The following is a 288358-nucleotide window of genomic DNA, read 5'->3' as shown; positions in this document are numbered from 1 at the left end:
ATTAAAGAAATACTCATTCCACTTGGCTGATTTAATTAAATACTATCCAGTGTCTAGGTTACCAGGCAGTCCCTGGCAGTTGGTGGGAGGTTGGTGGATAGGGCCATGGGCACAACATTCTGTGTGGCACTTCATTACTTCTGGTTAAAATAATGGCAGTGTGGTGGGCAACAGGATCTGGGGTGGGGGAATCTCCTGACACTACTGGGGAACTGGCAGCACTATCCAATATCCTTTTCTGAACTGCCAAGAAGACAACTTAGTGGGTTCTAGATCAAATCAAGCCTGAACTCCCCCTAGAAGCTAAAATGACCAAACTAAGACTGTTGTACTTTGGTCACGCCATGAGAAGGCAAGACTCACTGGGAAAAAAACAATAATGCTAAGAAAAGTTGAAGGCAGCAAGAAAAGAGGAAGACCAAACATGAGATGGACCCAGTCAAGGAAGCCACAGCCTTTAGTTTGTGAAACCTGAACAAGACTGTTATGTAAGCCAAAATGCCCTCAAAAGAGGTTGGGGAATTGACAGTTGGGCAACTTTGGCTCAAAAGGACCTAGAATCTATGTATACAGGATTCCACTTCCAGAAATTATTGCTAAATTTACCAAGGACACTAACTAAGTAAAACAATTATGATTTTGTTACAGAAAAATATAGAACACACACATACAAAATAATAGATTCATATAACATACATATAGACCTAATAAAAATAGAGAGAAATGCATAGAGGTAACATAAGGATGGACAAACACGGTGATAATTACCGATCGTAGTCTTCAAGGAAGGCTCCAATGGCGACAAACGAGGACTATGGGGAAGGGGACCCTCAACTGGCTATCAAAACTTATCTAAAAGGTGACAATAGATGGCCAAATTGCTACCGAAGGTAACACCCGATCTATACAAAGAAGCTTGGCTCTGGATGAAGATGTTCTTCCTCTTCTTCATTCCTCTACTGGCACCATCCTTTGTCTTGGGTTCCGTTGGACAAAGGCTTATACAGTCTGGCAGGATCCACGCCTAAGATAAGCTTGATTGCCTTATGCATAGGTGACATCTGTTAAGTATGTGAGCCTCCCGCTTCGCTGTCATGGAGTCTGGCACTGCAGGAAGATAGTTGCTGATGATGTTAGCCTCCCAACATGGATTTCGTGGTGAAAGCTGGAAACCGTCTGCCGGGACAGTTCCTGGCGGCGCAACTTTTTCCACTGCAACGGCCGAGATGGTGCGCACACGGAGCGGCTGGAAACCCATCTTTCCTCCTGGTTAGCACTATTCCAGAGATACTAAGTGCTGCTGCAACGTTGTGGCTGTTAGTACTCACATAAGTCCCTTACATTCTGGTAGACAAAACCCATGTTTTCCTGGGAGATGTGTGTGAGTTGATTTTCCAGGTACCCTGGCAACCAAATGGGTGACTACAATGTTCTGACATTAGGGGTCTTTTTCTTACAATTAATGAAAGGGCATGTTGGAGGTCATTAATTCATAGGGTTGCCATAAGTCAGAAACAAGTTGATGACACATAAAGCACAGATCTTTTTTGGTATGGCTTCCAAGACTTTTGAGACAGAGACAGAGATAGCCTTGGCTGTCCTAGAAGTTAATATATGCCAAGACCTGGAAGCACAGTGTTAATCCCTATACCAGGGGTGTCAAACTCATTTGTTACAGGGGCAGGATTTTACACAAATGGGACTTTGTGGGACTGGGCCATTTGTGTTCATAAAATGTAATGCCAGGTAACAGAGATATAAAGGATACAGATAAAACTAATTAAAGATATTATTTTTAACTTAAAATACAAACATGCTTAAAACTCTTGTGATATTTTGCTTAAAATGGAAAGGTGGGGGGATAGTGGGATTTGGCAATACAATTTTTAAAATAAAACATCGAGTAAAAACACAGGAATCACAGCAGAAACTAAAAATATAAAATGCTCTGAATCTAGAAAACATGAAATGGCTGGGCACTGCAAGCTTTTACTCGCCTCATCTCTACTTAGATTGACAGTAGCTCTCTAGTGTAATATGGCTGTGGGTTTCCAGGTTAGAATAGGCACCAGTTCTCAGGTCCATTCAGCACAGACAAGCTGGCTCAAAACATCAACTCTTTATTTGTAAGCAGCTTCAACTGGCCATAAAAGCTGTGAAAAGTGAAACTGCCTTCCCTCCACTCCACGGAAATATATTGCAGCACAAAGTTTCAAGGAAAACATGGAATAGATTTTCCATTAAGGTCTCTGGGTGCATTTTGTGTTTTTCTTTTGGGTTTGCAAGAAAGCATGACAGAGAGACTGCTATTTGCAAGAGAAAAAAAGGACTGATGTTTACAATATACACTAGGCCCAGGGAGGAAATGAGAACTATCCTGGAGTAGTTGGAAACTCCAATTGATTATAGCCCCAAGCAACAAGCATACCATACTTACTAAGGCCCGCTATAAACCTTTTGCAAAATATTTGTTTCATGTGACTTTAAGTGCTGCTTGCAATAGCAAGAGTGATAATTCTTAAACCTGGAGAATTCCATGTGTGGAACTGAATCAAGGATTGGATATATGCCATTTAGGATTCATTAAGCTTTAAATATCTACTTGAGAGCATACTATTAGCATGGATCTTTGTGTTCCCTTTAAAATCTCTCTTCTTTCCAAACCATTGTTTCCAACAGCTTGCTTTCGTGTACATTACTCTGACATGACTCAGGAAAATATAGCTGCGGGCAAAAAGAAAGAAATCTCGGTATTTTTCACTCCAACAGAAATTGCCTTTGGTTGCAAAAAGAAAATGAGAAGATGTCAGCACACCCAACAAATTCTGCTAGGAATAGAACACCTTTATATCTGCCTCTTTCTGAGTAATTTTTGAATAAAAATGCTAGCCTCATGCAAGATTCAAGAACAATTAACTATACATGGCCTTGAATGATCTGTTGGTCTAAAGGAAGCCGATGTGAGCCCTCAGAAGCATTGGGGGACATCTAATGTGCAAACTATGTAATATACAAACTAGATTTATTCCAGATTCATTCTTGTGCTGCATACCAGAAATTACTTAAGAGTGTCGGACTAGTATCTGGGAGAACCGGGTCTGAATCCCTGCTCATGCCATGGAAGCTCACAGGAGTGTGACCTTGGGCCAGTCACACTCTTTCACCCAGCCTCACAGGGTTGTTGCAAGGATGAAATGGAGGAGAGGAGAATTTTGGTCCCCCACTGGGGAGAAAGGCAGGGTATAAATGAATAAATAAATCAAACAAACAGATAGTAAGTCCCATTTTATGCATTTTATTACTCCCAGGACAGTGTTCTTAAAAGAATGATTCCAAATGAACATAAGCTAATGCATTATCCAAGAGTACTGAACAAGTAGTTGATGCTGACAGGGGTGTGGCTTCTGATGTCACTGATACAAATGGATGCTGTGACTTGGATGATAGACTGTATGGTAATGTTTCAATGGCTTTTGTGGGGCAGTGACCTTCAATAGCTCTAGAGCCATCTGCCCATGTGTCACATCCCACTGGTCCCATCCATTTAACAAGCACTGCTATGAGGATTTCCTAATCAGTGAACAAACACAGGAGGCTGACCTGTTCACACGATACGGATGTGCAAAAATTGTGTGGGCTTTTTTGTTATTGTACATTTTTTTTCTTTTATTAAAAAAAACTTGATGAGGTTTCCTTAAATCAGATTTCATTTACAATATTTATTACTAGTGGCTTGCTATGTTATATTCTGAACTGGGGCCACCAAGGTCTGATATCGTCAAGATATTAAGGTGATTTGTTTTCAGCTATCCGGTGCAATTATAATTTCTGTTGGCTTCAGTGGAAAATACATATTCCCTCTGTAGATTTTTTGCTGTTCAATTTGGATGGAATTCTCAGAAACTATATGCTACACCCAGGAAATTTTCCTGGCCAAATTTTAGACTGATGTGAAAAAATGTCCCCATTTTATAGGCAAATTTTTACTCATGGAATAGGCTTGGGAGGCATTTGGCAACATAGGAAAGAAAGTAGTGGGCTCAAATAGTTTCCTTATCTCTAAGAGCCAAAGACTGGTCCCTATACTGTCAAAAAATCTGCACAATGGGGCCCAACCATCATTGCAATTTACAGTTGTGCAAACAATGATGAAAATGTTATTTTGATTTTAAAATAACAATTTGGGACCAAAACCCCTTCTTCAAATGTAATATGTGATGTCTGTTCAAAATAATGCATACATTAAAAACCCAGAGTTTTACTGTAGCAATCCAAAATGGTGTTCTTAGGAGAAGGGGAGGGAGGAGGGGGGGGGGGAAAGAAAGGGAAGCAGACCCAGAGTGGAAGAGCAGGATGGTGGGGCACAGGGGCAATAGGATTTCCTGTTCTCAAAGTTATCAAAGGTCTCTCTCTTCTATAATAATAAATAGTGATCATAATGATGTGGATCAGTTTGTCTTAACTATAGCTCCTCCCTGGAATAGAAGCCAGATGGAACAGCCAACTTTTAAGATTCCCTTTTACCAACCATCATTAGTTTTTTCAGTCTGGATTAACCACAATGAACAGGTTTCAGGTTTTAATTATTTAATGACCCAAGTGCACATCCCCAACTCATACCATATATTTCACAGCCAATAAATAGCAACGTTGCATTTCCATGACCATTTGCTTTGACTTTTGAAAAAGTAAATTGATCGTTCTGATGCAACACAAATTTCTGTGAAAATCCCCCAGAAAAAAGAACACTTTCTTTCAGCAATTTATGTTTCCTCTGAGTCATTATAACATTTTTTTTAGTACATAGCTGAAATAATGTATTTGTTATGGATCATGAAGGTATAATTTCTAAAGAAGGTCAGTAGGGTAGTTACACGTTAAATATGTTTGTTTGTTGCACTAATACCACTAATATTATACCAAGTATTAGTACTAATACTGCTAATAATATACTGAGTCCAGAAATATCTTGCATGTTGATTTTGTATTGGAGCTTTCTTGAACACCTAATTTTCTGTTATTCACAAAAAAAACCCCTCTTGTCATTGCCATGGAAACTGACATACTTCTTTAGCAATTCTTTTGAAAGAATCACACCAACACATTCCTGAGGGTTCTCCCCCCCCCTCCGTCTTCTGCTCATCTTATTATATCAAGTTAAATCTGATGCCCTGTCAAGCCAACGCATTACAAAAGGAGCAATATACAATAGGTGGCACTTCATTTTTAGGAGGCCTGAAAATAACCAATCAAATGAATAAGGCACAATACAGAGTCATCTGTAAAGGAGTACTAAGCTGATATTCAGTTTTTGAAAGCCCCAGTGAGGTATGCAAATATTTAACTTACAACTTTGTGTTTTGGTAAGTTTTCATAAATATACACAATATGGTGCTTGGAGGGTAAGTTGCTCATTCCTTCTATGCATGTTGTAGGAATCACTCGAGATGGTAGCCTTTTTTACAGTTCTGTCCATTCAAGTACATGTGCTATTTGTAATCCTCTTGATAAACATAGTTGCCATTTTGTGTAAATAGGATAAGGTGTGTATTTCCCAATTTCAGTACATGCAACTGGAAACCCAGATTTTTGAGGCCTCAGGTTCATGCATACCAAAGTTGGGAAATGTCCACTGTGATATCAGGGTTGCTAGTTCCCAGGTGGGGACAAGGGACCCCGCATTCTGGAGGCCCTCCCATGCTTCAGGGTTATCAGAAAGTGGGGGGAGGGAATGTCTGCTGGGCACTCCATCATACCCTTTGAAACTGTTTCCCATAGGGTATAATGGGGAATTGATCTGTGGGAACTTTGGGGGTAGAGCCAGGAGCAAGATTGTGACAAGCACAATTGAACTCCGAAGGAAGTTCTGGCCATCACATTTAAAGGGACTGTGCCCCTTTTAAATGCCTTCCCTCCCTTTGGAAATAATGATGGATATTATGGACCTTCTTTTGGGCCCCCTAGTCCAAACTTTTTGAAACTTGAGGAGTGTTTTGAGGAGAGGCTGAAAATTTTGTGCCTCTGCCTCAAAAAAACCCTGCCCTCTCAACTCCCCAGATATCCATGGACTGATTCTCCATTATACCTTATGGGAACTGGTCTCCATAGGGTATAATGGAGTGCCCAGCAGACATTTCTCTCCCCCCACCCCGCTTTCTGATAACCCTGAAGCAGGGGGAGGCTGTCCAAACTGGGGGATCCCCTGCTCCCACCTAGGGATTGGCAACCCTACTCCCACCCTATGCATCCAGTTTATAGAACTGCTTTTGGAGTCCTCAGCAGTCCCCCTGGGTTTCTATCTTCCCGAATCATTTGATGTTTGCAAACTTGGTTGCCTTACTGTTCACTCCACTCTCCTGATCATTCATGAATAAATAAAGTCTGGCAATTATTTGAAGTTTAAGTTTCCATAGAATCAATACTGTTAGTCAAGAAGAAAAGGATCTTCATTACATATTGTGATGCTACAATTATTGTAAGCTGTTAATACATTGATTAATTAATTGATTCCAACTCTCTTAATTTAGCAGAGATTAATGTGCATAATAAACCACTGAACAGGAGAGAGACTAGGCAAAAAAAGGCCTTCTGATCATAGGGCCCATACATTATAATTGCTCAGGAAGCTTAGCTGGGGCAAAGAGAACAAGCCCTGCTCTTTGAGGATTCATTAACAAAACTGCCTGGTGTAGCTGTTAACAAGAACCGTGCATCTTTGCTTGGTGGTTATTTTGCCTGGCTAGTGAGGGAAAAATACATTTCCACCACAGGGACTGTGAGCTTATGCAATGCAAATATTTTGACAGTGAATGTAAACAGCTTTATTGCATTTTAAACTACTAAATCAAGGACATGAACTCCCATGCGTTTCCAGATTACAATCATCAATGAAGATGGGCCGGCATCTGTTTTGCATTTGGGATTTCGTGGTGTACTGTCTGGGTGGATTTTTAAAAACCATTTCTGTGATTTTATTTGGTTGTCATGGACACCAGAACCATGCTTCTAAACACAGACTGTGGTAGTTCATAACAGAACTTGCCTTGGACCAACAAAAGCATCCTATTTATTTGTTTTTTTTTTAAATTCTATCTTTCCACATGGTGGTATCACCCTTCCATTTCACCCTTATTTAAAGAGCCCTTCATTTTATAATTTTCGCTCAAGTTTAGAAGGGGGGGAAAAGGAAGTACAGCAGCCTGAACTTTTCCTGAGTTTTAGATCTATGAAGTTAAATTTAGACCTGTTTGCTGTAACTTTACTTCACCTTTGCATTTTGGGGTTTTGATGGCTAAATTTATGTGCATCTTTTTTTTAAAACAAGGAAACAGGAAATATATAAGCATTTCCCTAAGTGAAGAATTTATAAAGGAGACTCTGCTTTTTGAATGCAATTGCTATCCCCCCCCCCTTTTTTTTAACCTTACGTCAGGGTTTCTTGAAAGAAAATGAAACTGTTCTTGAGTAGAAAAGGAAGACTATTTTAAGAGTAACTTTTGTCTGTATGTATGTTACCATGAATGCACTTATAACCTGTATGTGTGTGCATATGTCTATTTGTGAGAAAGAGCCAATTCACATTTACTTTACAAATGAATCCAGGGACCAGTGCCCGAGCAGAGATCGGGTTCTACAGCTGTACATGTGTTGAACGAAAATTTATACATGTATAAGACAGAGCATGTGTTCACTGTAACTTGTGAACAGAGCTTTTATGTCACTGGAGGGCCATTCTGAGGAGTTATAGAGCAGTGAATGTAGGCCAGTCCTTCACCCACACACATGATTGGACAATATTTCCTCTTTCAGCACACCTTTTTTCAATCTACTGAGTTAACCGCTGGAAGGTGAAAAGTTGGTATGCAGTTTTGCCCAAGGACTACCATATTTTACTCTCTATTTTGGGGGACCAACATTGCCAACCTGGTAGTACAGGTAATAATAATTAATAATTGTTGCATGGCATTGTGTGTAGTATAGCCAGGAGATTCAAGTCTGGCAGCCTTAAATTCTAGCTCATTAGCATCATGCACCACTAGGTGACAAGATAGACTTTGCGGGGGAGAGCTGAGCGCGTTTTGAAAGAGCTATGACTGACCCAAGGTCACCCGGCTGACTTCATGTGGAGGAATGTGGGATTGAAGTCAGTCCTCTAGATTACAGTCCCTTGCTCTTAACCACTACACCACACTAACTTTCTAAAGGTATCATAATCAGTAGTACAGGTATCATATATACAGCAGCTGGCACCCAGTAGGAGACTAGAGGCAGGGACATGGGGACGGGGAGAATGGAGTTCACATTGACAGTGTGACATTATTCTGGGGTAAACCCAGAAGTGATGTCATCCCACCCTAGAATTCAGCAGAAACTATATGGTAAAACCACAGTATTTTTCCTGAATACTACAGCAGCATGACACCCCTTCCAGGTTCACCTTGGGTATTATGTCAAGGCACCAACACTACAGCAATGTTTGTACTGTCTTTCTCCTGCTGGCCTGTAAAGTAATGGAGAGAGCTGGAAGCTGTCACCAGGTGGTGTTCTGCTATGGGCAAGCCTGGAAGTCCTGTAGTAGACTAGGCACTCTTCCAATAGACATGAAATATTTCCTTTCTTAATAATTTGTCAAAAAATCTCCAAGAAGCCATGTATTACTCAAGGCTTGGCTCAAGGAACAAGGATACTGTAGAGCAACTCACAGAATTTATTTGGCAGCCAGGAACCAACAGTTGTGGTAGAACATATGCGTGCTGTTGGACCACATGCTGCATTATTGGCAATCCTAAAATATTTCCACATCCATGCAAACATTTAAGTTGCATACACAATCCGGTCAACTCTGCTGCTACAACAATTTATTCAGCACAATAATTTTCACCCCAGCTGTTCTAGCTGTGCTAGATGTTCTTCACTACAGTTCCTAAGTTTATTACAATCTTCATATGATTATGATCTCATTCATGCATCTCCAGGGCAGTGTGCTGGCTACTTTCTATTGCTAGAAGCCATCTTGCTCCACTGTTTGAAGGACAGTATCACATTGGATGAGCAGCTGAGATGGGTATTACACACAGCAGCATTTTCTCCTGGTTGGGTCAACAATGCAGGTGTGAACAGTATCTTTATTATCCCGCCAAGTCCATGTGAGTCTTACAATCAAACATTACTTAAATTCACCTTTTAGATTTATTTATTTTTTTACTTAAATGTTGTGGGATTCAGCCCTCAGTGATGCAGCTACAATCCAGCTCTTGATAATGTGTGAACTCTACAATTCTTCTTATACAGCTATTTGAGAGCCAGTGTGGTATAGTGGTTAAAGTGTTAGGCTAGGATCTGGGAAATCCATGCTGTAAAATCCCCACTCATGCCGTGGAAGCTCGCCAAGTGACCTTGGGCTTGTCATACTTTCTTAACCTGGATCTATCTAGATAGTGTGTGTGTTATTTACCAATGCAGCAGCTATTGCACTTGTTAATACTATTGTCATGGGGTCTAATGAAGGAAACAGCACTTAAAAGCATGAAAGTGCCTGCCTATCCAGACAGGATTGGGTCTTTGTTATACTTAAAGCACCTGCTTTAAGTATATGTTTTGGCAGAATTACAGAAAATATCAAAATCCAATATCTTCCTTACATAATGTGTCTTTCCCAGTCTGGAAAATGATCATTCTGTGAATTAAGAATACGAAAATACTTTTTGTGGGGGGTGGGGAAGGAATACATGTCCATAATGCATGAAATACATAATATTCAATAAACACAAACCATTGAAAATGTCCCTTGTTGAGTACCCGTTTCAGAGTTGTGTTGACAATGCAAGTCACAAGATAGCATACCCAAACTCTCTTAAATCTCTTTGCAAACAACAGGAATAACATGCAGTTAATTCTGATGCATTTCAGATTCTGTCTAAAGTACTAAAGCTCTGGATTAGTTGAAATGTTTGGGAAAATACCCCATATATGCAGGAATCTGTTTATAATGTTGATTGCTGCTCACATTGCTAGGACACTGTTTCACTGTGCTTGAAGGTAATTCATATTTGCCTACTACTACCAAAATATATGCTCTGCTTGTACTTATTAACTATGATAGTTAGGATGTTGGACTAGGATCTGGCAGACCCAGGTTTGAATCCCCACCCTGCCATGAAAGTTTGCTGGGTAACCTTGGCCCACTCTTAGCCAAACCTACCTCACCAGGTTGTTGTTGTGAAGATAAAATGGAGGAGAAGGGAACAATGTAAGCTGCTTTGGTCTCAATTTGGGAAGAAAGGTGGAATATAAATAAACATCAGCAATTCCCTTTACCTGTACCTGCAAGAATAAAAGAACCCTGCAATGAATTATAAATTAATGAATCTGGTGTAATACGCTCTTCTATATAGACTAGGCCTGTCTATGCTCATGAGTATCTCATCAGAGAAGAAATGGGGTAAAACTGGAATTGATCTGAACCTCTAGTACTCAGCAACTAGGTATTAGATAAAATGGATCACAAACATCTTTGCTTTTTAAAAAAATAATTGCAGGCAAAACAGTGATGAAGTTACTTTTAAGCAAAGTTCAGGAAACAAAGTCTAATTTCTACTCTGGACTGGCCCCAGTCATTTCTCAACACATTCAAAAGGGTTCTGTATAGTTTGACTACAAGCAGAGGAGCTAAATATATAAATCTCTCCTTTTCCTGGAAAATATGAAGGTGTAGAACTATTCATCAAGGCTGCTTTTAAAGTACCATTTAAGGAAGCTTAACTGAGCTTGGAAAGCAGCATTCTGAACACTTGAAATAGTTGCAACTCTTTCCAAGCTGTATTGATGAAGTAGAACTTTAGCCTTCGGTAAGCCTATCAAAGCAATCCTCAGCAGAGTTACACTGTTCTAGTCAAGTGAAATCAAAGGATTTAGCAAGGTGTAGCTCTGTTTAGGTTTTTTGTTTTGTTTTTTTGCTCTCATCATTGCTGACTTATGGTGACCCTGTGGGGTTTTCAAGGAAACAGATGTTCAGAGGTGGTTTGCCATTGCCTGCCTCTGCATCACAACTGTGAACTTCCTGGGGGGGGGGTGTCTTCCTTTAGGGTTGCCAAGTCCCTCCCCCAGCCATTAGCAGGGGAAGGAGGGTTGCTACTTCCATGTTGGGAAACTCCTGGACATTTGGGGATAGAGCCTGAGACAATGGGGGTACAATGCCATAGAGTTTATCCTCCAAAGCATCCATTTTTCTCCAGGGGAACTGACCTCTGCAGTTTGGAGGTCTAATTCCAGGGGATCCCGAGGTCCCACCTGGACGCTGGCATCCGTGTCTCCCATTCAAATGCTATCCAGGGCTAACTCTGTTTCACTTCCAAAATCTGACAAAATTGGGCTAGCCTGGGTTATTCAGGTCAGGGCTCTCTCTTAACTAACAAACATGTTTACTACCTAAAAATTATTTTTTTACCCATATTCCCCTGCATTATCCTGCAGTGCAAACTTGCAGAACAATACAGAATGCAGTTATTACAGGGAACAAGTTGATACCTGGTGTCAATGATAGCAATAAGTTATAAGAATGATAACCTGTTATAACCAGTGTTTGGCTCACTGCAGGAGTGAAGGCATCAGGGCATAGTTCATCTTGACTAAAATCAGTCACTGCATTGTTGTCCAGTCTTCTAATTCCTTCTTTACTGTCTGTATTATACTGTGTTATTATGTGGTGTTCTCTATCATCAGTTGTATGCATTATACTGTTCTTACTGCATTGTTTTAGACATAATTCACTTTGCATCTCAACAGAATGGTGAATGAAGTAAATAAATAACCAAATAAATAAAGTGTAAGAACATGTGTTACAGTCTTTGTATCTGATAAATGATACAGCTCAGTCAAGATGCTTGGGCCAACTTGTATTTCTATGTGGTAGGACTCTTTACAAAAGTTCTCTGTGTATGCCAGCATATTAGCACAGGTGGCATTATATCAATTCCACACCAGTTTTGCTTACTTCTGGCAGTGCTGGCTCCACCTTGGAGCTGCTGGGTGGACTTTGGCACAGGTGTGTCCCTTGACACAATGGATAACAAGGCAATCCAACATAATAAGCCACCAAGAGAAGAAACAGAAGGGCTTTTTTTCAAATGGCATACCAAACATTTCTGTTTCAGAAGCCTTTTGTTTTCTTGGCTTGATTTTGTTTCTTTCCCCTGGGCTCAAGTTATAACAACACAAGAAGAGCTATGCTGGATCAGACCAAAGGCCCATCAAGTCCGGCATTCTACTCACACAGTGGCCAATTATGCTCCCCAGCAACTGATATTTATTGATTTAAACATTTTTATCCTGCATCTCCTCAGTTTAAAAACAAAAATAAAATAACAAACCCAAATAACTCCCCCTCCCTCCTCTTAAAGGCACCTACCAGTTCAGATTCCCTCAAAAGCCCTGGCAAACAGGCAGGCTTTGCAACACTTTGTGAAAAGCTCCAAGAAGTGTCCCCTCTCACCTCTTCAGGGAGACCATTACACAGAGCCATTGTGGAAAAGGCCTGGGCTCTGGTTAGGGTCAGGCAGGCCACCCTAAGTAGTTGGATAGTCAACAGATGGCTGCCTGATGACTAGAACTGGTCACAGGGACTTATAGAAGAAGATCATATACAGAGGCACACTGCCTCTGGTACTGAAGGGAGTAGATATCCATCATGACTAGTAGCCATTTACAGCTCTGTGAATTTGTCCATTCCCCTTTTAAAGCCTTCCAAGTTGGTGGCCATCACCACATCCTATGGTAGTGAGTTCCATAATTTAAATATGCACTGCGTGAAAAAGTACTTTCTTTTGTCTATTCTGAATCACCCACCCTTCTGCTTCAGTGGATGACCCCAGATTCTAGTATTATGGGAGAGGGAGAAAAGTTTCTCCCTGTTAACACTATTGATACCATGCAAAATGTTATAGTTTTCTATCTTGTCTCCCCTTAATCACCTTTCCCCTAAACTAAACAGTTGCAAGTGCTTTAACACAGGGGTCCCCAACTCCCGGGCCGTAGACCAGTACCGGTCCGTGGCCTGTTAGCAACTGGGCCATGAGTTGTATAATTATTTAATTTTATATTACAATGTAGTAGTGATAATAATAAGACAACATTGGATTTATATCCTGCCCTCCACTCTAAATCTCAGCGTCTCAGAGCAGCTCACAATCTCCTTTACCTTCCTCTCCCACAACAGACACCCTGTGCGGTAGATGGGGCTGAGAGAGCTCTCCCCAGAAGCTGCCCTTTCAAGGACAACTGTGAGAGCTATGACTGACCCAAGGCCATCCCAGCAGCTGCAAGTGGAGGAGTGGGAAATCAAACCCAGTTCTCCCAGATAAGAGTCTGCATATTTAACTACCATGCTAAACTAATAGAAATAAAGTGCACAATTTGCATTCAAGTAATGAGAGCAATTCAATTTTTTTTTTCCTCATTTGGAAGCCTGCTCATTAGCCATGCTGGTGACCTCTTGGATTTTGTACTACCTTTTCTGACCTTTGGCATACATTCTAACTGAGCACCAAGTACTGAAGGTTTGAATAACACCCCCCGCCCCACCCAGCCTTTTCAAGAGGTTAGACACTTCTGACTTTCTTTCAACTTGCTTTTTACCAGGGCTTTTTTTTTTTGTAGCAGAAACTCCTTTGCATATTAGGCACCACCCCCTGATGTAGCCGACCATCCTGGAGCTTACAGTAGGCCCTGTACTAAGAGCCCTGTAAGCTCTTGGAGGATTGGCTACATCAGGGGTGTGTGGTCTAATATGCAAAGGAGTTCCTGCTGCAAAAAAGGCCTGCTTTTTACCAAATCTATCATTTTAGAGAAGTTTTCTCTTTTGAGGTCAAATATTACCGTATTGGAGTTTCCTGGAACTTTTCTACATACATATATTTAATTTATTGATTGATTTGATTTGTTTCCCGGCCTCCCCGCCGAAGCAGGCTCAGGTGGCTATTTTATATAAATAAAACTGATTCCATTGTGGTCACTGTTTCCAACTGGTTCAATCACATCTACATCTCAAACCACTGGGGATTTAGTTCAGGGTCATCTCCTCTCTGGTTGGTTCCATGACCAGCAGTTGTAACCTGGGCGCTGGAAATAAGGGCATAGGGTTGGCAGGTCCTACCTTTCCTCCATTGGGGGGGCTCCATTGTCCTTCCCAAGATCTTTGTGTGCAAAACCACAGAGGCTACCCAAAAACTACAGTATCACCCACAACATTGGTGATGCAATGTGTCACTTCCAGGTGATGTCCCTGTTTGAGGGTGGGGCGTCCCCCACCGACCAGCTGATGTGGTGATGAGCTACCAACTGCTGCCCTTTAGAATCTCAAAAGTGCTGTGTAAACAGATAATAGACTGTGAAATGTTAATTACTCACAAAGTGAGAGAGAGTCATGAGTGACAGGTTGTCCCAAGAGATCTGACTGGTTAGCTTCAGTTGAGCAGAGAAAGACTTGAGCGTTAATGCTGAGAAGAGGGCAGTCTGAATCCAGGCCTGACTGAAAAAAACCTAATACTTACAGAGTCTGAGTCTAGCCCTGACTGAGAAGGATTTAGTACTGGCAGAGTTTGTGTTTAGCCCTTACTGAGAACAGTTTAATACAGATGGAGTACTGGGAAGGTTGTCAGGAGGAGTGGGTAGTGAGTTGGACTACCATTTGGGCCAAGAAAAGAGGATAGATCAGGGGTATCAAGGTTTTTCAGTAAAGAAGAAAAATGATCAATATTGCTGCTCAGTCAGAAAAGGAGAGAAAAATGGAGGGGAACTCATGCCTCTGAGGGAGGGAAGTGAGTGCCACATCAGCCACATTGAGCCTGCTTTGGCAGGGAGGGCAGGATATAAATCTAATAAAAATAAATAAATACATAAATAAATACCTTTCTTGCAGAAGCTGACTGGTGAGAAGCTGTCAACCTAGCATTGGGATGCCACTATCACATCTTTGCAGGCCTCCTCCACTGCCTTCTCTGCCTCTCTCAGTTCTCAAGATGAGCTACCTTGTCCTCAAGAGAACAAACATGCTCCTTGAGGACCAGGAGCTTATTACACTAAGTATATAACCTCAAAATCTGTCCAGCAGACAGTCATACATGTGACACTCCATGCAATACACTGGATTGTTCCTTGCTGACTTTCTACTATCATGACTGGTATTTTAAATCTTATTGTGTACTGTGTTTACCTAGAAGATAACCCTCTGTGTCCTGTATTTCTACTGCATTGAGAGAGTAAGAGCATCTTGGTGTACTCATCCTGCTTCTCACAGATGCTTAACTCGCTAGACCTCTTCTTTTTATGGACATTTTGTCACTGTGACACTTTTTCAGTGGGCCTCTCTTACTTACAATGCGCTCCCATTCTGTAGATTTATTTTTGTTTTACTACTTACAGTATATTTTAAATAATTGTGTAAGCCACCTCAAATTTATGCAAATATACAAGTTTTTAATAACTAAATGAATGAAGATGGCTGTGTCATAATTTTGAGTGGGTAGATAGAGATGCTAGAAAGCAAGTTACTTACAAAGCCCCAAGGTAGTTTTGTGAGATAATTAAACTTACACCCTGGTGAACTGGAATGATAGGTATTCTAATTTAAATTGCAAGATTTATTTTAAAAAAAAACTCCTAGCAGAAAGATTTTTTTGATATGATTATGTAAGATTGCAGGGGAACTAAAATTGGGGCTATATAAAACACTGGTAAGTTAATATGACTGTAAAGAAAGATGAGTAGGCATTTTACTTGGTAACATCTGTGTGATCCTACAAAATGTAGAAAAATGTTTGGAATGTTTGGCTGATGTTGCCAATGCAATCCTGTGTAGGAACATCCATCTGCTTGCAGGAAATGGAGTGGGATAGAAATCAAATAAACTTAAACATCTAAATCCACTAACTTCAATGGAATTAGAGGGGTGAAACTCTACTTAGGATTTTGCTGCACATCAGAGTGACAACATTTTAACTTTCTCTTTTGGAAACCGCTAATAAAATGAAGTTGAATATAAACCCCACATTCCAGAAACCTATATACAGTAATTCCTGCTGATTTACTCAACTGACAAGGAACTATAATATGACAGCATAATCTGTGCAGTTGTCCACAAGGTTATCCTCCAAGAATAAGGTCCACACTAAGTAACTGGGAAGGAAGGGTAAATTTTACTGTCCCAAAGAGGTTTTGCCATTTGAAATTGACCGCCCCTCCCCACCAAACTGTCACACTGTTTACAGCCTTGGAGGAAAAAGGCAGTTTCAGTTGGGAGGAGGAACAAGAGTGAAGGTTATCCCTCCCTTTCACTTAACACTGGCCCCTGTCAGAATCAGGCCTCCATGCAGTCGCTGCTTCTCTTCTTAAAATCCTAGAAAAGTGCATTCACAGACCTCCCAGGATCAAATCCAGGTTGTCTTTGAGTACATGTATATCTGAAGGAGAAAGGTACTTGATAGAAGCATAAAAATCATCTTGAATGAGCTGTAGACTAAAAAAAAAGGTGTGTTTGCTACTAGAGAACTGCACAGTTTTTGTCCCTGTTCAAAAACATTTCCTTGACATTGGTTGTTAGTTTTGCCTTTTAATTGAGCTACTTGTTTCTGTTGTGCTCTCCATCAATTCTAAAGTTTGTGGTCTTTTAACGTTCACAATTTCCTTCAGATTTCACTCTGGCCCTTACATGACACCACAAGACATGATCCTCTGTAAGGGGAAAGCATGGATAATGTACTCCTGTATATTAAACATGTGTAGACATAATTAGAAAAAGGCACAATCTCTTGAAGCATCAAGTGAACTCAAGGCACTGTTTTTAGACCAGTGTGCATGTCATGCATTTAGACTAACAGAAAACTAAAACAAACTAAACCAGATTTTGTAAACTGGCTATTGCTCACCTGCCTCAGCTAAAGAAATGAAGGCCAAGTGCCATATGCTACTAGGGCTGGGAGGCAAATAATTACTTTTCTAACATGTAGAAACTATTCTTAAGGGATTCAGTAGTTCAGAGTATCTCAAGGACACATTTTAATCAGTTGAACCTTCTCTGCAAGCCCCATAACCAGACCAACAAGGTGGCCAGTGCAGTGTACTGTTGAGCATTTGTGTGCACATCTAGCATATGAATATATGAAGCTATCTTATGTTTGGTTTATGCAGCCCACTGTAGATCTACCCTCAGGGCCCTTTTTTTTTTTTAGCAGGAACGCACAGGAACACAGTTCCGGCTGGCTTGGGGTCAGAGGTGTGGCCTAATATGCAAATGAGTTCCTGCTGGACTTTTTCTACCCCAGAAAAATATCTCTGTCTACTCTCATCTGTGCCCTGCTGGTGGCCAGGGAAGACCTGGCAACCTTGTCTCACTGTGTCTCTCCAGGTTCTTGAAGTCTTCTGCAACACCATCTACCTAATCCTTTTAATTGGATTAGGGTTGCCAGTTTCCAAAGGGTGGCTGGAGATCTCCCACAACTACAAGTTATCTCCAGTATACAGAGCTCAGTTTCCCTTGAGAAAATGGCTGCTTGGTAAGGTGGCATTATACCCCTCAGAGGTCCCTCCCTTCCTAAAACTCTGCCCTTCTTAGGCTCCACCCTCAAAAATCCAGGAATTTTCCAACCCAGAGCTGGCAACCCTATCCTCCAGAGACTGAACTCTGGATCCTTTGTATGCAAGACAGTTGTTGCATCACTGATCTAGGGCCCATCCTTGATGTATGATGTCTTTAAAAAAAAACCTGCTGTGTCTGTGTAATGTCATATTTCATGTTTCAGATTTGTACTTTTGAGCTGTCAGACAAAGCGTGTTCTCAGCTCTCTCTTCCTTACTCTGGCCAAGTTATATTGTATATTAGTCTGGAACATCTGCAAAGCAAACAACATTGCATTCATATTACACTTCCCTGTGTAGTACACTGTGCCTGCATTTATTTTGCTTGAACGTGTTACTCTGCTCCCATGCCATCATCTTTCTAACTTCATCCCTCTACACTGTTCCATATTCTCTCGCAATATTACCTCCTCTTTGCTTCTCCTCATTGCTTCCCCCCCTCTCTTCCCCCCTCCTCTTTCCCTTTCCATACTTAACCTTCTGTTTTTCTTTGGTGTCTTAGCAGGAAGGCTATAATACAATTGCTGCTGCAGAGCAACAAGAGTAAATATGTAGCATGGAGAGAGTGCAGTCAAGCTGGACAGCCCTTTACAATATAATACCAAGCCTGGTTTCTAGGCTAGAGAAAGTTTCTTGAATACTAAGCAGTCTTGCTGCACTTAACTGGGATTGCGGTTTTCCTCCACTGTTTTTAACTCTGTTTTCTTAATCTTCTCTAAATTTTGAAATACCTTCTAGTGTGGATTAAAAACACAAACCAAACGAGTGTTGCTGGTTTGGTGACAAGGTCTGCGAATTCTCTCCCTCTAAAAACAAATCATTCCCATATATATTTTCATGCCTAAGAGGAAATGAATTCCCCGATCATATGAGTGAAGGAGCAACAAGCATATTTACCTTGCCTATCTTGTTTAACATTTCCTTCCTTTGTTCAATTTCTATTCACACATTTTCTATTTTGTTGTTGTTGCCCATACTTGCTTGGATTCAAAAGTGCTGTTTTGCACGTGGAAAGCACTTCTGCTCATGCCAGAAAGACCCACAGATTTTCCACTGGAGAAGCAGCCTTTACTGTCTGCTCTGCATCACATCTTGTTCCCAAGGGCTCTCTGACAGGAGTGGCTTTTCTGGTGGTGGGAGGAGCCACTCAGAATAGGAAGCTGTTCTGTAAATAAAGATCCAGCATGTAGTTCCTTAGAATCCAATCCTATGCTGTTTGTAAACTGAAAAAAAATAGAAAACCAAAGTCAGTGGCAGAGTGGTGATGCCTCATGCTTTCCATATGGGGCAGGGCCAAGACTGAGTGGTCACTACAAAAAATCAGGCCACCCAGTCATGACTCAGTACTCAGATGCCTGGGGGTAAATGACAGAAGATGTGTTCTTATACAGCTTGAGGACAAGAGAAGCAGCAGCATTTCAAAGCAATCTGAGAACTGATTTTTGAGATGCTGCTTCATAGCTTACAGATGTGAGAACGGGCATAATTTTATTTGTATCTAGGCACGCTTTTGATAAAGTATACATAAAATAGCCAAATTATAAGAACTAAAATAATTTGAAGTGTATGTGTGTGTGAAAACTTCAGTAGCACGTGCATAAGAAAAGAGTGGCCCTTGGAATGAAGGATTCGAAACAATCAATAGTAGAAAATGGAGTTGAAAGTCAGTAGAGGGGATACATAAAACTGTGCAGCTTCACTTCTGAGTCTGTGCAAAAGCATCTCTTGTTCTTTTTAGGGCAGGAGGGAATGAGGAGCCCAGCCCTCATCTTCCCTTTAGATCTAAGCCAAATCAGTTAATGGCACAATGAACCCCAAAATGACCAGGACTGGCTTCTCAGACACTCAAAGATAAAATGAACCTCCACGTATATTTCATAAATCTGTACAGATTTACTATTCAATCTATAATTTATGTGAAAGCTTGATAAATCTGAAATGAATGTCTTGGTTAATCTAATTTGAACTTTCACCTTTTAATCAAGCCTAAACAAGGAATGTTTGAAGGTGGTGACCTCTGTTTTACAAGGTCAAATACTGCCAAAGTCAATAAGAATGGGCACAGCAGGGGTCATATGTACCCAGGCTCTGACCTGGGAACACAGCATCAAGAAGCTGTTAATGTACAGCTCCCCTAAACATGACAATTGCCTCCATTTAACAACAGACCAGCTACAGCTCAGGCTGTGCAAAGTTCTATCTATGGTTATTTACTAAGGCACCAAACTAGGAGCATAGGGAACCTTCATTTGGGTTGTACACATTATTAGCAAATGAACATGAGGAAATGTTTTAAATGGGCGGAGGGGCACTCCTGCTGCTTGGCCTGCATGCTCCTTTATGACCAGACAGAAAGAGTCAGTCGGCACCAAAAGTAAAAGTCCTGCAAGGGCACGTCTACGTTTAGAGCAATTCACTGCACGTGGGTCCTGCTTCATTTTGTTGCTTGAACCTTGAGGCATTCTTATTTGTTAACTCCTGAATTTAACCTGTGTATTTTAATCAGTGTATATATTCCCAAACCCTAACCTGGAGAAGCAAAGCTACCGCAATTTCGCTGGATCATGGAAGCTAAGCATGGAAGCCCTGGTCAGTATTTGGATAGGAGGCTACTAAGGAATACCAGGGTCATGACGCAGAGGCAGGAAATGGGAAACCACCTCTGAGCATCTCTTGCCTAGAATACTTCACCAGGGATCATCATAAATTGTCTACAACTTGATGGGGGGGGGGGGAGGAATCTTTTCCAAGATGTTCACTGGTTGTGCTGTAATCTCCTGGAGACATATGGATGATATTTGCTTCTCTTCAAGTCTCCTAGACAATTGTGAATGAAATGTACAATTGCTTGTTCCGAGCATTCAGATCAAGTGTAACTGAACTGACTTGCTGTGTTTCTGCATCTGAAAACTAAATTCCACACTAAAGTCACACAAACATACCATGCACACACATACACTATGCGTGTGCACGCACACACAAACACCCCTGGGTGAAAACCCTATTATTAAAGTGGAGGTTACATCTACATAAAAATGCACTGTTAAAAGCCTTGCTTTTTCTTGAAAATCGCTGGTTTTATGATTGCATATATAGGACAAACCGTATGAAAATGGAGATGGTGATAATGGGCAACAGCAGGCCATAACTAGTCATAATGACCATAACTGTTTATTTGTATACAATATATCTGAGTTTCACATAGAATTGTCACAGATTGTACTTCATGGTTTTTGAACCCACTGCTTGCCATTTCCCCCCTTTGGAAATGATGGACATTGTGTTTTTTATCACATTTAATCTGTGGGATCTTATGTCACAATAAATAAATTAGACTTTAAGGTGCTAAATAACTTTTTGCTGTTGTTTTTGTGACAAGAAACTCAACATTTGCTGCTCTGGAATTTGGTATTGCAGGAATATGAAATTTGAAATTTTGATAAATTGATTTTCAGGACACAAACAAATTCCATCCCAAAGCAATAGTAATTTTCAGTACAATACTGAAAGATACGTGATTTTGTAATGGGATTGCTAGAAAAAACAGAAGGAATATATTTCACAATATATTTTACAGGGGCAACATGGTATTTTAAGATAACAAAGCAAAACAAGTATTCAAAAGACTGAGAAGCCTTATTTCGATTTGATACTATTTTAAGCACATTCTATAAAATTGAATAAATGAACATTTAGTTTGTGTCCCCCCCCCCTTTTTTTTTAAAGAGCTGTGATTCTCTGGATGCTGCCATTTGCATCCAGTTCCTACTTGGGCCATCCCAGAGGTCCAGCAGACGTATCATCTTGCTCTGGTTGCAAATCTGAGCTGCAGTCTCACAAGCTGCCATGCAGAAGAAACACAAATGCACTTATATCGACCAGGGAGACAATGGCTTACCCAGATGTGCGTTTCATTTGGGAAATGAACCAAAAAAGATGGGAAAGCAAGGGTGAACAGAGTGTGCCCCGTACAGCTGATGGCTATTAAGGGTTAATGCAGGGTTTCCATTCACATGTGGTTTTTATATCACTCTTAGTTGCAGCAGAGGCAAATTTGCTTGTCTTCAAAGCATAACCATTTTAGCGGTGCCAACACAATTTCTTACTGTGCCTACAGTGATTCCCAGATGTTTTCGATGGAGATGTTGCACATCAGCTGTGCGTGAAATCACTTTCAACTAAACATTGACCCCTAGTAAATGAAGAATCTAGATGAGTCCTCCTACTTTTGCACATTTCCAATGATCAGTAGTTTATAGCATAGTCTTTTATTCAGTGGAACAGCTTGCAGAAGGCAAGCCGAACCAAATCCCGGGTTCCTTTCTTTTGCACAGAGCTAATTCTAAAATATTTCCACACCATTAAATGATATACTGTAATGCAGTTGCAGGATATAATCATTGTTTCCAAGTGTATTGAATTATAACCTTCTTGAAACTATCATTAGAGCTTGGGGACTGGGAACATGTAATCACAAGCCCTCAGGGATAGCACAAACTGCCTTCCAAATAAAGAAGATCCTGGAACAGAGAGTTGACATTCTAATCACTAGACACTTTCAAGAGGATTTGCAAAAGTTGTTTTTTTTTTTTACAATGGTGTATTAACCGGTGACTGGGAAGATGACTGGGGAAGGCAATGGTAAACCATGCTATAAAAAGTCTGCCAAGAAAACGTCATGATGTGATGTCACCCCATGGGTTGGTAACAACTCGGTGCTTGCACCGGGGACTACCTTTAATTTTTTTTAATTAACTGATTTTGATTTATTTATAGTCTGCCTTTCTCATTGAGACTCAGGCAAGCCTGATCTCATCAGATCTTAGACACTAAGCAGGGTCAAATCTGGCAAGGACATGGATGGGAGGCCTCCTTGAAATGCCAAATTGATAGGACAGGGGCAAGCTTTATTCATCCTCTCTGAATATCCTCCAGGCCCCCAGAAGGGATCAGTCACCAGTGGTCATCATGACTTCCAGGTGTGCATCCACACACATACACACAAACATTGTGATAAAAAGTATTCCTTTGACTAGATAAAACGTACCAGCACAATAATAAGTTATATATCTAAGCCTGGCACTACATTCTGTATTAGCAAGATGTAGTTTATTGAAAGCTAGTATGGTATTATAGAAGTTAAAGTATTGGATTAGAACATGGGGAGACCCAGTTCAAATCTCTACTCCCCATGAAACTCACTCGGTGACCTTGGGCCAGTCTCTCTAGCTGAGCCTAACCCACCTCATAGGTTTGCTATATCAATAAAATGACGGGGTAAAGAGAATGCTAACATGAGTCCCTTGGAGGAAGGCCAGAGAACAATTTACCAAATGTTTGATGTTTATACATTTATACCCTGATTTTCTTCTCAATGAAGACCCAGAGTGGCTTCATCTTCTCCACCTCCACAACAAAACTTGTGAGGTAGATTATGCTGAGAAAGAATAATCGGCCCAAGGTCGCCCAGTCGGTTTTCAAGGCAGACTGGATATTTGAACCTGACTTTCCCGGAACATAGTATGACACTGTGACTGCTATACCATGCTCGTTATCAAGGGGGTTTGCAAAAAGTTTTAAAACTTTTTAACAACAATATATTAACTGCCTTTGGTTTTTATTTATGTCATTTATAGTACACCTTTCTCACAGAGGTGCAAGTGGCTCTTATTTGATTCCATTTATATCAATAAGAAACTACTTTTCAGCATTGTGATAAAAAGTGTTCATTGGCTTGATAAAATGGACCAGCAAAATATATTATAAATTCTCCCACTAAAGCATGTCTGTGCTTCATACTAGTATCTAGCATGCTTTTGGCATTTAATACATAGTTGCAGCAGCAGGAGCTACCTGCAGCAACAAGAAAGGTGGGACATAAAGATTTCTTCCTTGTTGGCATTTCTCCCTTCTGTAACTGCAGTGATAACTCAGTTTGGATTTAGTCAGAAGCAAGGCTTTTTTTTTGTAGGAACTCATTTGCATATCAGGCCACACCCTCTGACATCATGATCATTTCACACAGCAGGACTTATTTGCATATTAGTCTACATTCCCTGATGCCAAGTCAGCCAGAACTGTATTCCTGTGCGTTCCTACTCAAAAAAAGGCCTGGTCAGAAGTAGGGGTGTGCAAAAAAAAATAAATAAATACGGAATTACATGGATTCGGGGCCAAAAAGATATGGAATACCGTGTATTTCCTATTACCGTACTTGGAATAGCCGCATATACGGTAGATGTGAGGCTATTTCCGAATATACGGCCCCATTATACCCTATGGCCATTGAAATCAATGGCAAAATAGGATATATTGGAAGCCGCCTGGAGGGGAGGGGGTTTGAGAAAGAGCCCCCAAATTTGCAGGGGACCTTCAAGGGACGCTCCTCTACAAACTCTCCAAGACCCAAAAAGATTGGTCCAGGGGATCCCATTCCAGTGGCACCCAAAGAGGGTGCCCCTATCCCACCATTATACCCTACGGGCCATTGAAATCAGTGGCAACATAGGGCATAATTAGAGGCTACTGGGGGGCAGGGGGTTTGAGGGAGAGCCCCAAAAACTGCAGGGAACCCGTAGGAAACTCTCCCCTATAAAACCCCCAAGTCCCAAAAAGATTGGGCCAGGGGGTCCCTGTCTTTGGGCTCCCCAAAAGGCCCATTGTCACCAATGAAGATGAAAGCCCACTTAGCCACTTCCTCTACTATAATTGCTGTGGAGAAAGTGGCTCTGGCCAGAGGGGTGTTTGAGGGAGAGGACCCAAAACTGCAGGGCAGCTTCAGGGGACTCCCCAGCATGCAACCCCCCGGCCCATCTGTGGGCACCCCAAAAGGAACACTGCTCCCAATGGTGAGAAAAAACCAATTAGAGCCACTTCCTCACTGTAATTGTCATGGGAAAAGTGGCTCTGGGGAGCAGGAGGTTTTGAGGAGAGCCCCCCCCCCCAAGTGCTGTGCAGCTTCAGGGCACTGTCCCACACAAAACCCACAAGACCAAAAAAAAAAAAATTGGACCAGGGGGTCCAATTCCTGGGGCTCCCAAAGCCAAACCTAACTTCACACCAGAGAATCTCTATAGGACCCAAAGGTACAGGTGAAGTTCCAGCGTGTGCTGACGTCACCGATCAGGGGGTGCCCTGGCACGCCTGCCAGTGTCTGTTTCTCACACAGCAGATACGAGTCCGTATTGCTGCGTGAGAAGTGACCCGTGATGTGCCGACAGTTCTGGAGCAGAAGTCAGTACTCATGGGTCGCGGCTAGATACCAACGATCCTGGCTTTTCATCTGGCCCAATGCATCCTTAACAATGAGGTGGAGAAGGTTGGCCACGCAAGGAAGGCGTTTTAGGCCCTGACGCTGGACAGCCGCCTTGATGTTGGAGCCACCATCAGTCACCAGGAATCCCTCGGCAACATCCCCGCTGCCTACCCAGCCCTCTAACTGCCAACTAGAAATCAGGTGTCCCCTAACTTGAGAGAAGCTGTAGTTTACCCTATGGAAATCTAAGGATGCACCAGCTTTCAGTGGCTGAAAGCAAGATGCACTGCAACCCTAGTCTCTTTAAAAGGGGGCCTGATGTGGCCTAGTAGTCACACTGCCTTTTATGAGGAACCTAAAATCTTTTTAAATCACCCCTATCTGGCCTAGTTGAATTTTGAAAGAAGGTAAAGCCCTGAACTGGATTATTTTTTTAAAAATTTCAAAAAACACAATCCCTAAAAATACCCTTATTAGTGGGGCAGCCTATTTAGTGGCCCTAGGCAAACCAAAAGCAGCCTCAGATTCCAAAAACAACTCTATAAAAACCCCACCCCACACAGCCCACACACCAGCCCTCTCACACCAACCAGAGGTACCTTAAAAAAACCAAAACATGACAGAAAGAAACTTAACTTTGAACCCCCCCCCCTTTTCACCAATAAGAAACCTCAGGCCAAATCAGTCAACAACCCCCCCCCCCCAACAGAGAACCAGGAAAAGGGACAACAGGAGAAGGCCAAGAAACTCAACTGTTAAAAAAGTGGCCTTTTCACCAATAAGAAACCTCAGGCCAAATTAGTCAACAACACCCCGCCCCCCTAAACCCAGAACCAGGAAAAGGGACAACAGGAGAACCCCAAGAAACTCAACTGTTACAAAAGTGGCCTTTTCACCAATAAGAAACCTCAGGCCAAATCAGTCAACAACACCCTCCCAAAAAAACCAGAACAGGAGGATGCAAAACCTGCAACAATAGATCCAAACAGAAGGCCAACAAACTCAACTGTTTAAAAAGTGGCCTTTTAAACAATGAAAATGAGGCCAAACAGCCCCCCCCAAGAACCAGAAACAGAAGAGAAAAGGGACAACAGCAAAACAACACAGACAGCAGCAACAAATCAAACACAGAAGCCTTTCAAAACAGTTAAAAACTTAACTTTTAACAATACAGGAACTTTACCAACCCCTCCCCCACAAAAAAACCTTCACCCTAACCCCAAGAAATCCAAGCCACCCAAATCAAGAAAAGTAAAAGGACACTGCACTTTTAAAAGTCCTCTCACTAAAGTAAGATACGGGCAAATTGGCAAACCCCCCACCCCAGGCCCCCACCCCCAGCAGAACCCCCTAACCCTAAATAAGCTACCCAGTACTCACCCACCCAAATCTGGATAAGTATAGGGACTCTGAGTCTTAAAAGTCCTTTTACTAACTAAAATAAAAACAAGAACCCCAAGACTGTCTTACCTTTAGACGCCTTCTCTTCTCCAGGCACTGTCTGGCAGGTCAGGCAAGGCTGAGAGAGAGCAGCAGCAGCTGAAGCCAAGGGCCAGCTCAGCACAATCTCTCTCACACACCAACACAACATCAATGGAGGAGTCCTGCCAGGGAGACTCCTTAAAAATGTTCTCTGACCCACAGAGCAGTTTCAAAAAATAGCACTGCTCTGTGATTGGCCAGAGAACACTGTTTACTTGGATACCCAAATAAACAAAAGAACAATAATGTTGCTGATGGCTGAGGGATTAGCCCAGCCATCAGCTACACAACAGCCCTGCAAAGCATGCATTTGCTATGCAGTTTGCAAATGCATGCTTTGGATTGGCTGCTGGGGCTCCTATCCCCCCCCCTCCCTGATCCCAAGGAGGCTATGGGAAAGGCGGGAAAAGGTTTCCAAAGGCGGGAAAGGAAGCAAGCAGCTCCCCTGAGGCTGCAGAAGCCCCTTTCCCGCCTTTTCCATTGACTTCCATATACTTCCGAATATCTATACGGAAGTATACAGGGAGCCATATACGGCTTCCGTTTAATGGCCTGAAAATGGGATCGGTAGTATACGGTGCCTTATACTACCGAATCAGGGGTGATTCGGTGCTCTATGTGATTCGGCCGAACCGAATGCACACCCCTAGTCAGAAGGCTCTTCTTGGAGACAGTGTACAGAATACAACACTCAGATTGACTGAGGTTTTATTCAACATAATAGTGGAATAGAGATTTATAGTCCTCAGGGTTCCTTTTTAACCTAACTGATCTCCCAAATTAAACAAACAAACTTCAACAAATCAATTAACCAGACTCCATCTAGCTCTGAACTGTCAGCAGTGTCTCACCTTTTTCTTTTTAAATTGACATCAGTGTTTGCAAGCTGCCAGGGCAAATGGCAATGGAGTATACGGAGAAGTGCAAGACTCAATGTCAAAGAGTTACGAAAAGAGAGACAGGACTGATCAATTGCCTTGGACATACAATTCTGGAAAGGGATTTTTTTGAAAGGAGATACTACAATCCTGCATATAGTTATCCCAAAACTATGTGTTGGTCATGCTGAAATGCAGTAAGGTTTAAATAGGTGCTAAGCGGTGCTGAAATGCAGTAAGGTTTAAATAGCTTCTCTGTGTAGAGGACTGCAACTTTCCCTCACCCTTTGCAGTACAAACAAAAGCCCACAATAATGTAAGATGATGTGTCAGGCTTTCTAAAACAGAAGATGGTATGTATCTACATAATATGACGTTATTGATATCCAGAAAGAGATGTTTTGTTCAGCTTATATGGTGCTCCAGCACCCTCTAATGAAAATAGGGATGATTTAGCACTTTAAGGACAGTCACCCTGCTCTGAACCTTAGATAGCTGTCTTTTTGTTAATGAAGATATGGGGCATCAAACAATCAAAAGCTCAGTACCAGCAATGAATCAATTCTTTTCCTCTTGCCTGAAAACACTCTACATATTGTTAAGGGTTCAATTTATACTGCCTGACCCTTCAGCAATAGAGCAACCTATCTCTGCACAAGAGAAGAGATATTTTCTCCTTTAAAAAAAAAAGAGTCACATACAGTCCTCTTGCAGGTTGTATAAATTGGAGCTCCTATCCATCTACTCAGAATATATAATTTCCCCACCAATTCCTTCTTGAAAAGAAATGACCTGCTCCCCTCATTCATTCTGGTAATAAACAAGATTAGTTTGCAGGATTATTTTGTTGATTCTGATTCATTGTTTTTAAGAGAAAATTTACGTCTGTGTTCTACTTAAAAGAAAGGCTGGTTATATTCCTTGGGAGATTACACTGTAAATATTTCATAGACAATCACAATGGTGTTATCAGCAGGAAAAAACAGTCAAATGACTAAAAATGATGGTTTTTTTGTAATCAAGAAAATGTTTGGGTACTGTTTTAATACTAGGGGAAATAGTTACGCTGACATGGCATTGAAAACATTCTGTTGTTTTGGATTACTGAAATGTGCTTCTTTGACTATAGAATTCTCCTTCCACTTGCATGCTCTAAGACAAATGTTTTCCTACAGACTGCAAATGAACTCTTTTTTTTTAGCTTTCTAGTATATCTCATGATATTAGCTTTAACTATCAAGATGGAATGCAAATTATGAAATGCAGCTGACCCAGCTCCTCATGCCAACCTTGAAAAGATTTCAATGCTGATGCAAGACAGAGAAGTATTGCATCAGGTACACAGGAAACCTGCGTTGCCTGTTAGGCCTTAGAAGTTAACTCAGAATGACTGTTTAACACAAAGGTTGATGTGGGAAACAAAAGTATTATCACAAGTTCTTTTTAATGGTTTTTCTAAAAAAAAAAAAGCAGGGTGACAGTTGGGGCAGTAGGGGGAGGGGGTCAGGTAGGATCCAACATAGTTCAAAACCCTTTCTAGAATTCTTTTGACGTTTAAAAGCAGTGAATTTTAACAGTATTATTATAACTAGTTCCTTTATGGATTTTATCTGTTATAATAATTATAGCAGTGTTATCAAGCCAAAACAAAGAGTTGTTTGTCTTTTTAAAAAAAAGTATTTATGTCTTTAGAATAGATTTTAAAAACCAGCAATGGTGTGGTATAGTTGTTAGAGTTTTTGTCTAGGATCTGGAAGACCCAGGTTCTGCCAGAAGCTTGCTGGGTAACCTAGCAGCCGTCATTATCACTTAGCCTATCCTACCTCACAGGTTTTTATTTTGTTTTTTTATTTTACTAAATCCCGAAGTGGACTAAAATATAAGATATCCAATGAGCAATGCAATAGGACTAGGATTAAAGAATTGTGCAAACAAAAAACCTGTCAAAGGCATGGCATGCAGAATAAGAAGGCCATACCAACTAGGGTTACTAGGTCCCTTCAGGCCACTGGTGGGGGATGGAGTGTTAGGGTTGCCAGCTCCAGATTAGGAAACTCCTGGAGATTTGGGGATGGCATCTGGGAAGGACAGAGACCTCAGTGGACAACAATGCCAGAGTCCAATCTCAACAACCTCCATTTTCTCCAGGGGAACTGATCTCTTTGGTCTGGAGATGATATGTATTCCAGATGATCCCCAAATCCCGTCAGTTCTAGCACCCAGCACCTATTTGAGATTATTGTGTGTAAGTGCCATTAAGTGACTTCCAATTTATGGTAAACCTATTGATTAATGATGTCCAAAACATCCTATCATTAACAGCCTTGCTCAGATTTCAAAAACTGGGGCCGTGGCTTCTTGATTGAGTTAATCCATCTCATGTTGGCTCTTTTTCCTTTCTTTCTGCCTTCAGCTTTTCCTAGCATTACTTTTTCAATTACTCTCATCTTCTCACAATGTGACTAAAATACAAAAGCCTCAGTTTAGTCACTTTAGCTTTTGGGGAGAGTTCAGCCTTGATTCAATCTGAATGTGTAAAGTACTGTTTAGGGATGGTCATGAACTAAAGATCTTGACAAACTTTGGCTGGTTTCTGGTTTATAAAGTGATGTTTATGGAAGCATGCCCATCACAAGCAATTTGTGAACTTTGTAGCGTTCATGAAATGAATACATTTCCCAGAGAATCCACTGTTGATCATTTAAACTCCAAGGCAATGGTGAAGGTGGAATTCTCTAGCTTCAGAAGCACCAATATGAACCCTCCACGGCTTGATAGGCACTGCTGGCTGCCAATAATAGAGCTCCCATTCAGCTCTATGGGATCTGAAACTATATAAAACCCAGGTTGAAGCCCAGCTATCCTTTGTTGGGTTTTGCTGGGAGTTGGAGAGAAATTGACCAGATAGAATTGATCAGCTTTGCTGGGCACTGCTCTTTTCTTTTTGCATAGGTGGACTCGGGGCTCTCTGAGCCACCCAGTCTCTCTGCTCATGCTGAGCTTAGCTTAGCTGCTGGATTTGGGTGTTAGGTGGGCCTGGGCTCTGTGCATCACCCAGCCTTTCTGCTCACACTGAGAAGTTGGGATTTGCTTCTATTGTGGGTTCCTCTGAAGAAGGCCTACATTTCATTCCCCCCTACTCCTCCTGAATCTGATTGTGATCTTCTGTCTCTCTGCTGGTAGGGTTTAGGTGTTTGGTGGACCAGGGCTCTGTGTGCCACCCAGCCTTCCTGCTCATGCTGAGCAGTGGGGCATAGCTAGTGGGTGCCTAGGCTAAGGGCTTACATTTGTATACCCCACCCTTCCCTTTTGTGATCTGTTCTCTTTCCTGCCAGGGTTTGGGTATTAGGTGGGCTCAGGCCTCTGATCCACACAGCCTTTCCATTAATACTGAGCAATGGAGCATAGCTAGTGGATGCCTTGACTGAAAGCCAACATTTATACACACCCTCCCTGGGCTTGGGTGCTAGGACTTAGGGGTGGTATCAGTTAGGCAGGGGTTCCCCCAATCTTGGGGCCTCCAACCCAACAGTACAGGATTGGTCAGTGGGGGCAACCCCACTCCCAAAGAGCTGCGGTGGTGCTTGACATGCTTGGGATGATGATGTCACCCAGAAGTGACGTTATCACATTGGGCACATCACAAGGGGACACTCTAGCATTTTGGTATAAAACTCTATGGCACCATAGAATTTTATACCGAAATGCTAGAGCATTCCTGTGTGAGATGCTCGACACGATCACATCACTTAACGTTGTTCCCCAAATGCTTTGCCGCTTGAGGAAAGTTCTCCTGCCAGCAGCCAGGTAGGACCTGGCAATCCTAGTCTCAGGGCTTCAGTGCCATAGGGTGAAAGTAGGCAGAAGGGTGATAAAAAAGGGAAAGGTGATAAATGTGAGGGAGGAGGGAGGGAGAAAGGAAGAAGGAATAACCAAGGTAAACTGGTGATTTTGCTTTTGTTACCCAGAATGCAGATTTATTTAAGGTCCTTGAGGAAGGGGGGCAAAATAAATTAATCTTATGTTTTCGTGTTGTTTTTTATTCTGGAGGATTTCAAGGAGGGTGTCCAAGTTGAAAATATATATCAAAGAGAAATAAACCTCATCTTTCTGTTGAGTTTTTTCTGCCATTCTGTGAGTTTTTTGTGTCATGTCACAGTCAGAACATTAAACCCTTCAGACAAATGTCTTTCATCAAAGATGGGAAAACAAAAAAGAAAGGAAAGGGGAAAAAATAACCAATTATGTATTCCACCGAGAAAGTAGTAAAAAAGAGAGCATCAATTAGTATGTACAATCTAATTACTGAAGCTGAGATTTCCTTGGAAAGCAGCCAAGTGCAGTTCAGCCATGTGCAGTTCATTAAACTGGCCACATAAATCTCTGTAGTTAAATATCTAAGTTTATCAGAAGCCTTTATCAGAGGCCTTACATTTTCAAAATTTTCTTTATCACTGTATTTGTATGCTGACTTCAAACGCTGCTGGTAATCTGCCAGTCTTTCAAATTATGCTCACAATTCCAGGAGTCCAAAATATTGCAAAGATTGCTGATTTCAAATTTATAAAAAGAATAAGAGGAACAGGAACAGGTATTGGCTGACCTTATCAGCAAAAAGCTCTCCTTGGCTGGGTCCAGTCCAGCAGTTTGGGGCGCATGGGAGGCATCTCAAATTGGGCTGGCTCAAAATGGAGTGGCAGAAGCCTGTCCACACACTCCCCCATAAAGTGCTCATATCCTGCCTGGGATGTGCTTTGGTATGGTCAGATAGCTGCCACACACCATCCCCATAGCTTGGTTTGGATTTCTTTTCCCCCCATTCATTTATTGGTCATGTGCATGTGCACCTATGTGCCTATGCACTTGGAATTAATGTATTGTTGTTTTTTTAAAACCAGGAGCGGCTTGGGGCAGCCTGGTGGGTTTATATCACCAATGTGCCTCACATGCACACTCTGGCATTCAGATGCCTGTTGAAGTGGATGCTGTTTGGCACAAAAATTTGCTGCCACTTTCGAAGTAGTAGCTTTTTGAACCATGACTGGGATGCCTACAAATGGGGCAAGTGTGGGAGTTGAACAACAGGCAGATGTGCATGTTTGGTTGTGCTTTTTTGATCCTCCTGCATCCTGTCCCTGTGTCAGCTTAAAATGCTGGTCTTGACCCACCCCTTGTCACCGCTGGCCTTGATGTTTTCAGAAACCCACATATATCTGATAAATCAAGCCTCCTCAGTGGCTTCACTTCAGTTGGGTCTCCCCCATGGGGAAGAGGTAAGGATAAAGAAATAAATCCCCTCCTTCTCTGGTATGGTTTGCCCCATAACGAGATAGGACTGGAGCCTTTAGAAGTACTCCTTTTTAGGCTTCCATGTTTTCTGGAAAACCAAAAACCAATAAATTTTGATGCAGACATCACTTTTGACTTTGATATTTTGTATGACACAAGTTACAGTCTAATGGAATGTTGGGATATTTTTTTTTTAGAAAAACCCTTTCAGTTTGGGATATTGTTTCAGATTTTGGGGATCCTGGGCATGAGTCCCCACCCACATACCCATGTGTCTCACTACACCCCCTCCTTGTCCCATTCGCAAGTCCTCCCACTGCCCATTTTCATAGCCACCTGCACTGCCCACAGCCCTTTCTGAGATGTCACTGTACAGTGTGTGTGCAGCTGAAGACATGGGTAACAAAGCACTCATAAGTGAGCAGGCAGAGAAATGGCATGCTGGGGGGGGGGGTCAGTAGCAGTGGACCCTGGCAGACACCCTGGGCCCAGGCTGCTGCCCTACCTGAAGGTATGCTGATGCTGGTCGTCTTGTGGACAATTACATACATTCTAGTGAAAAGAACCAGAATTTATTTTCTTTTTGAATATGTTTGGAATCCCAAAGGAAACCTCACCTTAATTAGTGAGCTACCTGGTGATGCTTTTAAGAGCCCGGTGGCGCAGAGTGGTAAAGCTGCAGTACTGCCGTCGAACTCTCTGCTCATGGCCTGAGTTCGATCCCAGCAGAAGCTGGTTCAGGTAGCCAGCTCCAGGTTGAATCAGCCTTCCATCCTTCCAAGGTCAGTAAAATGAGTACCCAGCTTGTTGGGGGGAAAGTGTAGATGACTGGGGAAGGCGATGGCAAACCACCTCGTAAAAAGTCTGCCGCAAAAACGTTGTGATGTGACATCACCCCAGAGTCAGAAACGGCTGGTGCTTGCACAGGGGACTACCTTTACCTTTACCTTGTGATGCTTTAGGGTGTAGCATAAGCAAGAAAGAAAAATCCTTGTTCCAAGGAGATTCCAATCTAAATACCAATGCTGAGGAATGAAGAAAAATATATGACCTTGACACTGATGAGTCCTTGTATAATCTATGAATTTGGGAAGGCATTCTTCCTGTTACTGTAAAAAATCCCCAGACAATGCTTCCTTCCTTAAATCTCGTATGATCATTCCATTATATGTCCAAGGAATCAATATGTTATGTCTGGTTGCTGTTGCTTGTACTGATTTCTGTCTACCCACTGTCATTTTTGATGCTTGTTTCTCATGACTAGCATGCAAGCCAATCACTTTCCATTCCAGATCCTTCCAAGCATAGTTATTTCCCTTATTTCTTGACATATCGATTAGCATTCATTTCTTAATACGTGCCAGTTTCTTACAATGCCGTCCTATGCAATAGTATTGAAGTCTAAGTGGATTGAAATCAGTGAGTTTAGACCAAAGTAATATGGCACAGGATTGCACTACAAGTCCCCCCCAAATGTTTAAATGGCAAGCAAGCAAGGTAAGTAGGCCAACAGCCAGTCTGTATTCTACCATAAAACCTAGGCATTCGATATATTTCTTAGTTACAGCTAGATGAGAAGGGGTAGAGAGAAAATACCCGTGGCAAGAAAAATGACATTGGTGTGTTAGTGCTGATGTCAGAAGGCACAGTGGCGTTTTCTTCTTTTAATTCCTAGGATAGACAAAAACTTGGGGAGATCTGATTACCACATTATATCATGAGGAGATCAATCCTGATCAAATTTTATTTTCCTCAGAACTTCCTGATGGTTTCTTTCCCACCTTGGACAGTGATATGATTCAGCAGGAGAAGGTAAACAAGTCAGAAGAACATCTGTGCTCATAGAGGTGTGTAACCTTGTTACAGAAGATATGGCTGGACAAACATCTTACATTTGGAAAGTCAAGGGTGTCATATTCTTTATACAGATGTAACATGGCCTCTTAGGGATGGAATTTCATCTCTGACTCTAAATTACATAGATGGTTTGGCTATAGCAACAACACTTGAGAATGAAGCCTTTTTTGTTTCAATCCAGTGGCCTCTGATTGGGCATAACCCTCTCAGTCTTGCCAAGGACTGATGTTGCCATTTGATTTCCTACAATCCTACAGGACCTGGAATCCTAAAGGAATTACTTCTGTCTAGAAGGCTGTTATGTATTGAACATAAGCTGTTGTACCGCAGAGCGATCGCTGCTAAAGGCGACCTATGGGTCCCTGGATGTGGCTCGCCAGACACCCCACCCAAGATGGGCCACATTGCGAGGGCCTGTCGGGCCAAGGCCACCCGCCGCCGACAGTCGACCAACCAGGAATTGACCGGGGACTACTCGACCGCCTCAACCAGCGTGCAGGTAATGAACTTGCCCGACGATACCCCCCAGAAGGTCAAGGTTTTGGTCAGGATCGAGGGCAAACCCTGCCTGATGGAACTGGACTTGGGATCCTCCATCTCCATAATATTGGCGGAATCCTTGAGGAAGCTGTGCCCACGTGGCCAGCCCAGACTGCGACCGGCATGCTTCGTGCTACGGGACTTCCAGAAAAACCCCATTCAGATCCTGGGGTGGGCCACGGTGAGGGTGGATGTATAACGGGTTTAGGGGTAAACTCGACATACTGGTGGTGAAACGGCAGCTCACCACCTTGTTGGGCCTGGCCTGGTTCCGGCCGTTGGGAATAAAGATCGTGGGGGTGCAGCAGCTGGGAATGCGGGGATTCTTGGGGTTATTAAACTTTTACCATTCGTTCCTGCCTCACAAAGCCGCCATAGCTGAACCCCTCCACAGACTCCTAGACAAAAATGCTGCGTGGGTCTGGGGAAAGAAGCAGGACGCCGCTTTCCAGGTGGTCAGAGGGCTGCTTGTATCTAACAATGTGCTCCACCATTTAGATGAGAGCCTTCCGGTGATCTTAGCATGCGACACGTCACCTTACGGGGTGGGCGCCGTCCTGGATCACCAACTCCCGGATGGGAGGGAGGTCCCAGTAGCCTACTACTCCAGGACCCTGACGCCAGTGGAGCGAAACTATGCCCAGATAGATAAAGAGGCCTTAGCGATCGTGGCAGGGGTGCAAAAGTTTAACAACTACCTGTACGGGAGACGTTTTACCATAGCCACGGACCACAAACCGCTCCTGGGCCTCCTCACCCTGGACCGCCAAACACCACAGATTCTATCGCAGCGCGTTTTGCGGTGGAATCAGTTCCTCAATTCCTACACCTATGCCCTGGTCCACTGGCCGGGCAAGGCAATGGGACACGCTGACGCTCTGTCGCCTGCCGCTGCCCTCCATAGACCCCAACCCGGCCCCAGCCCACCATGTGATGCTCATCGAAACACTACTGGAGAGACCCCTCCACGCAGCAGAGGTAGTGAAAGCCATGGGGCACGACAAAATACTCGCTCGGGTTCTCGACTGGGTGGTAAGGGGATGGCCAGAGGGAAAACAGGGCGAAGAGTTCAGGGCATACACAACACAAAAGGAAGAACTATCCGCCCACAAGGGCTGTCTGTTATGGGGGAGCAGGGTATTGGTCCCCCCCCCCATTGCGGAGACAAGTGCTGGAGGCCCTTCATGAAACACATCCGGGGATTGTACGGATGAAGGCCTTAACATGCAGCTATGTGTGGTGGCCGGGGATGGACGAAGAAATAGAGGGGTGGGTCCAGAGGTGCAAAGCTTGCCAGAAGTCCCGACCCGAACCGCCCAGTGCCCCCGCTCAACGTTGGGAAGCACACAGGAAGCCATGGTCTAGGCTACACATCGACTTCGCGGGCCCCTTTCAGGGTCAAATATTCTTCATCCTGGTGGATGCGTACACCAAGTGGTTGGAAGTGATTCCGGTAGCTTCTACCTCAACGGCGGCGGTGATCCGGGTGCTGTGCAGGGCCCTGAACACGCACGGGATTCCGGACACCATCGTCTCAGATAATGGGACGGCCTTCACCTCCCGGGAATTCCGGGAGTTCTTGCAGAGATACCTAATACACCACATACAGTCCGCCCCATTCCATCCGGCCACCAACGGCCAAGCAGAGCGGATGGTATGCACCACTAAAGAAGCCCTGGGCTGTATCGTGCAGGGGGATTGGGACCACCGCCTAGCTGCCTTCCTATTTGATAATAGGATAACCCCCAACCCAGTCACTGGGGTCAGCCCAGCCGAGCTGTTAATGGGACGGAAGCTAATTACACGATTAGATCGGCTGCACCCCGACCAGGCCACCGACATCCGCAGTTCCCCCGAGATCAGAGAAGCAGCCAGGGGATTCTTCCCAGGGGATCCGGTGTATGCGAGGAACTATGCTAGCGGCCCCAAGTGGGTAGCGGGCCGGGTGCTATGACGTATCCACGGAGGGAGGCAGTATACTGCGGAGGCACATAGACCAAATGCACCGCCGCACCTTGCCGGAAGAGCTGGCTGCAATACGGAGTGAGGGGGAACCCACGGCCGTGCCCACGCAGAGAGCCAGCCTGGCTCCGCCAACTGCTCCAGCTGATCGGGCAGTGGAGCCATTCCAAAGTGGGGGAGACCCCCCAAGAGTAGGGACCCCCAACGAGCAGCAAGGCTCCGGCAACCTGAAGCCGGGGGTCCTCCCATGCGGGGAAACCGCCGCTCCATCTGCCACAGCAGACATGGCCCTGGCGGCACCGGAAGCTGCTCCGACTCCACTAGCGACCCCGAGGAGGTCAACCCAGGTGCGCACGGCATCCACTTACTTGCGGGATTATGTGTCCTGAGCTAAGGCGGGAGGAGTGTTATGTATTGAACATAAGCTGTTGTACCGCAGGGCGATCGCTGCTAAAGGCGACCTACGGGTCCCCGGATGTGGCTCGCCAGATGCCCCGCCCATCAAGATCTACGGCGGGAATTTTGACTGGCCAGGATTGGTCTGGTCAGTCAAGGGGGCAGTTCCAGGTAATGTATATAAGCGGGACCCGGCCCGTGTGTTCTCTCTCTTGTAATGTGCTACTGAATAAACCATGTTGCCTTCAAACCGTCTCGGTTCTCAGTACATTACAAAGGCATACCTTCCTGTTAGGAAATTGTCATTGTACCCAGGCTGTATTCTTAATTGCTGTCAAATTGTTGTTGAAGAAGAATTGTTAACTTCTGTGTGTCTAAGAGAAAGAAGGTCATTTCTAAGATGGCACCTGCCACCTGTAATTGTATCAAAATAGTTATTTTTAAAACATCTGCTGCCCAATTAACCAGGAGACTCCTAATTAATCAGGAAGCTCTCATAGGAGATTCAACCAGGATAGGCGACCAATAAACAGATAGCTCCCTCCCAGCTAGGGAATCTGACAGACAACGGTTAAGCAAATCAAGTCAAACAACAACTGCTTCAAGTAGAAGCTGTGAATTTAGTGACAGTGTTGAACCAAAGATGTTGTAGTGCCAGCAACCATCTCACTAAGAATCATCCACACAGGCTGTCACTCAAGTATATGTTGAAGCTCCACAGCAATCCTATTCTAATTCAGTAATTTCTTTGACAGCTAGGTGGTTGCATTTTCCGTGTGGCTTCCTTTCAGTAGTTGTGATGCTTTCCTAAACCAAGCCCTGGAGGAAGCAGCCTACTAAGCCTGGTAGAAAAGACTTCTTAGAATTACCTCTAGAAATAATTGGAAGTTCTGAGAAGCAATTGTATGAAGATTCCTTTTCTGTGGAAAATCCACACCCCCAATTCATCAATATCACTGAGAAGTGGAGGACTGTGGGACAAGAATCCAAGAGTCCTTCTCATCCTGGAACTGGCTAAATCATTCAGTTAGTTTTTGTACAATATTTGGGCTGGATTTCAGTGGTGTGTTGGGGACAAAGCAGAGACCCATGGTGGTTCTCAGCAGTCAGTACTGGTGATCATTTTGAATTGACTCAACTACACTGGTACTCTCACTAGCCATTTTTTAAAAAAACATTGTTTTTAATAGAGTACTTATAAAAATGGCAGATGGTAAGTGCCATCTTAAGATCTTGTGAAAGTGAGATGAGGAAGTTTGAAAGCATCTCCTGTTGAAACATGTGTGACCATTTTCTAAAAGCGAAACAAGGGTGTCTTTTTTGTTTAGTATGATTCACTTTTTTTCACAGACTGACACCTACTTAAGTGATTTAATCAACTGATTACTCAACTGTAACATGTCAGATTTCTCACAAGCCTTTGTTTGCAGCTACCCTGCTTTGAATCTCTACTGGGACTTATAGCACTAGCAAAAGGTTGATCTCCATCCAAGGCTGAAGGGTTAACTCCCAGTCTCAACTGGGCCCCATGTCTGTTTTGTTTTTGTTTTTGAAGAAAATGAAAATACCTGGGTGCCAAATTGCAGGTCTCCAGCATTTTATCTAGTTACGCCCTAACCCATCAATTAAATACCTTGTCATTGCTGGGATTAAAACAAAATGTTCTAATTTTCCAAAAGCTGCCACAGAGATAGCCATATGAGTTTTCCTGGAAAAGTTCCAGCCTGTGGGTACCATGCACAAAAAGGCCTTCCAGTCTAAGTAACTGATGACAGAACTCCCCTCTGCTGATAACAATGCACATGGAAATGCATATGGGCAGATATTATTTAGGGCTTGAAAAGTTAAAACTAGGGTTGCCTGGTCCAACTCAGGAAATATCTGGGGACTTTGGGGATGGAGCCAGGAGACCTTCCCATTTCAAATAAATAATTGAAATACAGCAGTGCAGTCCCCCTGAATACTTTATTTCTTCCTCCTCTTTTTTTGACTTCAAAGGGTTCCCCAGCAGTTGCACTTCCACTAAATGAAAGTGAACACATACATTCATAAAGCAGCCAAAATAAAACAGTTTGCAAGCCTACACTTTTGTGATCTCACTGGAGCAATTTACTCGCAGAAGTTGCTGGATGTCACAACCTGCTGTATTTCAACCAGCTTCTTCAGACTAACACAGGAAAATGAAAGTAATGAGCAGAGCAGTCTAGAAGGTGGAGTCTTCTTCCATCTCATAATCAGGTTCTAGTTAACTCTTCACTATGCAAATAACTTCTGAAGGGAATGCAAAACAGAGGGATTGGTTTCTCTCTCTTCCTTTCTCACACACTTTCTGGGAAGAGTCACATGGCTCTGCCTGCTCACCCCATCACAGCTTTAGTCTTGCTGAGATTTATATTTTAGAGCCAATTTAGAAGTTTCCTGAAAAGTATCAGTGATCAGCATAGGATAACCCTGCACTTGCATTCCACCTTGGATTGTGCAGAGGGCACATCCAGCAAAATACCAGCTTGTGAACATCAGCTGTAATCTGGTCCCATGCCTTTTAAGAGTGTAAAAATAAACAAAAAAAATCTTACTAAACATCTCATTTACTTCAGTTTTTTGTTTGTCTCTGTCCAAGGAAGCTGCCTATTTCCTCTTTTCCACCCACACACAGCCCTCCAATGCCCTATTTCACATCCTAATTCTCATGCTCTTCAATATCTGTATGAGGCCACTGAATGACATTGTCTGGACCATCCAGGTTGGGTGTCTTCATTGTGCAGATGCCACTCAGCTCTATATTTCATTGCTCAAGTCTCTATGTGCATCCTTCTCCACATGTGTCCATGGAGTGGAGTTGGCTTTTGCAGAACAGGTTATGAGCTTGAGGTTCTCATGAACCCAGCCTTACTGTCTGAAAAGCAGGCTGGTGCAGTGGCCAAGGAAACATTTTATCAAGTGCATCTGGTTTGCTAACTCCTTTCCAAGACTCAGGTGATTTGGCCACATTGATCCATGCTTTTGTAATCTTTTGGTAGGATTGCTGTCATGCACTCTACATTTGACACCTGTAGAAGGCAACCCAGAAAGTGCTGCTGGTTCAGTACACGGCAGCAAAATATTGTTAGGGACTAGCAAATGGAACTATATCTTGCCCATCATACAAGGCTAATTGGCTGCCAGTTTGTTTCCAAGCCAATTAAAAGTTCTTTAAAGCTCTTCATGGCCTAGTAAAGGTAAAGGTAGTCCCCTGTGCAAGCACCAGTCGTTTTTGACTCGGGGGTGACGTTGCTTTCATAATGTTTTCACGGCAGACTTTTTACGGGTGGTTTGACATTCCCTTCCCCAGTCATCTACACTTCCCCCGCAGCAAGCTGGGTACTCATTTTTGCGACCTCGGAAGGATGGAAGGCTGAGTCAACCTGAGTCAGCTACCTGAACCAGCTTCCGCTGGGATCGAACTCAGGTTGTGAGCAGAGGGTTCCGAATGCAGTACTGCAGCTTTACTACTCTGCACCACAGGGCTACAATTCATGGCCTAGTATCCCACCACAGTATATAAAAGATCACCTTCTCTCATGTGTTCCCTTGTGCCAACAGGTCTTCAGGGTTTCACCCCCTTAAGGTGAACTGCTCCGCCCCCCTTAAGTTGGCCCGCTACTATAGCGAGGAAGAAGAGTTGTTTTTCATACTTTGCTTTTCTCTCCCGTAAGGAGTCTCAAAGCAACTTATACTCACCTTCCTTTCCTTTCCCTACAATAGTTACCTTGTGAGGTAAGTGTGGCTGAGAGAATTCTGAGAGAACTGTGATAGACCCAGCAGGCCTTATGAGGAGAAGTGGAGAACCAAACCTGGTTCTTCATTCTTAACCAATATAGCTTTCTATAAACTGCAGGCATCTTTTAGTGTGTGTGTGTGTGTGTGCGTGTGGCGGGGTGGCTATGGTATTTTATTTGATTGGTTTTAAACTATAGTGTTTTAACTGCAATAAGCCTTGAACCGCAGTGAAAAATGGGGTAATTAAATGAGTGAATGAATGAATAAAACAGCTCCAGGATGTGCATCAAACTGCTTTCACAACAAGGCTGGATAATGAAATTTACTAAATATTCCTAAGAATGTGTGCATTTTTGGACATTTATTGATCCTGTAGTGCAGGGGTGACCAAACTTGCTGAACATAAGTGCCACATAGAATAAATGTTAGATGCTTGAGAGCCACAAGACATGAATGTCAGATGTCTGAGAGCCACAGGACAAGGAAGGAAGGAAAATAGATGGGGAGGTAGAGGTAGAAAGAAAACAACTAACTTCAAATGCATTCTTGAAGCCACCAGCTTATTATTATTATTATTATTGGCTTCAACAAGTGATTTAAAGAGACAAATGCCTTCTCCAAGCTGACTGATGGAGCTTTGGGGGCTTTAAGAGCCACACAATATGTGTGAAAGAGCCACATGTGGCTCCCAAGCCACAGTTTGGCCACCCCTGCTCTAGTGCCTTAAGAGAGACCAACAAGATTTTTGGAGTATAAACTTCCAAGAGGGAAAGTTCTGATGAAAGGACTCTTGAAAGTTTATACCCTGAAAAGTACGTTGGTGTCAAGGTGATACTGGACTTGAATCCAGAAGAATATAAACACATAGTCAAAATATAAATACATGATAATCAGTGCTTTTAAAGCTTGGTTCCAGTTGTCTGTGATTCAGGCAGGCAGGGAGCAGTAGGCATAATCTATATCCATTGCCTCCTGGACCACAAACAATCAGCAGTAGTCGGATACAAACCATGGTCTGGACTTTGGCACTACAGCGGTGGATACCAACAATGCCACGTGTTTAGGACCCCCGTTTGAAAAGTATGAGACCTGCTACATTATATGCAATCCTGAACAGTTAAAGTTTGCCCTGACAGTTTTGTTTCTTATTCACAGGAAAGCAGGCAAGAAACTACAGTAAACAACCAAGGAAACGAATGGGGATTGAAATATTCTTGAGGATGACCCTGTGAGTGTGCGCAGTGCGCTACCTTCGTAATTACTTTTATCTCCTTGCTCAGTCATATTGCCTTTCCTCACCAATATGTTGCAATTTCATCACTCAAAATATCATTATTATTCAATTGTCATGCTCCGCCAGTGATTGCCTATCACTGCAGAATTGAATGCACTAAACACTTATTATTACACTATAGCTCGGAATGGATTTTCTAATTATAAGTCCACATAACCTTTCTTAAACAAATACTCTCATTTTGTATAATAAGCAAGTTTTTAATGGAATTTCACAACAATTGAAAATTACCATATCATTTTTCAAGCCTACTAGAATGGGTCCATTATTAAACTTTTAATAAAAATATGAAAGCTGAGCTATATGTTACCTCAGAAATTGCCCTGCTTTTGCTTTTGTTTTTTTTAAAAATAAATATAGACTCTGACTTATGTTGTAGTTCTAGAAAGCATTTAAGTAAACACTGTGCTTGTGTTTACAACTGTATTTAATAGTGAAGATACACTGAACATCTAATTAGCAGCTACTTTCTCATGACCAGTAAAAGGAGGAATATGATGACCTAGTCCATTTTCCTCCCTCAGAGACAAGATTTTCTCTCCCTTTCTGACTAAAGGGCCCCATTCTGAAGAACTATGACTGCCCCACCTTGTCACAGTATGAAATTTTGCAGCTAACTCAGCCCAGGAACCTGAGGCAAGGGTTGAAATCCCCCTTTAACTTAAACCACTGAAATGGCACTTGAGGCATTTTAAAGTTAAAAAATAAAATATTTTATTCAATGTAGAGGGGGGGAAGGTCAGGTGAAATCAGTGATTAAATTTCTGAGGTGAATTAATATAGACACAGACTGCAGTTCATATCTTTCAAGAAACACAGTTTCTTAAGCTTTTCACAGTGACTTAGAATCTTTAAGATGAGACAAAAGGTCTTTTTTCAGTGGTTCCCAGGGCTTTTTTGTAGGAAAAGTCCAGCATGATCTATTTGCATATTAGGCCATACCCCCTGGCATCAAGCCAGCCAGAACTGCATTCCTGTTCAGAAAGCACCCTGGTGGTTCCTAAACATCCCAGTGTACTTTTTTGAGCATATTTGGCTCTTTTGGTTTCCAGAAGGCAAGGATACTCTGTTCAGAACCCAGACTCCTTCACTACACACATTAGTACTCTTCTTGAGTTTTAACTGACTCCTCAAGATTTAAAAATCAGTTTTTAAACACACCAGACCAGGGATCTTTCCACTCCTTAGAGCTATTTCCCTGTTTTAACTGGATAGGGAAATTCTTCTCTCACTAGAAGATCTATTCCCTTTTCTGGCCCAAATATGAGTCTTCACCTAACTATCCACTCATCCTGCCAGCCTTCCCAGTACTCCATCAGAGTTAAACTGTTCTTAGTCAGGGCTAAACACAAACCTTGTCAGTACTAAACCCTTCTCAGTTAGGGCTAGACTCAGTACTAGAGACTCTTTGTAGTCAGGGCTGAATTCAGACTGCCCTCTCCTCAGCATTCAGCTTTCAAGTCTTTCTCTGCTTAACTGATGCTAACTAATCAAATTCCTTGGAGGCTCTCTGGCTCCGTAAGGATTAACCCTTCACAGTTCATTACCTGTTTACACAACATTTCTAAGATTTTAAAGTGCAGTCCATCACAAGGTCTCCCTTTGTCTTGAGAAGGAAGTCTCCCTGTTACCTATTAAATCATCTTAACTTTGGATGAGTCAAGGGGTGAGTTTTACATTTACAGCAAGGTCTAAAAATTCTAGGAAATACATTCGTGCAATAGAAGTATTACAGGACATTGCTAAGCAGAGTTCCTCCCTTCTACATCCATTGACATCAATGGATTTTAAGGGCTGGAAATACCTGAAGGGCTTAAAAGTAGGGTTGCCAACCTCCAGATGGTAGCTGGAGATCTCCCACTACTACAACTGATCTCCAGATGACAGAGATCAGTTCACCTTGAAAAAGGTACTGCTCTGGAATGAGGAATCTAGGGCATTATACCCCACTGAAGTCCCTTCTCTCCAAACCCCACCCTCCTCAGGTCCCTCCCCCCTTCTTCAGGTATTTCCAAACCAGACCTGACATTCAGAGGTGGTTTGCCATTGCTGGCCTCAGTGTAGCAACCTGGACTTCCTTGGTGGTCTCCCATCCAAATACTGCCAACCTGATTAGCTTCCAAGATCTGACAAGGTCAGTCTAGCCTGGGCTCTCCAGGTCAGGACAACTCTTCTTAGGATTGTGTTATTAATGAGTAATACATCCTAGATTTGTCTAGGACTTATCTCTAGTCTGTAGACTTGGTTGGACTCGCAAGAGAACTCCAGACCTAACCGTGAGACTAGTAAACTGAGTTCAAGATGACAGCAAGCTGTAAACCAGGCTTACTTTACTATAAAGTCATTCCACTGAACAAATAAAGTTAGAATTAACTTCCTGCAAGTGGGGACTAGAATAAAATGTTAAGTCAAATCGGCTTGCTTTGGACATCATAAAAAGACGCTGAATCAAAACAGTGGTCCCTCATGTCTTGTGCTGCCCTGAAGTTCGATGTTTACTTGCAATGTGTTTTCTGACATCCACTTCCCGTAACATGGAAAAATGAAAGATACATTATTTCTGTTCATAAAGATTATGAGGGAGACAGTCTTACTTTAACAAATTTTCAGATATATGCATATTAACATGTTAGTGGCATGAGACGGGAGGAAGGATACATGCCACTTGCCGAAGAGGGAGTGCAGCTCAAGAATTGGTATTGCTTGTGCCCAGGGGTGGAATTCTAGGAGGAGGTCCTTTGCATATTAGGCCACGCACCCCTGATGTAGCCAATCCTCTAAGATCTTAAAAGGCTCTTTTTTGTAACCTCTTGGAGGATTATCTACATCAGGGGTGTGGCCTAATATGCAAAGGAGCTCCTCCTAGAATTCCACCCCTGCTTGTGCCTAAGGACTGCTCCAATTTACAGTGCAGTTCTCAGCAGAGTTACACCCTTCTAGACCCATTGATCTCTAATCTCAGTGGAATTAGAAAGGTACAGCTCTGTTTAGGATTGCACTGTTGATCAGTCAAATTGTTTTGGGTTTAGGAATCAGCCCACGTTACCTGCTTCAACACTGCATTGTGTTACCTACAATTGGGAAAAAGAAAACTGAATATCTTATTTGCACATTTTTGTTTATTTGTTTATATTTATTTACTTCATAATCCTTTCTTGCAGAAACTCAAGGCAGATTGCAGGTTGTAAAACAACGTAATCAGACAATGTAAAACAATGAATGAACCGTGCAATGGGACAAGGATTACAGGACTAGAAACAATGTGAACAACAAAGTGTCTTAACCAAATTGTACTCTAAATACAGAAAGTAGATTACAAAGTCTACAACAATGCAGTAAAAGTAGGTGTCACTTACAATAATCATTCCACTATAAAGCTGCCCTCCTGGATTTTATCCTGGATTTTAACTCTATAATTGTCAACAGCTATTATTTCCCAGAAAACCTGTCAGTTCCATGGATAAACTGGAGTAAAGTCTCATTATAAGGTTCTGTGAATAGGCAGCAGGGAAGTCTGTGCCACAAACCCCAAAGGCTGTTAAATGTGATACTGAATCAATTTGCAGCTAAATTAAAGTGAGGGATGTGAAATGCAGGGTGGATTCCAGCAAAGCAGGAAATATAACTCACTGAAGGCTTTGGGAGGGGGTGCAATTAAGCAGATGTAAAGACTGAGAAAATGTATTTTAAACCTTAAAACTCCCATTGATCCCCCTCTCCCCCTTGATGGTTGAAAAACTGTTGGCTGCACATATATCGAGCCACAAGAAGTGCTGAAATACTGTTATCAGAATTATGTTTTCAACAGATTCTGGGGCAAATCAATAGGAGAGGTTGCTGTTTTAGAAGCTTTTGAGGAAAGTCAGCAAATACAAGAAATACAGATCTACCATGGATGTGTATTGGGGTGTGTGTGTGGGGGGGGGGGTTTCTTATTCAATAAAATTATTATTATTGTAACAGGATACCCCAGTGAATTTTTACCTAAGCTTTTCGAGCTGGAATTTGGTAGGACAACTTGAAAAGACCTATGAACCCATAAAACCAAATAAGAGAGATGCCTTCACCTAGGCTTAATTTTAGCATAAGGCTGAAGAATATGATTCTTTAGATACTCTAGCCCTGTTGAAGTCAGCAGGACTTACACCCGAGTGGAGTAATTACTTCCATCTGGTTGTGTGTCTTATTCACGTTTAATCACAGGCTACATGGTTTCTTGATCATCATCTCTATGGGAAGAAGTGTGAACTGGATGTATAAGTCATACCACTGTCTGTAACCAGAAGCACAGAGGCATGAGTCATAGCTGTAACAAGGACAGAGGCTGGCTGAACATGGGAGCATAAGGAAGGCACTCTGCAGTGTGGAGAAATGCTGCTCCCTCCTCCAGGAGGCTGTAGATCTTCACCATTTCCTAAAGTGGACTGCCAGTCTTAACGTAGCAGACCTCTGTCATGCCCAGGAGAGGGCAGAGTACAGACACTGGGACAAATACACAACCTATAAAAATAATCTCAACTTTTTTTTTGTTACGGTGTGCACGGTTCATTCAGGTTGGAGCTAATGAATGTACTACCATTCCAGGGTGCATTTTTACACAAATTCATGAGGCAGTGCTTTAGAATAGACACTTCAGAGAAGGGATTTATGGTGCAATCCTATGTGTAGTTACTCTATTCTAAATCCATTAAAATCTGCACAGGATTGTGCTGGTGTGCAGAAGCAAGAGACCTCTTCCCTGCATTCTCGTTCCTCCAAATTGCTTGTCGAGCATTTCTCCCCTCCTCTATGGGGGATGGTTTCTGCTGTGCAGGGTAAAATTTAGGCACACCCACCTTCCCTCTGTTGCTGCTGCTCCCAAAATTCCTCCTCCCCGAGCACCTTTGTTTTCAAAAGAAAGGATCACATATGGAATGTAAAGTTATCTTTTGTCCCATTGTTATGCACTAGGAACATGACCCTGTTTCAATTTGGGGTAAATGATTTTTTGAAAAATAACAGTTAAACTTCTGAAGCATATTTTTTTTTTGGGGGGGGGAATGTCTATATTCCATTCAGTTTTCAGTTCGGGGTAGATTTTAATGGGACAGAGATGTTTAGGGCAACTGAGTTTCAGGAAGCAGCACCTTCTTATGCTCTTAGGATGGTGTTTCTTCACCCAAGTGAAAGGAGAAAAGAAAGGAAGTCCTGTGTGTGTGATAAGTGATGTCATGTTGCTTCTGACCCATCACAACCCTATGGATGAATGTTCTATCATAAATATAATGTCCTATCGTAAACAGCCTTGCTGTGGCTTCCTTGACTGTCAGTCCATCTCATGTTGGGTCTTCTGCTTTTCTTGCTGCCTTCAACTTTTCCTAGCATTATTGTCTTTTCCAGTGACTCTTGCCTTCTCAGATTGTGACCAAAGTAATATAGCCTCAGTTTAGTCATTTTAGCTTCTAAGTAGAGTCCAGGCTTCACTTGATCCTAGAACCCACTGCTTTCTCTTTCTTTGGCAGTCCACAGTTAAACTCCACATTTCACAAGAATCAACTTTCTTCCTGTCAGCTTTCTTCATTGTCCAACTTTCACACTCATACATAATGATGGAGAATACTATGTGCCCTACATGGCTGTTTTGCTCCATTTTGGTTCCAGAAAAGAAGTCTTTCCCCCAGCTACTGCACTGCAATGTCATGCATTCAAGCACCTCTGGGCTTTTCTCTCCCTTGCAGCCTTTGTTTCACTAATGATCCTGGGAAGTGGATGGGTTCCCAGTAATATGCAGATCATCTTACATAGCCACAATTGAACACACTATGGGCACTTTCCTGTGGGCTTTTTGACCCAGTTTGGCTTCTGAAGGCAAATAGGTATTTTTTTCACACACTTTGGCTTCTGAAAGTAGAAACCAGATGTTTTAATAACTTTCACACATCTTAAGGATTAAACACAGTCCTCCTGAAGTTAATGAAGGTTGATTTAAATTTTCCAAAACTAGTTTTGCTCTGGTATTTTTTGTTTGTTATGTTCCATCGTTAATGGATTAGAGACCTTTAAAGGTCCTTCTTTAAAAAAAATGCATATGCCTTCAGAAGCCAAAATGAGTTAAAGAGCCTGAGTTAAAGAGCCCATATGAAAGGGACCTTATGTACATCTTCAGTTCCTAAAATGGGTGGGGGGGTAATTGCATGTGTTACTTGTGTGCTCCATGTTTTGAAAGAACATCTACCTTGGACTTATATAACATTAGATTAATACTAGGATGACACCACAATGGTAGTAAGGCAAGCTGCTTGGGACTCTTCAATAGCTGCACCTCCATCCTCTTTGAAAACTGACAGATAAATGGGCTGTAATTACATGCCCATGACCTCCCGCTGAAAAGAATGTACTTTGTTTTTGAATACTTCTTGTACAATTGCTGTTTCCTGTTAGGTCCCACAACCCTTATACAGCCAAATGGAAAGAAAAGTACACTGCTAAAATCAGTGGCAAAACTTCATTTATATCAGAGAGGCAAGGATTTTGACCATTGTTCAATTGCTCACAGAAAAGTTCACAGAGAAACCTGGCTGGCTTTTGATGAACCATGAGAACAGGATGAGTGTCCCATAATCTTTTTTAAAGGAACATAATTTCACACATAGTTTTCTGCTCCCCTTCCCCCCAACCAATGGTGAAGAACAAAGTGCATTTGCATCAAGCACATCTATTTACATTTTGATTATTAAAAAGTTTGATGTATGCAAATCTTAAAAGGTAAATCTAACCACTTGTACATGTTAAAGGTCCAGACATTCAAAACTACAAGAAATATATAACTGATAAAAATTTGCTTTTGTTTCTCTGCTTCTCAAAGAACTTTCATAGAGAACTGTTGAAAGTGATTTCTTTAGAGGAAATGATTGCAATTGTACCATGAAAGCTCCTTGTGATTTGTATAAAATATAAGATATGTGCCAACTCCATTCTTCCAGTGGTGTGGATTTGCATAAAAATAGTGCCAACCAGTGAAACTGTGTGTAGGTAAAAACCAGTTCTGCCACCCAGCCTGTATCTACTGAAAGAGCACCCCCTCTCCCGTCCCATGGAACAAATTAAGCATGAAGCAAAATAATTAATGCCTGGTATAATGGGACAGTGTAATTTGTTATTATCTGAAAAGTATTGGTGCATTACTGACTGTGCTTGTGTCAAAGGATTTTTTAAAAACCCAATGTTTTCTTTAGACAAAAAGATCATCCTTTGTAACAGTTGGGAAACTTATACTACCTCTGGAAAGAATAACCCACGCAGAGCACATCTGCTTAGTGAAACTTAATACTGTTATTGTAAGGTTTTGTATAACTCACTTCCTGTTTTTATACTTACACAACAGGATATTTAAATTACAAGGACAGCAGAGGAATGAGGCAAAAGATCCCAGCTTGCTGCTGTTGATAACAAATATATGTAGTGTCTGCTTAAACACCCACTTTTATTAGGAAAGTCACTTTCAGAAATAATTAGTCACCAGAAGGTCACTCCTTAATTAAACAAGCCTCAGTGATTAAAATCAGATTTACTGTTTATTAACTGTTTTACCACGCTGCAGAAGAAACCCCTAACTTTTTATAAGCAGCAGCCAGTAATCATGCTACATAGTTAAGTCTTATCACCGTTTCCATTGTTAATGTAGTCTTTGGGGTTTAATGTCTCAGCGGTAACAAACAGCATCAGTTTGAAACCTGAGGCAGAGACATGGCTCAGAGCCCAGTTTTTATCTCATCAAAATGCATCAACCTTGTCCACTGTAGAGGCAAACCTAAAATCCAGAAATTCTCCCCTTCTGTCCCTATTTATAGACCTCCTAAATCTGAACAAAGTTTAAACTCCATCTAAGAAAATGTTAAAACATACATAATTGTGGAGCCACTGAATTTGCTTTCCTACTATCTCACCCCTGATGGACTTTCAGCCCTGACCTTCTAGTTCTTAACAGCTGATGGCTGGCAGTTCAGAGGCCAATGGCTTCCTTCAGCTTTCCTGTTTCCATGTCTCTTTCTGAGCTCTGCATAGCTAAATAGCCAGGTTGTAATCTGAGAAATGTTTATGTATCTTTATATCTCCTGATGCAATGGGAGATGAGGCAACCACTGCTTCTCCTGACCATTCCTTTCCTCAATCTGCTGTCAAACCTGCCTTGCTTCCCACTGAGGGATTTAAAACTATACAAATGTTCTCTGAATTTCAGTCAGATATCTTTATGCTTTGCATGGCTGTGGCTTCTTCACGTGACGAATACAATTGGATAATAACATATCTCCGCATTGTAGTTCTACTAATAACTGCAGCATTGCACCAACTCGGGAAGGTATTTCTTTCTGGATCCTATATAAGTACATACCAGTGAAGCCCTTTTGCTATATGCAGCATTTCCTTATATTCCGCAGAATGCTGCTTATATGATTTTCTGTCATTTGCTTGCCTACTCTTATTACTCTTCCCTCAGGACTCCTTCTGCCCACTTTATTTATTTACTTCCTCCATGTATAATCTGGCTTTCTCACTGAGACTCAAGGCAGATTGCACAATATAAAACAGTGCAACAGGGACATGAAACACACAGCCAAAAGTGAATAAAACTGGATTGCAAATTAGAGAACGCACTAAACAGCATTCATACACGGTAACAGGATAAAACATATACGTAACCCAACAGAGGTGAACTTACAAAACTTGAGAACAGTGCAATAAAATAGTGTAAGAACTACTAGGAGGAAAACAATGAACATTGCTTATGAGTGCAATTTCTGTTTGTTTGTTCGTTCCAGGTGCTGAATATCTTTCACTGCCCGTTATGCAAGAATGTTAATTATCTATAAAACTGACAGTATAGTAGGGTTGCCAACTTCCAGGTGGGGGTGGAGATCTCCCATAATTGCCACTGATCTCCATACTACATTTTTTTTATTCATTCATTTTAAAAGTTCATTCCACTTCTCCTGGAGAATATGGCTGCTTTGGAAGGTGGACTATATGGTGTTATATCCTACTGAGGTCCTTTCCCTGCCTAAAGCCCTCTCTCCCAAGGCTGCACCCTCAAATCCCCACACCAGAGTTTGCAGCCTTATGTTGCAGATTGGGAAGACTTGTCATCGATCATGGGCAAGGTATGGTTTGGTTTTCACCAACAGATCGGTATGTGCAGAAATTGTAGAAAAGCACTGCACCTCCATTCCAGGAGGCCTCTTTGCAATGAGCAAGCCTCCAATCCATAATATTCTGCCTTTCATAATGTTAGTCCTAAACCTGCTTCGATGGGGAGGGTGGGATATAAATTCAATAAATAAATAAATAAATAAATGTTAGTCCTAATATCCAAATAGAGCAGAAATATAAAAACAAAGATGTATCACAAAAAGACCACATGGTATTCAGGAAGAAGAAGAAGAAGAAAGAAGAGGAGGAGATTGGATCTATAGCACCTTCAATTTATATTGGTTTTAATTTATTTACTTAACTTAATTTATGAATTTGTAATTTAACTGTATTTTATTGTATTAACTGTATTTTATTGTAATCATGGCATGCACCATGTCCTGTGAGCCGCCCTGAGCCTGCCTTGGCGGGGAGGGCGGGATGTAAATAAAAATTTATTATTATTATTATTATTATTATTACCCCACCCTTCACTATCCAAAGTGTCTCAGAGCAGTTTACAATCTCCTTTCCCTTCCCCTCCCCGCAACACACATTCTGTGACTGAGGTACATGGGGCTGAGAGAACTCTCCAAGAACTGCTCTTGAGCAGAACAGCTCTGAGAGAGGTATGACTGACCTAAGATAACTCCAACATAGGGTTTCCAGTCCCCAAGTGGGAAATTCACAATTAGGGGTGTGCAAAAAAAAAAAAATTCGGAATTAATCGGATTTGGAAATATATGGGGCCAAAATATTCGAAATACCGTATATACAGCTATTTCCGAATACATGGCCCAATTATACCCTATGGGCCATTGAAATCAATGGCAAAATAGGGTATATTGGAAGCCACCTGGAGGGGAGGGAGAGCCCTCAAATCTGCAGGGGACCTGCAGGGGACTCTCCCCTACAACCCCCCCCCCCAAGTCCCCTATCCTACCATTATACCCTATGGGCCATTGAACTCAATGGCAACATAGGGCATAATCAGAGGCTAATGGATGGCAGGGGGTTTGAGGGAGAGCCCCCAAAACTGCATGGAACCCTCAGACTCCAAAAATAGCTTTATAAAAACATGAAAGTGACCCACCCCATACAGCCCACACACCAACCCCCTCACACCAACCAGAGATAATTAAAAAACCCAAAACGTGACAGAAAGAAACTTAACTTTTAACCCCCCCCCCCCAAAAAAAAAACAGAACCAGGAAAAGGGACAACAGGACAGGATGCAAAACCAACAGCAAGAGAGCCAAACAAATCCAACTGAGAAAAGGCCAACAAATTCAACTGTTAAAAAACTGAACTTTTTAACAATAAAAAACCTCAGGCCAAATCAGTCAAACCCCCCCCCCCCAAAAAAAAACAGAACCAGGAAAAGGGACAACAGGACAGGATGCAAAACCAACAACAACAGATCCAAACAAATCCAACTGAGAAAAGGCCAACAAACTCAACTGTTAAAAAACTGAACTTTTTAACTATAAAAATTAGGCCAAACAGCCCCCCCCCCCCAAGAACCAGAACCAGGAGAAAAGGAACAATAGCAGCACAACACAGCAGCAACAAATCAAACACAGAATCATTTTAAAACAGTAAAAAACTTGAGTTTTAACAATACAGGAACTTAACCAACCCCTCCCCCCAAAAAAAATCCTTTACCCTAACCCCAAGAAATCCAAGCCACTCAAATCAGAAAAAGTAAAAGGACACTGCACTTTTAAAAAACCTTTAACCTAACCCCAAGAAATCCAAGCCACTCAAATCAGGAAAAGTAAAAGGACACTGCACTTTTAAAAGTCCTCTCAGTAAAATAAGATATAGGCAAATTGGCAATCCCCCCACCCCAGGCTCCTACCCCCAGCAGAACCCCCTAACCCCAAATAAGCTACCCACCCAAATCTGGATAAGTAAAGGGACTTTGAGTCTTAAAAAGTCCTTTTACTTTTATCCTAACAAAAATAAAAACCCCAAGACTGTCTTACCTTAGATGTCTTCTCCAGGAAGGTCAGGCAAGGCTGAGAGAGAGCAGCAGCAGCTGAGGCCAAGGGCCATCTCTCTCTCTCACACACACCAACACAGCAGCAATGGAGTGGAGTCCAGCCAGGCAGACTCCTTAAAAAGGTTCTCTGGCCCTACACAGAGCAGTTTCGAAAAATCCCACTGCTCTGTGATTGGCCAGAGAACAGTGTTTACCCAAGTAAACAAAAGAACAACAATCTTTCTGATGGCTGGGGGTTTAGCCCAGCCATCAGCTACACAACAGCCCTGCAAAGCATGCATTTGCAGTGCATTTTGCAAATGCATGCTTTGGATTGGTTGTTAGGGCTCCTCTCCCCCTCCCTCCCTGATCCCAGGGAGGCTATGGGAGAGGTGGGAAAAGGCTTCCAAAGGTGGGAAAGGAGGCAAGCAGCTTCCCTGAGGCTGCAGAAGCTCCTTTCCTGCCTTTTACATTGAGATCCGTATATGTCCGAATATTGATTTGGAAGTATACCGGGAGCCGTATACGGCTCCTGTGTAATGCCTTCTAATTGGATTTGGAAGTATACAACGCTGTATGCTTTCTAATCAGGGGGTATTCGGTGGTTTATTCAGTTCGGCTGAACCAAATGCACACCCCTATTCACAATAACAGACTGTGGTTAAATTACTAAAGATGCAACTTTAGCTATTTCCAAAATATACATACTCCAAAATTCTCAGAAATATTTTTGAAAAGTTTAAACCACCAGGTTTATATAGAATACACTCCAACAAATATTCAGCTGATTTCTGTATGTTGATATAGTAATCAACTTATCCAGTCCAATAAAGTGCTTGTGCAATGTCTCTTCTATAATGTAATAAAGTGGAGTCAATTCCGGAATCTTGCATTGGACATCCCAAAACTACCTCCTTTGACATCAATTGCTAGCTGGTCAACCTTCCTCATGAAGCAGTAGAAAGTTGTCCACAATTTTACAAGTTCCAAGCCATTTCAATACAATCACATATCATACAAATCTTCTGTGGAGAAAAGCTCTCTGATATGTGCTTGCCATGACCTGGCTCCACCCTCAAAGTCTCTTAGCTCCACCCCAAAAATCCCCAGATATTTCCTGAGTCAGACCTGGCAACCCTACTCCAGCAGTGGCATGTGAAGGAGTGGAGAATCAAAACCTGGTTCTCCTAGTAGAGTTGCCAATCCCCAGGTGGGGGCAGGGGATCCCCCGGTTTGGAGGCCCTCCCCCCCGCTTCAGGGTCATCAGAAAGCGGGGGAGGGGAGGGAAATGTCTTCTGGGAACTCTATTATTCCCTAGGGAGATTTATGCCCATAGAAAATCATGGAGAATTGATACGTGGTATCTGGGGCTCTGGGGGGCTGTTTTTTTGGGTAGAGGCACCAAATTTTCAGTATAGCATCTAGTCCTCTCCCCAAAGTACCCCCCAAGTTTCAAAAAGATTGGACCAGGAGGTCCAATTTTATGAGCCCCAAAAGAAGATGCCCCTAACCTTCATTATTTCCTATGGAAGGAAGGCATTGAAAAGGTGTGCCATCCCTTTAAATGTGATGGCCAGAATTCCCTTTGGAGTTCAATTATGCTTGTCACAGCCTTGACCTTGGCTCCACCCCTAATGTCTCCTGGCTCCACTTCAAAGTCTCCTGGCTCCACCCCCAAAGTCCCCAGATATTTCTTGAATTGGACTTGGCAACCCTATCTCCTAGATAAGAGTCCATGCACTTAACCACTACACTAAACTGGCTGGTAAAAGAAAACACGTAATATCTTGACCACTGTTCTGATTTAGATGTTAATGTATGTGAGGAAACATGTCTGTACTCAACACAAGCCTATACATGTTTATTTAGAAGCAAGCCCTGCAGAGTTGAATGGGGCTAAGACATTACCCACAAGACTGAGAGCCAAATCAAATGAGTCACAGAAAGCCCTGTGAATGGATCTCTCAAGTTGTGTTTATTAGTAAACAACAGAGGGGGGGATCAATCAGACTTGTGAATATGCTGCAGAAGGAGGGTTTAACATCTTAAGACATGCTGCTGTTCATTAAATTTTAACTGCTGTTTTTTAAATGTTTGTTAAATCTTAAATGCCCCCTCAGCTTCTGTTTTTAAACAGACACATACTTTGGAGCTCCTGTCTACCAATAAAAATGTAGTCTAGACTGCAGTCCAACATATAATTACTTGGGAATAAGACCAACTGAACACAGTGGAATTTTTTTTTTTCTAAACTTATATCAGGCACAGTTGAGAATTACCAAAGAAGCATTTACAGCCTTATCTTTCAAATGAAAAGTGTAAGTTGTAATAGAGACAAGTTTTTTTTCCCACTGTGTTGCATTCTTTATCTAAGATTTATCGTAATACCTTTCCACCTCTGACTTTACGTGCTGGCTGAAACCATGCAGAGACCCAGTTTATATGGTTTCCAGCCTTTCACTCATGAAAGGTGAATCTCCAGAGAGCTATCTCCAGAAAGCTAGAGGGACCCAGATCAAGAACCACATGGTTTGACAAAGGATGATTTTAAATCTCATGTGATTTGAACCAATCAGAACATAGCCCGCATAGACAGATCAAACTTAGGCCAGCTATGCCTTAAAATGCAAGAAATGTATTTTTCACAGAGATTGGTTTATTTCAGAAGGAACTAAGAACCTTTGTTGATTTTATTGTGATTTTACTATTCATGTTGTACTCTGCCCTGAGCCCCTATGGGAAATGGATAGAATATAAATAAACATAATAATAATAACCTAATGAGCCATTAATTAGAACATTTACACATTATCCATGAGAGTGTTACCTTGGTAGCAAAAGTTAGATTTAAGAAAAAGCAAATGGTTAGCTATCCATGTGAGTCAGATTTCAGCCTATTAGGCTAACAACGTTCTGTAGAGGCAACATTCTAAAACTGCTCCATATTTTAAGAGATTATGTTGAATATTGCATCAGTGCTCTTTGTTCATGTGAGTGTAGCCTATGTTACAAAGGTTCAGCACTAGAGTGGGAAGCTGAAAATAGTGTTGCTTCTTGACCCTATGCACCCAATAACTGGTTCATTCATGTTTAATCATACCAGGGAGACAGCATTTGGAAGAGGAACGTTCCAAATCACATGGATGATGTGGCACACAAGCAGCCAAGCACATGGAGAGTTAGTTATCAGTAACCTTGGGAAGTTTTTCCAGTGACAAGAAAGTGTGATTGATCCAAGTGGGCAGCCGTGTTGGTCTGAAGCAGTAGAACAAAGTAGGAGTCAAGTTCACCTTTAAGTCCAACAAAGCTTTATTCAGAACGTAAGCTTTCGTGTGCTCCAAGAGAAGCAATAAAACAGTAATATGTCAAAATGTGAGAATGTCTCTTAATCACTCTATTGCAGGGGTGGCCAACGGTAGTTCTCCAGATGTTTTTTGCCTACAACTCCCATCCGCCCCAGCCATTGGCCATGCTGGCTGGGGCTGATGGGAGTTGTAGGCAAAAATCATCTGGGGAGCTACCGTTGGCCACCCCTGCTATATTGTATAAGCCTGGGCCAAAGAGAGGGCATTTCTTTCTCAGAAGTTTTTCCCATCCAGTGTGAATGAGACATGATAGTGAGAAACATAGGGAAGGCAGTACACGGTGACTAAGACAGAACTTCAGTGCACATGAAACTATACCGACAACATGGGAATCAAACAATTAAAGAAATCCATTTCAAAGCAGTTGGAGCTCCACCTCATTACAATGTACAATGTGCAAGTTACAACCATGCAGATCCCCCAGTTTGTTCATATCACAACTCTACCCTTTTGTACATACAGTAGGTGAACCACAGAAGCTGACCATACACTCCAAGAGCCCCATGTGGTTGCTAATTGCATAGGTTAAACCTGCAATTTATAGCTCTGACAATGCAGCAATGAGGACTTTTTGGGAGGAGGCAATAATTTTTGGACTGGGTTCCCTTAAGAGACTTAAGATAGCCAAATTTTTATTTCTAGAGTTCACTGAATTAATAGATGCTGGTGTCATTGAATTCAAGGAACACTAACAAAAAGACCTGAAAATAATATAATAGACCATATAGAGATATGCCTTAGTGATAGACAGTATTCCATCTTTATCTATTAGAAGGTTAGTTTGGACAGCTGCTCTAATTAAGGTCATTTTATGACACAGAACACATTTTTATATGTAAACTTGATTGAAATGAGGACATTGTGCCTGTGGGAAGTTTGTTTTTCTTAAATCTGTATTTAATCAAAGTATAAGTATGTAGTTACATTGTACAGAGAAGTAAGTTGCAGGCAAAATACATACTGACCTATTTGTGTGTATTTTTAAAAAAAATGAAAAATAACCATTTGTAATTGTGAAGTCATTCAAAGTCTTCTCTGAAACTAATTCCTCTCTCTTATGTCTAAATAGTTTATTTCAGAGTACCATTCAGTACTACTTAGTCCTCTGTTGCTGCCCTGCGGTCCTATCAACTGTCACATTATCCTTGAGAACAACTCAGAGACCATAAGTGAAAGGCCATTTAAACCCTGGATTTTATAGAGCTGTGAGGTTACTGAGGTTGTTCCTAGGATTTTTCTTTGGTAAAACTTTTTGGGCTTAATAGCCAGCTATCCCACAGAGTTACTCACAATATAATACATCTTTTCTGAAAAGATTTTAATGGTACACCATAAAGAAAGCAAAGGGGAGTTGGGAAAAAAAAACTGAAGTACATAGTCAGCTCTTGTGTATATGGCACATTATTAAAATATCATTAGATCTTCTCCCCAAGTTCCTTAAACTCCTGCAGCCTTCAAGTAAGGCCTTTGACCGGAATAGGAATTCTCAGGACAACTCAGGCTAGGCAGAAAGAGGCTGTGGGTAGGGAGTTGGCTATTCTACCCTTCCCAACCCAATTCAGTCTTTCCTAGTTAGTACATCTGTGGAGGCACAGTTGGATTGTATAGCAGTTACATTGCAAATACAACATTAGGGGGCTTTGAAGAATCTGTAAGGCATTAGTTGTAGCACCCAAGGTGGCCGTCACACCACTGTGAATTGAGGGAGGGGAGCCACTTGTTTGCTCCACACTGCAGCAACTGAGGGGGACGAATGTTAAGTAGCAACCACTGCTTCCACCAACAGAAGAATCTTGAAGCATATGTGGCATTTGCAAATCTCCTCAATCAAGTTTTCAGAAAGTCTATGAAGAGAGGGTTTGAATTCACACTCATGGTAGTAGGTGAATCTGGATTGGGGAAACTGGCACCAATCAACTCGTTATTCCTGACAGACATGTATTATCCAGAGTATCCAGGACCTTCACATGGAATTAAAAAGACTGCATAGGTTGAACAGTCAAAGGTTCTAATTAAAGAAGGGGGTATTCAGCTGGTACTAGCAATACGTGACACACCAGGATTTGGTGATGCGGTGGATAACAGCAATCGCTGGCAGCCTGTTATTGACTACATTGACAGTAAGTCTGATGAATATCCCAATGCAGAATTATGTGTGAACAGACTACAGAATACAGCATTACTTATATTTCATTGCTCCTTCAGGTCATGGACTTAAACCACTGGATACTAAGTTTATGAAGCGCCTACATGAAAAAGTGAATATCATTTTATTTATTGCCAAAGCAGACATGCTTACATTTGAAATGAGCCAACAGCTTAAGCAAAAAATAATGAAATAAATTCAAGAGCGCAGAAAAAATATATGAATTCCCATAAAGGGATGAAGAAGAAGAAAATAAGCTGGTTTTGAAGATTTAGGGTTGCCAGCCTCCAGGTGGCACCTGGAGATCTCCCACTATTACAATTGATATTCAGATGACCAAGATCAGTTCCCCTGGAGAAAATGGCTGTTTTGTATGGTGGAGCATTGTACCCTGCTGCGGTTTCTCCCCTCCTCAAACCCTGCCTTTGCCAGGCTCCTCTCCCAAACTCTGCAGGTATTTCCCATCCCAGAGCTGGTAAGACTATCCCAGCCTCAGAGTAAGACATCAGGGTTTTATTTCAGAGAAGTTTTTTTCAACACTTATTCATAAAAGCTAATTTTTGATAGAATACATGAGGGGCACATAGATTTATTATATTTTTTTCATGATGCACAAAGTTTTAAGAGTCTTTGCAGTCTTTGAACATGCTTCCATGTAGGGTTGCCAAGCCCAATTTTAAAAATATCTGGGGACTTTGGGGGTGGAGCCAGGAGACTTTGGAGGTGGGGCCAGGAGATGTTGGGGGTGGAGCCATAAGCAAGGTTGGAACAAGTACAATTGAACTCCAAAGGGAGTTCTGGCCATCACATTGAAAGGGACTGCACACCTTTTCAATGCCTTCCCTCCATTAGAAATAATGAAGAATAGGGGCACTTTCTTTGGGGGCTCATAGAATTGGCCCCCTTGGTTCAGTCCTTTAGAAACTTGGAGGGTGTTTTGAGGAAAGACACCAGATGCTATGCTGCAAATGTGGTGCCTCTACCTCAAAGAACACCCCCCCAGAGACCCAGACACCTGTGGATCAATTTCCCATTATCCCCTATGGGAATCGTTCTCCATAGGGAATAATAGAGTGCTCAGTAAACATTTCCCTCCCCCCATCCCGGTTTCTAAAGTTTTCTAAAGCAGGGAATGGCCTCCAAACCAAGGAATCCCCTTCCCCTACTTGGAGATTGGCAACCTTCCCTCTCTCTCTCTCTCTTTCTCTCTCTCTCTCTCACACACTTACTGCATCTGGTTACTTGCTCTGAAAACAAAAGCAAAACAAACAGAAGCTCCAGCTGACCTTCCCCATGAAGTGCTTCCTGCTCAACTTTAAAGGCACACAAGCAACAGAAACACACATTTTAAAATGAGAAGGAAGCCTGTAAAACCGGGGGATCTCTCGCTGGGACCTGGAGATTGGGAAGCTTACTTCCATGTTGGATTTAACACACAAGATCAAAATTAACTAACAAGACAAGTGGATGCTTGACATAGACCTGGTTAATTGTGAAATACAAACACCAAATTTTGCTACCACAGAAAACTTTTCAAAAACTGCATTAAATGTAAAGTTCAGGCCACCCATCATTCTAGCTCCAGTTCAATCCTAAACAGAATTACACTGTTCTAAGTATATTGAGCAGACTCTACATTTTGAGCAGACTTCGGAGGATGGTAGAAGACAGGAGGGCCTGGCATGACTTTGTCCATGGGGTCACAAAGAGTCAGACTCGACTGTGCGACTGAACAGCAAGTATATTGAAGCCAGCAGCCTTAGGAGGGTAGAAGTCTATTAAAGACTGCATGTACAATTCAATATTTTGCTGTCAATATGAAAGGAAATTCAAAAGACTACACCAAAGTTTTCTAGATGAAAAACAGGATACGTTTTTGTACAGTATTCCCAACTTAATTGGTATCCTTTAAAAAGAACTCTACTTTGTGGCTTCATTCTTATTACCAAGGCTCTGATGGACCATGTCCATAGCATTCTTTATTAAATATTCTGAAACAGCTGCTTCTGAGATTCTTCAGGATGAAATTAAGAACAAGTGTTATTGTGAGGTTGATACCTGCTGTGAATGCCTGATTTAGTTTCTAAAATCACATGTGGGTGATAAAATCCATCCATGTATAGTTTCCTTTTTTAAAAAAACACTCCTTAATTCATCAGTGTTTCTCATATTTGAGTCAATTAAAAGCACTATTGGGTTTGTTTTTTTAAAATTGTAGTCTGGGATTAAACTAAACAAAACGTAGAACCTTTTTCTCAGAAACATACAAATAGACACACTCTCTCACACTGTCCTTATTTAGATAATGGTAATATTTTGTTGAATTTGTGAATGGGTAATCAACTTATACCTTTTTGTTTGGTATTGTGTGGCTTGCGCAAGTGTAACATACTTCACTTATTAGCACCGGGGAATACAAATGTAATCAGTTATGCTGTAGCAATCTGCTATATTTCAACCAGCTTCTACAGACTGACACAGGAAAATGAAAGTACTGAACAGAGCAGTCGGGGGGGGGGGATTTTCCTCCATCCCATTATTAGGTTCTAGTTGGTTGAAATACAGCAGACAGCAACTCCCATGAGCAAATTGCCCCAGTGAAATTGCAAAAATGTGGGCTTGCAAGCTTTATTTTGGCTGCTTTGAGAGCGTGTATGTATTCACTTTCATTTAGTGGAAGTGCAAATGCTGGGGAACCCCATGAAGGCAAAAAGAGGAGGAGGAGGAAATGAAGACCATTTTCAGAGGAACTGCAGTGCTGTATTTTTATTATTTATTTGGAATGGGAAAGTCTCCCAACTCTACCTCCAAAGTCCCCAGATATTTCCTGAGTTGGACCTGGCAACCCTGCTTCTTGGTCATGTAGGGTTGACAGCTCTGGGTTAAGAAATAGTTGGAGATTTATTTATTTATTGTTGGGATGGAGTCTGAGGAGGAAAAGGTTTGGACAGGGCAGGGACTTCACTGGGGTATAATGCCATACAGTCCCCTTTTCAAATGGCCATTTTCTCGAGGTGAACTAATCTCTGTTGCTAGGAGATCAGTTGTAATAGCAGGAGACCTCCAGCCATCACCAGGAGGTTGGCAGCCCTATCATGGCATCAAAACTTTGGAATCCCCTTGACAGGGAAATGCATCTGTCTCCCTCTCCCTCTCCCTTTTGTTTTGTTTTGTTTGGTGTACCTCCCAGTAACTGTTATTGCTTGTCCTTCTTGGTTTTGGTGTTAAATGTGTTTATAATGCCTTTTATTGAATTATTTTACATATACTTTATTTTAAATGTTGTTTTAATGTTAAAATGTTTTGCTACCTTGGGAACCCTGTTTGGGTGGAAAGGCAGCATTAAAATATTTTAAGTAGATATATATCTAGATAAATAGAGATATGTAGAGATATAGATACCCATCAACACCAGCAAAAGGAGATATATAAATATATGGGTAATTGGATGGATGGATAAACATACAGATGAATAAAAGAAAGATGAATGTGTAGCAGCTAGCAGCAAAGGGAGAAAAAAGAAAGAAAGAAATGGCATCCATTACAGTGAAATTCACAGGATTATACCTGCCACCAGGCAAAAATAGTCCAAGGAGGAGCATGGGGGTGGTGGTGAGAATCCTTATGCAAGTCACTTTATGCAAGCGACCAATTCAATTTAAGACAATGAGGCAAGTAAACTGAAAGAAAGAGTAACTGCGTATGAATCTCTTTATAAATCCTAAAAATGCTATCTTGGCGGGGGGAAAAATAGTCACATAAGTAGAAACCTAATAAGGTCAAAACCCTGCTTTATATTTGCCCAATGGAAAGCAATAGCATTCTTTCACATTATGCACTGGATTTATGTGTGACAAGGCACCACTGCTTGACCCCAGAGCATGCAGATGCATAGAACATCAGTATGTAAAACTATGCTGTGCAAAAATGAAGGAACTGGCTTTATGCTTCCTTCAACATATCTCATATTCCTGATATTCTCAAAACAACAGTCAGATTTCTGAAGTGCAGGATGGATATGTACAGAGCTCATTTTGTATAAAAATAGGTGGTGGAGCTCATCCAGGGCTTGTTATGCAGCTGCACATACTGTTCGATTGACAAGGAGGTGGAACTCTCAGAAAGAGGAGGAGGAACTCTCAGAAAGGTTCAGGACCTGTGCTCCTGTGAGTTCCCACTGAATCTGAGGCCTGAATATGTATCATCAGAAATAGATATGCTTTGTTTTGAATTTTCTTTAGTAAAATTCATTCAGGTGGGTAGCTGTGTTGGTCTAAAGCGGCAGAACAAAATTTGAGTCCAGTGGCGACTTTAAGACCAACAAAATTTTATTCAAGATATAAGCTTTTGTGTGCATGCACACTTCTTCAGATACAGTGAAACAGAATTTCCTCAGCCATTACAAAAGGGGGGTTTAGTTTCCAGGAAGGGCTACTTAGAGTCAAGATGCATAAATAACTGGGCGATTATAGCTGATTGTAGCAGGAACTCCTTTGCATATTGGGCTACACACCCCTGATGTAGCCAGTCCTCCAAGAGCTTACAGGGCTCTTACTGGACCTACTGTAAGCTCTTGGAGGATTGGCTACATCAGGGATGTGTGGCCTAATATGCAAAGGAGTTTTTTCTTCCTACTACAAAAAAAGCCCTGTCAGTTGGTAAGATCTATGAATGGCAGTAAAATAGCATAGAAATACAAGCATTAACAAACAGATGTGAGAACGAAGTCCAGTGGCACTTCCAAGATTCAGTGGCACCTCCAAAGTTCAATTCTGGGTATAAATGAGAACGGAGAGACTTAGCATTTGTTAATACACACTGCTTCAGATACACTGAAATAGATTTCCTCAAATATTACATATAGATGATGGTGGGGGAGGGGGAGGGAGTGATTGTTAGTTGTCAGGAAGGGGGAATTAGAGTCAAGATGCATAACTAACTGAGCAATAAAAATTGCTAAGATTGGAGTGACACATTTGGTGAAACATGTGAATAGCAGCAAAACGGCATACACATAAAGGAATTATCAACACTGAATTTGAGACCAGTGGCACCTCTAAGACCAATAAAGTTTAATTTCTGGGTATAAGTGAGAACTGAGTGACTTAGCATGTGTAGTGAGATAAGAAGCCGATATCTCTGTTAAGCCCAGGGGGTTTCATTGTCCTGAGTGTTGTAATAACTTGTAATTCAGCACTCTCCTGTTCCAGTCTGTTTCTGAAATTACATTGCAATTAAATAGCTACTTTGAGGTCCTCCACTGAGTGCCCTGCCCTGGGAAGTTGTTCTCCTAAAGATTTCTCAGTGATTTGTGTCCATTTATCCTTTGACATAGGGTTTGACCTGATCGTCACCTTTAGAGACCTGAAGGGCACTGTTGGCATATAATGTCATATGCAATGTTAGAAGATGAACAAGTAAATAAGCCTGGGATGGTGTAGTTGATGTTAGGTTCAGTGATTGTGTTGTCTGGGTGTATGTGGCAGCAATGTTGGCATCTGTGTTTATTGCAAGCTCTGGTACAAGTGTCCATGAGCCCTGAGAGTTTATAAACTGAATCAATCAACCAAATTAGATGTTGTATTATTGTGGGCAAGTAGTTGTTTGAGACTGAAGTGCTGGGTGTGTGCAAGGAAATGTTTGCCCCCACAGTACCTGTGAAAGAGAACTGTCATTATCCAGTAGAGGTTGTAAGCCACTGATGATGCGTTGAACTGTTTTGAGTTGAGAATTGTATGTGACCACTAGTGGTGTTCTGTTATTGTCTCTTTTGGGCCTGTCTTGCAACAGGTTTTCTCTGGGTACCATTCTGGCTTTGTTAATATTTTTCTTGACTTCATCAGGTAGATACTTTAGTTCAGGGGTGGCTAAACTGTGACTGGGGAGCCACATGTGGCTCTTTCTCACATATTGTGTGGTATACAGAGGTCAAGGAGGAACTTAATGCAGGCTTACTTTCAAGTAAATGTGCTTAGCATCGGGACCTCAGTCAGCCTCTGAACATTGACCAATAGGTAGGTGACTATTTCCTCCATGTGTGAAGTGGGGAAGTAGAGAGAAATAGTAAGGCTTGCAAGCTCTTCACCTCCACTATAGAAGTCACCCAGAGGCCTAAAGCAGGGAAAGAGAGCAGAAGAGCTGAGGGACTCACTGGAAGGAGGGACAGAATTAAAGAGGGCAGTGCAGGGTTCCTCCTTAATTTCATAGCTCTTGTAGGAGCTGTATTTACTAGCCTTGATATCAGGACAAAGATAAATGCATAATGAATGAAAATGGTGGCCAGTGATTTATATGGTACATGTGTGTTTCTTTCTCTCACTGGTGCTAAAAAATAATTCCCTAACCTTTCCCCATACTAGTCTTATGGGAACTGTTATTCCCAGCTTTTTTTTTTTTTAAAGTCTCTTTCCAGCATGGTCGTATTGTAAAGTAGATAATATGTATTTTATCTTTCTATGCAAAGAAAGTATTGCAAATTTTAATAAAGATGTGTGTGTAATATTTGATCATGTCTTGCAGCTGACATTTGTTCTATGTGGCTCTCACCACATAGAACAAGCTTGACCACCCCTGCTTTAGTTCCAGAAAGGTTTGTTGTAGATCCCTTTGGTAAGAATCTCTACCTGTAGGACTGCAGCAGATGTGGTGGTAGAGTAGAGGCTGACATACAATGTCTCATTTGGTATATTTAGAATGGTGGCCAGAGGCAAGTAGGTATGATTGTCTGTCAGTAGATTTCCAGCAGGGCTTTTTTTGAGCAAGAATGCACAGACAAGCCCAGCATCAGGTTTCTGGTGCCTAGGCCCCACGCCCCCATGGCAGCGAGGGCAAGCATGGCTGCGTGGCAAGGGAAGGCAGGCTCTGAGCACCTTTGAGTGCATGCGCTACCCTGCCTCCCCGGACCTGTGCTTCCACTGAAGTGCACACACAAGCTGACCCACTGCCCCGCTGCTCTCACCTTCCTGGGTCTTTGCTTAGCACAGACCTGGGAAGGCGATTGGCGGGGTGGCGTGTGTACTCCTTGGAGGCTCTGAGGAGCACATGCACATGTCACTGTGCCACTGCACCACCCCCAGTGCCCCTTCTCAACCTCAGTCTGCCCACAGGCTGCAGCACTCCTGGTGGGCAGTTGTATGGGTGAGTGCAGCAGGGAAGGGGCACCAGGATGATGGGGCATACACCCTAGGTAGCCACCTACCTGGTCTACTGGAGTGCATCAGCCCTGTGCACAGGAATGCAGTTCCAGTTGTTTTGGTGTCGGGGTGTGACCTAATATGCAAATCAGTTCCTGCTGGCTTTTTCTAGAAAAAAAGCTCTGGTTTCTAGTATAAGGTAATGTCTATGTGTCTGTTGTGTATTTTTACAGTAATTTCCAGAAAATGCATTTCTTGCATAGGTTGGTTCATTATCAGGTTTTGATGGTGGGGTGAAACCTGTTGAATGCTTGGTGGAATATGTCTAGCGCTTCTTTACCATGTGTCTAGACATTAAAAATGTCATCAGTATATCACAGGTATAAGACAGGTGGGAGTGGGTGGGAGTTTAGGAAGCATTGCTCCCAGTCAGCTGCAAAGATGTTAGCACACTGTGGGGCCATGAGAGTGCCCATGGTTGTACCATTGATCTGTAGGAGCAAGTTGTCTCCAAATTTAAAATGATTATGGGTGAAAACAAAATGGCACAGTTTGGTGGCAGTCAGCTGTGGTGCTGTCAGAAATCAGATTCTTTATGGCTTGTAATCCATCTTTCTGTGGGATGTTAGTATATAGAGATTCCACATCCATGGTGGCTAAAACAGTATTCTCTGGACAAAGATTGTATTTTCCTTAGAAAGTCTGTAGTGTCATGCACATTAGGAGAGTTGATGACATAGGGTCTTAGAACAGAGTCCATATAACCAGATACTATCATGGTGACAGTGCCTATGCCAGAAACAATGGGGCATCCAGGGTTGCTGGGTTTGTGTATTTTGGGTAGCACCATGTATTTACTAGGCCACTAAAATTAGTTGTATCCAAACTAGCATCCTTGTGCAGAACAATCTTTGCATGTGACAGAAATGGTGCCAATTTGTCAACTAAAGATTCTCTGTAGATTTCTGTGGCAAAAGGTGTGGATTAAAAAAAACAAAATGCTATACAATATGAATGGTGTAATGTGCCTTGTTTGACTTTTCAGCACTATGCATAGACAAAAGTGGAAAGCGGGTTGTTTAGGGTTGCCAAGTCCTACCTTGGCTGCGGTGGGGGATTCAATTTGTGTGCGCAAATCACATGCATGTCATGACATCCAGGGCTTCTTTTTTTTAGCAGGAACTCATTTGCATATTTGGCCATACCCCTCAGATGTAGCCAATCTTCCAAGAGCTTACAGTAGGCCCTGTAATAAGAGCCCTATAAGCTTTTGGAGGATTGGCTACATCAGGGGTGTGTGTCCTAATATGCAAAGGAGTTCCTGCTACAAAAAAGTCCTAATGACATCACCCAGAAGTGACATCATCATACAGGACACAGAATGGTAGGAACATTCTAGGATTCAGGTTAGAGTTTTACCTTGGATGCTAGAGCATCCCTGGTGTAATGTGCCCTGTGTGATGACATCACATCCAGGTGATGTCATTGCACTGGGCATGTCGCATGACAATGGAGCTCTTTGGAGTGAGTATCCCCCCCCCCCCCCCCGTGGCCTGCTCCATGCCCTAGGGTTGTTGTAATGCCTTGTACTGTACTTTGTGAAATGTTCCCTGAAATACCTTAATGTACAAGTTATACATTAAGGTATTTTTAGGCAACATTTCTCAAATGATACAAGAAAAATTGCAGGTCTTTACATGCACACATCAACTGAGCTGGCAACTGAGCTGACAATTCTATTCACTATGACATTAAATATGCTCCACTGCATTAAGTGAAGCTTATTTCCATCTAACATTGGGCTGTAAAGGCCTCAGATAATTTTGTTTTTAACTCAGTAAAAAAAAAATCACATTATATAATATTTACACACAGTGGAAGCTAAAACAAACACATGCTATGGACATGTTTCATGGAATTTATATATCATGTGTGTGCATCGTTTAGCTTGAAAATGCTATATATGCATCAGCCTGCTCCTCTCAGACTTAGCATATTCTTCCTAACTATGGTGTGTATCAGGAACCTTTCTTATCTCGATTTCCACCAATCATTCCTAAGGCTAAGTTATGCAGACAAGTCATTGCTGAGATTTTCATCAAACTGCCATTTTCCTGGGCTTGAGAAAGCCTAGTCCCAAATGCTGAACAAATAATTTATTAGACAGTAGCAAAAGTAAATAAATGTTTCCCTGCTCTTTGTATTTCATTAGGCAGAATTATTATACACAGAAAACTATAAATAGCAAAACATATATTGAGCTATTAATATAACTGACATTCTCATACAGAATATTGTAATTTAACAAAATTTCAAATTGCAGTACTTCAACCAGATTTCACTGAAACAACAAATACATAACAGAGTTACTTTAAAATGGGCTGAAAATGAGATAATGCTGTTTGGGATTTAATTTTTAAAAATATATATATATATATATATTTAAATCTCAGCGCTTTTAATAATAAAAATCAGGGTATGTAAATCTCTGGTTACAGTTTTATTTTCAGAGCCAAGAAATAGTAGAATTGATAAGAATGCTTGATATCCTTTGCATCAATAAAGTCTTTGTGACTTGGTATAATACTGTTTACAGCCAGATTCTAACACATTTACTCAGAAGTAAATCGTAATTCCAATTAGTGTAGATTTTAATTAGAAGCGCATTCTGCCTTTTCTCTTTAAGCCAGAAACTGCTGTTACCTACCAAACTTAAGGCCTGATTAGGCAGTCCTTGCTATGATACTTGTTCTTTTTGCTCAGTTGCAAAAGATGGAATCTATCTGAAAAGTATTTTTAAGAGGACCACATTTTTAGAGAATATAGTAACTTTAATGCCAAATAAAACCCCTCTCATTCTCTTTTGGCACTTGTACCAGTGCCATGCACTGTCATGGCTTGGTGATGTCAAGCAATCATTGCATTTGGCAAACATGCATCCTAAGTATTGTTTGCTGGCACAATAAGGCTCAGAAAGAAACCACAAAAGAAAGTATCCCTATTGATTAGAGAATGAAATGTCTGTAATGCAAAGAGATTTCAAACCTGTCCACCTTTCACTCAGCTGACTTGACAACATTCATCATATGGGAATTTTTAGCCATATTTTATGGTTTTAAATCCATAATGGTCAGGTGCACCCAATTTAAATGTCTGTGTGAGCAAATGTGATTGCCATTGTCTTCATTATACTGCTTAGAAAATCTGCACATGCCATGTTGGCTGGAAAAGTCCCTGCAGAGGAAAAATCCTGTCTTTTGTCTTTACCTGAGCAACTAAAAAGAGGGCCGTGATAATAAAACAGAACAAACAACTAGATCCTGGTTTTTAAAAAGAACTTGGGACAATAGATTATGCTAGCTAAACAGGTTGTCCGAAGCCAATGTTAATTGCTCTGAAATAACCTAGGTGTCAAATCCAGTCTTGTGATCCAGAATGACGTTTAGAATGTCTTCAAAACGTATACCACTCGGGCATTCATGCTGAAACCAGCAACAATTGTCAATGACCTTTAACATGCTTGCTATTCAAATTGGTGCAGAGCATTAATCACCCATAGCGTTCATTTAACGTTCACGTGTGTATAAGGGGGTGGTGGTGGTGTGTGCATTTCATTTGCAAACTTTCCTCCTGCCCCCCTTCCTAACAAGCGTTGTCCCCCCGCACAAATGCTCTCTCTCTGATACTAAGTATTTATTTATGAGTGGAGGAGTTACAAGCAGCGAGACCCCTCCCCCCCCACCTCGCCGCTTCGGCTTGTGGAGAGCAGATTCGGTTGCAAAGGGGAAGAAGTTGGAGTAGGGCTAAGGCAAGCAGCGTCACACACGTTATATGCACCAAACGCCACAGCATCAGGTACCCGTTTAAACTGCGGCACAGCGGAGTCCTCTGTTATCAGGCAAGCCCCAGAACCACGCAGGAAAGATCTGGACAGGCAGCCCCTTCGGACTGCTTCACAACCACAGGGTGGGGTGGGGTGGAATAAGGAAAGATCTGTAGTTGACAGGGAGCATCAAACGTCTATTAAAGTCTTGCGTTGCCAGTTCTAGGTCATCTCATATTATTAGGGGGCAAACAAACCCCTTCAGTGTCTAGCAGGAAGATTTAGCAGCTTCTTTAATGGCTCTTAGCACAGGACAAAACATATCTCCGGCGCATAATGTAGGTAGTTAAAGAGAGCTTTACAGAAATAAGATGTGAAACTTGAAAAGATGTATGGGTTCCTTTATAAAGAGGTGTGGAAAAGATAGAGTTGAGGTTTGAATTCTTTCCAGGGTGATACAGCATTTTGTCTTAAAGCTGCTTCTACACAACCCAACCCCCCCCCCCCCGAAGATCTTAGGGCTGCTACAAATATTATGAATTCTTTGCTGCCTGGATAACACTTTCTGGGTACACCGTGTCCTTATACATCAGCTATTGATTGTGGTGTCTGACAAATGTACATGCATTCTCTTGCTGTGTAGGCATGCTCTGGAGCAACACAGCTCTACAGTATGTATTGCAGATTGGAATGAAACATACCATGATCTAACACAGCTCTGGCTCTCAGGAGCTCTTCACAAGAAAGCGACTTTGATTAGGCAATACTGGAATTAACAAGAATTTAAAAGAAAATAAAAACAGTATTTTAATATGATGCAAATGGAACAACCTTGCTGATGAGACCTTGGGAGTCTTTTGATTGACAGGATGAAAAGGTAACTAATCATTAAATGCCCAAGCCCCCCCCCCCCTTTAAAATATGTTTATTACAATACAAAGCAAAAAGGAAGGTGAGTGTATACACTGAACACAAAACTGTAGACCACAAACAATATATACCTTTTGCCCTCTGAGTGTGTGTGTATATACATATCACACATGATATATACATATTTCCAGGAATCAGAAATTCTGTCTTTAGACATATTTAGACAGAAGCTCAGATGAATAACAGGTCTGCTAATGAATCAGTCCCATTAGAGGAATAATTGTTTGCATGTGACTCATTTTGGGGCATCTAGACTTTCCCTGCATTATACAAGAACTTTGTGCTGATGAGACAATAGTAGATAGTGTGTGCATTTAATATAGGACAGACCATTTTCCCAGCTGGGGGAAGACATCAACCTATATATTGGGGGAAAGCCAGAAAAAAACAGAAGGGCATCCCTCCCGTGGTAACTCCAACCCCTGTCTGACTGAGTTCAGAGATCCCTGGACGGCCGGAGGGCAATTGAAAGTTGAGAGCTGGCGGTCCCTTGCTGGGGACTGGGCAGAGAGGGGTGTAGAGACGCCCCCTTCCTGCTCGCCGGAGTGGAGCTGGCGCAGTGAATCATGTGCAGTTCGTTCCTTATTGCATTCAGCGCATGGTTTCACCTTCAGGTTCTTGTTTGTCTATGTCCTTCTCAAATCGCATCACCTTAACAGAAAACAAGGTAAAGGCATCTGGGGGGGACAGGGGACTGACCGGTGGATTCTGTCCTTTCTGTTTTCTCGTGGGATGCGGGAAGGATGGAAAGATTGCGGGGGTGGGGGGGGGGGGAGGAGGAGTTGACAATATTGTTAATACGCCCGTGGGAAAAACTTCGGTTCCAATTAATAGTGTATCTCACTCAGTAATTGGAGAGACTTTGATAGAAACGAGAACTTGGGGCTGTTGGAAGGATGGGCAAGGGGGGTTCCGGGGAGGGGGGGAGGGGACAGGGGTGCTGTTGGGTGGATTTCTGGACGATGTGAACCTTTTGGCTTTGTACCCTTCGTCAGAGGCGATGCTGGGGGGGGGAGGGGGCTGGGTCGGTGCGTGGGGATCTGGAATGCAAGGTCCATCCATTAAGAAACAAAGAGCAAATTGCAGGGCTTCCCAATGGAATGCTTTCCTCGGGCTGAGGAAGGCAGAGAGGGGCTCTCGCAAAGCTTTTCGAGTGGTCACTTCAATGATCGCGGCGTCTTTTGCAGATCGTATTGATTCAGCGGGGGCTTGAAAGGATTCGCGTGCGAGTTTCTTCCCCTTTCCCTCCCCCCCCCCTTTTTGGGGGGGTCATCCCAGCATCAGCAAAATGTTAAGGGCACAGCTTGCCGAAGAAAGTTGACGGTTGCAAACGCTTAACCCGCGATCCTGCCTTAGAGGGCAGTCACAGCGGCTGAGCAGTGGAGCACTGTCCATTTGATGGGTGTTGGATGTATACATCAAGAGGGAGGGAGGGAGGGAGGGCTAGTGGAGGGGGGGGAGAGGGGAGAAATAATGCAGACATTTTGTCCTATGAAACCCTTTCTCCGGCTCTGCCCCCTCCACCTCCACCCGCAATTAGCATGCCAAATAGTTGCAACCGTCATTTGAATTAAGCTGTTTCGACAAGTTTCAGAAACTTTGCGAGAGATGAAAGTTGCTTGTTAAGAGAGCCCCGGCGGAGGAATATCTGAACGCAGGCTGTGCGAGGTGGAGAGGAGACGTCGCATTTTTACGATTGCTCCAAATATCGGTTGACCTCCTTGGCCAAATGCTCTAGAAACACGCCCCCGGCCCCCCCCCCGTCTTCTCACAGCAAGCTTCCTGTTCTAGACACGTTAACGCTTGAGAGCGTTTATAACTCCCAGCAGTAGATAAGTATGTTCAAAGGGATGTTCATTGTGTGGGTCCCTCCATATCTTAGTCATTCCATGAGACAGGTTTTTTAAAATAGACTATCTGGAATCTAGATGTAGATTTGTGAAGATCACCCTTCCCCCATCTTCTGGACACACACACACACACAAGGTTTTATCTAATCCAGATGTATCCCCTGCCCCCAATCCACATTTTCTCTTATTATAGATTTACTTTTTTTAAAAAAGCCAAATAGGGTAACCTGTGGAATTTGAAATGCAAATAAAAGCCTGTGGGAGTTGAGGCAGAACAAATCAGCATTTATAAAGTGGGAAAAGATTTAATGTCTTTGAAACCATTGGGTGGATTTACCCCCTCCTCCGTTTTACCCCCCCCCCCCCAGTATTGACTAGTGACGTCAGTTCGTTTGGGAAGGAAGGCTCCCTTTGTGTGTGTGTTATTAGTGTCTAAAATGTGGGTATGTGAAGTGCTTACAGGAAAACAGATTACAAGATTAACATCTGTTAACATGATCGTTTATCTCCAGCCAAAAATAGGTCAGTCCTTTCTTAAGGAAACACGATTGCTAGGCACATGATTAAATAATGAAATTAGACTAATGAGTTCATAAATTAGATACAGTGTGTGTGTGTGTGTGTGTGCGTGTGTTATAATGCAACTGATTTGCCACTGAGAAGTCTGAATTCAGAGACCTGAGATCAGTGTAAGGTCAAAGCCTCTTTGGAGGGAGCAACACAATTGCTCCTCTTCTCACCTAACCTTCTTAAGCCTCTTTTGCTCCTCAGAGTCACAGCTAATAGTGCGTGTTCCACTTTTTCTTTTCCACTGCAGCAATGCATTAATATTTTCCATCTGCAGTGCTATTGGTTAAGAAGACCAATTCCTTCCATGGAAATGGATGTTTGTTTCCAAAGCTCTAGGCTCTCCCCCCCCCCCCTCTCTCTATTTTTTGGTTAGTGGCAAGGAAGAATGGGAAACACTGATGCAAAGTAGCTTGTTTTGCTTGTCACTGCCCTCTAGAAAAGATTGGCAGCGCCATCCTCCAATCTCCTGCCCTTACCACTTGCTGTGCTTGTATTTCAAGCTCATGTTATAGCATGGGAAGAAGAGCTTTTCTGCATGCATTTGTCTCTGTGAGTCAATAGCTTAAAAGGTAAATAACTTGCTCCCCTTTCCAAAAAGTCTGCTATGAACCCAAATCCTATTTTGGCACTACTCCTCCAAAGATGACTAAAACTATCATAATTTTCAACATCAAGTCGAGAACTGCTACAAGAAACAAATATATAAAATGATGTATATGTTTTAGTAGTGTATCAGACCTGCTAACCAGAAAAAAGGTGGAGTGTGTCCAAAGAATTGCACCTATTTTTATTCCAAGAGTGTGATTATTTATACCTCTTAAACTGTCTCCAGAATGATATTGAATCTGTAACGCAGTAGAGCATTAAGTACTGAATCTTTGTGGGTTTTTAAAAGGCACTGCTGTGAAGCAGAAAAAGAAGTGTGACTTTATATTCCATGGAGTAAGACAATTGACAGTCGCTTGAAAGTTGCTAGATTAAAAAGTTCAAAACAATTTGCAAAAATTATTTTAAAAACTATAAACATTTGTTTTAGCAGAAATATTAAAATGTAAAATTGAACTGCCCTGGTACAACTGAAGTACTGCTGAACAACACACTCCATGAGTGTTGTGAATAGTGACCATTTCTACTTTCAACAATAAGCAGATTAAGCTACTGTCATGGGCCCTGGCTATTGTGAGCACTGTCCTGTTTTGTCCTTAGTAAATTGCTCCTCTTTGCCCCTAATATCAATATTTCAAGTGATTCTGATTTTGTATTTGGGACACACTCCCTTAGTGTATTGGTTGGAGTCATTGATATTTTCCTGCTTCCAAGAATATATTGCTGATTTCATGATGTGTATCTGAGTTGGCGGGTGGGGTTGGCAAGAGGAGGACTAAATGCAATCTTTTGTGCTGAAGCCCACTGCCCTCTTTGCTCTGAAGATGGCCAGAACTATTCCTTGTTCGAGGAAGACACAAGTATGGTCAAAGAGAGTCAATGGTGCCTTGGCCTCCTGCCATCAACTTTATTTCAGAGCTGCTGTGCTAAGTGAGTTAACTACCAAAGAGTTTTTCATTAACTCACTTGGCAGCCATGTAGCTAAGTTTTTTTTTTTTAAAGCGCATAACTTAAACTTAAGAAGAACAGAATATCACTGCTAGGAATATTTTGCTATTTCACAACTTAGGGATTGTTTTGTGCCCATTTCTTTCTGCTTCTTTTGTCTATCCCAGTTTAGGGCTGGTGGTAGATTCTATGCCTGTTTCAGAAGCTTGTTGAGATATGCAGGCAAAGTCACTGAATATAGCAATGAATATAGCAATCACAGCACTGGACTTCACTGTCACTCCTTCCCTTTGTTTTATTGGCAAAGGGCTGAACCCATTTTTTTTTTGTACATTGTAGCATGAGGGTCATTGTTACTATCACAAATGGACTATGGTAACCCTTATGCCATGTGATGATCAGTAGCATTGTAAGGGTAGCTTTATATTGCTAGGGATTTGAATGGCAGGCATCTTTTAAGGGAGGGGAGAGGGGAGAAATTAGGGATTTGCTATTTCATGTTGGTTTTAACTGAAAAATGTTTTTCACTTATTGTAAGTTGCTTGAACTACAAAGAGAGACAGGACATAAATATTTTAATAAATATGCCTCCAACAGCTCAGTGCTTAGTTGGAAATGAGGTTAAGACATTTTCACTTGGTAATGAAATCCCATTGTAATCAGATGGCCTTAATTGGTGAATAAATATAGGATGGGGTCACATAAATGCTGTTTGCATTTTTCGCATTTTGGCTACAATGTGGAGTCACTTTGAAATGTTTTTTTTCTGCCTCCTAGCTTCCTCCTGCAAAAAAATGTCAAAGATGTGTATTTATTGACTGATTTATTTATTTATTAAAACAATTATATCCTGCCTTTTTCACTGGCAGTGGTGGCTCAAGGCATCTTAAGCAAACTTTGCCTGGCAGCAACTAAAAATATAAACCACCACCAATATATAGTATTAATTAACTATGTGGAATCCAGTTGTGGGGAATTCCGTTAACTGAAACAATCTGCCCAAAGTCCACTGGAACAGAAGAACATTAGATTCCTTTCAACACAGGTTAAAGCAGGAGCTCTTCTCCGGGAGGGCATTAAAAGAGACTTTCAGATAACTTTGCATAGGATTACTGGCTTAATGCCATGTGTGAAAATGTATTTACACAACATTGCAGCACTAACATTGGCAAGCACACGGGGAATAGCAGTGACACGATTGGATGATGTGCTGCTTACATTGCCATTGTTAAAATATAATGCTGTTTGGAGCGCCATTATAACGTGGCACCAACAATGGCATTGTAATACCCATTGTGGCACTTTCAGGTTTTATTGTCTGCCAGGAGTGCAGTTATCCCAGAAGAAGCCAAAGACGGATCAGTGAAATTACGCTTACTAAAGAGAGCTTTTGAATTGGCTTTGTTGCTGCCAAGGGCACTGTGGATGTCTGGAAGTAAAGGGAGGGGGATTGTACCTGTGAGAGAAGAAAGCCAAAGCCCTCGTTCCCCCTCCCCTCCCCTCCCCTCCCCGAGCGGCAACAGCTTGTTGCTGTGTGAAGAGGGAGGCGGCGGCGGCGAGGCAGAGAAGGGGAGGAGTTTAGCTCTGGCAAGGCGGCTCTCTCCTCACTCAGTTGTTTTCTCCCCCTTTTCGTGTAGCCAGGAACGTCACACAGCCATGTAACTGTAATACAAGAAGTGAAAAGAGGCAGAGAGAACAGGCACAGCTCAACTTCTAACCCTTAACAAAGGCAGAAAGGATTTGTCAAGGCGCTACCAACAAAAAAAAAAATGTAGGTGGGGGAAAAGGCTACAGGCTGAGATAATCAAGTGAGGCTCCAATATCTGGAGGAGGAGAAGCAGCTCGAGAGGTTACAACACTGCCCTAGTGGATTATGTGGGGCTCCGGCTGGGCTGGTCGGAAGGTAATTGCTTTCTATTTTCAACTTCAGTTTGTTATTGTTGAAAGGAAAGGAGAAAAGGGAGTGTTTCAAGGCGTGGCGAGTCGAGCAATCATTATATAAGTATTAAAAGAAAAACATGGGGGGGGGGGCCGGGGATAGAAGTGAAAAAAAAAATGATGGACAGACATTTTTTGAAAAAAATCCAAGTAGTGTCTTTATTTTATTTTATTTTACTTCCTGGCCCTAATTAGAAGGCTTTTTTTAGAATGAGAAGGTGCCGGGGAAGGGTTAAAGGAAGATCATCTCTCTCACGTCTGGAAAAGATGAAACTTTAGTAGAAACCCAGATGTATTTCCCGGGTGTGAGATTAATGTAGTGTAGTTCTGCATAACAAAGGGAGAAGGATGGGATCTGAATTCCGGTTCTCACGTAGCCTCCCCTGCTTGTTGTGGGGTTTCTGACAACCTCTGTGCACTGATGCAAATTTGGATTTAATTAACTTTTGATCAAAGCAATAACAACAAAAAGAGATTAAAAATACTATGGTGTATCTTAACCTTTGGAGTAGAAGGACAGGACAGAATTCTCTTCAGAGTTCTGTAGACTTTAAAAACTTAAAAGGTTTTAAAAGTTGAGCCCAGGTTTTATGCTGTTAAGTATAGAATGGCTTGCTAAACAGAGATGGTATTTGCTATGTAATTAACAGCCGCATTTCAACATGAATCTATTCCCACAAAATGTTCTCACAGCCTATCAAGTGCTGCAATAAACATAATAATTAAGAAGGGGGAAAAGCCTGTAAATCAACCCAGAGAATGAAATGTCAGTCTGGAAGATAAATATTTTAGCAACTATGTGAATATTAGCTTTTCCAGATAAAATACATATTTGAATGTGGGCTCAGGGGATATCTTGTTTTGCAAGATTGCTTTTGCTTCCTCCCCCCCCCCCCTTAAGGTGGCATTTGATTGTATCCTATCAAAATCTGAGATAAAATGCTTGCATATATATAATTGGATGCCTTGTATTCAGATTGGTAGGAGAGACAGAATGGAATTTATGCAGGGGGTTTCTAATAAATGGAGCCAGGGTTGCATAGGAACACTTGTGGTGTAATTAGTATTACAGCTCAGTTATTCAAGGAGACATCTTTAGTTTCACAAGAGTAACTGCCATAGCCATCTTGGGTAAGCTCTGAGTAATAAAGCGATCTTCAGTTATGTTTGTTCTGCTTTGAGTCATCAGTATAGGTGATAGCATTATTTAGTGCATAGACAATATAAAAGATGTATATAATAATCCTCTCCTGGATTCATGCCTTGAAAGTTTAGAGGTTAGCTATTCTGGGTAATATGCACCAGTCACTATATTAAATAAGTATTTAAACAGTTTATTAGATTACTCTGACTGCAGCTGAAGGTTATATGTCTCAGTGACCATAAGAAACAAATGCATTCTTGAAACATTCTCTGATGATATAGTTATGTCAAGAAAGTAGCAATAATTAAAATTCATAACCTATAATGGTCAAGGTTTGACCACTGCTTAAATTAGGACCACCATTGGTGCCTTTTGTATCTTCTTGGACATGTTTTTGATCTTTTATTGGAGATCAGAACAGTTTATATTATTAATTCGGTGGGAATAATACAATCTAGTAGCATAAGCAATTTAAAGAAACCAGGCTCTTTTCTGAATACAGTATTCATAGGAGTTTAACTGTAGTGGGTCTCAAGGCCCATGTAATATAGTGTAACAATTGTTATGTAACATTTGCACATGCAGCTTTGCATGTGGTAGGTGGTAGAACAAAAACTATAGTTTCCTTGGGAGGCTTAGTGTAGGCAGACAGCCAGGAAGACTGGAGCTTGTAGTCTCATTGATGCTGCGACTGCAGCTCAATACACACTTATGGCCCATCCTCCATTATTTGGGCTAGATTGCTATCTAAATATGCATAGGATGGGGCTGTATGACTTATGCCCTGACAACATTTATGTGAGGATAAGCCCCATGGAATACAGCAGGCCATACAACATTTATGTGAGGATAAGCCCCATGGAACACAGTGGGCTACAAAACACATCTAGCCCCTGAATATTGATGATGATGGAGAGGAGAATCAGGCATAATTTTCATCAGTTAATACTGATTAGACAGTAGTAGCTAGATGTCCCCCCCCACACACACTACAGCCACTCAGTTGCCTCTGGGTAGAGTTGCTATCAACCTTTGCGCATAGTGAGAACCTGGGGGATTCAGCAGCAGTTTCCTTAAAATACACACCATTCTTGGTTTCAGTCTTGTTGCTTTATGCAACAGAACAAGTACCATATCCTTTTGATTTCTTTGTTACCAGGAACAACATCTCAGAAGTTACCTATGCCTTTGAAATGTGTAGGTGCTTCTGGAGCTTGGGGATGGTGGATATTAACCCACAGGCTTTAAAAAAATCATTCATTGGGAATGGAACGGCAGCAACCTGTTGTCATTTGCAGATGCCGATTTCTGATTGCAGAGAAGGAGGCGACTGCAACAACATTTGACTTGTGAAGGTATCTCTTTGTCAATATGTCTCTGTGCAGTTGTCAGTGCAAGAGTGTTACGAGGGCAAATCAAAACAGTTATGTCGTCATTCTAAATCTTTGCTAGTCTCTGCATGATTACAACTTTATTTACACTGTCAGTTTCATTTTGACAAATATAATGATAATGCAACCACAAAAATATTTTAGATTAAGCACATTGCTTAAATGAAAAAAAAAGAAAGGTGTGTTTCAGTTGACTGAATAATACAGTGGATAGGGGGGAAATACAGTTGGTTGAGTAATGTTGGCTTGTATGTGAGGTCATGCTATTTAGGTCATTCCTCTTCATTTATGAGTCATGCCTAGATGGTGGGGTGTGTGTGTGGCTGCTGACATTGGAAAAGGTGCATGCTTGCTGCAAGATGCACAAGCTCATCCTTTAGCCTGTCCGTAATAGATATTTCAGGGTGATTCCACCATACTAGTCAAATATAGCACTATGCCATCATTTTTGTATGTGGTTATAATGGTATTTCCAGAAGACATCTTCATTAGTCTGCTGTTTTCCCATTCTTTCCTGGTACTGTTTTCCCATTTTGTCATGGTACTATTTCTTTTCCTAGGAACTGATTTTTTAATGACTGTTTAATTTACACATACACTCAAGCACAGTCCATATCCACAGATCTGTGGATGTTGTTGTTTGCTCAGTTTCTGTTTATTTTGAGGATGATGTGTGTTTCAGCATGGGTCAGCATGGGTTGCAAAGCGTATTTCTGGTTGTCTACCTCTGAACTGCTGGCAAGAACTGCTGGTTACCTTTTTAATTTTTGAATTAGCATTATTATAGCATTACAGTGTTGTAAACTAGTGTTTCTACTGTTAGGCAAATATTCCTAGTGTTATGCAGTACTATCCTAAACAGAGTTACGCTCATCTAAACCCATTGACTTCAATGTGCTAAGAATGGTGTAGGATTGCACTGATGATGTAATAGTGGTCATTGGATCAAAAGGTAGAAAAAATATGGAGATATAGTTCTGCCAATGTCATTCTTAAACAGAGAGCAGTGTTTCCTCTAAGCAGCATTAGTGTGAGCTAGCGCGCCATTTTTTAGCCTCCAGCTGACACATTTTTGTCTCAATTCAGGAAAAATGGCCCCAGAGCAAACTAATTTATTCAGTAGCTCACAACTTTAATGCCAGTAGCTCACAATGTAGAATTTTTGCTCACAAGACTCCACAGCTTAGAGGGAACATTGACAGAGAGTGAAGCAGATTCATGATTACAGTGGAACATTCCCTATGTGGATGGGAAAATCCAGAAGGTCAAAGCTTTCAAATGTGTAATAGCCCCTGGTATGTAGATTGTGCATGCTGCTAATGCTGGAACCGTTGCAACTTCATTGCCTCAGTACAGAATCACCCTTAGATATAAGACAGCAGTCTCCGCCACACTGTCCCATCAATGTAAGAGAGGTTGTGATTCTCCCCTTTTCCATTTTATCCTTACAACAATGAGATAAAAGAACTTTTGCCCCTAGAGGCCTGATATTAAAAACAAATCAGATACATTGAGAAAAACGGAAAGATTTCTTTTCTTTTAGCATTAAGAGTAAAATACTTTATAAAGCAGTATTTTAAAGAAATGTTGCTACAGCAAAGTAGCTATTTTGCAGATATAGTAATATTCTGCTGGCAGATATAGTAATATTCATGTTGATATCATTATGTTGGGTTGGCTACATTGCTTACCCTGTAGTAAAAATAATTTCAAGTGCGGCAGATATTGACTGTTTTTTAGCAATGTGGAACATAGAGCTAGAGTCTAGGAGGCTGCCAAATATACTGTTGCTTCTGGAACAATAGAGCCTGTGACACCATTTGCTTCAGTTATCTCCAACTTCTGTATCACATGGAATAAATTAATAAATGTTCATAAATACACATACACTCAAGGAATATGGAAACATGTTAAAACATTGAGAATCCTCAGTTCTTGAAAAGCCATGAAGCCCATGAAACTTTACGCAAAACTTGAGAATCAGAAGCTTTCATACATTTATTCTGATTAGATGAAAGTGAACTGCACCGATGTTTTTAAGGAGATGTTATGTACTGGCGTGGAGCAGGATATTAATCCAGTGGAATAAAACCCACAAAAGTTGATGCTGCATCAAGACAGTAGTACTTCTAGTTCAACTGGATACAAACTTTGGAGGATCCCGTTTCCCCCTAGTGGCCAGCCAGATGTCCTGGAAACACCATGCCAGAATTCAGAGGCTAAAGCTTCTTAAAGTTGTGGAATGCAGGATGCAGGTTCCCTTTAGCCATCCTAGTTAATTGGAAGACTAGCTTACTGTAAGTATGTTTAATCCTTTTATAAAATCCATCTAAACTAGTGAGCATCACTACGTCCTGTGGCAGTGAGTTCCATGGTATAAAGAATAGCTAATTACAATACTGTGACACTGGCTGCAGTTTTTGAACTTTTCCCTCGGAAATCAAGTTCATTTATTTTTATTTTATTGGATTTATATCCTGTCCTTCCCGCCGAAGCAGGCTCAGGGCGGCTCACAATACATAGCTTACAATAAAAAAATTACATTAAAAGCATTTAACAGTTTAAAATTAATTTGGTGCTAGTTTTATGTAATATTCTGCAAAATAATGTAGAAATCTACATACTATTTTTAATCCAAGATAATAAAACCTCCCTCTTGTTCCAGTGTTGATGTCTTCTATTTGCAATTCCTGTGACTTATTTTCTCAACTGACATTTTTAAAAATAAGATATGATCAGAGTGTACCATCTCGTAATGCTGTCTCTAATGCTAGCTGTAGTGATAATTATTGCTTGAACACAATGAAGACATTAGTACTTCTTGAACTTAAACGAAACTACAGTTTCATGTGATGAGCTGTGTATAATGGATTTCATGTCAGTTTAAGAAAATAACTTGGTAAGAGAAGGCGTTGCATCTGTTTGCTCCCTTAAGAAAGATACAATCTTCTAAGACCATTGATTAAAGTGGGCAGAGGGATGTAGCTCTATTTATGACGATGGCACTTTCAAAGCAAGACAAGAGGACTGTCTTTGAGTTGTGTATGTTATCCCAAAAGAAGAGCCACAGTGATCATTCATGGGAGCAACTATTTTTCTTGGCTAACTGTACACTCCTAAGGAGAGTCATACCCTTCTAAGTCAACAGGCTTAGAAGTGTGTGGCTCTTTAGGACTGCACTGTGAGCAAGCTGAAATGATGGCTGCATGTACCAGAGTGGTTTTTCTCTCTATTGTATATGGGTTACTGGCGAAGCACTTTGCTACTCTGGACTGTATCTGTATATAACTTCACTGTAAATATCTGTATAATACATGGTTTGTTATACAACCAAACCGGTGTGTTGGGTTTTCATATCTATGCTCCTATTGCTACGGCAAGTTACTGCTTTGGTCTACCTGCACACAGCGCACGCTCCTGCCATCATGAGGTTCCAAATATGCATAGTAAGATGAACTGAACAAGAACTTCCTTGACTTAGCAAATTGCTGTGGCAAATGTAGGCTGTTTTCATGCACAATGGATAATGCACTTTTAGTGCACTTTTCATGTCCTCTAGCAAGAGTTGGGAGGTGGATTTTCTGCTGTGAAACAGAAAAAAACTGAGTTGCAAACAATCACTAAAGTGCATTAAAATGGCATTGTCAAACGTGTGAAAGAAGCCTTAGAGATCTAGTGTGATGCAGTGGATGGAAGGCCTAGGTTCAAGTGCCTGCTCTGTCATGGAAGCATGCTGGGTAATCTGGGGCCAGGCACACACTGGTCTAAGCTGCAAACTGGCTCGACCTCCCCTACTTCAAAGGGTAGATCTGAGGATCAGATGGAGGAGAGGGGAACAATGTAAGTTGCTCAGGGTCCTCGCTAGGGAAAAAGGTGGAATATAAATGAAGTGAATGCATAAATCAACATTGTGAACTCCTATTTATTTGTCTCGGGGTCTTTATATTCTCTGGCCTTTTATGTAACTTCATTATTGATGAGTTTTTTTTCTTAGCAGAAGGCTGGATCTAAAGGGAACAGTTTTGCCATTAATAGTATTTTATTTGTAGAATATATTTCCAAGAATCAAGACAGAATGCTTTCTGTTGATGCATTTAGGTTTACTTGCAACATTTTATGAAATCTCTTGTGAATGGGAAAGCTCTGTGAGTGGCTCTGGAGTTCATGAAGGTACAAATGTATTATATTCTTTTCATTATGTCAGGTGTGACTGTGAGAATGCAGGTGGTATAATTAAAAAGACATAAAAAGAAGCCCAAGGAGGCCCCCCTCTTCTCTGACACTTGCACACGGTGTCGGCAAGAGTTGGGTATGCATATCTGTGGGCAAACTGTGCTCTCCTTAGGTTATTATGAATCCTTGCTGAGCATTAATATGGCAGGGGAATTGTACCTTGATTCCACACTGCAGAAAGAAAAGTTTGGACTGCGTTTGGGAAATTAATGGTCGGATGGCGAAATCCAGCAGAAAGGCACATTTATTTGAGTAGACATCTTCAGTATAAATATTTGTACCTTACAGCAACATTCCTTTTTCAAAGCAGACATCTTACATATTGTAAATGTTTATACATTTTCGGTGCTAGGTTAAAGCTGTTATGATTCACTTATGGCAAAATTCTGATCTGTACTCTGTACTCTAGTGGTGTAATTCAGGTTACTCTGTTGGCACGGTGGTGTTACTCCAATGTAATGAGAATATGTCCAGAAGTCATCCAAAGGAATAAAATCTTATCTTTGTGTTTGGTGTGATTTTTAAAAACTAAAAATCATTTAGTCGGCAATTATTTCAGGTTGTGTATTTTTAAAGGGCAGACTTCAAATGATCAGATGAAATTACTCTTACATAGTTAATCCTGACATAACTTTCACTAATATGGTTGTGATGCAAGTCTTTTTATTCTCTGGGTGTTTCTCATCCAGCAAATGTCCTGTTTCATAGATGAACGAACTGGCTGAGACTTACTGGTTCCCGCCCCCTGCCCCCCCTCTCTCTGGGGATTCCTGTGTTACTTTAGACAGATAATTATGTGTGCCTTTTTTTTTTTTAATGACGTGCTTGTATCTGAAGCTTAACAGAATTATTTTAGCTCTAGTGACATATTTGCTGTTGCTAATTTCTTCTTGCATTCCTGCAGTTGGATTGCAGGAATGATAGTTTACACCAACAGTCTGAAGACATGTGCCAGTGTTCTGAGATATTTAGTATAAAAAACAATATGTTTGTTTAGTAGCTGCCAAATAGCTTAAAATTGAATGTTTAACTACCAAATACCTTAATTATTCAATATGTTCATACCTGTGAGATTTTGCTCTATTGCATTGACTATGAGGCAGTGGCTTTATTATGTTTTTGAAGCTGTGACGGTGAATTTACTTTTTAATCTATTTAATCACTGGATCACTGCCATAACAGCAATACAGTGTTAATGTTGCCTATCATACCAAGTATGTAAGGTCATATTTATAAATATTCACTGTACATTTAAAAACATAAACAAAGCTGGTCCTGGTTTGTGCAGACATAATGTAGTGAATCGCTGATATGGTGAGAGGAGATGGGTCTTTATCGTTATCTATTGAGAACATTTCTTTTATCCTGTCTTTCCTCCGAGGAGCTCAGTGCAGCATACATTGTTTTCCCGTCCCCCATCTTATCCTGTCAATAACCCTGTGAGGTAAAGCTCAGACTGTGATTGGCCTTAGGTCACGACAGAGTGAAGATTTGAATCTGGATCTCCCACAATGAAGTATGACACTCTCACTGTGCTCTTAAACAATCTAGCTGGTTTCCTTCTGTGCTTAGGAGTTTCAATGTATGCCTCTAGCTCCATACATGGCTTCCATTTTCTTGTCTGTGAGCTGGAACATGTCTCATGTGCACAACAAGGAAATTTTTGAATGTGTTAAGCATTTCCTGTGATTGAAACCCCTGTGGAGTTTTGGATCCTGTTGTCCTGCTATAGTAAGACATCAAACGCAACTTATTAGGAGGAGATGGAAGAGGACTGAACTAAGTCACCATTTTCCTCTTCCCAAATGCACACCTAGGAGGCTTCTCATCACAAAAGCAATCCAAACCCTCTGTCCTCTCTCCAACATGCTGACCTTCTTTAAATTTTAATTGCTCATATGATAGGAAGTTAGTTATTGCCTAACACATTTTGTTTGCAATTCTGTTTGAAAAGTTGCCATCAAAATGAACAGAGGCTTTACTATGGCTTCAAAATTACTTGCATTTAGTGGAGCAAAAACAACAAGCGTTAAAACCGTAGGAGGTGGAAGTAATTCTTGAATCGATCAGAATTAAAACTGGTGTATAAAAACAGAACAAACCTTTTAACATGGTTTTTCATTACCAATGTGGTGACAAATCCCTGTGACAAATTCCTTATCTGCCCTCTCTTTGCCTCTTGGTAGATAGTATTCAGGTGTTCTTTTCATACTGTCCCTGTTGTCAAATTTGAGAATTCAATTTTTTTCTCAAATTGATCTAACTCTCAGTCTTGTTTTCATAGTGAAATGGAAATGACAACTTATGGACTTGCAGTATGAACTGAGGTACATTTAGTATATTTTGTACTGATGATAAGTATTTAACACAGCACTATAATGTATGTCTGAAAACGGGAAGTTTTAGAGCCACTAACACTTCTTTGTTATTCTGTTATCAAATTAATAGATATCCGGTTGTTAATCTATTGTAGCATTTGTGACAGACCCCTATAATTTTGTATGTATAATTAATTTTCTTTATGGAATAGGATTTTTCCTCTTCATCAGGCAGTTCTCTAATTGAGAATATTTGTTATGAAAATTAAAATGTACACCATTGAAATTTGGTGCTTTGTATATACACTGTGACTTGCAGGCACTGTGTTACAGTGGTTTGAGTTGTATCTGGGGGGCGTGGTCTCAGAAGGTGGTCCTGGGGGATCCCTGCTCTGCTTCATAGCTATTGGCTTGTGCGGTTCCATAGGGGCTTCTGCAGAGTTTGATCTTATCCCCCATGCTGTTTAATATTTACATGAAGCCACTGGGAGAGATCATCAGGTTTGTGCTGCAGTGTCACCGATATGTGGATGGTAGTCACCTCAGCCTTTCTTTTCCGCCTAATTCCAAGGATGTTGTTGATGTTCTGAACCAGTGCTGGAGTCATTCATGGGCTGGATAAGGATTAAGAAGCTGAAACTTAATCCTGACAAGACTGAGTGCGAGTTAGTAAAAAGGCAGACCAAAGACTTCAGCTCTTTCCTGTCTTGGATGCGGTTATACTCCCCTTTAAAAGCCAGGTTACATAGCTTAAGAGTGCTACTCAACATAGCAGTCACCTTAGAAAACTGTGACTGTTGTAGGTCTGGAGTGCTTTTGCCCAGCTTTGAAACAGGTGCATCAGCTGCATGCATTCCTGGTTCACTCAGATCTAGCCACAATGACTCATGGCTTAGTTACATCTTGACTGGACTACTGAGGTGCACTCAGTTTGGGCCTACCCTTGAAGAGTGTTCGAAAGCTTCAGCTGGCACAGAATACAGCTGATCGGAGCCAGCTATCAAGAACATGTGACCATGATACTGCAGCGATTAACGCTGGTTACCAATCTGCTCCTGAGCCCTTTAAAGCCTTACATGGCTTGGACTGGGTCATATGAAGGCCTATATTTTTCTGTAGGTTCCTGCCTGGGAATAAGATTGCAGGGAAAGGCCTTCCTGACTGTCCTGTCAGTGAAACAAGCTTGTTTGGTGGCTCGTGATCATGGAAAGCCTTCCCCAGGGAGGTGTGTCTGACCCCCTCACTTTGATTTAAACAATCCTAAATTGATTATAAATTTTGGTTCTATGTATTTTATGTCTGTTATTTAATGTTCTTTACTTATATGGTAAGCTGCCTTGAGCTCTGTCAAGAAGAAAGGAGGCTAATACATGTTTTATATCATAATTATAAAGCACATTTTAAAATGAGTAAAATGAAATGTAGACTAGAAGTGCTCAACCACGGGTTTGGCTGGTTAATAAATCAACATATATATTCTGTCCCCTCCAATTCCAAAGCCATGATTCTAGATACGTTTCCCCCTGCAACTATACATGGATTCTAGATATATCCCCCCCCTCCGCAACTATACATTTCCCCCCCACAGTAATCTACTTCCCGAAGTTATTCTACATTAAATGTGAGAATGAAGAATCATGTATGCCACTCTGAGCTCTTTAAAACAACAGTCAGATAAAAAAGAGGATAAGTAGATGTAGACAGATTTTCTGCCTCCCTTTTTTCCCTGTACATTTCTCTTCCTACCCTTTCCTCCTGTCCAGTTCTTGTTTTCCACTTATCGCCATTAGCTGTTCTACCTTTATGGTCCTTGGCTTTTAGGTCCCTTTCCATGAGGACCTCTTCTCACTCACTGTCTGTTTTCAACAGACTGCCCTATCCCTAACCTCTGTCCAAGTTATAAATCCCAGCCAAACATGCAGCATTCCTTTTCCTCTTAAATGCTATGTTGTGAATGTTCTGTAGTTCCTGTTTCCACAAACACTTGAAATTGGTGAATGTTTTGTGACATTGCGTCAGCTCTGGCAGTCAGCGGTCTCTCTAACTTAAGGGCAGTACAGTAGATGATGGTAGTTGCTTTGTCAATGTTAGTGTATTATAAGGAGCTGCTTTGATTAGATCAGACTTCATAATATATTTTCCTTGTAATCCATCCCCTCACCACACACAAGCACTTAGTTCAAAGCAAGCAAAAACCAAACCTACTTTGTTAATTTTCAGGAAAGCATCTATGGAAGGCAGACAGAGATTATGACACTTATTGAGTTGCTTATCAGTATTTTGTATTCAAGACAAGTTTAAATATGCTTATGTCAAAATAGTATTTTGAAAGATACAGATTTTGGTTCTTTTCTTATATGTGTGGTGTTCCCTCCCCAACCCCTTTTCTAAGAATTTTTAACTCCCTCCCCCCCCCCCCCCCCCGGGCCTGTCATCTGTATGGTAAGATTGTACTGCTTTCTGTGAATAAGCCAGAATTTACACTTGCAAAACTGTAATTAAGCTTAGTGTTTCCAAATGTTTTTTCCCCTCCAAAATCTAATACAGTAAATGATACATTTAAAATTGTGTAGTAGGTCTGCGGGTTTAACAGTTACTATGATAATGGCTGAATGGGCGAGCATAATTTTATATTTGTACCACATTTTTTAAAATGAAAAAAAGTAAAATTATTGAAAGACAGTTTACACATTAACCACCGTGGATCCCCTTCCTGTGAGGGATATATTTATTTCACCTCAAAGTATTGATAACTGCATTCAATGTTTATTTATAAATGTTTATTTATAAACATTGAATGGAATTATCCATACTTTATCTTGCACTAGGGAAATACCCTGTTTGATGCAGTTCTATGCAGAATATATTCTCTCAGACTCTGACTTCAGTAGACTTTAAAGGGTATAACTCTGTTTAGGATTGCAATGTAGGAGTGTAAAAAGTACTTAGTTGCTTTTTAGGAACTTTGTATCTTTTCCAGGCAGGGTTAAAATGCAGTAAGGCTGATGGAAATGGGTGATAAAAACCCTGGCCATTACCTAACTACAATGATCCAGAGCAGAAATATGTCTCACCTGTTTTTGGAACACCTCCTCCCCTTATTGGTATTTAACTTTAAGCTTAATTGAGGTACAATTCTAGACATCTGCAGAAGTTAGTTGTGGTTTATGAAAGCTCATGCTGAACACCCCCCCCCACACACACACATCTTTTAAGGCGTTAACTGGTCTCCTGTGTAATTTTCCTCGTATAAACAAACATGGCCACCCCTCTGCAATTTTAAAGCTCTGTACAACTTGTCACACAGCCTTCCAGCAATGTATGCTGGGCCACCATGGACTCCAAACTATTTTTAGGAGACTTTTGAATGTCTCTTAATGCATACATATCTCTGAATGTACAAAATTAGCTTTGGGAAGAAGGACTAGGAATTTTCTTGTACAAAAGAGCATTCACGTTCTTATAATTTAGTTGTACACCTGAGACCCTTTCTTGTGCTTAATGTGCACAACAGAGAAGTATAATTATTTAAAACCATTCAGTATTTATATTAAATACATCTGTCCCCTCTCAGCTTAGTGCATGGTTGCTTCAAAAACATACATACTTCCAATTACTAAAAGCAGAAAGAGTAAAGCAAACGTATAATTGGACCAATAATTAAAAGCGGAACAATACTGAGATAAATTATTAATATGAATAATGAAAAACCTTCCTCCTGAAAGGCATTTTTAAATCTCTGCCACAAGGCAAGGAGAGAGGAGAAGGCCCTGATTCTGTGTAACAGTCTGTAGTTCCTAGGTCTGCATAGAATTTCACCTAGAGTGATGCGTATTGGGCCTAATAATCCTTACTGCAGTTGTCTCAAACCTTGTATATGTGCACACTTTTGGCATTTAGAGCACTGAGGCTACCTCAATAAACCCAGGTGCGTGGGGAGCAGAGACCAGTCACAAAATGGCGGGGTCTGTTCACTAAACGTTAGGACATTTCAAGCCAGTCGTTCTCCTATACTAGAAACTATTGTGGGTGCTCACTGCAGACATGAAGGTAGGGATGCTAGACAGTGTTCCCTCTAACCTGTATGAATGAGCAGCTGCTCATTAACTCAGGAAGCCAAGCTCAGCAGCACTCTAGAGCCTCACAGAGTCTTGCATTGCCCATTGCCTATTTTAAGAGTACAGCAATTCTATTAAGAACATAAGAGAACTGCTCAGGATGTGAGCTGCTCAGTAGGGGGGAAAAATTAGAAGGAACATTGAGGTCAGCTTCCTGGTGAGGCCCAGGGACCCCACCAAAATTACAATTCATTTCCAGACTACAGAGACCAGTTCCCCTGGAGAAAATTGATGCTTTGGAAGGTAGATTCTATGGCAAGGTAGACTCTGACAGCCCTGCTCCATCTTCAAATCTCTAGGAGTTTGCCAACCTGTAGTGGGCAACCCTATCCCCCCATCCCTCTCCAGTGGCCAGGTGGGAGCCTGGCAATCCTGCATGAAGGTGACACTCCTTGGGCTCTTTCCTCCTATCCCAGTGAAATGTAAGAAAGTAAAAACTGGCTCTTTTCTTTAGAGAATAAGCAGTTGAGGCCCAGGAAACACATAGGTGGGCATGAATATCACTGCCTTAGAATACTGAATCATTCTGTTTTTGCAAAGGAACACAACTGAAAATTTAACTTATCTTGTTCACTAGGATCTCTCTTGTTGAGCATTTCATACGCTATAGTTCCATTGATGATTGCGTTGGAATTTAAAGAGAGTACTATTTGAATGTTATTGGCCTCCCCCCTTTCATTCCATCCCAGTTCTGTAGGACCTGCTGGACCTAGACAATAGGCCATGTTTGTGAGGCAGAATTTGCCGTTTTAGTCTCTACTCTGTAATTTTAGATTTTATATATTTTAACTGTTTTTTAACTGTTGTCTTTTATGATGTAACCTGCCCTGAACTTGTTCTGCAGGAAGGGTAGGCTAAAAATCAAATCAAATAAATAAATGATCTTGTATCTGCCCAGTTGGTGGCATTCAGCATGCCATCTGCCTGGGTCACTGCTGTTGCCATAGGCTCACCATTTTCTGGTTTGCTTGGGATTACCCATCTACCAGTGTCAATGCAGACAGGCTGTGTATTATTTAAAACCAGCTACATTTCTAGTGCACGGGCTGTTTTTGCATTTGTGCAGCCAGCTGTGTTAATCGTGTTGGTACATGCTCAGAATTTATTGGATTCAATTTAAGATCTGAGGCAGCAGTGCACAAATGTACATAATTTAAAAAAAAAACCTAGTTTAGAATATTTGAGGACTGTGCTCAACTTTGGGAGTCAGGCATGAATGCCAGACAGGCAAGCCACAGACCTTCTCTTGTCCCTATCCCCACATCAGGCAAATAGAAAGCAACTTTTTGTAGGCTAATGATTTTTTTCCAATCAAGTGGCCTGAGCCTATGGGGAAAGAATGCAGAAGTCCATGTATCCTATGAGAATGCAGTGGAAGTAGAACATGTTTAAACCACTTGCAGTTATCATTTTTGAGGCTTTGCAGTTTAAGCATAGAAATTACTCATGTCTCAGCCCAAAAGAATCAGAGATCACTCACGTAATGAGATACCTGAATGCACTGCACCTAAACAAAGAAAACAGAATTTGTAGTGTCTGCTCTATAGTTCTCTTTCTTGGAAGTATTCCAAACCTTGAACCTGGATATTTTCATGATATGGTGCATGCATTTGTGCTGTCATTTGATGGTGGGATTAGCTAGGGAGATAAATGTAAGATTGAAAATTAATTATATGTAGGCTAGTATAGAAATTTTAAAGACCATAAGCTAGAGTTCAGTTTGAGGCAACTGTGATGGTTGCTTAGTTATTCACAATGAGTGGTCCTACCATTATTTGGTGATGCTCTGATATTAACAGAAAGAAGTGCAAACAGCCTACAGTCTTGGGATTGCTCTAGACCAGGGGTGTCAAACATGTGGCCTGTGGGCCAGATGAGGCCCCCTGGAGGGCTCCTATCAGTCCTGAAAGCAATTCATTGTCATCTGCTTCCTTCTCCCTCTCTTGCTTCCTTCTGCATCACAGCTTGCTTGCCAGGCTTGATCAATCACACAGGAGCTATAGAGCAAAGCTCTATTTTCTCCTTTGGCTGACCACCACTTGAAGCAACTTATGTACAAAAGCTCTCAATTCCTAGCCATTTTTTCTCTGGGTCTTAGGTTCAAAGCATTGACCATGAGATTTCTGTAATGAATTTCAATAAATCAAAAGTAGGTTTGCAACTTACAGATAAGCACCTGAACAGTATACTCAAGATTGCTACAGCACAGACATTTACCGATTTTGATGCAGTAATTCAGAGCAAGAGGTGTCAGTTATCAGAGACTGTCAAAGAAACAAAATATTTCAAGAGTGCTAATCTTTTAAGCATTTTTTTAAAAAAGTTTTAAAAATATTTAATTGTGTTTGTATCCTTTATGAAGTTTACATCTCCGCTACCTGGCATTACATTTTATGACACACATGAAGGTCTCATTTATGTCAGATCTGGCCCTCATAATAAATGTTTGACAACCCTGCGTTTAGACATTACGAAATGTTTTTTTGAAGGACTTCTGTGCAGATGGATCAAGTTCAGGAAACGTGCAAAAACATAAAGAAAATGCAGACATTGCCTTCCTGCATCAGATGAAATAAAAGTCTAGTCTAGTCTCTCACTAGAGGACAATCCTATCGATAAGTTCTTAAGCAGAATCTGATAGACCTCCTGTTTAGTCCCATTGTGTTTTAATCAGAGGTCTGTGAACAAAGAGATTCCATTCAGCTTTCATAGCTAAATTATGATTCAGTCATGTGCCCTTTGTGGGTGCTTTGTAATAATGCTTGAGCCCATTCACAGCAGTGGTTTTTTTAAGTCCTTACAGTGCAAACCTAAGAACACTTTCTTGAGAGTGAGCCCCATGGAGTGGACTTGAGTGGAAGTCTGAGTACAGCTGCTTGAGATTTCTGACTTATAGCATCTCTTACAAGAGTTACCAATAACAGGAATTTCATGATTGCTCAAAATAACTGAAGTAGTGCACTATTGCTGTTTTTAAAGTGCTGCCTTTTCCATCTTGCAGACCTGACTTCTTGTTATATTTGTATTAGTGAGTGGGAGCTGAGCATTTGACTTGCACATGCTGTCGAGGCAGTATCCATTGTCAGTTGCATTTTTGTTGTTGTGTCTCTCTGAATCCAGCAAAATGTTGCATACAATCTGGTGTCTTGCAAAATGTATATAAGAGTAGCTGTATCCATGGTTGATTAACATCAGTCCCTTGCTGACATCTTAATTAATGGCTATGTTAATATATTTATGAGAAAAGGAGGCATACTAGTGTTCACAGATACCCAGGAAACCCTCCAGGATGCTGGATTCAGGCTAGGTCTTGTTTCTGGATGAATTTTAATGCTGTAAGTTAATGTCATGATGTGTAATGCATAATTTATATTGTCATTAATAGGGATGTTAGGGAAATGTTTTCAAGCCAGGTTAAGAAAACAGTGCATTTGAATGTAAGTAACTGTGGTCACATAATATGTAACTTGGTGTATTTGGAGATGTCCAGGTCAGAGATACAACAAAATAATCCCCCCCCCCCTTTTTTTGATGGCATATGTTTAGAGAAATTTATTTTATAAAAGTGCACAACTTTGATTTAAACTTGTTTTCAGGGGAGTTGACACATTCCAGATTTCCTTTGTCTTTACCGAAGTATTTTTGGCACTAATTTAGTGGTTAAAGTCTAGCAAAATTCACTGGTAAATTTGGCCCAGATAAAAACAATGAGAAAATGATGAATTTTGGATTAATGGATTCACCATTGGATTTATTGATCATCAGTTTTCTAGGATAAGTGGGGTTGTGAGGTTAGGCATATTCTTTGATTATGCCTGTCTCATTTGGAATCTGATGCAGAATTTGGCTGTAATATTAAAAATGCAAATTTTTATGTTCTACCTTTGTAGAAGAAACAATGGCAATATCTTGGCAATAACTTTTCATAAATAATAATAGAATAGGCGTTCTGTAATTAGGAAAGTCTTCTGTGTTCCCTCGGTATTGATCTCTTTTATTTATTATTAATTATATAAATTCATACATCTATGCCAGTTTTAAACCCAGAATTTTTGGTCTATTTTCTGGTGCCATTGGATTTATTTTATTGTCTTGAATAGTTAGAAAATACTTAGAATACTGTCATGATCACAGAGACAGCTTTGAAAATGTAATGGGAATGCCCAATTTTTACAAATTTCAGATTTCATGTTTTCTAAACCCACATACATTGAAGGTACCTTTTAAATTAATGATGCCATGATTTTATTTTGAGGAACTGACATGATTGAATCCAATTTCTAAGAAAATTACTTCAGAATAGTGTTTCCAGACAACAAAATGTGCAAATCAGGAATAAGCTTTTTGGTCATGATCTATTTCTCATAATTCTGTGATGTTGCATAAGTTACTCTTTTTGTATTGTAAAAGATGGAAGATAAATTTAATTATGTATTTGTTGGAAGTTTGGAGAGGAAAATTCAGTTCTGTCGTGACTAACTTAAAATGTTACACTATGGTTATTGTGTCAGCATTTTAAAATAGTATTCTTACAGTAATTTATATCATTCATTAATCATGTGGCCTTCCTTGACTGTCTGTGAGTCAATAAAATCAGTCATTTTATGTGAAATCTGAGGGTCGCTTCAGTTATTGTATGTCTCCTACCCAGAGATAGTATCTTCACGTGTGGAAAAAATGAGTGCACTCTCCCTTCAGAAATGGAGTGCAGGTGTCTTTTAAATGTTCAGAAGGATTTGGTGTGATAGCCCACCTCCCACTTTGCAAATTGTTGAGAGATCTGAGTGATTTATGCTTCTTCAGGTTCTCTGTATTCAAAAGAACTTCTAAATCATCCTTAGCCCCCATATTGTTGTTGTTTTTCAAAGATTCCTATGCCCTTGTTTTTTGAGTTTCTTGGCTTCTGCATATCTGGCAACAGGGTGTGAGATAACCTTGGGGAACTTCACTGTAGAGCTTTAATTCTGTGAGCTACCTGACAAGAAGCTTGAGAATTGAAGGAGACATTATAATACACCTATAAATGTCTAGCACATGACTCATTGCAATCGCATCCAGCTTTCCAGAGTAATGGACCTCTTTGACTGGTCCATTTCATCATGAGAGACTTGCAGAAGAGCATAAAACAGGGACATGACATCACCTTAATCCTCTTGTTTTGGATATCAAATGAAATCTAAATTAACATTTTGGTAAACTCTGCTTCTTTTGACAAGTTGATTCAGAGGACCTGAATTCAGGCAGGATTCCTGTTTCATCTAAGTTGGCTGCGCCAGCTATTATCTTGTCTTTCTGCTTGTTTTAGGAGTATTGGAAAGAGTGCTAATTAGTTTTAAATCAGTCTCTCCATAGCAAAATGCCAGTCAAAAATACTGCTGTCCTCTGTTACCTAGTTTCAAGGATATGTAGTTCTAACTAAAGTGGCAAAAATGATGTGACTGGAACATAAGAACATAAGAGAAGCCATGTTGGATCAGGCCAGTGGCCCATCCAGTCCAACACTCTGTGTCACACAGTGGCCAAATATACATACACACACACACATATATATATATCACACACACACACTGTGGCTAATAGCCACTGATGGACCTCTGCTCCATATTTTTATCTAACCCCCTCTTGAAGCTGGCTATGCTTGTAGCCGCCACCACCTCCTGTGGCAGTGAATTCCACATGTTAATCACCCGTTGGGTGAAGAAGTACTTCCTTCTATCCGTTTTAACCTGACTGCTCAGCAATTTCATTGAATGCCCACGAGTTCTTGTATTGTGAGAAAGGGAGAAAAGTACTTCTTTCTCTGCTTTCTCCATCCCATGCATAATCTTGTAAACCTCTATCATGTCACCCCGCAGTCGACGTTTCTCCAAGCTAAAGTGCCCCAAGCGTTTTAACCTTTTTTCATAGGGAAAGTGTTCCAGCCCTTTAATCATTCTAGTTGCCCTTTTCTGCACTTTTTCCAATGCTATAATATTCTTTTTGAGGTGCGGTGACCAGAATTGCACACAGTATTCCAAATGAAACAGCACCATCGATTTATACAGGGGCATTATGATACTGGCTGATTTGTTTTCTATTCCCTTCCTAATAATTCCCAGCATGGCGTTGGCCTTTTTTATTGCAAGCACACCATCTTGACATTTTCAGTGAGTTATCTGCCATGACCCCAAGAACTCTTTTAGTCAGTCTCTGCCAGTTCACACCCCATCAACTTGTATTTGTAGCTGGGATTCTTGCTCCCAATGTGCATTACTTTGCACTTGGCCACTTGACGCCCACTCACCCAGCCTCAACAGATCCCTTTGGAGTGCCTCACAATCCTCTCTGGTTCTCACCACCCTGAACAATTTAGTGTCATCTGCAAACTTGGCCACTTCACTGCTTACTCCCAACTCCAAATCATTTATGAACAAGTTAAAGAGTATGGGACCCGGTACTGAGCCCTGAGGCACCCCACTGCTTACCGTCCTCCACTGCGAAGACTGCCCATTTATACTCACTCTCTGCTTCCTATTAATTGGCCAGTTTTTGATCCACAAGAGGACCTGTCCTTTTACTCCATGACTCTCAAGCTTACTAAGGAGCCTTTGATGAGGAACTTTATCAAAAGCTTTTGGGAAGTCAAGGTAAACAACATCTATTGGGTCTCCTTTGTCCACATGTTTGTTCACCCCTCAAAGAAATGTAACAGGTTAGTGAGGCAAGATCTTCCCTTATAGAACCCATGCTGAGTATTCCTCAATAACTTGTGTTCATCAATGTTCCTACTCATTCTGTTCTTGATAATGCTTTCTACCAACTTTCCCGGTATTGAAGTCAGACTGACTGGCCTGTAATTTCTTGGATCTCCTCTGGAACCCTTTTTAAAGATGGGGGTGACATTTGCTACCTTCCAGTCCTCAGGAACGGAGGCAGATTTCAATGAAAGATTACATATTTTTGTCAGGAGATCCACAAGTTCAACTTTACGTTTTTTCAGAACTCTTGGATGTATGCCATCCGGACCTGGTGACTTATTAGATTTTAATTCGTCTATCAATTGTAGGACCTCCTCTGTTGTCATCTCAGTCTGACTCAGGTCTTTCAACACCCCTTCCAAAATAAGTGGTTTTGGAGTGGGCAAACACTTCTCATCTTCCACAGTGAAGATGGAGGCAAAAAATGCATTCAGCTTCTGAGCCATTTCCCTTTCCTCCTTCAATAATCCTTTTACCCCTTGGTCATCCATGGGCCCCACTACCTCCCTGGCTGGTTCCCTGCTTCTAATATATTTGAAGAAATTTTTATTGTTGGTCTTTATGTTTTTTGCAATATGCTCCTCATAGTCCCTTTTTGCCTGCCTGATCACAGTCTTGCATTTGATTTGCCACAGCCTGTGTTCCCTTTTATTAATCTCACTTGGACTAGCTTTCCACCACTTAAAAGGAGTCCTTCTTACCTTTTACAGCTTCCATTACTTTGTTTGTTATACCTGTTTGTGCCTTTCCTAATTTGTGGTATATATTTTATCTGAGCTTCTAGGATTGTAGTTTTAAATAGCCTCCAAGCTTCCCCACGGGTTTTGACTGTACTTACCTTTCCTTTCAATTTCCTCTTCACATGCCTCCTCATCTCAGAGAATTTACCCTTTTTAAAGTTAAACATGGTTGTACTGGTCTTTTGGGCAACTCCCTATTTATACAAATGGTGAAATCAGTAACGTTATGGTAATTGCTCCCAAGCGGTACGATCACTTTTACATCTCTCACCAAGTCTTGGGCATTACTTAGGACCAAATCCAGGATTGCCCCACTCCTGGTAGGTTCTGTGACCATCTGCTCCATAGCACAGTCATTGAGAGCATCTAGAAACTCAATCTCTTTCTCTCGACCTGAACACATATTGACCCAATCAATCTGTGGGTGGTTAAAATCACCTATTACGACATAGTTTTTACGTTTAACCACTATCTTTAATCCTTCCATCATATTATAATCATCCTCTATCTTATGATTTGGTGGGCGATAACAAACTCCCATAGTTAAATTTCCTTTTGGGCCCTCTATTTTGACCCAAAGCATTTCTAGAAGGAAATCTAATTCTCTGACCTCAGTCTTACTGGACTGTATACCCTCTCTGACATGCAGAGCCACCCCACCTCCAACCCTTCCCCCCCTGTCCTTCCGATATATATCCAGGAATCACCGTCTCCCACTGATTCTCCTCATTCCACCAAGTTTCTGAAATTCCCACAATGTCTATGTTTTCCCCCAACACTAAACATTCCAACTCACCAATTTAACTTTGAACACTTCTAGCATTTGTATACAAACATCTATAATTTCCCAGGCAAGTTAGGCTCGCAACCTTCCTCCTGCTGCCTCGAGACTTTGGCAGACACTCCATACTGTTTGTCACCATCTCAGTGGACAACTCTGATGCATTACCCAGTAGAAAAGTAAGAGCTAACCCTTCATCTCTTTGAGATGAGTCCTCCCGAACCAGAGACATTTCATCTCCTGTCGGCTTACTTGCAAGATTTAGTTTAAAAACTGCTCTGCCACCTTTTTGATTTTAAGCGCCAGCAGCTTAATTAACAGATTTTTTCCCTTTTCCATCCTGTTTTGCTGCTGATACTGTGTAATGACTTTTAACACATTTGAAGTCTCTATACTGCTAGTATAAAATTATGAAGATAGCTGAAGTGAATGTATTGGCTCCAATTATTATCTTTCACTGTCAGGGCTTTGCTTTGGTGGAAGGAGCTTTTCTCCAGCTGGAGAAGTCAACCAAAGACAATTTATCAAATATTATTTTCTATATCAATAGAACTTTATATGCTTTAAATTCCGCCCCCCCCCCATGTAACTTAGAAATATACCCTTGAAACAAGGTGCATGACATAAGGCCTGTGAACCACTGAAGCATTTCCTTTGGATTCCTGGTCCGTTCCCACTTCTCCCTGAAATACTATACTAGGAGGAAAAATCCCTAAAAGTATATTCTAGCAGGATTTGGGGGGAAAACATTACAGTTATTCCATATGTTATTATGTTTTAAAGTTTTAAGCCAGTTTTAACTAAACAATAACTTGCAGAAGTTTCCAGACATCTACATAAAAGAGTTCTCCTGTCTGCCTGCTTTGTAAGCAACTGAATGCAGAACAGAATATTTAGTATTCAAATATTTTTGGAATTTGATTCGCTTTTCAGATACATCTACAAATGACATAAGCTTGCAATGGTTTCATCTGTCTTGTCTAGTCCACACATTCCTACATTAATCATTTGTGAAGCACTGACAGACTGAAAGGAAGTATTCTTTTATAGTGTTGAAAAGTGTATATGTATATATTGAAGTTTTTTTTGAGGGGAAGGGTATGTTGTCCCTGAGAGGAAACTGTAGGACAGTTCTGAGGAAGATCCCTGAAGAGAAACACAGTACTGAGGGAAAAGAAGAGTTCTGAGGACAGAAAGAAGCCATCGGAGTCCCAGGGTAGAGAACAGAATAATCTGAGAAGGAGCCTCAAGACAGCTGCAGGTTATGGAGATGTGCAGTAGCACAGAGAACCAGCCAAGCCACAGAAGATTGTGAGAGACTTTCAGAAGGCCCCAGAATGACAGTAGATGACTAAATCACATTTTTGGTCACAACTTTGTGTTTCATGTATGTGTGTCCTACTTAGGGTTGCCAAGTTCCCCCTGCCCATCAACAGTGCCATTGAGTCCACCCTTCAAACATCTATTTTCTGCAGGGGAACTGTAGTCTGGAGATGAGCTGTAATTCCAGGGGATCCCCAGGTCCCACCTGGAGGCTGGCATCCCTAGTTCATACTTTGATTCCCCATTGCAGAAGGACAGACATGTAGAAGAATCGTGCTCAGGCTGATTCCAGTGCAGGAATAAATTGAGCATGTGGAAAAGCCTGATGCTTGCTCACTGTTCATGTTCAGAAAAAAACTCACAGTTCAGCTATTCTGAGTATGTACCGTTGCAGAATGCTGATAGGGGACTATGGGAGAGGTGGGGCTATGACTCAACATGAGCCCTGTTTGTGGCTCCATGTGGGGGGAGAGCCAGCAGGGCAATGAGCAAGCACCTTGGGTGTGTCCAGTGAGGCAGGATGGGCAGCAGGGGCAAGTGAGAGGCTGGGCTGTGGCAGCAGCAGGAAATCTTGGCCCTTCCCCTCCAGAGTGGACTTATGGCTGAGCCTGAACTGGGCCATAGAGGGAGTGGGAGGGCCCACCGAGAGGGTTAAAGTGCTTTATATTGCTAAATCTCTGTACTGTGATTTTATATTGTAATGGCCAATGAGCACATACAATAAAGCTATTCATTCATTCTAAGCCACTCAGTCTTCCTCACCTGGCCACGTGGGAGAAACACGTAAGTTGTTTTCTTTGAACATGTCATTGTAAACCCTGACAGCAGCAAGTTTCCAAAGTCGGTGAAAAGGCAGTGACTGGGGTGTTGCCATGTTCTTATGACAGCAGGCTAGGAGAACATTTCAGCTGTAACAAGGATCATATTTATTTGAGGCCGAATGTTTGTTTTCTCAAGTGAAGCATATTTAAGGCGGCCAATTGGCTGTAAAATGTCCTGTCGCTTTAATAGAGGTTTACTACATACTCTGAGTGGCTTCAGCTGCCCATTCCCACAGTAGGGTTGCCAGCATCCTGTTGAAGCCTGGATATCTCCTGGAATTACAAATGATCTCCAGAATTCACTGCCACAGGAGGTGGTGGTGGCTACAAGCATAGACAGCTTCAAGAGGGGATTGGATAAGCATATGGAGCAGAGGTCCATGAGTGGCTATTTGCCACAGCCTATCGTTGGAATTCTCTGGGGCAGTGATGCTCTGTATTCTTGGTGCTTGGGGAGCACAGCTTCTAGCCCCACTGGTGGATCTCCTGATGGCATTTAGGTTTTTTGGCCACTGTGTGACACAGTGTGTTGGACTAGATGGGCCATTGGCCTGATCCAGCATGGCTTCTCTTATGTTCTTATGATTACAGAGATCTGTTCCCCTGGAGAAAATGGCTGGTTTGGAAGGTGGACTGTAGGGCAGTATATCCTGCTGAGATTCCTCCCATCCCCAGATCTTGCCTTGCCCAAGCTGTACCTCTAAATCTCCGGAAATTTCCTAAACAGGGTTTGGCAACCTTACCACACAGTGAGTGGTGTTTTATTTTGTTTAAAGAAGAGGACTGCTCTCAGCATGTTACAAAGGAGCCCAAACATAACCACAGGAAGAGTGGTGGAAGGAACCTCAAAACCCTTTAAAACTTTCATTTATAATATGTTATTCTGAAAAAAATTAATCTGTTTTCAGTGCTAAGTATCATTGATTTATTAAAACATTCACATTCCTCCTTGTGGTTCAAGTTCCATATTTATTAACGGCCCAAATGTTTCATTGATGTAAACTGTAGGCACAGGATAGGGTCTAAATCTCTTAGAAGTAAAAAGGGAAGTCTAATTGATTTTAAGGTTCTGGACTGCACTTAAAATGTGGATTTTCAATGTGATAGAATTCTATAATTTTGGCTGGGAAATCTTGCCTTGTGTTCTTACAACTTACCATAAATTGATGGGTTTTGGCATGCTTTTACAAGAGACTGGAAAGTTAAAAATGTATATTGTAGAAGGCTGTTGACTTCATATGGGATTGTTGTTTAGCAGTTTATTATTCAAATAGCCAATATTGATAGCTAGGGGATTAAAAACTTTATTCAGGAGTGGGTGACCACAGAGTATCAAGTTTAGAAAATAGTCAGCCAGTTTATAGCCTTCCTTCTTGAAATAAATATATAGATTAGATTTATTATTCTATTATTCTATTCTATGAGTCTGTTAGTAATATAAACACTAGGGTTGACCAAATGAAATTTGTATTAAACTACATTAGGCTTTTCTGCATCAATTGTGCATGTATGAAACCTCTCAAAACCTTTGATGCCATTTTGTGTAGTTCTTATTGGTATTTAATACTGAGTTTCAAGATGAAAATTTATTGGGATTTAGAAAATAAACAGGCTAGTACAAAGTTATGGAAAAATTATATGACTGAAATAAACAGGCTAGTACAGAGTTATGGGAAAATTGTATAACTGATGCCTTTTAATCAACTTCTCAGACATGTATGTGTTTTAGGGGGCTGCAGCCTGAGATGCGTGATGCTCTTTTCACTTACAAATTGGGTGGGGCTGAGAGAGCTAACACAGAAGCTGCCCTTTCAAGGACAACTTCTGTGAGAGCTATGGCTGACCCAAGGTTGTTCCAGCAGCTGCAGGTAGAGGAGTGGGGAATCAAACCCGATTCTCCCGGATAAGAGTCCGCACACTTAACCACCACACAGTACTGGTGTACACATTGTACCAAACTAGTGTAGCACATTGCCACGATCCGCGGGAATCACATTTGGCCATTATGGCTCATGATCATTTTGCAGGGTGATATATTAAAAATTCACTTTTAGATCACTCTCAGTTTTGGTCATACAGCTTAAAATAGTGTTGCAAGTTGCACCCAGAAAAAAACAGTAACCTCACTCTCTCTTTTTTGGGGGGTCAGAAAAGCAAGGGGATAAGTCTTTTTTTTTTTTTTTAAGGGGTCAATAGCTGCATGTGCAGATTTTGCATGGGAACTAGGAACCTGCCTTGGAAACTGCCAAAATCTGCTGGGTTATACAGGGTTTTGCTCTGTGGTACCATTATTGTGCTTCCCTTAGGGTGTGCCAGGTTCTGGCCATGTTCCCTGGTGCTGTCAAAATGTTGTTGAGACTTAGACACTTTGTTAGTCTTAATTCTGGATTTGTGTGCTACTTCCATATTATGAGGCACAGAAATATTTGCATATGTAGTGCAGTGGACAACATAACTGAAAAATGGAAATCTGAGGAAGCGCAAAAGTGGACTTATTTGTTTAACCATGACCATATAGCAGGATTGCATGTTTTTATTTAGTGTTTGGGCTGACAAAGAACAGCAGTTATTGCCAACAAACTCTGCAAATCTTTAACAACAGTATTCAGTTTTACAGACCTTGTACAGTCATCTTCCATTCAGTTATAACTTCTTGTTTTTCAGCTTTCCAAAGTCGTCTTTAGTATTTAGTTTCATGACTTAAATTAGCAAACACTTTAACAATTTTGGGAAATTTTAAAGACTGACAAATTTATTGTAACATTCCCTTTCATGAGCCAAAGCCAGATGTATCTTGTCTCACAACAAATTAATTAGTCTTTAATGTGTCACAAGATAGTTTGCCTGCGCTACAGCAGAGTAAAACAACTGTGTCTCTGCAACTTGATTTTAAGCACTGACATTTTCCTGTTCAGTTATATAAGTTCAGGCTGGATACAGAACTAAACTCAATAACTATATAGTATATAAAACATTAAAACTAAGCCTGAAAAAATTGAAAGAAACCCAAGCAGAAGCCTAAATACACCAACCTCAAATACTCCCAATTTTAAACAATCAGATATAGATCTGCCCAGTTCACTCATCAAGCCCTTGAGAAGAACCATACCCAGGAATATTTTATCCTCCTATTTACTTTTAATATCTACATTCCAACCCCACCCCCTCCCGAAACCTTTATGGCTCTTGGGTCTCTATTTTGTTACCTGTCTTCACCACCACCAACAAAAACAACAATGAAAAGATCAAGATTTACTAGGGTTGCCAAGTCTGTGTTGGAAAATACTTGGAGACTTTGGGGTTGGATTCGGAAGAGGCAGGGTTTGGGAAGAGGAGGGGCCTCAGCATGCCTTGAGTCCACCCTTCAAAGCTTCCATTTTCTCCAGGTGAGCTGATCTCTGCTGCTTGAAGATCTGTTGTAAAAGTGGGAAATCTCCAGGCCCCACTTGAAGGCTGGCAGCCCTAATTCAGACATCCTACCAAACCATGGTTAAGGAAGCTTTAGTATAAAGTTTGAACTTATCAATCATAATGTATGACCAAGATAGCCATAATATCAAACCTGAATCCAGGATCATGGTTCAAAATAGACATTCAAGACATAGCTTGTTCTGACTGGGATTTGGTGTGATTTCTAAATTGACTACCTACAATTATGGCCTTTACTCCATTGGCCACTGTTTGCAGCTCCGAGTAGAGGGGGAAAAACAGAGAGTGCCTGCAGAGAGTGCCTGAATCATGAGTTTTCTTTATACTCAGACCCATGTTTTGGACTTTGCATGCAGACTGTGGTCTGAATTGAGCCTAACATGAAATAGGGACTAATCCTAACAATCCTGACTCATGGTGAGAAAAAGCTGTGCTGGAGCTGTGTGTGTGTGTGTGCGCGTGCATGTGTGTGTCCATGTGTGTTGGTGTGTCTTAATTTTAAATTGAGAAATGTGTTTAATTTTATAAGGCAGATATGTGTGATGTTTTTCAGAGCTTTTTATTCCCAAGGAAATGAATTCCTCTTTCCCAAAATGTACTTGATGAATATATTACATTATCTGGATTCAGAACCAAATTAGTTAAAGCAAAGAAATTTCTCTTCTCCAATTTAAATGCTACTGGAATTGGGCTTGGGATAATTGTCCCTAATTATGTTTACTTATTAAAGCCACAGTCTTGAGACTACTTATGAGCTTATTAAATTTTGCTGATTCCAGAGTTCAGTTTAAATGGCGACTTGTAGTTTTAACATGTATTTAAAATGATTAGAGATTAACAGCTCAATTCACATCAGGTTATTTAGTCATTCCATTCTACCATGACGATCATATTCACCATGATTTTGTATGCAGCTATATATGGGAGAAGCATATGTAGGGGCCGTCACATATTGTGGTTTGCACTTACGTAATGCTACATTTAGATTGTTTCCTGCAAATCTTTGCCAGACTCTGAAAATCCACAAATGTTTTCAGAATGTGACTGAACCATCTGTAAACATTTGTAATCAGTGGGAGCTGTTATATACATAGCCCATGGCAATATTATTTTTTCCCTCAGCAGAATTCTAACCACTGTGATCCCTTATCACATATGATACAGGAGGTAAAAATAAAATGTAATCAGTGATCTGAAAAGACAACATACTTGAAGCCACCTTTTTACTCTGTATGATTTTGAATAGTATAGTAAGTTAGTAAATAAAATTATTTTTTCACACAAAACAAAGTATCTTCCTGACAAAAAAAGCGACAGCCTCCGGAAAAAGAATATGTGACTAGACTAAGTGAGGAAAGTCAGTCATTTAGTGGCTTGGTTTTCCCTCTTAGAAAGTTTTATTGTTGTTTAATAAAGAAAGATAATCCACTATCAGTAATGAATACTCAGATAATAGTAATGGATAAAATGAAATTAATTCCAGCAATTCTGCAGTGGCCTCAGAGGTAATTTGGGACTGGTCTGGGGTTAGAGCTAAGATACAGAATTAACACATAACACTGCAGTGGAAAAATATTGTTTTGTTACAATTTCTCCATGCAGCTGCATAGTCTCCTGTACAACTATTTTTGTTTATTCTATAAGCATGTATAGGTCCTAGGAAATGCGGTCGGGGGGAGTTACCATATAGATTTTTAAGTATAGTTTCAGAGATATTCTGTTAAATGGCTTTTCTTTTCCATCTTCAACTTTATAATTACAGAAGCATTTAAGATACTGTGAAAGACGCCATGAAAATAATTGCTTTGTCTGTGTCAGAATTCTTCTCCTCCGCGTGTGTTCATTTAGTCATCTTTTAGATATTCATGAAGCTGATGTGAGCATGGATGCTTTAAATTTAAGTAAGAAATAAATGCTGGTACTTTTGAGTGACTGCTTAAAGCAAGCAAGCTATGTGTCCAAATTGCTGTTAAAGAATCATGCTAGTAGAAAGAATGGTGCTTTCAGACTTCACCATCCTGTCAAGTCACTCTGCTCTCCTGCTGGATAATTAGCACCAACATGGCTACTTGGAAATTTGTTCCTAGAAGGAATGGAGTGATGACCCGTGCTGTTCTTCATTCACCTTCTGTCTTTTCTTTGTATTTATTTGTATAAACCTTTCAAGGAGGAGCCTGTTGTGTTTTGACAGTTCCTAACAAATGTCCTGTTTTTATCTATGACTTTTTATCATTATAGCTGGCAACAAGCACCCCACTCTCTTGACAGATTTGTATGTTCAAGTGGTGTGTGTGTGTGTGGGGGGGGGGTGTTGCTTGAAGGACAGCTATGTGCAGGTAGCTCCACTGTGTGTAGCAATTACTGACTAGGGTCTGGGCTTTCAACTTAACTGGGGGGATAGCCAAATTGTGGTTTGGAAGCCACATGTGGCTCTTTCACACCTATTGCGTGGCTCTCAAAGCCCCCACAGCCATGTCAGCCAGCTCAGAGAAGGCATTTGTCTCTTTAAATCACTTTTCTAAGCCAAACCAATCACTTCTCCAAGGCATTTTGGGGAATGTATTTAAAGTTAAAGTTGCTTTCTTTCCACCTCTCCCTCTATTTTCCTTCCTTCCTTCCTTCCTTCCTTCCTTCCTTCCTTCCTTCCTTCCTTCCTTCCTTCCTTCCTTCCTTCCTTCCTTCCTTCCTTCCTTCCTTCCTTCCTTCCTTCCTTCCTTCCTTCCTTCCATCCATCCATCTCTCAGATATCTGACATGTATTCCATGTGGCTCTTACGTTAAACAAGTTTAGCAACCCCTGATAACTTACAGAACCCTTCTTTTTTGTGGTTTGTTGTTAGCATTGGTGGAAAGGACTCCTCAGCCAAAGCCCATTGAGATTTTATTCACACGTGATATAAATCTGCCTCCATCTAACTGAATTTCAGATTGAGCTTTCTGATAGCCTGTGCTGAAGCTACTTTTTCAACAAGGGTACCATAAATATACAGATATCCTTTGCTCCTCTTCTGTCTAGAATAGGCAGGTCCATAAAGCTACTGAGAAGATCTTTAGACATGTGACTACTATCAGTTCCTTGGGGAGGGTATTTTACAGATGGGAGGGGGACGATAGCATAGCATGCATGCCCTGCTTCAAGTTCCAGCCAACTGAACCTCATGTTAATTTTACATGCAAGTGAAAGCTGAATTCATCACACTTGGAAGAGTTTCCTGTTTAAATGGCTTGTGTTTTGTTCTGGAATGGAATTCAGATAAAGCTTAAAGCAACTGTTGCTTTCTGACCTTGACCTGAGCCTGTTTTTCTTGGCATAACTAGAAAAAGAAAGTTAGAACATGCTTGATGGCAGTGTATAGGCAGAGTCATTAAAATCTTGCATTTGGCTGCAGGACATGTTAGATACTGTTGATTCCATTTTAGAATGTTTATTTTTTCTATTTAAAAAAATCCCCATGAAGCTAAGTGGAGTTTTTCTTTGGAAATACTGGAATGAATGAAAGCAGGATCTTTAATATTGTGTGTATCCATGCTCCATTACGTTAACCAGTCTCTCTGGAAAGATTCCATGTGCCAGGCTTGGGAGTCATTGGTCAGGTGCTTTTGTTGTTTGCTTGTCTTTGTATTCTTGCATTGCAAGGCACTTCTTTGGCCTTTCCCCTTATATGTCTGCCTGCACTGAACAGTATCAGGACAATTATATGAAAGCTGCATAATGCAGTTTTTCTGTCTTTGTTCATGCAGTAGGCTGAAGAAAGGGGACTGCAGCCCTGTAAAAGGATACCAGAGGTTCCTAACAACAAAACATGCGGTGGAGGAGAGGAGCTCTAATGTGTGTGCCCAAAGCCAGAACAAGTGCTGATTTTGTGCTTTTTAAAACTTTGTATATATATCACACAAATATGCATGTAATTCATGGCACTCCAAAGTGGCACACTGTGATCTGTTTCAGCTGTTCCCCTGAAGCCTGTGCTTGTGTGCAAGGAGGACAGCTCGCTTTAGGTTGATGCTGAATATTTTCATTTGCTTCTGCATAAAGGCGTTGCACGCAGTGTGCTTGGCAAGTGAGTGAATGCAAATTGATGTTCTTGCAGGGCGAGTTGCTATAGTGTAATGTAGCACCCACTACAGCTTAGCAACAGTTCAATATTAACATTGTTCATTGCCTTAATTAGCTGCTGAGGACTAGGTGTGGCTGTAAAAAGGCTCTGTGGTGTCACACATTGATCTCAGGACTCCTGCCCTGTAGCTGTGGGTCTGGTAAATGTGATTTATTTGCACAGCTTCTTTTAAAGTCACTTACAAGCATTACATGTGCAGGCATGTGAACTTATGTTCAGTTTATTTTCTCCCACATTTTTAAAAAAATCCTGAGCTATGTTATCTGCTAAAATGATAGTAGTGACAGCTTTCTAGAATTTATGGAGCAAATTCTGACCTTCATTTTCACTGCTGTTCCTTTGGGTTAATCACAGTTGTGGGTTGCTAAGCACATATGTTCATTCTTCACTTCCTAGAGGACAAAGTTTGGAAGGGCTGTATAGATGCAGTGTTTGGAGAATAAATTATTCAGCAGGGGAAAGAAGGGTAACATCACATATTCCACTGTCAGAACAGTAGACCTGTGCTGTAGTTTGACACTCTTGGCTACTGTTTGCTTCCCGTCCTGATGATAGCACTATTTAATATTGTTCGCCAAGTGAAAGTAACGCTGCATGAAATATCTTCTGTTTTTGTGGAATTGTGCAGCATCCTGAGAAGAGATAATAAATACATTGCTTTTAATAGTGCTTGTCTTTATGGAGATGTGTCATGATACAGTCATTGTAATGATTTTTAAAATTATTCACTGTCAAAAACATGCTGTTAAGTGCCAAGTAAAATGTAAGATTAGAACCAAAGCATACAACATTGAAGTCACTAATATTGTAAGTAAGTGATCACGTGATTTACTTAATTCTGTGTTGCAGTGGGAAGTTGCTAAAGGAACAGATCTTTTAGCTCAGGGGTGTCGAACTCAGTTGTTATGAGGGCTGGATCTGACATAAATGAGATCTTGTTGGGCCAGGCCATGTCGGGCCGGGCCATTTGTATACCTATTTAAGATTAGATAGCAGAGATATAAACTTTATAAAGGACACAAACACCATTTATATATATATATATAAAACCATGCTTAAAATGTTAGCACTCATTGGTCTTAAAGGTGCTTTCTTTGTATTTCTCCCATGGGATCCAGGGAAATGGGGAAAAGAAGCTATGGCTCTTTCAATCCTTTCTCAGGGGACCAGGAGGGGGAGGAGCCTCAGCCAGTAGAAGGAAGAAAAACTTGGCTTAGTAGCTATGCTGTGCAATTGAGCAAGCCTTGCAAAGTAAGCTATTATACAGAAGGAAGCAAGATATAGGGAGTTGCTTGGGGGCCTGATAGGAGCCCTCCGGGGGCTTGATTCAGCCCCCAGACTTCATGTTTGACACCCCTGTTTTAGCTGATCTCACATTGTTTGGAATCTATAGATGCAATCCAGTACAGAACCTGCACGTGAAATGTCAGTGTGTGCAGGGAACATGGATCCAGAGTGGAGTGGTGAACCTGTTTGTCATATTGACCAAGTAGCTATACATGTACAAAATGCATAGGTTTTGTGCTGACTATAGGCTGAATGCCTGTAACCAGGTGGAAGGCATACCACTGCAGTTCCCTCCTTTACACACATTATGTGTATGCATTTGTGCTGTCTACATAGGGTTATGGAATCAGGCATGGCTTAGTTTATTTTCAGTTGACGGGGTCAAATCCTGACCTGTATTTCACAACTGAAATGGCAAGAAAGGGAATGATATTTGCCAGTGCTTCCTTCTCTGTAGCCTCCGTGCTGTTCTCAAGGTTCTCCGGATCCTCACTCAGCAATAACTTTTCAGGGATATGTTCAGGAGGCTACCAAATGAAGAGGGGAGGGGGGGATCAGATATCCATTCTACAAGTAAAGTTCTGCTTGTGCTTCACTGGAATTAGTTTCCTAAGTGTGCTTAACTTTGTATTGGGTTGTTTACACTATTAATTTTTTTTAAAAAGAAAGCTCTCTGCTTAGTATTTGTTTTCCTGGCTTCTAATGTTTATTTTTGGATTTTAGCCATGTATCTTATTCTATGTTTCTCACATCTGCTAGACACACAGTTTTTGTAGATTCCATTAAAATAGGGCAAGTGCTGTATTTGTGTATTGTGGGTACATGAGACTGGGAGATCTATGGCAACTTGGAGCTTTAAGAAAACACCTTTATGAAGCTCTAGAGAATGTTGTAATCCTGTCTGGTTCTTAAGTATGTTTTCCAGGCCCCGTGGTTGACTTGAATTTGAAAATGTGATTGTAGTATGCATCATAATGGGCTACCTGCCTATTAACCAGGAGTGAGCAATTTGGCGTTCATATTCAGATGGCAGGCACCTTTGTTACATGTTTCTATATATAAAAGTAAGTTTTGGCTTGCCCTATCTATCTATCTGTCTATCTATCTACCATCTATCTATCATTTATCTACCTATTGTCTGTCTTTTCATTTCATTTCATTTCAACATACTATTCCGGAACTGGCTCAGAGCAGGTGACAACAATTCATATAGCCTTCTAAAATACAACATAACTTAATAAATAGCAATAAAATCAATAGAACAGTTAAGATACAATTTACAGTTTAAGATGGCATACTCAAACAGAGGGGCAGTACAAGATAACTGGAGAAGGGAAGAATTCTTAACCAGGCATTCTTAACTAGCCATTTCCAGCTCTGAATGCATGCAAAGGGAATTTCAAACAATTGGGGATTTTCTCCTTAGGAATAGGGTTGCCAACACCAGCTTGGGAAATTCCTGGAGAATTTGCACAGTGAGTGTGGAGGGAAGTATTTGGAGAGGGAACTCAGTGGGAATGTACTGCCAACAGACTCTACTCTCCAAAGCTGCTGCTTCTGCAGGCGAATTAATCCCTGTAGTCTGAAAAGCAGTTATAATTCTGGGTAGATTCCAGGTCCCATCTGTAGGTTGGGATCCTAAATTATGAAACTACAGTTATTTGGTATTTAAGTACAAAGGATTGCCACTGATGTAAGGATGTGAGGTGGTGGCCATGACTTAGAGGCAGAGCATCTGCTTGGAATGCAGAATGTCCAAGGTTCAGTCCCTGGCATCTCCAGTTAAAATGATCTGGCAGTCAGTGATATGAAAGGCCTCTCCTGAGACGCTGAGGCTGCTGCAGGTTAAGTAGACAATACTGACTTTGCTGGAGGAAGGGTTTGATTCAGTATAAGGCAACTTAGTGTGTGTGCTTGTTAGTGAATGGAGGAGCATTTTTTAAAGACCCCCCACTTTGTACTCAGTGCTGGCATTCCTTAAGCACCAAAAGTGTCATTTGGGGGCAGCACAGGTAGGTCCTACAGTGGGAGAAAAAGGGGGCATCACCAGAGGGAGTTCAGGGGCCCTGTTTAGGAGAGGTAGAAGGGGAAGGTGGTGCACGTTTCTTAATCACTATGCCTGTAGTCTTTGCAAGAACCACAAAAGCAGGAGAAACACCAGTTAAAGCTTATGTGTGTGCAGCCAGGGTTTTTTTTTGGGGGGGGGGGGCAAAAAAAAAATCCTGCAGGATGAGGGCCTGACTTCATAGCCCTGAAATAATTTGATAATGAATTGAAATGGAAAAGCTAGATATCATTAGTGAAGCCTTGCAGATGCATGAAAATTTCTTTACCCCGTGAAACAGCTTTTTGGCACCAGCAGTGTGTGTATCGGATTTGCTTAGAATAAGCTAGTAGTAACTCCTGGTTAGGGAGCTGGTATGATGTGGGCTGTACTAGTATGGTGTCAGCTTTTCCAGACCCATAATTAGCCTTAAGATGGATATGGAATATGTTCATATACTGATCTAGCAGTACTCTTCTGCTGTATTTTCTTGTTTTTAATGAGGCCAGAATAATCTAAGTGTAGGAATACAAGGACATAAAGAATGTGAAAATTGGGGACTTGCTTTTGAGCAAAGCCTTTGGTTGTCATTTGTTTTCCAGTAATTTAGCTAGGTTGTTAATGATAGGACATTTTGGAGGTCATTAATTCATAGGGTCGCCATAGGTTGGATGTGACTTGATAGCACTTAACACAAACAATTTCGTTAATACTTTTGGGTTCATGCATAAGGTATAACTCCTGCAGTGTTCAGAATGCATGTCATCAAGCATTCTGTTAGGAAAAGGCTTGCACCTGTGATGCGAGAAAGAGAGAGAGAGAGAATATTAAAGGAATGAATATTTTGAAATACAATGTATCTTGGTATCTTGAGATCAAATATAAGGACCTTAAAGCTAAAACTGGGAGCTAGGAGTCCCAGTCCTGGAAATTTGGAAAGCTCAGAGAGGAGTTACTATCAACTTTAATAGTATTGTTTATATATTTGATAATAAATAGGGACAGTAGGACATGTAGTGTTTTGAAGTATATTATATTCATAAAAGCAGGGGAACAAGTTATACCATTATGAAAGCTCATATGAAGGCAATGCTGGAGCATTTCATTACCTGAGGAATCCACTGGCCTTCTGCAGGCCACTTGTGTTTTCAGCTTCTTTTGAGGGAAGAGATCAAGGGTTAAGTGAGATGAGGAGGGAGGAGTTATGGGCACAATTGGGAAAAACCAAATCACATACTCCAGAACTATGCAGCATAACATAGTTGTATCAGGTAACATGGTTGGCACTAGGAGACTGGGAGTGGACCAGGTGTTTCAGCTATATTCCTTAGCATTAACAGCAGAGAAGGCCTGATTACCTTTCGACTTGATCACACCCATTCCCAGTAAGTTTATGTGATGCTACAATATTGTACATCAGTGTTGTTGGTATTAACAAAAGTCTGACTAAATATGTTTGTGTGTGAACAATGGTAAGACAACTATGAACGGAATTAACTAACCAATGTTTTCTTTCTTTGTACCAAAAATTGCAACTCTCTCCCCCCCCAAAAAAATACAATTTCATACAAACATCCCCTTCAAAGTTTCCACAAATGACAGCTCAAAAATTCTACAGCTCACTAGTAAAAGGCAAATGGACTATTTTAGAGTAATAAGTCTTTGTGCTCCAAAATTCCAGAGGAGGGAAATAGTCCACTCTCAAGTATGTAAAGGCCTTGTTCACAATCACAGTTTCCAAAGTGAAACAATCACGCAGTTCATATATAATTTCTTTTCTGGATGGAATTAAAGTGCTTGTGCAAAGATTGAGTGCTTTTTTCATAACAAATGTATTTTGTGTATGTATGTATTTCGTATGTAACTGTATTTTGTGTATGTAATTGTATTTTGTGGGGGGTAATTGCAGTTTTTGGTATAAGGAAAGAAAACATTGGTTAGTTATTTCTGTTCACAGTTGTGCTATCACTGTTAACACCCCGTTTTCCATGAATCTCCCAAATACGTTTGTGGTCAGGCTGGTTTAAGCATAGTTTTCTTTATTAACGTACGTCTTCTTAATCTGTTAAAGATGGTGGAAAGTAAAAGAAATGAAATAGGCTGCAGTGTAGAAGGCAATAGTAATTTTATGAACACCTGAATTTTCTTCAACGATATCCTTTTGAGAGCTATAGAGGTGGACTTAGGGACTCTCTTCAGGAAATGCTGGGTGTCTGAAGTCTCTTTGAACTCTTCATTTGCCAGATCTCACATTTGAACTTTGACTAGGGTAACATGAGAAGGCAACTGCTGAAAAGGACACTCAGAACAATTTGGGTACACATGTGGATATTATGTCCATGCCTTAGATCTTAATATTAGTTAACTGCATTTCAGAGAATTTGTGGTTTCACTAGTCCCTGATTATATCACTGTTGGAGGTGTGCAGAATGGAAGGAAGGAAGGTATTTTTACAATTTGGGACTACTGGACCTGAAAACTGTTAGTATTCCTGAATATCCCCAAATCCCAATATCAGTATTGTATTGGGATTTGGGTACATATTCAGGAAATCTAAATTTATTTGGCTCCGTAATACTCTGTGGGGCATAATAGAGTTCAGAAGGCATTTAAACTTTAAATGTGTTATGAGTTCATCCTACCACAGCAGCATGACTCTGCAAGTGAACTCAGATGACATTTAAATGCCTTCTAGCTGCACCCAAAGCTGAATAATATCAACTTTTATTCGAATGTGACTATTTCAGTGGCTAAAGCAGATTGTATTTATTCAGCTCAGTATATATTGAGTGCACACCCCTAATCACTGTAAGACCCGGAAAAGGTCTGTAGATAATGTAGTGTGAATGCAGTCAACATTTTCTTTTCAGATTTTCAGTCTTGATATTGACACAAATCTTACCGCTAAATAAATGCGGTTAGGTCTGTTTAAACTTTACAGCTACAGCTGCCATAATTCAAGGGGTTGAAAAATATGTGAAGTATGTATTAGCAAATGTTACAGCTGCTAATTGAAAATCCTGGTAATATAAAGCCACGCTTAGCAGATACTATGATAAATGGCCTTGCATGTGTATTTTATTTTGGATAATATTTAATTTAGTTTATTTTAAACATTATCTGGAACAAAATATAGTATTTCTGTGTATCTGCCACATGCTTACCATTGGACATAAAGGAGAAGTAAACACAACAGTATTAAATTTTATCCAATATACCATTAAATTGATAAAAGAACCAACATGCCCCCCCACACACATGTAAGCTAGGGATGGGCATAAACCAAGAAAATGAAATTTGGTTCGTGCTTCATGGTGCACTCATGGTTTGAACATGGACCATCACAAACAAAAAGCCCATCTGAATGAACTGAACTGGTTGGGTAAGATTATGATGTGGTAGGACAGCCCCCTGGCATGCTAGTCATACTAAACTTGCAGTACATCTTCAGCTTACTGTCTTCTACCTACCCTCCAAGTTTGGTGAGGATTGGACTTTTGGGGTCTGAGTTATGCTACCCCAAAAAGGTGCCCCCAGGAGAGTGCTTTTTGAGGAATGAGGTACAAATTCAGGAGTGTATTGAACACCCCCCTCCCCAATGGCATGCTAGAGATACCAAACTTGCAGTGTATCTCTGGCTGACACCTCTACCTACTTTCCAAATTTGGTGGGGATTGGATTTATAGGGTTCGAGTTACAGCCCTCCCAGAAGGTGACCCCATACTCTATTGTTTCCAATGGAGGGGGGGAAACAGCAAAAAAAAAAAAAAAGCAAGGGAAGAAGCCCTGAGATGGAAGTAGATGTGGTGGGCCAAAGCCCTGAGATGGAGTTAGACATGGTGGTTCAGCAACCACATCTACATATGTCATGCACCCTTTGGGGTTTGGGCGTCAGGGTTAGATTCAGGGCTTCAAGTCACCATGTCCACGCATATGTCATTGGACCATCATTGTACCATTTGGGGTTTGAGTGTTGGGTGGATTCAAGATTTTAATCCACCACATCTATAGCATCATTGCACTTGGGTTTGAGTTTGGGTATAAGGTGGACTCAGGGCTTCGAGTCACCTTGTCTACATATGTCTCAGGGCTTTGAGACCCACATTTATGTGCATCATTGCACTCCAGTTTTGATTTGGGTCTCAGGGCTTTGAGCCTCCTTTCTGACCAGGAACGCACAGGAATGCCGTTCTGGCTGGCTTGGTGTCAGGGGGTGTGGCTTAATATGCAAATTGGGTACTGCTGGGCTTTTTCTACAAAAAAGCCCTGACCACATCTACATATGTCTCAAGGCTTTGTGCCACCACATCTACATATATCCAGTTCTGGCGCATCTGCTAAGCAACATTAGGTGGTTGCCTAGGGTGTGCCAGACCTTGGGAGGTGCATAATTGGGTGCCCCCCATGTGGGTTGCTGCGCATCCTCACTGCCTCGGGCCTCAAAAAATACCAATATATTCCGAAAGTAGGATAGGTGTCTCCCAATCTGCCCTAGAGAAGGAATGCAAAAAGGAAGGGTACGGGTCTAAATTTACCTTGGAAGGTTTCAGTTCCAATGGAAACGGCCATGTCAGCGCCCAAGTTTTTAATGCAGTAGTGTTGGGAGCAGTGAGAAGAAAGAGGGGGCCAGCAGGCAGTGAGCGAAGGCAGAGGGCAGCTCCAGGGGAGTTGTCGTTGTTGCTTCTCACACTTCTCGATCTCTTGGTGTTGTATGGTGACATTTCTCCTTCTTGCTGGTGTGGAGAAGAGATGGCCCATAAGTGCTGTTCCCCACCCCCCACAGCCAGGCTGCTAAGCTGCCCCTCCTCTGGGCTGGTGGCAGCTGCAGCAGCCTCAGCCTTGGCAGGTGTGTCATCCGCCCACCCACTGGCTTGCTGGAGCAGGTTCTGCTAGGCTGGGAGGGCGCCTTCCTGAATGCATGCAGACTAGTGTCCCAGCCTCACCCATGTGGGATAAGGGCCGGTGGGGCAGCAGTGTCTTACCTGGCATTGATTCCCTATCTCCCTGGTGCCCAAAGAGCTGCTTGGCCAGCGTGTCCTTGTTTGGAGCCACTCCTGGAGCCCTGCGGCTCATTGGGACTTTGACTTTCCTGGGCTTGGGGGGGCAAGGAGGGATGGGAGCACATGTCTAGGGCACCAAAAAAGCCTGGCACTGATCTTGCATATATCATTGCATGCTGCTTTGGGTTTGGGTCTCAGATTGTCTCAGGGCATGTTGCACTGGTTCTGCTGGGCTAGCAAAAAAATGCCCCCCCCCCCCCCAGTTTCTACTGCAGTGGTCCTTGGGGAATTTGATTCTGTTTTGTGGGGCTTGTATTACCCTTTTTGGGGGGGGGTGGTTTTGCTGTCCCCTCATTAGAAACAATAGCAAACAGGGCACCTTCTTTGGGAGGGAGCATAACTCGGTCCCTATAAATCCTATCCCCACCAAACTTGGAGGGCAGGTAGAGGAAAGTCATTTGGAATCCCCCTGCAAATTTGGTATCCCTCGCACACTGGGGGGGAGAGTATTCTACCATATCACAAACCAATTCAGTTCATATGGAACTTTTTTAGTTCGTGACAGTCTGTGCTTTGGTTTGTAGGCTCTCCAGGAACCACAAACCAAAGCACATTTTCCCAGTTCATGCCTGTCCCTAATCAAGACATCACAAATACATCTGACCATATCTTTGACTCTGGCTGCAATCCTGGGAGTGAACCCCATTGAATTAAATGAGGCTTAGTCAGGGGTCATCTTGTAGAAAACGAGGTGCCGGAGATCATTAGCACAACTTATTTGCACATGCCACATAACCCTGAGATCATCGGAAGGTGTGCTAAATTATATCAGCTCAGCATCTACCTTAAAATGCTTCTTAAATTGTAATTGTCATAAGAAAACCTTTCTCCCCCATCATACTTTTAAAATTACTTTCTCTTATGTGGCTACAGTGGCATGAGGAAGATTTTTATCTGTCTGCTTTATATGTTTTGGTTATTTTCCCATTTTATGTAGGAAAAATATTAGGAAAGTTTTCAAATCTTCGACGTTGGCAAAATTCTCACAGGGGGTTTGAACAATGGAGCCCAGAAGCAAGTATTTTGAGGGGGGGGGGTGAGAAAGAAAAAGCACAATGAAATGTAGATTTTCTAGAGCTCTGCTCCTGTGAGCTCCTGCCAAAAATGAGGCCTGGGCTTAGTTCACTTTTGATCTCCTTAAGATTGGTCCTCCTGTCTTAGAATATACACCTACCAAAGTTGATGAAAAGCACCGTAGTTTAAGTTACTTGATTATCTCTAGGTGAGCAGCCATGTTGGTCTGGAGCAGTTGAACAAATTTTGAGTCCTGTGGCACCTTTAAGACCAATAAAAGTTTATTCAAGGTATGAGCTTTCTCTGTTTGATGCCTAGATCAGGGTACTCCATATTGAGAACCTGCCTCTTAGAAGGCAAATTTGATACCATCCAAGACAATAAACTCCTGTCTCAGTTATCTCAATAAATATACGTATCTTTGTAACACAGAATGAGATATTTAATCCTCAAGTTTTATTTTGTACAACCTTCCTTTCCCCCCTTTATAGCTGTTCTGCAGTATTACAAATATGGAGTACCTCAGGATCTTATGTTCTGAGAGTTGTGGGATATCAATATCTCAAGTATGCTGATAATAAACATATGCTCTATTCCTTTTCTTCCCCTTTATTTCTGATCCTCTTTGGAACATGTTCAGCATGCATGGTACTTTACTGAGTAACATGAAAAAATGCGTCTGCCCCGAGGAGCTTCCAGTCTAAATTTAGACCAGCTGAGAGAAGGTAGAGAAAAGAAAGAAGACAGGGAAAGGTAGGGGCAAGAGGAATGAATGTGAATTTTTAATAAGCATTCAGTGATTTATAAAGTGGCTATAAATAGTAAGGCTGCCTGCCTGCACCCTTCAGCCTCACAACTGCAGTGGCAATATTGAGCCTTGAAAGAAATTGGTCTGCTTTGTGTATTAAGATAAGCATCTGTAGTTTCACTTCAGTAAGGAGCCATCTCACTCTTACTTGAATGGGCAAAGATTATTGGTCAATGAAACACTGATTGTATTGACAGTTCATTTTATTGATTTGTACATGTCTTTCCCCGTCTGTTCTTTTGAGTAAATATGATATTTTCTTCCTTTAACATTGTCTATTAAAAATTCACTTCTTTCTCTATACTGTTTGCTGAAAATGTGGAGGTCTGTATATAGAAGAGAAAAATAGTGGGGTCCTGGTGAATGTCAAATCAAGTAAGCCCTCAGTATTTTTTGATTTTTAAAAATAATTGTCACGTATTAGCCATGTTCAAGACAGAATTCTAGTTTTGGAGCTTGAAAACTAGCCTAATCCAGTCATCTGATTTTTGAGGAAGGAGACAGGGGAGATATAAAACATATTCACTGCAATCCATCAAAAACTGTTCAAATCCAAAAAAGAAAAAAAAGCCTCAGGTAGAGATATAACAAAGTAGTCTGGTAAAGCAGACTGAAAAGGACCTGATCAGTTTTACACTTCTGGGCACAAGATGCTGGATGCATAGTGGCAGACAAAGGGAAGACATAAATAGAAGGAAGACAAAAATGGCTAACAGTACTATGCAGGGGTCATTTTGTAGAAAAAGAGATGCCGAAGCATATTAGCACAACTCATTTGCATATGCCGCACACCCCTGACATCACCAGAAGGTGTACTAAATTATATCAGCTCAGCATCTACCTGAAAATGCTTCTTGAATGATAATGGTCATAATAAACCTTACTCCCATCATACTTTAAAAATTACTTTATCCTATGTAACCATAGTGACATGAGGAAAATTTCCCATCTATCTGCTTTATATGTTTTGGTTATTTCCCCATTTTTTGTGGGGGATAATGTTAGAGAGTTCATCAAATCTTAGAGTTCAGCAGAATTCTTACAGGGGATTTCAACAATGGAGCCCAGAAGCAAGTATTTGTGGAGAGGGCAGTGAAAGAAATAAGAAGCACAATTTAAAATTTAAAGCTTCTGGAGCTCCACTCCTGTGAACTCCTGCCCAAAATGAGGCCTGGTACTATGTAATTCAGGGTAACAAGAAGCATACAACATGAGTGGCTTTTCTTGATAGACATCAGAAATTCTTTAGGGAGGCAATAAAGAGAGATAAAGTCCAACACAAGTGCAACATCTCCAGATCTTCTAATTGTGATTGGCAGTCTTCCGTGGACAGGACAGGGTCTTTTCCCTTTTCAGCACAAACCAATAATGAAGATTATTTCTGCCTTAAGCAGTGGTGGACTGGGTCTAAAAATATTGGTTGCCAGGAGACATAGGGGCCCACCCACAATTATAAGGCTATCATTTAGTTTTTATAAGAAATAAATAAAATTTTCAAAAAATACGTAAGTGGAAAAAAGGTACACGTAAATCTTTTGCAAAATAAATGTTTATATATATTTTAGTAATTACAGTGTGCATATATTGTACGTATTATTGGCAGTATACAGTAGGACCCTAAATGTAAATACAGATTGCATTTTCTCCAAAGGAGTTGATTTCTGCCAACTGGAGATCAGTTGTAAGAGCAGGAGATCTCCAGGCCCCATCTGGAGGCTGGCAAACTAAATACAACATAAATGTCAGTTGCATTGCAGTAATAATATTGCAACATCTATTATATTTTCAAGCTGCTAAAAGGATCATTAACATTTTTAACATATTGTCTAAAGTTTAAGGGGGGGGCACTTCATCAGGGACCCACTTGCCATCAGGCAAGCTGACACCCCAGCCAGTCCGCCACTGGCCCTAAGTTTAATGTTAGCTATGTTTATCTGTAAACCAATTTTTGAACCCAAAGTTAACATTCATTTTGCAGTGTACATTAACCGTGGTTAATCTTGAAAAGGGAAGTGGGGCGTTTCTAGTCTCTTGGTGAAATTTAAAAATCTTACATGTGCACCAGTTCTAAATTGTAAACGTGGATTTAGAAAAAGCAAACCTTGTAACTTCTTTAATTTCAGAATAAGTTTTAATGGTTAGTTATTTCCTAGATGGCTTTTGTTTGACTCTATTTCTTGTTAAAAAGAAATACGTTAGTCAGTGGAGATGCCAGCAGGAAAAAAAATAGCTGGCAACATGATTTTATTATTTCTGGGGAAAACCTGGAAGAGCAGTCAGTCCACTTGAGGAATCACCATAGATTTTCTGTTGGCGCTTAGAGTGAACTAATGTCACTTCCTGGTTACCCCCAGAAGTGATGTAGCATCATTGTGCCAACCCATTCCTCCCCCTTGGACTCTCGCCAGTCACCAGTTTCTGGTTGGCAACACTACAGCCAAAGTAGTTTCTGTTTCTGTTATTACTGTATCTAGTGTTGACCTGCCAAGCCCTGTGCTGATGATGGAAGGAACACAGTGAAACCAACCAGGAAGGGTTTTTTCCCCTATCTGGGGAAACCCCAAGCAAGCAGAAAAATACTAGTTTTTCCCTTCAACCTTCCAAAGGAAAAAGAGATTAAGACTGTCTGTCCTTTCTGTTTGGCTCTTAAGCGATAAAGGTATGGGTGTGTGGATAGCCATACCTCTGTTCTAGAATGGAAGAGGTGGGCGGGGAGCAGTAGATCAAAGAAATCTGTGTACTTTATCGCTAAGTAGTCAGGGTAGGTTTTCACATGGTGAGAATGAAAAATTATCTTTTGAAATTACCTCCCTTCTGAAACTAGGGTTGCCAGGTGTAAGAACTGTATACAAACAGCTGCTTTAGCAAGAAGGTAGAATGCTGACATGAGTTTTACTTGGAAGACCTTGATTCCAGTGCTTCTGTGTGAGTGACCATGTCTGCTGTTCACAAATTTTAGCAAACACAGAAGTTTATAAAATGCAGCAAAGGGTTAATGTGGTATACAGCACACTCCTAGCATTTTCTTGTGTTCTGCATTGTGGAAAAGGAAAGGCAGAAGCAACCTTGCATGTTCTGAATTGGTGCTGATGTTCCTGAGAATGTTTAAGCATTCACTGTGTGGATGTAAAGTGCCCTCAAGTCACAACTGACTTATGGTTGATCCCCTGGGGTTTTCAAGCCAAGAGAGGTAGTTTGCCATTGCCTGTCTCTTTATCACAACCCTGGTATTTTTTGGTGGTCTCCCATCAAAATACTGACTGCTTAAATTCTGAGATCTGATGAGATTGGGCTAGCCTGGGCTATTCAGGTCACAGTAAGCTTTTACTGTGCAGCAGCAATATAAGGAATTTAGACTTTGGTTTCATAGCCTTTGAATACAAGGAGCCTTTGAATACATAACCTTGTGTTACACTGTGTGTGCTGTATACTGTCTATTAGAAATTTTCGTGTAGAAATATAAATCCTGCCTATTCATAGTCTGTAAGGATAGCATCAGAACATTTCTGGGTGTGGGATTGAAGGAAAGGTTCAGAAACGACTTATTGGTTTTTGTGGTTACTTTACCATATAAAGCCAAGGTTACAGATATATATACTGAAATAAGCTATGAGAATGTTATTGGCAAGGAACAAACAGTGCTTCACTTTTGCACAGTGTGACATATTACAGCAAAGTTCCATATAAATAGTTCAGCATTTTACACCAAAATAAGCCAGACCGGAGTGACAGCTGAAAGGTTTGATTTCAGGTTCGATTTCTCCTCTCTAGGGATTACTATGTCTGGCAGCTTTTGAAATTCAAAATAGTCAGCTTGGGTTTCACATTTTATTTGCTATACAGAATGATCACCTTCCAAATTGTTCCCCCCGCCCCCTGTTATGGGTTTTAAAAAGAAGTCATCTGTTATTTAGGGCAGCTCAGTATGATGCAATTATTTTTGCTTTTATATATGTAGCTGCTTATGAATTTATGCACATTTCAGATCCAGTGTCTAGATTAACCTTCAGGTAGTCCACAGTGTTGCTGTATTTAAGTTCTGTTTTTACTGGGGCCAACAGAGAGGCCTTTCAGAACAGTGACTGAAAAATGCAGTTCTGTTCAGGGCAGGAACACTGGGCAGTTTTTAAGTGCTCTGTCACAGAAACTCTGGGTTGGAAGGCATAACATTTCTAGCAATCGTAGGTGCCTTATCACATGCAAGTTAGGTTCATGGAGGCTCATGAGCTTCTGTAAACAAATCCATTTACACCTGTGTGAAATATTTTTAGACCCTGTGTATGTTGGCAACTACTGTTAAAAATGACATTTTGGAGCTATGAATGCTAAAACTGACAAGATAATTACCTAGATTTTTTTTTTTAAACCCTGTAGGTTAAACTTAATATCATTTCTTTTGCACCAAGGTAATGTTTGGTGTAGTGGTTAAGTGCACGGACTCCACCCAGTGGAGTTCACTGGGTGACCTTGGACTTGTCACAGTTGCTCAGTCTAACTTCTCTTCCAGGATTGTTGTGAGGATAAAATGGAGGACAGAATATTGTAAGCCATTTGGGAGAAGAGTGAGGTTTAGATGAAGTAAATAAATGAATAAGTTTCTGCAAAAGTTTTTAGGGACAAATCCTCTATCCTGTAAAATATGTGCCTTGTTGGTAATTAGCTTGATTTGAGCAATCCCACTTTTAAGAACTGGAGGCATTGTTATTTAGGAGGCTTCTCATGGATTGTGTTAATTCTGTAATTGATGATACAGTCAGTTTCTAGGTTGTTTTTCATGATGTGTTGTGGTTTTGATGAATATGTATTCAGTTCAGTACCTCTATTGGTATCAGTTATAAACATAACAAAAAGAAGGAAAAGTAGTCTGATTTTAACGTTACAAAGAATAAAGTCCTCATCAGAGGATTTTACCTTTTGCTCCTGTATCCTCATATCAGAAGATATCTTGCTAGTAAATGAGTAATATAAGGGCTCTAATCTGACAGAAGATATAAAACAAACCTCTTATCGGGATATCATTGGAATGTATGCACAAAAGGCTCTTCTTTGTCTCCAAACACATGACTGTAAAGCCAATGCAATTTGAGGCCCTTAAAATATGACACAGGAATATCACCTGAATTTTCTTCAGCACATTGAGAATCCCATAAAGTAATTGAGATACCAGTTTAGCATTGAAAACCTGGATGGCTGCAGGTACATATTGGCCACACCTTTCAATATGTATTAAATTTTAGGATTTTCCATAAATTGTGATAATTTGTAAACAAGGGTAGAGAGCCCCATGGAAGCTGGACATTTGGTGATGAGGCACCACCACTTCTCCATCCTCTCTACTTATGGGCTATAAAAGGGCTGTCAGAGCACCTGACAGGGAGAAAGCATGGGCATAGCTGAAGAAAGCATGAGCCAAACCTTTTTTCTGAGCCCAAGCCACTTGTTAGGCAAATGGTCCAGACAAAGCTCCAGGATTTATCTTATGAGAGTCAGTGTGGAAAATTTAGTAATAGTACATTAATGGACAATAAATTAAAGAATAAATGACGTAGCTGGATATTTTAAAGATGGGTATGTAGCAGCAATGGATTGTTTTACTGTTTGCGTCCCATAAACTGTCTGAAATGAAATTGTGTTGCAGTTATTAGATTGCATTCTTAATTTACTGGCAGTTCAGTATGATATTAAGAATTTTATTTATTTCCTCACAGAAGTAAAGGTTGAAACAATGAAACTTTTAATTTCATCCTGAACATTTGATATGTGTCTGTTCTTCATCCTGAAATAATAGCAAGATGCAAAGTTGAAAAATAGCATGCTGTCCAGAGGAATTAAGGGTGTATCTGCTTGTGTGTCCTATATGCATTAAACAATGCATAGAGATAATACATACAAAGATATGGTTCTTGAGACAAAGAGGTATTGTACAGGGGTGTGAATATAAAAGTGAATAGTTTCGTCAATGCTATATATGACCAGTCATTTCAATCTTATGATGGTAGCATTTTTGTTTTCTGTATCATTGATCCCTTCCTCCCCCGGTCTCTTTGGAAGAACTGCTAATACTGGCTGTCCTTTTATTCTTCATATTAGACTGGAAATGTAGTTTGGACATAATGGATTATTGATTGGTCTGAGAACAGCAGAAGCCTCAAGGCCTTGTCATCAATGGTACTTACTCTCCCATTAGTGAATGCATCAGTTCATGCAGCTATTTGGGATCCAAATCTGCAGAATATAAGCTTATAATTGTTGATCTTGTAACAGAACGGTTTTTAGGGCAAGGAGAGCTTCATTGTTGTTAGGGGTTCCCCACCTCCTCCCATTTGTTCGAAGAATAGCCTCTTTGTTTTGGTCATAAGATAAGCTGGACCAGGATGTTAATGATGTATTTTAATTCATTCTTTATAATACTACAGTGTAACCAATAAAATACATTTCTTTGTATCTGGGAGGACAAACATAGCCAGTATACTGAAATACAAAATATGCACTGAGTGGGTGACAAGCCTGTGTTTCTCAGCACACCCTAAAGCAGTGTGCAAGAATAACTAATGCAGAGAACTCCTCTAGAATATACTGTGTAATCTGTTTTATGGACATCTCCCCTTTTTCCTTTGCTTTCCTGTTAACAGACCTGTCCTCTTTGTAGATGATCCCTTTACTCTGGAGTGTTGCTTTAAAAAAAAATGTTTGTGGGTGTTTTTGTCTTTTCAATGAGGGTTGTAGATTCACAGCTGTAATTTCAGACTGAAGAATACAGTACATAGGAAATCTTGTAGTCAAGTTGCCATGTTAACAGTTGCAAGTCTGAGAACACAAAGAGAGTTATGTTCCGATGCAGCTATCTGAAGAACAGCAGAGATTAAAAGAAGAAGAAGAAATAAAGAAAGGTTACAGTTTTAAACATTGGCAACATCTCCCCCCTATTCTTTTTTGTTCTGTTTTGACTTAGCATTCTCCCTTTTCCTTTTGTCATATCTACTCTCTGCTTTGGCAATTCCCACTTCAGTTTTAGTTCCTTTACAAAAGTAATCTGTTGATAAGTAACTGATGACAGTTTTCTAGATATAAAACAAGCAGATTTTTGCTCTGATGGCTCTTGGGAAAAAAATCAAGGCAAAGACATGCTGACTTTTTCCTAATGCCAGTGTTTACTTTGAAGGACATAGACTGCTAGGATTTCCTGTGAATTCAAGGATATGCTACTATTTAAAGGCATGCCCCTCCCAGTCTCCTAGCTCCTGTTAATTTAGCTGCTCCAGAATTATGGACTGGTTTTGTTATCTTTGGAAGTTAGCAATAGAAAGGTGAACAAGGTTGTCCATAAAAGGAGTAAAGAAAATAATTTCAGTCAGATTTTTTTTTTAACAGAGCAGGGAAATATGCATTTGGGAACTTAAGGAGTGTTCATATTCCCTGATAACATGCATTTTTTAATGCTGTGAAAGGAGTAGTATACTAGAAACAGAACAGCAAAAGCCCAGGGTCAAATTCTAGTGCAGCCACAGACTCTCTGGGTGGCCTCAATGACAACCAAAGGCGCTACTGCAACATAAGCTGCTTTACTTTTGCTGCAGTTTCCAAGTAAGCATACTTAGGACCACAGTTTAAAAGTGCATTTTAACTAAGAAAAAAATAAAAATCTGTCCAATGCTTTGAGATCCGGTTGGGGGCATTTGAACTGTTTCTCTTGTTGAGTTGGTGTGCAAATCTTAGGATTCTCCTGTTAGAATTGGAAGTTTGTTTTTAAACTTGCTTTATTTTTGACTAACCCCACTCCTCTCACAATCTTGGCTATAAGCAGATATTATTCCAAGGTAGAGGATACTAATGTAATCTGCTCTGAATTAATGCCCAGATTTTTTAAAAGTTGCATTGTGAATGAGAATGGGTGTGACCACGTCTTTGTTTTTGCTAGCTACCTGTTTGTTTGTTGTATAAGAGAGTTTTGGGTGATACTCATTACATTTCAGGTAGTGAGGTGAGTTTGTTAGGTCAACTGTTGGTAAAGCTAAACATCACCAATAAGACATGCCTTATGGGAAGATAATTAAACTCCAGCTGGTCATTAATGTCTGAGAAAATGCTCTGCTTCACTTCTGTAGCAGAAGTTCAAAGTCAATCCTCTGAATCCATTGGAATAAGCCCTATCGAACAAAGTGTAATGTACCTCAAGTAACCATGCAGTTCTTCAGCATTGTTGCCTGGATAAATGCTAGAGGCATCAAGACCTCTGAATTACCGTTAAAGAAATACCGAAAGATAATTTTGCTCCTATTTAAATCAGTAGTAAAACTTCTCTTGATTTGAATGGGTGAGAATTGTAAAGTAAAACTGTTTTAACTTTGTTCATGTATTTTTTAAAATATTGGCAGGGTCTCCAAGCTTACTTCAGTATTTACCTAATTCAGATATTGGTGTATTGCCAATCTTTAGAAAATATGCTTAAATGTACACAAGTGTTGCTTCTTTCCAAAAAACCCCCTTCATTTATTTAAAATATTTCTAAACTGCCCTCTATTGAAAATTTTTGAGTGGTTTGCCTTAAAATATGAGCACAACACAGTAACATTCAATCAACAAACAGCAAAGTAAGCACCAGCCAATAAATAAATGAAAGTATTAGTATGGTAACTGTAGTAGTTAAAACAGCTAACATGACCAACTGAGACTCTCGTACTTTGATCACATGATGAGAAGACAAGAGTCACTGGAAAAGACAATAATGTTAGGAAAAGCTGAAGGCTGCCAGAAAAGAGGAAGACCCAACATGAGATGGGTTGACTTAGTCAAGGCAGCCATGGCTCTCAGCCTGCAAAATTTGAGCAAGGCTGTTAGAGATAGGATGTTTTAGGTCATTAATTCAGAGGGTTGCCAAAAGTTAGAGGTGACTTGACAGCACTGACACACACAAAATAGAACCTAATGACATGAACAGCAAAAAATCAAATGAGTTTGAAATGCCAGCAAGACAAATAAGTGAAAAAGACGTAGCTGTTATTGCCTAAATTCTTGGAAGAACAGCAATTTCTTCATCTGAGGTTAGAAATATACATGCCAGTCAAATCTCTAGGGCTGGGGGTTGTACAGGGAAGTCACTACTGAATGTCCTGTCTCTGGTAGCCAACTTATTTCAGAAGATAGTAGCATGTTGAACAGAGTGTCTGATGGTGACCTTAATCTCAATCAGAATAAACAAACAAATAGCTGTTTCAGTGTGTGTAGAGCAGAAATGTCTGGGTTGTCATTTTCAATAGCAATGGAGTAATGTAATCTACAAAATCTTTTTATCTCTGAGCAAACAAAATTTTTGTTTTTCATGAAAACAACAGACTTTAAAAATTTTTCAGCTACTTTAATGTGAATAAATGTCTCATTTAAATATGCATACCAATAACTCTGCTTGGTTTAGGAAGGAAAATTAGAAGAATTTTGAAGAATTTAGATTTTTTTTTAAAAAAATTATTAAATAGCAATTACACCAACCCTCTGTTGAAGTGATCTCTATATGTGTCATGTTCTACTAATAAGTTTTATTTAGAGTATTATTTCATTCAATACTTACTCAAGTTTATGAGTAGATATTAACTTTTTATATAGAACAAATTATAATCCTGAAATTAAAGCTTTAAATGACTCACATTTAGCAATTATTTTTTGTTCTTTTGTTTTTGTTCCAGATGCTCTTGGCCATTTGACTCAAAGCCATCAATGAATGTTGGTATCTCAAATTGTTTCAAGCAACAGAGGGAAAACCTGAATACAAGAATGAAGAGATAAAAACCTCACTCAGCAGAAATGCACAATTGAAACTGCAACACAGTTTCCTTCTACTGGACAAAGTATTGTCCCTTTTACTAATGTTGCTGTAGTACAGATGGATTGTAGCATAGATGCCAGGATGGAATTACGAAGAGCCTCTAGCCCTCACAAGATGAGCAAGAATGATATGGATGCAGACAAGTCCGTATTGCACAGCTGCTGCATATGTGGCAAAAGTTTTCCTTTCCAGAGCTCCCTGTCACAGCACATGAGGAAACACACAGGGGAGAAACCATACAAGTGCCCTTATTGTGACCACAGAGCTTCTCAAAAGGGCAATTTGAAGATACACATCCGGAGTCACAGAACAGGCACTATCAGTCAGGACCACGAGGTGGAGGTGGGAGGAGAAGTGCAGCTTGGAGAGATGGGAGTCTCAGAAGGTCTTGATGGTTGCACCAGCCCTACCAAAAGTACTTCTGCTTGCAACAAGATCTTGAATGGAGCAACTCCAACAGAAGGTGGCAAGATCTTACTTCGAAGCAGCAGAAAGGAGATGATGGCAGATGTATCCACTGGGGAAGATGTTAAGTTATGTCCTCTACAGTGCACTTTCTGCAAAAACAAATTTGAAGGGAAGAAAGAATTGGAACAGCACATTCATCAGATCCACAAACCTTTCAAATGCAGGCTGTGCAATTATATGACATTAAAAGAAGAAACACTGTTAAATCACATAGAGAGAGACCACATTACCACTCAGATTCCAAATGGAGAAACTTGTGCTGAGAACTGCAAGAGTGAGTCAAGTGGAGGGGAGTTTCCTTGTGAAGTCTGTGGACAGGCTTTTAGTCAAACTTGGTTCCTCAAAGCTCACATGAAAAAGCATAGAGGGTCATTTGACCATGGGTGCCATATATGTGGCAGAAAGTTTAAAGAACCCTGGTTCCTCAAAAACCACATGAAATCACATGGCCCCAAATCGGGGAGCAAAAACAAGCCAAAAAATGATTTGGAGCCAATAGCCACTATTAATGACGTTGTTCAGGAGGAAACAATTGTGACTGGCTTGTCCTTGTATGAAATTTGCACCAAGTGTGGAAACTTGTTTACAAATATGGAAAGCCTAAAAGCACATAATTCTGTACATTGCAGGTCTTCTAGAGCCCGTAGTGAACATAGAGCTGAGGGTCTAGTTGATGGAGATTTTGACACAACTATAGCTAAACAGTTTTTCCTCCAATATCTGAAATTGAAGCCATCTGTAGAGGTAGATGGTTTTGTAGGAGGGCAGTCAGGAAGAAGAGTAGCTGAGCTGGATCCAGTTAATAGCTACCAGTCTTGGCATTTGGCTACCAAAGGAAAAGTTGCAGAGCCTTCTGAATATGTGAAGTATTTGGGATGGGATGAAGTCCTGGCAGATGCTGATGTCACTTATGACAAGGATAAGAGGGAATATATTCTTGTCAGTCAAGAGAAGCGCAAACTAGAGCATGATTCACCCAGCTCTTCAGGCAATCCAAAAAAGAAAAACTGCACCAGTGGGCGTTCAGAGAAAAACAATAGTTCACATTCAGGGGACAATTCTATCCTAGGTCAAGATGATCTAGAGTATAGACCATCTTCACGTCAGAGCAGAAGGGTATCACAGAACAAGTCCACTGAGTGCTTTGAGTGTGGCAAGATCTTCCGCACTTACCACCAAATGGTGCTTCATTCCCGTGTGCACAGGAAAGAGCGCAGAAGCTGCAGTGAAGGCAGGGCTGTAGTTCAGCAAGATCGATATGGATCGAACAGTGAGGATGGAGATTCCGGTTCTGTAAGTGGTCCAAGCACACCAGGTTCAGCTTCTACTCCAGAAGATTCTGTCACCTCTGGCATGGGTGAAGAAGTACCTGAGGATAGTTCAGAGGAAGGAGTGCATGAGCCATCACCATGTAAGTGTCCAAAACAATAACACATTTTTTTATGTTTGATGTTTTGCTGTTTTTTTTTCAAAAAAGCTAAACCAGTTGCAGGTCTTTTCAGTTACTTTTGATAATAAACATTAGTGATGCTGGAAAGAAGAATCTCAAAATGAATGAAATGTCTTTAAAATACCCTTCCGTGAACCACAACTTTAACCTCCCAAAGTGAGGTTTTTTATGCTACACTTCACATTCAAGACATGTATAAAATATAGTGATAGCACCACTTCGACATGGCATGGTCCCATGTCACTAGAGAGTGTGCATGAATTTAATCAGTCGCATGAGAGAGCCAGTTCTACAAATCTTCCCCATCTGATTGTTTCTGACCTTCCCAACAAGATGTGGATTGGATGAGATCTACACTGTGGATTAGCTCTCTTGAGTAGATTAGATTAGATTAGATAATTTTATTTATATCCCGCCCTCCCCGCCGAAGCAGGCTCAGGGCGGCTAACAACATCAATCAGATTTCCATTATACAGAAAACAAAATTACATTTAACATTAAAATTCTAATACGTTTAAAATTAATTAATTAAATTAATAAAAGTGCTAATGCTATTTGTTCTTTCATGATGGCGGTAATCATTAGCAATTTCTTTCTTCGTCAGCGAAAGCCAGTCGGAAGAGGAAGGTCTTGCAGGCCCTGCGGAACTGTTCCAAGTCCCGCAGGGCCCGCATTTCCTCTGGAAGTTGGTTCCATAGGTTCGGGGCTACAGAGGAGAAGGCCCGATTGCGGGTGCATTGCAACTTCACCTCTCTTGGTCCGGGGGTGGTCAACAAGTTTTTTCCAGCTGACCTCAGTGCTCTCTGGGGTTCGTATGGGGAGAGACAGTCCCTAAGGTAGACAGGTCCTCGACCATATAGGGCTTTAAAGGTAATGACCAGCACTTTGTAACGAACTCGGTATATAACTGGCAGCCAGTGCAGCTCGCGCAGTCCAGGCTGTATGTGCTCCCATTTAGGGAGCCCCAGCAACAGTCTGGCCGCTGCGTTCTGCACCAGCTGCAGCTTCCGGGTTCGGTACAGAGGCAGCCCCATGTAGAGGGCATTACAGTAATCCAGTCTTGAGGTGACCGTTGCGTGAAGTACTGTTGCCAGATCTTGGCGCTCTAGGAAGGGAGCCAACTGCCTTGCCCGCCTCAGGTGGAAAAAGGCTGACTTGGCAGTGGCTGCAATCTGGGCCTCCATTGATAATGTAGGCTCCAGTAAAACTCCCAGACTTCTAACCCGGTGCGCCGCTTTCAGTGGCGCCCCGTCGAAGACCGGGAGAGGTATTTCCCCTTCCCGAGCGCCCCGACCCAGACAAAGGACTTCTGTCTTCGCTGGATTCAGTTTCAGCCCGCTCCCCCTCAACCACGTTGCCATATCCTGCAAGGCCCGGTCTAAATTTTCAGGGACGCAGTCAGGCCGGCCGTCCATCAGCAGATAGAGTTGGGTGTCATCTGCATATTGATATTGAGTAGCATGGAAGCAGCTCCCATCCTACTAGTTGAGTATGTGTGACTTTGTCCATGGAGTCGCAAAGAGTCGGACTCGACTGTGTGACTGAACAACAACAAAATATGCAACCAGAGGCAGAGGAAAGCTGTCTTCTGTGTCGTTAAGGATACTGAGATTGATTGAGATTATTCTTTTGGATATGTCAGAGAAGTGAAGAAGGAGAACCCTCATTACAGACAGACCTCTTTCTTCTCTCTTTTGTGATCATCTTTTCAACCCTGCAAACAAATTGGAAGTTCAGACATTGTTCTCGTGGTTGCGTTTAGGAACTGTATATATTTTTCAGACGTCCTTGACTAAATCCAGTAACTTTATATCAATATTATTCTTGCTATTTTTTCCCGAAATGAAGGGCAATTGAAAACTAACTGAGGGATTAACTGGGTAAGGTGGCATCAGATGCATATTTTGTTATTATTACTATAAAAGTGAGGTTGGAGGCTCAAAGCACAAAAGGGGTGTTTGGGCAGGGGATGCATTGTCTCTTCCCCCAAAACCCCCATTTTTTTCTAGTTGGGTTTGAGATCAGAAATGATTTTGGCTGGAAAAAAATAATTTTGTGGAAGGAGGCAAAGTGCAAGAGGGAACTGCATTCAGTGACCTCTCTGACACACTGCATCTATACTAAAAATGTTCTTCATTCTGCCCACCTGTGCTTGTGTTCCATTGCAGATTTCATGCTGTGTAATGGACATATTTTGAACTGTTCCATTTGAATGGGCCTAGGATCTGTGATTTATTCCATCAGTTTCTCTCAGCCTCCCCACTTTGTTATTAGTTTATGTACATTAGCACTTGTGCTTGATGGCGTTTAGTCCCAGTCTTGCTCTCCTTTGTCCCCTGCAAGTTATATCCAGGTTTGCTTCGGCAATGGATGACAGACAAAATTGCTCATCTAACCCTGCAGCACCCCAGACTGGCTAGCCACCATCAATGAGAGAAGAAACCATTCTTCTCTTCAGTTCTTTGCTTTTCAGAGTTGTGCTAGAAGTACTCCAAGTCTGTAATTAATCTCTCTGGATTACTGTAGTCTTCAGAGTCTGACTCTGGCTAAATGGAACAAATTATTCTCCAAATAGAAGCAGAGTAAATATTTGAAGGAACAGAACTGTGAGTGCTCTTGTATCTTTTCGCCCCTCTCTGTTTCTCTTTCTTTGTTTATAAGACTCATTCATATCCTTAAAAAAAGAGAGAATTTCTTTCCTTTAGTCTATTTGTGTTTTTTTGTTGTTAGCAGAACAATGCTTTCCAACTATTTCCCCCCCAGAGAGTTAGCTGATTTGAATTTTGAGGTTTTTGGCATGCTGTCATAAACATTGTGGAAGAAGTAATAAGAAATTCTGAGGAAAATTTAGGCAATTTGTTCAGCTTCTGTGCTGAGGCACAAAGGCAAACCAACTTTGGATAATTTATAGGCACTTGCATATGTAGTTAGCTGCAGTTTACAGCCAGTTTTCTTTGTCCATCCGTATGACGAGTGTGGTGTGTTCACATTTTTAGTTTTATGTCGCACTGTACATACATCACTGCACACATACAGTATATATACACTTAAATTATGCCATGCATGCATTGGCTTTGTACGTCATCTTGTATCAGACTTGAACTGAATCATTCTCTAACATTGTAACAATGAATTGGCAGATTTTAAAAAGTTCATTCTTCTTTAGATATTATGGTGCTCTGGAATGCTGGATAACATATTTGTTAGTCTCTATTTCATTCCATATTTAGGACTTGGGAAAGGTAATGCCTTTTTTTTTTAAAGAACACATTGCTATCAGTATATCTAATTCTCAATGAGCCCAAAACCATGGATACTTAAATCTGGGCACTGGAGTCATTTCTACAAACCCAATAAAAGCCCCAGGTTTGCATAAAAATCTGAAATTTAACAAAACACAACAAAAACAACCCCCCTAAATTCATTGAGGGTTTAACCCCACCAAATAGAATAGAAACCCCAATAGAAGCAATGCATGTAGCTTCACAAAATGAATGCCCTTGGCAGTGGCCATTGTGGGGATTGCTAGGTAACAACAGTATTGCCAGCATTCAAGGCTTGTTTTCTGTCACTAAAAAGATAGGGAAGGGGGCAGCCCGTTTCCAGGTCTGTTGTGGCCTTTGAGGAAGGACTCATTTGGGCCAGAGCAGGTGAATTCTTCTGCCACTACTGTCATTGCTGAGGTGGGAAGGGGGAAGAAAGCATGAGGCCTGGGAAAGAGTCTGCTCAGGAATGGCTGCCTTCAGTGCCTGGCTTGTCTGCTTTGCTCATCCTCTTCACCTGCCCACCCCCAATCTGGCTATGGGGAGGCTCCACATGCCGCTTGCCTCCTACTGTTAGCACTGGTCCCAGAGCCATTCATATTTATTTTTGTGCGTTTATCTCCTTGCCCCCCCCCATTTCAGTGTTGCTGCAAATTGATTACAGGCTCAGCAGCCTCACAAAGTCAAGTGAGTTAAGTGTGCAAAACAGCAAGGACAGTGGGGAAGGGTGTCTGGGGTGGCTGCAGCTTCGAAGCAGTTTGCAGCACACCCTCCTAAGCCCTTTGGAGTTGAAAAGACTCTCAGACTTCCTCTGGTCTGGCAGCAGCACCCTAGCCTGCAAGGGCACCCCATGGGGATTTCCCCAGATGCCATCAACTTTCTGGCTCTTGTCCCAGAGCTCATAGGCTCCATTGGTTGAGATGAGCCAGTGCACCTCGCGGGCTGCTGTGACCAAAGCTCTGCTGCTTCATGCTGAAAAGCCCCCTCCTCTGTCCTCCCCTCTGTCAGCCCACTTTTTTTCTCCCTCTCCCCAAAGCCACGGCCCCCTATTGGTGGAACCAACTTCCGGATGAAGTAAGAGCCTTCCGGGACCTTGTCCAGTTCCTTTATTTCAATTTGCTTTTAATTGATAGCTACGTATGAAGATACTGAAGAAGACTGAAATTATTGGAATTTATCATGAGCACCAAATTGTTTTAATATGTTTTAATTGTTATACTCTTTAAGGTTTTAATTAGTTAATGCTCAATATTTGTAAATGCTTTTATTGTTGTAAGCCGCCCTGAGCCTGCTTTGGCAGGGAGGGTGGGATATAAATCTAATAAAATAAATAAATAAATAAATGTTATAAATCCTTTATATCCTCTAAAACTAAATATAACCTCCTGATTGGGCCTAAAGACCTATGAGAAGAGTTCTGGGAGAACAGATTCTTCTTGTCTTCTCTCATCTTCCAGAGCTGCCTAAACCACCCTTAAAACTGCTCCTGAGGAACAGAGAATCTTTAGGAACAGTTTGGGGCTGCCGTTTGAACAGAAAAACCATGAAAATCACAGATCCTACCTTGCAGAAACAGAAGTTATTTTGTGGAACAGTGCTTTTGTATTCAACCCACTGATTTAGAACTGCAAACAAATATTTGGTGGTATTTAATCTAAAAATAGAAATATAAAACCTTTTTTGAATAGAACATAGATTTAAAAAAATACCATGGGTGAATTTACCAAGCATTTGTACCCAGCAGACTCACCAGTTGAAATCTCAGTTTTGGAATATTAAGATTCCTGAAGTTATGTATGAATTTAAGTTTTGTGTCTACAGACCAAGGCTTTAGATACTTCAAATGAGTTCCATACCATACACACTAGATTGCCTCTGTCATGGAGCATACTTCCTCTTCCATTTGTGAAATATCATTGATTTTCAGTGAGCCCTTGCTCAGGCGAAAGTGCAAGCGGAATAGGAAGTTTTTCCACAACAGAGACTTTCTAGCACATATGGAACCTATTTATAAGATCCAAATCAGTAAGAGGGACAGGGACTACAGATACAGTAAATAGGTTAGTCTCACAGGTCAGGTTGGCAGAGCATTACAAGGTTTTTTTTTTAAGTATTTTACAGTGCACGCCTATGCAGTTATTTCAGTCTAAGCCCATTGAAATTAAATGGAGTAATTCTGAGTAAAATTGTACTGTTAGTTTTTTTTCTCACTGAAACATTTTAGTGTGCAATCCTTGACTTTCATTGGATTTAGAAAGGTTTAGGATCATACCCATTAATATTGAATTGCCATGATTCATTCACTCAGTTATAATGTAAGATCAGATTATGCAACTGGTAGCCCGTTGAATTGAAGCGCTGTCACTATTTATATCCTGTCTTTTGTAGCAATTTTCAAAATATAAAAATGTAATTGCAGTGCCAGGCTGGCCTGTGTGAATAGTCAAGGAGTTATTGACCTTTCTCAGGGCTATTTTATTTTAAAATTTTACCTCTTGATTCTACATCCAGTTTAAATAACTGCTTTTCCCTCAAGTGGACAGCCATTGCTTTCATGAGTCAATTGATAATTACTGGGTCTTGTTTCTTGGGATGGTTGAAGAGTAGGGTTGGCAATCTGTGTGGGGTAGAGATGGAGAGGAGCAGCCATTGGTGATACTGTGATGTCACTTCTGGGGAAAACCTTAAAAGTTCCATCATGCCTTCCGAGGAAGTTCCAGAAATTCTGTGGTAAAACCATAGAGTCCCAGCAATTCCTAGAGAGGATTGATGTAACTTCAGGGTTTCCCCAGAACTGATGTTACCCTGTTGGTCTGAAAGCCATTTTTTAAAAAATTCTCTCACTGCATTACAGCAGAAACAAAAGCTGGAGCTTGGTAACCCTAATGGGGGAAAGAAACAAAGTACTGTTTTTTACTTAGCAGGCAAAACAATAACTCTTACTTTATTATTTAATTATTTTTATGGCTATATTAAGAAATTATAATTATTAAAAATAGAATAAAATAAGTGGTGGTTTTATGGGGAGAGTTGGGAACCTGAAATGAATTCAATAGTGATAAATTGGTTTAAGTGGTTTGTTGACCAGGCTAAACACTTGACTGAAGTATAAATTGTAATGCTTGATAAAATGTTATCATTGCCATTACCGAATAAGACAATTCAATCAAAGGCAGATTCTTATTTCACTCTTACTTTTATTTTATCTTAAATGATTGGGGTTTGCAGTTGTCTGATGCAGTTTCAAATTCCCTCTCCCCTTTCCCAGAAAATGTCCAGGTAGTTCAGAATTGGATCAGAAAATTTATAGGATGCCATCTTGGATCTTTTATTCTGGTTTATAATTTTTATCAAATTGTAAATTTTAAAATTGTATATTGAATTTTAAAGTTGTATATTGTTTTATGGTATCATGCCTCTGTACATCACCCATAGCAAGCTGGGATAGGGTGATTAACAAATCAAACAAGCAAACAGTTAATTAAAGTGCTTTCTGGGTGAAAAACCAAACCCCCTATTGTTAGAGCCATAAAAACATTAGATATAATTAATAGTGTTTTAAATCTATGCAGTTTATTCTTGCTATATAGAATTCGGTTGGGCACCACTCCTAGTGATGCTAAACCATTTGAAATAACTTCATTTACTTGTGTGGTTTAGTTTAGGCCTATGTTTGTTTGATGTGGTGGGAGGATGTAGGCATAATGACATGTTTCCAGAACAAAATTTGGAAAAAAAGAAAAAGATGAGCCACTGGTTTAGATATAAATCTCCCAATACAAATGGTTAAATTCTAGTATATGAGAGTCAGGATGAGACAGGGCATAGGCTTTAATTCAGCTTGCATCTCCCTTAGGTTGGTGTTTGTCTCTTGGGCTTAATTATGCAAGCAGCTCATGATTACTTGTTACCCAAGATGTGCTGACTAATATAGATTAACATGCTGAAGTAGATAGGCTGACTTCATGCCAAAGGCTCATTTGTGGTAGTTCTATGCAGGCTGGTGTGAATATATATATATATATATATATATATATATATATATATATATATATATATATATATATATATATATATATATATATATATATATATATATATAGATTTGCCTTGAACACTGAAGCTGATGGAGATGCCCCTCGTCATTTTTTAAAAGGCCTTAGAGAGATCTTTGAGTCTTGTATACTATTGTAGTTTCTGCTGCTGCTGTTGTTGCCATCAAGTCACAGCTGACATTGGTGACCTCATAAAGTTTTCAAGGCAAGAGATGTTCAGAGGTGGTTTGCCATTTCTTGCCTTCATGTCATGACCCTGGTATTCCCTTTACTGAACTGAAAATAAGCTCTTGAAAATTGTTCTTCATGTGCCATGTGTGAATTTGAAGATTGCAGATATTTTTTTCATGTTGTTTTCACTCCTTGTTTCTCCAGGGTTGCCATATTCTGAAGGCAATGCAGATTTTTGATGACTAATGATAACTAATGGATTTTTAAGAAATTACATATTTAATCTGCACATGCATGTCTTTTATAATTCTTCTGACATAAATGTTGTTGGTTGCTTTTAGGCTTATGATCTTCCTCAGTTATAATTGGCTTTTCTTGAAAATTCAGTTTAGTTTTACCTTGGGTGGTTAAAAAAACAAGGTATGTGGGCACCAGTACTGCACCAGTACTGCATTTGATAGCAGCTATATTAACCTGAATAATCATTTGTTTTTATCCTCTTTGGGTAGCATCAGTGTTAGTGTTTTGATATTAGGCTGGGGTATTCTGAACATCTATTTGACTTATTATGTGGATTTCATTACTCCAAGGTGAATGAATGAATGCATTTATTTTTAACGTTTATAGACCAGTAAACAGTTAATAAAAGTACAGTTCATAACCAATAAAAGACAATATAATTATACAATTTTAGTATATGATACCATCTAAAACATTACCCCTAGGTAATTAGAGCCCACAAAGCACATCACGGTGGTCACTTAATGCAAAATTGATACAGTTGGTCAAGCTTGTCCTTCAGGGGAGTTTGTCCTCCATGATGCCCTGGTCTACTTCCCTTCCTGAGTGGCAAGATTTTTCCTTTATTTTTCTTTCCATTTTGACTGAGCAGTCCTAGTTATCTGTTTTCTTTTTTTCCTGAAGAACTCTGGTTGTCCCACCTTGTCGCAGTATATTTCAGCTGTTGGCTCAGCTCAGGAACCTGAGAGAGAGCCCTCTTTAATGTAAACAACTGCAATGGCACTCAAGGCTTTTTGAAATTCCAAATTAACAAAATATTTTATTCAACATAGAAGGGAAAGATCAGGTGAGATCAGGGGTAACATTTCTGAGGTAACTCAATATAGAACTCTGATGTAAATCAATATATGCACAGACTTTAGCTCATATGTGTCAGGTGTTTGAGAGTTTCATAAACTTTTCACAGTGACTTCAAATCTTTAAGATGATATGCTTTTTTACCAGTGTTTTCCAAACACTCTAGTATATTTTCTTTGACTAGTCACTTTTTTGGTTTCCAGAAGGCTGATAAACTCTATCCAGTACCCAAACCTCTTCTCTAAATACACCAGTTTGGTTTCCATCTGTAATATTTTAAGTATATTTGTAAAGCACCTTGACACAAGAGGAAAGGTAGAATATACATATTTTAATAAGTAAACAAACCTAAAAAGTGCCAATTTTAGAAGGAAGGAAAGAGGGAGAGCAATCCCTTCCAAATACCTAAGCAGTGCTTAAATGCCTTTCTGTGGATTATGCCTGAGGATTTCTTCAGTGGTGAGGGGCAGAGGTTGTGTCTAATGGAACAGTTACTCTGCTTTCCACACCACAAATATTGGAGTATTTTTCCCAGAAATCAATGTCTTTAAAAAAAAAACCCTACTAGGATAATATCAGAATTTTCATAGCTACATTTGAAGGTGCCTTAGCAGGTGCTAACAGCTGTTGCACAGTATTCTTACTGAACTTGTTTCCCTCCCTATAATATTTTCAATTGAAAATTCTACAGTTGGAAGTCATTAATCACTTCATTTACAAACATTCCAGGGAAAATAAGACTTAACCCATTTTACCTAAGTATTTTCAGTGGGGAAAGAAGAGAAATAACTGAGAAAGGATTAATAGGTGGAAAACATATGTGTGTATGTATATTTATATTTAATTGGATTCCGTACACTGTTCAAATCTGGATACCAGAAACTGGATAGCAGACATAACAGCATCAGCAAGAATGCTTGTTAAAACCAGTCAAGCTCGTTAATAGAGGCAGCTTGAAATGTGGGATGATACCAACCAAATCATTCTGACCAGTTCATCTTAATTAATTTCTGGTCAGTGGTACTATCATGTAGCCTTAAAAAAAGGAAACAAACAACAACACTGTGCAACATGCTCTAGGAATGGCTCCAGGTTGTGTCGCTTATTTGTTTCTTTAGATCTTTACATCCTGCATTTCTCTTCAATGGGGACCCAAAACAGCTTGCAACACCATTCTACCCTCTTTCATTTTATCCTTGCAACGACAGCCTTGGGAAGCTTTAGGCTGAGAGTGTGTGAATGGCCCAAGGTCACCCAACAATCTTCTGTGGTAAAGTGGGGATTCAAACCGAAGAGCCTAGTCTGTCTGTAACCATTAGATCATGTTTTCTTGAATCATTCACATTTATTTAACTTGTGTAGGGGGAGCAGTTGATGGGCTGTGGCTATTGAACTGTGGCTATTGAACTGGAACAAATGGAATCTTAAATGTATTTTTAAGCACTTAGCCATTTACTTCCAGTCATTAAACAATGAAATCCAGTCCAGTTGTTGTAATTCCAAATCAGGGTCTTTTTGAAAGAAAATAAAATCCTGGATAGACACATAGAAATCTAATCTAAAAAAAAAAAAGCACCATTTCAGAATAAGCCAAATTGATTTCCTTTTAATTCTCCTTTCCCCTTATCCCAACACATCTGTTTCCTGTACTCCCTTCCTTTCTTTTAATGCTATGCATGCAATCATCTTTCAGAGTAAACAGCAGAGCAAGGCAATTTCAATGTAAATTGTGCTCCTCAGAAGAATCACACCTTTCTCAGAAGAACTGTGCATGCACATGAAAGCTTATGCCTAGAATAAAACTTTGTTGGTTTTAAAGGTGCCACTGGACTAGAAATTTGTTCTCTCTCTTGCAGTTACTGTAGCAACTATCAGCATGATCTGTTAAGGAAGTCTGCTTGAGTCTTGGAGAAAGCCAGGGAAGCTTAGTTGATCCTAGAGTTTTCTGCTTTGCTCAGATTTCCCAGTTTCTAGTGGCTGCAGTCAGAACTGCATCTTAAACATAAAAAATTTAGATTACATTTATTGGATTTATATCCCGCCCTCCCCACCGGAGCAGGCTCAGGGCGGCTAAAAGGGAAGACATTCCACTGTAGGCAGCAGGACAACACTGGCTTTGAAGGGCTCCTTCAAAAGCCTTCCTTAAGCTGCACCTTGGGACTTTAAAATATGATTAGACAGATACATGGAGGATAAGTCTATCAGTGGCTACTAGCCATGATGAATAAGGTTTAATGAGAGTTAATTGCCAAATTGTTGTGGAAGCAGATTGATGATTTTGATTGCATTTTGTGCAGCAGGGAAATTTCTCTTGTATATTTCTTCTTGTTCTTCTGTATCACAGAGTGATGTGTGATGAAGAAACCGAGATAACAAGAATTTTTAGATGAAGTTCTGGCTAATGTAGTTAGATACAGTGTAATGGCATTCATGATTGGACACTGTCAGAGTGAAATTCTAACTTCAGAATATGTGACCCATATTCATTTTAGTTAATTACTCAAATGTTTTGGATTGTTTATGCCCTTTCCATTTTTCTGCAGATATAAATTAGAATTAAAGGGGTGGGGAAGCAGGTTGTGTATATTCTAGAACAGGGGTGACCAGACTGTTACTCGGGAGCCACATGTTGCTCTTACACGCACATTGTGTGGCTCTCAAAGTCCCCACCACCCCACTGGCTGGCTTGGAGAAGGTATTTCTCTCTTTAAATCACTTCTCCAAGCTAATCTAGCTGGCAGCTTGGAGAATACATTTAAAGTTAGTTGCTTTCTTTCTACCTCTACCTCCATCCTTACCCATCTATTTGCCTTCCTGCCTTCCTTCCTGACCTGTCCTGTAGCTCTCAAACATCTGACAGTCATGTTTTGCAGCTCTGAGACATCTGTTATTTATTCTGTGAGGCTCTTAACGTGAAGCCAGTTTGGCCACCCCTGTTCTAGAACATCTAAGGAAAGCAAAACCTCTGACCTTTTGATCCTGATCCTTTCTAACGTTTGTTGTGTATATGTTGGCTGTGGAGGTTCCAATTATAGTTAGAAGTTGGATGAAGTGACTGTAAGTCTTTCACTGACTGCCCAACTAGCACTTGTTCATTGGACAGTGCTTTAAGGTCAGATTTCATTTATTTTGACTGACAGATGTCAGTTTCAAACTTCAGTATTCAGATTTCAGATCTAGCAATTTAGATTTGTCTGCATCTGAAAGTACTTTGCAGGTTCCAAGAGCCTGTAAATATCAAATGCATTTCTGCCCTTAACTTGTATATAAATAATATAAAGCTCACACAACCATCAGAATGGAATACATCAGAGAAAATACCCAGGGCTTGTGACTGATGGTCTCAATAGAGAATAAAGATCCCCCCTTTAATTACCCAAATTAATTCTGAACGCAGAAAAGAAAACATTAGCAGGATTAATCCTCAAGGACTTTCCATTTGCACAAAGCCTGAATGACTCAAGTATGAGGAATGAGGCAAAGCTGAAGTGAAGGCCCACTGTTTTGCATTCACATGGGGGAACAATTATTCAGTGTTTGGCATTTGGCAAAGCCTCAACTGTCAGTCATGGAACCAGGATAAGATCAGCTCTGTGACTTGAAATGTTTTTTAGATTCATTGTATGTTAGGATTATTTTAAATTATTTTAAAACTATTTTAAAAGACGTCAGAAGGATACAGTGATTAGTGGGACTTTACTGTTTCCCTTGGCGTATATGCAAAACACTTGTAGTTCAGTTATTTACTTGTATTTTTATTCTTTGCATCTACCCATTAGAATGGAATTCTACATTTTCAGATTTTAATTATAGGTAGGGCTGGATTCACATGTTGAAGCATAGTTACATCAAAGCCAGAAGTTACTACGCAGACATTGTCTGAGGTAAGGGGAGTGCAGCTGCTGCAGACAGTGGAGCAGGTATAAATGTAACTTTTGCTCCTCTGGATGTACTGATCCTTTCCATGGGGTATTTCCTTTGAGTCCTCAGTATGTATCTGTGTCTATGAACCCCATATGTTAAAATGTCTTCCCAAATGTCATAGCCTACCTAGAAGATAATAGATTGTGTTATCAGATTTCTGATCTTTTTTTTGTAAGCTGCTTGGGTTGTGAAAAATTAATATAACTTTGGAAGACGGTAAGCAGTGGGGTGCCGGAGGGCTCAGTACTGGGTCCCATGCTCTTTAACTTGTTCATAAATGATTTGGAGTTGAGAGTAAGCAGTGAAGTGGCCAAGTTTGCAGATGTTCAGGGTGGTAAGAACCAGAGAGGATTGTGAGGCACTCCAAAGGGATCTGTTGAGGCTGGGTGAGAGGGCATCAACATGGCAGATGAGGTTCAGTGTGGCCAAGTGCAAAGTAATGCACATTGGGGCCAAAAACCCCAGCTACAAATACAAGTCGATGGGGTGTGAACTGGCAGAGACTGACCAAGAGAGAGATCTTGGGGTCATTGTAGATAACTCACTAAAAATGTCAAGACAGTGTATGATTGCAATAAAAAAGGCCAACACCATGCTGGGAATTATTAGGAAGGGAACTGAAAACAAATCTGGTCACCGCACCTCAAATCTGTTCACCGCACCGCACCTCAAAAAGGATATTATAGCGTTGGAAAAAGTGCAGAAAAGGGCATCTAGAATGATTAAATGTTTGGAACACTTTCCCTATGAAGAAAGGTTAAAACGCTTGGGGCTCTTTAGCTTGGAGAAACGTTGGCTGCGGGGTGACATGATAAAGGTTTACAAGATTATGCATGGGGTGGAGAAAGTAGAGAAAGAAGTACTTTTCTCCCTTTCTCGCAATACAAGAACTCGTGAGCATTCAATGAAATTGCTGAGCAGTCGGGTTAGAACGGATAAAAGGAAGTACTTCCTACACATGAATAACATGTGGAATTCACTGCCACAGGACGTGGTGGCTGCTACAAGCATAGCCAGCTTGAAGAGGGGTTTGGATAAAAATATGGAGCAGAGGTCCATCAGTGGCTATTAGCCACAGCGTATTATTGGAACTGTCTGGGGCAGTGATGCTGTGTATTCTTGGTGCTTGGGGAGGGGGCAAAGTGGAAAGGCTTCTAGCCCCACTTGTGAATCTCTTTTTTGGCCACTGTGTGACACAGAGTGTTGGACTGGATGAACCACTGGCCTGATCCAACATGGCTTCTCTTATGTTCTTATGGTTGCCTTTTTATTGCAAGGCAGTGGTTCTCAAACTGTGGGTTAGGACCCAAAAGTGGTTTCCAACTCTCCTCAGGTGAATTACAAGAGCAGGCAGGAGGGACGGGAAGTGATCTGAGAAAGGAGCCTCAGGAAAGTTTGATGGCAAATTTGCCTTCTGCATTATGTGCAAAATGGCCATGGAGTACAGTCTGTTACTCAAGAATGCTGTTATTTATAGATATAAAAATATAAGCTTGTTCAGTGTTAATTGATATCATGTATTCTCTCTAGTAATTTTGTTCATGAGAGTAAAGATGCCACATAAACTGTTTATTGGATATTAGTAGAAATGACCCACAGAGTGGCATTTGGTACTCAGTGTCATGGCCATTGTGCAGTCCCAGATTGATACTGCAGACCTGGAAGGCTGCTGCAGAGAATGCAACAGCTCCTAAAATGTGTGAGGTGCTTCCTCCTCCTCATCCACCCCAGGTGGTTACTCAAGGAACAGCAGTTAACATGTAAGTGCAACTTTCTGGGAATGATTGACAAGGGATATGTCTAGAATAGAATCCATGGCTGATAATGAAATACCTTATTTGCTGGCGTATAAGACTACTTTTTTGCCCTGAAAAACATGCCTCCAAGTGGGGGAGGGGGTCGTCTTATACACCGGGTGCACTTCAGTTGGGATAGACATAGCTGCCCATAGTGGCCTTCCGATGCTCGCCCGGTGCCCATAGTGGCCTCCCGATGCCCGCCCACCTCATTCTACATACCGTTCAGTATCGCGCGGTATCCAGCGTGGCCGCGGCGGGTCATCAGCATGGCTGCGGCGAGCATCAGCAGCGAGACAGGGGTGCCAGCCTTTTTGGCGTGACCGGCCCGTTCTGCTCGGTGGGAAGCAGCGGCGCTCCGGCCCGCCCCTTGTCTACGCAGAGCTCGCACATGCGCACTTGCGCACTAGTGCCGGTCACAGGGAGATGTAGGGGCAGGCCGGATGTTCTTTTACCTTTCATTTGGTGTGTGGAAGGTGTGCGGAAGAGGGGGTAGTCTTATACAGCGAGTATATAGCAAACTCTATATTTTGAGTGGAAATGTTGGGGGGTCGTCTTATACACCCAGTTGTCTTATACGCTGGCAAATACGGTAGTTTTTTCATTACTGTGTACAAAACAAAAATACAAAGAAATATAATTATCTTTTGTTTTTAGAGTACAGAAGTAGGGGGATTCCCCCTCCTTGCTTACCTGGCCATTTGATGGCAAGCATGTGTATGTTGTTGGGGGCCATCTGGGGGGATTAGTGGTGGCAGCAGCTCCAACTCCTTGTTCTTCTGGCCAGCTGGCTCACATCACATCACAGCTTCTCTGTCTTCTATTTTTCCTCTCTTGCATGACTGCCTTTCTCATACTGTAGCAGGTAGCTTCTGTGTCTATTTCAGAAATAGTGACATCTCACAATGTAGCTTTGCAAGATCCCAGTATTTTTGTTAAAACTGATTTTTTTTTTAAAAAATGATTTTTTTGGGGGGGTGTTGCATTTTTCTGCAATCCTGGGGATGCCCTATACCTTTAAAGAAATGGCCCTTGTGCGTACTTGGCCCCATTTTGATCTGTGTTGTTTTCTGTTGCCCCAGAAGGTCACGCCAGAGGCAGTGGATTGGACCAGAAGCAATTAAATTAAATCAAAGAGTTTCTAACTAAACATTAGGAAGACCTTCCTGACAGAGTGGTTCCTCAGTGAAACAGTCTTCCTCGGGAGATGGTTGGCTCTCCTTCTTTGGAGGTTTTTAAACAGAAGCTAGATGGCCATCTGACAGCAATGCTGATTCTGCAAATTAGGCAGATCATGAGAGGGAGGCCAGGAAGGGCTGTATCAGTGCTTAGTTCTTGGGCCCTTTCTTACATACCCAGGAGAATGCTGATTGTCACTTCGGGATCAGTCAGCAATTTTTCCCCAGGCCAGTTTGGCAAGGGATCCTGGAGAGGTTTTTGTTTTGCCATCTTCTGGGCATGAAGCAGGTGTCATTGGGGTATGTTGTGGGGAGGTATTTGTGAGTTTCCTGCATTGTGCAGAGGCTTGGACTAGATGACCCTGTAGGTCCCTTCCAACTCTATAATTCTGTGTGGGGGGCAGGTTTCAAATTAGATATATGATCACAGGATTTGTTTTTATACCTTGTTGTTTTTATACTGTGATTTCTGAGTGCAACAGTCTCCCTGGTGCGTGCTGGGAAGTCTCGCTGTGGGTGGGGCTCCATTCAGAGTGGCGGGCAGAAACAGCTGAGGGAGTGGAGGAGCAGTGGAGTGACACACACGGAAGCCTCTATGTTGGAGTTCTATTTGCAAAACGGAGACAGAGATCAAGAGCACCTGCAGGGGCGGCGGCTGGAAGAGCAGGCTGTGTTTCAGCCGGGTGCTCTCTTAAAGGGACAGTCTCTAACCCACCTCCCCACAACAGGGCAGCTGCCACCCACACACACCCTGTGCCCTGCCAGGGGTTGGGAACACGGCAGTGGGCAGACCAAGGAAAGGAAGCAGGCGGCAGCACAGGGGAGCGGGGTCAGCAAATGCCCCCTGCTGGAACCCACTGCCTGGTTCAAGTGCCAGAGATGCTCGCACACTGAGTGATCGAGAGTGAGGGGAGGGGGAGGCCGGGGGGGGGAGCAGTGGAACTTACCCAGCCATGGGTGACAGTCCTCTCATGCAGAGCTTCCAGGCGCCCGGAACCTGTGGAGACCTGGAAACCAGAGCAGTTAACCCCAGGCAAGTCAAAGATATGTCAAAGCAACCATGCAGTGCAAAACCCGCCACCAACGTGCCTGCCTGTCCCTCACTCTAAGTCTGTATGGCTGGGAGTTCGCTGGCAGAGTTTCCCGCCATGTGCTTCTCACCCTAACAACTGAGTTGTGCAAGGCCACAGCAGAAGTATTTCTAGAAAGGGGGAGACCACGATTGGGTGCTGGGGAGGGGGCTCGTCAGCCCAAGGCGCAAAGGGATTGGTGAGGCAATCACGCCATTTCCTAAGGGGTTTGCGAGCTTCTGCAGTGGCGGAGGTGACCTTTGTTTTTTGTTTCAATGAGTGCCTATGGGACATGCCATTGTTTTTGCAGGCATAACGTTGCGCCTCTTGGGGGGCGCATGTCATGGGCCAAACTGCTCAGGAAGCTGCCTAAGCCTGACCATGCCCCCAACTCTACCCCCTCCTCCACCTGAATGCCGCGCTGTGCCTCACTTCCGTCCACGTTTGGGCGCAGCCCTCAGGCGCCGCTGCTCTCGGACTGAGTGGCGCTGAGGCGGCCTCCTGCCCATGTAACTCTCCTCTGCTGTGGCGCCGTTGGTAATACATTGACGCAAATGCTTCTGGCACCAACGTAGCGGCAAGTCGGCTCCCAGAGCGCTTTTAGCCCCCCCCCCCTCTGGATTGTGCTATAAGTCTCCACTTTCCACCCATAATCTTGGGTCTCAAACAAATTGCACAACTCCTGCTACTATTGCTCCATTATAGTATTGTCTGCTACTGTTGCTCCATTATAGTATTGTCTTGGTTCCAACTTGAGGGAATGAAGTGCAAGTCATGTAGAAATACATTTTACTTATTTATTTAAAGCATTTTTAGCAGCCTTATAGGAACTCAAAGCAGTTTACAATGTAACTAATAATAAAATACCTAAAAGCTACTAGTTAAATTAGTAACTTGAAATTGCCAGTAGGCTAAAGAACTAATCAAATGCTGTCATGAATAATTTTTTTAATCTCCCCATCATTGCTTGAATTATTAGGAATGTGCTCTCCATTATTTTCCACCTGAAGCTCCAGATATCTTCTGCCTCTAATTTGCTGTGATATCTGTATCATGTACCTGTGTTTAATGAAAAATTGAAATCATGGTTTGCAAACTATGTCAGTCATAGTAAGGAAGTAAACCAAAGTTTGATTGATTCTCACGTGACAGCAAACTCTGGATAGAGGAAACCTCAAAATGGGGTCGAAAGCACTGAAGAGGTGACTGGAAAATGCAAAAACCCAGGGTATTTTCTATGGTTTGGAGGAGTGGAAGTGCATGGTTCAGTTACAATCTCAAACCATCGTTTTCATGCTGCATGAATGGGCTCTGTGACCACACATTCTCTCTCCCTCCTAGCTCTCCCTGTACACCATTGGTTAGGTAATAAAATCAAGCTATTATTTGTGCTAAACTGTATTTTCATCTTCCGTCTTCTGGCAATCCCCACATTGCACTTCCGCAGGCCAACTGCAGATAGACATTTTTAGCTTTAATGGAATTAAAGGGGGGTACCCCTCCCCTCCAGAGTAAGTGTGACAGTTCCCCCCCCCCCCAAGCCATAATGTACTCTGGAGGAGTGGTGCCACCTCCCTCCCATCACTTCTGCATGAAGGTTAGTGAGTTCGCTGCACTGAGAGTAGATCCTGCCTTCCTTAGAGTGTTTAATGAGGTTGGTCTGTATCCCAGTTTACAGTTTTTACTAACAGTGGTTTCAAAGTTTCACTTAGCACAGGAGGTTGTGTTGCCAACTTTCTTGCCCTGTCCCACCTCTTGACATGAGCGAGAAGTGAGGACGGCTTTTATTGTTTTACAAAAAAAGAACTGAACCGTTCAGGAAAGACATTGCTTTATTTGTTTATTATTCTGGCCAATGGAAGAATAAAGCTACATCTGCTCAGTCCTTATCAAGATGGGTAATATCCTCAATAAAGTTGTGCTATAAGAGTGCTGGAGTTCCTTGCCCCCACCAGAGCACATAGGTCTGCTGGTACATTCTATTTTGGGGTGCTGCTTGTGGACATCTGCAAAACAGTGACCTGGTGCTCGGGGGACACTGCACTTTGGGCCTGCAGAAATGAAAGATGCTGAGGTGGCAAGGCTGTTCTGCCATTGTTCCAGTGAGAACATCACCTCACCTCCTTTGATGGGCACCTTGCTAGATTCCCAGTGTAGAACTGCAGAGAAGACAGAAAATGAAAACAGGGTTGCACTTATCTGTAACTGTTTTTCATCAGTGTATCTTCTGTGCAGGTACACCTCCCTCCCTTCTGCCCCTCTGAGCTTTCTTTTGTATTTTTTTACTTGTTGAGTGCTTATTGGAGAATATTCACAGCAGACCAGCAGGAATGGAGGGAAGGGGTGCCACTCACCAGAGCGCGTGGTGGTTTAGGTGGGAAAAAGCTGTTGCATTTGTGGAGGGAAGGGGCATCCCTCTTGCTTCCCTTAAAGCTAGAAACTTCTATCCATGGCTGACCTTTGCATACACAGCCCCAGTGTGTGCCTGCGTAGAAGATACATCAATTAACAACAGTTGCAGGTTAAGTGCAATCCTGTTTTATGATCCTGCTCCAGACTCAGATTGCAAATCATGATTGGTTCATGGTTCACAGTCCTGGTTTGTAGATGGAGTACAAATCATAGTTTGGAGGTTTGGCTGGAACATAGCCTGTGTTGCACACTAAAGCAGAGATTGTTAATGGATTTCAACAGTGCAGGGGAAGAGACAGCACATGATTGCAAGACTGTGTTCATATAATGCCCAACTATGGCATGGTGCCATGTCAGAACAGTGTGTGAACTTGGTCTCTTGGTTCTGTTGACTTCTCATACTCATTTCTACCTTCAGTTTTTTTAACAGCAAGTTTTATGGATTCTTTGCAAATTTGCTTTAGTAGTCCTTAATTAAATGGAAAATGCGTTCCAGTTCTCTCCTTTGAAAAAAAAAAAACACTTTTTCTTCCTAAGTAACAGGAGGTAATGAAACGATTGTTGCCAGGTGATTATGAAATATTTAAGCCATTGTGGAATCCCTGCTATGTGAAAGTAGTGGTAATTGCAACAGTTGAAAACCCCCAAACACAATAACTCAGAGTTCATTCAGCACCTATAAAGATATGTGGAATGAAACCTAAAATCTAAACGTTATTGAATTGTATTAGACTGCCAGACTCTCTGATAGTTTGAATTAACACAGTTAGAAAACAGTCTTAGGGCTCAAAGTCCACCTTCTTTCAGACTTCAGTGTTTTGTCACGAAGTAGTAGTGCAGTTGAGGTTCAAGCTGTATTTTAAGCACATGTAGATGCACACATACACATGTCTCTCTGTGTGGGATGAGTATTTTACATGTTTTCTTCCACAAGTATTTACACACACACACCCCTCCCCCCAAAAAAAACTGTCAGAAAATTTAATTTATTTCATACTATTGTACTACTATCAGGAAAGGTGACTAATACTAAATATAGGATTATTTTTAGTGTTAGAGGAAAATCTGACTCTGAAACAGAGCAGAGTGTTATTTTGTGAACAGTCTGACCTGTGAGCCAGCCAGACTAAAGTACTTGGATTAAAGCTGGTATACATCCTGATTTTCACCTTTGGCTGAAACTGATGAAGTGCAGAGAGCCGGTTTGATGTAGTGATTAAGTGTGTGGATTCTTATATGAGAGAACCAGGTTTGATTCCCCACTCCTTCACATACACCTGCTGATGTGACCTTGGGTTAGCCACAAGTTCTCTAAAAGCTGTTCTGCTCAACAGCAGTTCTTGGAGAGCTCTCAGCCCCACCTACCTTACAAGGTGTCTGTTGTGGGGTGGGGAAGGGAAAAGAGATTGTAAGCCGCTCTGAGACTCCTTCAGGTAGTTAAGGGGCGAGGTATAAATCTAATCTCTTCTCTCTTCTTCTCTCTCAGTGGAGGAACCACCCATGTATTGCATAAGGAATTGCCTTATTATTAACTTGTTAGATCAGTGGAGATATTGCTGAATAGTCCCAATGTAGATCTCTTTGTCTTCTTTCTGGCAATGCCAGCTCAGAATTTCTTCCGAGTCATTGTTGTTGGGGTGTGTGGGTGGCAGAGAGGACTTAGATGGTAGATTCTTGCTAATCCTCCTGACATAGTGATAGCCAGGATGTGAGTGGGTGTCAAACTTCAGTTGTCTGTTGCATAGTTGATCAGTTAGCAAGCTAGCAGCAAGCCAACTGACAGTCACTGGGAAATTGTGTCATCAGGAGTATAACTATTTCTTTAGGAAGGCCTAGTAGGAGGGGAGAGCATCTAAGTTAGTAGCAGAGTGAAAGACATATTTAGTGTGGCAGAAGTGCCTTGACAAAGAATGCAAGTGAAGTCAAAATTCTTTCAGCCACACCCAAATTACCGTACTTCATTTACTCTTTGTTTTTAGACTTAGGGCCTGTAACCATAAATATATAAAGGGAAGTCCATGTATGTAGAGGGGAGTGGGAGCTGAATCCATACCTAGCTAGCAACTGAACATGCTGGCCCTTGAAGCTGAGTATGCTGACCTCACCATTCCTCTGCATGTTTGCCAAAACATGGGCAGAATTCCTGTGTCTGTACAAGTTGCACACACTTATGTTCTGTCTTCACAATTGGGAATAGACATGTTGCTTTTGTTAATATTCCTGATAATGGAATTATCTTAGTTCTTTTTTCCTCAGTGAGAACTGCATATATCTTTATTCCATGTTAGTAAGTGAGTACATAGTGGTAAAAACTGGTTTAGGAGGATATATATACTTTTTTCTGCAGAAAACTGTAGTTCATGTTTGGTTAACCAGATTCACTTCTATCCACTGGAAGTGAACGTTATACATGTGGTGTGTTCACACTACACTAGATAACGTGTTTTACATCCAGATTTTTACTATTATACGGTAAAAATCTGGATGTAAAACACATTTAGTGTAGTGTGAGTGCACCAATGGTGACTCATCCACAGGACAGACATCCATCCTTCACCACAAGGTGACTGCTTCAAAAGGTTTGGGAAAACCATCATATGAATCTGCTGTCTTGCAAAGCAGAAATGAGAATGCATTTTCCTATATTTTCTTTTAAAATGTTATTTATAGTCCACCTTTCTCATATGGACTCAAGGCTGATTACACGTAATGAGTCAGTACAATCAACAAAATGGGATATTGAATAACAGATGCATTAGGATATTAGAAGACTAGAATAAACCATATAATAAATATTAATTATTAAAAGGTATTGAAATTACATAATAGGGTCCTATTTGCAATATGCTATGTACAGCAGAAAAGACCATAAGTCTTGATTATTTATTCAAGTAGGTTTGTGAAATCATCTTTTACTGTGCAGTCTTGTTATGTGTGCAGAGGAGCCCTCTTGAATTGTTTACTTTGCATAGTTTTCAGAAAGCCTGGATAAACAACTTATGATAAAACTCTGATATGAAAAGAAAAGTTGTTGTTCTGGATCAGACCAAAGGTCCATTTAGTCCAGGTTCATCTTTCCCACAACAAGATGTTGCTGGGGAGGGGGACATGCATTAGCTGCTGTTCTTCAGGTTACCCCATTTTGTGGATAGGGCAGGATATAATAATGGCAGTGGTAACAACAATAATAGAATCATAGCATTGGAAGGCACCGCCAGGGTCACCTAGTCCAACTCCCTGCACAATGCAGGAAATTCACAAATACCTCCCCCTAAATTCACAGGATCTGCATTGCTGGCAGATGGCTATCTAGCCACTGTTTAAAAACCTCCAAAGAAGGAGAGCCCACCACTTCCTGAGGAAGCCTGTTCCACTGAGGAACCGCTCTGTCAGGAAGTTCTTCCTAATGTCGAGCTAGAAACTCTTCTCATCTAATTTCAACCCATTGGTTCTGGTACTATAATAATAAATAATAATAATATCATCACACTGTCTACATTACATACCTGAACATATATGGCTGCCTTAGGGAGCTTCCTGGGCCACCTAGTTCAGTGTTCTCTATGCTGGCGATGTCTCTCTCTCTCGAGTCTCAAACAGAAAGTACTGAACACCTGCTATGCAGAACAACTAGATTCAAATCCAGTAGAACCTTAGAGGCCAGCAAGAATTTTGAGGTATAAGCTTTTGAGAGTCAAAGCTCAGATTCTTGAAGGCTTATACCCCCAAAATCTTGTTGGTCTCTGGAATTTTGAGGTATAAGCTTTTGAGAGTCAAAGCTCAGACTCTTGAAGGCTTATACCCCCAAAATCTTGTTGGTCTCTGAGATGCTACTGGACTTGAATCTAGTTTTTCTACTGCAGACTGCTCTCTGCTATGCACAGTCTTCTAATGGGATATGCCAGGTGTTGAATCTGGTGTCTTCCGCTTGCAAACTGTGGAATGTACTACTGAGTCACAGATGCCTTTCTCTTTTAACCATTCTTCACAGGCTGTTTCATTTCAAATGATCAAGTGTTATAATAGTGTGGCCAGTTTTTTAAAGGTATTGCAGTCCGGAATAATGCTACTTTTCTTATTGCTGTATAATACTCCTGTTTTAAACTTATAGTTTTCTGTTTGGATTCTGAGAGCCTTTTGTTTCTTAGCAACCATCTGTTCCTTCAGTTTGTTCCCTACTTGAAGGAGTAATCCTTAGTTTGCAGCATCACAACTGATTAGTGTTGAATTAATCATGGCATTACTGCTAGAAGGGGCCAAGAACATGTATTTATTGTATTATTGAGACACTTCTGAAGTTCCCATAAATTTTGATGTACTGCAGGTACTGAACATGAGAAACCAGAAATATTTTATAACGTAGTTTTTGTTTCATTCTAGCAGGGATTTTAAAAAAGCATAGTCTAGAAGGTAATTCCAGTTCCTGCCATCATCTTGGTTTTATGACGGTCCATTAATTAGCTAAGGAAAAATAGCTCCTTCTAAAAGCTGAATAAAAGTGATATTTCATTATGTCTTGATTTTTCAGTCTCTACTGTAAATATATTTGTGTAAGCAAATGTCATCCAGATGTTTCCAAAAGGTAACTTTATCTTCTGTTTTTCTTTCTGTATGTTCTGAACCATAATGCTTTTCTAGACATCAATGGAAATATTTTTTTCAAGATTTTGTTTGTGTTTAAGGCATATATTGCTTGGCTCGCAGTGTTTCTAGAACCCAGTTAAACTAAAAACGTTAGTGTCGGCTAGATTTTCTGCTATTTTAAGTTCAGACCTCTTACCTGACTGTCACATCTATACAACTTAATCCAGAGAGACTGAATTTATCTGTTGCTTTCTGACAGCTAGCTGCCATTAAATCCTGGCCACTCCATCTGCTGTCTATGTGGCAAATGGCCACCTACACAGAACACTATTGAGAGGAGTTAGTTAAATCTGGTGTTTACTAAAATAGTTGATTTCCTCCCATTATATTGCCACATTAGTACCTAAAATATTTGCTACGCAATAATTGCACGAGGCAAATATACAACATGCTTCTCATACCTTATGAAATCAGCACCCAAATAATCTTAACTGGGTAATTCTTGCCACTATTCTGTCCTTTTGCCCTCCACTCAGGTCATTCAGTACTACTGTTATCTCCTGTTCCATTTGTTCCTTTTCAGTCCTCCATTCCACTTTTTCTTCAGCCCTTAGAAAGGATATTCCCTTTAGAAGGATATTCCTTCAGAAAAGGATATTCAATGACTGACTACTTTGGACAGAGCTGCACTGGGATCATTGATTTAGTAAAGTTTTGCTTTCCACTATTTTTCCTTCATCAGTATTCTACAACAGAAACAGTGTTCATTGTGTTTCTCGTACTGTACATTTGAAATCACTGCATAGTCAACCAGCCTCTTCCTGTGTGTGTCTTTTTCAGAATTTACCAAAGTGCTTACTTATACATTTTAGTGCCGTTCGAAGGTTGTAAGCAATATATCTTAATTCAAACATCCATTTTGTACAGCACAGCCTCTGTGGCGCTGATATCCCTGAGAGATTGTTCTGTTATCATAACTACAGTGCTAGTGAATTTGTAACACTTGTACAATATATGTGTGTATTCTGTTACTGATTGAGATACTATTGTTTTTTTTAATGAACTGGCTGCATTTTAAATAGATTATAAAGATAATTGCTAGCAGCTGAAATGTTTTTAACTGGCGTTGCCCCTGGTACCTCTCGGTTTTTAAGTTATGCTGCTTGTTGCTTAGAAAATTAAAAAAAACTGGTTATACAAGTTAACCAGGTATCATTTACATTTATTTTGCATGTCATAGAGGTGATTTTTGCAGATGTCAAGTACTAAACTATTTTCTGGTGTTTAAAATACTGCACCTTTCCAATCCATATAGCATTAGACCATTTCTGGCATATCTTTTTTTATTTGCATGGTGGCAGTATAAAACAGAAGAGGCAAATACTACAGAACATAAATAGCCATGCACTCAAGCTCAGCAACTCATGAATAACCTATCTTTAAAAGACACTTGAGAGTAAAGCATCACACTTAGATTTAGCTGACATTTTTTCTTGTGCAAAATAGAGCGGAGATGAAATGCCCTTTAGAAGTTATTTTGTTTCTATACCAGAGTGGTCTTTAGGGGTTTTTAGTAAAAGTTCAGTTTTTAATACAAGGTAAGCTTTCCAGAGGGAATTTGTGATGGACCTAGATTATATTGATCATGATTAAGAAGGTTAGGCTGAATTGACAGTACTGGTATAAATTTTAATAGTGCAATTTTGAGAGATTTTAATAGTGCATTTTGAGAGATTAGCTCGCTTTGCAGTGTGCTTGGTCCTTCTCAGAGTGATCAGTGTGTGTTTATGAATCCTGTCTGCCACAGATAGGGAATTTTCTGTCCAGTCTGCTTTCTGCTCTGGGGTTCTCAGTTTAAATATTAAGAATCTGGCAGCTGTGAAATTTGCCAAAGACTCTGGAGTAGGTTTGCCAACTTAAGCTTGGGAAAATGCCTGGAAGTTTGGGGGCAGAAGAAGAAGACTGCAGATTTATACCCCGCCCTTCTCTCTGAATCAGAGTATCAGAGCGGTTTACAATCTCCTTTATCTTCTTCCCCCACAACAGACACCCTGTGAGAGAGTGGGGTTGAGAGAGCTCTCACAGCAGCTGCCCATTCAAGGACAACTTCTACGAGAGCTTTGGCTGACCAAAGGCCATTCCAGCAGCTGCAAGTGGAGGAGTGGGGAATCAAACCCGGTTCTCCCAGATAAAAATCCACACACTTAACCACTACACCAAACTGGGTAGAGCCTGGGGATGGTGAGGTTTGGGGAGAGGAGGGACTTTATGAGACTATATTGCAGGGGTGGCTGAACTGTGGCAGACCCACCATGGTCTCCTGAAGGACCCCTTGAGCAGAGAAGGTGAAGGGCAAGGACTGAGGCTTGGACCAGGCATGGGAGTGTGTGCTTGGCAGCCCTAGGCCTCCTTCCTGCTGAGGGAATGCCAGGAGAAACCAATAAGTCATCACAAGTTCTGATCCCCTCTATTCCTAATGAATAAAGGAACTGACTCAACTTGTGGAGAGGAGCATGACATGGAATCAGCCTCATCTGCACGAAGGCTAGAGCCAGTGTGGGATCAGTATGTCTGCAGTCTTGTAGATGGGTTCACCAGTTGCCATTATCTGCTGGAGACTGAATTATGGAACCTTGTTACCTGATCCTTGGCTGTAGTCAGGACTGGACCCAATGAGTTCTCCCTCAAAGGCCAAAATAGGGGCTTCCTCCCCCCACCTATTATTGACAGAACCAAGCTTGGTTTCCTAGCAACAGCCATTGCCTAGCAGCTTCCCCAGTAACCCAGTCCTCATCTGCCCTGGGGCTGGAGGGTGGGGTTGCTCTTTGAATGACAGGTTAGGTGAGTCATCCCCAATAGAACTAGACTTTTATATTTAGAGGATAGGAGTTTGTGCTTATACTATGTTACCTCAGTATTTTCAACCCCTGACTTCACCTGAGTCTGATCTTCCCTCTTGATGTTAAATAAAACCTACATTATTTTTGAATGTTAAAAGTGTTTCAAGTGCTGTTTTCTATCATTTAAACTAACCCTTCCCCCAGGGCTGCTCAGTCAGTGAAGGGACACTAAAGCAAAATGGAGGGAAAATCTTGCCTCTGAGGGAGGGAAGTGGAAGGGATCTATCATATCAACAGCTGAGAATTGGTCAGTTTTTAATTTCTCAACCATAAAATACTATAGCTACTGGTTAACAATAATTAACAAAAGAAAAAAATAGAAATTGACCAACATGTTTAAAAATATTGCCATAATATTTTGATCAAATTTGAAAACTTGTTTTTACAGTTAACTGACAATAGTAGCTGTTAATTGGTGAGTACCAATACAAGGAAGATTACAAGACAATTGAAAAGATGAGGCTGTCATAAATAATACAGTGCTGTGTAATGAGGTCAATCCACTGGGTACTCAAATGTAGCCAGTACTGTTAACAGGAAAAGCCACAGAACAGTTTACGCTTTTGTTGATGTAATCACCTCTAATGTACTTCAGAAATAAGGCATTCTAACACCCAGAAGTGTAAGTTGTGCTTTCATATGCAATTCCACTAAGAGTCTCTATGCTGGAAGATAGAGGCAGTGGGCCATAGAAATGTGATAATCCTAGATCTATTTGGTAGATACTACACAGATTTCTTTTCAGAGATAACAAAGAGTACATACTTATTGTTGGGATCATTTTTATCTCATAATTCTAAACCAAAGACAACTCCATGTCCTTATTTTAAGGACTAGAACTTGCAATATATAACTTGACAATTTTATAAATACACAATTTTTTATGCTCCAGAGGCTTACAAAAGAATAAAGATTCTTTTAGTAGCTCAAAATACCACTTCACTGATACTATGGGACAGCTATAATATATTGTCTCAAGTGGCTGTTATTGAAGGATGGGTACACTCATTAACACCTTAAATTTTTAAATGGGAAAATGTTTGTGACATGCATAAACCCTGAATAGTTTTACAATAGCCATATTTTAAAAGTTTCTGTAACATTTTAAAAAAGTCATACATATTTGAACGTGTCAAGGGTTTTTTGGTTTGTGTTTGAGAGATTCCAGTAAGTGTAAACTTCTAAGTTTAAAAATCTTAAAGTTCATGTGGTTTTTTAAACAAGAAACTCATAATGGCCAAAGGGTAAGAATTACTTCTGTAGGGATTGGGTTGGTGAGGTATAGATTATAGATACATCTAATCAATCTAAAGGAGTTGCTATATTGATACAAAATAATGTCTATTTTCAGACTTAGCAAATCATAACAGATGAAAATAATTACTTTAATAATTTGGTAGTGAAAAGTTCTGATTAAGTTATTATGATTAATGTGTATGGTTCAAATGTGGAATCCACAGACATGTTTCAGCTATTAGGTAATTCTTTTTTGTTGTTCAGTTGCACAGTCAACTCTGACTCTTTGCTACCCCATGGATCAAGTCATATCAGGCCCACCTGTCTTCCACCATCCTCTGAAGTCCGTTCAAATTCAAATGTGTAATTCTTACACATGCCTATTCTTTGTCAGGAGAGATTTTAATGTGTGAGATCATAACAACATAAGATCAGACCAATGGTCCAGTGGTCTATCTAGTCCAGCATCCTGCCTCACACTGTGGCCAGCCAGTTCCTCTGGATAGTTAGCAACAGGACATAGATGTTGAGGCTTTCCCCTGATGTTGCCTTCTGGCTCTGGGATTCAGAGGCTTAGTGCCTCTGAATGCGGAAGTTCCTCTCAGTCACTGTGGCTAGTAGTCATTGATATACTTCTCCTGCATGAATCTGTCTAATCTCCTTTTAAAGCTGTTTATTCCTATGGCCACCACTACAGCCTCTGGCAGTGAATTCCACATCTTAATCACTCTCTGTGTAAAGTAGTATTTCCTTTTGTCTGTCCAGAACCTACTGCACATCAATTTAATTGGATGCCCTCAAAGCTTAGAGAAGAATAGAATCATAGAATCAAAGTTGGAAGGGACCTCCAGGGTCATCTAGTCCAACCTCTGTACAATGCAGGAAATTCACAAATACTGCCCCCCTAAATTCACAAGATCCGCACTGCTGTCAGATGGCCATGCAGCCTCTGTTTAAAAACCTTCTAAGAAGGAGAGTCCACCACCTCCTGAGGAACCGCTCTGTCAGGAAGTTCTTCCTGATGTTGAGCCAGAAACTTTTCTGATTTAATTTTAGCTCGTTGGTTCTGGTCCTACCTTCTGGGGACACAGAAAACAATTCTGCACCATCCTCTATATTACAGCGCTTCAGGTACTTGAAGATAGTGTTCATATCACCTCTCACCCACCTCTTCTCCAGGCAAAACACGCCCAGCTCCCTCAACCTTTCCTCATAGGACTTGGTCTCCAGACCCGTCACCATCTTTGTTGCCCTCCTCTGGACCCATTCCCACTTGTCTATATCCTTCTTAAAATGTGGTGCCCAAAACTGAACATAGCACTCCAGGTGAGGTCTTAGCAGACAGAATAAAGTGATACCATCACTTCACGTGATCTGGACAGTATACTTCTGTTAATACAGCCCAATATTGCATTTGCCTTTTTAGCCACTGCATCACACTGTTGATTTATGTTCAGTGTATGGTCCACTAAGACCCCTAGATCCTTTTCAAATATACTATTTCCCAGACAAGTCTCCCCTATCCTATAACCATGCATGGGATTTTTCTTCCCTAAATACAGAACTTTACATTTATCCCTGTTAAAATTCATTTTATTAGTTTTAGCCCAGTTTTCCAGTCTGTCAAGATCATCCTGGATGCTATTTCTGACTTCTACTTTATTTGCAACCCCTCCCAATTTAGTATCATCTGCAAATTTAATAAGCATTCCCTCTATTCCTTCATCCAAATCATTTCTAAAGATGTTGAATAAAACAGGCCCCAGGACAGATCCTTGAGGCATTCCACTTGTCACTCCTCTCCAAGAGAATGAGGAACCATTCACAAACACTCTTTGGGCTCAATCTGTCAACCAGTTACAGATCTACTTAACGGTATCAGGATCCAAACCACATTTTACCAACTTGTTAATAATGATAGTATGTGAAACCTTATCAAAAGCCTTACTGAATCAAGATAAACCATGTCTACAGCATTCCCCTGATTCAGCAAGGTAGTCACTTTCTCAAAAAAAAGAGAGATCAGGTTAGTCAGACATGACTTGTTCTTCAGAAACCCATGCTGGCTCTTAGTAATCAAAGCCATCCTTTCTAAATGTTCCAAGACTGACTGTTTGATGATTTGTTCTAAAGCTTTTCCAGGTATAGACATCAAGCTGACGGGTCGGTAGTTACCAGGATCCTTCTTTTACCCCTTCTTGAAGATGCTCTCTCCATTTTGAGAGAATTATGGGGGTGTTCTCCATGACACAGAAGGCTCAGCAGCAACATGTTTGTGTGGAGTCCCTTCCCCCATTTTACAAGAAGGCCTCTTGCACACTGGTGCATTTGAACATCACCAGCAGCTCTCTATTGACTGTAAAATGCTAGGATGGTTCATAGAAGGGTCACTTGGTTACCTCTTGTGGAAGGGGAATGGGGGAGGGGTGGCAGGTGGGGGAGGGTGTGTGTGGAGGAGAGGGGAGCTGCCACTTTGATGGAATGTACCCCTTACATACTACTCAAGTCAGAATCCTGTTTTTTTTCAAATTGCTGCTGGATGCTTAGCTGTGCCCCTTGCTGGAAAAGAACTCTATGTCCAAGATGATGCAAATTAGCCCAGAATTCACTTACCTTTGCATGATGGAGGAGTGTTTTAAATTTTCAGAGTTACCTAGACACTTGATCTAGGCTTGCCTAATGCCATGCTATGGTGAATGTGCTTTCCTCCGTTACAGATGTGTCTGTGGATTTAGAGTAAATAAAAAGAAGTATTTGCTTTAGAGAAGTACTACTACTTACTGTTGACTATTAAAAGAGATTTAAAGGTTTGACAAGCTGCAAGGCAAATGGATAACCTCTATTATTTATTCACAATAAAGACAACATATGGTAATAGGAATGCTGGCTGAGTGTTATGAAATACAGTATGTTCACTTCTGTAGGATTATAGGTCCATTAAAGTCAATTTATTAGTTTGTCCATCTAACAATGCAGTCTTAAGAACTGTTAGATGGCCTTAGAAGAACAATGGGTTAGAAGAACAAAACTGTGTTTATGATTATGCTGAAAGTTTCATAGCCAGTTTATTTGTCATTCATGCCCATAGCTAGAAAAGGTAGATGACTATATTGTGTACTCTTCATAAACACATTTAGGATACAGTTGAATTTTCTCTAGCATATTTTGAAATGGTTTTCTATTAAGGAAGAGGGAGTTCCGCCATCCATAAGAACTGTTTGATGGTCATCTGTCTGATTAACAATGCTTACTTATTTATTTTTTTATATTTTATCATATTTATATCCCACCCTCCCCTAGTGGGTGCTGTCTGATGCAGAATTATAACTTTCTGAGTCCAATGGAAATTCATTTGTATGGTGCAAGAGTGTTTATGAGAGTACTCCTGAAGATAATGGTAGATGCTATTTTTTAAAAAAATGAAAACCGTTTATTCTTTCTAAAAAGAAAAAAAAACATGTTAACTATTTAGTTTCATCCGTAGATAGTTCTCTGACTCAGGCTTCTGAGTTGGATACAGAGGTTGATTATTTTTACATAGTAGCTTGTTGAAAATAGGAGAACTCTTAATGTGACACTCTAGATAACTAGGTGCTTCCTTAGCTGCTTTAAGCAGTAACAAACATGACATTAGTGTCTGTCACACCACAGCTCTACACAGGCCATCAGAACGGTTACTGAGACAGCAGCTTGAAAATAAGTTTTAATTTATTTAATATTGAGGGTGGGGGGAGAATGGAGCAATGTTGCCAAACAGCTCTTTATAACACACATACTCTTGTATCCTTGTTTCTCGATGTCATAACTAATGGGAGTAAAGGCAGTAGTTAATAGTGCATCCTGTGGTGTAGAGGTCGCTGAATTATACAGCCTTTGAATGTCTTTTGTACCATTCGTTCCAGTGGTCTCAAAGTACCACTCAGAGTTGCAGCACAGAAAATGATGATTTGCCTCCTTATCTTGGCTCTCTCTTTTCCTTTTCTGATCAAGCATTTTATTTAAGCCAAAGCTTTCAATTTCCATTCTTGAGTTTTTCAAACAAACAAAAAAAATAAATGTGGCTAGTCTACTCATGTCCCTTGAATGTGTGAGGAGATATGAGTATTTTAGCTGTAACTTCTTTCCCCCTTCAATTTTGCTTCTAGCAAGTACTACTTCTGTATAGGGCAAACAACAGTGTTATTTTAGGTATTCTGTGATACAGTCGTATCTGCAGACAGAAAAATCCTATATGTTTAGGGCAAGGGTGGGGAACCTTTTTTCTGCCAAGGGCCACATGGATATTTATAACATCATTTGTGGACCATAAAAAATTACCAGCTAAAAAAACAGTGCTCCGCCAAGGGAGAACGATTCAGGCCAATTAATAAAAATAATTGTTTTTCTATTTGAAGTCATGTGGTGAGAGCCTAATCTGGCACACACGCGCACACACACACACACGGCCCACTGCTCTAGGCAAATGCATAGGTCCAGGCAGGCCTCGGATTCAGTGGAAGCTCACAGGAGTGCAGCTCCTGAACCTTTCTGAGAGTTCCACCTTCTCCTTCTGAAAGTTCCACCTCCTTATCCATTGATTAGTATGTGCAGCTGCATAACAATCGCTGGATGAGCTCCACTACCTATTTTTCTACAAAATGACCCCTGGGTCCAGGGATTTTTTGTAGAAAAAGCCCAGCAGGAACTCAGCAGTAGCATATTAGACCACATCCCCTAATATTAGAATATTAGGTCACACACTCATTAGCATATTAGGCCACACCATCTGGGATAATCAGGTGCAAACTGAACTGTGGCAGTAACTTTTCCAGGCCCGGCAGCAATTCTGGCCGGCCAGCCAGGCCCCAGGGAGGCTGCCACACAGTACATCTGGGCCCTGTGATCCCTGCCTGGGCCCCACAATCCTCGCTGGCCAGCCAGGCCCCAGAGGGGCTGCCACATGGCTTGGTTTGGCCCAGCAATCCCTGAGGGCCACATCAAATACCTCAAGGGCCACATACGGCTCTTGGGACAGAGGTTCTCCCCCCCCCCCCCGGTTTAGGGGATGAACAAGGAAATATGTTTTTCTTGTTTGGTCAGTTCTTGGTCTGAATTTAAACAGGCTTAAAAGTTCCATTTTATTCAAAAGAAGGATTGGTTGTTATGGTAGCCTGTCTGGCATCTTTAGAAGTAAACAGTTTTAGATGGGTGTTCACTTTGGCAAGGAGTTCTGCACTCCCCTCTGTGGTACTTGAAGGAAGGTATAAGGAAACCCCCTATCTATAAAAGTTGTGTATATGCTCATTAAGGGAGGCCAAGTCCATACAGCACATGTTCTTTAGTTGCCCGCATTATAAGGAGGCTCATTTGGAGATTATTATCCCATTGCTGGATAAGATTCCTGGTTATACAAATAAAGCCATACTTAATTGCCTTTTATCTGATAAGAATCCCAAAATCACTTATCAAGTAGCTAGATTTGTGTACTGATACACAAACTGTATTTTAACTGGGTTTAAAGTTTAACTTTTATTCTGTATATCTTCTACTCTGATACAGGTTTTTTTTTTAAATTATAAATATATAGACAGACAATATTACACATACACACACGGCTTTTTGGTAGAAAATGCCCAGCAGGAACCAATTTGCATATTAGGCCACATACCCTGATGTTACAATTGTTTCACATAGGGCTTGTTTGTAAGAAAAGCCCAGCAGGAACTTATTTGCATATTAGGCCACACCCCCTGACACAAAGCCAGCTGGAACTGCATTCCTGCTCAAAAAAGCCATGTGTGTATTTATGTATCTCTCTGTCTGTATCTATGTGTATATATGTGTGTGTGTGTGTGTGTGTATATATATGTCTGGTTGTTAGCTTTTTTTGTTGAAACATATGATCTCTCTTCACTGATATGAGTTACAACCAAGGTTTGCCAGGTCTTATAATTGGAAGGTACTTTTCTTCATGAGGAGACGGTACCTAAAGGAAATTCAGAGGATGTAATGGTTTCTGGAAATCATTCCAGATTTATATTTTTATTTCATCTTCATCTGTTTTATTGGATTTATAAGCTCAAGAGTACCTTACATTATGATTTGATATAGTAGCTGCTGTACTTCTATTATAGACATTTTTGATAATGTGGCAGTAGTCAGGGAAAAGAGTATAGAAAATAATCTTGGTGAATCAGATCAAATTTAACCCACTATTCTTTAATGGTCAGTTGTATGCATGGAGGCAACAGCTGGTACCCTATTAGTTACCTTCATTTTTTAATGAGATTCAGAGGTATTCATGCTTGTAAACATGGTGTTTCCTTCCTTTTAATTTGATAGCCATGATAGACCCATTTCCATGGATTTTAGAATATCTTTTAAAAGACATCTAAACCAAGCACTGTTTCCCTGTCCAGATTATGATGCTTTTGTGACCATTTCCAGGCTGTAGTATCATACATCTTCATGCACAAGTTGAAGTATGGGATTGTAACAAGAGACTTAGAACAGTTGATTAAAATGAGGATAAGGCTATAAGAAACAAACTCCCCTTTTTTCTGTATCTTCTATCCATAATTTATATATGATATATATGTAGAAGTGCCATATTCCTACATTTCTAGTTTGTCACATCAAAATGAGATACATCCCCATCTGTAATTAGTGGCAGATGCTCTAATTGCTAAATATATTATACATAGTGGAAAACAGAATACTTTGACTTGGAACAGAGAGTATGTGCAGATCCCTGTGTAGGAGCTGGGAGGGAAAGCAGCATGATTTAGCCTGATCTTGTCAGCTCTTGGAAGAGGGACTACCAAGGAAGACTCTGCAGAAGTCAATTGCAAGCCACCTCTGCTTTTCATTTGCCTTGAGTTGGGCTGGCGTATATGCATCCTTAATAGAGCTCTCTGGGTATATTTAAGTGGGTGTATATGTTCATGCAACCTGCAAGAAAACACTGCTGTTCAGGTGCAAAAATCCAATTCAGCATTAACAAGGAAGTGGGGCTAAAACCCTCTCTGATTCATTTATGAAGTAGAAATAGAAAAGAGAGTAACACATGAGGAGTCAAAGTAGAAGGGAAATCTCATCCTCCTGTTGACCCTTAATTACTCTTCATTTGTTTTGTCTCATTTCCTGTTTTTGTGTCCCCTTTATCAGCCCTCTAACTTTGTTTTCCAGCCTCCCCTGATCCAATTTCTGCCTTAAAAAATAGGTTCATGCTTTTTTGTTGGTGGTGTGTTTTTTTTTAAACTCAGGGACAAGCTCAGGTTCACAGAAATGTATATCATAGCCCTAGGTAGCCTTCCCTTGTGGATTTTTTCCATCCATATAGGAAGGTCATTGCCATTAGATACATGATTATATCACAAGTAGTGAAAAGCTTTAAGTACATTTCTGCCATATTTGACCCTTACACACAACTGGAGGGAGAGCCAACCAGAAAATGGTTGCCATGGGAGGCGGAGTTACAGATAACAGAAAAAGCTTAGGGAAGAGGGTAATTTTAAAAATTCACTGGTATAGAGGAGTGTGAGAGAACAAACTGCAACACTGTGGCAGCTGCAGTGGAAACAACGTTGTTTTGATCTGCACAGCCAATCAGATCTTCCCTGGCAAACCATGTAGCCACATCCACATTCTAAAAGTGCATGGCAGGCACAAGGAAAGGTGCCAGCTGACACCATAGTGCTCATGCGCTTCACATCAGGGACCCCTGGTATCTGGCATTTGTTGGCTTCAGAGAAAGAAGAGATCTCCAGGTGATCCACTCTTATCTCCCTATAACCAAGTTCTAGCAGATGAACCTTTTGTGTTTCTGTATTTATACCCAATTTTTCTCCCTGGCGGGAAGCCAGAGAAACTTACAGCATCATTCTCTCCTCCATTTTATTATCATAATGGCAAACTCATGAGGCAGGTTAGACTGAGAGAGTGACTGCCCCAGGATCAACCAGCATGCCTCCCCGGCAATTCAAACATGGCCTCTAAGGTTCTAGTTAAACACTCTAACCACTGTACCATTCTGGTGTAAGAACAAATGATGAAAAATACCATGTCACAAAAGACAATTTAAAATGTGACACAGCAGGTACTCTATAAATATGTGCCACTGGTAAGCTTTGGGAATATTACATGATATCACTGAAAAAGGAATACAGAATATAGATTTAACTTGTCCTTTCAAAATGAAAGCATTTTCTGAGTTTATGGACCTCCCAAGTTCTTACATCGATATGTTCGTTATGGTTGCCCATGTGCTTCAATGTATTATTTATTCTGTTTTCACATGCTGTGCAGTTGATGTTATATATATTTTTAAAAACCCTATCTCGGTCCTGGTCAAGCATTTCCCACTCCAGGATAAGAATCTCACAAGGCATGCATTTTCTCCATGTAATCAGCCACCTGGAAGAATGAACTTTATAAGTATGCCACACTCCATGAAGGTTTTCAGTAGGAAGTTGCTTTCTTTCAAAGTCCTCCACATGCGTCTTGACCTTTTAATGTAGGGGCAAGGCTTTTCTTTGCTTGTCACTGGATAGCTACATTTGTTGGGTATTCTAAAAGAGTCAAGGTCTGAAAAACACTCTCCACCTAGCTGACACTCCTATTCTGACACTCAGCATGGGGAAAGCGAGGAAAGCCAACTGTCTGCAGCTTGCTAATGCAATTGCTTTAAAGGAACTGATGATTTCCAGAGCACCTTCACTTGAGCTTTGTGACATTTATGGATGAGATTATTAAATGAGCTTCTTCATCCTCTGCCTTGATCACATGGGTATTTTGAATTTCATTTCTTATCATCCGGATTAAATTCCTTTTGTTGTTGTTGTTGTTGTAAAAAATAGTTAGCAAAATCATCAGTATACTAAGGTCTGATTGTTTTGATTTCCGGAATGTGGCTTCAGTATAAGAGACAGTATAATATTATTTTTACTTTCGTATTTATTATTTATTTTAAATTTTATATGATTCCTATTTAGAAAAATCCCTGAGCTGAATGGCCTTATCTCATCAGATCTCAGAAGCTAAGTAGGGGCAGCCATGGTTATTATTTGGATGGGAGACCACCAAGGAATTACTAGGGTTGCTATGCAGAGGAAGGTAATGGTGTCACAAATGAGTAGAGACCACGTGCTGGGGAGTCTTGCTCTCAGTGGTTTATTGCACCAGTGCATACATACAGACCTTGTGTTATTCCACCGCACCCATCATAAAGCCCCTCTCCATTACCATTGCCTTAGTTCATTTGCTGCGGCCAGCTTATCCTGACCGGATCCTGCCTTTCTTTCCTTTTAGGTCGCTTTCGCAACCGACTTTTTCCTGGTAGTTGCTCAGCTTTCCCCAATCTGCCACACCTTGAGGTGGAACAACTGTGTTTAAATCCCCTGGTCCTGCACCTGGAGCTGGCCTCTCCACCCCATCCCCTTTCTGTTTCCTCACAAATGGCAAAACACCTCAGTTAGTGTCTTACCTTGCAAACCCTATGGGATTTCCATAAGTCAGCTAGAACTTTATGGCACTTCACACACAAACACACATTCAGAAAACAAGTGCTTGGGGCAACTCACAGCATAAAAGGTTAAATCATAAACATAAAATTGGTAGATCACATTTATCCAGTTGTGTTTCCTCAGACGTATTCTAGAGAGTGAACCATTGTCAAGAAATCCTGCTTAACTCTTTTGGTTACATTATGGTAGGAAACTCCGTAAGAAATTTGTTTTGAAAAATCATAGATTTGTTTGGTGGGTATTGATCATGCAGTGAAAATCACTGTTTTTATTCCTCCCAGTCATGTGGACAGCTTTTGTACATGAACTCTGATTTCTCAGTAGTAATGCAAAATCAATACCTTACTCAGCTCAGGTTACAGTTTTATAATGATTCTGCAGTTTCCAGGCAATCTGACTACAATATTTTGTACTTTGAAAAATACAGTATTTGTTCCAGATGGCACATACATAGCTGTCAGGAAACCCCACCCCCCTTACTATATATACTTATGGGCATCTATTAGATCTAGTTTATGATGTAAATTATATTACATTCTACTATTCATTGAGTTACATTACTATTCCAATGTACTATTCCAAATAAGAAATACATTAACGTAAAGAGGATGTATAGCCATTCTTGGTGAGAATATAGATATAAGGACTGGTCCTCGTATGTGTTAAACATTTTTTAGTATGTTATATGGTAATTTTTGCTCACCCTCTACTTATATGTATGCAGTAACTTATATATATGTACTAACTTCCATTTCAATGTATCTGAAGAAGCATGCATGCACACAAAAGCTTATACCTTGAGTAAAACTTTGTTGGTCTTAAAGGGGCCACTGGACTTGAATTTTGCTTTCTTGATTCTTGTGAAGGGGGTTGGAAGTAGGGCTTGTGTGAACAAGCCTAAAACTCCTTTGTGACTCATTCGTTACCATAGATTGCCATGCTGTCTGAACTAGAGATGGGCACGAACCGGCTGATGAACTAAAATTTGTCATGAATTTCAGCCGGTTCGGATTCATGAAGCCATGGACTTTCATGAATTTCAATGCAGTCTGTGGCAGTTTGTGAAGAGCAGGAACCCAGGGGTTTAAACCCTGTCTGCTCTTCAGGAAAAGCAACTGTGGAAAGCAGGAAGCTGGGGTTTAAATGGCTTTGAGCCTGGGGCTGGCTACCCAAGAAAGACCCCTTAAACAGCTGATCCAGGCACAGCACTTGGAAATCTCAATACACTTGATAAGTATGCCTCTTGCGGTGTTACAGAGAAGTCATTATTTCAGTTAACATAAGTGGTGGCTCTGTAGTTTTCAAAGCTGTTCATAATGCCAGATGCTCATGACTGTTCAGTGCTTATGGACAGGAATCAAGTATTGACTGATTCCTTAGGAAAACGCCTTCCTGTACTGATGGTTTTCTTAACAGCATCTAGACAACCCTTTTGAATCCTCCTGGTGTCCTTTCTTTATGGTAGCAAGAAAATGAAAGCATTTACCAGGGGGTGTTTATTGAATCTCAGATAAAAAGTTCCCTTTACAACATAATAGCAACCCAAATCCACAAGGGCAAAGTACAAGAATGGAAAAGCATGACTGTGAAATACTTTCAGTATACTTCCTACTTACCTAAATCGAGTCACAGTTGTAGTCTCTTGTAAGGTTCCCCCCCCCTTCAAAATCTTTATACTTTGTTTCTTTGCTAAACTATCTAATGAAACTTGTTATATGACTGGTGTTTCCTCTATGTGCCTGAGGCAAAGACATCACATCATACAGTTCAATATATCTTTTTATTTCCTTGGTGGGAAGAATAAGTTACCTTTTAATAGCATAGGTGAGTCAGGGCTGTGTTGGGTATGTGTTGCTAAGATATCAGAAGAGGAGGAAGGCAAGGCTCCTGAGGGGATAATATAGAGAAACACACATGACACTGCCAAGAGACCTTTCCTCTGGGACTTTTATAAGTGTGAGACAGATTCATTTATGGGTACAGAGAGAGTTTAAAAAATGGCGTACAAGTTACAAAATTTAAAAATAAAATACACATTAGGGGGTTGTGTATTAACATAAATACACACACACACGCACACTAACCTGGATGGCCCAGGCTAGTCCAGTCTTGTCAGGTCTCAGAAGCTAAGCAGGGTCAGCCCTGGCTAGTATTTGAATGGGAGACTTCCAAGGAATACCAGGATTGCAATGCAGAGGCAGGCAATGGCAAAACACCTCTGAACGTCTCTTGCTTTGAAAACCCTCTGGGTGTCACCATACGTCAGATGCATCTTGATGGCTTTTTTGCACACGTGTATAAATTAATATTTCCTTGTTGGTGTGAGGATCATCCCTTTCCCTTTCGGAGTTTGGTGTGGATGAGATGACGAAGGGGGGGGAAAAGAACTGGATGTTGTTCTTGTGGTCTATGACTACATTCACAAAACAAACACACATGCTAGCGGAGGGCTGTTACTGAAGATGGTGGATAGAACTCTAATGTTGGTAATCCCCTCATTCACATATAATCAGTTTATATCCTGCCCTTCCAGGATCTTGACCTTATTTGCATCATCATTTAGTTGATAGATAGTTTTGTAATTCCATCAGTTACTGTATACATAAAAATAGTACATGAATGTTTCTGTCTATGAAAGGGATGAGGGACATTTCCTTTTTTCTGTCTCCTTCTGCCATTCTGCTGCAGCGGTCAGATTCATAAAACTCTCATTGATCACATATCTATACTAAACCCCCTCAAGGTTTCAACATAGTGTATTCTTTTTCTTTGTTCACCTGCACTGCTTTTCTGAATGGAAACATATCTTGAATTTGTTACATGACTGGTGTATGGTGATACTTACTGAGTAGTGTTAAGAATCAGAAGGAAAAAAATCCAGGGAAACATTATCTTAGAATGAATAGTTCAGAAATGTTCAGTTTTGAAGAATTGTCTTAGATATAGGAGTCTGAGTTGTTAGCAGAGGTCATGAGCATGAGACAGCATCTTTACATTTGCCATTGGTTGGTCAAAGTTTGCCATTCTTGCATTTTAACTTCTCTGGAACATCTGAGCACACACATTTTGCAAAGGGGAACACATTATAGTTTGGTTTATAAATTGTAAGTAAATGCCATCTAGTGGCTTTATGGGCACAATGCAGTTCCAACTGAAGCAATTTGAAGCAGCTGCCTCCTAAATGAATGCCAGTGTCTTATTGTATTACATTCTTAACAAAGATGTTTTTTGTTTCATATTTTTGCATGTGCTACAGTGCAGATATTTAGCAGATCAGATTTTTTAAAAAAAGCTTATCAAGAAGGTATGCTTTTAAAAATAGAGATCCATTATTAACTTTCTGGAGAGTTTTAAGGTTTCACTATATCACAATTAACATTCTACAACACTTTTTTTTTAAGCAAGGCCACTTCTGTGTAGTGCATGTCAATGGTTCCTTTGTACTCCACTGCAATATACAGAAACAGTGTGCCACAAAGATTTCTATTTATATCAGTGTCAAGCACATGGTGTTTTCTGATTTGTACATAGTGAGTCCAGAATTGCATACTATGCATTACTGGATTTTTATTAATTAACCGAACTGTTACATTGCATGGCAGAGGTTATAACAGTTATGCACAGTCACCTTCAGTAACAGGAAAAGAATTGAGGCCTTCCTTAACAATGCCTTTGTAACTTATTTCTGGACAGCAGATAGTGTTTTTATATAGGGATAGCAGGTTTTAGAGGGGTATGAGAAGGTTCTTAGCATTATTTGTAAAGGTTGCTTCCTGGTTGTCATATATAGGAAACTTTAATATCAGACTTTTATATGACAATGGAGAATCAGAATATGATAGTAGAACATGACAGGCTATGAGATTCAAATGTAACAGTAAAGATAGTATGGTAGGAAGAAAGGGACTAACACAGAACTGTCATCGTTGGCCTCTGTCAACTTACACTCATAGGGCTGGGATCCTACCAGCTTTTGTACTGACAAAAAAGGAAGGAGGGGCTTCCTTTAGAATCCATAGAATTGGAAAGGACTTCCAAGGTGATCTACTCCAACCACCTGCTTAATGCAGGAAATTCACAAATACCTTCCCCCCACAGACACAGTGGCTCCTGTTCCATGCCCAGAAGATGGCATTTGTGTCCTTTGACCACCAAGAAGGCTGTGCTGAGAGTGCGGGACTTATGTAGGCAAAAGCCATGTGGGACATGCATTATTATTATTATTAATCATTTATTTATAGTCTACCCATTCCCCCGTGGGAGCTCAGGGCGGAGCACAACATAAATAAAATCACATTAAAATCATATATTATTAAAAGCAATTACAATTATTCCATAAACAAATAGCTTGGCAGAACAATTTTGATGAGATGGTGCAGCTGGACAGTGCAGCGAGTCAGTGCAGTAGGATATACAGTAGGAGAGGCTGACCGATCTAGTGGGCAGATGCCCACCGCCTCACCCAAAGACCTGGTGGAACAGCTCAATTTTACAGGCCCTACAAAAGGCCAGTAAGCCAGGTAGGGCCCGGATCTCTATAGGGAGCTGATTCCACCAGGTTGGGGCCAGGACCGAAAAGGACCTGGCCCTGGTAGATGCAAGACGGGCATCTTTTGGGCCGGGAACAGTCAGCCTATCCTAGGAGGCCGAATGAAGAGACCTCCGGGGCATATACTGGAAGAGACGGTCCTGCAGGTATGCTGGTCCCAGGCTGCGCAAGGCTTTGAAAGTCAGAACTAACACCTTGAAGCGGATTTGGTACTCTATAGGCAGCCAGTGCAGGCCACGGAGCACCGACCGCAGGCTCACCCGTATAAGTGATGCAGTCAGGTGAGCTGCTGTGTTCTGTACCCGCTGCAGTTTCCAGATTAGCTTCAAGGGCAAGCCCGCATAGAGCGCGTTACAGTAGTCTAATCTGGAAGTGACCATTGCATGGGTCACTGTGGCCAAGTCTTGAGGGGAGAGATATGGTGCTAGTTGCCTGATCTGCTGTAGATGGTGGAAGGCAGACCTGGCAGCTGCAGCAACCTGGGCCTCCATGGAAAGTGAGGCATCCAGGATCACTCCCAAGCTCTTCACCTGTTGGGTTGGCACTAAAACCGCGCCATCCAAGGGTGGGAGCTGGGTACAACCCTTGACTCAGGCACAGGACCTCTGTCTTTGCTGGATTTAACTTCAGTCGGTTCTGCTGTAGCCATCCTGCTACAGCTCCTAATGCCTTGGACAGGTGTTCAGGGGCAGAAGACGGTCTGCCATCCATCAACAGATAGAGCTGGGTGTCATCAGCATACTGGTGACAACCCAGCCCGAAATCTCGGGCAATCTGGGCAGGGGGGTGCATATAGATGTTAAATAATATGGGCAAGAGAATAGCTCCCTGCGGCACTCCACATATAAGTGGGTGCCGCATGGAGGTTTGCTCACCCAGCCTCACCCTTTGTCCCCTCCCCGGAGAAAGGAGGAAAACCATTGCAAGGCTGTCCCCCATATTCTGGTGATGGCGAGGCGGTGGGTAAATAGGTCATAATCGACTGTGTCAAACGCTGCTGATAGGTCGAGAAGAATCAGCAGCGCCAACCCGCCTTGGTCTAGATGCATTACAGTGAGGCAAGGAATCACTGGAAAAGCTTGGGGGATCTAACCCTTAGGAATCCCAGGACTTCTTCTGAAGACAGGGACAGATTAGCATAGCCAACAGGTCTGGGGGAAAAATACCCTGTCCCTTGAATAGAGGCTTTTTGTGTGGAAAGGAGCAGGTGAAGATTTGTGGCAGTGAAACTTTTTGTGGCATGGAGGTAAACAACATCAGTTCTAAATCATGAAGCCTCTGTTAAAGAGACAGGTCATCCAGGATGTTATGGTTAAAAAATAACATGTGATAACTTGCACTCAGTTTCTGTAAGATGTTATTTGAGTGACCATTTGTGATTGGCCTAAATGATAGAAAGTACATCAGCTGTGAATTCTGTCAGGCTGGAAAACTGTAGATCTCCATCTACAATTGTTGCAATCTCACACCTTTTAAAAAATAAATTAAAAATTGTGGGCTGAAGCTGGGTATTGCGGCCTAAACAAAGTTGTATGTATAATGGACATGACACATCCCCTCTGCAATGGCCAGTCTTGCTTGACTTCTGTAGAAATTTAATTTTCTCCTTTCAGTTCTTTCTACCTAGCATAAACAATCACCTCATTTTATTCTTCATATTAAAATCACCAGAGACTATAGGTGAATCTATAGCAAACGTGGCCTGAATAATTTTCCTAATAGTATATTTCTGGTCCCCCCCCCTCTACATTTGTTTGCAGGTGTTAGTTGTCCATCACTTTGTGAATGCTTATTTTTCTTCAGAGGAAAGGCAGTATATGTGGCTTGACAGTGTGTTGGATTTTCAAAACAACAGTGATCCAGTGTCCAAAGTTCAGAGTATGGTGGTAGCTTTGATTACCTGTCCCCCTTCCAAAAATATAGATACTACAATTCTCTGTTATTATGTCACTGTGAAGATAACCTCTTGTACAATGGGAATAACCGTGGCTGATTCTGTGTTTCCTAGACCCATTATTTTGTTCAGAATGTAAGATTTTGTATGCATGCATACTTCTTCAGATGAGGGAATGGGGTAAGTGCCCTATTCCCCATCCCCTCATCGGAAGAAGTGTGCATGCATACGAAAGCTTACATTCTGAATAAAACTTTGTTGGCCTTAAAGGTGCTGCTTGACTCTTACTTTGTTCTGCAGTTTCAGACCAACACGGCTGCCCATCTGGACTTATTATTTTGGTTTTTCATGTTGTAGGTGCATTTTATCAAAGCTGTAATAGTCATGGCTTTTCATGATCTTCTTGAGGGCACATTAGTGCTAAAAGAACAGCATAGGCTTGTTTTAATAACACTTCTAAAACCTTGCTGTTGGAAAAGCTAATAGAATGACTACAACTTCTGTTACATCAGGGTCCAGCAGCACCAGATGTAGCTGTTTTGTAGGTGGACTGAAACTTAGAGAACACACGAACGCGATAGCATTTAAATATATTTTAGAGCTGTATTTAGACTAAGGAAGTGAGGACTTGGTTTGCTTCTTGTTTGGATACATTAGATGAGACAGCTCTAAGGCAAAACACAAACTGAGTACCCATATTTCTCCCATCCACCATCACAGGAGTTTAAAGATGAAAAGAGCTTAGAAACTTCACTATTACTTGTTCTTCCTCTCCCTCTAAAACAGAACTTCCACATTGAACCAGACTGTGGCAGTGTGTTCCAGCATTTCCTTTGTGTCTTTCTTTTTTCAACAGTGTTCCTAATTAGGATCCTTGGGACAGATCTTGCATGTAGTCAAGCACTGAAATATCAGCACAGAATGACCTCCTTTTTTATCTTTAAAATCGTGGTCATTGTGTAAGTCACTGTGACTCACCACCGAACTGTTGAATTAATATTGTATGTCAACAGTGGGTTTTTTTTTAATGTGTTCAGATTTCTTTTCTTCTAACATAAATTATGCAAAGAGACTTAGCCCAAATTCGACTTGCTCTTCTTGTTTCATTCTAAACAAAGTTAGCAGCACCTGTTATTAAAAATCATGTTAATGGGTGCTTTGAGGAATGAGTGTGTTCTGGCCTTATCATGTAGGAGGCTCCTTTCTCTTTCACAACAAATTTGATCTGATGTTTTTGGTACAGATTGATGTTTCCTGCCCCTTTTTCTTTTTCTTGTGATAAACATTTCTTCTTGATTCTTCCCTTAGAATAATGATTGTCGTAATTCCTAAAGTGTTGGCTTGACTTTCATTAAGAAACTCCTCAGAGGTTCTCTTTTGTGAGTGTGATTACCAAATACTAGTTCAATGTGTACTAAATAAAGCCTCCCCTCTTTATGTTGTAGAATTTCAGATCCAGCACCCAGTTTAAAGGCATTATAACGAGAGGGAAACTTTTAAAAGGTCAGTGCAGAGAGAAACGGCTTCTCCTCAGCTGCTTGTTCAAGGAGGATTCTCTCATAGATTTGTTGTCCCATTGATGTTTAAAGGAGTTTATTGGAGTTGCCAGTAAACGGCTGATGTCTTTGGTGATCTCAGCAGGGCTGTCACAGGACTGTTTCATGGAAGATCTTGAAAGACTATTTAGGGTTGTTGTTGTTTTTTAATGAATGCCACGCATAGTTATTGTTGTTTCTTCTGTTCTTGCACAGAGGAGAAAATGGAGGATGCTGGAACACAACGTGAAGGTTCACAACGTTTTTTTAAAACTATTATTTTCATCGTCATGAGAACAGATCCTGTCATTTGTTTTAAAAATTAGGTAAATTGACAAAGTGTGGGAGGCCTCTGAATAGAGCAGTCAATTTGGCCAGATGAACTGACCCAAAGAGAAGCCAAACAGCATGGGTCAGATTCTCTTTCCCCCCTCCCCCACTGAAATGAAGTGCCGAGCACTCCTTTTTCCATGCCTCTCTTCATTCAATATACAGTGTTTGGGGTACAGTTCCATAAATCACAGGTAGTCAGCTGCTTGTCTGTTTTCTGACTTCCAAGCAGAATGTTGTGGGGCTGTCACGATGTATGCAGCCTCTTTGCTTTTGCTTGACCACAATAAATGGGAGAAGAATTATGAAGAAGTGTGAACTTAAGCAGAGAAAGGCGGAATAGAAACATTTTAAGAAATTAATGAATAAACCTTCTTTCTTTGATGTTGCTTAAAGATCAAAAGTATCCCTCCCCTTCCTGTCCAGCTACTTCACTGAATTCCTGAAGGTATTTTTTAAAACTCTGAATCAAAATTTATCTTTTACAGCCCTCAGCTCCCTTCTCTTGCTGATATGAGCCACCCATCTTCTCTCTTTCTGTACTTCTAAACTGAAACAAAATAGATTTTTTACAGTACTTTCCCCCTTTCTCTCTTGCCATTTAGATGCTTTCTAAAAATTCTCTTAAAAGAAGCGGCAATATTCCTGTATATTCCTGCTTCAAGAGTCATCATTAGTAGCTGGGGCAGGGGGACTGAAGAGAAAGGGAGGGAAATACCTTAGAAAGTAACCTGTTAGTCTGTTCTTCTCTTTTAGTATACAGGAGGATAAAAGCAATGTTACTGGAATTTCGCCATTCAGACTTTACAACAACCAACAGTTTTCATAGTGTAGTTAGAATGCTGGGTGAATCTTTTGGGTATTCATTGATGTTTATTCCTTCATTGTAAAAAACGGCGGAGGGCTTTTTCTCTGGACTAAAAAAATGGGACTATTTTACTCATTCAGGACTATGTTAAAGTCCTCTTTGTACATAGTGTTTTTTCCACATTTTGTCTGTTGCCACTGCATAAGAAAAATGTGCAAAAAATTGTACCAGAAGAAATTGTGCAAAAGAAAAATGTGTTATATTTAGAAAGAACTAACTTTAGTTCCACTAATATTTACAGTATTGTCAATAGTAGCATTTACATTAATAGTCTTGTCTCTTCTTTGTACAGGTTCCCTTTTCTTTTTGCTTACTATGCTTGTTTTCTTTCTCCCTGTTCTCTCTCTAAAATATCATTTCTTTCCCAAGTATTTTTTGTATCACCAATTTTCAAGTGCAATAATGTTATTAATTGCAAGAGAAAAGCTGATTTCCCTCTGATCACATCAAAATTTCCATTTTTGTTAGGATGTATGATTCTTTGCAAGAAGAGTTAGTGTTTTATATTAAACACATGCAAATCTCATTTACCTGAAAACTTTTTTTCTGGGGTGGGGGGCCTCTTCATAAAGTACGGTAACTTCTTGCAATGCAACCCCATCCAGTCAGCATTTGGGGACAAAGGGGCATACATGTGCAGGCCAAGATTCGACATGTTGTATTGAGTTGATCTGCTGATTGTCTATTCTTGTTATTCACAAAGAGTCTATTGTTATTTGTAAAAGTCTAGTAGCTTCTGTTTCTCCTAAGCAGACAATGCTAAAGAGATTACGAATAAAAAGATGTTACGAACTGTGAATTTCCCAGGCATTTCATTCATCTTTTCCTCCAGGTCCTCCCTAATTCTGTGTCTCTGTGAAAAGTAAAGCTTAAATTTTGAAAGCTGGAACATTAGTTGTTTAGTAATTGGGATGGTGATTAGACAACATTTGCTGTTTAGGAATATAAAAATGGCATGACAGAAAAAAAGAAAGCACAATTATCCTTAAAACATTTTCCTAACACAGAAGTATTTCTTTTTATTAAAATACTATTTTTGCACACACTATCCCACTTTCCTAAATACTTAACTTCTAATAACTCAAAATCATGATTTCTAATTACATTTGTCAGAGTTTATATTAAAAAAAATGAGACAACTATCTAAGGAAAACCAGCTAGAATTCTATACATGCGTATTTAGGTATAATAAAACCATAGAAAACAAATGAACAAAAAATTAAAAACTAGCTGAATTGACATTTTTACAATAGTTCGTATATGGTTTTATATTTTAAAATACAAAGCTCAGTGTAACATTAACCAGGTTTTCTGGATGCATTAAAATCCTTTTTAATGCCATGCTGCCACAAAAAGGCCATCTGTATTAACTCTTCAATTTCTCAGCTTCCACAGTAAAATACAGAACCTTGAGGCAGCATCACCAATCCAAAGAGCCAGAGGTCTAGCAATAAAATGTAATAATAACTAAAAACCATATAATACAAAACAGAAACACTTGTCTCACAGCTAGGAAATCCTGCAAGAGCAAAACTGTGTAGACCTAAGAAGAGTTACATCCTTCTAAAACCCTTTGGCTTCAGCTGTTTTAGAAGGATTATACTGTGTTCAGGATTACGCTTTGTTGTTGTTCAGTCGCACAGTCAAGTCCGCCTCTTTGTGACCTCATGGACCAAGTCATCCAGGCCCTCCTGTCTTCCACCATCTGGAGGATGTCCGCTCAAATTCATGTTAGTTACATCAGTAACACTGTCCAGCCATCTCATCTTTTGCCGTCTCTTCCTTCTTTTGCCTTCCATCTTTCCCAGCATCAGGGTCTTCTCCAGTGAGTGCTCCCTTCTCATTTGGTGGCCAAAGTATTTGAGTTTCCACTTCAGATTATGCTAGGAGTGTGCAAAAAGAACCCCCAGTATTTTTCAGGTTTAGGTATATCAGTATTTTCTAATATTCCCGAATCTTAATACCAGTATGGTATTCAGATTTGGGGAATATTCGGAAAAACTGAAATTTTTTTACTCCATTATACCCTATGGGAACTATTGGAGGCCACTATTCTCAATAGTGACAATGGAGGCCTAGATAGAAGCAATTGCGAAATCTGCTTTTTTTCATCTTAGGCGGGTGAAACAATTGGCTCCGTTCCTTTACTGAAGTGACCTGGTAACGGTGATCCATGCAACAGTCACCTCGAGATTGGACTACTGAAATGCCCTCTACATGGGACTGCCCTTGTCATGAACCCGGAAACTACAGCTAGTGCAGAACGTGGCGGCCAGGCTGTTATTGGGGCTGCCCAGGTGGGAGCACATACAGCCGGCGCTGCAAGAACTGCATTGGCTGCCAATAGTATACCGGATTTGCTACAAGGTTCTGGTTATTACCATTAAAGCCCTTTATGGCTGAGGACTTGTCTACCCGAGGGACTGTCTGTCCCCACATGTTCTCCAGAGGGTACTAAGATGAGGATCTCAACATCTTTTAGTGATCCCCGGACCGAAGAGGTGAGACTGATGACTACCAGGGATCGCGCCTTCTCAGTAGCAGCCCCCCCACTGGTGGAACCAGTTGCCGGAAGAGATTAGGGCCTTGCGGGACCTCGCCCAGTTCCGCAAGGCCTGTAAGACCACACTCTTCCAGCTTGCTTTTAGCTGACCTTTGAGACCTATATCAGCAGGAGGAATCCAGGAAATACTGACGATCGTAACTGAATAGCACCAAAATGTTATTAGCACTAACTGTTTTAAATTGTTTTTATTACTTAATTGATTTTATTATTATGAGGTACCAATGCATTAGTCTTTTATTGTTATTATGACTAATGTTGTAAGCAACCCTGAGCCTGCCTTGGTGGGGAGGGTGGGGTATAAATTTAATAAACTAAACTAAATGTACTGCAGGATCAGAGTTTACTGCAGTGATAGGGAACTAGGGTAAATTGCCATTTTTTTGTCTATTCTACTGACAAAAGCCATGACTAGGAGCTGGGGAAAAGGTGATTTTACTTGATTCCCATTATGTATGAACTTCCTGTCCCACCCTGTGATAGACTCAGGAACTTAGCCTGAGAAGCTGGGAACAGCCTTACGGCGATTGACTGAGACGCAGCCATGGCCACTAAAATGTAGCAAAATGGCAGGGAATGCCTCAGAGTTTTGAGTTTAGTTTTAAAGTCTTCAGTGAAATTCTGGAGTTTGAAGACTGGTGCTTAGGCTGGTCACTTGTGGAAGCAATTGGACAAGGAACGGAGAACAGCCAGAGGGGTTGAGTTCCTTGTGTAGACAGAGCTGGGATGAGCTTCTGTCTGAGAGAGAGTTTAAAGTTAGAAGGGGGCAAAACCAGGCAACTTCTGTGAGAAGAAACTCTCTGTGGGAGTTCTGCCAGAACATCAAGGTAGTTTCCTTATACAAACTGATATCACACAAAGACTCAGAAGGGAGGACTGGATTCTGGTGATTAGCAGGGTTTCCAAAATACAGACCAGAAAACTAGCTGGGGCTGAGACACAGCAGGAGTGAGGGGTTGATATTAGCTCTCAGTGACTCCTGGATGCTAGTGTGGAATGTCTGTGAGGGAGAATTCATCTGGCACCAGTCAGGAGTTCTCTCTCTGTGTGGAAAAGAATGACTGTTGGTTTGTTATTTTTATTATTTGAGTAGCCAGAGCATAGGGCTATATTATCTGAACTGCAACACATTCCTTGTGCCCAGTAGGCACTGCCTGTCTGTCATAGAGTTCTGTAGAATTCTAAAGCCTGCCTGTTTGGTAGTTTAAAAAATCTTCTGCCAGGGTTATATATTTAATTTTACATCAGCCTGACAAATCTCTGTGTTTAGTAATTGATTATTACTATTTACCTGCCAACTGATCAGTTGTTATTGATCAGATCTAATCAATATTATTTTATCCCTCTCCCTTGCCTTTTGTAATCCAATAAATATTTCTTTGGTTTTTGAATTTAAAACCATCTGGTGCCTATTTTTAGAGGTCTGAAAGGATTTCTCTGTGTGTGCCTGAGGGACTGAGGGAAGGTGACTGGGGAAAAATTTATAGTGGTCACCCTTCCAAGCTGACCCTGACCAGTCCCTCACACACCCTGTGGCACATTTTACTTCTTAGGTACTCCTGACCTTCAGAGAAGAGTTTTGAAACAAATGGCAGGTTACTTGAGGACAGAGAGACAAGGGAAGATCTGCTCTGTCAACACTGTTCCTGGGGTTTTCCTGTGGCTCCAGCCCTTGGATTACTTTTCCCTGAAACATGATTTGTTCTTGGTTACTTCACATCTCTTACTGAATATTCAGGAAAGTTAATTGTTCACTCAGTAGTTTCTGGGCCCTTTCCAGTTTTATTGCATCTGGGTTGCATCCATTAATTCTCCAGGTAGACATAGTAGAATTTTGCTCATGTGAATGAAACAATGCACATAACAGCATATTTCACAGAAGATGAGCACATGAATGAGACCTTAACAGTATGACTGGTGGTCTTGGATCCAGACACAGTCTCACTTAGAAACTATGGTGATAGCATTGGATCAGAAGCTAGTTCTAGGTATGTTTATCAGTTGAATGGTCCATTGTTTATTCATCTTCAAAGTGCCACAAAATTTTTCATTGTTTGCAACAGACTGTTTGGAGTTTGGTGCTGTCTGTCAAAGAAAGTTTGTCAAAGAAAAAAAAATTAAAAGAATATATGAAGACATGGAGAAAGCCTATTGTTTCCTCCTGTCATGTAAATTATACTGAGTGTAAGATTTTGCTTTCTTTGGCTGTATTAAAATGTATTTGGAACAATTTATTGCTTTCTTTTAATTATTGATAAACATTTAAGCAAAGGAACACCAGCACATTAAATGTCATGTCTATAGGATTCGTCTGAGCAGCCCAAATATTAAACTGTGGCTAATGTGCTTTGAAAATAATGCAGATGTGCAGTGTCAGATTACATAATTCCATGCATCTCTTTTGACTCAAAATATAGATGTAACTTGTAGTGCTGGGCATGTGCTTTTGGGAAGTTTTAACTTTTTGTAAAACAAAATATATTTTAAATACAAAGGACTTGTCCCACTAAAAAGTTGAGAAGAAAATGAATTTATTAGAGCAGGTATTCAGCTCTGCTAGACAGCAGATGTATACATCATTTTAAGCTGATTGCTCAGAACTAAAACCAAGGCTCTTTTTTTGCCTGAACTAAACTGAAACCAGATTAAATTGAAGATGAGGTTTTGCTGTTGTTGAAATTCAACATAAACCAGACCAAACTTGATAGCTGTGGACTAATGCTTGTGGTACCAAAGTTACAGTAAGCAAACAGCAAACTAGTTCACATCATGGCTACTGAGAGGCAAACACCAGTGGCATTGGCTGTGGGAGAAAAAATATTAAGGTTTGAAGACAAATGTTTACATAAAGTTATCTGAAGCCTGTGATTTAATATCCAGCTGTTGACTCTGTGTATAAACTGTTGTCCATATACCACTTAATTATATTATCTGACATTTTTCAGTACTAGTGGAAGAATTACATGGGATGGGACAAAGCAAAACAAATTTTAATTCAATATTTTAGATCTATAAAACTGCTGGCATATAGATATACTGAAGATACAGACAGAAACTTGCCTAATAGGTCAATATAAATGCATTAGTATGTGAAAATAAAACTGGATGTCTTGAGTTTGTCACATTGAAACCACCAGAATTCAGAATGAAATGTGCTTTTAGATTATATCAGGAAACTATGGACATTCTATTTTTGAATCAACAGTTTATACTACAACTCACATTAGATGCATGTCTAAGACATTGGTATGGTTCAAATGTAACAACAACCTATATTTGTTGTGTAAATATTTGGGCTTGTTATGTGATTGCCCTCCCAGACGGAAGGAAGAGACGGAAGGGCCACTTTCTTTGTTATTACATTAACACAAGGGCTGTAACATAACAGGCAGCATGGCAGGGCCAGGGGACAAAATACCCCTCCCCTGCCGCATGACGGGTGAGCCACCCTGCCCCTAGGTATAGCCAAAATACATGGCTCGTATTCGAGTGGCCTCCATCAAATGGGCGCACTGGCTGGAGCCTAAGGGTCCCACAAACAGAAAGTCATCTAGATAATGCACCACATTGCTCAAATGAGCCCAGTGGCACACCGCCCATTCTAAAAAGGAGCTAAAGCGCTCAAAGACCGCACATGAAACAGAGCACCACATGGGCAGGGCCCTATCCATATAAAACCACTCTTCAAAATGAAAACCCAAAAATTCAAAATCCAAAGGGTGAACTGATAGGAGGCAAAAGGCGGACTTTATGTCGCACTTTGCCAACTCAGCCCCTACCCCACAATGCTTTACCATCTGCACCGCTTGGTCAAAAAATGTGTACCGCACAGTACACAAATTTTCTGGTATGGCGTCATTCACCGATTCCCAATGGGGGTAAGATAAATGATGAATCAATCTGAACTCACTTGGGGCCTTTTTAGGCACCAGGCTCAACGGGGAGACCCTTAAGGTACTCACAGGGTGTGCGGAAAATGGGCCAATCACCCTACCCTCGGCTAATTCCTTCCCAATCTTCTGATGAACTGTGTGCTCCATCCCTACAACCGACTTCAAATTATTGGCCATAAACGGCTTTCTGGGGCCCTGAAAAGGAATTCTAAACCCAAACTTAAAACCATTTAACAAATAAAGCCAATCTTCATCCCTTGGGTAATCCCGGAGCCATGCCTCAAGCACTGTCGTCCTTATTGGACTGGGACCCTTTACCAAATGGCTTATCTGCACCATCCGGGCTCTGCTTGCACTGTCCCTGCCTGAATCTACCCCTGGAACAATTCATGAAAGAATGAGACACCCCCCCCCCCCCCGCAAAGAGGGCACTCATGTTTGTATGGGCAGTTCTTTTTACCACACACCTCCTGGGACCCAAACTCCCAACAAAGCAGGCGGGGTTGAACCACCTGCCCCGCACTGCTGCGAGCACCAGAAACAGTGGCTGGGTGCTGAACAACATGTCCACTGTCTGACCTATCACCCAGGTTAGGTCATGCTGGAGACATAACCTGCAGCCACAGCTGTGGCTGAATCTGATCCCATTGAAGGGCTGGGTTCAAAGCTGCCCACATTCGGAACTTCTCATCATATTGAAGCCAGGCTGGGCCGGTAAGGCTAGTATAGCTTTTGTAAATGATGTCGAAATACTGAAAACGGGACGTTGCCCTCCATGGTTATGACCTGGCAATAATTCCGACGTAAATAATGAACCCCGGGCACCCAGTTCGCCCATGTCCTGTCAACTTTCTGCTTCTTGATTTTCACCTTTTCCCTATAATCCAAATCTTCTTTATCCTTTTTCTCCAGCTCCCTATAGAGCAAAGAGAATAGGTCCACAAATTCCCCTTTCAGTATCTTATCCTTGGTGGCCGGCAATAAGTGATCCCCAAGAGGTAAGGCCAGATCACCAAAAGGTAAAGCCTTAGCTGGCACAGCAGAGTATGATGGACCCCAAGGATAAGAAACACCCCAGCCACCATAGGGTGTCATGGATGCTCCCAGGAACTGGCTGGGCAGGCCTCCCCATTGACCCCAAGGGTTAGCCAGGTTAAAGCCCCAAGCCCAAGGCTGGGAATTGTTCAAGCTGCAGGCTGGCTATTGGCAACCGGCCCGAAGGTGGCCGACTGCCCCCATGGCCCCAAGGCCAAGCTGTGGTAGTGTGTTGTGCAAACTCACCCCTACCCAACTGCAAACTCTGTGAAGCATCCGCATCGGGCACCTCCGCTGGAAGAGGCGGCACACCCTTCATTTTGTCCATAGAAGACCCGCTTTCAAGGGAATACAAACGATTAAGGATTTCCTCCTGGAAACGCTTCTTAGCAGCCCACTTGTCTGCCTTGAAAGTCAGGCCTGTTACACCCAATACGACCAACTTCCTACTACTCGACCCCTCCAAAGTGGCTATTCTGGCTAACACAGACTGCTCTAAAGTGCCATCCTCCTCATCAGACGATGAAGGCAAAGGTGCTGACCGCTTAGGAACAGGCCGCTGTGGTCTCAGTGCAGGGCACTTGCCTTTAGATTTGCCCTGTCCCTTAGGCATGATAATGTGCCCAGTAACAATGACAAGCCTATCTATTGCTCTCACTGATGGGGCCCCCACACTACCGGAGGCAGGTGATGAACGTTAAAGCTATCCTCGAAATGGCTGCCCCAAGCTATCCACAAAATGGCCACTCTTTTCCCCGACAACAGGGAGGAAGAATCCCAATAAAATGGCTGCCCCAAGCAATCCACAAAATGGCCGCTTTTCTCCCCAGCAACAGGGAGGAAGAATAAAAAAGGCTGTCCTGAAATTGCTGCCCCGAGCTATCCACAAAATGGCCACTCTTCTGCCTAGCAACAGGGAGGAAGAATCGAACAGCTCCTAAAATGGCTACCCAATTAAACCCACAATTAGGTAAGGCCTCCTTCCAAACTGCACTGTCTGGAAGAACAGCCCCACACACTGTGAAGTAACCATGCACTCCCCCAGAAGATTATATAAATGGGGGGTGGGGGTGGGGAGTTGGTTCCTCAGCTGCTTTACAGAGGGGAAAAGGGGGGGGCAAACAGCACCCTCAAAAAGGGAGAGGCACTGCAAGATACCCTAAAACAAAAAGGGGAAGCTCAAAAATGTCGGCTGTGCTAAAACACCGCGGCCAGCGACAAACTGCTGCATCAAAGACGCTCCCGAAGATGCTCCTGATGCGATAAGACTCCTTCTGAAGACCACTGCGGCTCGCTACAAGCAGCTGCTGCAAAGTCCGACGCGCCGACAGCTGCAGCCCAAAAGGTTGCGGTGACTGGCAACAGACCTCGTGCAGGGAAAGAGCGCACAAACTGCGCTCTGCGTTCCCTGAGCATGAGGCAAAGAATGAGAGGAGGGAGCGGAGGCCGCCTCTAGGGCGTGCCTGCTCTGCCCCCACCTCTGATGATGCCCTGCTCGCTCCTCCTCCTTGTGAGGAGGCAAAACAGCCCCCAGACGCAAGGCTGTGCAGCCTGCCTCTGGATGGGAGCCGCAATATTTGGGCTTGTTAATGTGAATATTTGGGCTTGAATACTCCCTCTTCCTTTCACAAATAGACAGTCAATAGCTAATGCATTTGTGGAAAGCTATGAGGAGATGGTGTTATATCCAAATCCTAAACTATAGTTTGGTGTCTTTCTTCACAGCCAGGTTTTCAAACCAGAATGAAACCCTGTTTTGTGATCCTGGTGTAGAGTGAGAAGAGAACATATCATAGCTTATGGTTCCAACAACATGACAGCCTTTTGTTTTCTCAAGAAAACAGAAATGTTTTATTTTTGAGCTCTGTATAAGGCAAGGGCAAAGAATTCTTCAGGTTGGGTCATTAACTACACACTATGGTATGTTATACCTGAACTTTGCTATTACATCTCAGTTTCATGTTAAGTCTGTTGTTTTTATGTTTGAGTTTATAACTTTCTTTTTTAAGGGACATGTAATGGAAATGTTGAAAGAGTAGAAGTTCATTTAGAATTATTGAGTGGCTCTGCATTTATCTTCCATTATTTACAACAGGCCCTTTCCATGATGGTAGTAGTTCATAATGTTATCACATAAAGTACACTTGGAAACTTATCACAGTGAGCCTGTGAGCCATAGTGAGGGCAGAAACGTGGGGTATACGCTTTATTAAAAATAAATAATTTTTCATCCAAAGAATGGTGGCTCCTGTTTGCAATAGTCCATTTGATTTCATAGCTATTGCTATGCTTCCCACCACAATGGGAAGTGGTCAAACAGATATAACCTTAACTTTCTGAGGATGTTTTGCCTGGTGTTTTCTCTATATTCATTGTCTTACTTATGTGATCATGAAGAATGTAGTGTGCTAGCAGAAAGTACGTTTTGCACCAATTTCCAAAAGGTGTGGCTATAGTTGGAGAAGTTGTTTGCCGGTTGTCCGCACAATACTTTTCTCATGCCATTTTAGGCCATGTGTATCCAATGAAAATTCCACAGAGAATATATAAAATTCAAATTCAAACAGAAAATAAGAACAGTGTATAAGAATCTGGGGCCTGACCTGGATAGCCCTGGATAGACCGATTTTATCAGATCTCAGAAGCTAAGTAGGGTCAGCCCTGGCTACTATTTGGATGGGGACCTCGGGGGAATACAAAAGTTGGGATGCAGAGGCAAGCACTGGCAAACCAGCTCTGAACACCTCTTGCCTTGAAAACCCCACAGGGTCACCACAAGTAGCTGACTTAATTGCACTTTCCATCATTATAAGAACCTTGGCTTGCCATTTCTAAGTTTAACTACCTATTTATATTATTGGATGAGCCCATTTTTGGGAAGGGTGGGATAGAAAGCTACAGTAATACATACATATGTATATACATATGTACATACATCCTCTCTGTTGGAACAAACTCGTTTACCATCTGTTCACCAATGCTCACTGTGACCTTGAACATAAGGCTTTCCTGTTATTTTTCAGCATGGTGAGGAGCAGTTTCTTGAGCACAGAGTAGAAGACAGGATACTTTTGTGGAAGAGGTGTTTGTGGGAAAGAAGAGGTGCCAGTATTGCATCATAATTTCTTCCATGGTACATGTCCTGAAATATACGATTTAAGGACTAGGTTGTCTATACTGTACTAAAAACACTTTCTCTTTTATTTAGCATATGGATTCAGATGTTGTTGGTGTTTGTTTTCATAGTAATTTTGTTTATTTGTACTCTTTAGGTAAAAAACCATACCTCCGCAGTTTATCTGAAGAAAATGCATCTGTGTCAGCACTACATCTTAAGAATGGAAGAAACCACACACGAGAAATTTATGCCAGTGAATCTAAACCAGAGTTGACAACTGTGGCATCTATCCCAGAAAATAAGATTGAAGAACTGTTTCCAAAATACACGGATCACAAAATTTTCCCAGACCCAGAGAAGTCAATATTTCAGTATAACCAAGATCTCCCTTGCTCCAGTAGGACTGTTGACTTTACTTCCAGTATGGGCCAGCTAAATTCAGATGTGAGATTAGATTTGCAGTCCCCACTGGAAATTCAGACTAAGCAGTCTAAAGAGAACTCTCCAGATATGCACGAGCACTCATTGCTTAGTAAAGATGTGCAAGAGAAGATTCCATTAGATCTAAGTGAGAAATCAACTAGAGCTGATTCATGCAATACGAGTTTTACCTCAACCTTGCAAACTGGTTTGATTATCCATCCGTGTCCTTACTGCAGTCATAAAACCTATTACCCAGAAGTCTTGTGGATGCATAAAAGAATTTGGCACAAGGTCAGTTGTAATTCTGTGGCTCCTCCTTGGGTTCTGCAAAATGGATTCAGGAGTATAAAAAACAACTTGGTTTTTCTGGTGAGAAATGGTCGCACTGGTCCCCCTCCTGTTCTTGGTGGTAAAGAATGCCAGCCTTTGCCCATAGCTAGATTTACACGTACTCAGCTACCATGTGGGTTATCAGGAACCAAAAGCAATTCTTCTGGAAATGGTGTAACTGCTAAGCCTAAAGATGTACCCTCCATTGGTAACTGTGGTACACGATCATCCAGCACTGATGGGTACAGGCAGTCAAAATTGAATCACACCCATGAAAAGTATAGCACAGCAGCCCAGCCATCCCAAATGAAAGTGAAATATGAAGTGAATTCCAAATTGATGCAAACAGGGAGTTTTAGCAGAAGTTCAACACCTTCCCAGACAATTGTATCTAGACCCAACTCACAGCCCTCTGACAGTAAGCAAGCAGAGAAATATACAGTTCCCCAAGTAAGTGCTGGGTTTCCCCCTTTAAATAAGCATTGCACTTCAGACCCAGGAAAGGCCAAATTTGTCTCTTCACCTCAATTCCACCCTCCATGTAAGACTGAGCCATATGTCACTCAAGAAGACCCGCCAGTGCCTCAGCAGGAACCTGTTCCTAGAAGAGAGAATGAGATGAGGACCTTGGTAAATTGCACAGCAGGATCCAGAGCCAGTCCTCTGATGCAGCCTCAGCCCCTTATGGCAGGACCACCACCAGTGGTGCATTCCATCAAACAGGAGCCACCATCGGAAGGACACGAAAAGCGGCTGGACATTTTAAACATCTTTAAGACCTACATTCCAAAGGACCTTGCTTCTCTCTACCAAACATGGGGTGCCAATAGCTCTGCAGTGGACCATGCTGGTAAGGATCTAGAACTCACTTCACATTGTTTTGTGGGTAGTTGTTTCCTTTAACTGCTGGAATTTTGAGTTCCTTGGCCTGTGGTTAATAATGGTAACCCACACAGTTTACCTTCTGTGATGTTATATTTCTGATGAGGTGCTGGATTAGATTAATGTTCTGCTTTGTTGTTCTCATAATAAAGTTGGTGGCACTGTTCTAATCACCAAAGCTGCACAATGAGTCCCCCCCCTGCCTTTGAACTTTTCTGTAAACCTGAAGAAGCACTCTCTAAGAGGTTTAACGACATCTAAATGGCATCTAGAGATTTCCTGGGATTAGAACTGATCTCCAGATAATAAAGATCAGTTCCCCTGGGGAAAAAATGGCTGTTGTATGGCATTATGGCACACAGTGGTCCCTCCCCTCCCCACATCTTGTCCTCCCCAGGCAGGGTCTATCCCAAAATCTTCAGGTATTTCCCAAGCGAGAGTTAGCAACTCTGCTTTCATATTGCAGCCAGGGGAAAAAAGCCCCCCCTTGTTTTCTGTGTAAAAAATACATCTTTTGAGGCTGTGATGTATGTAATATTATGTGAAAATTTCTTTTATATATGAACTTCCATGGAAAGGAAAATAATTTTAATTTTCTTTACATGTCTTATACATGTTTGCAGAACTGGTGAAAAGAAACCAGTTCCAAACACGCAGACTTGCATTCTGTCAACTTTGCTGCAATACCAGGTGCACAAAAAGTGTTAACTGTAGGCTGCCCATAGCGGAGAGAAAGCGTAGAAGAGGCGGGGAAAACAAAAGAAGCATTCAGTCAGCTCTGAAGAACAGACACACTGCAGTGCCCCCTAGAGTTCAAATGGACTAAACATGCTTTGTGTCAGGATTTACATTAATAACTGCTCACATGCTGTCACCCATCTAGCAATATCCTGTTTTTCTATACAAAAATGGACCCTCAGGGTGGGTTATAGCAAGTTAAGATAATAATACAGGAAAACAAAACTGTAACATATTAAGTTCTCTTATTTGTTTCTCAGTAATGTTATAGGAAGTCATTATAATTAAAAAAATAACATCATTAAATAGTACAACAACCACCCCATTACATGAACCCATAAAACTGCTTTATACTGAGTCAGACCTTTGGTCAAGGTCAGTATTGTCTACTATGACGGCCAGTAGCTCTCCGAGGTCTCAGCCAGAGGTTGCTCATGTTGCCCATTTTTTGGTCCTTTTAACGGGAGATGCCAGGGATTGAACTGGGGCTATTCTGCATCTGGAGCACATATTGCCACAAAGCCATGGTTCTTCCCAATTGAACAGCAATACCAAAGACCCTTGCAGAAAGGACCATTTTCAGCATACAACACAAAGCAAGCAAGGATGCAGCAAACTTCCCTTAGGAGGAAACTAGTATGTAGTATTAACTGATATTATTACTAGCATTAGCATTAACAATAAATAAAAATAAATCCTAGTTCACAGCACCCCTTCCCCCATGCTTAGAAAGGGAATTGAAATTTTGATCTTAGAAACTTAGCAATTCCATTGGGTGGGCTACTTTATCCATGAACTTGCTACCTGTAACATTATTTTGCTGTTATTTTGAATGTTGCAAGGCACAAAACAAAAAAAAGCTAGCTCATGCACATCAGTAATCTGAGCTATTTTTATCATAATCCAGGGTTTATGTAGCCAGTCCTCCTGAAGTTTACAGTAGACCTTGTACTAAGAGTCCTGTAAGCTCTTGGAGGATTGGCTACAGCAGGGGTGTGTGACTTAATATGCAAAGGAGTTCCTGCTACAAAAAAAAGCCCTGATATAACCTATTCAATTGAAAGCAGTGCTGTAGCAGCAGAGGAGCAGAAACAGAGGGGGGGGGTGTTGGTTGTTGCTGATAGGCAGTGGCTGCTGCACTCTTGCAAACATAAGATGTAACCAAAATCAAAGGGGGGAGGGAATTCAAAAGCCACACAGAATTTAAAAATACAATAACCATGCAGACCTCGAAACATACCAAGTGGGAAGCAGCCATAGTGCAGCAACTCCTATATAATAACAGATGTTTTCCCTTATTTTTGCAGTATCTTTATTATACATTTTAGTTGAGAATGTAACCTGCCTTGCATCCTTTGTGGAAAAGGCAAGCCAGAAATATTAAAAATCACATTCTTTGAGAAGGCACTATGAGTAAGTTAGATTTGCTCAAATTGCCCCTTCCCAGTTCCAAGGTAGAAGAGATTTGCTGGGCAAGTTGGGCCCTTGTCACAGTCAAGTCCCAGATAAGTATGATGATGACATCATATAAGCTGGTGCAGACCTGCTTTTGAATCTGGGCTCAAAAGCTTGTTTCGGCCACCAAAAACAGCTAGCACAGGAATGTCAGACATGTGGCCCAGGGGCCAAATCAGGCCCCTGGAGGGCTCCTACCAGGCCCCTGAGAGACTGGCTGTCATCTGCTTCCTTCTCCCTCTCTCTTGCTTCCTTCTGCATCTCAGCTTGCTTTGCAAGGCTTGCTCAATCACACAGGAACTACAGAGCAAAGCCTCTATTTTCTCCATTGGTTGAGGCTCCTCCCCCTCCTGGTCCCCTGGGGAGGGAGGGAAAGAGCCAGAGCTTCCCTAGATCCCATGGGAGAAATACAAAGAAAGCACCTTTAAGACCCAACAAGTGCTAATGTTTTAAGCATGTATTATTTATTTATTTTTTAAAAAATCCTATCTTTAGTCATGTGTGTGTCCTTTAAAAAGTTTATATCTCTGCTCCCTAATCTTAAATAGGTACACACATGGCCCAGCCCAACATGGCCTGGCAAGGTTTCATTTATGTCAGATCCGGCCCTCATAACAAATGAATTTGACACCCCTGAGCTAGTCGATTCCTAGGTTTTGGATATCCCTGCTATAGATCAATGAAAATTTGTTCCTACGCAAAGGATAGCGGGAATTTAAAAAGTAAAGGTGGTCCCCTGTACAGCACCAGTTGTTTCCAACTCTGGGGTGACATTGCATCATGTTTTCTTGGCAGACTTTTTACAGGATGGGTTGCCATTGCCTTGGCCAGTCATCTACACTTTACACCCAGCAAGCTGGGTACTCATTTTACCAACCTCAGAAGGATGGAAGGCTGAGTCAACCTTGAGCCAGCTAACCAAACCCAGCTTCCACTGGGATCAAACTCAGGTCGTGAGCAGAGCTTGGACTGCAATACTGCAGTTTACCACTCTGCGCTACAGGGCTGTGTCACTGTACATTAAAAAAAAAACATAGCATTTGTAGATGCCAAATTATATTTAAAAGATTCTATCCAATAGAATAGTGAATTAAAATAAATTAAGAATAATTTTAGCTTGGATTTTCCAGGATTGTATCATCTTAGTTTCCTTGTGAGGATTTGCTTTGTTTTTATTGAATTTTCCAGTTTACTTCTAGCATGAGAAACTTGGGGGATGTGTGTTTGAAATATTACTCATGCTCTAATTCTGAATATTCAGTGTACTTCTCCATCACAGTAGACCTTTATTGGTCCCAACAGTGCATTCCCTTATGAATGCTTTAGCATGAAATGGAATTGAGGCAGATTTGGAGCTTTGGCTTTTACATTTTAAATTGGACTTATGTTCTCAAGAGGCAAGTGCACAGTTTTGTTTCCTTCTAGTAACAGTGATTTTCCAATCCCTGGGAGACATTGCTACAAGTACCGCCACAATATCAGTGCAAGTTATTAGCATTTGTATTATGTCACACATTTACTAGCTTGATGCTTGCTTAAGAATTTCTTTTAAAAAACACTCCTATTCTTTGGGGATTATTTTTCTATTTTGCTATTAGCGTTATTTACAGCTATCATAGTATCAAATGTGACATTGGCAGCATGGTAATTACCCCTTCTGGTTTCACGGAATTCTTCTGTATGAGAAACTGAAATTTATGTAAATAAAAGTGACTAATATTTATGGTCATTTGTATTATTCTAATATTTTATCTTGAGAGGTATAACTTTTTAAAAAAAAAATGATATTGTGATCTGCATAAAATCCTTAGAATGCCCAAATATGAACTTTTAAAAAACAAGTCTTGGCAAAATATATATTCACAATCTTGGCCAAATCCAGTGCAGCCACCAATGTGCTTTTTTTGCTCTATGCACATTTTAAAATCACATTGTGTTTTGAATATTTAAAAAAATTACCTCATGGAGGAACAGAGATTATTAAAAGCACTCTGACATTGGTCTTCACATTATATCATGATACAGTGAGGTTCTGACAAGGAGACACCTCCAGCAAGCAACAGCTGCAGTTGACCATACAAATGCTGGAAAGTGAAAGTATTTGAGCTTCACTCCATAGAAATACATTGCAGCTCACACAGAATTGCAAGGAAAATGCTGAATAAATTTTCCATTAAGGTATCTGGGCCCAGATGAACTACTTCTAGGGTAGTCTGTCTGGGCTCAGAGACTTAATGGAAATCCATTCCACATTTTCTTTGCAGCTTTGCAAGCCCAGAAGAGCTTCCTGCTGAAGCAGGCAAAGACAAGGCAGAAGCAGCTGGGAACTTTGGCAGCTTTGGAGCTTCAAAGGGGGAGGACAGGAGGGGGAGGAGAGGGAAGAAAAGAGCAGTGAGCCTGATTAAAGCCCCGTGCAGGCCAAGTGTGGCCCATGGGCTAGGAGGTTTAGTGTCTGTCTGGAAGCATCCTACCTGACTTTTAATGAGTGATAATTCAGATTCCAATGATACATACCAAATGATTGTTAGGTATACCAAATGATTATGTTAGGTATTTATAGTAGCATTTGGACTTCACAAGAAGAAATTCACCTCTTAGAAGTGTTAAGGTCATTTAAAATTATACCACACTTGCCATTAAAATATTCTATTAAGAGATAACTTGATACACTCCTTTTGAAAAAATCCAAAGGTCAAGAAAGATCATGACTGAGGGAGGTAGCATGGCTGCTTAGTTAAATATGGTGCATAGGCTGCTAAAGATTGCAAGTAGTCTTTGACTGCTTAGGGTTGATTAGTAAATCATTTTTCTATAAAGCCAGCAATATGCAGAGTCCTTCTTGATTATGAACTTCAGATGTGGTGATAGCTTGATATGTGCAGGTTTCATGCACAGAGAAAATGTTAATAGTGATGGAAAGGAAATCATGTCAAGGGATGAATATAATAGCCCTGCTGGATCAGACCAGTGATGCATCTAGTCCAAAACCCGTTACTATGGAGGATCATCAGAGACGGCACTGAGGTGGAGACCTTCCCCTGATGTTGCCTCCTAGAACTGGTATTCAGTGGTTTACTTCATTTAATGGCTATAGCTGGTTGACACTGATCCCTCCGTGAATCTGTGAGGGAATGGAGTCTCCTAAACCTTTATCCAATCTCATTACTCTAATAACCTGTACTTCCATCCATCATTAAGTCCATTGCCTAAGGCAGAGCAAGAGGCAGGGCCAGATTTGCCTTTCAAAATAGGCCCAGCCTAGGATTTCCCCAAATACAGTAGAGCTAGTCCCAAGAAGGAGTGTTAGGCTACATTAATCCACAAACTAAGTTTTATTTTGTTCAAGGAAGGAAAAGATCAAATATTCTTAGCCCGTGTATCTCTGACTGATTTCAATAGCTGAATGAAGGACACTGCTTCCTTTAATGAGGTCCCTGTCCTTGATGGCAAGGCTACTCAGTGCCAGAAGTAGTGAATAGGGTTCACTCCACTAGAACATAGTCCCAAGATTAAAGCTTGGACCCTAGAACTTATTGGAACTCATTCAGAATTAAGACATCTATCAGCATGACCCTGTCCTTGGTTTTGTATCTTTGTCATGCTCAGGCCTATAGCCAAGATTTGAAACATCAGGCGGCTTTTAAATTTCTTGGGGGGGGGGCACTTAATTAAAGTTGATTTAAAGATAATAATACAAATGAGAACGCAAATCAGGGGGGTGGGGTGGGGCTTTCAAAGGCTGGAATCTCCACCTGGCTCCTTCACCTTTAGTGCACTCCCACAGCAAAACCAGGCCAGTCTTTGACTACCCCCACCCCCCTGCAGACAGAAACATTATCTGGAGAATACAACCAGAGGGGAGGGCAGAGACAAGCAGGAGGACACAGTTATTTGCCCGTAGACAACACGTCCCTGCCCCACCCCAGTCAGTCTCTGCATGTTCCTTGTAGAAAGAGTCCTCTGTGGCTTTTGAGGGGAAACATGTCATGAATCCAATCCCGTCCCGCTCTTCTGAGGTCCTTGCCCTTTTTTAGGGTGCAGGGTGCAGTGTGAGATTCTTGCATCCCATGGGGACACAAGGCAGCTACCCAGAGCAGGCGGGTGAGCATTGGGCAGGTTCCAGGGTAGGGATGCTCTTTCCTGACTCCCCCTGTCCCCGAAGAGACTGAAGCCAGGTGTGGCAGGGGGAGGGAGCTGTTGGAGCACATCACAGAGGCTGGTTAAAATTGCTGGGAGTCAGGATGTGGGGCTGGGTTTGGGAAGGTGGTAAGCCCCTCTGACTTGCTCCCTCACCTTTCCTTCCTCCATTGTCAATGGGCTACTTCAGCACTTCCACTTGCTGGTGATGACGAGGCAACGCGAGCAAGGCCCCCTGCCTGCCACTCTGTTCACCCTTCTTAGTACTTGCGTGCTCCCAGTTGAACTGGAGAAAACCCCCTCCTCCTTCAGAAGCCTCCACTTTGCCTGTCTCTTCCCCACTGATGAACTAAGGCAACTGTTTTCCATATAAAGCAGTGCAGGCAACAGCAGTAGCGACACCAGCACCTCAGCCCTTTCCCACTGTGGCTACCCTGAAAAGCCACCACTGCCTTTCCCAATCCCCAAGTATGGGTGAGACTTGGGGAACAGGAGGCACTGCCACTGACTGCAGTGTGCTCCTTGCTGTTAGTCCTGCCGCAGCAACTGCCAAGAGGGAAGCTCAGGGGCCCTGCTGCCACGGGGATTCAGCCCAGAGTCAACTTGTCTACGGCAGAGAAGAAAGGGTCTGGCTCTAGGTCAGGGGGTGAAAGCCAGCTGGGGGGCACACTTCAAGGGCCTTCTCCAGAGCCTGAATTGGGGTGCCTTGGTAGAAAGTCTGGGGGGGGGCTTCAAAGCCCCCCTGCATAGCTACAGGCCTGGTCATGCTATGGTGGGATGTAATTATTAAGTATGTTGATCTTCCATTCTAAAATGGAAGGAATCTTCCCTTCTAAAACGTTTTCTAGATTTTGTTAGGTTATAGGGACAGTTGCTGTTTATTTTGACAGTACTTGGAGTTTGCAAGTAAGAAATCTCATGTGTAGGGTAAATTTGCTTCTTTTGATATCTTTTAATTGAATGTTTTAATTTTTTTTACTTTTTAGGTATCCAAGGTGATGTATTTTTACTTAGTCACTTTTTTTTAAGAGCAAATTACAAAGATGGTAAATCCTTCTGTATTGGTAATTTTTCTAATAGTTTTTATGAATTCCAAAGCTTGAATATTTACTGACAACACTTAGAGGATTTTTTAAAGCAGAGATTTCTTTTAGAATGGCAAATGAAAAACATTAACCCCCCCCCCCCCTTAAGCAGACTGTCTTACCAGAATATTGAAGAAAATAGTCAAATATTATGAGAAAAGAAATAACCCAATAAAAGTCAGATGTGTCCTTTTGGATCAGTGGTAAAAAGACAAAGACCAGCCCTTTAAGTCAGATACTGTAAACTGACCTTTGGAAAAAAAGAAGAGGTTTGAGTCATTTTCCACAAATGCTAATGGCCTAGAAAACATGTTTGTCGAGGGCTGGCAGAAGACTGCGGTGTTGCTACTAGCTCAGAATGTCCGTAATGACACTTTGATTCACAGATGTCTTCCATCTGTGCCTCTGAGGGCTGAGGTCAAAACTGCACCGGCAGGCAGGTAAGGCAGGGCTAAAGGTTTGATCCGTTTGTGATGGCTCCACTCACTCTGCATTTGTCTCTAAGGTATTGCAGCCCGGGGGGGACAGTCGGGCTCTGGTTCTACTCACTTCCTATTATCCATGTGACTTGTCTCCGCCACGCTGGAGTCACTTTGATTTGCCTGATGTACTGTTTGACAAAGCTGGGTGATAGCTGAAAAGTGGATCCAGCTGCTATGAAAAGCGCACACCTGACATGCCAGTCCTGGTGCGGGCACATCATGGGGAGCATTTTTTAATTCAATGTAATTTATGCATTCTTGCAGTCCTGTGTGTGCCTGGCCTGTCAGCCAGTGCCTAGATGAAGGCTGACAGTTGTCATCCAGGGCCTGAAGGTAGCCTCACATAATGACACATTAGACATACTAATGATGTTTTCCTCTGGCATAATGTTTACTTCTCAACTTTCCTTACTGCTCTCTTCTCCCTCCTCCTCTTTCTCTCCACCACAGGGATGCTTAGGACACAAACACGACAAGGAGACTATGTCTGTGTAGAGTGTGGAAAGGGATTTTCCCAGCCTAGCCACCTCAGGACCCACATGAGGTCTCACACAGGTACTTTTTCTTATCTATCCTCTGAGGGGGGTGGGGTGAGAGGGAGGAAGCCCCTACTAACACATTTTTAAATCTCTGGTGCTACCTAAAAGGATTTTTTAAAACCTCATTTACTAGCATTTTTAAAATGTGGATCAGTATCCCCCTCTCCCCCTTTTGTTTCATATACTGGATTCCTCTCCACTTCTCATGCACATGGTTGTGTTGCAATTGAGACAAACCACTTCACAGATTTAAAAACATTTTAATTAGAGAGCAGAATACTCTTGAATGAGTATGCTAATGAATTCTATTGCCACCAGCACAAATTGAAATCAAAGAATCCTTTTGATCAAAACGTAAAGCTTTGTTTTTCTTTCTCCTTACAGTGCACTGAAAGAGGGCTTTTTCTTTATTTCAAATGAGCCCCAAATCCTCCTCAAACTGGATTTTTCAGTCTCTCCCTCAGCCTTATTTAAGCTGGAATATGATATACTGTGGAGAACATAGTAAACCTACCAATGTGTCAAGATACCTCAGTAGCACTGTATGAGACAGTAAGACTAGAATGTTCACTTTATATAAAAAAAGTGTGAATGGCATCATACATAAGGCAGTCTGATGCAAAATGACAGAGGCCAAATGGTAAGTAATTCAAAAAGAGGGTCCCTTTACACATACACTGATAATTAATGTTGTCAGTGATTGCTTTCTTCAGCACTGAAGTCTGAATTAAAAAGGGCAGTGGCCTTAGGCTGCCATTAGCACACTCTCTTACAGTAAGTGTTACGGTAAATTGGTATTTTCCAGCTATGGGCAAGGAGCTGGTGTTGTCTCCCCCCCCCCCCCCATCCCGGTGGTTAATCTGTAATGGACTCAAATAATGTACGCACACTAACCAAGCTTGAATGTACATCTGTTAACAAGCCCCCTTGTTCCCACAGTGGTATTTGAGTCTAATGGACTCCGAGGTACTGAAGTTCACACCACCTCCGCAGATGCCCCAAAACAAGTATGTTTTACAATTAATTGGGTATTTGGTTTTTAATGTGGTAGCTGGGTAAAAAAAAAAAAAAAGTTGCATAGTGATACTCATCAGTAAAGCACTGACTCTTTAGGTAGCTAGAGCATAAACCGTAATAATGCTGTATTTGGGTTTTTTGATCCAAAAATATATGGGAGTCCTTTACATAAGAGAGGAAATTTATTAGATAACATGTAAAAAAAAAATGTTACTGCTATATTGAGGGGAGGAGTCAGGGGAAGGTAATGTGTAAATTGCACATCATAATATATACAATTGACATACTGATCTCACTAAATCTACCCACTTCTCTGGTTTCTTCAGTGCGGCAACTGTATAGTTAATCTGTAGTCTGTGTTTTTCTGAAGAGTATTCTTATTGCACTGTTGCGGACTTCCTATCTTTGAAAGGTGCTTACCTTTCGATCTCTGTGGACTCTGTGTGGTGGTGTGTGTTCCTGTTTTCAGCACAGTGTTTTCCTCTCTTGACAAGCACTTGGCTGTTCTCTGAATTTCCTTACGTTCACCGGTGCTCCCAGCTGTCCTGGACATTGTATTTCTTACTGTTTCTTCCTTCCTTGGAGCTTTTAATTATTTCATGTCTGTTCCAGTCCACTTATTTTCCCCCCTTCCCACAACCCCCACCCCAATCTAGTACAAGCAGGTTCAAATGCCATTTTAAGTTAATGAAGAACAAGGAAAAAGGGGGGGAGGTGTCAGAAAATTTCTTTGGCTAAAAATGAATCTTTGTTGTAAGCAGTGGACTGGTTAGGACTGGACTATGGGGTAAGTATCTAGTGCCATAAAGATCCAAACAAGATGTGACAGCATCTAATTGCTGCCATGAGGACACTGCCACCATGTTAAAATCTTTTAAAAATGCCCTGTGGTATGATATTGATAGAGCCCATGCAGTGCTTTTGTGCCCCTCTGTTGCCTTTACAACTGCTGAAATAGCCATGAGAGAATGCGGCTGTTTTGGCACCTGATAAGGCATGGTGGGAGGAAGAGGAGAGTGCTTCAGCCTGCAGCACTGTGGACCTAGTCAGGATCAGATCCTCATAGCATTTTTGAATTACCGTATTTTTCGCACCATAAGGCGCTCCGGATGATAGGGCGCACCTTCCTCCTGGGGGGCGATCCGCTGCCTCCGCCTCTGATCACGTCGCTTCCCCCGCGCCTGCCTGCCTGGCTCCAGCTTCTTCCAGCAAGCGCTGGGATCGCTCCACGTGGCCCCACTGCAAACCCAATGCTTCGCGAGCGCCGGCTGTGGAGAGGGCAGCGTGCTTCCTCCTTGCCTGCCTGCTGGCTCCAGCTCTGACCCAGTGCTTCGCAAGTGCCGGCTGTGGAGAGGGCAGTGTGCTTCCTCCTTGCCTGCCTGCTGGCTCCAGCTCTGACGCTTACAGCAAGCGCCAGGATTGCTCCCTCCACCCTCCGATCCCAGCGCTTGCTTTAAGCATCAGAGCTGGAGCCAGGCAGGCAGGCAAGGAGGAAGCACCAGCCCCCTCCGCAAACCCAGCGCTTCGCGAGCGCCGGCTGTGGAGAGGGCAGCGTGCTTCCTTCTTGCCTGTCTGCCTGGCTCCAGCTCTGATGCTTAAAGCAAGCGCTGGGATCGGATGGCGGAGAGAGCGATCCTGGCGCTTGCTGTAAGCGTCAGAGCTGGAGCCAGCAGGCAGGCAAGGAGGAAGCACGCTGCCCACTCCACAGCCTGCGCTCGCGAAGCGCTGGGTTTGCGGTGGGGCCACGTGGAGCGATCCCAGCGCTTGCTGGAAGAAGCTGGAGCCAGGCAGGCGCGGGGGAAGCACCGGGATCGGAGGCAGAGGCAGCGGATTGCCCTCCCGCCGGAGGAAAGTACGTACCTTCACTCCATAAGACGCACACACTTCCCCCCACTTTTTTTGGGGGGGGGGGAAGTGCGTCTTATGGTCAAAAAAATACGGTACTTTAAAATGGTGTTGGCATCCTCCTAGTGGCCATAAGAAGATGATGATGATATTGGATTTATATCCCGCCCTCCACTCTGAATCTCAGAGCGGCTCACAATCTCCTTTACCTTCCTCCCCCACAACAGACACCCTGTGAGGTGGGTGGGGCTGAGAGGGCTCTCACAGCAGCTGCCCTTTCAAGGACAACCTCTACCAGAGCTGGCTGGCTCAAGGCCAGCAAGTGCAAGTGGAGGAGTGGGGAATCAAACCCAGTTCTCCCAGATAAGAGTGGTCACACTTAACCACTACATCAAACTGGCTCAGTGTTGAGTCTAGTTTGGCTCTAAGTTTCTAGTTGGAAGGGTATCATACAAACCCAAGTCATCCTTGATAGATTGAACACACATAGCAGCTTCTTATAATATAGAGGAGTTGCACCTTGAGGACTTCAGCATATTAGAACAGGTGTTTAAGCACTATTACATAACAAGAATATGGAATAAGGAACTGTTTTCCTGTACACATACTGTAATTGAAGGAAGGTGCTGTACACATGTTGTACCATAGAGATGTCTCTCAAACAGCTTCCTTGGGCCAAATAACGCATGCCCCAGCCACACCAAGGGAATTGTTGGTATCAGGTCAAGTATTTCCATGCTCTTTGTCAGAAACTATCAGGAATGGTCCTTGAGAATTTGAAAGCTCTCAATGTTTTAATAATAAACAATTCTAAAATACTTTGAATATTGGTAAATGCAATGTAAATGTTAAGGCCTGTGTATTGCAACTTTTCTGTATCCAACCATAAACAACCAGAATGCCTGGGAAGCTCCAAAGCAAAGTAAGACAGAGACTGCTGTTGGGCTCTGTAAACAAAATCAGATTAATTTGATCAGGATTCAGATATATTAATTATAAGGAAACTTCTGTATTTGCTGGAAAGCAGTGAATATTTAAAGAATGGGACATGATAAGCATTGACATAATGTAATAGCAAAAGAGGCAAAAATATAGGGTGCGATTTCTGCCTAGTTTGCTTAAGCGCAGCATGAGTTGGTGGGTTTTAAGCAGTCTTTCTTTGCTAAATTACACTTTATGGATTAGATTTAGTGATCTTTGGTTACAAGGACTGTGGATCTTTGCCTTCTGCTTTTCCTAGCACTACTTTCTGATTCCTGGAGTCATGGGAACCACAGGGGACTAATGTAGGTTGGTGGTAAGGTTCCCAGGTCCTTACTTGTAGCTTGTTGCAGGGCTCCACCCCTCAGAAGCAACATTTTTGACACAATGACATCGCACAGAAGTAACAACCAGAGCATCCCCACTCAACATCCCCAGCATGATGACCTGACTTCCACATGATGCCATTATTTTGGGGTGTCACTGTTCAGGGGTGAGATTTCCCCCATTGGCTAGCTGACTGGTGGCAGGGAAAAGCCTTCCCAAGCGGGGGATCCCCCACTCAGACCTGGGGTCTAGCAACCCTAGTTAGGGGGGTTGTGTTGATGAGGAAGAAGGGAAGAAAATCACTTCTGTCTTTTACAAGTGCTCTGTTTATGGAATAGGGAGGTGAGATTATTGTGTCCCCTTCTTCCTCCTCAGTGCTGCCCCCTGACCCGGTGGCTGTCAGTTCAACTGCATCTTGTAACCAAGGAAATCAACTAACCTAGGTTGGAAAGGAATCCTTGTGAGAGATAAACAGGAAAGCTCTGCATTCAACAGTATATTCCTTCATATTAGTGCAGAATAGTTTTCCTGAAATTATTGATTCACCACATTTCTGCAAAGTACAACTCTGATGGAAACGTTGACAGAAGGTGGAATTACTTTAGATCTCTGTGAACTAGCCAATGTGCATCTTTGAGCTTGTTATATAACTGCTATTCATTGTCAGTTTTCTGTGCAGTCCCATTCTGTGCACATTCACAAGCCTGCTGATCGGTAGGTATACAGGTTTTAGCCTCCAGTTGGTGCTGTGTGCAGGAGCTAAATCTTGTCCCCTCCCATAGCCATGTGCTCCCCCACAGCAGTGTCACTTACCCTCAGTTCCTTTTCTGCTGCCGACAAAGTATGTTGTGTCTTTTCTGCCTCCCGTGTTTTATGGCTGAAGTTGGCACAGAAGGCTCTGTTCAAGAAATGCAACTGCTGCGGTGCAAAGATGATACAGACCAAAAACCATGATCTGTGTTTTTCTGTCTCTGGGAGGGTCATTCCACCTCCTTATGTAGGATGTCTAAAATTTGCCCCCAAGGCCTGAGGGGACAGGGCTCTCAAGGCTGTCCTCTGGGAGAAAGCCCCCAAGGCTTCAGAACCCTCAATGTCTAAGAACAAGCCTTCAGAACAACTTATTTATTTAGCAAATTTGTAGTCCACCCTTTCCCAAGATGGACTCAGGGCAGATTACAACACAATAAAACAGTTAAAATCACACAGTAAAACAGTTTAAAAAAGTAAACAGTTAAAACCATTAAATAAAAATGAAATAAGGTGGTGTCGGTGGTATAAACGTCATTCACAGATTAAGACACAGGAATCATAGGTGTCTTGTCTTGTCTTGCTCAGCTTCACCTAGCAATGGGCTGGGCTTAGCTCATCTTCACCATCCCACAAGCAGGCTTCTTTAGAGCCACCAGATAAGAAAGCCACGAAGGGGAAGGACAAGCCAAAGTCCTCTGCTGCCCGTACTGCTCCAACTCTGGAACCTGGTCTCTGCTCAGGGTCCTATTCGACCCTCAGCTCTGTCCTCCCCACTGACCTCCCTCTCTGAGGTAGAGCTGGATCAGGAGTTACCATCTGGCCAGCTGGTTCCTTCTGCTGAAACAGAGCAATTTGCATCCTGGCCTCTTCGTCCTTCTAATGTGAAGTGGCTCGCGGACCTGTACCATATGTTGTTCACTGGAGTGAGACAGGAATTATCACAGGGATTGGGCCCATCTGAGTATGGCTATGATCATCCTCACTACCCTTCAGCACCACTTTCAGTCTGGCCTGTCTCTCCAGTAACTGATGTATAAGTAGAGAGGGCTTCCGATTCTGAGGCTTCAAATCCAGGTCCTGATGAACAAGTTGCTGACACCTTGGCCCCCTCACCCACTGAGAACTTTAAAATGTATGATGAGTCGATGTTTTAAATGGCAGTCTCTTGAAATAGACATCTTGACCATCGACTCCAAACCCAAGCATAAGACCTTGAACAAGCTTTGTTCAGTCTCACCCAGCACCATCATCTTCCCTGTTTTAGAGGACCTGAATTATATCATTTGGCAAGTTTGGCAATGCCCGGCCTCTACACAGTGCCAAGTGAGTGGAGCAATTCTGTTAGGTCAAGAAAGAACCCTTCAGCTACTTCCCCACGCATTCTCCTCCTCTTCACTTGTTTTGGAGAGGGAGATCACCGGGGGGGAGGGGTCCCCAACAGGGTCCTTCAGCATACAAACAGTGCCCCTATGCAGACAATTCTAGCACCCTTATCAGAGAGACTACAGATATACCCCCTCTGTGAGAGCTCAGTATCCTCAGTACAAATTACAGAATTCCTTAGCATGGGATTTTATTTTGCTCAAGGCTGTGTTTCACCATAACCTCCACAGACTTCACATAACCTTGTTGATAGGGGATCAGGATTAGAGTTTTCCCAAGATGTTTAAGATGTTCTCTTTAACTCTTGTAAGTCATCCACTAGGCACTCTTATGCTTTTAAGTGGACCCACTTTTCTTCATGGTGTAGGGACAGGGAGAGCTCTCTCCATAAGACACCTCTAGCCCAGGTCCTTGAATATATAACACATTTGAAAAGTGTGGGTTTAAGTTTCTCTTCCTTCAGAGTGCACCTTGCTGCCATCTCCTCCCTCCATGATGGTGTGAAAGGTATTTCTCTTTTCTCTCACTCCTTTACGAAATGTTTCCATGGGACCCTGTCGTTCCCTAGGGGTCCCTCTCTTTAGTGTTAGCCACACTAATGCAGAAGCCCTTTGAGTCCCTTGTTATGTCCAGTAGCTTTGTGCAGCATTATGCTTTAGATGTCGCTGCCAGAAGAGAAACTGAATTTAGGAACACTGTTTTACACTCCTTGTTCAAATAGGTGAGCATATTTTTTTCCACCTCCTATTTAAGCTTGCTAGAATCCCCCATGTGGGACTGCACAGAAGATCAATGATGAAAACAGGATTGCTTACCTGTAATTGTTGTTCATCAAGCATCTTCTGTGCAGGCACACATACCTTGTGCAGGGATAAATAACCTGCCCCACTATATGCTCTCAGCAGCATGGAGGAACTGAGGGTGAGGGGTGCTATGCAGGGGCATGTGGCTGTGGGCAGGGACAAGCTTTTGGCTCCTGCATACAGTGCTAAAAACTGTACCTACTGATTGGCAGGCCTGCACATGAACAGTTCCCATGTGTGCCTGCAGAGAAGACGCTTGATAAACAGTTACAGGTAAGCATCCTGTTTTCTCTTGCATTTATTTAGAGGTAGAATTTGAAGCATTTGCTGTTAACCAGCATATATATCATACAAGACAAATACTTTTGTGAGAATTTTCTCAAGGTCTAGAGAAGCACCATGTGAATCGGACTTTCAGAGTAGATATGAAGGAACAGAGACATTGTAAAAACTTACCTTAGTATTGCATTGGGTTTTTCCATTGTATAAGTTTTTCTTGAAAGCAGAAATTTAGAATTTAGAAAGCAGTATTTAGAATAAATTCTAAATAACTTAACAAGGCCAGGAGGTGTCAAAGTCACAGGGTGGTTACAGTCCTTTCTGTACAGGTTCTAGGTGCTTGACTCTCTGCAGGACTCAGTGTTCCATCTCTTCTTTGTCACAGCTGTACTTTCTTTTCATATTATGTGTCTTGCCTTTCCCAGTGTGGTTTTGGTAATTAAAATGCAAACATTAACCGTGTCTCCAGTCATCTTTATTACTGCTGTAAACAATAGTGCACTCTTTCCTTAGTCTCACTTTCTTCTTTATTCTCAAAGGCAGGGAGGGGATTTCAGTGCCTCCATCAGACTGGTAGTGCCACTGTTTCTCTGTTAAAAGCATCTTTCTTATTTTAACTGGAGAAAGGATGGTTCAGCTAGAATTAGATCGTTGAACAATTATGGCTCAATCATGTGGGTATGATTGTGTTGCTATCATGTCTGAGAATCTTGATGAACTGTGCAAGTCCTGATCAGTCCAACTGTATGAACAAATTCATACAGTTATTGGGTAGTTCTAGACAGATTTTAATGATCCAGTTGTCAGAAGGAAAAGCTTCAAAGTTCACTAAGATCTGCAATTCTCAGTTGTCAACCCAAGTACTATGCCAGGGTTCCCCAAACATATTGCCCATAGGTACTAGGGCTTCACAGGCACCTGCTGTGTGTTTCAGGAGAGTATGCAGCCCAGTTGAGGAATTTGAACCACTAGCTGGCTGTGATAGTCGAGTGAGCATTTTGAGAGAAAAGTCTGGATTTTGTGAAGAGGCCCTTGTGCTTCCTACCAAACCCAAGATGCTCTTTTAAAAATAAATATGTACAAGCATTAAAATAAATAATCTAATGTTAATGCTGTCCTCAAAAACTTTCCAATGAGAAATATGAAAAAATAATTGAAATAATTTCATAATAGAAGAGTAGCTTTTGCTTAGATATTCTTCAGAAAAGATTTTTTAGAATACATTCTGGCTGTAGTGTTGAATATACTTATCCAAACTGTTATCTAAGCATGTAAGTATGAGAGAGAATAGAACAATGAGATCAAAAGAGAAATGCAGCAAAAATACTACGAAATCTTATTTTTTGACATTTTTTCCCCTCACAGTTAAGTGTCGATGTATATTAAAGTAGCAAGGAATCAAATCCCCATCATATGTATAATGAAACTAACAACTTCAGTATCTTCTGTAAAAAGCCCTGTTTATGACATTTCAGTATGGAATAATGCCACATTATTCTTTCTGTGAGCTTTTGAATATCTCTGTTTGTTTCTGATTATTGCAAATATTATTTTAAAATAGTTACGTGGAGTCTGAGAATTCCAATAGTCAACACACAATGAGCGAAGAAATGACCATTTATCTTCCAACAGCTCTTAATATTTTAGTACAAACAACATACTAAAGTAGAACTATGTGTTGTAGTGCTATTTTCAATCATGGATGATGCCTAGACAAAGCAAACCACATCCCAGCAACTTTTAATTTTTAAGCTTAATTTGCACACATCATTAATTGTTTCCATTATGGGACGCTGAAGAGAACTGGTATTGTTTCATAGACCTCGAGTTTTTTAGGCCCCCTTTTTTCCACATTGCGCCAAAAGTATTCTACATATATGTGCAATTGCACAGATTCAATAGTATTTTAAAATGATAGGGAGCACACCCTCCCAATAATACCACTGTGTAAGTGGGGCTACACAATGAGAGAGCAATGCAAAGAAATGCAACAAGATAATACAGATATATCTCAGAGATGTCATTATGTTACAAATTGTTGTGATTCCAAAGACCAGGGCCATAGCCAGGATCTGGAAGGTCGGGCAGCATATAATTTTTTTGGGGGGTGGGGGCCCTGGCACCCCACATAACTTCCCTTTCCTCACTCTCCCCCCCTCCCTCCCTGCTGCTCTTGTCACCGGCCTCCCTTTCCCGCCACTAAAATAGAGAACAGGGTGGAGGTGAAAGCAGCCCCCAGCTTCCGGCATGAGTTAAAGGGACTGCTGACCAACCGAGACTTTAACGCACTGGAGACTGGGGGCTGCTTCTGTCCCTGGCCTCGTTCACTATTTTAGTGACGGGGAAGGGAGGGTGGTGACCAGAGTGGCAGGGAGAGCCACTCTCTCACCAGCCTTCCTTCCACGCCACTAAAATAGAGCATGGGGTCAGGAGCAGAAGCAGCCCCCAGCTGATACGTGGGCCCTTTAACAAGAGCGGGGTGCTGGGAGCTGCTTCTGCCCCCGGCTTCATGTGCTATTTTAGTGGTGTGGAAGGGAGGCTGGTGAGAGAGTGGCTCTCCCTGCTGCTCTGGTCACCGCCCTCCCTTCCTGGCACTAAAAGAGTGAGCGACCGGGAACAGATGCAGACCCCAGTCTCCGGTGCGTTAAAGGGCCTGTGGATCAGCTGGGGGCTGCTTCTTCTCCTGGCCCCATGTGCTGTTTTAGTGGCATGGAAGGAAGTCTGGTGAGAGAGCGGCTCTCTCTGCTGCTCTCGTTGCTGCCCTCCCTTCCCGTCACTAAAATAGCACACGGGCTGGGGGCAGAAGCAGCTCCCAGCCCCCAACAGCTCTGTGGGCCCTCTAACTCAGGCGGGGTGCTGGGGGCTGCTTTTGCCCTCGACCCTGCATGCTCTTTTAGCATCGGGAAGTAAGGGCAGCGACAAGAACAGCAGGGAGAGTTGCTCTGGCTGCTGACCTTCCTTCTCTGCTGGTGGGGAGCAGAAGCGTTGGTGGGGAGCAGAAGCAGCAGTCAGCACCCCCCCCCATGAGTTAAAGGGCCCGCCAATCAGTTGATTGGTGGGCCCTTTAACTCAGGCAGGAGGCCTGGGCTGCTTCTGGTGCCAGCCCCACGAACGACCTCTCCATCACCAAATCGCTCGTGGGGCTAGTGGCAGCTCCTGCCAACATGGCTGAGGCCCTGGGGGCTCCTTGGAGCCCTGGAGTCAGGGGGCTTTGGCAAGAAGTTAGGAGGCTGTGCCCCCACAGGCTGCCTCGTAGCTATGGGCCTGCCAAAGATAAGACTAAAATGGAAGGCTGCTCATCTTAAAATCTCATGATAACTGAATTATTGCACACACATTTTTAAGCATCAGAATTTTGTTTTGTATATCAAAAGGTCTTTGTCAGTGTGGTTAAAGAGTCAGACTGGAAGCTGGAAGACCCAAGTTTAAATCCCCACTCTGCCATGGAAGCTTGCTGGGTGACCTTGGGTAGGCACTAACACACACACAGCCCAACCTACCTCACGGGGTTGTTGTGGAGATAAACAATGTGAGTTGAATTGGGGGAATAGAAGGGTGTAAATGAAATAAAGAACAGAAGAAGAGCTCTGCTGGATCAGACCAGTAGTCTATTCCAGCATCCTTCTCAGAAAGCGACCAGCCAGTTCTACTGGAAGTCCAACAGCAGAGCATAGAGGCCAAAACTTTCCCCTGATTTTGATTCAAAAGTTTACTGCCTCTGAACATGAAGGTTCCCTTTGGTCACCATGGCTGGTAGCCAGTGGTACCTATCCTCCATGAATCTGTCTAATCCCCTTTTTATATCTATGGCCATTACTACATCTCGCTGCAATTTCCACAGCTTAATCACTCCTTATGCAAAGAAGTATTTCCTTTTATGCATCTTGAATTTACTGCTCATCAGTTTAATTGGTAGTATTTTGGGAGAGGGAGAAAACTCTCTTCACTCTGTGCATAATTATATAAACCTCTTCTATGTCCCCTCACAGTCATCTCATTTCTAAACTGCGAAGCCCCAGACTCTTCAGCCTTTTCTCATGAGGAAGGTGCTCTAGCCCCCAGTCATCTCAGTTGGCCTCTTTTGTACTTTTGCCACCCTGTGGTGAGATATGATGACCAGAACTGTACACAGTATTCCAAATGACGTTGCACCAGAGAACTATACAGGGGTATTATAATATTGGCTGTTTCATTTTCAATCCCTTTTTAAAATAATCCCCAACATAGAGTTTGCCTTTTTTTTACAGCTGCAGCACACTTTCATTGAGCTATGTACTCCAAGCTCATGATCTTTTTCCCTCTCAGTCTCAGCAGATTCAGACACTATTAGCATATATTTGAAGCTGGGATTTGTTCTAGTTCCTTACTGAACTTCATTTGCCACATTGCTGTCCACTCACACAGTTTGTGGTAATCCTTCCAGAGCTTTTCACAGTCATCCATGATTTTCACCATCCTGAATAATATTACGCAGGGCTTTTTTGTAGAAAAAGCCGAGCAGGAACTTAATATTAGCCACACACCCCTGATATCACCATTGTTTAACACAGGGCTTTTTTTGTAGAAAAAGCCCAGCAGGGATTCATTTGTATATTAGGCCACACCCATGGATGCCAAGCCAGCTGAAACTGCATTCCTGTGTGCTCCTGCTTAAAAAAAAAGTCATGATATTGTCATCTACAAACTAGTTCCTGATATGTGCAAAAAGGATCTAGGGGTCTTAGTGGATCATACACTGAACATGAGTAAACAGTGTGATGCGGTGGCTAAAAAAGGCAAAGACAAATGCAGTTTTGGGCTGTATCAACAGAAGTATAGTGTCCAGATCACGTGATGTGATGGTATCACTTTACTCTGCTCTGGTAAGACCTCACCTGGAGTATTGTGTTCAGTTTTGGGCACCACATTTTAAGAAGGATATAGACAAGCTGGAATGGGTCCAGAGGAGGGCGACAAAGATGGTGAGGGGTCTGGAGACCAAGTCCTGTGAGGAAAGGTTGAAGGAGCTGGGGATGTTTAGCCTGGAGAGGAGGCGGCTGAGAGGTGATATGATCGCCATCTTCAAGTACTTGAAGGGCTGTCATATAGAGGATGGTGTGGAATTGTTTTCTGTGGCCCCGGGAGGTAGAATCAGAACCAATGGGTTGAAATTAAATCAAAAGAATTTCTGGCTCAACATTAGGAAGAACTTCCTGACCATTAGAGTGATTCCTCAGTGGAACAGGGTTCCTCAGGAGGTGGTGGGTTCTCCTTCCTTGGAGGTTTTTAAACAGAGGCTAGATGGCCATCTGACAGCAATGAAATCATAAAATGTAATACCAGGTAGCCGACATATAAACTTTATAAAGGGCACAGACACACAAAGATTTTTTAAAACTTAAAATAAAACATGCTTAAAATATTAGCACGCTTGGAATATTTTGTTTTACAGTCTCTGATAAATGTTGCTATGAATTATTGCATCAAAAACTGCAGACAATGTCTATGCTGTACCAGTCTTGAATATGTGCTGTTCAGGTATGCATATCTGTAAGTTGCAAACCTACTTTTGATTCATTGACATTCATTACAGACATCTCATGGTCAATGCTTTGAGTCTAAGACCCAGAGGAACATGAAGCAGCTGGACACTGTGAGCTTTTGTACAGAAGTTGCTTCACACACTCGTCAAGAACATGTGAAGGCACCATGGCACAGACTGAGGGCTATGTGCATGTCTACCAGCAGAGCTATAGAGCCAAGCTCCCTCACTGGCTGAGGCTGCTCCTCCCTCCTTCTCCCTTTGGGAAAAGGGAGGGGGGAGAGGGAAATGCTACTTTGCTGCTCTGGCCTGTCTGGGGAGAAACACAAAATGGCGACCGAAAAAAGCAGGCAAGGGAAAATGAAGCAGATGACAGCCAGTTGCTGAAGGGCCTGATTGGAGCCCTCTGCGGGCCTGTATGTTTGACACCTCTGGTATAGAATGTTCTCTCTTATCATCGCAATTTGATTTTTTTCAGACTTTCTTTTTGAAAATAGTGGTTGTGTAGCATGAGTACATGTCTCACACTTCCCAAATTGAACACAGGAGCAAAAAAAAAAAAAAATTCTCTGCCATTTCTCCATCTTCTTTTAGCAATCCTTTTATTCCTTTGTCATCCAATAGCCCAGCTCTACTCTGGCTGTTTTCCTGCTTCAGATATACTTAGAGAAGTTTTTATTGTTTGTATAATTTGGAAGTGGTGCCATTTTTTAGTACCAGTTCTTCCGATTTTTTTTGTCACATCCAGAAACTGCTCAGAGCTTGGTTGCACGTTTGCTCATTCGTTTACTATTTTGCAATGAACATAGAGTACAAGCAAATAGGGTCACATTTGACTACACATGCTCCCAAAGGTTGTGCTACTACATGGGAAAACAAGTGCCGTTTGAAAGGTGCATTGCATTAGCTTTTGTTTGGTTGTAAAGGATCTAGGAACAAAAATGTATGCAGTTAGTGACTCTGGGCAGTTTAATGCCCTGAACCAACTCTGTAGGTCTCCATATTCCTGCACACTTTGCTTTTGGCTGATCTGCAGGGGCATCATGAGCTTCCTCAGAATCAAAATGGCACCCTGGGATCATGCAGCTTATTTTTATATATATATACTAATACAGTCATGTGAATTGGACTCTCAAGAAATTTATGGCATTTTTTGTCCCCCCCCCCCCCTTGCTGTAGAGGCATTGGGCCACTGAACTTCAGCTGTGGTTCTGTCCTCTGATTGCACTGACATGTTTATTTAATCAGAAGCACTCAATTTGGTTTGGAAAAATGGATGTTCTAATGGTTACTTGCAGCATGTGCTGGCAGTTTTTATGACCATGCAATCAAATGATGGTTTAAAGCCCACTGAAATAGCCCTCAGTTTCCTGGCATTTTTATATCTGGCATTTTTAGTGGAGCCTCAGCATTTCAGTGTAAGTCCCAGCCTGTAATGACTGCAGTTCATCTCTTTCCCACATAACAGGTAAACTTTCCGGCAAACTTTCTTTTAAAGTCTTTCCACCCATTCATGTTGCTTTAGCACTTTCCTTCACAGAAGATAATTATATATTCTAATTTAGCTTAGAGAGCTATGGTCTTATTTTCCTTACACTCTTGTGGAAAGGCTTGTTAGCTGTGGCCCTCTGTTCTGGAGTTCTGCCCAGAGAGAATTCTGCTAACTTGGTATGCTTTGAGAGGAATGTTCCCACACACCCCGCCCTCACATGCACACATTGCCTCAGCCTCTGGCCTTCGTTTTGCTCTTTACGTTGTGGGACAGTGATACCTCTTTCATGTTTCTTTGAGATTTGTGGTTTTCCTCAGTGGATGGATTATAGTTGAACCTCTAGGGCAACCCTTATTACAAAAGCACTGAGTATGAAGGTTGTCCCACATAAGTACCCCTAATTATACCTTCAGGGCAGTGTCCTTTCTCCCTTATCTTTCCATCTCTTCCTTCTCTTTTTGTGTTTTTCTGACTATTCTTTCCCAGATAAATTGGAGCAAGCTGTTTCTTTCCCCTCCCACTATAAAGGAGCTTTCCCACACTGCCAGGGGTACCTATATCCTTGTACAGTGCAATGGTGTGTGTGTGTGTGTGGTTTATCTTTAATTTAATGACAGATGTCCCCTTTTGGAATTGTGTCTCTATCTCTTAGGCATAATGTAGCCATACAAAAATATAAGACATCTTTTTTACTTTACTGCAAGAAACCCAGCATTCAACTAAGGAAGTTTTATCACATCTTTCACTCAGTTACCGTTTCCTACATTTCAAATATACTGCAGTCTGCACAGCAGCTTCCTCTCCATCCTTCCCCCTTTAATTTTGTTACAAATCTGCCCAACTCACCATAGAATTTGACTGGTAAATGTCATGAATCTTGGGCCTGCTTTAATTAGGATTTTTTCTGTATCTGTTAACAAAAGAGAGATACTTAATACATTATGTCAAGTCACATGGGCTCTTCTTGAGCTCTTTCCAGGCAGCCATAGGCACAATTTGAAATTTACAGGGAATAGTTTTAAATGGGTATGCATCTTATGTTGTGTTAATGTAAAATGGTCTATTTCCCTTCATCAAGGCTTTAGCTTAAGGTTAATGTATGAATGTAATATGCATCTTGCTATATAGTTTTAACCATCAAGAATGTAAGCCACATTGTTTAGACAGTAGTAGTTGAAATGCCGTTGCCTAGGAGCTGTAGGGTTCCATTTATTCATGACTTCATTTGGAAGTTCAGTTGGTTATAGAATAGCCCACGTACATTTCCAGCATGGTAAATTTACTTTCTGAAAATCAGTTGAACTTTTGCGTTTGGATGTGTCTTTATCAGAACTGTACTGTTCCTTCTCTTAGTAGCTCTGAAAACCTGAATGGTTTTATCATTACCCTAAGGTCTCTTTGAAAACATAAGAAAAGTCCCAGTGGATCAAACCGGTGGTCTGTCTGTTTCACACAAGAGCCAGCCAGTTTCCCTGGAGGACCATCAAACAGGGCATAGAGGCCACGGCTTCTCCCTGATGGTGGCTCCTAGCACACTGGTATTCAGAGATTTATTGCCTCCAGATGTATGTTCCTTTTAGTCACCATGGGTAATAGCCATTGACAGACCTGTCCACCATGAATCTGTCTAATCTCCTTTTATATTTCTCTGTGTGAGTGGATCACAAAGATACTGAAGCACCCCAGTCTGAGACTGGAGGTGCTTTGTTTCTGGGAGGAGACTCTAACTGATTAGAATGGTGATCAACACATCTCGTGAACAGTGGGACCAGATTGATAGATGCAAGCAGCTTTGAGAGTGATTACTTGAAGCAAAGTGTTCTGGAGATGGCTCTGTGTATATGAAGTATCTGCTCATGTGCTAGCCCCATGCCAATGCAGTTTTCTTTAGCAGTTCATATGAGCATATGGTATAGATAGAGTAGAGAATGTATGCGACAAAACCTATATACAGTGGCTTCTTGAATGCATGAATTGGATGGATTCTGTTCACAGAAGCAGAATAACATGCTTCTGCAAAACCATTATAAGGTGAGTTTCCCCCCATATTAAAGCTGACTGGCTTTTTAAGATCTCTTGTTATGGAGGCCATAGTGTAATTATCAGAAGAGTATAAAATGGGGTCACCTTGCTGTTGCTTGCCTCCTTTAAAATCTCATAACACATATCATGTTAGCTCTCCTCTCATTGCATGAGAAACAGATGCATTCTAAGCTGAGAGGAAAATCCAAAGTAGTCTGCACAACAGAAAGAGCCTACCTATCTAGTGAAACTTTCATCTCACCCTTCAGTCAAGGAGCTCATGTTGGCATGTATAGTTCTTCTTTCCCCATTTTTGTTTTCACAACAATGAACTTATGAGTTAGAACACCTGGCCCAATGTCACCCAGAATGAGTGGGAATTTGAACTCAGGTCAGCTCTATCCTTGTCTAGCACTATATCTATGGATCACATAGATAATACTTGCACAAGGATTTAATGGAACAGGGCAAGGGAGCTTGAATCTTTGCCTGCCAGCCAGCTTCTTTCTAGTGGAGTGACTGCAGGCAAATGTGTCATAAGAGTCAGCAATGCTTACAACCCCTGAATATAGTTTAGCATATGGCACCCATGAACTTTAATCCAGCACTGCCACTGCAAGCAATTAAAAAAAATACCCTGCAATTCTGTTATAAATCCCCTCCGTTGCTATAAAATTTTGCTTTCCCTCCTAGTCTTTTCTCCTTCTTCTAGCCATTCTTAACCTTTTCTTAAATGCTCCTTCAGTCACTATTATTTGCTATTCTAGTATGTCATAGAGTTTATAGGAACTTGTCATGCTGTGCTCTCACTGGAGATGATTAAAAATAACTCTTGGTGATGTATTAGGTCACTGTTAATGCACATAATGCTAATAAAAAGGTAGCTAAGGCCTGTAAAGATGTAAGATTACTCAGCTGTTCTAGTCCAGAAATGGAGACAGGGGTAGGTAAGCTGCTGTTGGAAAATATGAGTAATAATAAGCTATTGTTCCTCTTCTATTTTGTGCTTTCCTCCAATTTTCATTTAGGTGAGAGACCATTCCAATGCAGATATTGTCCATACAGTGCCTCTCAGAAAGGGAACCTAAAAACACATGTCCAGTGTGTACACCGGGTACCCTTTGACAACAGCCAGTACCCCGACCGACGCTTCCAACAGCCTCCGAATCATTATTCCATCCACTCTATGGAAGAACATCTGGAAAATCTCCTTGCAAACCATCCAGTCCCTGGAGCGACTGTGCTATAGCAAGAGACCCACGCTTTGCTAGAGGAGTGAAGCCTCTGAACTGTTAATCATTTTTAAAACAAATGAAGAAGCTACACAAGATATATACAAATTGACGTACTAATCAGTTCCCCTGGTTCTTATTTCCTTTATAATAAACAGTGGAGTTGGCAAGCACTGTGGCGGTACAAGGCATCTATATTAATCAAGATAACTTTTTTAGACACTGGAAAAAAATTAAACTTTATATGATTTGGAGAGCAGCACTGCAACAAAATCTTCCCTTATGGTTGTGATGGCTTGTTTGATATGTTTTTTTTTTAAAGAGAAAAACAACCAAAGTGGATTTGGGAATGTGGGAAGTAGTGATTAATGAAACTGCCATTGGCTGTCATGCTGGAAAAAACAACTCTTTTTTTTTAAAAAAAGGAAGAAAGTGAAATGGAGGAGTCATTCAGTGCTGTGAAAGCCAGGCTTGATGAAGGACAGAAGGGACTGAAGAGAGAGGCCATCATTCTGCAGTGAGGTTGTTTCATGATAGTTTGGGGACCACTTGTGTGTCCAGTGGGCTTATCCTTGACTGCACACCATTAATAGTATGTGAATATGGAAATTGAAACACTTCTTAAGAAAGGATTCTCTTCTTGCTTTGGAAAGAAAACAGCTATTTGAACACTAAGAAAAGGAAAAAAAAACAGGCTTCTGTGTTGGTTTTTTTGTTTTTGTTTTTTACTCTCAGGGCCTTTCTATTTGTTTCTTCCGCTTTTCTCCCTTTTTCTCCCTTTCTTAACAGTGCTACTTTCTGAGACCTGATCACAAAGAAAATGTGCATGCTCAAACAAATTTTCAAAAGAGAAAGATATTTGATTCAGCTGTTTAAAGCTGCTGATTTGTGTGCTTTTAACAGAAAGAAATAAGTGTTCAGGCAGACATAGGCCATTAAAGTGCTATATATGCCTGTATTTTTGTGTAGTGGGTCAGTTACCTTTTCTAGGCCCTGGTGACATGGGTGGGGGAGGTGAGTAATTTCTTCTGTAGTGACAGGTCAGTGTTCATCTAATGGGTCATGTCTTGTACATGGTGATTACTGGGGTGGGGGAGAAAAGCTTTATATACCTCTTCTACAGTCACTCTTTTAAATGCAAGTTTTCTAGATAGGGGTGAAGGTGGCAGGTTTTTAAGCACACAGTGTCTGCAGTTTGTCGAGAAAAAAAATGTGTTCCACAGGTATAAATATTTTTCTTTTCCTTTATTGCTGTGACACTATGTGTGATAGTAATAATTTCAGAATTTCAGATTTTTGCACATATAGTTTTATGCATTATCAAGAAAAGTGCTGCCTTGAAAGAAAAAAGATGTTCTGTGAATTTTTGCAAAAAAAAAAAAGCTTTACTAGTTTTTTTTTTAATTGAACATTTTTATAAAGGCAGGAAATGGATTTTAAAAAAAAACCTAGCATGCTAAATATATTTTTCAAAAAAAGCAATAATTTTACATGTACAGAAATGGCGCTAACCTTTAATACTTGTCGAGAGCAACCGTTTACTTTCTACAATAATGGGAGAGTGCTGTTTTTGTAGTCAATAGGCTTCTTACACTAAGATTTTTTAATATGTATTTTTTTTCCTGTTCTAATTTTGGTTTTGTTAATCTTGTCTATCTTTGATTTGAGATTATATTTGTTGCAAATTACTTGACTGTTTGCTTTTGCGGTTGCTGAAGTAGTGCAGATGTAACATTTGTATGTAATTTACTGGTTTGGGGATCTGGGGTGAGTGTTTTCACCCCAGTAATTTTCCTCACACACCAGCTGTATGCCAGTGTGCTCTGTAATCCTGGTGTAGCTAAGAATGTCTGTGCAAATGCCTATATAAGTGATTGATTGTAATCAGCTCTCTTTTGAAGTTACCTTGCAGAAATTCGCATAGACACATTCCATACTTTTCTTCCCTTCCTATTTCCTGCACCAACTCCTCTGCCCACTCCCCCCCCCCATGCAGCTCTTTTGCTGTTTTGAATAATAATAGATCAATTTGGGATTCACACTTCAAGTGTTATATTTTTTTTCTTGATCAAACCCTTATTTTCTTCATTTGAAGTAAACAGGCAAGGGTTCAGGAATGCACAAAGGTAGCTGCTTTGCCTATTTGTGTGTTTGTAGTTATTAAAAAAGGCTTCTGTGCCCCAAATCAGAAAACCCGTGTCATTTACAGCTGTAATTATTTTGTTGGTTGATTCTGGTTTTCTTTCTTTGGAATTGTGTTTTGGGAAGGGTGTCTTTTTTCACCCTGATATGGAAGAATCCTAGTTAATATTTAGAATTGAAATGCTCTTCCTGGAGATTGTTTACTTCAGGACCGTCTGACACAGAGAGAAGAAAGTGCTGTCACTGCCATTACCAGGGTACTAATCAGCAAAGTTTACAATCATAATTTAGCTACATGAAGAACAACAGCAGGGGAAATCAGTTTAAATAATTATATGCTGTGTATAGCACAGAAATGAGATTTTCACTTAATTAAACAAGAAATGGGGAGGGTAAGGGGGAAACCATCATTGAAGAGCAGCCGTTTTCACGTGTGAATCCCAAGCTTTGTAATTTCCTCCTTTTATCATCCACATTGTATTGATTTGTTAATTCAGTTAGAGCCTAGTGCGCTTATTTATTTAGTTCTTTGGGTTTCAAATAGCTTTAAAAAAAAAAAAAGGAAACGTGATGATTTTGCAGCATGACATACTTTGTAAGCCATCTTCTGACTGTTACAGAGACTTTCTACTACCTCTATCAATCTGTTTCTTTTCCTTAACAGGTTTTCTACAGTGTTGCAGTCTAATGTACCTTAGACAATAAAGGGTTCAGTTATGAGTACTGCAGATGGTCTCTCAGCCATCGCTTTCTCCTCTTGCTCCTTCATTTTGCTTAACTTTTTACTCTCTTCAAAACAAAAAAATCCAGGAAGCTTCCCAGCATTCTCTACACATGAAAATAGAGTAAAACAAGCCAAGCCTGCACACTGGAGTAATGGGATGTTTAAAAACTGTTAGATCCTTATCATTTTTTTTTGTACTTCCAAAGGAATTGATGAATTTGGAAGGTTTAAATTGAACATAGAGCATTTTTATGGCATGGTTAGGCAAGAGGTCATTTTAAAATTATGGGAGAAGAATGCACACCTTGCCTTTATTTCAGAATAGTTTGATGAAAGACTGACTCATTGAGTGTACAAAACTTTAAAACTGGTTCATGAACTGCATGACAGGGATTCTTCTGCAGACTGACCCAGCGTGATCTCAGCATCCTACAAATAAGAGGGAAGACTGATCAAGGTGCCTTGTTTCACAGGAGATGGCAGATGGGGGTCAAAATCATTGCTAGCAATGACCTAATGGAAATAGTAAAATTAACATTTTAATTGCAATTTGATAGTAAGTTTATGGAAAAACTCTGGATTGCAGTTTTTAAACATACAAATAATGCCCAGGTAAGTAAAACCTGCTGATGGGTGCTTCACTACTTTTGACTATAATAAATAAAAACATTAAAGAGTTAGCAAGAACCACTTTTACACATGAGTGAGAATCAGTGAAAAACTTAGCACTCAATAGGTGAGCATGTATAGAAATAATTACCCAATTGTGCTGTACTTGTCTGAAAGAAAAGCCAAGAGCAGAAGATCCATGTTTCTCCACCTTTGTGTTGTTCCTGTGTTCATTTTCTTTATACTACTTCCTACCATTTATGGCCAGTGGTAACCTTGTAGTTTTCTTAAAGACAGATCTGCAGTGTCCCAAACATAGATGCCAACATTTTGTTGAAATGATATTTCTCATTCCAAACCAAACTACTTTTCTCCATGATGAAACAAAATGGTAGGTACAGTTCTTCCAAGAACTTTGAATGTTGTTTTTTTTTCCTAAGCAGACGCTTCAGTGGATCTATCCTTGGAGGTTGCTGAAGGGCTTGTGCATAGAGCACTCTCCAGTACATAGATTAGCGTAATTGTTTTTCATTGGATAGGGTGAGGGCAGATGATGCCCCAAGCCTTCATGAAAGCACATTTAATGTTTAAATAGCTTTATGAATTTCCGATCGCCATTTTGAATCTTTCTACTAAAATGTATATTGTGAGTGGAGGGGGGGGGGCACTTTGATTTTTGTATCCTGGAAAAGTGCTCTAGCAAACAGTTTACCATAAGGATAAATTTCTCTTCAAAGAGGACTTGCTCTTCAGCAGATTCGTAGCGCTAATGAAGAAAATACTGAAGGTTCCCTTGCAAGATAGGTTATTATTATTATTTATTATATTTGATGAATCACCCTATCCTGGCCAGCGCCAGGCTCAGGGTGATGTACAACAGTAAAATCAGTTACATTAAAATGTATATATATAAAATCAATTACATTAAAAAACAGGTTCATGCCATGTCATCTATTATCTTAATCATTGTGATCGGAATACTATAAGAAGTCCTCAGGAATGGGGATTCCCTCTGATAATCAGGAAAGGATTTATTATTTTAGGAATACTCTTCTCCTGCATGTCCTAGAAGACAAAGGAAAAATACACCCACCCCCTTCCCCCAACCAAGCCGCCTTGTACTGAATCAGATTATCAGTCCATCAAGGTCAGTATTGTCTACTCAGACTGGCAGCAGCTCTCCAGGGTCTCAGACAGAGGTCTTTCACATCACCTACCATCTGGTCCTTTTAACTGGAGATGCTGGGGGTTGAACCTGGGACCTTCTGCATGCCAGGCTCTACTGCTGAGCAATGGCTCCTCCCCTCCCACTTGGACCTTTAACTTTTGGGTTAGAACTAAAAAAAAAAAAGTGTGGTTCACATTGCAGTTAGATGCCACAAACTATACTGTAAGCCAAGAAAATGAAAATACTGAACTTCCAATAAGCTACTCTGAGTAGCATTAGTTTGTTATGAAGACTTGTACTGAGATCTCCTAATTACGTTTTTCACAGACTTTATACTTTTTGGGAAAAGATGAACTGATACATCAAGGAAAGAGTTCACATAAGCAAGGTGTAATTGCAACATCTAGCTCACTACCAAATGCTAGTGAGGGATACAAATGTCCTTCTCCCAGCCTGTTACCCTCTCCTCACAAAAACAGATTGATTTTTAGTTCCACATACACGTTCCCAAACTGCAACTTTACATCACTTCTATTCTAGTAGTCACAATTTCATGCAGTTTCCACAGTCCACGCAGCTCTTATTCAAAGCAGTTACTCATCCCATTCTTCACTGGTCTGCACACATCTATGACATCTTTACAAATTAGAAAGTCGATACAGATGCTACGTACCACTTGCAATTTCTCACCCCCAGCCATGTGCTATAATGATACCAACCTAGAACTGCTGTTCTAGTGACCAAGTATGAAAATACTATTAGAAAGGTACAGTTAGCGCTCTCCAGACATTTTGGATAGGAATCTGGCTAATTTCACACACATTGGATAATGAAGAAGATGATATTGGATTTATATCTCGCCCTCCACTCTGAAGAGTCTCAGAGCGGCTCAAAATCTCCTTTACCTTCCTCCCCCACAATAGACACCCTGTGAGGTAGGTGGGGCTGAAGAGGGCTCTCAACGTGCTTTCAACATGCATTAATGTGCTTTCAACATGCATTAGCAGTTTTTTGCAGCTGAATTTTCCTGTGTGAAACAGGAGAATCTACTTGCAAACAATTCCGAAAGTGCATTCTCTATCATGTGTGAAATTAGCCTGTGGTATCCCAGCTTGGCTTGCAGCCCGCACTTTTGTGTGATCCTTCAGGCTTTTACACTCTCTGTGATCCCTCATGTCTGTGGCCGGACCTGCCTGTCCCGCATTGGTCTTGTCAGCCACCAGCGAGCCTGCAGCAGACGTAGACTATTGCACCCTTCCTAAATCTTCGTTCGCGAAGCCGAGCCAAGAGATCCCTCATGTTCCTTAAAAACAATTACATCTGCAGCAGCAGCCTGAGGGCACATGGCACCCTAGGCAGACTGATGGCCTGCTGCCCCCTCCACAGCACCCCTGTGCCTCCCCCCCATGGTGCTGCATCCCCACTCCCCCATGCCTCTTCCTTCCCCATCCCAGGTCTATTTCAATGCCCAGAAGGGTGATTGAGCACCTCCTGGACTGTCTAAAGGCGGCTTCCCCCTGCTGCACGCTCACTCAGCACCCAGGCAGGCCAGCAGCAGCACAAATGAACCTCGTCCCGAAAGGGCGTCGCTGCTGCTCCCTCCTCCCCACTTCCTGGATGGGAAGGAAGTGGGCAAGAGTCAGCGGCATCTGCACCCTTTCGGAATGTGATTTGTTCATTTTGCTGCTGGCCTGCCTGGGCAGTGAGTGAGCATGTAGTGTGGTTTTACCCACTGAGCAGCTGATCAGTGGGGGGGGGGTGCCTTTAGACAGCCCAGGAATGGCGCTCGATCACCCAGGCATTGAAATAGACCTGGGGTGGGGAAAGGAGGGAGGAGGAGGCATGGAGGGGCAAACTAGATGTTTGCCTGGGGGGGGGGGGGAAGGCCAAATTCGGCACACTACCCTGCTAGCACCCTAGGCAGCCGCCTAGTTTGCCTAGTGGGTGAGCCAGCCCTGTCTGCTTGTTAAGACCTCTTTTGTGCTTCTGTGAATGACCAGAGAAAAAGAACTTCAATAAATGCTTGTGTGGTAGGTTCATTTTTTCAAACGAAGTTTGTCATGCAAGAGTTGAAAAATGAGCCCTAGCAAACCCACTCTGGTGTTGTACAATAGATAATGGTACAGGAGTCTTTTTCTCTGGTCACCTGTAAATAAGATCATTGAGAAGGCATTAGTGTACCCACTTGGTGACCCTCGGAGCTAGACTGAACAATTGCTTCCACTTTTGAAAGTTTCAGAAGGTGGCTGTGTTGGTCTGCAGAAGTAGAGCTAGATATAATTCCAGTAGCACCTTGGAGACCAAAAAGATCTTTGGTGTATGAGGTTTTGAGAATCAAAGCTTTCTTTGTTGGACATTGTTGAAAAGAGAATCGGAAAAAGAATTACCAAGCTGCACCAGGGCATTAGACCATTGGGTTGGTGAGAAATAAATAATTAAATGTCCCCTAGAGGAGGTTTTTCATTGTATGTCTTCATAAGTCACTACTGGCCTTGCCTTCTTAGAAGCCTCTTCCAAGCGAAAGTGATACTTTCATATGTTGGCATTGGATATGACTGAATCTCTCAGTCTCTTTGAGCACTGAAATGAAGCTACCATTCAGAAGAAACCTCCCTGTCAGTATGAGGTCCTGTCAAAAGTCACACTTGTAAGAGAAACTTGTGCCTCTTGGGCTCCTCTGAAAGTGGGTCATTCTTAGTCCTGAAGGATCTAAAAATAAGTGCCTTTAATTATAAGACAAGAAAAGATTATCTTCAACTGACAGAAGTTTATTAACTATTGCTATTTACTTTCTAACCTTTGTGACTCCTTTGCCCCGTTCATTTTTCTGCCACAATTATCTCTTGCTCCCTCTAACGCCTAAAATTTACTCCATGTTGATGCCCACACTCATTTGCAGTGAAAGCTGTAAATATGTTTCAAAGTTGCTGTGCTATGATGGACTCCTTCCTCTTCCCTCCCTAAGAGGCAAAATTTTGCCCCTCCTGTGCACCTCTGTAACTGAGCCACCCACATAGTAAATTGTCTTCCTTTAGCTCATCATCATCATCATCATCATCATCGTAGTCACTTGCTTGATCACCCATCCTGGCCAAGGCTACACTTTGGGTGATGTACAACAGAAAAATATATACAATCAAAATTCCAAGTAAAACATTTCAAAAAGTTAAACCAACAAATTAAATTAAAAGTTAAACCCACAATGGTGTCCCACTAATTTAGTTTTTCTTCTGAACTATCAGAGCATACCGTGTGTGAGGAAGACTGCTGAAGGGGGTGGACAAAAAGGAAAGAAAGGTACCAGCTGTTACTGTCCTCAGTCGAAAACCTGTCGGAACATCTCTGCCTTACAGGCCTTGTGGAATTGCATAAGGTCCCACAGGGCTCCGATGTCAGCTAAGTCTGGCTGTCCTACCTTTTGACTGTTCAGTATTTTGGCTTTTTGGAACTGCCCAGAAATCTGAGGGAAGGATCAGGAGCCCTCTTTAACATAAACCACTGATAACGGTACTTGAGTCTTTTTAAAATTAAAAAAGAACAAAATATTTTATTTGACATGGAGGGAAAAGGTCAGGTGAATTCAGGAGTTGAAATTTCCAAGGTAAAACTATTTATTTGCTCAGACTTTCGTTCTTATGTACAGACTGAGAGGTTCTTAAGTTTTTTCACAGCTTCTTGAAACTTTATATTGAGAGGTTTTTGTTCCAATAGTAGAAGAGGAGATTGGATTTATATTCCACCCTTCATTTGGAGTCTCAGAGCAGTTTACAATCTCCTTTCCCTTCCTTTCCCCACAACAGACCAGGTAGGTGGGGCTGAAAGAGCTCTTGAGAACTACTGTTGAGAAAACAGCTCTCAGTGATCTTGTGACTGACCTACAGGCACACCAGCAGCTGCATGTGGAAGAGTGGGGAATCAAGCCCAGTTTCCCCAAATTAGAGTCCAGGCTCTTACCCACCACAAACTGGCTCAGTATTTTTCCTTAACATGCCATCACACTTTCTTTATTATCTCTCAAATGCTTTTGGTGTCCCAGAACATTGGTATACCCTTTTCAGTACCCAAACCCCTTCTCTTGAAACACTAGGGTTTGACTGACTCTTCAGGTGTCTGCAGGCAGCTTTTATCCACACCAGACCAGGTATCTGTACTCTTCGGAGCTAGTTTCCTTGTTCAATTGAGTAGGGAATGTTCTGTTATGTAATAGCCTTCACAACTTGGTTTCTGGCATCCAGTCTCTAGAAGATTCTATCATGCTGTTAAATTTTTGAATGCTGATAAAATGGATGTTTGTAATCTGTTCCACTCTTCATGCATTAAACTTTACTTTTAAAGAGGTTATTTTAAAGATGGGCAAGCCTTTATTAAAGCTTTAATTCGTCAGGTTTCAAAAAAGCTTGTGGTCTTCACTGCACCATGTTCAGGTGGAAATACATATCAATGAACACATGGAATAGTGTAATTCTGGATTTTTATTCGCAACCATGACGTTCATCCTCAGTTAACTTAGAAACCATATGAAGTAGTCAAAATAATTTTTGCAGTGTGCATGGATTCTAAAAGGATGTGAAATCTGTCCCACTTGACTTTGTTCAATACTTCCAGCCTAACTGAGGTGTACGGGTGCCACTTATTCTCTCCTGGTTTGGTCAGTAATTAGCTACACAGGGGACATGAGCTAAAAAAGAATAAGCAATTCTATTTCCCTGGAAAGGGTTAGCTTAGCAAATTATCTGAGACTTAAGGTTAACAACTCTAGCTTGGGAGATTCCTGGAGATTTGGGTGTGGAGCTTATGGAGAACAGAGTTTGGGAAGAGGAGGGAGCTCAGTGGGTATATGATGACATAGATCCCACCCTCCAATGTGACCATTTCCAGGGAACTGAGCCCTGTAGTCTGGAGATCATATATAATTCTGGGAGAGCTTCAAGTCCAACTTGGAGATTGGCAGCCCTGAACTGATGCCTGAAAATGTTCACAAACCCATTGGTTCAATCAGGCACAGTTACTGATAATACCATGCAATCTGAGGACAGTGAGAGAATGGCATCTGGTTGTGCTTTGAGAGAAAAATTATGAATGACCCTGGGCCATTGAACCCCAGACTAGAGCCACCAGACTAATTTTAAATGGAACCGCAACCTGTCCTTTCAGATTCTCTTAGTCTTGGAAAACTGAAGATGGTTAATTAAACACTTCATGTGAGACTCTCCTAGACACCACACTTTATCAGCCTGCTTCTTCTAAAGACAGAGTCTGAGGCAAACACAGTCTCCTGAGACAGATTCCCTAATCCTTAACATGTTTCACTGGTGACTAAACCCTGTTTGAAGAAAAAATGGCTGTTAAATTGCTGTTTGCTTCAACTCCAACTCCCATCTCCTCTGTCAAGGTTCCGAGGGCTTTGATTGGCTATTATCACTTCAGTGAACATTTCAACTAAGGCTTAAGGGGTATTGGTAGCTTTTAGGAACTAGGTAGGGTTCAGACCTGTCACGCACAATCCCTATAAATTCTCCCGTTATATTCCTCCTTACACTGGCAAATGGAGTTGCAGCTGTGAGAACTAATTCATAGGGCTACATCTATGACTGTGCCTTTATCTTTAAAAGTCTCTCTGTTCCCAGAGTCTCCTGAGCATGCTCAGGAATGTCCATTGTTGCTAGGGCATTTGGAAACAGGATTACCAGTTCCCCTCTGCTTTATACAGCGAACTAAATTCATTGTGCACTCTAGCAGGGGATACTTCCGAATATGCTCAAACCTGAAAGACACTATAGTGGCATCCTGATTCCCATGTGATCATCTGAAGATTTGTCACACCACCATTCTCCTTATTTCAGTGTGTGGACTTCTAATATTTCAACAAATATTAACATTGCAGTTGAGTTAACCTGAGACTTTGGGAATATTGAAATGAGATTTTGTAGTATATTTCATTGCTGATCTCAAAAGAAATCAGATCACTACAATTATTTGGTTGTAGTTTTTATGCACGGGTGTTATGTCCATGTACAAGAATTTGACAAAGTACTACGGCATAATCTAATAATATCCATTTTGTCCCATAAAATTATTATATGAAGCCTTAAAATCTTAAATATGTCACCATTAGGCTAGTGTAGCATTGAATTTAGTTTGTAATATTAAGCATCCCAAAATGACACAATACGATCAATCATGAACTGTGGCAATATTAAACTTTCCTTCTCTTTTCTTTAATTTTGCATTTTTAGTTGAGCAAATTGAGATTAAAGCTGCCCCAGTGCTGTGCTCAAGGTTTCTCAGTGGCAAGTGGCATAAAGTTCCAAGGAAAGCAGAAAACAAATCTCACTAACATCTAATATGTAATAACATTCTAGACAGATTACAGAGATTTAAGACACTGAACTGCAATCAGCAATGGATCAGCAGAGGACTGCCAGTAATTATGGAGAGTATTTTAATTCTTTTAATGCAGAATATCAGTGAAATGCTGAAAATACTGACTGTGACATTCTGAAGCGGTGTTCTGCTTCCACTGGCTTCTCTATTTCAAACCTATAAGATGACAATGTAAATAGAAACCTTCTTCTCTCTTTTTTTGTTTCTAACAGTTTCTGAAAAATTATTTGCATTGTAACCCAGGTGCAGATCATCATGAATTCTGCCATTGTGTGACATATACAACCATTGGCTCAGTTCAGATATAATACAAAACAATAGTTTATTTCTAGTATGATGGTTAGTTTGTGAAACCAGTATTTGACTCACAGATGAGTGCCAGGTTTTCCTCTATGGCTGTTTTCATTGCCTTCACTCTAGCTAGGTGTATCTTATTGTTAAAGAATGTCCAAGAGAGACAGTGGGGAACAAGCTAGGATCAAGCCAGATCTCCACATTTGCACATCACACAAAGCCATACTTTAGTCTGACTGTGGTTAACAAATCAACTTCAAATGATGGTTTCAGGTCCAGGTTTGACAGACCCTAACTAACAATTATTAGTGGAATGACCCCCATTCAGACAATCACATTTAACCATATTAGACCATGGTTTCATGTTAGATCTCAACTGAGCCACTGGAAAGCTTCAGCAACTGTGGATGGTTCATGCATCATGCACCTTCCATGTCACATGTAGTCAGGTCCCAAGCATAACTTTTCAGGGATCAGGAATAATTCATAACTTGGGCATACAGAGAAAGAGAGCAGTTCACATCAAAAATATAGTCACATGACTCATGAAGGGAAATGTCTACTTTAATTCTGAAATGGTCAGGCCGTACAAGTCTAGGCCAAGCAATTCTAAGTCTCCTGGGCCCTGAAACAATATGAATGGAACAACCCACCCATTTGGGGGGCCCTGTATATGGTAACATGTAAGTGGGTATGTAATTCCCATAGAATATTCAGCTTTTAAGATGAAGTCACTTAGACACACATAAACAATTTTACAAGGTAGTTTAAATATAGTATGTGCTGGTGGCATATGAACTGCCATAGTGGTGATTGTGCTGGTGGCATAAGCTAGGAGGTTAGCTTAGGCTTCCCAATCCCCAGGTCCCAGCGGGGGATCCCCTGGTTTTACAGGCTTCCCCCCTCCCCTAGCCAGCTGGCCAGCGGGGGAAGCTCCACCTCCACAGCCATTATGCACCTCCAGGAACGATTCCCATGGGGAATTGATCTGCGAGTGTCAGGGGCTCTGGGGGTTGTTTTTTGAGGTAGAAGTGCCAAATTTTCTGTATAGCATCTAGTGCCTCTCCCTAAAATACCTCCCAAGTTTCAAAAGGATTGGACCAGGGGGTCCAATTCTATGAGCCCCAAAAGAAGGTGCCCCTATCCTTCATTATTTTCTATGGAAGGAAGGCATTCTAAAAGGTGTGCAGTCCCTTTAAATGTGATGGCCAGAACTCCCTTGGAATTCAATTATGCTTGTCATACCCTTGTTCCTGGCTCCACCCCCAATGTCTCCTGGCTCCACCCCCAAAGTCCCCAGATATTTCTTGAATTGGACTTGGCAACCCTAGGTTAGCTAAGATCCAAATAGTGATTGTGTACCCAAAAGAAACTGAGGGTTTTGGATCTCAAGAGGCTACAGGAGAAACGGGCATGAAATGTGTGGCACTGCCACAGGAGGGTGGTATTGCCAAGGAGGAAACATCAGGAGGGAAGGAGCTGGGACCTATATTACCCCCTTTTCACTTATCGGAGGCAAACTTCCTGTTGTATCCCTGATGACATTCTATTTCCAACAGTCTGAGTGTGTTCACACTACACTAAGTAATGCATTTTGCAACTGGATTTTTACTGTGTATGAATAGCAAAAATTCACTTGTAAAATGCATTATTTAGTGTAGTGTGAACGCACCTTTAGTTTCAATGTATAGGATAACAACTCATGTGGTATGTTAAATGGTATTTTGAAAAGTAGAAAAGGGCACATGAGAGTGAACAGAAGGTGAAGTGATGTTTTACAATGATGCAAGAAGCCAAAGTTGCTGTTCAGTCAACCAGACTCGCTCATTTCACATAATGTACATATTAATTGCTTAGCAATGCATTATATAGCATAACTTCACTCAGCATGTCAAACTTTTCAATCCAATTTACACATTCACCTGCATGAGTCTCTGCATCATTTACAGTGAGGAATGCTTGAGCTGCTCAGAAGCAATGGGGCAGATTTATGGTATGCATTATACTCTGGGACCACCAGCAAACAAAATGAATGAGGCAAGCCCTGCACAGAAGTACTAGATTGTTGTGTGTTATATTTTGTTCCTCTGCATTTCCCTCTTTATTTTCCCTCTTTGTACTTCTTCCTCCCCCCTTTTTCTGCCAATAGAGCTATCCAGTCTTGAATGTGTCAGTATGTCTTGAATGTTGTGGTTGTGTTCTGAGTTATGTCTTTGAACTGCTCCATGCCACTTTGCATCTCTTTGAGAGCTTGTATGGTGAAGAAACAGAATGTGGACTAAAATGCTGCGAGGTTGTCTCATTATTTCCCTTCCATTAAAAAAAGTTCAAGTTAGACAGACACCTAGACATTCTTACTTATTATATAAAACAAAGGCATCCCGCCACTTCCTTCCTCCTCATTTGCCAACACCAAGAAACTAACTATTGTAGCCGGCTAATACAATGATGATGTATCTCCCATCAACAAAGAAACAATGCAAAACTGTTTTTCCACTTGATCTCTCCTTTAAGCCTGTCAACAGCTAAGGGGAGAGTAGAAAGAAGAGCAGCAGTAGTGGCAGCAACTGGGTCATCAAGGAGGCTTGGGGAGAAAACTTTCATCATTGTCTCCCCTAGGAGAAGAACAAGAATGGAGATAGAGCTGTCACTCATCACTTTGACTGACAAAGTTCTCCCACACCCCACCCCATTCTCTCATTCTTGTCTTTAGCAGGATAATACTTCACATCCTTGATAGAATCATAATTTGTATGTCAAGCATTCATCAAGTCTTAGTATGCAATGGGTATAGCCTGTATCCATATAAACATTTCATTTCTCGGTTTGCTTCCTAAAGCAAGGGACTTCGTGTTATGGGAGATCTCAGGGATTGTAATTCTGCAATGGAACAAGGAAATCATGGCACAATACAGAACAACTATTTGTATTTGTGCTTTATCCTTTTGTGACTCCAATGATCAGAGAAAGATTTGATGCACCATTATGAACACATGTGAACGCATGAAGCTGCCTTGTACTGAATCAGACTCATGGTCCATCAAAGTCAACATTGACATTGTTCTTCAGAGTCTCAGGCTGAGGTCTTTCACATCACCTACTGCCTGGTCCTTTTAACTGGAAATGCCAAGGCAAGCATAAGAACACAAGATGAGCTCTGCAGATAAAATAGCAGTCCATCCATGCAAGCAATCTGTTTCCCATAGTGGTCAACCAGATGAACCTAGAATGCCTATGAACATAATACAGAGTCTTGCACTGTTGTTGCTTCCAACAGTGGATATTTAAAGGTACACAATTTCAATATAGAGATTTCATTTAGCCATCCTGACTGTTAGAAATTGATGGACATGCTCCAGGAAATTGCAGTGGTTCCCTTTTAGAGCCATTCAGTCTAGTGGCAATATGCCACTATCTTGTGACAGTGAATTCCATTTGTTAATTATGCATTGTGTGAACGGAGCCTCCTGCAGCCTGCCGTATTGCGGCATGGCTGCTGGGGAGATTCCCCCCCCCCGGAGGGAGAGCAGACGTTTTGGCGCGCTTTTAGGCGTGTCTTTAGGGGGCGGGGCTTCAGCGTGCTTCTTGAAGCCTTTGCACCCCTCTCTTCAGTCATCCTTTGGTGCTTGGAATAGAGGGAGTGTGCTTTCACGCTCTTGGCTTGCACCAGGGGTGATTAGGCCTGGAGAGGCTGTTGTCGTCGCGGAGCGGATTGCAGCATCGGAGGTTTTTGTGAGCGTGTCGTGGGACCAGTTTATAGCTTGCTTTCCCTTCCTCTGTATTGTAGCACTTTTGAGTATAGGGGCTGGTGGGCCTTGAGCTTCAGCCCATTGTGGGTGCTTTAAGGGGGTGGATTGCGGGGGTGCTTCATGGGGGCGGTGGGAGGTTGCCTCGTTTTTTAAAGGGCATCATTTTCCCAACGCCTTCTTTTTTGGGGAATTATGGAGCCTCTCTCTTGTGGCCTTGGCGGCCATTTTAAGTGGGGCTGAGGTGGTTGTCAGTGGGTGGTGAGGTTCGGCCATTTTGTAGGCACTAGGGTGATTGTTCTTCCTTCTGGTGCTTGGCGGCCGTTTATGCTGGGTTCTTCCTCCTCATCCCTTGTCCTTGGCAGCCATTTTAGGATTTAGTGAGGCGGCGGCCATTTTAGCCGTGGGCTTTGGTCCCTTTTTTCTAGTAAGATAATTGAAGGGTTTTTGGTGGGTTTTTGAGACTCACCCCTTGGCACAGAGTGGTTAGCTGCTTTATGGCAGTCCATTCTCTCTTTAATTTTGACTTGTGCCGTGATCCTTAGGGTGGCGAGCATGTCGAGGCATAAAGGTGGTGGAAAACCAAAGGGGAAGCAGCCTGCACGTAAGGCTCCTAAGCCACCCCAGAAGCATCCTCCGCCCCCCTCGTCTTCTGATGAAGAGGGAGAGGATGATGTGAACACAGTCATTTTTCAGAGGTTGCAGGCCCTGGAGCAGGCATCTGGGTTTCCACCTTCTCAGATGCTGAAGAAGGGGCAGGTTCCTAAGCGGGCTTTGCAGGCAGGTATATTGACCCATTTGTCTATTTTGGAGGGCAGGTCTGCTGCGACTGCTACTGGAGGAGCTGTGGGGCTTGTTGGCTCAGATGCTGGAGCGGGCCCGTCGTCCGGTGTGGTTGGTGCTGGGTCCACATTGGTGCCTGCTATACCTCCTGGTAGGTCGGGGGATGGTTCTTTGCCTTATACTGGGCCTGTGTGGCCCTGGGGGGCTTGGGGATCTGCCGCACCTAACAGGGCTGGTGCTACATCAGGTAGTTTGGGGACTCTGTCAACTTTGGGCGTAGGACAGCAGAATAATTGGATGTGGACGCAGGGTCAGTTTGGTCCATTTGGTAATTGGCCTGGGGCAGGGCAGCAGGGGGCAGCTGTGGCTTTGTCGGGCGGATGGGGTTTCCCATCTCCTTACGGGGCGGTCCCCTTTGGCGCTATGCCTTTTGGCAAGGTTGCCTTACCTTTGGGCGATCACCTGCTGCCTGCCACAAGGGACAAAATCCTTAAGGGGGAATATGTTGACATATTCTCCCTTTTATTTAGAGAATTAGAAAAGAAGGACAAGGAGGAACTTGATGATAAAGAGAAGGAGAAGCTTAAGAAGAGGAAGGTGGATTGGACCTGGGCCAATTGGCTTCCAGGGTTTTTTATATATGCGGGAGTGATAGCACGTGCGCAGCCCTGGCGGCCTGCAGCGTTGATCCAATACATGGACATCATATACAAAGGGTATACGATGTTCAGCCCGGTCTGGATTCAATACGACCAGGAGTTTAGGATGAGGGCCACTTTGTACCCTTCACTCCCTTGGGATCGGATTCATCAGCAGTTGCGGCTGTAGGTGATGTCACCTGCTTGGCCCAATCTGGGGGACCAATCTGACAATGGTCACTTAGTATCTAAGGGTTCCTCTTCTCCTTCTAGTTCATCATCATCTTCCTGCAGCTCTGCGGGGCAGGCGGTTCAACCCCGCTTGCTTTGCTGGCAGTTTGGGTTGCAGTTCTTGAAAAAACACACTAGTTAAAAGCACTGGAATAGTTTGAAATAGAAATAACAGTCTTGGCAAAATGTTCATTTTTTACTGAGGCTATTCTTCCCATTAAGGATAAATTCAAATCTTGCCATTTGTCGTGAAGATGTTGTGATGTGACATCACCCCATGGGTTAGTAATGACCTGGTGCTCGCACAGGGGACTACCTTTATGGTGATTTTGGTATCCTGTGACTTGCAGCTTTAGAGAGCAAGAAATCGAAGATATGGGAATAGACACTTTTTTTAGTCTGTGCATCTTTACATGGGGGATGGGAGGGGGGCGAATGAGATAAAGTTGGTTCACCAATATAGAAAGTGAGGTGATTCTGTTGTCCTGGACCCACTTTCAGTGAAATAAATGCCCCCATAATTTCAGGTCAGGGTATCTGAGAAGTCAGTATTTACTGTGGGTTTACTGTGGATTCTGAGATGCATTTGGAGATTCTTATTGAGTATCCAGTAGGTGAGTGGTGTAGTTGTTAGAACATTGGTCAAAAATTGGGGAGACCAGAATTCAAATCCCCACTTAGCTATGAAACACACTAATATGACCTTGGGCCAGTCATACTCTCAGCCTAAGCTGTGAGGAGAAAAGAGGGAGGAAGGAAGTATTTCCTTCCATGTATTTCATACATGAATGAAATATTTACTTAAATTGTCTCACTGAAGGAGTTTGTGTCATCTTTCCTCTCCTCTCGCAAAGTTCCCTTTATTTGTGTGGCATTCAGATTATTACAAATTATTTTGTTTGTTTGTTTTTTTTAAAAACGCACACAATTGTAGATAGTAAATAGTTTTTAAAAAAATATATATAGATAATTTAATGTTTAAATAATTCCTTATAGATTACTGTGTGGGTTCAGTCCTGTGCCCCTCCCCAGGAAACTGAGAACTCTACACTCCGGCTGTTATCCCATTACTGCAAAGCTTATTCAAGAACCTTTGAGTATTTGAAAAAGTGTGCATGCACATGAAAGCTTATACCCAGACTTCCGGTGTAATGGCGTGGTGTCGCTGAGCATTTTCCCGAGCTCCGGGAGAAGCTCTGTTTTGCTGGGCATTTGGGGGGGCTTTCTGTCTGGAAGTACCCCCTAAGAAGCGTCAGAAGACGCATCGCAGTCTGGGGTGCTTTTAGGAGACTGGATGGGGTGCGGAGGCTCTCCATTCAGCTCCTTTTAATCCCTGTAGCCGATGCCCAGCAACACCTATGTGACGAACCGGGCCACCGGACAAGGGAGCAGACGGAGGCAGCATTTCTCATCCGCTGCTTAAATCAACATCAAGACTTTTCAAGCTGGAACTATATTCCCAAAAAGTAACCATCGGATCGGCAAAGGTGTTGTGGAGAGACTCCTTGTTTGAGAGACGCAGAACGTGGAAAGAAGCAGAGAGGCTGAAGGAGCGGAGAAACGGGGCGGAGAGAAGAGAGGTGAGAGAGACGAGACGGACAAACGGTAAATGAAACGGTTTGAAGATTGAAGTAACAGTACAAAGGAAGAGAATAGAAAGGAGTTAGAATTATTGGGAACTAATAAACATCAGGAAGAAAGAAAGAGACCCAGACATTCAGCAAGTCTAAAACGGGTGGGTGAAGTGGAGCTGATCGGGGTGACAAGCGGACGGCGGGCAGACGCGGCTGGACTCGGGAAGAAAAGCGACTGCCGGAGAGATTGAGGGACTGAGTAAGTAATTGATGGTTGAAAGACGGACAGAGAAATGTAAGTGAAAATAAACTGTAAAGTATAAGAGTCGGAAGGATAAAGAAAGTGCAGGAGACGGAAAGGGAAAGGGAAAGGAGGACTGTTTGAAAGTATGGGTGTAAGTCAATGCAATGGCGACATCCATGTGCTGGAAAGTGAAACCATGAGGTGGGAAAGGAATGGCGTTTATTTTGCTGACTGAGAATGTCTAGGATTGGAGCTGGCTTTTAGAAGAACTGAGTTAAAGAGATTGTGCACAGAACTTGGAAGATTTAGACGGGATAAAGGGTGGGGAGACGGTTTTTAGCAGTGAATTCCTGCGGCTGTCTCTCCACCGAAGATGGGGTTTTGACTGTTGGAAAATCGTTTGGAATAATTTGAAATAAACTTTGTGAACATAGACAACAAGAACAAAAAGCATTAGAGGGTGGCAGAAGAAGAACAGAAGAAAGACAAATAGACATAACAATAAAAGAGGAATATAATTGAAGATATATAACAGAAGGTACAATAATATTGGAGAACTGAGAGCTATATGCCTCAAAAAATGGTTTTCCTATGTTGGGGGGAAAAATTAATTGTATAGTTGCTGGATTAGGAGAAGTAATTTAAGTGCTCAGTGATATATTTTGGTGTTAAGGTAGCTGCATTCTATGTAAAATAGAAATTGAGATAAGGAACTTAATGAATGTTTATTGCTATTGTTATCAGCATAATTAGAAGTGTTGGACTGAATGAACTTGAACTGAATTGAACTGAACTGTTGGTAGTTATATAAGGGCTGAACAATTTAACTGTATTAATCTAACTAAATCTAACTAATAAGGAAACCTTCTGGGTAAGCTGACGTAGAATAGTGACGTTAAGAAGCTAAACTAACATTAATATTTAATTTAGAGGTGAAGAAAGTTTTATAAGAAACAGAGATGGGGCCCAAAAAAATAGGACAAGCCACCCCCCCACCCACTCCTGGGGGAGGAGGAAAACTAGTGTCTGAGACAGCAAATCAAGATGCCATTGAGAAACTACAAAATATAGTGATGGCTGGCTTTAAACAAAATCAGGAAGCTTTAGAGGAAATGAAAACAGACTTAATGGGACAGATAATAAAAACTAACAAACAGGTTGCAGAATTCCAGAAACAATTGTTGGGGAACACCCAACAGATTCACAGTTTGACTGCCAAAGTGGACAAGATGGAAGAAAAGGAAAAAGAGAGGTCCAATAAAGTTCAAGATAATGCAGCAAGGATAGCCCAACTAGAAGATAGAGTAATAAGGCTAGAGGCGGAAAAAGCGGCGTACATACTACGCTTTCAAGATATTCCAGAGGAAAAGAATGAAAATATAATAGAGAAAATTGTGGAGATGTTAACTTTTGAAGACGAAGAATGTTTGGAGGGGGGAAGGAGAGATATTGAGTGGGCTAGAAGAGTCTCCTCCAATTATACGCGACGACATAACTTGCCAAGAGAGGTTCAAGTTAAATTTGTACATCTCACAACATGTGAAAAAATTCAGAGGAAAGCTAAAGAGCAGGAGCTGAAATGGAAAGATGTCAAAATCAAAGTGTTGAAGGACGTACCTTGGGAAGTCCGACAGCGTAGAACGAAATATCGTAAGCTGTCAACATGGCTGATTAGTCACTCAATACAATTTAGATGGTTAATCCCAGAAGGGATTTTTTTCACATTCCAATCCAGAAGACATAACATAAATTCAATGGAAAAATTAGAAGAATTTTGGGAGCAATATGTAGATTTGAGTAGTCGAGAATCGGAAACAGGAGACGAACAAGAAGAAGAAGAAGAAGACTGCCAAAGTAACCCTGAGGAACAAATCGTGCAGAAGGCGCAGAGAGAAAAAATCAAGACAAAGTATAAGGCCAAAAAAGCTCAAAAACTAATACCTGATAGTATAGATTTGCCAAAATGAGACCTAACCTCGGAATTCAAATAACATCAGTGAATGTGAATGGTCTTAATGACCCACGAAAAAGACGAAGAATTTTCCAACAACTAAAGAAGACCTCCTCCTCAATAATCTGTTTACAAGAGACGCATATTCGAGAAAAAGATATAAAGTATCTACAAAATGACAAATTGGGGATTCTATATCACTCATCTGACCCAGAGAAAAAAAAGAGGGGAGTAGCTATATACGTATCTAGATCCATCCACTCCAAATGTCTTTATATGGACAACAAGGGAAGAATAGTGATAATAGAGATAGACCTTAATGGCAATAAAGTGATGCTAGCCAACATCTATGCTCCTAATGAAAATTTAGAGAAATTCTACCAAACTCTACATAGGAAGCTGATAGAATTGGAACCAAAGAACTGTTGCATTATTGGTGATTATAATGCGGTCCTGGATATAGAAAAAGACAAAAAATTTGAGGAACAAAAAAAGAGAAAGATACGGAGCATCTTGCCAAAAGCCTTTTTTAAACTAGTGGATGAATTCAACCTATTAGATGCTTGGAGAACGAAAAACCCCTCAACTAAAGACTATACATTTTACTCACCGGTGTATAGATCCTGGTCAAGGATTGATATGTGCTGGCTTTCGGCAGATTTAACGTTGTCTCTTCAGCAGGCAGACAGCCTACCAAGAACCTATGCTGATCACAATCCTATACAAATAAATTTGGTAGAAACTTTGAAAAAGTCTCGTTGGACCCTTAACTTGCAGATATTGAAAGAAGACAAATTTTTGGAAACAGCTAAGAAAGAAATTAAAGAATTTTTTCAGCATAATTTAGTGAAAGATACCAGTATGCATATCATTTGGGATGCATTCAAAGCCTTTTTTCGGGGAATTGTAATAAGATATGCAGCGGGAAGGAAAAGGGAGCGACTGAAGGGCTATAATGAATTGGTTATTAAACTAGGTGAACAAGAGAAGCAGCTAAAAAAAAGAAACACAGAAGAGATAAGATTAAAGATCTCGGCCATTCAACATCAGATTAATCTACTACTAATGGAGGAGGTAGAAAAGAAGCTGAAGTGGATGAAACAAACCCATTTTGAAAGCGCGAATAAAATTAGTAGGTGGCTGGCATACAAACTCAAGAAAGAAAGAAATAAAAAAATCATAAAATTACTTAAAGATGAAGAAGGAAATGAATTCACACAAACTAATCAGATGAAAATGTTAATTCAAAAATTTTACCAAGAACTATACAAAGGCCAAGATACAGATAACCAACATCAAGATGACTATATAATGAAGACGAAACTGAGACAGTTATCAAAAGAGCAAAAAGGAAAATTGGAAGCGTCAATTACTATGCATGAGATTGTGGAGGCGATAAATCAGCAGAAAACAAATAAAACACCAGGGCCTGATGGACTACCAATTGAACTTTATAAAGTATGTGGTGAAGAACTGCTCATTCCGTATAAAAATGTAATAGAAGACATGCAAAAGTATCACAGAGTCCCAGCATCTTGGAAGGAGGCACTAATCTCACTAATACACAAGGAAGGCTCAGATCCAGCAGAAGTGAAAAATTACAGACCTATCTCCTTGCTAAATGTTGATTACAAGATTTTTGCCACTGTATTGGCAAATAGACTGAAAAAAGTTATTGGCACAATTGTTCACGAAGACCAAACAGGTTTCATCCCTGGCAGACAAATGAGGCAAAATTTAAGATTTTTATTAAACGCCATTGAATTTTACAAAGAGCATCCAGAGAAACAGGTGGCGTTTATATTTGTCGATGCGGAGAAAGCCTTCGACAATGTGAACTGGAATTTTATTCTGAAATCATTGAAAGCAGTGGGCTGTGGAGAAAATTTCTGGAACATGGTGAGAACCATATATACGGAACAAAATGCCAAGGTTAACTTCAATAATACCAATTCGGATATGATTAAAATAGCACAAGGCACAAGACAAGGATGTCCCTTATCCCCCCTCTTGTTTGTTCTAACCTTAGAACCTTTGTTGCAAAGAATAAGAGACGATGAGAAAATAAGAGGCATTAAAGTTAAGGGAGAGGAACTGAAAGTCCAAGCCTTTGCAGATGATCTACTTTGCGCCTTGGAAGATCCTAATACATCTATTGTTCATTTGAGAGAAACATTTAAACAATATGGTCAAGTAGCAGGGCTCAAGATTAATGTCCAGAAGACGAAATTTTTTACTAAAAATATGGATGAACAACAAGTCAGCCAATTTGAAATCCAGTCGGAATTTGTATATGGGAAAAAAATAAGATACCTAGGAGTCCAAATGACTAATGATTAGAAAGACTTATATCGAAATAATTATGAGAGATTAGTAAAAGATATTCAACAAGATTTATCCAGATGGAAAGATTTGCATATATCTCTTCTGGGCCGGATTGCAACCATAAAAATGAATGTGTTGCCAAGAATATTATTCTTTTTCCAGATGATCCCTATTCTGCTCCCAAAACTCTTCTTTCAACAGATTAACAAAATAATATCAGCGTTTATTTGGCAGAATAAAAAGCCTAGAATCAGACTTAAGGTACTCCAAGATAGTAAACTTAGAGGTGGCCTCACTCTACCGGAATGGAATTTGTATCATATGGCTTGTCGAATAGTTTGGCTAACAGACTGGTTTGTATTAAAAAACAAAAGAACATTGGTGTTAGAAGGAGCTGGCCTAGAGAGAGGATTGCATGGGTACCTCTGGTATCAAAACCCCTCCAAAAATAGTTCTTTTTGGAGACATGAGGTAAGAAGATCGCTGTACAGAGCTTGGATGGAGATTAAGAAGTTTTATCCATACACGCCAAGGTGGCTTTCGCCGGTAGAGGCTTACTCTCATCCAAATCTCTTTAATTGGACTAATTTAAGCTACCAGAATCTACTAGATAGACAAAATAATTTACGAACAGAAGAAATGGACCAAATGGATTGGTGGCTGAAATGCCAAATAAAGTCAAGACACCAAAAAGATAAAGAATTTGGCTTTTCTAAGCATTTAAATGAACTCGACCAAATTATTCAGTCAGACCAGAAACTAATCTCGAAAATTTATGACTGGCTACTTAAGGAGAACATGCAAGGAGAAGTGGTAAAAGAATCTTGGATCAAATGGCTGAGAGACTTTGGCTACACTATCCCTTTAGAAGAATGGGAGAAGTTATGGAAAAGGAATGTAAAGCTTATAAAGCCAGCTCAGTATAAAGAAAATCTTTATAAAATGATCTATCGCTGGTATCTAACACCAGACCGATTGGCTAAAACTTATCCCAGTTACTCTGACAAATGCTGGAAGTGCAAAAGGACAAAGGGGTCAATATTTCATGTTTGGTGGAATTGTGAACACGCGAAAAAATATTGGGCATTAATTAGTACATGGACTCAAAAAATCTTGAAAATTACACTGCACCACTCTCCAGAATTATTCCTCTTAAATGTTTGTAGAGAGAACTTTCCGTCTAATACAATTAAGGTGTTAATGTATATAGTTACAGTGGCAAGAGTATTATATGCAAAATACTGGAAGCTACCAAACATACCTTCCAGGGAAGAGTTTATTGTAAAACTTATAGAAGCTGCGGAACTTGATTTGTTAACTACAAGGTTACGGGATGGCAATATACAAAAATGTGAGGAGAGTTGGGAACCGATATTTCGTTGGGTTAAAAGTAAAGGTATAGTGCTGGATTAGCAGAAATATGTAAAATTATTTTCTGTCTGCTCCCGGGATGCAAGAGAGGATGTTTGGATGGTGGAGGGAGTTTGAATTTGATGATGTGATTGTGATATTTCTATTTATGTGTTGTATTCGTAGTCTATGTTCTTTGTTTTGATGTAGTTTTCACTTGGGTGCAATAAAGTAAAAATTGTGCAAAAAAAAAAAAAAAAAAAAAAAAAAAGAAAGCTTATACCCAGAATAAAACTTTGTTGGTCTTAAAGGTGCCACTGGACTCAAACTTCGTTTTGCTGCCTCAGATCAATATGGCTATCCACCTGAATCTACCTTCTGGGAAGGCTTAAGCTGCAAGAAATGGAAATCCATCAGTCTCATAAAGAAACTTGCACAAGTACTGACTGATATCCCCTTTCTTACAAAATGCAAAAATCAAGAGCTTTTGGAGAGGGATTTGTTAAAATGTTTTTGTAACTCCAAATACATTATCTGTGCCATTCTTAGCAGAGTTATACCCTTCTAAATCCACCGAAGTCCATGGGTTTAGAATGATAAAATTCTGCTTAAGGTAGAAATTCATTTGGAAAATTCATCTGCCACCTCTCCAGACCTGCTCAAGGTGGCTCACAACTAAAACAATTTTTAAAAATCTAAACAATTTAAAAACCAAAAAGAACATCACGTCAATAAAAAGCCAATAAGATAGGCCAAATTAATAGAATCAAATTAATAAAAACAAGTCAGGGCATGTAAATCAAACAGAAAAGCCCAAAATGATATTACTAAAACAGTGCTCAGGCTAGGAGCAAACCATCCAACAACCAAAAAACATTGAACTCCTTAGTTAAAAGCCTGTGTAGATAAATGGCTTGATATGGCACCTAAATAAAAGTAAGATGAGTGCCAGGTGAATTTCAAGTTGGAAGGTTTTCTAAGGGTGAGATGCCATCACTGAAAAAGCCATGACTGTGGTCACCCTTTGCCTTACATCTGCAGGTTGTGGGTAGGGGGGAACAGAAAGGGCTTGAAAAGAGGATCTTATCTGGTGGGTTGTATATTAAATCACCTCTTAGGCCTAATTCCCACATTACTGTCAGTGTGGACACTGCTACAAGAATATTCCTTCACGGTTTAGTTCCATTTTACCTTGGCCCATGTGATCATATCACTCCTTCCTTTCCAAACCAGTATTGCCCTTTCCTCTTACCGTTAACATTGCTTGGAGGGTGGGGGGGGGATATGTGTTTTGCGTGACCATAAGATTCAGCTTTTCATAGGTCCCGGGCTAGTCTTTTTATATACTTGCATAAAGTAAGGTTAAAGAAAAACTTAATAATTTTGAAAATAATCAAAAGAGTTTTCAGGATTTTTGGAATCTCACATACTACAAATTCTCTCTCTGAATGTGTATACGTGAGTACTACTATAATGCTTCCTTGAAATGGGTTGGTACAAGAGACAAATATTCTTGAGAAACAGCAATAGAAGTACATCTATCTGGTTCTGCAGCAATGGCCACTGGCAACTGAGTTGTCCTTTGAGCAGTTTTCATTTCTGTGTGTGCCTAAGAGAAATGAAAGTATGTACATTACTGAATTGTATAGCTATTTGATGTAACTGTGGCGCAGGTTTCTCTTTAACATTATTAAGGGATCTGTATTTACAATAGGACCTTTAATACAGCAAACATTTCATATAAAGAAATCTATTTTGCACATGCCTGATGGGAATACTCTGTAAAATGAGTTTAAAAATATAAAGTTTGAGGCCCAGGCTCTAGCATGCACTGTTTTATCACTTGAAGAAAATGTACTGGACTAAATTGTGTGACTGTATACATACGTAAGATTTCATTCAAAGCACCGAGCCTAAAGGAATGGTCACTTGCTACAAAAGAATTCTTCTTATTTAAGCATGGTGTTTCCAAAGATACAGATGAATGGAGCAGGTAGAGATTTATTAAATTTGTACAAGTTACTTTTTATGGCAGAAGGCACAGTACAGGAAATCTTGAAACTGATGGAGGCTGCAGAAGAAAATGGTAGCGTTCTCAGTTTTCATTCATTTCAGTGACGCTACAGAATAAGACCATAAGAAGAGTCCTGCTGAAACTAACCAGTGGTATGTCTAGTTAAGCATCCTGCTTCCAAGGGTGGCCAACCAGATGTTCTAGAAGATCCACAAGGGAGGGGGGGACTCAAGCTTCTCACTTTTGTTGCCTCTCCAGAAATACATGCTATATTCTGTCTTTGAATATGGAGGCTCCATTTAGCCATCATGGCTAACTGCAATTGATGGACCTGACCTAAAAGCTGCCTACTTTTTTTGGTATATTTGGAATTCTTCTGTTCAGTGGCAGAATAATTTTTTACATGTTAATACTCTCAAACTTCAAGCTATACAGGACATTTCATGTACAGTATAATGCCTATGATTATTAAAACATTTTCCTCCCACACCCCTTTTTGTTTATATAAAATGGTAATGCCCTTTTACTTTATCAAATCCATATGGAATAATGAACCATGCACACTTTCTTTTGAAAGCCAGGGCAACAACAACAACAAAAATGCTTTATGGGGCTCAGAGAAATAGTTGACTGGCTTCCAGCTTAAATGGTAAAAGGGGAAATGGTATGTATCAACTTGGTTTGACTGTCTGTGCCAGAACAGGGGCTGCCTATATACACAGGGAGAAAAATTCCACTCCAAATTTCTGCTGGTGCAAGGAATAAATAACTGCTTCACTCCATCCATAAAAGTGTTGCCTCCTCCCATATGTCAAACACCTTCCAAACAGTTTGACTTGGAGCTCTTAAAACATCTGTTTCTTTTCTTCTCTTTCCACACCAAATCACAGTTTTGTTTTTTTTTTAAACTCACTTGATAGAAGGGGAAACAGCTTTGTAACAATTAAGAGTGTTGCTATTGTTTCACCCATCCACAAGTGCAGAGAGAGAGAGAGAAATAGAATTTCCCTTCACTAAGTAGCAATGAAACTGAAAGAATCCTGGCCCAGTATGGATAAATTATCATTTACCATTTTCACAATCAGATGCAGTGTTGCTGGCTGCCTGAAGAACAAAAAATATACTGTCCCTTTAATGGAAGGTGAAATGGATGTTATTTACCAAGTTATGTTGTTTATCTACATAACTTGGTAAATAACAGCTTCAGCTGCCCATTTCCACGTTAAGCCTGTATTAAAGTGGCAGAACATTTTTTCTCTAGGCCTGTTGGGTACCCCTAAGAACAGGAGATAAAACACTGAAAATTATTTCTCCTCTTTATTCCTGTGAAGGGTATTTAAAAGGCAGGCTGCTCCTTTTCTGCATACCCAGGCCATTCCCACGGCATCTACCTGCACAGCCATGCCCTAGTGGGAAGCACAGAAAGTAATCTAGGAGAATCTTTCCCTGGATCAGCTCCAGGCACACTGCAGAACTGAAGAGTGTTTACAGTACTACAGTATGCAGAAATGAAATTACAAAGGGTCTTGAAATGATTGATACCAAACAAGGATTCTGCCACCACTCAGCTCTGGCCAAATGAGGGAACTACAGGGTTACCAGCAACTCGAGAATCTCCTTGTATCAAGAGGCCATGATATACCAGAATGAGTATCGCTGTCACTGTCAAATGTATGGTAGTCATGTCTGACCAGCAGAGATGGACTCTGCTGTCTCTACCACAAAGGTAGGTGTCTCTTTAAATTGCATTTATCAACCTTATGGATTCTGTAGATTAACTTCCATAGTATAAATGATTGGTATACATTTAAATAAAAGATGTAAAACAGCGTGAGAGAGAAGTTCTTCATTTTCAAACTCTTTAAATTTCAAAAGAACGTTCTCCTTTGCTTGCGTCGGTGAACTTGATGTTTTATTTTGTTCCTGAATAAATGTGCTGGAGAACAGAAGAACCTCCTTAGTTATGTAAGGAAGTTACCCTACTGGATCGGTAGAGAGGTTAAGGATTCTAGCTACATGGCTGACCAGAAGTTAGAGAAAACAGGAAACAAGCCTGAGAGTTGCACTGTGGGCTGAACAAGGAGATAGTTTCACAGGGTCAAAAGTTACAATTATCCCTTACCATCTGGCTAAAGACTGGCTACTGCCTGCTTTTAGAATGAGCTCTTGTTGCCACTGCACAAATCCAACAGTATGTTCATTATGAAAACAATTCCTGACTCTGTTCTCTCTGCAACACTAAAGATGGAGCTGCAAGTATAACATGCCAACTCTCCATTGGCCTTAGGCTGCCAGGCCTAAAGGCCCTGCAGGCAATGTAAGTCTGCTGTCTGCTATGTCCACATTTGTTCCAGCTAATCAGCAGCCTATCAGGTGATGTAGGGCATCAGTGCTACCCTCGCGCAATAAAATAGCAACTTCGCACCATCCTGATCTTTCCAGCATGAGTCAAATTTCAGCTAGCCTGTCTGTTTCCCATATATGACATACTGTCCCACCCTCATACCTGCCTGCCTTTTACAGATGGTTCATCCTGCTTTGACCATGTACTTGTCTTGTAATCACACTTTGGCCTTTGTGACCTTATCATTCCTGTGACACACACCCCCCCCCTTCCATTGCAGCTTAGGACCTGCCTGCCTACCATACCTGACTATATGAAGGTGGTGTCTATGTGCTTAGATGTTAAATTGTGTTCACAGTCAAAGAATGGCAAAAGTTCCACTGGTGCTGATAAGCCCAGTCTAGTATTGCAATGTTGAAGATAGAATCTCGGTTGCATCAGAACCATTTATTTGCAAACCTTTCAGTGACCCCATTCAGCAACAAATGCACCTAGACTTCTTGGCCAGCCATCTGCATTACATATTCGCTGGAAAATTCCCTGTAAAGTCATGCAAATGATAGGAGCCACTGGTGAGCTATGGAATTATTTTTAGTCCTCTTGTCTCTACCCTTTAACAAAACTAAATGTCAGTTAAATGTAGTCATGCTATAATTTTCCAGTAGGCACAAAGGCAGCTGTGGCATAGGCTTCCCTATGTTTAAAAAGAAGAAAGCTATAAACCTAAGGAATGATGGTATCAGATTTATTATTACAGGCAGAGGCACAACATGCCTTTTTCCAAGTGCAAAGAATCAGAAAAATGAATGAAAAATGGTGGCATTACATCTCTCATGGAATATCTTGGCTATGTGAGTTCAGGGAACATCAGTAATAAAAGCATAACTGAACTTTTATTTTCTTGGGTTTTTTACCAATTACATTAGCAGTCTGAAAGGGTAATATTTTTGTCATTTATTTTAAAACTCTTATATTTAGTTATATGCCTTCAAATTGCATTTGTGTGTGTATCTCTCAAAAAATAGCACTGAAAAACTGATTATAGTGTCTTTAGCATTTCAGTTTGTAGAAGACTGACACATGCCTGTGAGTGAACAGAAATGTGATAGTGATCACTGGGTTGCAGATGGATATGCAGGAGATGGACCATCTCTCATATGAAGTTTCTTTAAAAAAAATATTTTCCAGGTCAACAGGCAGTACCTGATTTAAAATATACTGGTCTGCTTCCAAATTCGTCAAGCTTTAAGACCCAAATTAAACACACCTGACATCACCACTGTTTCACACAGGGCGCTTTTTTTTGTAGAAAAAGCCCAGCAAGAACTCTTTTGCATATTAGGCCACACATCCTGTCACCAAGCCAGCCGGAACTGCACTCCTGTGCGTTCCTGCTCAAAAAGATGTGACATCTCCAATCTAAGTAAATGTCTTCTAACATTAAAAAAATAACATTTAAAAATGCTCAGTGTGACATAAATATAATTATGAATTGTATCATAACTAATTACTTAGCCAGCTCTGTACTTATTCTCTATCAACTTTAGCAAAACATGTCAGACAATTACAAAATGGAAGTGCAGTAGCTAGATTTATGAGGGATCTGAGCCTACCACTAAAAACTGTAATCCTGTATCATCCTGTATCATCATTGTTGTCTAGTAAATACTAAATATATGATTGTATTATCATTTTTGAGTTTCCTTGCCTCCTACTACTGGCAAGCAATGTAGTGTGGGCAAGAAAACACAAATTGGAATTACGTTGCTGTACAGGGATATGTCCTCCTGGCCCTGACTGGCCGGCCATTTTGGTAGGGCCATTTTTCCACCTTGACTTTAAGTGGAAAGGGAAAGAGTCCTGGCTCACTCATATCTATTTCTTCTTCTTCGCTTGTTCCCCTTCTTCAGAGACTGGAGTAGGAAGCCAGTTCATTACTGCCCCCTTCCCTCCTTCCTCTTTAAGGCAATACTGCAATTTATGCATGCTCTATTGCAGCTCCCCATCTCTCTGAAAGGTTCTGATCATTCTCATGACACACAAGAAATCAGCAGTTTTAGATGCTCTGCTGGGCAAAATCTCCCTGTCTTCTCTGGGAAGCCAGTACCAATCTACTGTAATCCAGGGGGTGCATTTTTCAAGGTGTTTCTCGATGCAGTGGCCACCACAGGGTTGTGGGCTAGTATCAGGGTTTGCTTTGTTCCCAGGCAATTATATTACACATTTTTTTTTGCGTTCTAGACCTTATGTGAGGAAAGGAAATGAAAAGACACAGACATACTGTTTTCTCTGGCAACCACACAAGTAATTCTACCCATAGAATCAGACAATGGCTATATTCCAAAGAATACCCAACTGCACATCTATTTTTTATCTTTTCAAAGTTGTGCCCACTGTTTTGCAAGGCACTTAATTTGGGAAATTTGTAACAAAAAGTTTTAAGTTTTAGTAGAGTTGCCAACTCTGGCTTGGGAATTCCTGGAGATTTGGGGGTGGCACCTGGGAAAGGCAGAGTTTTGGGAAAGCAGAAGGCTCAGAGGGGAAGTGAATGTGATACCATAGAGTAGAGGTGTCATACTCATTTGTTATGAGAGCTGGATCTGAAATAAATGCCACTTTGTTGGGTCAGGCCATGTGTGTCATAATATGTAATACTGAGTACCGGAGATACATACGTTATAAATAGACAGTCTTCACTTAATTTGGGGGAATTAACTTAGAGACTGAGCAAGAGGCAGGTAAATGAGATATCCACTTGTGTACATGCAGATTTATTCCTATGAGAGCTCTCAGAAATAACCAGGTTGTTATTTACGGGAAGGGTTACTTATGTGTTCATTTAATTTATAACTCTCCCTCCCCTGTATAACAGAAGAAGAAGATATTGGATTTATATCCCGCCCTCCACACCGAAGAGTCTCAGAGTGGCTCACAATCTCCTTTACCTTCCTCCCCCACAACAGACACCCTGTGAGGTGGGTGGAGCTGGAGAGGGCTCTCACAGCAGCTGCCCTTTCAAGGACAACCTCTGCCAGAACTATGGCTGACCCAAGGCTATGCTAGCAGGTGCAAGTGGAGGAGTGGGGAATCAAACCCGGTTCTCCCAGATAAGAGTCCGCACACTTAACTACTACACCAAGCTGGCTCAAGATGGGTAAGAACATTCATAAAACAATTCAATACAGTTAAAATTTTAACAATTTTATAATACACTAAAATAACAGCGATGAATTACAGCTAATAGATGGGATATAAATATCCCAGGAGGGAGATAAGTATTTTTAAATCTGTCTGATATGAAGAGGAGGGGGAAGTGGAAGAAATGGAAGCCAATCTAAGATGGATGAACTATTGCTGCCTTCAAATCATAGGCCTGGTGGAATAATTTCTTCTTTCAGGCCCTGAGGATCTGAATTAGGTCCTACATGGCCCAAATCTCAACCAGCAAAGAGTTCCACCAGGTTGGAGGCCAGGGCCAAAAAAGCTCTGCTCTGATTGAGGACAGCCAGACACTCTTTGGTCCAGGGATCACCAGTAAGTAGGTTGTTGTCACTAGAGGGCAAAGCTCTTTGGGAGATGTGGTCCTGGAGGTATGCTAGTCCCAGACCACTTCGGGCTTTGAAGGTTAGCACCAAAACCTTGAACTTGATTCAGTATTCAACCTGAAGCCAGTGGAGCTGGTGGAGCACTGGTTGAATATGGGCTGTAAATAAAGTTCTTAAAACAAAAGTCAGAATAAAACAAGGATGCACCCAGCAAAAACTTATAAAAGCTAACTAGGAAAATCAGGGAGGAAGAGGGCAACCATTGTAGGAATGGTTGGTAATTACCAATCTTGAAGATGCCTGCAGAAGCAGCAAAATCAAAGAGGAAATGACCAGAATTTTGGGTTTGATAATTTATATTATTATTATTATTATAAATTGAGATAGTGGTACAGAAAAGAAAGAAAGAAAGAAAGAAAGAAAGAAAGAAAGAAAGAAAGAAAGAAAGAAAGAAAGAAAGAAAGAAAGAAGGGAGTTTCTGGTTTTCAGCATTGCAACATGGATGTATCCCCACAGCGGTCTGCTTGGGAGAGTGGCCGACCAGGCTTTGCAACTTGGGGGGCCCAGCAGGGAACCAGTTGTGGTGTCCTCAGGCAGACGGATTGATTGTGAACAGCAGCAAGATGGTGGTCAAGCAGCTGTTTTCAGTCTCCCCTGAAGCACCCATCACTCAGGAGCCATCTTGGCATCTCAGTTACATCTGCTGGTGAAGAAGAAATGGAGAGATCTTCGAACTGAGTCCTAAAGTTGTATGGAGTTTTATTCCAGTAAGTGGAATACCTTTGGAGATTTCCTCACCATACGATTGAATTGTAAATGACTCCTTGTGAGACTTTGTGTCTCAAGAGAGGAAGTGGAGGGGGAGATTAACCCTTCCCTCCCTGGAATTAGCTGCTAATACAGAGCGACTTCATTGGGGATGTGTTGTGCAGCTGTATAAGGCAAAGGTTTTACTTCAAATTTCCCTCCAAGAAATAAGGCAAAGATACCTTAATTGGATTTACATTTGACTTCCTGGTTTTGATTTTGTTTGAATTGGTTCCCCCCGCCCACCCGCACTGGATGGATTTTGGATTGTTTATGCAGGATTCCTCTCTCCAAACTGTTTAAAAAAACTATTTGATTTGTGGCTTTGAGCTCAAACTCCTGTTGGATTCTAGTTTATGTGGATTACTACCTATTTTTTCTCTCCAAACTTTAAAAAGACTATTTGATTTGTGCCTTTGAACTCAAACTCCTGTTGGATTCTATTTCATGTGGTTTACTATCTATTTTTTCCCTCTGACTTTACGTGGTAGTCCTGGCAAATCAGAAAAGACAGAAAGAAAGAGGGAATTATAAGTATCATATTTGTCATTTGTTCAGCATAAGGACAAATAGCATCAGAATAAGTATAAAACATAACCATCTAAGATACCTAATATCCAGTAATTTCTACATACTATGCTTGTTACTAAAACCTAACATTTATTATTATCAGCGCTGGTGCTAGGATGCCTAGTACCCCAGCCAAGGTGCCCCCAGTCACCTTGTCAGAGCTGTGAGAGCCAGTTTGGTGTAGTGGTTAAGTGTGCAGACTCTTATCTGGGAGAACTGGGTTTGATTCCGCACTCCTCCACTTGCAGCTGCTGGAATGGCCTTGGGTCAGCCATAGCTGTCGCAGGAGTTGTCCTTGAAAGGGCAGCTTCTGAGAGAGCTCTCTCAGTCCCACTTACCTCACAGGATGTCTGTTGTGGGGGAGGAAAATAAAGGAGATTGTAAAGCTGCTCAGAGACTCTGAGTCCTTCAGAGAGAAGGACTGGTATAAATCTACTGTCGTCTTCTTCTTCCCCAGTCTCCCCCCACCCATGGGCAAAGCACACCCCCACCCCCAGTCTTCCCCCCCACAGGTGCCAGCCTTGCCACCTTACCATGGAGGCAGCATGGAGCTTCCTTCTGCACCGCTGGCATGTATCTGGATCACAGCCATGCCTGCTGCCTTTCCTCTGCTGCCTTCTCCCTCCCATGTGATTTAAAAGGCACAGAAGAGCTCCAGTGAAAGCCCTGCAGATCAGTTGATTGGCAGGCCCTTTATCAGCAAGCAGAAAGGGCAGTGGCTCTCCCTCCCTTGCTTACTCTCTGGTTTCTCTGCTGCTGCCCAGGAGGGTGTGTGTGCTCAATTTGGCACCCTCCCACAGGGCCACATCTGTAGGCAACTGTCTAAGGTTGCCTAATGGATGCACTGCCCCTGATTATCATAAATTACTATTGTTAACATTCATAGTTTCTTTCTGTAACTAGTTTTTGTTTAAAGTTGAAATCTGAACTTTATATATTCTAATACATTCTACTACTATCACAGTTATCAGTGAAATTTAAATTTGAGAGTATTTTAAAGCATTTTTAAAAATGTAAAATATATCAATAAAGTAAGTTCATATATACAGCAAAGTTAACTTTTGTATTCATAACTGTATCATTATTTCATAAAGTATAACATTGTTTCAATAATACCTTATATGTATGCCTTTATAATATTATCTGTAACACCCTAATTAATACAGTTATATTAATGCCCATGCTAACTTTATAGTAATAACTGAAATAATAAAAAGCATTTCAGTAGCTAATACAAATTATTCATTTTTTCATCTTTAGAAGAAGAAGAAGACTACAGATATATACCCCACCCTTCTCTGATTCAGAGAAGCTTACAATCTCCTATATCTTCTCTCCCCCACAACACTACCCAAGGCCATTCCAGCAGCTGTAAGTGGAGGAGTGGGGAATCATACCCCTCATCCATAGGTTTCCCCACTGCTGAAATGTTATTTCTCACGCAAGATTTTGAGTCCATTTCTGCATATACATTTTGACCTGCTCAGCTTCAGTATCATATTGAAGTAAAAGTTTGTAAATTCATTTAGTAGATGATCCTTCTGTTGACTTAAGCAATTCTGTAGGGTTTTCAAGGCAAGAGATGTCCAGAGTAAGTTTGTCATTTTAGATATTTATGAGTGAGAACTGATTCCCTAAGTATTCTGCCACATAATACTTCTAAGGTTGACATTCCTCACAGGTCATATTGGTAGAATCACCAAGTGCTGAATGGGCTAGAACACTCTTTTCTACTTTTTTAAATGAAAAAAAAAAATGATAGAATTGTGTCTTTTACATATCATTCATTGGATTTCTACTGATAGTCTGGCAATCCAGCCTTTTGACTCCTATAGTATATAATCTTTCTCTGGCAGAGTTAGCCATTGAACTACCTATGAAATAAAATATTTGTCTCAAAATTAAAAACTAATACACTTTGGAAAATATATTGCCACTCTATGCTATGGTCTTTTGAAAGTTTGATGAGCCAAAATCAAATTTTCTATTTTAAAAAAGGTACTTGTCCTCTTTGGGCCCTTTATCTGCATCACATAGGACAACTTTCTAATGTAATCTGCTTCATGCACATATACAACTTTAGCATATGAAATGTTCATCTGGGTTGTATTAAGAGATAGGCAAACACTGCAGGGTTTGATCCTAAGATCCTTGCATTTCATGATTGGGTCAATATGTGTTCTGGTCGAGAGAAAGAGATTGAGTTTCTTGATGCTCTCAATGACTGTGCTATGGAGCAGATGGTCTCAGAACCTACTAGGGGTGGGGTGATCCTGGATTTGGTCCTAAGTAATGCCCAAGACTTGGTGAGAGATGTAAAAGTGATTGCGCCGCCTGGGAGCAGTGACCATAATGTTATTGATTTCACCGTTTGTATAAATAGGGAGTTGTCCAAAAAGACCGCCACAACCACATTTAACTTTAAAAGGGGTAAATACACTGAGATGAGGAGGCATGTGAGGAGGAAACTGAAAGGAAAGGTACATACGGTCAAAACCCTTGGGGAAGCTTGGACGCTATTTAAAACTATAATCCTAGAAGCTCAGATAAAATACATACCACAAGTTAGGAAAGGCACAAACAGGCATAAGAAAAGGCCTGCGTGGTTAACAAACAAAGTAATGGAAGCTGTAAAAGGTAAGAAGGACTCCTTTAAGCGGTGGAAAACCAGTCCAAGTGAGATTAGTAAAAGGGAACACAGGCTTTGGCAAATCAAATGCAAGACTGTGATCAGGCAGGCAAAAAGGGACTATGAGGAGCATATTGCAAAAAACATAAAGACCAACAATAAAAATTTCTTCAAATATATTAGAAGTAGGAAACCAGCCAGGGAGGCAGTGGGGCCCTTGGATGACCATGGGGTAAAAGGATTACTGAAGGAGGATAGGGAAATGGCTGAGAAGCTAAATGAATTTTTTGCCTCCGTCTTCACTGTGGAAGACGAGAACTTTTTGCCTGCCCCAGAACCACTAATTTTGGAAGGGGTGTTGAAAGACCTGAGTCAGATTGAGGTGACAAAAGAGGAGGTCCTACAACTGATAGACAAATTAAAAACTAATAAGTCACCGGGTCCGGATGGCATACATCCGAGAGTTCTGAAAGAACTCAAAGTTGAACTTGTGGATCTTCTAACAAAAACCTGTAATCTTTCATTGAAATCTGCCTCCGTTCCTGAGGACTGGAAGGTAGCAAATGTCACCCCCATCTTTAAAAAGGGTTCCAGAGGAGATCCGGGAAATTACAGGCCAGTCAGTCTGACTTTAATACTGGGAAAGTTGGTAGAAATCATTATCAAGGACAGAATGAGTAGGCACATTGATGAACACGGGTTATTGAGGAAGACTCAGCATGGGTTCTGCAAGGGAAGATCTTGCCTCACTAACCTGTTACATTTCTTTGAGGGGGTGAACAAACATGTGGACAAAGGCGACCCGATAGATGTTGTTTACCTTGACTTCCAGAAAGCTTTTTGATAAAGTTCCTCATCAAAGGCTCCTTAGAAAACTTGAGAGTCATGGAGTAAAAGGACAGGTCCTCTTGTGGATCAAAAACTGGCTTAGTAATAGGAAGCAGAGAGTCAGTATAAATAGGCAGTCTTCGCAGTGGAGGACGGTAAGCGGTGGGGTGCCGCAGGGCTCGGTACTGGGTCCCATGCTCTTTAACTTGTTCATAAATGATTTAGCGTTGGGAGTGAGCAGTGAAGTGGCCAAGTTTGCGGATGACGCTAAATTGTTCAGGGTGGTGAGAACCAGAGAGGATTGTGAGGAACTCCAAAGGGATCTGTTGAGGTTGGGTGAGTGGGCGTCAACGTGGCAGATGCAGTTCAATGTGGCCAAGTGCAAAGTAATGCACATTGGGGCCAAGAATCCCAGCTACAAATACAAGTTGATGGGGTGTGAACTGGCAGAGACTGACCAAGAGAGAGATCTTGGGGTCATGGTAGATAACTCACTGAAAATGTCAAGACAGTGTGCTTTTGCAATAAAAAAGGCCAACGCCATGCTGGGAATTATTAGGAAGGGAATTGAAAACAAATCAGCCAGTATCATAATGCCCCTGTATAAATCGATGGTGCGGTCTCATTTGGAGTACTGTGTGCAGTTCTGGTCGCCGCACCTCAAAAAGGATATTATAGCATTGGAGAAAGTCCAGAGAAGGGCAACTAGAATGATTAAAGGGCTGGAGCACTTTCCCTATGAAGAAAGGTTGAAACGCTTGGGACTCTTTAGCTTGGAGAAACGTCGACTGCGGGGTGACATGATAGAGGTTTACAAGATAATGCATGGGATGGAGAAAGTAGAGAAAGAAGTACTTTTCTCCCTTTCTCAGAATACAAGAACTCGTGGGCATTCGATGAAATTGCTGAGCAGACAGGTTAAAACGGATAAAAGGAAGTACTTCTTCACCCAAAGGGTGATTAACATGTGGAATTCACTGCCACAGGAGGTGGTGGCGGCCACAAGTATAGCCACCTTCAAGAGGGGTTTAGATAAAAATATGGAGCACAGGTCCATCAGTGGCTATTAGCCACAGTGTATGTGTGTATATAAAATTTTCTGCCACTGTGTGACACAGAGTGTTGGACTTGATGGGCCGTTGGCCTGATCCAACATGGCTTCTCTTATGTTCTTATGTTCTTCTCTTATGAGCGCTTTACTGACATTCAAAAATGATCAGTGTATTCAAGAGTTTGAAGGGGATATTCATAAAATGCACATATGTGCATGTGTGCGTGCACATATAGATGGCTTTTTGAGCTGCAAACCTTCATTTTTTCAAAGGGACAGAAAGGATGAAACAGATGTGAGGGATGTCTCTTTAATCGAAAGTGGACCCTGGTGGGGCCTGTGAAGAAACAAACTCACAAGCCTCATCCCTCAAGTTCCAGGATGTCAGAAAAACCCACAGCTGGCCAAGACCCAAAACTGATGCCCCTTTCTGTTACTCTCAGGAGGTATAAAAACCAAACTGGGTGATAATCACTGCCACCAGGGAATTGAAGGGAAGGCAAAAATAGGATGGATGGTGTGAAAAGACAGCTCAAAGCCCAGCCTTGTTTTCTCAAAGAAGAACTAGTCTAAAAAAAAAAAAGAACAGCAACTCTGTTTAGGAGCAATTAATCGGTACACGATGACAAACACATTCAGTTGTTAATACATCCAACTCCAATGAATCTAAGCAGTCCTAAATGAAGGAGCTAGAGGGCAGTATACCAAATAGCATGATGCCAAACTAGTATATCAACCAAATGGAGGGGGGAATTCATGAATGCTGGGCTTAGTGTTTAAAGGTTAAAATGAGACCATTTGCACTGCAAACTCTAAGGTTCCAGAGAGCTGCAGACGTACACATTTCATTTTCAGTATATCACTTGCGTAACAAAATAATGTGTGTATCTAGTTAGGGTTACCACCTCTAGGTGGAGCCTGGAAGATAACTTCCTTTGGAGGAAATGGCAGCTTTGGAGGGCAGATGCAATGGCACCACATTCTAGCTGAGCTTCTTCCCTTCCCAAAACTGAACCATCCTCAGGCACTCTCCCCAGTCTCCAGAAATTCCCCTGTCTGGAGTTGGTATCCCTATGCATCCATAGAAGGGACTAAGCAATTCCCAATGAGCAGCTGCTGTATACCTCATCCTGTGGGATACTCTACAAGCACAGTGTAAAATATTTTCTCCTGTACAAACATTGAAACATACCAGCCAGCCAGTCAGTCTCAATAATGCTGTGATAGAGAAAAATTGTAACAATTGGCTTAATTTCTGAATTTGGACCAAAAAAATGCAGTATTGATTCCGTCATGCAAATGAATGGTGCTTCCGTGTTATTGCAGAAGGTAATGCACGATTCCTGATATCTTCCTAGTGTTGCTTGTACAATAATTCAGTGATATTCTAACAACTTCCAGTAAATTTTCACTCTGTGGATTCCCTGCTGGGATCTTTAAATCAAGCTCGGTACAGGCACGAATATTTCTCGGCTAGAAAAAACAAAGAGAGAAAAGGGATGACTGAGCTGAAGCTGGAGCACGCACGCTTATGCCTGTTAATTGTACTGGCCACCGGTTTGCCTACTCCATTAGGAGTCCATTTTGAAAGGGCAGTCGGTCTTCAATGGGTTAACTGGTGCCACATTAACAGAGCAGCTATAACACGGTGAACAAATATAGTTTAATGCACCCTACTTTGAATTCAGACTCCATATGTATTCCAGACAAAAGGCCAAACAAATTTACAAGACTTCATGCATTTCAATAGCGCTATGGGTTTTTTTTTTCTGAAGGATATGTAAACATTGTACTAATCAGAGGTTCTAAAATTCCAAATGCCACAAAAGGTTATGACCTGAAGCCCTGTTAATAGATGACTGAGGGCGTAGACTAAGTAGATCTGAGTGACAGCAACCACGGGGTGTTTTGCATGAAAAGCAACCTCTAATAAATGACCTCTGCTTTTTTCGTTTCAAATCTGTGACAGTAATGAATATGAAAGGGGGAGCTCCTTGCAGATCAAGTATTATTTACACCTAAACAGAGGAGAAATGGAGTATGGCGTACATTTAGGGCTTAGTTTCAGTTCCAAACAATATTATCTTCTTTTTTTCCACAGATTTAAACAACAGCACTCAATATCAGTTGTGGGATTTGTTTGTATGTGTGTCTGTTTTTAGTCAAAGAGAGACCACTAATAAAGGCACATTTATTGAAAGCAACATTTGTTTTTCTACTAAATATTCCCCCCAGCTGTTTATGAAGTGTTGACTCTGCTAAATAAGGAGCCTTGCTCCACTGATACATGCTTTCTCCCTCCAAAGCAAGCCTTTAGCAACCGAAGCAAATTTCCTCCCACCAAATGCAGCTTCTCACTGGAAAGATACAGCCCTGAATGTGTTTTGTACATTGTGGGAAACATTCATGACTAAAGGGGCTTGTGTTCAAAGACTGATCATTGATATGTCTGGGTGAAATTCACCCCAAAGGTGGTTTAATAATAATAATAAAAAGGCTATGGCCACTTGCTGCAATGAAAAGTAAGCAAGAGCTTGCAGAAATTTGGACTTCGAAAATCAGGAGGATCTGGAACAGTGCAAGAAAGATGTCATTCGTCATGATATACCTCACCCAGGAATCATTTACAGCAGGACACCTAAGCCGTGCCAGCTAATAATCTCTACACAATCGCTCTTGCATATGGGAGAGAAGCTAGGGTGAACTGGGCTATGCATGAACTCAGTTCACAGTGGCTAGTAGGCATTTTTAGAAACTAGCTGATGAAAATGGAGTCACCATGATCATGGATGTGATGGCATGCTCAGGTGCTACATCTCCTTCTTGCCTGACTCATGCTATGACTAAGCAATTCTACTTACAAAAAGAACCATGTGGAGAAAGCTGTCACATGTGTGTCAATTGTTCATGAATGATGAGACATCAAGTGAATTTGAATAAAGTTTAACAGCCACTGGAGGTGGAGGTAGGAGCAGAGAGAGGAGAAAGTCAGAATTTGTAATAACCTAGTGCCAGGAATACCTTTCTTCTGATCATATAGGAAGTATTATGTCAGGATAATGACAGATGAGCCCTAAGCTGGATAGCTCTTGCTAACCTCATCAGACCTCAGAAGCTAAGCAGAGCCAGTATTTGGATGAGAGGCCTCCAAGGAATGCCAGAGTGGTGACACAGAGGCCAGCAATGGCAAACTACTTGATTGTCTCTTGCCTTGAAAACCCCATCGGGTCACTGTAAGTCATAAGCTGTGACTTGGCGGCACTTTCCATGACCAATGACAGAGTAATAGAAAATCTTCAGTTTCCTCAGAATTGGCCAGGTTTTGAGTAGTGGCTTCTCTTACAAGGAAAGATTGAAAAACAAAGTTTGAGTCCAGTAGCACCTTTAAGACCAACAAGGATTTATTCGAGGGTATGAGCTTTCATGTGTGCACACATTTCCTCAATACATTGAAATGAAAGTTATCAGTTCATATATATGCCTCTACACAGTTGAACAGCAAATTAGCATACAAGTTAATGGAGATGATTTTGAGATATGCAAAACCAAACTGCATTAACAAACTAGGTTTATATGGTCACCAGGTTACAGTGTAAGTATACTTGAGTATAACTTGTTTTAAACTCTTGCCATTTGCAGTGTCCTACATGTTTACTGTTAGGACAACAGAATTTTCAGAAGGAGAAAAGAAACTTTGGGCATCACATACTATAGGGAGCAGCATTAATTAAGACCAGGACTATACATATGTATATATGTCTGTCTATCTAAAGTAATTTTTAAAACTGAGATGCCTAACCAAAAATATAAAAATTTTACATTTGAAATAAATCAAGTAAACTGGTTTGAACTTGTATATATATATATATATATATATATATATATATATATATATATATATATATATATATATATATGTGTGTGTGTGTGTGTGTGTATGTTAGGGAGAGAAGGAGACAGTGGAAATAGAGCATTGTGGGATAGGTAGATTATAAGAACAGTCAGGCTGGGTATATTAGCTGAGGAGCAAAGGAATTTTGCACGGCAGTTTTGTTATTCTTTTTCCAGATGTGTCTCCTGGGAACATTTGGCAGTGATGTTTGGACACACAATTTGATAAAGAGGTGATATTTGATGTGCTATCATCACCTTCACAGTTGAACCAGTTAAGATTTTCTCAAATTTTGTTGTTCTTCTAAATGTGACTAGGCAACAGTTTTCAATGCAGATGCACGTGGGTGCAATCCTACCATTTGTGCACAAGGCATATGCAGGTATGTATATTTATATATCTATCTATCAAGATAATCTATGCATGTAAAAGACGAGGCACATTTCCATTTGTAGATTGGGAGCAGACATTTTCCTTTGTAGAGCACAGGATCTACTTTCCCACAAGCTGAAAATAGACATGTCTGCTGGATATAGTTTACATTACTAACAGGTAGAAACTGGCAAACATAACAGGCCTGTTCCTCCCATCCCCAACTATCTTTGCAGCATCTGAAAAAATAGGATCTTTTAAATAGCATCTTTTAAATAGGAAACAAAATGGTTATGCACTGCGTTGGATCCAACCAGCTTTTTTTCACTCACTCTCACCCAGTTTGTCCATGCAGGTGTCATGATGCCCAACACAGCCTTCCTTCCTTCCTTCCTTCCTTCCTTCCTTCCTTCCTTCCTTCCTTCCTTCCTTCCTTCCTTCCTTCCTTCCTTCCTTCCTTCCTTCCTTCCGTCTATTTTGATTTTGCCCTTTCTCCAAGAAGCACAATGTAGCAGGCAGTGTTATCTCCTCTTCTGTTTTATTCTTATAATAAACAACCCTTGGAGGTAGATTAGACTGAGAGAAAATGGCCCAGGATCACCCAGTGAGGCTCATGGCAGAATGGCTTAAATCCCCACTGTTGAGAATGGCTTATATCCCCACTGTTGAGAGACAGTGACAGGACACACAGGGTGCTTCAGAGACCTTCCATCTTCAAACCCTCCTACTGAATCATATAACATATACACTATATTTCTCATTATAATATCTCTCTCTCTCTCTCCCTCCCTCCTTTTGTTTGTCTATTTTGATTCTGCCCTTTCTCCAAGGAGCTCAAGGTAGCAGGCTGTGTTATCTCCTCTTCCATTTTATTATTGTAATAAACAACCCTTGGAAGTAGATTAGGCTGAGAGAAAATGGCCCAGGATCACCCAGTGAGGCTCATGGCAGAATGGGGATTTAGGCCTGGCTCTCTCCAACACTAGCCTGATGCATCTTCCCAATTCTTTTTTTTGTTTTGTTTTGTTTTATGAGCCAAACAGGATAGTAATTGTATGAGATGTTTGTAGGCTAGAATAATGGGAGATTTCAGATTCTTTTTAAAATCAGATTTCAGTAGACATTAGATTTTGTTAGTCTGATACATCCAAATTATTTTGGACAAGAAGAATCCAACAGCTATAGCAAGCTCCTAAGAAAAAACAAGATGATTGCTATGGAGGAAAAAAAAGAGACGGCATCATTTGTTCCTGTTGAGTTTTGAGGGCAACTCTTTCTCAAGAGATAAACTTGATAAATGAACCAAGGGAGTTGAAATTTGTTCATCACTAGAGCCAACTCAAGGATGATGACTGACTTTTTTCCAATACAGCTGTCTTTTCAAACTGGGCTGCCTCTGCCCCTGTTCCCTATGCTGCTTGGCATATTGATTTGAATGAATTATCTCAGTCCTTTGTAATCCTTACACAAACCCTGGAAGGTAGGCTTATTCCATTGTCTCCATAATGCAGATAGAAAGGAAAGACCAAGGATATAGGACCAAGGACAGCAGCTTGCCTAGACTCATCCAGCAAATTCATGATTGAAGTAAGATTTTATTCAAACATTTCCTAACTCATAGCTGAATCTCTTAACACAGACTGTATATTTCTGTTTGTTCAGCAGACTGTTGGTCCAGTAGGCCTTGTCACATGACTAAAAAGGTAAAAGGTAGTCCCCTGTGCATAGCACTGAGTCGTTACCGACCCATGGGGTGATGTCACACGTTTTCATGGCAGACTTTTTATGTGGTGGTTTGCCCAGTCATCTACACTTTACTCCCAGCAAGTTGGGTACTCATTTTACCAACCTCAGAAGGATGGAAGGCTGAGTCAACCTTGAGCCAGCTGCCTGAACCCAGCTTCCACTGGAATAGAACTCAGGTTGTGAGCAGAGCTTGGACTGCAGTACTGTAGCTTACCACTCTGCGCCACAGGGCTCCTGTCACATGACTATTGAGGCCCAAAATAACCCCAAGAAAAACTGTCCTTGATAACTGTTTATCTTATTTTATTTGTTTAACAACAACAAAAAGAAAACTGTTTATCAAATCCATAGGAGAAGAATTTGCTTCGGCTTTCAGTTATTTCTGGAATTTGGTGATAGGTTTTTTCTTGATAAAAATATTTACTGTAGCCCCCATTGATTTTAATTGTAGCCATAATAATTTCAGTACATTACAAAAAATACATTTTGGTTCTTTGCAACCATCTTCACCTAAAGCAGTCCACAGTGAAACTGATTTTGTACTGTGAAGCAGTTCAACTAAATCCAGTAGAATTGCTCTGCAGTACACAACAGAGAGCATAAGATACAAGAAGCATACTCATATTTTCTTGTGCAAAATCATACTTTCTGAACTTTCTCTGAGATTTCCTGACAGGATTAAAACTGTGCCTAGGAATATTCTTATCTGCTGTTAACTTAACAAATAACTGCTGCGATTCATAGCAGAGAGAAGGGGGGGAAACAGTTTCTAGTTCAAGAGCGGTTTTGGGCGGGGGGGAGAGAGAATGAAGGATCATGTGTCACAGCCAAGAACAGAGGGGCTGGGTGGGAGGAGGAAGAAAAGTTACAGCAGTCTGCATTAGTAGATTCTGGCAGCAGTTATCAAAATCCCAGATGTCTCTTTGCTGATGTATGAGTAATGACATAGCTTGATGTTTATGGACAGCTTGTGTTCTCATTGAGAAGGTGTAAAGAAGAGCTGTCACTCCCTTCTACCACAAGATGTCACTAGTACTGCTTGAGTGCCTGGTGCCTATTGACAGGCTGTCCCTGCTGCTCATATTATTATTAGCCGGCTGTCTTTGATATTCTTCCCTCCCCATTTCATAGATGGCTTTGCAGCTTCTTTATTCATCATGTTGATGCCGCTGCAAATTTCCTCTGTGTCATACATTTTATTTTATTTTAGGTTTCCTCTTTGTATGTTTGAATTACCTGTTAAAGAAATGTTGAAAAAGAGTAAAGAGAGACCTCCCTCCTTAGCCACGATATGCATCCAAGTGGTCTGCTGATTAGAGGGGTAAGAGGTCCTGAACTTTTGGCACTTTTGGAATGGATAAAAACTTAATTCATTTTTATATACATTCCAGTCAATTTTAACATTGGATATCACACAGGCAGTGTGTGAAGTAACTGCAGAAGAAGAAGAAGCCCTAGTTTTTTTTCCCCTCTGCACTTCAGAGGATGTCAAAATCACAAACCAATACCATGCATGTCAGAAGTCAGTCCAGTTGATTCCAGGGCACTCAAAATAAAGATAACATAGTCCTGTGACATTTGTATTAATTATTCCATATCACTGTTCAAAGCTTTATATCCATTTTATTCATTTGAATCACACAGTTCCCCCCACAGAGATAATTCCTTCCTTCCTTCCTTCCTTCCTTCCTTCCTTCCTTCCTTCCTTCCTTCCTTCCTTCCTTCCTTCCTTCCTTCCTTCCTTCCTTCCTTCCTTCCTTCCTTCCTTCCCTCCTCCCTCCCTCCCTCCCTCCCTTCCTTCCTTCCTTCCCTCCTCCCTTCCTTCCCTCCTCCCTCCCTCCCTTCCTTCCTTCCTTCCTTCCTTCCTTCCTTCCTTCCTTCCTTCCTTCCTTCCTTCCTTCCTTCCTTCCTCCCTCCCTCCCTCCCTCCCTCCCTCCCTCCCTCCCTCCCTCCCTTCCTTCCTTCCTTCCTTCCTCCCTCCCTTCCTTCCTTCCTTCCTTCCTTCCTTCCTTCCTTCCTTCCTCCCTTCCTTCCTCCCTCCCTCCCTTCATTCCTTCCCTCCTCCCTTCCTTCCCTCCTCCCTTCCTTCCCTCCTCCCTCCCTCCCTTCCTTCCTCCCTCCCTCCCTCCCTCCCTCTGTTGGCTGCGTTAGATAATACAAAAAACCTCTTTGTCTGCACACATGGGGGCATCACTATCCTCTCTAGAATGTGATAGATTTTAGATGCTGAATTAATTTTAAAGACTGTCTGACTGCTTCTGAATATGCACCAGTGAGCAATGGCTATAGTGGTCTCCAAATACGGCTCAGCATGGGTAGTATTGTGTTATTAACCAATGTTTAGATGATGAATTCTTACCACTCTAGCTGCATACAGACACACTCACTACATCCTTTCAGCACTTCATCCCAGCTCACAGATGGCCCCTGTTATCCATGTCCCATGTACGGGGAAGAATGTGAGCAAGCCTCCATGTCTCTCCTGCCCTGTAAAGCACATGCAGCATAAGGTATGGCACAAGAGTCAGCTTCTGTTTACATGACCCATCCATCTCTTTTTGGAAGGTGTAGGTTGAATGGACAGGGTTTGTGCCGGTATGAACATGCAAATTACATGTGTCAGGTATCATGGTCAATTTTGGATCAGTCATTTTACAGATATATTAGGTTGTTTTCCTATTAAGGCCTGCACAGGCTGACAGGGGTGTGCACCAAGAAAAAGTTTCATTATAATTTTGAATCTTGTCTTCAGGGGGGGATTTTACAATAATTGTTTTATCTGGTTAGGGAATTGGCAGTTCTATGCCACATTTACATGTTTTGGATTTTGAGATTTTATGTGCTCACCCACTGCAGACACCATTATTTTCAAAGAACGGCCAATTTGAGAGTCTCCTGCACAGCTGTCATGGAAAATAATGCCACCAAAATCACAAAGAATGCAATCCTCCCTCTCCTCTGCAGACCCGGGGCTGGCCCAGCCACTTGGCAAACTAGGTGATTGCCTAGGGTGCCGGCCTTCTGGGGACACTGAATTGGGCACCCCTCATGTGACTTGGTGACATTATCAGTGCAGGAGGGGGCACCAGAAGTTAGCCTTGTCTAGGGTGCCAGATAGTCCCCTGTCCAGACCCCTGCCCCCAAATCTAGCCACATGCAGCAAAGTGGTTCCATTTTATTGCCACCCTCAAGTAACTCATTTCTGTGTATGCACACCTCTTTATAAATTTCTATGGTGGGAAAATGACATGCAGCAGTGGCCGTGGCCAATGATTTGGCCTTTAAAATGAATCCTTCTTACATTAATTTTATTCTCCTACTGTAACACTGAATGGATGACGAGAATAAAAATTTCTTATATTTGAGCTGAAACATCTGCTTCTGACATCCCTTGTTGTGGCTGTTGTGAACGTTGTTCTCTGAGTCGCCTTCTTTACAGATGCTGAAATAGAATCTTCTGTCTTTGAGCAGTGAATAGTGGAAAGGACTCCTGTCCCTCTCTCTTGAGTTAAAAATGTAAGGGGATAGTCACCTGTTCAAGGTGAGGAAAGCCAACATTTCACAATTTATTATGGTATGCTGTGAGAGGCAAGCACAGTGCAAATGATATAAAGGGCGGCATTCCATCCCCCAGTAAGGTTCACCTGGTGTGGGGACTAACTGGGTGACTGGCTGAAAGCACTCTGCTAGCCTCCCTTGTCAGGTTCCAACTGGAAGGAAGGATGCTGTTCATCTTCTGTCTTCAGTGCAGCCTCACATTGGGACTGTGCCTGCGCAGGTCTGCCACAGGCAGAATTTTTCTAGCTTTAAGAGCCTGAAGGAGGGCATCTCTCACTGACAGCATTTTTCACCCTACATGCTCCCAGGGGCACTGCCTTCACCTTCAGTTCCTGTTCTGGCACTGCAGATAGAATTGCTCTAGCTAATTGGTCAGTTTGCAGTATTTTTGAACTTTGAGTCTCAACTTTTGGGGTGAAAGTCGTTTTCTGATCATCTGAGATCTGATCATCTAGCAGTGATTTGGATCATTGCAAGTCTTCTGCTTCATGGTGGTGGTGGCTTTTGCTAACCTACCCTCCCAATTTACTTCAATGAAAAAAATTGGGCTGGAGTCCTTGAAGGCTTCAAGTGCTCTTTAAGAAATATACACAATGTGCAATGAAAATGACTTGCAGTGCCAAGCACAATCTGTGCCTCATGTGTCTGGGGGAGTCCCATAATGTTATGGCTTGCAAATTTTGCCAAGGGTTTAACCCAAAAATGCACTCTGACAGGGCATTCCATCTAAAAGCAGCTCTTTGGGAGAATCCTCCAGGTCAGTCCAAGGATTGGATCCAATTATATGGAAGTGGGGTTCTAATTATGCCAGCTGGGAAAGCTAGAGTGAAGCATCAAAACCAAATGTACAGATGGAGGGCAGGAATGGGGCTCCAAAATGGGAACCGAGGGGCTGACCTAATGACGGATAGGGCCTATGCTGTGAGCAGATATTGAGGATGGCTAAGATGTTAGACATCAATGTGTCAACAATGGATAATAAACCAAAAGATAAAATTACGAGTTGCTTCTATTTGGATTCTCTGGGCATCATGTCCTTTCTAGTCCTGCAAGGGCTTAAAGATCTCATGACTCAAGTAGATGTAATTATTATGCCATTTGTCTGATTAATTGATTGACTCAAGTGCGGCAAAAAAACCCCGCCCAGCACTGACACCAGCTACTTCTTGAAAGATGGGGACTCAGTAGGATCAAGCAAGATTATTGTGAGTTCCTACCTATACATTTCTGCCTTCCTCCCTCTTCAGTGAGGAGATGCTGTCACTCCAGAGGTAGGGCCAACATTCCTCTATATCTGACAGGAAGAGTCTGTGTCTACATTCTCTTTGTTATAAGATGAATTCTTCAGCTGCCCTGAATTTCAGGATTTTGCAGTATCAGGAGATTATGGGGAGCTATCAGATCTTCCTGTGGGAGTAGCTATCCCAATGTCTAAATAAGTTCCTTGAGGAATATAAATTCTAACAAACATTCAGGTGAAAGCCATGCAATCTTCTATGCTCGAAATTAATACTGGGAGGCATGCTACAGTCATCTGTGAAATCCATGGCTTTGGCCATCATATTTTTTATTTTTATTTATTTAAGAAGACTGCAGATTTATACCCTGCCCTTCTCTCTGAATCAGAGCAGCTTTCAAACTCCTATATCTTCTCCCCTCCACAACAGACACCCTGTGAGGTGGGTGGGGCTGAGAAGGCTCTCACAGCAGCTGCCCTTTCAAGGACAACTCCTGCGATAGCTATGGTAACCCAAAGTCATTCCAATAGCTATAAATGGAGGAGTGTGGAATCAAACTTGATTCTCCCAGATAAGAGTCTGCACACTTAACCACTACACCAAACTGGCTCTCTCAATAATGAGAAAATACTCATGGTTGTGCAAGATCATGCTTCCTCTGGACATATGTTGCCACATAAAGACTCACCCTTTGAAGGCTCGAGTCTGTTTTCTCAAAACACTGATGAGTTCCTCTCTGCAATCAACAAGAACAATCAAACAGCCAAGTTCCCGGGGGTTCTCCCTTCTATAGTCTCAAGGCAGTTTCACTCCGCATCAGCAAGGCTTTGCCACCCCCTTCTATCATGGTCACCAGCAATAACTATATCAGAGTGCCTCCCAAAATCCTCATCACCAGTTCCAGTCTCCTACTTTTCAAAAGAGCAAGACTTCTACTCTGCCTAGGCTGGGAAGCCACCAGATTCCCCGTAGGGACCAGCAACTCAGCCCCAGGCTGAGGTTCCTTTTCAGGGATTGGCTCACCTGCTTTTTTGAAGAACTGCAAATGGTTTACTCAAATAGTTGGATTTTGTCTTTCATTAGTAGTGGAGTTTGTTTGTTTAGAGTTTGTTCCCTTGTTCTCTTGTTCCCCTGCAATGACAATGGCTGTTAACCCACACACTGAACTCTTGACACAGCTTCAGGACCTTCTGGTTAAGGGAGCAGTTGAAAGGGTTCCCTCTGGCCTCTAATCATGGGATTTGCATGAGCTTTTCCTTGTTGACAAAAGGATATGGGCTGCAGGTCCATCCTTAGCTTAGGGAAATTAAATAAGTTTTTGAAAGTTTCAAAATTCAGAATGGTCTCTCTTTCATCTGTTGTGGAATCCCTTAATCCTGGCTCTTGGTCATAAGAACATAAGAGAAGCCATGTTGGATCAGGCCAATGGCCCATCGAGTCCAACACTCTGTGTCACACAGTGGCCAAAAAAATTACATACATATATATACACACTGTGGCTAATAGCCACTGATGGACCTCTGCTCCATATTTTTATCTAACCCCCTCTTGAAGCTGGCTATGCTTGTAGCCGCCACTGCCTCCTGTGGCAGTGAATTCCACATGTTAATCACCCTTTGGGTGAAGAAGTACTTCCTTTTATCCGTTTTTACCTGACTGCTCAGCAATTTCATTGAATGCCCATGAGTTCTTGTATTGTGAGAAAGGGAGAAAAGTACTTCTTTCTCTGCTTTCTCCATCCCATGCATAATCTTGTAAACCTCTATCATGTCACCCTGCAGTCGACGTTTCTTCAAGCTAAAGAGCCCCAAGCGTTTTAACCTTTCTTCATAGGGAAAGTATTCCAACCCTTTAATCATTCTAGTTGCCCTTTTCTGGACTTTTTCCAGTGCTATAATATCCTTTTTGAGGTGCGGTGACCAGAATTGTACACAGTATTCCAAATGAGACCGCACCATCGATTTATACAGGGGCATTATGATACGGGGTGATTTGTTTGGTCCAGGGTTCTTGCCTACTAGGGATGGACACAAAGTGGCTCACAAACTTAAGTTAGTGATGATTTTTGGCAGGTTTGTGGTTCACAAACTCAAGTTCATGGCAGGTCAACTGGCATGAACTTTTCATGAACTTTCAAGAAGTTCATGGAAGTTTGTGCCAGTTCGTGAATGGATACCCTTCTAGACAGACTGTTTCTGATCAATCTAGATATTTACCAAACTTAAAGCAACGGGGGGCAGAACTTGAAAAGCATGTAGAAGAGCATCTGACAGAAGTCCCCTGCAACTTTGCTGTCTCTGACTTGCACAGGATCTGTTTTATATACGTCTGAACCTCCTGAACCAGTAACTGTCATTTCCTCAGAAAGCACATTGCTGGTGGTACCTTTTTTTGGTGAGCCATTAATTGGATTCCATAAATCCAATCCTCACCAAATTTGGAGGGCAGGTAGAAGAGAATCAGCTGGAGAATCCCTTTTACTTTAATGACTCTAGCTTGCACAGGATATGTTCTATACACTCCTGAATTTCCAGAACCTGCACCTGTTAAAATGGCCAATAGTCATTTCCTCAGAAAGTACTTTCTTTGGGGGGCTGTAACTTGGACTCTGTGTATCCAATCCTCACTAAACTTGGAGGGCAGATAAAAAAAAGTCAGCTGAAGCCCCTATGAGTTTGGTGTTTCTAGCAAACTGGGGAGTTGTTTTACTGATTCATTAACCTCATGAACCAAACTGGTTCACTTGGAACTTAAAAGTTTATGACAGTTTGTAGTTTGCAAATCAGTCATGCCATGAGCCATGAACCAGAAGGGAGAGGCACCCCTAGCCACATATATGATTTCTCCTCTTTGTGTGAGCACTTCAGTCCTCCCTCCAAGGTTTGCTTTTCATCTTTTCTAGACAAGGGCTTTTCTGTGGTAGCCCCATAATAGAATGGGCTGTGTGCTGAGGTGTGAGCTGGCTGTGTCATATCTGTTAGTGCTCAGGAAAAAAAACCCTTGTAAAGCAAAGTGGCTCAAGAGGCTTTTGTTGATGTGGAGGTTCATTCTGAGCCTCTGGTATGTGTTTTTATGGTTGTTCTGATTTTAGGTTATTACTGGGTGTGGTTTGTTTTTATTTGTAAAATCATGCTTGTACGAAAAACAGTGTAAAACATCTTAAATAGATGTGGGTGGGATGTGAGATTAAGAATTAGATGATAAATTCCTTGGTTCATAGATCTCATGGTTTGTTTCCTTGTAAAGCAGCTTGTATATTTGTAGGGCGATGTTGTTGTTGGTTTTGTTGCCATTGTACAGCTTCTCACCAGGCATTCAGTGCTGATTCTGGAGACCCCCCCCTTATCTTCTGTAGCACTAACATTAACAAGCAGTTAGTTCATCAAAAATATCAGTCTAATGCATCAAAGCAGGATGGAAACTTTAGCTGCAATGTTTCGACTTCACTTTCGCAAGAGGTATATGACTTAGGTTTCTCAGCTCCCTATTATATGCACCAGAATTTACAGTGACCAAAACAACCCACCCACTGCTTCATCCCCACATCCTGTATTAATTTGCTTCGTTCCCCAGATTCTTGAACTTGAATAAATTCTGAGCTTCGTAGATGTTGCTCTTTGTAAACTCTGGCATTTATGTGCTCCCACACACTGAAGCTTCACTCCAAGATTATGTCCTCTTAGGATAGATGTGAGACATCAACATGCCAAGACCTGCAGCATAGGTTGAAACAATGGAATGCAGTTGAATAGATGGCAATAAAAGCAATAATGGATGTGCCTCCAGTGAGGGCCAACTAAAAATTGGCCCACAGAATGTGGCAAATCCAATGAACAGAGCAACAGTCATGTACTATATCATAGGAGCAATTCAGTGCAGGCTCCAAAATGCTGTTCATGACATAGAGAGGTGTGGATTCCCCCCATTCATCATATGCTAAACAATAATTTGGATTATAAAACCACTTCCCTGAAACATCTTGAATTTGACATTTGCTGAAAAGCAAATTTGGGATTCTTTGAAGTAACCCTGGCATAGCTTATGAAGATACAAGTTTGTATACCAACATACTATTTTTATTATATTTTAAAATATCACCTTTAAAGAAACCAAACCTCTAAGAAAATAAAATCAAAATGAGGGGAAAAAGCAATTAAACAGATGCTCATTATTAGTATGTACTGATCATCAGTCTTTCAGGAGAACTTGATTGACATTTGGATTCTTTGGTTGATTCTATCAATTCAAATTTCAAACAAAAAAAAAATAACAAGATATGATCTAGCCAAAGTTAAGCACCTTCAAGTCTTATGTCGGCATTAAATGAGTACTTAACTCTCCCATTGAAATCAATGAGACTTAAAGGTGCTTAAATTGGTTGGATCATGTCCACTAATCTTTATTTTATATACATTCATTCTAGAGAACTTTAAATTCAGACCTAGAAATCCTTCCTCATGAAGAGCCCCTTACCTAACTATGCATGTATTCATATCGTAAACCCTATGGGACAACTCATTTGAATTAAGTGTAATAGTATTGCAAAAATGTGACACAGGGAATAGAATTCAACGAATAGCTTTGTATTATATAGAAAGCCTGGTGTGTCTGGTTTAGCTCTTAGCTGCATTAGCGTGTCCGTTACTTAAGTGAGTGAGATACCAGGCCTGTCCTTAAGGCATAACATTCCAACTTTCTGTCCCATTAGGCCAGGCCTGGTCAGTTTGTTATTTTGTTCTCAGCCATTTCGGGGATATGGGATTAGCCTGCCACAGTTTATGTTGGAGGAGCTGGATTTTCTAAATGTGTCCACTAGATAGCACAAGAAACTTTCTTCATTTCCAGTTGGGGAGGAGGGGGAACCTTTTCCCCTTCCACCCAAAGAGCTATTAGCCTTTCAGGCTCAGAGTAATGGTGCTTCAGAAAAAGATCAAAGTTTTTCAGATAAGTATTCCTTTACACAATGTTACTGACACTCCACTTTGTAAACAGTTTTCCCAGTCTCCTCCCCTCCCCCTTTTTGGTTAAAAAGGATATATAAACATGCCAAGTGAGATAGATAGACTGTCACTTTTTCTTTTTATTTCTTGTTTTGTATGTGAGTTAACTGCTCACTCAGTATCATGGTTGGGTTGTACTGATATAAATGAACTCAGGCCTGTCTTTTGTATAAACAGTCAAATAAAAAATGAAGGGCATATGAAATAATGCCAAGCACGAATTGTGTTTCAGGAACATTGTTGCAAACTTTGATCTCTCTTTTTTAAAGGCCTTTGATGGGAAAGGCCTGTCTTGTCCCTTGGAAAAAGGAGCTTGAACTAGCAAATGCAGTATACTAATAAAGTTAAGGCCCTGGTTCAGTTTATTTTCACTGTTTGTATGCTTGTCAGATGAGTCTTTAGATTGGTAAATAATTCCGGGATAATAACCTTATTCAGGTGACCTGGGGAAATAATGTGGTGAGTTAATTAATGCATATGGCTGTGAATTTAGTGCTGTGGTCTGACTCCCAGCCCAGTTTAACGTGTGTCTAGATCCTAAAAAGGTAAAGGTAGTCCCCTGTGCAAGCACCAGTTGTTTCTGACTCTGGGGTGACTCATCATGATGTTTTCACAACAGACTTTTTGTTACAGGGTGGTTTGCCATTGCTTTCCCCAGTCATCTACACTTAACCCCCATCAAGCTGGGTACTCATTTTACCAACCTCGGAAGGATCGAAGGCTGAGTCAGTCTTGAGCTGGCTACCTGAACCCAGCAAGGCTCCTAATGTGGTAAAGGAGTCTTAGGTCCATACAGCACAAAGGGCCAGTATCTGTATTTTGATTACATATCATAGTTGTAGCATCTGAATTATATAGGGTTGCCAGGTCCAACTCAGGAAATACCTGGGGATTTTGGGGGTGGAGCTGAGAGACTTTCCTATTCCCTTAGATAAATGAATAAAAATATAGCAGTGCAGTTCCTTTGAATACAGTCTTCATTTCCTTGAATACAGTCTTGGCCTATTTTCCCAATGGATAACTGGAATAACACTGTAAATTGAATCCAACCAGCTTTTCTATTGGTTCCTTTTGAACACCAAAAAAGGCTATGCTGGGGATGATGGGACTTGCATAGATGAAAGACATGTAGGACAGGGGTTGTAGTAAGAAGAGGAATTAGGTGCAATAGAGTGGGAAAGGTGGTTAGATCCAGTTCTGTGTTTTTGCAAACAAACCCTTCTGTCTGTAACTGACATTAAAAACTTCTACAAAACTGAGTTTTCCTTCTGTTCTTCCTTTCCTCCCACAACACTTTATACTATATGTGGATATCTGATCCATCAAGAAGGTTTTGTTCAGTTTCTTATGAATATCCCCTCCAATCCAAAGAACTGCAGTTGCTGAGTGAGAAAAGTATGTACTGACTTCTCACCACTGGGACTTCCTCCTAACCAGCTTGCAGTCTTGAGAAAAATGAGCTGGATCATCTCAGCTTAGTCCCCAATGAGCAGTAGCAGTAGATCACTTTGCAAAAAGAAGCAGCCACGCATAATTTGGCATCACTGACAGCAATCTCTGCAGCAGGAGGCCTGGAGGGGGGGAGCGCTTAGGGGTCTGAGATAATGTGCCGCTAAAACTCACCTTTTGACCTCACCCATGTGGTGATTCTGGGCTAGAAGAAGGGAAACCATCAGGTTATGAGCTGCTGAGCTTTTCTCTACTACTTAGTGGAGAAAGATGTCTGAATATGTCTTTACTGTATAGTGCCACAAATGGTGAATACCTGATGGGTTTTTTGTGTCAGACTGTAGCAAGAAAGAATAACAGATTCTAGTGGCACCTTAAGCAATAATACCTGCATTGAGGCATCAGTAGGGATTATTTTGAGCAGAAATGCACAGGAACACAGTTCTGGCTGGCTTGGCATCAGGGGGTGTGGCCTAATATACCTGCCTGGCTTTTTCTTCAAAAAAAGCCCTGTGTGAAACAATGGTGATGTCAGGGGGTATGGCCTAATATGCAAATGAGTTCCTGCCCAGCTTCTTCTTCAAAAAAGCCCTGGGTATCAGGTTTCATGAGCCATGGTCGAGATCCCCAGATGCATTGACAGGATCCTACATGTGGCAGACCGAGCACAATGAGGTCATGAAGATGAATCTAGCAAATTACGTCCTGATAATTCTGGGAAAAGTTGCTACAGCCCTGGAACTATAGGTGTGTGCAGTAGGTACAGTGAGTACACTGCCAGCTTTCTCTATATGTTCATGTCTTTTTTGGTAACAGGACAAACTTTTATAGAAATTGGTTTCCAGATGATTTATCCTGATAGTGAATTGTCCACAGGTCTACCAAACATGTGTACCCCTCCTTATTTCAGATCCCATCTCTGAGCTGTAATCCATACCTTCACCTCTTTTTCCATGTTAGCCACATAGCCAAGAAATGTCTCGTAGTTGTATCTCTCCTAGTTGTACCTTCTCATCCACATTCCATTCATTCTTCTGCCCTTAATTTTTCTAAATGGCCTGGATAACAATATGGCACCAATGATAGGCATATCTCCTGACAAGCTCCATCATGACAGCTTTGTTCATCTGAAGAGCCATCTTGCATATGGGTAAGATAGGCAACTGCTCATCCACATGTATTCTTTGAGATGGCTCTCACCTTGTGAAACAGCCTATCTGAGGTCTGAAAAGGCATCAGATTGTATCATGCCTCTGAAAGGGCAAAACAGAAATGTTAAGAGGGCATTTCTGCAAAGAGAGTAGGACTGTAACAGTATGGAATAGCCCAGATTGTGTGTTTATAATGGAAGAGGATTGTAGTCAACTACAATGATTATTCTAAGTATCTTCCTTTGTTAATGGCCTTCTAATTCCATTCTCTGTATCATTTTCAGACCTCAAAAACGCTGTGCAAGTGGTCAATGGATGTTCTGGTCCTTGCTCCAGCCACCATACATTCAAGATCCCATCTGTGCAGGGGACCAACTGTCTTATGTTTGTTTTGTCTTGTTTTGTTTTGGGGTGGGTTTTTTTGGTGGATTTATTGGTAATATACTGTAATGTTTGAGGCAAACTACTGGCAAAAAAATAAATAAGGAAAATTATGAAGGGACTATACAGGGATATGTACAGTAAACATTCAAATTACTGAAGAAAGCTCAAATAAATGTATGACCAGAGAGAATTCAGACCATGCAACTGCCCATCTGCAGACATTAAAAAGAATGGGAAAGGAGAGCGAGACACATAGATGTTCAGAGACTCATTGTTAATCAGTTATTTAGTAGAGATGGCCATGAACTGGGCATCTCCCCATGACTCTATCTGCCCATGTTAGGTGCAGACTGGACTTAGGGGGTGCAACTTACAGCCCCCAGGAAAGTGCATTTGGGGAAATGTCAGGTGCAGCTTCAGAAATGTATAGAATGGACTCTGTGCAAGCTAGAGGCATCAAATTCATAACAAATCTCCCCAGCATCTTCCTGGGATGGCCAGTCCCCCTCCTCTTCTGGGTATAGGAGTCATCTGCGAATGGCCATGTCCCTGGGCCCTGTTAATTCATCACAGGCAAGGCAATTGCCAGGCATGGCCAACCCCCTCCTCCACTGTCCTGCCTGGGTCCAGGAACCACCTGCACTGTTGCAAGTTGCCATATCCTTGGGCACTTCTCACTCTCTGTGAACATGATGATTGCAAAGCAGGGCCAGCCCCCCTTCTCCCCTGCCCTGTCTTGCCCTGCTTGTGCCCTGGAGCCACCCAGATTATTGTTGTGGGTGGCTGCATCCTGCACTGTTGTGGTGGCTGCTTCCCTGGGCCCTGTTCACCATCTGCAGATAAGATGGTCACAGAATATGACTGACCCCCCTCCTCCACTTCCCTGCATGGGTCCAAGAGCTACCCACACTGTTGTGGGGGGTCACATCCCAGGGCCACATTCACAATTTGTGGACACAGTGATTGCAGAACATGGCCACCCCCCCCCCCCCAAACACTAAACACTCCAGCAGGATTGGCTATGCACTGCAAATGGTGTGAGTGAAAGGGGATGGCCCCAGAGCCCTAGAACAAAGGGAGTACTTCCAAACTCCCTATGTTTAGCCTCTGCCATCATGTTGCTTGCAGTCAGTATCCTAATTTTTTTTAGTAGGATGTGATTCCTGCTTCTCAGGGAACTTGGTGATTAACTGGATGCAGATGTGGACACACAGGAAGGGTTGGAGCACCACAATCATCTTGCTAGTGGAGCTAGTGAAAGGTGGTGGCTCTGGAGCCCAGCAACAAACTCTGCCATGAGATGGAAGACCTGACAAATTGCCTTGGAAAAAACTTTGGTCATGCACAGCAATCACCTTACCAGTGGAGCCAGTGAAAGGGGATTGCTCTGGAACTCTGGAACAGAGGCAACATTCAATCATTTCTGACTCTCTGGTTCTTTCCGACTCTCTGGTTCTTTCTCTATTTCAAATGCTGTTTCCCTGCATATATACCATGTGCTTTCTCCCTTTTTGGAAAGAAAGTATCATCCAAGCTTTGATAACATGTAGAACAAGGCAGCTATTTGAAGACTATGTTCTGAGCATTAGTACCCATGGACCAAACCTTTACAGTCATTAAGGAACATTGGTATTCTTTTCTCATAGATGCTAACCCTATCAGATGTGTCAGTCTCTATCAAGCCGTGTGCGTAGACTTCATTAAAGTAATTAGATGGAGAACTCACAAAAATATGTTTGGGCCATAACAGCCAGTTTAAGCTACCTTTGATAATCTTAATGTGTGTATGTCAGCCCTGATAAATTACATAAGTAAATACAGCCTTTAGGAGCAATTTCTTCTACAACATTAAGGAGGTGAGAGAAACCCAGAGAAAAATTATATGGCTTCTAGCACAAGGCAGGCCATTGAATATTTCACTTTTTCAGGCAGCAATTAGCAAACATCTCCTCTTGGACAAAAGCAAGAGAAGTATGAAGTTCTGCTTCTGTTTTGCAAGAATGAAGGCTAATGTTGCAGATCCTCCTCCTCCTTCCTGGCACTCTTTGGTTAGTCCACCAAGGGAATTACCTCTTGAAGGAGAACAGAATCTGAGTGTATGTATCCTCTTCTAGATGGAGCTGGCAGGGATAATCGGGACTTTGGGACAAACAACTATAAATCAGCCCTGTCCTGATTAAATCGGGCATAGCTGGCAAATAAGTTATTAGCTCCTGTGAAATTAAGTGTGTGATGCAGATATACTTGATTTTGCTGTGGCTTTCACAGCTGTGATGGGACCAGCTGCTGGAGCCGAAAAGAAAAACAAAATGAAACACTGAGAGACAGAGAATCCAATGACATCTATATTCCTGTTTCAGAAAAAAAAATCTTTGATTCTGCTGTTTCCGTCTTGACAATTACTCCCAGCAGGGGGTCAGTAAGGACATATGCTCCTTAAATATATCCCCTGAAAGGGAAGGGAAAGTCAGGGAGAAAGTAAGGTAATTATTCCTACTAATGTGCAAAAAAAAAAATGGATTTAATACAATTAGGAAATTCAGGTTTAGGGCTGAAAGAGATGTTCAATTAATGTTTTCTGAAAGTATGATTTGTCCATAATAGTCCAAGTCATGAAGTCTGGATAAAGATTACAACTAGATAATTGAAGAGTTTCTGGGTTATTTTTTGTTCCTTGTTTCCCTCATGTAGGCACAATTTCCATTTTTCAGAGGAGCCCTGTTGTCTTTTATAGCTTCCTTGACTGAAATGGGAATCTTCCTGGATTATGGAATACAATCTATTCAAACTGTCTCAGTGATGGCACCAGGGCTTTTTGGCCACTGTGTGACACAGAATGTTGGACTGGATGGGCCATTGGCCTGATCCAACATGGCTTCTCTTATGTTCTTATTCCCAGCTTGGCACTTGTGGATACCATGGGGCACATTGATACGTTTCTCAGTACTGTTTTACTTCCTGAGTCTGGATGGCAACCACTGTTGACTCAGGCTTGAAATTGCAGGGCAAGGCATCCATGACATAGAAAGAACAATGGAGGCTGTGGGCATAGGAAGTCGAAAAACCCAAGAAGGAGGCATTGTCAAAGCAATGGTGCAAGAAACCATATATGCCATGTACTTGTGGTACAACTTAGAACTTTGATAAAAAGTTGATTTTTCCCAAGTGTTCAATAACCCACTTTCAAATTTGTAATAAAATTACAATGTAAGTAGAATTCACACATAATAACAACATTTTGGGCTGAATAAGAAATTAGTTTACTAATCTGTGCGCATGTGAGAGAGAGAGAGGGGGGGAGCACGAGTACATGCCCCTCCTTGACCTGGTAATACCTGCTCCGAACATTCAATTGGCCCTTGGAATGGTAGTTTAGAGACTATCAAAAGCATTGGAGGGACCCTGACCCAAGAAGGTTACAATCTACATTTTAAAAATGGGTGAAATGATGGAGCAGTGGTGACATGCTAAATTGGTAGAGATTAATCATTATCTAGGCATTAACTGAATACTGCGTTCTCAAATGCAGAATTTTTGCAAAACAGAGATAACAATGAAGAACTGCAATGTACCACAGTTTTGATATAAGGCTTGACTGTGCCAGCAACTCTACAGTCAATCAAGAAAGCATGTGTAATGCATGTAGAAGGTGTGATCTGTTTTCTTGACCTGGAATAAATTGTGACAGGCATATAGTGTGCCAAGGCTTTGAACTCTGTTATGCTTCCCTGCCCTCATCTAACAGTGATCATATCTGGCAATAGTACAGTATAGACATCATTGTGTTTCATTGCCAAGGAAAAGAGACAATAGAGAAAGCATTATTTAATCAGATTACAATGTAATCCTTCACAGAGTTGTACCTTTCTAATTCCATTGAAGGTTAGAGGGTGTAACTGTGCATAGGATTAACCTATTGGTGAGCTTGTGTTGGGAGGGGTATCAGATTTGTCATGCATCTCTCAAACAATAACTGCACCCTTTTATAACCAGTTAATCAATCCCAGTTTAGGTCCTCTGCCAGGCAGACAGATGGTAAAGCAATAAGAGATGTCTTCAAATGGGACCATACCTTTAAAAAAAAAAGAAAAAAAAGAGGGATGATGTCATGTAAGCATAAACTTCACAAGCATACAGATTAACAGATTTTTGCATTTAGGGTGGAATGCCAGCATATCCCACCACCCTCCATAGAAACAATTTCAACTGTACATACATTAATGACCTCAAAGATTTGGCTGGTTTCCAAATGACACAAAATACTTCCTCCTTGGGTTTGTTGACTTCCTGGACCCACAGCCTCCAAGATTTCCTTTATTTTTTTTGTTAAATATATTTAATTACATATCAACTAGATATTTATCAAATTACAATACAGAAAACAAAATAAGGAAATTCAAAGACAGAATTACAAAGATATTTTCTCACATGAGTAAATTCCAAATCTGTTGAAACCTTATTAACAAGGAGTTAACTCATCAGTATAAACTGTTTTATTAATAAAGTTCCTAAACCTGAATGTTAAGATTGATTTTCTAAGACAGTAATTTTACCATAGATTCAAGATATCAATCTAGGAATCTCAGATTTTCGGTTAAATATTCAAGAATAGGTAACCATAAAGCTGCAAAATTAGTTTGTGAGGGAGGGTATTCTAAACAATGTATGTCATCTGTTATTTTAGCCATTAGGTAATAATTCCATATTTTTTGTGCCAATTTGAAAAAGATAGAACAGTAGCAACCTCACAACTGATCGCTATGGCTGCTTTAGCTGCAGCTAGGAGACCATATCATATTTGTACAACAAGCATCCAAGTGTTGCCCATTTGTTTTAAAAAAATGACTAGTGTTAAGGACATGTCAACATTTGTAATTTGTTTGATGTGTTGTAATATTGTTTTGCCAAACCCCAAAGCTTGGGACAGTTCAACAATGAATGTAGTCTCCTCTCTCACCACAGTTCTTCCAACAGAGGTTGAAGTATCTGTGCGTGAGAATAATACCATTGGTGTAGCATACAAAAAAGAGACAGTTTTAAATGTCTGTATTTTAATTTCCATAACCTTAGAACTGAATGGAGGAGATGAGCATAATTGTTCCCAAAACAAAATTTCCTTTATGTCTTAATTTTGTTCTTTTAACCTGGCAGCAGAGAATCCCCCTCCCCATTGTGTGCATGGTTTCCCCCTCTCCCGCAGTTTCCTTTAGTCACTGGTCATCAACTTATTGCCATTTCTATCTTTTCTTCAGGCTCTTCATTATCTAAAATTCTGTGATGTCTGGGGAGAAATGGAAAGATCCTGAAGTTCAGCCTTGAAGTTTGTTCTGCGGTGAACAATATGTTTCAACCTTTTTATTTCATAGTTCTTCTGAAGAACTTCAAACAAGCATGTTAGGTGACTTAGACTGAGATATTAGCCCTCTTCATATGTTACAGTGAATGCATGTACATCCTGCCTGTATGTGTGTTAATCTATCAATAAGAAAGAGCTACTTTACAAATGAAACTGGGTATGAAGTCTAAATCACATGTTCAACTGCAACTGTGTTGAATGTAACATGAGCATTATTCAATGCATGTACAAAGAACAATCAAGTGTACACTTGTTGTAACTTATGAACTGGTGTACAGCAACTGGTTATCTAGTCAGCTTCATCACTAAACAGGTAGATCCCAGCCCTAGTCCTACACTGTATGTTTTTTTCAGGGAAAACTAATCAAAATTAAACCTAGTAGATCCAGAATTATAAATAATTACTATAATTAAATCTGCTCAAATATAGTTTTGAACCTCCTGGTAACTGGCAGACAATCTATAGGCGATTCATACTAAAGTTATGCCATGATTGATATAATCCTCAATGGACAGAAGTTCCTGGAAAAAACAGCTAATGCTCTATATATCTAAACAAAACTGGAAAAGACTGTCTCTTATACCTGAAATTCCTGTTTTGGGACACCAAAACAGCTTAGCTGGCATGGAGTAAAAGTTGCGGCACAAAAGCTGGTTGGGAAGCAGATGTATTCCTTGGATTTGTAAAAAAAAAAAAAAATGCATCTAGGATGGACTTAGGTAGGGTGGTGATTATACTCTCTCTTAGTTTAGTCTGTTGCTACAGACCAGACATATTGCTGAGATTAAATATCGACCAATTTCTCACTAAGCTTGTTCTGAGTGGAGAGCCCTTTTACCTCCGGGGCTTCTCTGAATTTTCAGACAAGTTGCCCCGGAGCTGCGAGTGGGCACACTGCTTTTCCGCAGCAAGCAGAATCTCTTGTCAGAGGATCTCACTTGCTGCAGAATAGTGGTGCGCCAACTTGCAGCTCCGGGGCAACTTGTGCAAAAATAGAGAGAAGCTCTGGGAGCAAAAGGGCTTTCCACCCGGAACAAGCCTAGTGTGAAATCAGTCATCATTGTAATCACATGTCAGGACTGGATTATTATGCTAACTACTGGACAGGGACTTAGAGGAGGAGGTTTGGATTTATACCCCACCCTTCACTCAGAGTCTCAGAGCAATTTACAATCTCTTTCCCTTCCTCTCCCCACAACTATATGTATGTTTCATGTTAAAAGGTAAATTAGTTGGATGGGAAAACTTCTGAGATAGAAATTCCTTTCTTTTGGCCCAGGTTTATAACAACAGAGTCATCAACAGACACTCTCACATTTGACATACTACTGTTTTGTTGCTTTCGCATGCTTATGCTACTCAGATCAAAGGTTTGTTCAACTTGTTAATTTTACTATTCTGTCATTGGATCTTAAATCTGTACCATTTTTGCATTCTGAGCCACTGCCTACCAGCTATGTGTGGCTCTGCTCACTGTGCCGGATTCCTCGTCTGATGAAGTGTGCTTAGAGCACACGAAAGCTTATGTTCTGAATTAAACTAAGTTGGTCTTAAAGGTGCAATTGACTCATCTTTTGTTCTCTCCACAACAGACACCCTGTGAGGTAGGAGGGGCTGAGAGAGCTCTGAGAGAACTGGAGAGAACAGCTCTTAGAGAACGGTGGCTAACCCAGCATGTGGAAGAGTGGGGAATCAAACCTGGTTCTCCAGACTAGAGTCTGTTGTTCTTAACCACTGCACCAAACTGGCTCTCCAGAGGATAACTGCAATCCTTTAATTATTTAGGAGTGTTTTCATTGTGCTCCATGGACTGGGCTTCCTTAACAGTTCTTCTTTTTGACTCTATGTTAGGCCACTCGTTATGTTATCAACATGAGTGAGAGAAACTCTGTGTGTGTGCTAAAAATAGCATATGCCTTTTTTGAATGAAATATTTTAGATATAGAGCATCCCCTGATACGGTTCAGTCAGTACCAAGCCCTCTTATTCTGACAAGTGAGAATGTTCATTGCTCATGAAGATTTTTAAGGACCTCATGTACATTTTAGAACCTTCCTCCCTCCAAGACAACCCACTGTAATAATGCTGCTTAGCCAAGCAGAAGCCTGGTAGAAGCCCCTGAAATAAGTGTTTGTATTCACTCCAGACATTGTCAGTACCAATGAAATGTCCTTTCAGGGAACTGCACATTTAACAATTTTATGTTCATCTGTTATGAAGTACACAGCCATCACATACTGTATTGCTGATGCAATGTTCAGGTTGTATCCAATGTCAGGCTGCACAAGTCTTGCATATTATTGCTGTATGATATAAAATAAAACCTGGCAAACTGAACAGAACTAAGAATCATGTTTTACAAAGGTTTTAAGGACTTCAGGTGAACTAGCTGAATGTTACTTGCATCACATGTCCCCAGGCTATGCATACCCTAATTTGCATGATACCTGGAAAATATCTTATTGAAATTCAGATTTGCTATGGATATTTACTATGTTAACAGCATATTGCTGGGAGTACTTTCTCCTGAACAATCCCCTTTGTTCTATGAACTGTTGAAGGCAATCTTCATAATCAGAGGAGAGATTGGAGGGACTTCCTTGAGGTGGTGCCAAATCTAGCCTTGCCAGATTGCCCATTGTGGTGGGCAGCAGTCATTTTGTAGAAAAATAGGTGGTGGAGCTCATCCAGGGGTTGTTATAAAGCTGCACATAATATTCAATGGACAAGGAGATGGAACTCTCAGAAGGAGGAGGTGGAACTCTCAGAAAGGCTCAGGAACTGCTGTGCTCCTGTGAGCTCCCACTGAATCTGAGGCCTGATGGTGGGCAACCCTAGCCACATCTGTTGTTTTCCTTTCATAGGGATGCCTGCCTGGCTCAACCATGTTTAATTCTTACGAAATTTCAGAAAAGCTTCAAGTTGAAGGCAGGCTTTTTGTCCTGGAGGAAGGCTTCAAATTTTGCTGACCAGAATGCTGGGACAGAGACCACTATATCTCTTATGAATGTGGAGCATATAAGCACATTTTATTGCAATAGCCAAGTAAATTCCACGGTTTTCTTTTGCTCAAATTCCCTATATATTCCCCTTCCTCTTCTACTTTTAAACATTTGGGGAAAACATTTATTTCTGATGGTTACAACAATAGTTGTGTCACTAGGAAAGCAATATTAGAGCTGCATCTGAAATCTTAGGGCCCCAAGTACATGTTTCATGCAAATAGGAGAAGGGGGGAGAGAGATAGGGAGAGAGATGACAAGATTTGGATCAAAGAAAAAGCCAAGGGTATGGGATGTCTTTTCCTTTCCCTGCCCACTAATATTCTTCTGAAAGCTGGTTCCATCCAAAGATATTACAAAAAAAAAAGATATAGAACCATACAGCAGGAAGTGCTATAGGAGACAGAAGTTTGATGGGTAGAAGCTATAGCAATTTGATAGGAAGAAGCTACTGTTTCTTTACCCATTCCAAATATGATTTTTTTTAAAGGGAATGGCTATGGGGTTTTTGCTACATATCTTTCTGTGTTAAATTTTAGATTGATCCATAGAGTATGCAGGAGATGTTTTGGAAGATATTTTAATTCCTGTCTTCTACACACTACCTCACTATGTGTGCTGTTGCCTCTGTTTGTCTTCTGGAATGTGATGTGCAGTGAAGTTTTCTTATGAATGGTTCCTGATTGTTATTTCTTTTTAAAACTCACTTTTAGGGCATTGGACAATAAATGTATTTTGAACAGAAAAAAATGCACTGGGAACAGCTCCTTAATGTTGCTTAGAAAAAGGGAGGGATGCATGCATCGATCATGTGATTACAGTTTCATAAGAGTCTTAGGCATACAGGTTTTCTATGCACGTATGGTAGCTGGATTGACAAGACAGACCGTGATGCTTCCAACGGGTCAATAAAACATGTGCCATGAAGGATTTATACAATAGACAGTAATAGCTTCTTTGGAATGGTTATGGTCTATTGGGTCAATAATAATCCATTTTTTAAAGAGTGCCAAAATATAAATTTATGCAGCCAGCAACAATGTCTTCTGATCTATCAGGTAAATGATATGAATTACCAACACCCGTGTCCACACTGCCCTGCTCACCGAGCGATTAGAAAGAAGAGAGTAAATAACACCCGCTAGAAAACTGCAAAACTTCCAGTGGGAGTTAAGTTCTTTTTAATCACTTGTGTTTCAGTGTGAAAAGTTAAGTATATGCTTATTTCTCTCCCTCAAAAATCAGTAGGACATGCATTTCAGTGGAGAATGGCCCCACTAAATTCTGAAAGACTGAACACAAAATGTATTTTTTATTATTATTATTTTACAAATTTCATACCCCATCTTTCTGCTTTCATGAAGGCATCTGAGACAGCTAACAAAACATATATAATAAAATCACATTTTAAAACTATTAACATTTTAAAACCACCACTAAAAAGTATATCAGCACATCATTAAAACTAGAATTAAAATACATACAAAGACATAAAAACAATTAAAAACATTGTGCAAGAAGGACGAATCACTGAGGAAATCCCAAACACTGGTGGAAGATACCGACAGAAAAGGACAGACAAATCTTTCTAGGGAGAAAGTTCCAGTTTTTGATCCCATGATTGACAAGGCTTTCTCTTGGCTTCCCATCCCCTAATCTTAAAAGGTAGGGACCCCCAAAGCAGGGTCTTTGAAGATGACTGTAGTGGTTGGGTAAGTTCATAAGGGAGTAGGATGTCCTTCAAGTATGTTGGTGCCAAAGCATATAGGGCTTTAGAGGAACACCAACATATTGAATTGTTCCAGGAAACAAACTGGGAGCCAGCATAGATGGGCCGAAACTGAAATGATACGGTCTCTGCAACCCACCACAGCTAGCCTGTTGGTGGCAGCAGTTGGGATTTCCAAACACTTTCAAATGCCTTTGTAGAGTGCAATGCAGGATTCTAATCTAGATGTAACCAGGGTATGCATCACAGTGGACAGATTCTTTCTGCACAGTAATAGCTGCAGCTGGTTTAGCAAACCATCCTCAGCTGCATTAGTCCACATTCATTCCAAAATTGCCCCTAGGTATTAGTTCAGGGTTTCTACAGCCTTCCTGAGATCGGCTGGAAGAGCAATATAGAGCTGAGCAGCCTCCTCATATTGATGATAACACTGCTCAGATCTCAGAATTGAATCTCCACCAGCCTGCTGACTCGTGGCTTGGCCGCCGGGGAACTTTTGCCTCCCTGGAGGGAGAGCGGACTGCTGTGCGCGTGTTTAGGCACATCTTCGGGGGCGGGGCTTGAGCGTGCCTCTAGAAGCCTCCGCCCCCTCTGTTCAGTCCCTTGGCGATGCTTGGGCAGAGAGGAGCATGCAGCGTGCTCTCTGCGGCATTGAGGGATCAGGCCTAGGTAAGGTCGTTTTTGTAGTGATCGCGTCTCGTCTGCGCTGTCTCAGGCAGCGTCGGGGCTGTCTCAGGCTGTGTCCAGGCTGGGGTCAGGCTTGGGACCTGGGGTGCCTGGTCCTGCGGATTGTTGGTGGCGTGATCTTGGCATTGGATTTACAGTTGGTTTTATTAAAAAAAATCACTGGGTGTTTAGCAGTGCAGCGGGGTTTTTTCGTTCTTTTGTTTTTTAAAAAAACAAAACAAAAACCTTTTGGTGCCCAGCTGCCCTGAGCCTGCCTTTGGCGGGGGAGGGTGGGATACAAAAATAAATTTATTATTATTATTATTATTATTATTATTATTATTATTATTATTATTATTATTATTATTATTATTATTATTATTATTATTATTATTATTATTATTATTATTATTATTATGTTCCTCTGCCAGGTCGGGTGGAGTTGGTGGGGTGCGTTTGTGGCAATTGGGAGGCTTTCCTGCTTTCCCCCACCCTCCTATCCTGCTGCCTTGTGGCTTGGTGGCCATTTTGGTGGAGTTTGCTGGGTGTTCATTTCGGGTTACAGCAGGGGTGGCCATTTTGGATTGCAGTTAGGAGGCCTTTGTGCCTCGTGGCTGGGCAGCCATTTTAGTTTTATTTTCTTGGGGGCCATTTTGGGTGGCTGTTAGGAGGCCATTTTAGGGGCAGGACACCTGGCAGCCATTTTAGGTGGTTTTATTTTTGGCTTTGTCTGAGTTATATTTCTTGGTTTAGGTTATTTTTCCTGGGCTTGTGAGAATGTCTGGGAAAAAAGGTACTGGGAAGTCAAAGGGGAAGCAGCCTGTCTGCAAGGCTCCAAAACCCCCGCAGAAACGTCCCCACCTCCTTCATCTTCTGATGAGGAGGGGGAGGATGAGGTGAATGCAGCTATCCTTACAAGGCTGCACGCCCTTGAGCAGGTGTCTGGGTTGCCACCTTCGTTGAATCTTAAAAAGGGGCCTGTTTCAAAGATGGCTTTTCAGGCCGATATATTAACGCGTTTATCTATTTTAGAAGGCAGGTCTGCTGCTGCAGCAGGTGGAGCTGTGGGTTCGGGTGCTCCTGATGCTGGATCTGGCTCTTCTTCTGGCTCTGGGGGTGCAGGTACTGCTTTGTTACCTGCCAGAGTACCAGGTAAGTCAGGTGACGGTTCTAGTGCCTTCACGAGGCTTGTCTGGCCATGGGGGCCTTGGGGCCTGCTGAACCTAATGGTGCTGGTTTGGCACCTGGGAGTTCACACACTACTTCCTCAGTGGGCGTAGGGCCTCAGGTTAGCTGGACCTGGCTGCAGGGCCAGTTTGGGTCGTTTGGGAATTGGCCAGGGGCGGAGCAGCAAGGGGTTGCACCTTCCTTAACTGGGAGCTGGGCCTTACCCTCCCCATATGGTGCGGTCCCTTTTGGGGCCATCCCCTTTGGTGAGGTCGCCTTACCTTTGGGCGATCATCTGTTGCCGGCCACAAGAGACAAGATCCTTAAGGGGGAATATGTGGACATATTCTCCCTTTTATTTAGGGAGTTAGAAAAAAAAGACAAGGAGGATCTTGATGACAAGGAGAAGGAGAAATTAAAAAAGAGGAAGGTGGATCAGACCTCGGCTAATTGGCTGCCTGGGTTTTTTGTGTATGCTGGAGTGATAGCGTGTGCTCAGCCGTAGTGGGCAGCAGCGCTGATCCAGTATATGGACATTATATACAAAGGGTACACGATGTTTAGCGGCCCGGCCTGGATTCAGTATGACGAGGAATTCAGGATGAGGGTCGCTTTGTACCCTTCCCTCCCCTGGGATCGCATCCACCAGCAATTGTGGCTGCAAGTTATGTCACCAGCTCAGCCCAATTTGGGCGACCGCTCTGACAGCGGTCATTTAGTTGCTAAGGCTTCCTCTTCTCAGGCTACTTCATCATCATCTTCCCATGGTTCAGCGGGGCAGGCGGTTCAACCCCGCTTGCTTTGTTGGGAGTTTGGGTCACAGGGGGTGTGCAGTCAGAAAACTTGCCAGTTCAAGGAGGCCCACACTCCTTTAGCAACTGTCCAAGAGTTTGGCAACGAAAGGGCCAAAAGAGACAGGGCGGGAGCAGGGGTTCTTCTCAAGCTGGAAAAGGGCCCCAGCCCAATAAGGGTGGGACCTCTTGAATGGTGGCTGTATAGGTACCCATGCAGGGCTGATAGTTTATACTTGTTGAACGGTTTTACATTGGGTTTTAGAATTCCTTTCCAGGGTTCTTGGGTGCCAACTTGGTCCCTGAACCTTAGTTCGATTAATGGCTTGGAGCATGTAGTGGAGGCTAAGATCGCCAAGGAGCTGGCTGAGGGCAGGATTTTGGGCCCATTTTCTAGTCCTCCAGTGGTCAACCTTAGGGTTTCCACTTTGGGGGTGGTACCAAAGAAGGCACCTGGTGAATTATGTTTGATTTCCAAACTAGTTTTGGAAATGATTCAGGATAGCAGCCATCCTGAAGGGAAAAATTGCAGTCTTCTGTATGGACAGGTGTAAAGTGTGCTTCTTTGGCAGCTTGACCAAAATTCAGAAAATGATGTAGGGGCAAGGACATTGGCTCAGCCTCACCCAGCAGCAAGAAAAATTGATGATCCCAGTTGCTGGGGGTCAGAAGCAGAACAGGAATTGTCAAAGTCCTACAGGGAAGCTAAGCCCTCCCTACAGGTCAAAGATATGCTGCCACCAGGCTCTGAGACTATCCCAACATCACTGAGGGCAGAGCCAGCCTTCAAGATTAATCAAGGGAGATTAACAGTAATACCAGCCCTGAAAGGTAGACTTGAAACCCTGAAGTTCAAAATAACAATGCTAACCATAGTCGAGCAGTCAAGTCTACTGGACTTAGCTTTGAGACTAAAAGAGCAAAGACTTCACAACAAAATTAATAAAATAAAATAAAAGATAAGGCCTGTGGGGAGACAAAACAAAATACCTATGCTTCACCAGATCCTGTCTAGGATCTATTCCTCAGGGATAAGAGTGAATTTGCCTCACATCTAGATCTCTCAACAAATAAAAAAAAGTGACCTTAGGCTAAATATGGGGAGGAGTTCCTTTCAGGCCTCCTCTCTAGAGCAAGAACCTTTTTAAAAAATGTTTGAAGCTCTACTAAACCTCAAGGAATAAGCTTGCTTGTTTCATCACTCTTCTTATCTCCTGGATGAAGTCTGCAGTAATTGAAAATTTTATCAAAATTGGGTACAGCCAGAAATGTGTTTCCCATTCAAAATGATGGCAATGAACACATCTTGTACCAAAAATTAAAGATTTTTTTTAAATGAACAAATGCAGAAATGATAATATATTTATACACATTTAATCAGGCAGGTGCTATGTCAATCTGGTAGTGACAGGGTCACTTCTTCTATGGGTTGAATCAAGACAATATTGTGGAGAGTGAGCAGAAAGAGCCAGCATGGCATCTTCTTACCGCACACATTATGGCCACTCCTGGTAGTAGGAGCAGAAAGTACTGGAAGCCTGGTGATCCTGGGAATTCATGCAGCAATTTGTTTTCATCTGATGTTTAGGATAGATCTTGGTGTCGTAAAGTGAAGCAAAAACCATATGTGTTTGGGGAGCCCTTAGTGGCTCTCAGCAGCCCTGACACCACCATTGCTATGTCACCACTCGCCACCATTGTGAGGTACAAGCGTTTGCTGCATTGATTGAGTGAGCAAGCAAGACAATCAATATTTTCACCACTGCTAAGTAGGAATGCTCAAGCACCTTTCTGTTTGGTTCCTGTTCTGCTCATTGGTCCCTGGTCACAAACAGGGAAGTGATTTGTCTCTGGGAAGCTTGGCTGTTTGTGAGCAGTTCAAGTCTATTTGGTGGGTTGCTTTCAGAGTATTCAAACAGTACAGTGCAGTCAGAAACACATCACAGAAGTACAATTCCACACAGCATGATGGGCCAAACGCTCCCCCCCCAATCAATTGTTTAACTAGTGAACAAAGTGATCAAGCAATAATTATAAAGACTGTTCTCATCCCCCACCGCAACTTTTTGGTGTTTGTTTGAACCCATGTTGTTAGTGTTATTTTGCACATGCACATTTTCATACAGCCTTTGTTTCCTCACAAGCATTATTTGATGACCTGACTCAACCATCCATGACCCTTGGGGAGAAAAGATTCCACCTGTTGTTCATGTGCAAATTCCACCTCCACAGTTCCAGTATGGCCATAAAAATGTTTGACACTCTGTCCAAGTTGCGCAGTGGCAAGAAGATCTGAGGCTTGGCTAATGAATGATCACAGCTGTTGAGCATGGCAAATTTACCTGTTGAATATGTTTACTGCAAAGTGCTCAGCATCTCTACTTCTGAGGTGAAATATGCCATCAAAGGTGGCAGCAGTTTAACCTTTCACACTTGTAATGCATAGATACATATTTCTGCCCTTATATGTTTCCAAATTCTCAGGCTCAAAACATTTTTTAAATTAAAAATATCCTCAGATAGGTGGCAATACTGGGTGAGAGGAGAAAAACCAGCTTTTACAATCACGTGTCCATATCCTGCCTGGATTCTTTCTCCGCAATCTTGTTGCAGGACATTTTCTTCCTTATATCAAATAGTCTGCTCATTAAAACCTTTTTTTTTTCCAGTTGACCCTCCAATTTAAAAAAGTTGTGGGGCCATAGGGAGGGTGTAGGAGGCTTTGCTCAGGGAAGGAAAGTAAAATCCAAGCTCTATCCATCAATCCCTTGTGTGTGGGTAATGGAGCTTGCTGGATTGCAGCCTTCAAGGCTAGTAACCTTGTGAAATTCAGACCTTGACTTGCTTAGCAGGGGCTCTGAGAACAGAGTGACAGTGAAGAAAAAACAGGATCCACCACTGACATCCTTCCCTCTCACCACACACTGCCTGCTGTTATGGTATCTTCCCCCCTACCCCAATATCTCCCATCTGCAGTATTGACTGGTTTATCAGGCAGCAGGTATCTCTATCAGTCTATCTTGAATTGTCATCCAACAGAAGATTAAACGTTGCTGCCTCTTCCTTGAGATTTTCAGTCTTCACATCACAAAGTTTTCAATCAAATTTCAGTGGTGTACATTTAGCTTAGAGAACTCCAAGGATTTATCTTACTAAAGCAGGTGATTTAGACTGTATTTACCTTGTACAGTTCTGAGATATCACAGCCCACATTTAGACCTTGAAATGGTTCCTGAGTCTCTCTCTCTCCCTTCCCATTTCTGTTCCTGCCTCTACAGCCAAGTTGCTTGCCAAATAAGGTGGGGTGGATGGGTGTAGGTAGGGGATAACTGCAACAAAGCCCAGACAAGTGCCAGTTTCCAGTACAGAAACCTTGCATTGTTAGTCTGGAAAATGAAACAATGTAACTACAGACAACACTGTTCTAGATGCCACCTTAATTAATAACCTTTTCAATGCACTTATCACAGCAGTGATTCAGCTCATGAATCAGGCCAGCCATATGAGGGATGTCAGCTGTACACATTCCTTGGGTTGTATCCATTACTTTGGGAAGTTGCAGCTTGTTACCCATTGTGCAAAAGGAATCACTTTCCAATTAGAAAGAAATGGACCAAGAATAAATTATTGCTTACAATATAAAACTTGGTGTTTCCTGGGAAAGTTGAGCTAGACTTCCAATTGATTTCATAATTTTGTAAAACATTATTAAACTGAATAATACTTTTTCAGTAGCACAAGGGTTAAACAAATGACACGCATGAACTTCAATATGGGTTTTTCACTTACCATGTTTTGCTGCTATATGTAAAGTTTCAAAACTTGCTGGAAAATGGATGTGGTTTGGGGAAAACAAAGAAGGATGTAAGAATCCTTGGCACTGGACTTCGAATCAAGTTTCTTTATTTCTTGGGAGAGTGAGGGCAAATGATAAAGGATAAAGTGGTCTGAGAGACATGGAAGTAGAACACGGTGATGAAATGCAGGGTTGACAACTGCAGGCTTGGGAAATTCCTGGAGATTTGGGGATGGCTCCTGTGGAGGGTGGAGTTTTGAGAGGGGAAGAAGATCAGCAGAATATGATTCCATACTGCCCACCTTCTGAAGTAGCATTTCTGCCCATTGAATTGATCTCTATAGTCTGGAGAGCAGCTGTAATGCTAGGAGAATTCCAGGCCCTCAACGGGAGGATGGTGTGCAGGGCTTTTTTTTGTAGCAGGAACTCATTTGCATATTAGGCCACACACCCCTAATGTAGCCAATCCTCCAAAAGCTTACAGGGCTCTTATTACAGGGCCTACTATCA

General features: G+C 41.4%; 1 protein-coding gene and 1 pseudogene across 3 annotated transcripts; both read left to right on the top strand.

Annotated features, from left to right (window-relative positions):
- The first annotated feature begins 58607 nt into the window (after window positions 1–58607).
- On the top strand, window positions 58608–59233 carry LOC132575549 (septin-7-like; annotated as a pseudogene).
- Window positions 59234–71417: 12184 nt separating this feature from the next.
- Window positions 71418–217461, top strand: ZNF516 (zinc finger protein 516). 3 transcript variants are annotated; one of them, XM_060244085.1, is made up of 6 exons: window positions 71418–71553; window positions 127844–129862; window positions 187031–188479; window positions 196859–196963; window positions 197887–197954; window positions 214396–217461. In XM_060244085.1, exons 2-6 carry the CDS (start codon window positions 128041–128043, stop codon window positions 214453–214455), a joined length of 3504 nt encoding a protein of 1167 aa, XP_060100068.1. In that variant the 5' UTR covers window positions 71418–71553; window positions 127844–128040; the 3' UTR covers window positions 214456–217461. The 3 variants fall into 3 exon arrangements, with proteins under 3 accessions (XP_060100068.1, XP_060100067.1, XP_060100069.1); XM_060244084.1 differs by lacking the exon at window positions 71418–71553 and adding an exon at window positions 76414–76763; XM_060244086.1 differs by lacking the exon at window positions 71418–71553 and adding an exon at window positions 83432–83503.
- The last annotated feature ends 70897 nt before the right edge of the window (window positions 217462–288358 follow it).

This window comes from Heteronotia binoei, chromosome 7, assembly GCF_032191835.1.
Source record: "Heteronotia binoei isolate CCM8104 ecotype False Entrance Well chromosome 7, APGP_CSIRO_Hbin_v1, whole genome shotgun sequence".
Lineage (NCBI taxonomy): Eukaryota > Metazoa > Chordata > Lepidosauria > Squamata > Gekkonidae > Heteronotia > Heteronotia binoei.
This window is presented reverse-complemented; position numbering and strand designations above follow the sequence as displayed.

Bases quoted from the DNA above. Each gene is read 5' to 3' on its own strand.
- ZNF516 (XM_060244085.1), top strand. From the start codon at position 128,041: ATGGATTGTAGCATAGATGCCAGGATGGAATTACGAAGAGCCTCTAGC. The intron at 188,480-196,858 runs GTAAGGATCTAG...TCTCCACCACAG, and splicing joins CTCTGCAGTGGACCATGCTG to GGATGCTTAGGACACAAACA. The intron at 197,955-214,395 runs GTATGTTTTACA...ATTTTCATTTAG, and splicing joins CCGCAGATGCCCCAAAACAA to GTGAGAGACCATTCCAATGC.